The sequence below is a fragment of the Tauraco erythrolophus genome, chromosome 2 (genome assembly GCF_009769465.1).
Source record: "Tauraco erythrolophus isolate bTauEry1 chromosome 2, bTauEry1.pri, whole genome shotgun sequence".
Lineage (NCBI taxonomy): Eukaryota > Metazoa > Chordata > Aves > Musophagiformes > Musophagidae > Tauraco > Tauraco erythrolophus.
The window spans coordinates 9,330,426-9,571,401 of record NC_141466.1 but is presented as its reverse complement, the minus strand read 5'-3'; the positions used below and the strand labels follow the sequence as shown (position 1 = coordinate 9,571,401).

The window sequence follows — 240,976 nt, the reverse complement described above, 5'->3', positions numbered from 1 at the left end:
GTAAATGTGTATGAATGACAAAAAATACAATTTATGATTCAGTATGTAGGGCTGTAGCAAAAAACCTTTATTATATTGCATTATTTTAAAAATAACTTTTAAAAACACACCCTGTTAACTTCATGATTGAATTTCTTGAACTTTCTGAGGACACAATTTTCTGATTAGACTTAAAAGCATCACCATTCAAGGAAATCTGGATCAAATTTAATGTGCTGTGATTGCAAATAACTCTCGGGAACTCAGTCCTAAACCTGAATCTTGTGATGCACAGGTTGGCCTGCTCCCTCTTTGCAGAAATGAAGCAATTCTTCAATTCTAACCCCTGTAGCTGAAACATTTTAAATACAGAATAACACTGACAGTGTACTTATCTGCAGGATACAGGCCCGTCTAAATTGCAAGCCAAGTTTCTAGCTCATAGTGGACGTTCGGTGTTATCTTAATTCGGTGAATTATGTATCAGCAAAATAAACACATATTTAAATTTTAATGGTGCATTTTAGTCAGGCAAAACTGTTGTGCTTATGCCTTGATTGGAAATGTAAATATCAAAAATGTCAACAGACAAACAGAAAAACATCCTCTGCATCGCTCTGAATTTCTGAGTGATGTTTTGAGTTGAAGAATTATGACTGTCAAATACATTTTGCTATAGCAAAATTACAAATATTAAGAATATCTCTGGATCGAAGACTTTCTAAAAAAGATCTGTTCTTACTATAAAATGTCAGTATATATTATCAGCTCCTACGTCCTTCTAACAAATACATTCACATGCATCCCCAGAGCTCTTAATCCTGCTCATAGTGGTGATCACAGACTGTCCCACTGATCATTTGGTTTTGGTGTTATGTTTGAGGCAGTAGGACTAGAGCCTAAGAATTCATTTTAAATAAACTGTATTTCCTTCAGACTAAACCAAGGTAGATGGAGCAAATAAAAGAAATCCCCTTGAGAATACTCACAAGAACCTACCTGTTTAAAGGCTATATTAAATACAGTTTACACAACAGGCCTTTAATATGGGAAGAGCATTCCATATTTTGTTTCCTTCCATTTCATCCCTAAACATTTGATCAGTATTCATACATTCTGCAGTGTCATAAAAATACCTGTAATATTTAATTCTAACTGTTAGGGTTTGCAATATTTTCATCTTGCCCCAACTATTCGTATCTGCATGTAAAGTCTCATTATTGGAAGCAGCTAATACAAAAGAGCACTGCAGAATCCAGTGATTTGCTAAACTAACAATCTTAGCATGAATCTTAGCTAACAAACACAAGAGGATGCTCAAAGATCCTGTGAATTACAAATTTTGGGTTGCACAAACTCCAGAGCATGATTCTAGAAGGGAATGAGAAGTTCAGTCTCTGCCTAGTCAGTCCATGGTGTGTTCCAGCCTCTGAAATCATCATCTTCAAACATGAAGTAAGGAATTCTGTTTCTCCTAAGTGCATATCTGCTAAGAAGAGCAGACAGCAGAGTAGGATTTTTTGTCCTTTCTGTCCTGCTATGAAGGTAATATTTTGTGTTTTGCAACAGAGAGCAGTTTTGTTCTCACTTCCCTCAACAGTTACTGGGCTGGTGTACGTGGACTTTGGGAGACCTTGGCTATGAGCTCATTTACCCCAGCAGAAGCTGGGAGTTCTGCTGCTGGAAGTTAAGAGCTGGCTTTGAGTGTTTCTGCTGTCGATAATTAGGTTTGTTTGTAATAGTCGTCTGGATCAGAGCATAATAGTTCCCAAACTGACACTCATAATCCTTCCTCCCTTTCCTGTATATTAGAGAGAGTGGTATCCTTAGCATGCTCTGCAGCACACACATACAGTGCTGGGTAATGGTGGGTGCAAACCAGGTGCCATCTGCTGCCTTCACTGTTCTTGTGAGTACGGACATCCCGATTTTCAATTCAAGGGATGTTTTCTGAAATTATACTGAAGTATTTCATGGGATCTTTCCGTTATGAGTTTTTACCCTTGAAAAGTACAGAATTATTTGCCTGACTTTCAATGTGGCCTCTTTTTTCTCCCCTCTATCCATGTCTGATTTTCTTGTGTTCCCAAGCTAAGCTCAGAAAACATCCATAAAGAGGGACATGATCTTCAGGTTAAATTCTCCCAATTCACAACCAACAGCAGTCACTCTTCTGTGCATTACCAACTCAAAAGGAAAATTTTTTAACAAAATACAAATGTTTGGTATTCTGCTTTCAAGGAATACTTTGTCATTTAGCAAGCCTTTATTTTGTCTTCAACACCGAATGTACTCAATATATGTGAACATACCAGTAGCTGTCAGTCAAACCAGTGCCTATGATGGGATCACGATTCAACAGTGTCCAAATGAGATTCTCATGGACGAGTTTCAGAACTCCAAGTACCCCAACAATTTGAAGCTTCGGGAATACTTGAGGCAAATGTAATTTCATGTCATGAAAGTAGCAGCTGGCAGGAAATACAGAGATGTCAGCCTGATGTCCAGTTCCACAGCAGCATCTTTCAGCTCCAGTAGCTTCAAAAGACTCTGCGAACTTCACGCTTGGCCTTCTGCCAAGAGTGGCAATCACGAAGTGTCATGACATGCAATGCTCACTCATTTTTTGATGTGCCCCAAATGCCTGTTTTTTTCCCCATGATGAGTTTTGGATCCTGCTGTCCCACATAGCACACTCCTAACTACAGAACCAAAAAGAAAGTGTTGGTTAGGTCTCTGGGTACTTACTAAAGCATACGCGAAAAATAAACAAGACTACTACATGTATTACACGTGAACATTTAAGATGTTTGTATTGTGATGAATATGCATATTTACTAAAACATAAATTGGAACAACTGAGCTTGTAATGGTGCAAGTAACTAACAATGTAGCACAATTTTTTCCATTAGATTAAGGAGGAAACAGCTGTTGTCAGATGGCAGCATGATGCTAACAGTCGAACAGGAAGGATTACAGCATTCAAGTCATCTTAATCCTAGTGCATAAGCATTAATAGAGGCTTTTCTTTCATCGTGGATGACTAATGTAGCTGACCTCTGACACTAGCCTGAACTTCTGAGTTACCTAAGGAAACTATATTCTGTTGTGAGCAGTGTCATAGATGAAGTAATGTTTCATTTAGCAAAAATGTCATGAAGGATTTAATAAATCTGATGTAAACCCTTAAACGGATAGCAACGTGAAGGCCCAGAAAACATTAAAACGGTAACTCTGCATTAGCTCTAGAGACATCTTAAAGAAAACTTAACACCCCATACTGCACTTAAACCTATTATATACAGGTCATCATGATCTCCTCTTTATTAAATTGAAATGGACCTTACACTCTGCAGAGTGAGCAAGCTCAAAGGAAATTGCTACGGACACAGGGTGCAGGGAGAGTCAACATATACCAGGGAGTTCATTGCATGCAAACAACTCTTGCTCAGGAGCAGAAATGCAGTCCTGAAAGACTGAGAAGACACTTCAAACTGACATTTATTCAAACACTTCTGTTCTGCCCTCATTTCATGTCTGTCTTATCCCGTAACACTGGTCTTTGCTGATCCCATTTGTAGCAAGCGTATGTAAATGTGCTTGCTTTCAAAGTCCAAATTTTTAAATCAATCTTAAAAATGTCTACTTATCTCCTATCACTACTACATATAACATAGAAATATTTTTAATGCGCTTTTATCATTATCTCATTTTGGTCAGTTTCACTGTTAGTATTACTATTATGATAGCAGTTATCTTTATAGGCTTTCTATTTTGTTTCAGTCAGTTTTTATTGACCATACCAGGCATATCACTTACCAGAACACAGAGTGCCACTGTGACACTAAGGGGAAGAAATGCTAAGGACAAATTTGCTGCTGCAGGCATTCAGAGGATTATCACACAACCCAATCCTTAAATTTTATTATAAATTGATCCTTTAACTGAATTAAGTATCCACAGCAGGTTTTTATCCAAATTAAGTTTCCTTCTTAAGTTTGTCTAGAGGCAGATGGTAGACTTTAAAGATTATTGGAGATATAAACCATTCTATCTCGTATATACAATTACAAATCGATACCAGGTCTCTAATTCATATGGAACATGTGCTTTTCTCTGGCTATGGAATCTTTTGTCTCATTATGCCCAGGTCTAATTGCATTTGCTGTCATAATAGCAAAATGTAGCATTTATCGAAGACGTTAATCTGTTGCTAGTGCTGGCCACCAAATGTGGGACCATATGCTTCTCTGCTGTGAAGAGTAGAGAGGACCAAAATTGTTTTAACAGAATTAAAATTTTCTACAGGAAAAATACAGGGGAGACCAGTTCTCTGGCACCCACCCTTCCCTGTAGTCATCCCACGCCAGTAGTGTGCAGGGGTAAAAGTCCCTCAGCTGACCTGTGTGACAAAGATTCAACTTAATCACCTTAGACAGACTTAAACTGGTTCTAAGGGACATTTCTCTCCTAGTTGTCAGATGTTATCACAACTGTAATTGTCTTTCTGTGCATGCACGTTCATCTGCACATCTGAGCAACCCAGACTGCAATGGATGCCTGCACCCAGAGGAGTTAACGTCCCTTCTACGAGTATGAGGCTCAAACATAGTCCTTTCCTCACAGAGGAAAAGGTAAGGCTCATCAAGTACAAACTAACACACATTACTTTCTCTTTAGAAAGTTAATTTCTTATTCATAGCAATCAGTCAGAAACACTACAGACTCCTGGACTTCTATGTTCCTTAACTGTTGTTAAATTTGTATCACATAACAGCATAAAATATGATTAAAAAATAATAAACAGAATAAAAATTCATCCACCAGGTCCAACAGAAAGAGGACATTCAATATACTACTGTAACTGTTAATTTGATATATAATTCTTATTTAGAAGTCGTCTGGCCTTCTTTCCACTGAATACTATTTATACTTAGAATCTTTGTTCACTCCTCTGTCCAAAACTAAGTATTACAGAAGTATTACTGAAGTATTGAAGTACTATACTCTTATGATGGCTGAGTGTCACCTTTCCTTGTCACCATTCGAATAAGCTCAATCTTCCAGCGAGGATCTCCATTCTCAACTGAAGCAATTCCCTTTCCAGTAAGTGATCATCCCAGCCATCTAACTAGTTCAATGTGACACTTTTGCAAAGCATGAGCTGAACCACTACTTCACTCTCCTGCATGCTAAGACTGTCCTTTGTTACAAATTTTAACTGGATCTAATGAACCCACTTAGCACAACTTTCCATAGATACTTGAGCCTTTTTTCATGTTACATCCATCATAATAAATTGTACATAGGAGTGTCATAGTTTTATTTCAAACAATAAGAATATAAATAACTTCCTGTAAATGCATTAGTAAATGGTGATTTTCTGATAAACAAGGACTATAAAACCACTCCTCCTACTAATTTTATGTGGCAAAATATATGGCAAGAATCAGAGTTCTGATTCTGCAGTTCCTCTACCAGTTTAATGAAATTATTGGTTTCTGCTTGATTTAATAGTTAGTACAGACTGGAGGCAGTTTTTAACTTCATATTTGATTCTTACACACACACAGCTGAATGTTGATTTCTGGCATTCATAATTCCTGTGCCAAAAAAGCATTTTTCTGAGTTCCTTCACAGAAGTTGACATTTTTCCACAAATGTTTCTTTTGCCACATTCATTCAACCATGCTGTATTTTTGGAAAGTAGTATTTGTTTAAAGTTGAATATGACTACTGCCTCTTAGCATCAAAGTAAAATCTATCTGATTGTTCAACTTGAGAAATAAAGGAACAATATTTTTATCTACAATTTCCTTACATACATGAAAAAATTAAGATTTTATTGAAATTTCTGAGTTTTTTGGACTCCTGCCTTTACAAGTTAAGTATTCAATCCAATGCCATCCACCAAGCTATTACTATGGTTCTTGGATTCAGCATTTCCATATCCATCTCCTTCACTGAATTCCTCTGTACAGCTCCAATGCAAATTACGTACAGACAATGCTGAGGACACATCCTCTGTTTCTTTAATGTTTACTTGCAGGTTCCTACAAGTCACGGATTTGATCCCACATAAGACATCTCCAGAAATCTGGGTTTTGGAGAAAAATTAAATAGAGAGCATTACAGAGGGGTGAGTTTGCACCTGTGAAGAGGGGAGGGACTATCCTCTCATTTCTGCTAGAGAAAATGTCAATTCTGCAGAAAGCAAAGGAAGGAAAAGATACGTGTAAGCAAGGGTAATAAGTCTGGCACTCATTACTTTGTGTAAATCCCTAGGCCATTTGGTTTTGCCTTGGGAATTATGGTAAAGTCCATGATGTCAGTGCATGCCACTGCCCAGAGCATAAGGAGATCTGCTACTCTACCACCTACAGACATTCCAACTTTGAAAACAGTATTAAACAAAACAGAATCAAAGTAAGAAAAATTATCTTTCTCCAGGCTTGACTGGCTGTAAGGAAGAAACAAACAGAATTTTTAACTTCATAAATAATATTTCCCTCAACTTTAAGCTTATTTTGGGGAGGACATGAAGTATGAGGGCTTCTATTCTTAAAAGTGTTAAATTTATTGAATGCCATACATCTTGGTGTTGAGCTTGCCTCCAAATGTCATTCCTGCCACTTGTTTTTTTCTTGTATTCTGTGTGTAGGCTTGGGTGGGCATTTTTAATTAGCATGCATTTCTTTTCTCTCACTATTCCTTACAACACTCACTGGGAAGAAAATTTTTTACAACTGCAACTATATACCCTTTTTTAAAAAATTAACAAACCTCTTGCCGTAACATTGCTTCACTTATGTATCAGTAATTCCACCAAATGACTCAGCTTCTAATTAATCCATCTGATAACTATTCAAATTCCCACAGCTCAGTGGGACACGTAGTGGCTAAGGGCTGTTCTGGGTTGCTGGCTTCTAGTAAGTAAAATGTGCTTGCCTATAATATTTTCTTGAGTGGATTTTCTAATAATTTTCACTATACTTCAAGCTTCTGCTTTAAATCTCTGATCTCTCAAAGCTTACTTTATGCAGCACTGCTTCTCGTTTTGACTTTCGTGCTGCAAAGTTATTAAAGTGATGCAACCTTTCCCTCCTAGCTGATGGACTGTGATGGCCACACTGGCTTCTTTTTGTGGCCAGAGATTATGAAGGTGGTTTGGAAAGTACAAAGGAGTAATGAAGCTGATAAAAATTTATCAAGTAGCCAATGATTCTATTGACCACTGTTGCAGCAAAAAACAACAAATGGGAATATTGGGCTTTTCAATTACTTATTGCAGTTGGTTTTGCTGAGAGAATACATCAAGAAGGATTGGAGGAAATAAGCATCCCAGCAGGAAGAGTGAGGGAACGAAGGTGTACGTGTATGTCGCAGAGTTATTACTGTTGTATTCCCTAACAGAACAAGGGAAATGACTACACAGCTATTGTATTTCCAATGTTGGAAAAGCCACCACATGGACCGTCCAGCCAGGGCTGCATCTGGCTTGACAGGTAGTATCAGAAACAGAGGACACAGTCTGAGAAACGTCTGCCAGCTGGCCTTCTTGGTGGCAAGGATCACCCTCCACCTCCAAAAGGTACAAGTGTCCCTCTTTCCTTCTACTGCACTCGGCAAGCCTGGCAAAAAGCTGAATCGGTGAGTGTCCCATGTCATGTTTCCTGGGCTTTGACAATCCTCCCACCTTTGTGTGGTTTCCAGGAGGTACCGCACGGAGCAGAGCAGTGAGAAATGAAATGCTAACAAAGCATTGGTGATGGCTTGCTTTAGTCGAAGAGCTAGTCAAGTTTAATTGAGTGAAAACTGCTGGATGGGCACTCTTAATTCACTTTGAAAATTTTTTTGTAATTTATCATAGATTGGTCAGAAAGCAGTTTAAGCTGTTTCAAAGCAGTGATGAACAAACATCCTCTTTTGGAGCCAAATGTGCTTATGGAAGAGGGTGTCATCTTTGCAGAGCTGATACACAATCATCCAGTAATCCTTTTCAGTCAAAATGAGTTGAATTGCCTACTTCAAATAGTACGTCATTACTAACAGCATTTTGCAGAGTGCATGCCTTTTTTCCATCCTGTGTCACTTTTAAACAAAAATAAGAGTTGAAGCTTACACATAGATGATCTCCAAGTCTAAGACCTTGAGTTCTCTGTTCTACAGCCTCACTATGGACTTCTTGGATGTTCAGTATCCTCTGAAGAAAAAGAGTTGGCAGCTCCATAAAGATAACTGACAAGTGTGCAGCATCTTTGGTTGAAAAAATAAATTGATTTATCTAAACACTGTAGAAGGTATGAGCAAAAAGCCTACAAGAAACGATGGGGCAGGAGGAGCGTGGCAAGGGACGACGAGAAAGTTCTGTCTTAGAAGTCAAAAAGTGCAGGAATTAAATGAGAATTGCCAAAAGTCAAGATGAGTCCTGACAGCTGACAGATCCTGAGATCTAGCAATATGAATTAAAATAAATGTATACTACTCTTTGACAGTATAGAGAAGAGAAATGAAATTGCAGTGATGTTGCTACACAGTAAGAATGGAGTTGAGATCAAAGATAATGTTGGCATGGCCACCCTAAAACTTTCTGACTCAATCTTCTGTAAGGAGAATGACAGCAAAAGCCAGACAACTACTGAAGATGTGTGTATTACACTAAATCACATTTAAGACAGAAGCAAAGTTTGCTAAAATTTAGCCAGGCAGAATAGATAATGTCCTGCCTCAAATATTGAAACAATTTGCCTATGAATTCAATAGTAAGTAATTTAAAAAATCTATCAATCAGCTCAAGTGATACCACATTACTGGAGAACATCAACATAAATATAATTCAGAAAAACAGAAAACCTGGCAACTTTACACCTGTTACTCTGAGCTTGATAATGTGCAAGTCTTTTTAAGAACTTCAAAGGAAAGGGTATTTTGAGACACGGAAGTAAATGGAAACCTGAAACAAAATACAACACGGCTTTACCAAGGTAAATACAGAATTTGGTAATAAAATAACTTGAATTAAAGACAGAAGGTTGCAGCAGATCTAACCTATATGGCCTTCAGTATTGCATTTGAACCTGTACCACATAAGGAACATAACTGCATACACAGTTACACAAACAGGAGATTGGGAACAGTGCAAGTTTGTAAACTGGGGAAAGACTTAGTTGAAGAGAGAGAGCAATATATTATGACGAAAAGCGAATTGATGAATTGGAGGAAAGGGAGTCTTCCTATTAAAATTTCTCAAGGTTCCCCCTCTTACTAATGATCTTATTATTTAATATTTTCACTCATAACTTTGGCACAGAAAGAAAAATGTGAAATTTAGTGATAGTAATTAGAGATATCAATTTAGAGGGAGTCCACGATATTATGCGGGAAAAATGGATTAATATAAGGACTGGAAAAATAAAAATGAGACACAAGTGCATGTACTTAATAGACTTAATAACTAGATTTTATGCTATAAGCCAGGGGACTCATCAGTTTGAAATGACAGATACTAATTGGTCATAAGGCAACCATTGGATACGGTGTAGTACAGCAATAAAAAAGGCATCCTCAGTCCTATGTATAGCTGGCTGTATCAGGCTAGATAGCAGACTTTTAGCATCACCACAGACATTGATCAGACATTACTTAAAATGATAGTGTCACTTCTGATCACTTATAATCAAGAAAGACATATTCAAACATGGACAATCACATGGAAAAGAGCAGAATCTACTCAGTATGAGCAACTAAGAAGGAACAATAAAACTGCTGTCAGCAAGTACTCATAAACGTAGGTATCTTGGGTGAGAAAATCCATATAAGTTAATGGACAATGTTGATACAAAAGAAATGTGTAGAAACTTTCCATTGGCAATTATAGGTTGAAAATTAGAAATCCATTTCTAAGTATCAAGAGGAGCAAGGTTCCAGCACACCCATCAAGAAGAACAAACAACCTAATCTTTAAAAAAGCTAAGTATGTTTATGAAATGGATTAGAGATGGCAGCTTTTTTATAAGCTGCAAGGTAGCACTCACTGAGCCAGGAAGTTCTTTCCAACCTGGCAACCTCCTGTGCTATGTTCCTACCCTTGGGTAGACGAAGCAACAGAGAGTAGCTACATTAAATATAAAAAAAAATAAATCTTATGACAATGATACATTAAGCTTCTAAACGAAAATGAACTCAAGAACTTCAGAAGTCAACAGCATCACTTCAGGTCTATGTGTCCCAATATGCTGTTTTAATCTGTAATTTTAAAAATGAAAGAAAATTATGTACAAATATCATACCTCCGGCTTTGAGAGGAGAAGAGTTGGTAAGAATCAGAGACCAGGCAGTGGTCTATGCAGACCATTTGTATGCTACTGCAAGAGCATAAAGAGCCATAAAATAATATCTGTGCTGCATAACCTCATCTGCAGCACTTGGCAGACCCCTGTATCCTTTACTTGTCCATTGAGCAGAGGCAAGGACACCCAGTTAACTCAGCAATCATGACAGTTCCCTGGGGTGCTCTAAGAGGGACGTGAAACTTTTTCAAAAGAAGTTTCACAGGGAAACACTTTCTCCAAGTATGGTAGCCAGGGATGCTGAACCAAGAGGTCCAGACTGTGTTTTTGTAACAGCAATATGAGCAGCTTCAACCTCTGCTGGACCTCTAAGCAGGAGGAAGAGTCATGCTCCTTCCTCATCCTCTCCTTTGTCTCTGCTTCTTCCTCAGGCTAACCAAGCACAACCACATGCTGAGGTGTTGAAGCAGCAGAGCCTTGTCCAAACTTTTTGATCTCACGATCCTTTGAGAAAAATGTGCCAGGCCGGCCAGAAACATTCCTCAGGCAGGATTCAGTCCGTTGGCCACATCTCGAATCAAGCAAACCCAGATAATGTATTTTTAAGATGCAGATCCTTAAGTCCCTGCTCACACCAAAGCCCTGCACAACATAAGTGAGACATCTTGGTGAGGGTAAAGATGTTAGAATCAGAGGGATGAAGGAAGATGTGACTGACAGTATTAGAGGGTTTTTATTTGCTGTCCAACTTTTTAAAAGACATAAAAATTTCACATATAAAAGCAGGGATCTCATGACCATTTCAAAAGAAGTCTCATTAGTTGCTGCTTCAGTTAACAATCTTGTCGCATTTCATGTTACCACTTTCAGAGGCAGGTTATGAAAACAGATAATTAATTCATAACAAATATTGAACTTTCGAAAAAGCACTTTGAGCCTGGGGCTGCTCTTTTCCACCTGCACAGCTGAATCATAGAATCATAGAATCATAGAATGGTTAGGGTTGGAAGGGACCTTAAAGATCATCTAGTTCCAACCCCCCTGCCATGGGCAGAGAAATCCTCCACTACACCAGGCTGCTCAAAGCCTCATCCAACCTGGCCTTAAACACTTCCAGGGAATAATTTTAATTTCCTAAAATGAGGAACTACCGCAGCCATGCTTCAGTCCAAATTTCTGCAATACAATTTACTGTGGAAATCTGTGTGAATGTTCACTCCCCTCGTGAATGTAATGCATTCATAAGTCTACGTCTTTGTCTTCAGTTTGCTCGTGTTGCCTGGTGTTGCCCGTGGGAGCTGCTCTATCTGCCGCTATCTCCTTTGTCTGTTGTTCTCAAGAATCACTGCTCATCTCATTTTCTATATACTGCTGTGCTTTCACTTGGTGGCAATCTTTATTTATGTAGATCATTACATAAAGTATACTTATACGAAAACATCTTGCCTTGCTGAGAATGTAATTTAGTATTTTTACAATTATTTTCTTGGCTGATCCATTCCCATGCAGTGATCCTGCTTTTGTCTGACTGAAACTAATCAGGAGTTTATGATCAAGCTGAATGGCACTTAAACGGGTACAGAACCATCCTCTAAAGGGGCTAACTAGTTGAGGTAAGTGTAAGAGACTAAGTACTGCTACACGATTTCTTCTAGAAAGAGCGTTTTGTAGAACAGCTGTATAGTGCCCAAGCTCGTATTATTATTCCCACAGCTTTGGGATCCTGTGTTTTGCAAGGTGTCAAATTCAAAAGTAAGACAAATTCTGATGATGTCCATGTTTCTCCTAACTGTGCAAGTCCTACAGTGATTTGAATTAATCATCTGTTTTTCAGTAACTACTGAATTAAGGGCATAACTGTAATTCTCTAATGATGTGATTACAGTAATTGTTTGGGCTGCCCAGTGTGCTATTTTATTGACATAGTCTAATCTTGCCACAACCTGTGTTTTTATAAATTTATTAAATACAGTCTTTCACCTTTGAATATATTTTTCTTATGACATATTAGCATAATATTTATTCACTTAAGTGTAGCAGAACATTAAAATCCAATTCATGGGCCAGGCCTCACTGGTTAAGAATTTACACGGAATACGAAGACGACAGCTGACCCTTAGCGTTTCTGTGTATGCTGCACTCAGGGGAGAAAAAGGGACAATGCTGATGACGAGCATTTTTCCCAGCACATCAGCTGCCTAACTATTCTTAACTCAGCCAAACAGCTTATTTTTCAGTTTCCTTGCCGTTAATTGTTTTTTTTAACTATTTCCATCCTCACATATAGGAAAAATATTACTGCATGGCTAGCCAGGAAGCTACTAAAATCGTTTAATCGGAGCTCATAAATGATAATATTTCAAGAATATGTCAGACAATTTCATATTTATGCACCCTCTCTTCTACTTTACTATTTTCTGGGTTCATTGTTATATTGCTGGTCACTTGCTAAAGAAGGCACAGAATAAGCACACCGTAATGCCTAATAGTAGCTGCTCATGCCTGACTGGCACGGATGGAAACATCCATCGCCTATCTGTCATGATTTTGTGATGCGGATGGAGAAAAGTATTATGTGATTTTCCTAAATCAAGCTGCACTTTGAGCCTGCAGACTCACTAAAGATGACTCAGTACCACTCCCTGATCTGTTCTGTGTGCCAATATGCTCTATCTCGCTGATGTGTACTGGCTCCAGAGAACACCTCTTGCTCATTTATGTCCTGTCAGATACTGCCACTATTTACCACTCCAGCAATACTCAGTGAAGTATCTATCCTCTTATTTAGCTTTGGCAAAGGGAAACTTACCTAACTCCTGTTCATTCAGGGCTATAACATTCGGCTTCTTCGCCTGTTGCATTTACTGAGTCTCTTTGCAGTCACATCTCCATTAGCTCTATTTCTCCTATAAAAGCAAACTGCTGGACTTTTTACCATCTTTCTTACTTTTATTTTCTTTCACTCAGTACTAAAATAATCAAAATCTGCCTTCAGTCAGGCCACTGGCCACACGTTTATTAAACTTTCCTATGTGCCCATCAAACTTTCTCGATACCTTGATGCTAATCCAGCAGAAGAGCTTCCTTTAAGTTTTGTAAACTTGTTAGCCTCTTTGCATCCTTTCTCATGATACCTGCAAAACACTTGACAGGGATCGGGCTGCTGCTGGTCCAAGAACTTAACTATCACTTTGCTGTTTTCTCCCATCTGTCTGCAATATTTGCTGTTTCCTGATTCCTTTTATATTATAAAGTCTTTGAGGCCAAGATTTTTTTTTGTCTGACGCTTATAAAGCAAAGAGACTCATAAAGCTCTGGTTCAAAATCAGCAGTAGCATGCTGCTAAACAAATGAACACTGTTCAGAGCAGGACAAGAGAAGAGAGGCAGGTATAAGGAATTGGCAGGGGTTTTTCCTTCTTGACTTCCTTCTCTATTTGCCCCGCAAAGGAAAAGTAGCTTAAAACCACACAAATTTATAAAATTAGAGCTGTGATTTTGGTTGGGTTTGCAGAACAGGTTAAACGGTTTTAGCAGTTAAAACATCCTATTGGAAAAAAACAGGTTGAAAACTGGTGACATTACATGCTTCTCTCATGTCATTCATGCCAAAATATTATTATTAATTGTTAAAAAAATATTTACAGACAGCAGATACCCTAGGAATCAAGTCTTAAATCACATCAATAAAAAGTTACAGTACAATTGATTGTCCTTTTTTCCACTCATTTCTATAGTTAACTTCGAAAAATGTAGCTAATGAAATCAGTTCCCAGATTTGGCGTGCCTTATGTGTAAATGCTACACAAAAATATTACTGCCTTCACAAATTAAATTTCTGACTCTATGTACACTCCCTTTTGATTTACTTTCTTTACGTTTTCGATCAAGTCTTTCAACGCAGACTAAGCGTTCATATACAGGAGAAAAATTGTGATTCAACAAAATACAAGTGGAACATGACCAGGACTGCACTTTTTTTTTGCTTTCCCTCCACTCAATGCAAAAAAAAACATTTGTATTTATCTGCTAAATTCGAATGAGAATAGATGATATCGAGAAAAATGGCTTAGTAATGCATCCTTCCAAAAGTCATATAAAAAAAAAAAGACGAAACGCGATTTTTCTAATCCGTGCCATTACAGTCATGCTACACAAGTACTGCAAGGACACCAACTTTTCAGACTACAAATTAAAAAGCGGTATTTTCCACGAAGCGCCTCGTTGGTCTGTCGTGCCGCAAGACGCGCTCCAGTGAGCGGCTGGAAGACGCCCGAAGCCGCAGGGAGCGCACATGGACGCGGCCGGCCGGGCCGGGTACCGACGGCGGGGGCGGGCGCACACGCTCCCGGGAACCCGCGGCGGGAGCCCTGCCGACTCCCACCCGCACCCGGCGGCAGCCGCCAAGTTCCCCTCCCGGTCGCTCCCGCCGGTTTCGGCGCAGCCCGGCGCGGCGCACGCGTGGGCGGGCGGCGTGGACGGACACGGCGGCAGCGCCCGGCGGGACGGGCGCGGAGCCAGCAAGCGGCGGCCGCCCGGGTGTCGCGCCCGCCGGGAGGAGCAGGGTGGCCGCGCTCGCCCGCCCTTACCTCAGGTGCAGGTAGTGCACCAGCTTCGTCACCACGGTCACCATCTTCCCGGGTCACCTTCCCCGCCGCTGCCGCGGAGGCGGGAGGGACACAAGACGGGAGGGCGACGCGCCCCGCGGGCTCCTCCCTCGGCGGCTTTCTGCCTGCTGCTTCACCGCCCTTAGTGCCCTCGGGGCGGCGGCGGCTGCACCTCCCGGCCGCCCACCTGCCCGCGCCGACCGCCGCCGCGGAGTCACCGCCCGCGCCCGGCCCCGCCGCAGAGAGGCCCGCCCGGGCAGAGGGCGGGGCCGCCGCCCTCCTGAGGGGCCGCCCGACCTCGCCCCGCCGCCCGTCGCCGCTCGCTCCGGAGGGGCAGGCGAGTTCGGGGCGCGGAGCCGGGCGGCGGGGCGGCTGCGGAGTCACTGCGGGCCGCGGGGCGGCTCGGCCGCGTTCCCGCCGCATCTTAGTGAGCGGGAGAGCGCGGGCGGCCCGGCCCGGCCCCGCTCCGCCAGTGCCGTCGGGGCGCCTCCCGCCCGCCCGTTTCCCTCCGCTCCGCTCCGGCCTGCGGGACGGCGCGGAGCGAACCCCGCAGCGGCGGAGGGCTGGGGTCGGGCCCTTCGGCCTCTCTGAGGGGCCCGGCTTTGGCGCGAGTGCCGCGGGGCGGCCTTCCCGCACCTCGGGGCGCGGCAGAGACGCGCGGGGGCCGGCGGGGTCTCGGCGTTCTTCTCCTCTCCCCCGAGATCAGGACACGGATGCGGAGCGGCCCGGCGGGGCGGCGGGAGGACCGCGAGCACGCCGGGGTGTGTTGGCACTGGGGGCACGCGGGTGTTGGGGCCGTGACCGCGGGCACCCCGCGCTGCGTGGGAGAGCGCCGGCCGGGAGGTGCGAAAGTGGAAGCAGGGAGGCGGTCCCATCCCTGGAAGCACCCCGCAGGAGCAGGGAGGCGGCCCCATCCCTGGAAGCACCCCGCAGGAGCAGGGAGGCTGTCCCATCCCTGCCCAGGGCACAACTGAGACCCGCGCAGTGCCCGTGTGCTCGTTCCAAGGCCACTTGGTCAGCAATAGCTCGGAGCGGAGCGAAGGCAGGTCTGGCCGACCCGCCTCGCCCTACGAAACCGAAGCCTTCACCCCGTTGGTGAGGACAACAGCAGCAGACAGGGAAGAAGAAGTGGTTTGATCATGGCGTGTGAGCGCCTGCGCAGGAGGATTTGTCGTAACAGCTCTTTAATCTGCTGAAGACATAAGAATCAAAGGACTGAAGCAGAAGCTGGACAAAATCAGACTGGGAACAATGAAACACCTTTTGTGTTACCGGAAGGATGCTTAAACACTGTAAAGGACTTACGTAAAGGACTGCTGGGTCTTGGATCTCTTGAATTTAGCTCTGCAATGGATGGCTTCCTTATATAAACCACATGTAGATAATCTCTACATCTGTTTGACTGAGATTGTGGAGAATCATAGAACCATAGAATCATAGAAAGGTTAGAGTTGGAAGGGACCTCAAAGATCATCTAGTTCCAACCCCCCTGCCATGGGCAGGGACACCCTCCACTACACCAGGTTGCCCAAAGCCTCATCCAACCTTGTCTTGAACACTTCCAGGGATGGGGCATCCACAACTTCTCTGGGCAACCTGTTCCAGTGCCTCACCACCCTCTGAGTGAAAAATTTCTTCCTTATATCTAATCTAAATCTGCCCTCTTTCAGTTTAAATCCATTGCCCCTTGTCCTATCACTACACGCCCTTGGAAAAAGTCCCTCTCCAGCTTTCCTGTAGGCCCCCTTTAAGTACTGAGAAAACTCAGTGGTCTTTGTTACTCTGGTGATCAGTCTGAATGATCACTGAGCAGATGATCAGAACAGTAACTCCAGATTTTCAAATACATGCATATTACTTGCTTCGTTTCTAGAGCACTCCAAATTGAGGATATCCCTTCAGCCTTATTCTCCCCTTCTTGTGCATTCCACCCTGGGCACTGAACCAGGAAAGACTCTGGAAAAAGTAGTATGCACTAAATATAATTCAAAGACTGTCATAATGCACGCATTAACTTGTATGAGGGAAGGTTGCAAACAAAAAATGTGTTTTCTATTTTCTGACTCGGAATGCTTGATTTATAATAATGACTTACTCTAATGAAGCATTCCATTGTGTTGATAATTCACATTACTGAAACTAGAAACAAAGACAAGTCACAGTACAATGTTTCTAGTTCACCTGGAAGTATCTGGGGACTGTGGATAGCTAGGAAGTAAGCAGTGCCATAGAGATATAACTTAAATATTTGATATAAGTTAGAAGATTGTACCTGCAAGTTACTATTCAGTCACTGTACTCTCTTGAAATAAGTTGACCACTCTAAATTGTATTTCATTTTCTCTAGGAAGAATTCTTTGGGAATCCCCACTGACAGTAAGAATTTTAACTCAGTTTGTGGCTTGCTGTCATCTCTAATCCCTTCTTGTCTGCACCATCTTGACAGCATCAGACTTGTGAGAAAAGTGCATTTTGTTTTCTGTGATGAATCAGACAATACAGAGAATCTCTAAACATACAGGAGATGATGTAGAAAAATAGATTTTTTTTTTTGATAGCAGTTAATACTGCTCTTTAGAGTATTTTTTTCCCATTCTACATGTGGCTTTATATCCCACATCCTCAACCTTGTCATTATTTTTCTATCTATAAATTCTTTCTGTACTACCCATATTTCTCAACTCGTGTCAACTAGAGCTCCAAAATACGTGCCCTTGACTTGCTAACTTGTTCTCATGCTCTTCCTGGCGCTCCCTGTGCCATTTACAGTTCTGCTCCATCTGTGAAGTGTTTCACTCCTAGCAGGTTTAACATGACTGGCTTCTTTTTTGTACTTAGTGATCCCTTTTCATATCTGTTCTTAACATGTGTTATTTCTTACTAGCATTCCTTAACTAATCTTTGTTTGGTGATTCTATGCTTGTATTTACTCATATAACAAATGCATTTGAAAAAAGATTTTAAAAATCTGATGTAGCTGTGATCTAACAACACTTAACAATTCAAAGTGATTGTTCCCAAAAATACATGAATCACCTTACTAGACTAAAAATTGATCTGACGTATTCAGTTTCTTTTTCTTCTTTTTTCCCTGCAAGAATTTAAACTTTCCATGAAAATAAAATTCTGAAAAGTCTTTTAGAGTTTCTAAGTGAACCTATCAAAATATTTGAAATAAAACATGCACTTTAAGAGTTTTGTTTCAGTATCAGTTTGCTTTATTCCATGGTTTGACTTTATTTTTTTAAACATCATATTCTGGTGTAATTCAGTAGTCAACAGGATAATGTGTTTTGATTATATTCTGTCAACGAATTTCAACCAAAAGAGTATTTTTCCTTCAGTCAGCATCTTCTAGCAGAAAGCTACCCATCAGAAAGTTTTAGATCATTCCAAGGACTGAAAATTTAGCACACTATTTTCACCATGCTAAGGATGAAAGCAAAGCTTTTCAGGATAGGGTATTTGGTTGCACGTAGTGGACAAGTGAGGCGTAAACTGTGGGAAAGGGGAAATCAATTGCCAGTCCTGTTAGCTAATATATGCCTTATTCCCAGCTGTATCATCGTATGTTCTTTTTACAGTATCTGATTGATTTAATAGAATTCTGTTTTTTCACATTCTTACATTTTCAACTTGCATCCCTCATTGGGATGTGTACAAATCGGCAAACCTCAGCACGTCAGAAAAGTCAGGATAGTGAAGGGTTGGAATAGAAGACGACTATAATAGGTGTAATTATGGGTAAAGCATTGGAGAAAGAGCTACTGCCTTTTGAAGTCAGAGCTTTGCCTGCAGACAAAATCCTTGGGAAAAGGTTCGAATGAGCTCCATGGAGTGAAGAGGTACAGTCTGTATAAATATAGTCTCCATCAAAATGCACTTTGAGTGTTGTCAGAAGAGTTCACTGACTCTAAAATGGCTTAGGTGATTACGATGAAGTGTCAGGAGAATATAGGAGCTATCAGATGTCCTGAGCTTATCATGTTCTAATGCATAAAAGCATCCAGTTCCACCAAGAGACTTAAGTGTTCAAAATTTAACACAATCTGTGGGCAGAAGCAGCAAAAGAAGAGAGAAGAGGCAAAAGAAGATTCTGGTGGCAAACTGAGTTGCTTTTGGTAGCCTGAGATAATTTGCATTTGTGAGGCTGGTGCTTTATAGCAGGATTTGCCATTATGAGCCCTAGAATTTGTGTGAGACTTCGGATAACCTTGAAATGTACAGATTGTTTTTTTTGATGGAGGAAGCAAGTTTGAGAACAGAAACACACCATAAAGTGCTAACATCAGCAAGGTTCTCACTGCAGCCTCAGAAAGAGCAGTTATGATTGCAATAAAATCATAAATGCACAGCATTTGTACTACTTGTATAATCTAGTAGATACATAATCTAGTAAAAGTAGCAGAAGTTAAACGTCAGGTTTTTAATCTCCTCATCAGCTGATCTGCATCGTGGACAATACTTACAAATACTTAATCATAAACAATACTTACATGTGGTTTATAATTTGCTTTCCTTAGCATAATATATTTCAATTTCAATTCAAAATGAAATTACAGTAAGATATGTACCTTCCTAAAATTCCCACCGTCCATGTGTATTAGTTAAAAATATGTGGAACAATTTTCCCTGTACTATTTCTGTACAAACTATAGTGGTTTGAAATTTGTTCATCTGTTGTTCGTTGGTTGTCAGGTGTCATTTTTTGCTTTATTTGCCTCCAAAGCCAACCAGAATCAGTATGAAAAGCCATACCATTAATTTTTATGGAAAAAGGCACTCTGCAGGGAAAAAAAAAAAAAAAAAAAAGGTGCAGCTTCAAGGTAACAGCAAGACATCAATTTTCTGCATTTGAAATTAACATAATGTTTTACATAATGATCCTCTCCGCTGATCATTAAAATAACATAGTTACCTCGGCAACTGGAACAGTCTGCAAATGTTATCTAGAAATACATAACACATTCTAAAAATGCATACAACAAATAAGGTATGAAACATTATCATTTGGGGAAAAACATTTTTTTCAATAAAAATACCTTCTGGTCTAAGCAGATTTTTGTGAGAAAATGTCAGTTTAATGCAACTTTGGTTTTAATCAAAACTGATTTTATTTGCTCAAAACTTGAAGACCCGCGGTTGTTTCGTTTCTTGACAGTGGAAAGCAGGAGTTGCTTTTCAGTTACAACTTGCCTTTTTTCTTTAAATGTTTCAATGGCAAATGTTTAGGAAACAAAATTTCTTTCTGAAGCAAGGGTTGCATGCTTAAAAAGCTGCTGGAAATATGGCACATCAAATAATTGACTGGCAAATTTGATCTAGGGAGTTTATTGATGAATTTGACGTAGAGAGTTTACTGCTTTACATCTGAATGTATCCACTGTCTTTACAGCCCTCTCGTTCTCCTCGTGTTGGTACCCTTATGAGTCTGACCTGAATGAGTGAGATCTGATGGGGCTGAAATGAACAGGCATTGATGCTCTTCACCTTTTTTCTTTTTCAAGTGAAACTCAATTATCTATGTTCACAGATCGTTTTGGCTGTTTGAAAATGTATTTTTATGTATAAAATGATTTGCTGAAAAATTTTGCCAGGACCTAGTTAGCAGCACATCTCCCATTAGAGAGGAAGATTGCTCCCCGGTAGGTAAGTTGGTTCATATCCTACAAGTTCTCTTTCATTCTTTCTGGGTACTGAAGCAGCTGCATTCTCAAAACACCCTCTTCCCTCCGCCTTTGTCACTTGCTGCCTGCCCTTCTCTCTCCTGGGTCTGTACTTTGGAATATTCCCTACTTTTGTAGGATTTGCTATAATTTTCCAGTGAAGTCGTGTTAAAACAATTTCTTAGAATTCAGCTTACTTTAAAATGCTAAATTCATATTTGTATACATATGATCTACTGTTGAATTTGCCCATGTAATTTGACTAATGTCTGCGATTTTTTTTGCAGCTAATAGCATATGAGATATCAAAGATACTGATCTTTTTTATCTTTTTTAAAGGTACATCAAGTGAATCAAAGCACTTTTTCAGTGTACTTTGAAAGCTACTGATGTAGATGTAACTTCAGTGCAAAGGTATCTGAAGACTCCTAGGAAATTAGTAATTCTTAATGTATTTGAGCATTTTGCCATCACCTATGTTTTATTTAAACACTTCTTTTGCTGCTGAAAATCTGGTGACAAGAGCACTCTGAGAGAGGGTCTGGGTACATACAAGTGGTACTTTATTGATAGAGTATTGCTCCAATAAAGATAATGGGATTTTTGCTGTTGGAAGCAGGCGTGGATCCTTTGTTTACAAATCACTTTGCAAATCCACAGCAAATATTCTCATATTAGGATTTATTTTCATTGGAAAATACAGAACAGTCATGGCCAGACTGTGACTACCTTTGATTTAGGACAATGACAACAGAAGAATGAAAGTACCTTTGCGTATTTCTTACAGGCTCCAGTTTCAACTACCGTCCTTGTATTCAACTGCAGCTGTTTTCTAGGGGTAGGCAACTTTAAAAGCCTGCAGCCAAGGCTTTTCCTCAGATCTTGGTTGTCCATAGTTGCTGTTACAGTGTCGCTTCCCAGATCCCCAGTCCAAGCAAATGTCGTGATGCAACTGCATATCAGGATGACATCCAAGCACACATCTTCCCCTTCTTTTACCCTGATTTGTGGAGGAAACCTGAGAGTATGAACTGGGAGGTAGTAGTTTGGTCCCCTGAACTGGTGAATGGATCTAAGTCCATCAAAGGCCATGCCTGCCCTACAACACAGGCATAATTATCCTGGTGTGTCTGAAAATGGATTCACCACTCTGAAGAGATCTGTATCATTCTCCCTGACCAAAGGAGAGGCTGGGACGCGAGTCTGTGTCTTAAAATTGTAGCCTCACACTAAAAGGTTTAAAGCCAATAATAAAAGGTTTTAATTACATCATCAAATTTTATAACCATTCCTAAGACCTTTATCCTCTCTGACATCTAATGAGAGAGTGCATGCTGTCTGAGGCTGTGATTAGCTCGCAAAAAGGAGAGATAAGAGTATTAGCCATTACTGAGCAGATGGATCATTATTCAGGATCTTAAGCCAAGAAATAAATATTCTCAGTAAGTCACATTTGGAGATACAAAATATTTAAATAAAGCTTTAAATACCTGTGGAGATTAACAAGGATCTAACTTTATGGTATGGCAACATACATACCAGATGATGGAATGAAGAACGTGTAAGGCTTTCACATCTTTTCTCTCTCAGTCACAGTGGGTAGTTCTAGTCAAGAGACTATGGGCCATAGGAATCCTACACGTGAATATCCAACGCAGGAGACTGCAGTCAGGTGACTCATCTACCCGTAGCTTGTCATCTAGTATTATTCATACTGTTTTCTGTATTTGTCAGTGGAGCAGTTGTTGGTATTTTTAGGAATACAGAAATAATGAGTACTGTAGGGGGTTGTTTTGCTTGCTTTTTTGAGTTTGGATACAAAAGACATGGAAATGTTGATCAAGCAATTTACAGAGGTGGGAAAATGATGGGCTTGGTTTGAATAACCAGCTGTTTACTTCACTAGGAAATTATAAGTATTTAAACTTGTATTTTTACAAAAATGCCAACTAAAAATCATTACATTGTCTGTACTCCATGGTTTGATATTTGGTTGTTTTTCCACATTTTGAGTTAGTTTGTTGGTCCCAGAACAACTTTTTGAATTGGTTTACACTTTGACATTACATTGAAGGCGGTGCTGTTAGCCTGGGAATATATGCTTACAGTCTCCAAAAAACCACATTTCACTCACATTCTTTGTTATAAGTAAGACACTTCACCATTTAAAACAAGAATGAATGCAGAGCCATTTAGAAAAAGGGCTGAATTGAGAAGAGCTATAATCTGTCTCAGTAGGTGGTTGGAGATGATGAAACGGAGTTTCTTGCCTCTGAAAAAACATCTGAAAATGACTCTAAGTATGGTATTGTTAAGGTATGGCATTCGTGTACTGTTCCATTGATTTCTGTACCTAATGTTTCCAACTTTTAACCTTCTTCCCTACAAACTCTGCCTGGAGGTGGATAAAGTCTCCATCTGCTTGTAATGTTTTCTAGACTGTCTACATGCCCACTGATACCTGTCAGTGGTATGCCCACCTATCACAAGCGGTTAACTGACTTAATGCCAAGCCCACACCCACTAAATTAGGCAATATTCCTGTGCCTGGCTGTCAGAGAGCAAGGAACTCCGAAAATCCTGGGGCGGGAGCCACAACCATAACATCAGAGATTATAGTCAAACTATGGATGTGGAGACCACCTTTCCTAGAGTCATGTACACATCAGCGGAAAGACAGATTGTGGCATACAAGTGGCACACAAGTCTCATGTCATGAGACTCCAGCGCTACGAATTCAGTCTGCAGATCTTTTCTTCTTTCACTGATCTTGGCTGTTTCTGTCTTCTCATTTCTTGCTTTCATTGTGCTTTTTTTTTTTCCAAAAAAAAACAATGTGCGGTTTTCTGTTTTCCTTCTGCTTTCTGTAGGGGTCTTTTCTTGTAGTCTGTGGCAGGTCTGTTGTCAAACATACACAATTCCCTTTTTTTCTTCCAGCAGCTCTTCTTTCCCACCTGTATCTTCATCATTATCCATTAGTCACATGCAAATGGCTCAAGTAGGTCACTTTATTATTGTTCCAGAAACAGCCAGGTTTGCCATATTCAAAAGTACCATCTTGGTGTGTCAGATAGAAATCACACAGTATTAGATATTATCTCTGAAGGCTTCTAACCAGGTAGTGCCCACACAGATATGGCTTATATTGCTTACATGACAAATATTTATTTGTGTAATACAAACTTTGTCTACACTTTAAACACTGTGTGTAATATTCATCATTGGTGCTCCACATAAAAGTGATGGAAAAGATGAAATAAATAACATTGAAATTGTCTCACCATTCCATATCTGAAAGTAATGCAGAAAGCTAATGACCCTGTAATAGCTGGGCTAAGGCTTTTAATCCTTGATAGAGTTCTTGCTGTGATTGTTTTTCTAGCACTGGCCTAGTTGTACTTGCTTTGGAGAAGTCCTGGGACTAAAGCACTCTTCATATTAGTCTGAAGGTATCTCTTGCTGGTGATTTAAGATTTTAAATAGAAAACAAAAGATAAAAACTTCAAGACTGGGCAACACAGCTACTACAAGCTGCTGCTGGGCTGACACACAAAGAGGAAAATCCTGTCAGGTTAAAAATAGAAACTTGTTCCACCCGTGGATTAACTTTATATCTAATCCACTCATGTTCTGCCACGTGGAACACTACCTACACACACTGACCATGTGAGGATGAGGACAGAGGTATGAATTTACATTAGACAGTACTTCCTTCCCATTCATTTTTATACTTCTGAACTGAAACAAATCTGGAAGAAATGTGCAAATGTTTTTCAAACACATTATAACCAGTCGGTTATCTGCACACTAATGTTTATGGAGATACAAATCCATCAAACTAAAACCGGTCCATGGTTCAGACCAGTGATCAGCACAGGTCAGTTAATTCCCTCTGGAATTATCTCAGCTGATTTCAGTACACAGCATATTATGCTGAACAATTTGTAAAGTCTACATCTGTTCAATGCTGTGGATTTACATACCTGGTTTGTCTCTTAAATGACTTTCAGATCTGTCATTCATGAGAGACAAGCTCTTTCTTTTGGGAATCTTCTGAAATATCCTTCTCAATGTATGTGTACTTCCAGTATTGAAACTTAATTGAAAATTGTGAAACTTCCAATAAATTTTAAGATGTTTGATTAGATCAACAGAGGACAGATTCTTCAGAGGCATTATCTGTTGATTGAGATTAAGGCAAATGCAACATTTAGTGCTGCTATGCAAAGAGCAATCCAGTCTTGCTCTTCTAAGGAAACTGCAGTTGAAATCCAATCAGTAGTATCGTATTTAGGATGAAGTTGCCTTCTAGCAATTTTTCTGTTACAACTTTATTGTGGTTAAAGAGATAAAGAGTTACTTGAAGTTGCTACTGTGGTTTGTTTGTTGTTTTTTAATTACCACTACCCATAGTGGCAATTAAAATCACTTTGGCATTGGCCACATGCAGCTGGAGGAGAGAGAAAGGGACATGTAAAAAAGTGGCTGTGAGTAGCATTTGCCTTTTCTCGTTCCAGCACAGTCAGACCATAAATGGATCATTAGTGAAAGAGGGAATAGCCTGAAGCTATCGTAGAAGACATTTCTCTGTAGCATCCGTGGAAGCAAGGGGGTCAACCAAACACTGGGTATTGTACATCTGCGTGCTGTTGTCTTGAGCAACTACTAGGTGAGAGCTTTAAGATGGGAAGAGATGCAGAGCTACATGCTGTTCATGGATTCTTCTTTGCCAGGGGTTTGCTAGTAAAAACTGCTTTAAACCTACAGTGATTTATGCCAGATAGGCTGACTTTGAAGTTTTGCAGCACTTACGAGAGGTTAGACTCCAGCCTAAATTAGAGTCAGCATTTCATAAAATACGGTAGATAACAAGCACCCTGAAATCATTAAATTCAAATCTTTTTTTTTTCCTTTTCCTTGTAGGATATTGCAAGATGGTTGCATCATTGGTCTTACCCTCCTTATGGTTTATTTGTTTTTTAAAAAGAGACAGTGTACCTAATTATTTGCTGGATGAAAAATGTACATACAAAGGCTAGAAATGATTACATACAACAGCTACAAGTGATGACATTGACATTGCAAACAAATGTAAGATACAAGAGGTCTGGTAAGCTAAATGTTAGCCTTACAATTAGACAGTTGCTAAATTTGTTTTAATTATGTTGTTAACGACACCATAGAATTCACACAAATATAAAGGCAGATTCTAATTTTCCTTTTCAAAAATCATCTAGAATCGGGTAAATGAAGTTGTCTTTGAACAAGCAGTATGCCAAAATCTGTCCTCCACAAATCATTGAAATTACTCCAGATCCTGAAAGAAAATATATGACTATTATATTAATTTTTATAGTGAAATACAAATGTTATGATAAAACTTTAAACAGACATTCTTTTTATCTTTAATTTTTTAAAAATGGCCTGTCTACTTTAACACTTTGCCCAAGGCTTTAACCACCTACAAAGATATCGGCTCCAGCAGCTGCTGATGCAAAACCAGTTGCAGGACAGGAAATTTATTTGCTTGTCCCCATCATTTAAGAATTTACTGTAGCTGTCGATCTTTGTTATCCATCATATAAGAAAGAAGAACAGAAGCCAGTCCTTTTACCTTAACTATTTTTCAAGATAATATATTCTAATACTAAGCTATACTTTTAATTTTACAGAAAATTAAGCACTCAGAAATGTAGGTTTGCCATTCATTCTAAGGAAATATGACGACTGGGATACATCTCATCTATTCTAAGTACCTGTGCTTAGTGTTTATAAAAATGGACTCTGAAGGTGCCTGTTTCTTTCCATTCATTATAAAGGGTACCAAGGAAGACTAGTTTGGCAGTTTTGAAGGCCAGGCTGGATGAGGCTTTGAGCAACCTGGTGTAGTGGAGGGTGTCCCTGCCCATGGCAGGAGAGTTGGAACTAGATGATCTTTGAGGTCCCTTCCAACCCTAACCATTTTATGTTTCTATGATAACTGTCTTTGACACCTGAATTAAGTGAGATAGATAGTTTGATTAGTCAGGGTTTATTTTAAGAATGTGAGCATATCTGCTGTTTGTTAGCAAGATTAACATAAGCTGAGTACACTCTGGTCTTAAAACAGAAGATTTTTTTAAAGCAAGGCAAATGTTAGCCCAGTGTTACTTGCCTGTGTCATTAAAAGCAGTAGAAATGGAAAGCAACCATATATCTCTTCTTTAAATGTTGACAATTCTCAAATTAGTGAGAAAACAGGCATTTAATAGAAGCAATTCTTGCTGTAGATGCTAATTTTCTACACAGAGTCTAACAATTTAAACTTTAAAGAATGTCATTATACCTAATGCCAGCCACCAGTGTAACATCAGGGGGAATTCAGACATAACTGCAAGGAGAAGAAAAGGAGAAATGCAAATTTTTAAATAATAAGGATGAGGACATGCAAACATTACATGGTGTTATCAAAAACATGTTAGTTATGTTTCATAAATTATATACTTTACATTTATTGAAATTTCAAATGCATATTTAGGTCCTGATCATTCGGATACTTGGCCATACCATTAAGCTTAGCCTGGTGAGTGATCCCACTGGAAGGCAAGTGGGATCTTAAACCCAATAAGTGTGTGCTAAATAAAGCTCTTAGACTCTCTGCGGAAGAAGTGCCTTTTTTATTACTTACTTGTACACGGTTCGGCACAACAGACACTGATCCCCTGGTAGACTGCCTACATATTGCTGCAATCCAAATAAATTAAGCTGCCTGACGTTTTCAGTTTAATGGGTGATGCAGTGCATGAAAGACAGACTGGGTCTGCGCGCTGCAAGTTAGCATTGTTGCACAGCACGCTCTCTCCTGTGTCAGGCACTTGCCCTTGCCTCACTCAAGCATGACCCAATATTGCCCCCTCCCCCCTAACCAAAAAAAAAAAAAAAGTAAAAAAAAGCTAAAAGGGCTTTAGAGGTAGTAAAGTGAGCTGGGAGGGACGCTGCATATGCTGGCTGCTTGGAGTCAGCCAGCAGATCTTTGGTTGCCCATCTGAAAGAAGCAATAACAAATCTGGAGTAGTTCAGACATCAGGATGCATCATCTAATATACTGATAGAAGATACCTTCCGTATAAATTATATACAAAGCAGGTCTTGTTGTAGGTTTTGTAAATTTCTGGATTAAAATACAAAAGTTATTCATAAGGAATAAAAGTAGTTTAAATTCCAGGAAGTCAAATTCAGTAGATGAGAAATTATGCTTAATTTTTTAAGATGAAGTCTCTGTTGGTCTCTGGCTTAACTTGTTATGGGAACTGGGGAATCCACATCTGTATAAATACAAAATATTTGAAATAATACTGGAAGATGGAAGATGAATTATTATGTAGTAGAGGGGGAGTTCTATTTTGTCAGTGATACTTTTCCTATTTCTAAATTCTAGAATAAAAATACTAAGCTCATTACTATAGGAGGAAAAAAACCCTCCAAATGAACTCTGGCAGGATGAGGCTAAAGGATATTTCTTAATCAGCCATAGCAACATTCTTCTGATCAGCCTGAGAAGAGGAAGCAGGTTACCAGGGACTGGTAAAAAATGATGATAAGTCTCATTTACAGTAGCCAATTCTATTCCTTTCCTTTGAGAGGAAGAGTTTCAGGGGATTAAAAAAAAAAAAAACCCGATGCTTCGATGGTAAAACGCTTTATTTTTCTCAATGAGATTTAGTTCAAATGGTCTAACTTTAAAACTTCAAAATGGCTTTGCTGAAGCAAGACTCGTTTTTCCTCTGAACTAGAGCTGAAGTGTTAATGAGTACATCGTACAGTGTCAGCACATGGGCAGCTATTACTTTCTTGGTTTAGCAAAAACCACACCTCACATACTGAAGTTGTTTCTAGGCTGGATCTGTTTGATATTAACTGCCAGATTAAAAACTAAATATTTTTATAAGAAAATTGTATTTTAAAATTCTGCAACAAAACCAGAATTGAGTTTTAAATGACAAGGTTTAAATACTTGCATGAGTCAAATGAATGGAAAAAAAGAGATATATGTTTATTTCACTTTAAAGAAAAGTGATAAAGTTAGTTCAGCAATACAGAGATGAATCATGGTCAATTGGTCCTTCAATTTGTGATACTATGTATATATTTAGCGATAAACCTACTTACCAACTGAAGTTATGATGATATGAATAATAGTAACTGTTACAGCGTAATCCCAAACCCATTCTTCCACAACCAAGGCAAACAGCAGACCACAAATGAAGAAAGTTATTTCCAATGATATCACAAGAACTGCAAATGAAAATGGGATACTTACATCAAACTCAGTTTTGAAAAGCTTTTTTTCTTATATTCAAAATAATAGCAATAAGAAGTTAAAATGTCTGAGATAGTTATGCAAATTATATTTTACAAGATCAAATATTACACTAATGATTTCATTCTAAAGTTCATTTCTAATTTTGCCGCAGACATCTGCATGGGTTGTCCAGATTTGCTTATAAACTTCAAAATGTTCCATATTTTATGGAAAAACATGAGGATTAACAGGATTATGGCCAGTTCAAATAGCCTGGAGGAGAAACTAGTATGGAAATTTTACTTAGGGACCATCCATGTGGTCCACCACCTCTTTTCCTATGGCACCAAATAGATTTGATTGATACTGACGTCAATCAAATTTTTCCCATCCAAAACAGAATTGTGTGGTTAAGGAGTTACGTTTAGTAAGAAACTTGCAGCTTTCTCCCTGTGCATTTTGTTGTATCAAATACATATATATGAAAAAAAAATATGTATATGTGTGTGTATCTCTCTCTCTCTGATGTGTGTGTATCCATATATGCATACCAGAACAATTTAACAGAAAAGACATGCAAGGGGAGACGGAGCAGAGAGCCCACAAGGTGAGCAGAGGCCATCCATCCATATGGACCTCATGATACGTACAACCAGGAGCCTGGCTTTTCTCAGTGCTGATAGCAAGGCTGACACAGCTACTGTGCAGTCTCCGTGCCTGACATTCAGCAGCTCTGCACTGTCTTAAACCATGAATGGGGATTACCAGCAAAGTGATAATAACTAAACTATGCTGCCAAAAGAGACTATTAAAGGTATCTGATCAAGAAAATTCCTTCTCTCAGTGATGAAATGGTGCGTTTCTGTCCTCTGGCACTTTCTCTGGAGCACGCTGAGCCATGCCGTGCCACCAGCCGGTGATGACCACCTTCTCCGATGTGGGGCACAGCTCTCCAAAAGTAATGACATGGGCAAACTGTGCCTGCCTGGTGGCCAGGAAAACAGCCTGGAAGGCACGGAACAGCTATGTTGGGAAGGGTGAGGAACCCCATCACGGCATTTGATGTGATATGTTCTTCAACGCAGCAATGGAGTGGTGCTTAGTTTCAGCTTGTTTACTTCCTACTGCAGTTAATGAGATCAAAAAAAATCACTTTTAGGGCAAAGTTCAACTTCATGCTTGGCAGCTACCTGGGATAGCAGGGGGCTGGATGGAAAATGCATGATGTCTCTTCTAGCTGTTGTCCTGAGTTCTCGGACAACAGGCCATAATTGTGCATTTGTAATTCATACAATTTTCCATCTAAATGCATTTTGTTCTTCTGTTTAAGTACACAGGCATACAAAAGTCACATTTTTAACGGAATTATTTTTTTTAATATTGCAGTAATGTAATACCTAAGATTACTGTAGCTGAAAGCAGAGACGCCATCATTATTTTTTCACTGTATTTAATATATAAATGTAGCAGCATTTTGTGCCTTTCAGTTTTGTTCTTTTCTTTATAAAGTGAATTCGATCCTACTGTATGATGGGTCTTTCATCCAGCAGCTTAAAAAAATGTAAAAAATAAGAAGATAACTGGAAAACAACATGTAGTTAGGAAAATGGGAAATAATACTCAAAAAACCTTAATGTTTGACAATGTATGGTAGAGTTTTTAATTTATTGTATTTTGTGATGATAGTATCTCTTTAAATTTTGCCAATCATTTTATAATTCAGAAAGTATGCTTAGTGTAGACAGATGCTCTGTAAACATTTTTACAAAACTGGGCCAGTAATGATACCTCCGTTCTGAGCTAACTTCAATTTGTATTGTGAAGGTATCTTTTAAAGACATAATTCTGTTTTTAACAGGCATGAGTGAGACTCTTGAGTAAACAAATTCTCATTTGCAATATCATTCAGAGACCTTCATTCTGTCTCTGTGCCCACAGACCTTAAACAGATCCTGTTATATTTTGCTATTCCATGTTATTTCATTGGGTGAACGTAAAGGAGGGTGGACTACTAACCAGTTGCACAATAGAGTTGCTGTCTTTGGCGTATAAACATGCTGCATCAACATAGCTGGTATAATTTTTTTTGGAAAAAAAATCAACTGAGATACAGTAATTACATTAAGGCCATGAAAAGTAATTCTAATGGAATATGATTCAATTTTCTTTTCCATTGCTACAGCTAAAATGCTCTTTTTTCATCTGAAATCAATATTGACACTGTACAAATATCCATGCATTCTTATTACTCTTTTTAACCTGATGAACTGACCAATTTACTTTCAGCTTTACTTACTTTACTGATAGATGATGGGTTTTGCCTTTGTAAAATAGATTACAAATCTGGCAAAATTTCATGTATGCATGTAATTTTTTAGGGATGACAGTTTAGGAAAAAGAATATATTTTGAGAGCTTCAGACAAAAATGCAGAAATTGGTACTAGGATATAGAAAGATATCTTTCGGGATTGAGCTACGATCAGACTCTGAAATTTTAATGCATACTGTATTCAGGCATTAACGAAGCAAGATATCCATTAGTTGAAAGTGACTAGTTACTCAGATGTGGATCCAATACGGTTCATAATAAATTTGCTGCAGTATGAAAATTAAATTTAACAACTTTGTGGAGGAACTTTACAGAGAATAGATAATTGTTCTGCAGTGAAAATGAAGTATCGTGCCAAGGCAGCACGTTTTCTTCAGATGATGCAAGATCAGAAGAACAACTCAAGGAAAAGCCTAACGATCACTTGAATGATAAGTAGCAACACAGAAGTGAGAAGTGCAGGGAAGATGAATAAGCATTTAAATGCAGTGTAGTTAAAATACAGAAATTATTAGTATTACTAAAGCAGCTTTAAAATATTGTCCATAAGGAAGACAAGTTTACATCTAAATACAATCTGTTTTCTTCACTGCAAAAAAAGAGAGAAACAAACTTCGGTTACCTAAATAATATGAGTTAATCCATGAGGGTTTTGTCTTAAAATCAAAAGGTGCCAAACCATCCAACATTTTAATCCTGTGGAAATAGAAAGAATAAATGTAACCAGAGCTTCTCGATAAAGCCTTAGTGATCATATCACACATTATTGGTGTTTTTAAATATGATTTTGAAGGGAATACTCTGGGCTTTTACAAGCGCTCTACGTTCCATTGTGTGTTGTGATCTTGCTCTTGCACACAGCGTCCACAATCTCCACTTTTATTTAAGACATGTCTGGCACTGTACGTGCTAATCAACTACCTAAGGGAACATAATTTGTCTTTTTTGTTGACTATAAAATCTTTCTTTTCCTTTTTTAGTGTCATCTTTGCTCTTATGTTCATTTATTTACATGGTGCAAGTGCAAGGAAGTAGATTAGAATCAGCATTTTATATTAGTTTTTGTGCACTTGAACAAAGGTTCAGGTACAGCAATTTAACCTGATGAACTGACCAATTTACTTTCAGCTTTACTTACTTTACTGATAGAATTGAACATTGGAAAATGTATTCACAGCGTAACTGGGACTGGATGCCTCCAGTTTGGATGCCTCCTGTACAGGGTCATAGATCTACCCATTATATCCAGTTGTAGTATGCCATCATATTAGACTAAAGACAAGGAAATCTTACTTGAATACTGCGAAGCACACAGATAGGACCACATAATACACAGTGTAGAAAACTACCATGCATATCAACAGATTCACCAAAACAACCTGTAAAAGAGAAAAAGACAGTAAAACCTAATTCCATGTTTACATTAGGTACCTAATTGTTAGAAAGTAATTCCAGATTTCTATCAATCATAATGTGAAAACAAAAAATCAGCAAACAAAATATTTAGACAGAATTTTTGCTGTTGTTGATTACATATAAGTTGTTAAAGGCTCTTTGGTACATTTCAGCTGCTAATGTGTGGTTATGATGCATGGTTCTTTGGTTTTGTCATATATCATTGTATAGCAACTATTTATTGAATTTACACATGTTCAGAGAATGAGAAGCACATTTCTTGACAGTTACTGCACAGGAGACCTTGAGAGTTTAAGATTATCCAGATGCTTAACTATTTTTAAACCTAGTTTTAGCCTAGTTTTAAATTTAAAAAAAAAAAGTCGTCCTTGTAAGTATGTTGCAACTGTATACAAATAAAATGTAGAAAATTGTAGAGCAGTAACTGTTAAGTTTCCCAGCCTTAGAAACCCTAGTGCTTACTTCCAAAAGTAAGGATATAGACAACTTAAATGAGTAATGAGCCATATCTGTTAAATACTTTTCAAAGTTCAAATGTTTGTGAATTAATTCTAAATAAATTTGAACTCCAAATTGAAAAAACATCCCTAAAAATATGAGTTTCATAAAGCAACCAATATCTTATGATCAAATACTGTGCCTTTAAGAAAAGAGAAACACTATATACAGGATTATACAAAGAATGTATGTTTCTTAAGATACCTTGGTACCATTAATTCTTTCATTCTGTTTTGGTGTCTTCATTTCTAACCTGAAGTTTGGGAGCAATGCAGCCAGAAAAAAACCTGTTAGCTTTCACCTGATAAAGTTCATAAAATGCCTTGAGATCCTTTCAAGTGAACATATCTCTGATCACATATCTCTGATCTTCTAAGCTGGCTTCCTGAATTATGCAGACCCTAGGGCTTGTATTCATTCCTACAGGTATAATGTAAAATTATGTTTTGAAGGTTAATATGTTTTGGTAATAATAATAATAATCTTGCTAATGCAGAACACTTTAATTTATGTTATTCTATGATGATATAATGACATTCAAGATGTTTATTTGGGCTTTTATTTTTTTAAAGGGAAACCTGGGACATCAGGACTAGACATCTGTATGCATCAAACCTGAGCAACTGCTTTGGCAATATTGTACGCTTGCTTAAGAGCATGAAAATGAAGATGTTTACTACAGTCAGTAGAGTGGTCAGTAAAATCAGTTTTTCTTTTCTATAGACTCTAGGTTGTCTTGTATTTTCTCACTCTAGCTAATGCTTTATCATGTCATATTTATCATTGTATATTTCCTGTTTCTTCTTTGTATCTTTCCTCTTTCAGTGGCCACTTTTTTAACACTCATCTCTTTCTTTATTCTTTCTTCTCTGCCTGTCCCCTCAATCCTGTCTCTTCCACTCTTTGCTTTCCTCTGAAAAAACGCAGATAGAAAGCAGTCATGAGAAAGACAGTGACTGTAGAGGGAATTACTGCTAGTTTCATACCGTCTGTCTTTAATATTGTACTACATGATGCTCTGCACTGGAAGGATGTGTGGCTACATTTTCCTTTTTCTATTAAAGCATTCCAGTTTCTGGTTTAGGAGTAGACTATTGTATAAATTCTTAGTCCAGGTACAACACATGTAATGAGTTAAGAATTTTCTTGCCCTTCCACCAGTTTGACTATCAAATATTTGAAACTAGCAACGTGTGTTTACATGACTCCTCCTGTAAGACCTCTACAAATCTCCAAGCTATCATCCATTATGCAGTAATGATCCAAGCAGAACATCATTACTATAGTGATTCCATTATGAAGTAAATACACTTGGATATGTAAATATAGGCTCTAAGCCTGCACATTTTTGCATGCCCTACAAAATCCCATGCTGAATTTCCCCTGAGATCAGTGGAATTGAACTGACAGCAAGTGAGTTTGGAAGTTTTGATGTTTTACAGAATTTCTTGTCTATGCTGATCAAAAATAAATTTAAAATGGAAAAATGAAGACTAAGAGGAAGAAAAATGTCAAGTACAGGTATTCATTCAGAAGTAAACCCATGAAAAGTGGCCCTGTATAAATGAAGCAGTAAAATATAGAAGACTGGATGCAATTTTTCAGTGTATCAGAATGGCAAGCAGAGTATGGACTGTATATAGTGAAGCATCATATCAATGCAAAAGAAGCCACTGTTTATCTCTTTGAATGGTGACACCATATTTACAATGGGAATGAATTTTAGGAAAAATAGGTAACAGCTAATAGAGGAATAGGATTCAATTCTGTAGAAAGGTAAAAGGAATCGTGTATGTGTATGTTGGTGACAGGAAGTGAGGCAGGAGAAATAATAAATGCATATTCATAACTAAAAAGGAGGAGGAATTATTTGGAGTACAACTAAGACAAAAGGAATGAAACAAAAAATAAATGTATAAGATATTACAAAGTTTCAGAAATAATTTCCATTTTGCAGAGTTCGAAAGAAACTTGTTCATTCTATTTATTTGCTTTTATTGAAGAATTTTTATCGAAACTGGTTATTGAGTGCCCTTATCATCACAGTGGATTTTAAGGATAAAGCTGGATAATGTTCTTGACGAGTGATTCAAAATTAATAAAGAAAAAAAAAACACATAGAATATTTTTTAAGTCACCATTTTTAAAGTAAACTCAGTTGACAGGTAAGATTGCAGTAAAAAATAAAAAAATGTACCATCTCTAAAGTACAATTTCCATTTTGATTTAGTTTGCTATATGCTGGTAAAAGGAGCCCTTATTCAAGGAGGGAGTGACTCTGAGAAGGGTTGTAGATGAGCATTAGCTCATACTAGGTCATTTTTATGAGCTTCTCTTGGAATATTGTGACACAAAACAAGCCCTAAAGGCTTTGAGTTTTAAGATAGGAGAATATGACTAGAAATAAGGAAGAAGTATTACCTCCAAACACAGCACTGAGAAGACAAAGTGTCACCCAATTTGGTACCAGTGATTTTTAAAGTAAGTTAAGAAATTAAGAAGGTGCAGAGAAGAGCCACAAAAGGGAGCTGATGGCTAGAAATGTGGGTGGTTTTTTTTTTTTATCAGGCCTACAGCCTTAAAGAGGTCAATCTGTTTAGCTCTGATTATGATGGATAAGTACCTTCACAGGCAGAAAATACCAGGTACTTAAGGGCTCTTTAATCTATCAGAAAAGCCGCAAGAAGTAAACAGCTGCAAGTCATAGCTAGACAAATTTGAAAGATGCGTGAAGGACGTTTTTAACCATAAAGGCAATTAGCCAATGGAACAAACTGCCTTTGGAAGGAATAGATCCTTCAAAGCAAAACCAGATGCATCTCTGGATGAAGCTTCACTCAAACGTCTTTAATGTTCACTTCTGGCCTTAGTTCTTTGAATGGTTGTATGGTAGGCGATAACATATTTGCAGAACCATCTGACGTTGACAGAAGTGTGGATACTGTGAATTTAGCAAACTACTTACTTTTACCTTGCTAAATATTGTAAAGTGTTAAATATTGAACAGTGCATCTTTCTCCCACAAGGAGAGAGATCAAGGAGCTTTAGTTTGTAATGCAATAGGAGAGAAATCCATCATGCCGATACAAACCAGTATTTGTCAATAAGGAAATGTCCAGCACAGTCTTCCTGTTTTCTTCTTTCCCTACATCAAAACAAATCCAAGCAATAGCTGAGAATGATTAATGTCTTCAGACAGGTTGGTCTGAGGGCTAAATACAGCTTTCCCATTTCCATTGTCTTTAGTCTTATCCTAAATGAAAATGGTCCAAATAACCCATTTGATCCATTCTTTTCCACAGTGTACCCTATGGTCACTGTAATGTTAATTGAGTACAATGTCACGAGCAAGTTTGGCAGCCATGCTGCCTCCTGGCCCCCTGAAAGTATCTCTAAGCATTGAAGGTTTAATCTTTGGCACGTTTTTGGTGGCAATCGTTTTCATTCCATCTCCTGAGCAGATGCACGTTTCCTGTAATTCTGCTTTATCTGCTGCCCCTCCTCTAGCAACCGTCTCCTTGAAGCCTTATCTGCTCTACATGTAGATGTGTCCTGTGATAAAAGTGGTGAGACAGGGCTGAAGTGAAAAACACAGAGCTGAAGGATGGCTGTGAGCCGATGACCTGTTGACCTCTAATTACAGTAGGTGGATTCCTGGCCTCTCTTGAAGCCAATGACAAACTTTCATTGGCATCAAAGGCCCAGGATTTTTCACTTTGTACCCAGAATATTCTTAGTCCCTGTCTTAGGGATGTAGCGATGTATTAGGTATAGCATGCCTTGCTCAGTCGAGTGAGCTAAGGAAATGCGTGCAGCTCAGTGCGAAGAATATATTCTTAAGACAATAACATGAAAATGAAAATCCTTTGAAAATTTTCAAATTTTATCATATTCTGCTTCATTTTTTATTTGAACTTTCCACTGAAATTTAAACATATATTTTTAAAATCTCAGAATACATTTTATTTGCAAACCATTTTTCCCTTTTCTAACCCCTCAATTATTTCAAAGCAAAAAACCCACAATTTAAAAATCACAGGGTCATTTATTATATGCTAAAACAACTTAAAGAGTTTTAGGAACCCACTGGTGTCATTAAATGTAGGATTTTACTAGGCACTTCCAAGAATTATATCTCATAAATGGAACTACATCACGTATTTTGAAATCCTTTTTATAAGACGTACTTTGCAGTATTTACTATCAGCACTATAGTATAAGGTGTTCTTTTTGTTTTGTTTTGGTTTGGGTTTTTTTTAAGAAGAGAACACTGAAAAACACCTTTATGTAAGAATGAAAGAAATTACTTTTTCAAACCCCACCGCAGCTGTCTAATTCTCTACATACTATCAGCTGACGTACAACACCATACAAACTCAATTCCCTTTACCTTGGTTTCAGCAGTTTTGACCTTGAGAGCCATGGACACATGATGAGCGAAAGGAAGTGCTGTTGCTACATTCCGTATGCCAATATCACAGGAAGAAGCAGCTGGTTTTCACCCAAAAAAACATTCTTACAGGTGAGTGTAGGACAGTGAGGCGAGTTGATTGGATTAAACCGAATAGAGACAGAAGCCATCTGCGAGCTAACCATAAGCTGCTGAAGAGCAAAGAGAAAATCCTACTGGCTCATCTAATGTTTGTACTTTCATAGCTACAGTCAGCCAAAGCATATCTATAATATAACTTGGCGATATAGAGACAAATTATTAATATTATTTTCTACCTTCTACTTACTTTTTTCAGCATTCATTTGATCACATTTCCTTCGAATTATTATACCTTTCTACTTTTAGTTAGTTTTACAATTTATAACATTAATTCTACTGACTATAGATGTGGAGTGGTACTTTCTTTACAACATTCTTTGCTAACATTTTTCTTGTGACTATCACTTTATTACATCAAGTATAATTCACATTAAATTAGGTATAATTAGGTAAAGAAATGCCAGGCTTATGCCTCTTCTCCCTTTCCTGAACCATATTTTTTTCCTTCAGCAGAAAGAAATGTAGCACACTTTTGAGCAGATGTAACTTCTACTGAGCAGTTCCTTGATGGATTCGGATTTGACTTTTTACAGACACAATATGATTCAGTATGTTGTGTTATTTGGAAAAAGGAGATCGTACACGGGAACAATTCTGAAATTGAACGAATAATCAACTTTTTTTTTTTTTCCTATCACTAACACAGTATGTGCAAGTTTCCTTAGGCTTTTTATGCCTTTTTAATCACACAAAATAGATGTTATTTGCTTTAAAATATAGCCTGCACTCAGCAAACAAGAGCTTTTTCTTATGGATTTGATAACTCCAGATTATGAATACTGTCAGGAAAATTACTGGTAGTATCATGTGAAGTTCCTTCCTGTGCAAATCACTAGCACAAGAATCTGTACATCAGTTAAGTTCTATTTTGAGGGCTGAAGTGATATTCAAGGAATAGACTGAAACAAAATAAAAACCCTAAATTTATTTACTTAAACAGTTGCAATATCACAGTAGCCAATTAATGAAGAAATATTGGCTTTAGTAATTAAAAAATATTCAAAAAGCATCCTTTCTACCCCAAAGTATCAGCTTAAAACAGTCATGACCTAAAATTAATTCTCATAAACTTTTGCAGTAACTCGAAATAGCAAGATAATTGAAAGAGTAATGGATTGCATTACTCTAACACCATTATTAAACATAACAAGAGTTTACATTCATTGACTGATTTCTTCACAAAGAGTCAATTTAACCAGATGAAGAGTGAAGACAGAACCAAAGTCACTGAGTTCGACTGAAATGTAAGGAAGCTGTAGGCATGGAATTGTTGGGGAAACTAATTATTGCATGGTTGAAAACTTTAAATGCTCTAAGAGAAAGGGTAATATTTCTGTTGCATCCTTGCTTCAAGATTGGGAGCACCAGAACTGTGGTAACCCAGTGAACGGGAGCAAATCAAAATCAGCAGTGGCAGAAACTGTGTGTGACCCAAAAATTATAGCATCATAGAATCATAGAATCATAGAATGGTTTGGGTTGGAAGGGACCTCAAAGATCATCTAGTTCCAACCCCCCTGCCATGGGCAGGGACACCCTCCACTACACCAGGCTGCCCAAAGCCTCATCCAACCTGGCCTTGAACAATTCCAGGGATGGGGCATCCACAACTTTTCTGGGCAACCTGTTCCAGTGCCTCACCACCCTCTGAGTGAAAATCTTTTTTCTTATATCCAATCTAAATCTCCCCTCTTTCAGTTTAAAGCCATTGCCCCTTGTCCTATCACTACATGCCCTTGTAAAAAGTCCCTCCCCAGCTTTCCTGTAGGCCCCCTTTAGGTACTGGAAAGCTGCAATACGATCACCCTGGAGCCTTCTCTTCTCCAGGCTGAACAGCCCCAGCTCTCTCAGCCTGTCACCTATAGGAAATATGATAAGTCCTATTCAGCAGAGGGACACAGAAGACAAGTTTTAATAGAGGTTAAAATTAATTATCTATTTTGGTTTCAACAAGCCCTACTTTTAAATACAGACCATTTGCTGAAGCGTTGCACTACAAATTTTTATTTAGGCTATGAGGAAAAATAGTGCTCCATTACTTTTGGATCCCTGGAGTTTGTGCTGATGTGCCTTACAGAAACACCCAGGAAACAGCTACTTTGGTAGGATATCGATACCTTACCCTCATGTGTTTGAGAAGAGTTAATAAATACTGTTATTTGGCATTCAGCTGTACCCATGTGCTTTCTCTTTAGTGATGTGTAACGGACAAGATTTAAGAGATTGTCCACAGACAATTGCAGAATGGAGACTAACTAAAGAGACTTTTTGAAATAAAAATTCAGAATATTTCTATAGGACAGTATCTCTTTTAAGAAACTGATAATGGCACTTAATACTACCCAGACAATACTTAGTTCCTGACCGGTACCTGTGCCAAAACAAAAAGTCAATTTGTAACAATGAACTGTGAGAAAATGTTTATCAAATCTTCCTGCTGTTTGCTGCCTAAGCTTATTACTTATGGGTTTTTTTTAAGAATGTTTCCATTTAAGCCCACAATTTATGATGCTGTCGAATAGCACTGCAAAAATAATTAACAACAATTTGAAGAACTATGTCATAGAGCAATACTATGTTTCTCTGAACTTGTCATAGAGCAAGACTGTTTCTCAAGGAAGTTAACAGGTGATTTGTGTTGCTGTTATGTTGATCGTTTGCTCTGCAGCACACTGTGCCTTAAGAAACAGAGCTAGACCCAGAATAACATGTCTTAGGTAATTCCAAAACCCAAAAAAAGTCTTACAATGAGGGAAATGACTAAAACCCAAGGTATGTTGATTCATTATCTTGGAATCTTTAAGAAAATACAAAGATCAACCAAATGGATGGATGTGGTCTAGGTTGTGTGGCGAGAAAGTCTTAACTAACTGACTGATGATGACATCAAAACATGTGTACTCTGTCTCCATCTGCTGATAGGGAGGAACAATAATTACATTGTCTACAAGGACAGGAGAGCTTGGAAAAATAAATAGTGGCCGTTATTTTTGTTCTTTTATTGCAGTAACTGGAACACTCAGTCAATGCAGTGAAGGGAACCTGATGAAAAGGCATTTTTAAAAGAAAAAAGCACTAAAATTTATTGACTGACAATGTGTTACAACTTCAGCAAATAGAGCTTAATTGTACCCTATGGAGGAAAGCCCATACAGTTCAGTGTTGATTGTGTAGGCATTATACAGCCTTAATATGACAGCTTGGCTCCCATATGGAAGGAGCTAGAATTGTGGGAGGTCTAGGCTCTATGTCCATGAGGATTAAGGCAATTAGGTTCTTTCCTTCTTTAACCTTGATTGCAGATGAATAAATTTTGAGGGATGGGAAATCTGAGAATTAAGTGGAAGCAGGAATGTGCTTTGAATGTATCAGTCTATTATTAGTTCCAAAATTTGTTGGATTACTTTTAACAATGCCCTCATTCCTTGACAATATCATGTAAAAGAGCTTTCAACATAATTGATTAAATAAGAGGTGAATTTTAGGGACTTTCAGCTCCAGAAAAGTTGTCTTCTTGAATTTCAGTGTAAAAGCTCATGAACTCTAAAATGTTCATAGTACTGAAAGAATGAAAGTCAAAAAATCGTATATTTCTTTTTGATTTGCAAACTTCAAATGAACTGGATTCTTTTAGATAAAATTAACTCCAGTGAGCTACTTGTATCTAAGGAGTTGGCTTAATTAACAGCAAAAATAGTAAATATCTTTTGTTTTGTTAACTGACACTGTTGGCTTTGTGAACAAGTTCAATATAAAGCTTGAAAGTATTAGCAAAGGAACCAATTTTGTAGGCTTTATTTATTCAAACTAGAAATTAATTTTATTGTTTGTGAATGGTGTGGGATTGATAGAACTGAAAATGAAGTCTTCTGTTTATCCAGAGAGAAGCTATAACACAATTGCAGCAATGCAAACTTTCCACCCTGGTCCCACTGTATGTCTAAGAACCAAGTTTAATTGTCACTATTTAAAAAAAAAACAATATTTGGCCTTTCTACTGAGAAGCTTAATGTGCTTATTATCACAAGCCTACATTTTGAAGATATTCTAGCATCTCCACTAGGGTTAGTGGGAATTTTCGATGAGTACAGTGAAGCAATGAAAAATCTCTGTAGTACTAGACCCACAAAAACTGAGGAGTGGGCTGCGAAATCGCTGCTACTGTTAGAGGAAAATCTGTCTTGCTGGATCAAACGATCAGAGAGGCAAGGCTGCTGCAGCTCCATGCCCCCAGGTTCAGACTGTAGCAAGGCTGAAGATGCATTCCCAGCAAGCACACACACACAGAGCATACATATACATCATGTATATGCATATACGTACACATACACCACACAGATCACAGACAGGCACACAGAGTACTCACACAAACACAGACAACACCAAGGGTCTCATCCTTCTCCCTCCTTTGGCCAAGTAGGTTGGAGGCCCACTAGTGAGAATATATATTCGTACGCAGGTACAAGATAGATCCCTCCAGTAGCTGGGCTCCCACACTCAGCCTGCCCAGTAGCCAGACCTTGGATCCCGGTCTCCGCAGTTGCTGGGACTTAGATGTCTGAGCTCCTGAGGCTGCAGATCTACTGCAGCTGCTGATCCAGACTCTCTCTCACACACAAGCACACCTTTCCACACTTGCTCCTCCCCAAATCACCTAAATCCCTTCTTTTTCAGCCTTTGGTTCCTCCCCTAAACATTCCCTAATAAATTCTGGGCAATCCCCAAAACCTTCGTCCCTCATATCCCATAATGTGTCCCACACTCCCAGGCAGTAACTTCCTTAGCCTGAAAGGTGACTGGAGAGCTGCTCCCAATGGCTTATCTTGATGGGTTTCACATCTGGCCAACGGGACTGAGGTTCTTCCACTAAAATCCTGCGAGGAGACTGGACAAGGTGTTTGGACCTCAGGAGGCTGTAATTTGGGTTCCCACCTGCCACTGTGCTCCTCTGTGCTTGTGGAGACAGACAAATGGCTCTCCTTGATAAGTCTGGGAGCAGCCCATCACGGTAGTATTTGGGCTGCCCCTACAACATTGTCCCTCTGTGCTCTCTCGTGGGTGTGCAGATGGGCTGTTAACCACATAACCTAACAGCAACCAAGCCTGGTTTTCCACCTTTTGAAAAAGCCAAAATCTAACAGGATATAATGGGTGATTTTGGAATGGTTGAACATTTTATGGGATTATCTATTTTATAATTGATTCGACTATAAATTTTGTATGTTATGTGAAAGCTTAACAAGTAACAATACACTATATGTATACTAGTACCATGAAAGTGCCGGGAAGGTTCCTGGGCCATGTGGCATGACATGATGGATGTGCAGTCTACTCTACCAAACAGGGTGGCTGTCCACAAGCTGTCCAGTAGTGACACCCATGCTCGCACCAGCCTCTCCGGTTGTGCTCACCAGCATGGGCAAGAACCTTTTTCATCATAATTTAATTTAATGTGCAATCCCATTTCTGTGCCCAAGAACGTTCCCTGTCACTATTTTAATTTACTGGGGTAGATATAACTGTAGAGTCTCTACGAAATGACCTAACGGTCTCATTTTTGTTCATCGCAGCAGGCGTCCCCAGCGCGGTAATACGTTGCACTAATTAGCCATTCCTTTCTGGCACTCTGAGGAGAGATACCAGGACTGATTGGGCATGGAAACTGAACTCCTTTTTCATTTGCAGAAGTGTACCTTCTGATTGAAGGGCTGATTCGAGTGGCGGCGAGGTGGTAGAAAGAAATTTGCACTGCCAATAGCTATCATAAATGTGTTAACATACAGCTGGGGGACTGCTGGGGAAGGACTCTTGGGACACTGACACGTTCCCACATTTCCCTTTGCTCTCTGACAAGCGAGTTTAAATAAACCTGCCTCGGTGCTTTTACTCTGGGTTCTTCAGATTCTGCAGTAGATTACTCTGCATGCATTTTGTCCTGTCCATGGTGTACACTTTGGCTGTTTATCCGTATTTGAGGAAAGCGATTGTTTTAAAAACAGCAAGCTTGTGAGCAAGAGATGTCTGTATAGAGGAATCAGGATAAAGTACGTACTTCCTTACTAGACTGACAGGTGTCACAAATTTATGATTTTTGTTATTTGCCATCTTTAATTTGAACTCATCATTTTAATATGAGAAAATACAGAAATTCTAAAACTGAACTGATGTAGAATAAACGGCATCCAGGGTGAATTTCCCTCTACAAAATTTTCTCATTTATCTTCATTTTTGTGCAGTCATAGATACACTGCATTTGCCTAGAAACTAAAAATGTGTGCTGTGGAAACAATCACGGTATTCACATTCTTGGGTTCAGCAGGTTTGAAAATGAGAGCAAAGACAGCGCTGGGACATTGCCAATTTTCAGATTTGTCATTTCGAGAGAAAAATTTCTTCCATTGACAAGTAAAAAGATATTTTTCCCAACTTTTCACTCCACGAGCAATTTTGAATCTTCCAGTCAAGCACTTTAATACAACAGACAGCTTCTGCTCTCAGTTACACCTGTTGAACTTCATTATCTTCTGTTCTGCCCTAATTACATATAGACAAACTCATGCACTTGACCTTGTTGACCCTGCCATGAGAACTTTAATTAACTCTTGTGACCATGATTCATGGCCCAGAACAGAATGCAAGTCACTTTATTGCAACTAGGTTGGCAATTGGTGTTGAAGTATATTTTCAATGAATTGAGCGTTTGTCTGTGATCACTGAGTGAAAGGTTGAGTACAGATGCATTCAGTAACTCAGTGAAACATTTATGTATATTTATATTTTTGACTACTACAGCATAGTATATATATACTACATACAGTATATAGTTAATCTCAGAAACCTGATAAATTCTCTCATTTAAAGAATTTTTACTCAATTTTACTGCTCCTCTGACATTAGATCCAGCTGATATTTGTCAGAAAACAAACAAACAAAAAAAGTATTTATGACATCTCCAAAATGTATTTTAACAGCTTCTTAGTACGGCTACAGTTTAATAGAATTCATTATTAAATGGTTTTCTATGGGATGATAGCTAATGACATCCTAGCATAAGTTTCAGCAGCCCAAATCTTCTCTAAATAAATTTTTTCACATCACATTGCTCAAGTTTTCAGTGTTTGGAGGATTTTCCTGTCAATTCAGGACACTCTAAAGTTGGAAGACCTCTGTTCATCTCTGAACTCTTGTCACTCTTTGGTTCCTGTCATTCACCGACGTTAGCTACTGCTAGCTATTTGCCACGTCTTCTAGACTGACCGACATAAGTTGGCTCTCAAGTATTTCATCTTCATCATTATGGAATTGGCTCTCAGTAGAATTTAGACATGCAGGGCTTGTATCTTTTTACTATTTTTAAATCAGGTCTAGGGACACTGTATTCTGACACTGGGTTTAATGGGGTTTTTTTAAGCTTCGTATGAAGTTTATGGAATTCCTTGTGCAGAAGGAAGGGCAGAAGTCTTTGCCACTCAGAGTTTGAAGCAATGAGACATTTATCTGTATAATAAGATAAAAACATTTCCCTATGTCAGATACATTTCCTGTGTCACAGTACCTATGGTAATAATAGTAAAGCAACAAATAGTATAGTAACAAACATCATTTAAGTACTACAAGTGGATATATGTCCAGTTACTGTCAAGAATAGCCAAATCGCCATTAAAAGTAGTGAAAACAAACCCATTTATGTAAGTGCAGAAGTGCTACCAGGCCATCCAGCACCAAAAAGTACATCTTTTCTGCATTTCCTGAGCACATTCTGGTAGCTGCTTTGGGTTAGGAGGTATGGCATGTGGTTGCTAGTTGCGACTGGTCTTTCTATTAGTAACTCATAACCTTAACACAAAAAATCTGACTTGAGTTTGCTTTTCCCATGTGAGCAGCTGCCATTCCAGTCATTGAGACTACTCAGATAGGGTGACGGTTTGGCTATGTAAAAATTTTAAGTAATACCATTTCTTTTAATCCCAGAGAGACTGGCAAGAGGGGGAGATGGGTGAATTAAAAGCTGTCACATCATCAGTGTTTGTTCCATCTTCTTTCATGCAAAATGTTACAGGTGATATGAACCCAGCCACATTGTACAGAAAGCATTAGTGTGGTTGGAAATGTTTTTGTGTTAGATAGCCACCTTGCGTCAGGAAACTTTTCCTGCCTGAATATACAATGCTGGGTATACATGCAGTTCCTCTTTGAGGCTTCAAACCAGTTTTTATCTGATAATGTGTGTTTTCATCCACCTCAGATCATTTAATATACCCCAGTATTTAGAAGAACATCTACTGTTTTAAATTACTGTCTGTGCTCAAAATAGTTGCCACTAGATGGCAAACTGACCGTGTGCAGACTTCCACACAAAGGGAACATCTCTGCTGTGCGTGCTAGGTGACCAGGTGAACGTATTGCATCCAATTTATCCGTTGAAACCGCTGGAATTGTACCAGAGAAACAGATGGCTATTTAACCTTAGGTACAGAAAGCGCCTACAGTAAGTAAATATCATATTTGTTTCTGTTCGCTTGTCTAAATCAAGTCTGTTGTACTAAATCTTTTAACTTCACATCATGCAGCAAAAATGCAAGAGTTCAGGCCCATCGTTCAATTTTAGATACCAGGTATATTCCACGGCACTTAAAAGGTAGTGAGTGGCACATACTGACAGGGACAAGAGGGACTTGAAAACCAAATCCCTTTTCATATGTGCCCGGTTGTACAGGACCCGTGTAACCACTCACATTTTACAGCGCCCGATCCTTCAAGTGCCACAAATCTCGGATTGAAAGAGTTTTGCATCCATCGGCTCACACAGAGCCTCAGCTAGAGTCAGGACCTCTTATGATGTTATTCTTTCCTTTTCCCTCACAACACTGCAATAATGGATGGCTTTTCTAAGTAGATGCTGCACATTTTCATTCACAAGTGCTATTTGTGGTCACTTACAAAAACACATTAACCTACTCAAGATCTTGTTTTTATCAGTTTCACACCAGTGCCACTTTACTGTTGCTATCATAATGCAAGCAAATATTTTATGATTCTACGTTAAAAACAGTTGGCATAGGCCTTATGTCTGTTAGTATACTTTTCTATTGTGCATTGGTCTGCCACCACCAGTCAGAAACAGTGATCTTTTTTTAAAAGCAAAAACTATCTCGCTTACTATATTTTTCTTTCTTACATTAGTGGATGTATATATACAAAAAACGTATACCTAAATATTATGTCTTTGCTGTGCCATTAACTGACGTTGGAATCTTTGATTATTTGTATTTGAAACCAGAGTTTTCACCCACATTATTTTGTGAATCAGCTTGTTTGAGATTTAACAGTTCTTAAAGGCAAAGGATCAGCAGTTGTATCGTCATTTTCTTGGGGAAATAGGCTGGCAATTCTGACTTGGGATTTATTTTTAACACTAGTTTAGCTTACTGGTGTCACGCTATCAAAAATAAAATTGAGGTTCTGATTTAATTCCTATCGGTGTGGCAAATTTACGGTATTTAAAAATACTGTAAATTTGAATGAATCTGAAGCAAGATTCATTCTAAAAAGATTTGCTTTTATCAAGTTCCTGAGAAAACTGTAGTAGGCCCACCAGACTGACTGAATAGATGTGCAGTTCCCTCTAGTTTTACTAAGTCTGTGTCTAGTGAAGTGATGTTTATCTCCATCCTTCGCAGGGATAACACAGGCAGTGCCCTCAGCATGCTGATTAAATTACAGCTTTGCAGTAAAGCAATCATTACAATTCGATCTCATGCATAGGGCCATTAGTTATTCACCAGCAAGAATCAGTACGGCATTTTTCTGCCTCATGAACAATTAGCAACATGCAAGCAAGTTATCTCAAGTTTTTTGATATTCCTCTGAAGTACCAGAGATCAACCATACCTGGATATGGGACTGCACACAGAACCAATTCATGCTTTAAGGCTGTGCCAAGGATCTTTGCTTGTAGAGTCTGGCTTGATGTATCCTCATATTGCAGATTTTCACTCATTTCCAGATTTGGAGGTGGAAAGGAATAACCTCCACATTAGATTTGCCAAGTACTTGAGAGGACTTTTCCTTCCTCCATAGTGTGAAGTGTGGTTCATCTTCTGATATCCCATGACCTATTGGGCTGTCAACTCATGCTGTCACCTTGGGCACGGGTGCCTCCTTATGCATCCTGCTTTCTGACTGCAGCTAACGAATCTCTTGCTTTCTGGGAATCAAAACCTTATTCATCTAACTTATTAGCTTAATTTTGAATGTAATATAGTAACAGATCAGGCTGAAACCGAGTAGTTTTTATTATATGGGAAGTAAGACTAAGGAGTCTTAACAATTCCTTCTAGCTGTAGGCTGTGAAAATAAAAGATAATACCTGCTGAAACTTGCAAGGTCAACTTATTGCAATGTCAAAAACACTGTTTTCAAACTTCTTGGCCAAAATGCTGGACCATGGACCTGAATATGGAGTCATAACCTTTTCCTTACAAAGTGAACTACTTCTGAAACTTTAGCCGCTTCATAGGCTTTTCTTTCATGTAGAAGGTAAAGGGATCCAGTTCTCATGTTACATTATCTTTTTTATGGTTTCAACGGGCTCTTTTAAATAAAATTAAATGAATCTCTAAAAAGTATTTATTGTCTCAGATTATAGTATCTCATGAACTTTTTTTCAATACAAGGCACTGTCTCTCTCAAAGGAAAATTGCTTAGAGAAAACTCCTGCAATATTTTAGATCTGTAATCCAAATGTAGTAACACTCTCACAGCCTAGAAGGCTGAAGTAATTTTTCTGTAATGGATTGTTAACTTTTTCCTACGAAAATAGAAGGGTTTTTTTTTGAGAAAGTGTGCATACATCCTCACCTACATTTAAAATAGCAAAAATCATTATTTTTGAGTGACCTTTTCAGAAGGAAAAGGATTGTCTCTGTTGTGCTAAAAGTTGTGTTAAGAAACAGAACAGGGTCTCAGGAGTTTGCTTGTTTCTCCCATAGACTTTATCTGTGGAATTTAGGAGGCCTGAGTCTTCCTGTGCATCTGCTGGCAGTCTACAGGTATATGGGAGAATAGTATTTCTTCTACTATAAAGTCACTTGGATGTTTGCTTCAGGGGGGAGGTGAAATTAGACTTGTTAATGCAAGGTGTCACAGTGCATAAGCCCAAAATGGGAAAAAAAAAATTAAAAAATTAGCACATACTTAGCAAATGCCACATTCTAGTTTTATACTCTGAGAAAAAATACATTTAAATTTTTCTCTATCTCCAATTCTGATGTTAGTGATTTTTTTTTTTTCTAATTACGAGATGATGAGCTGTAAACATTGCTCCAGGATTAGGAGTGTCATGAGTTTGATATCAGCTGAACCAAGTACGCTTATGTTTTCCCTTGTGTAACCCTTTGCTTTCAGTCCTCTAGCCTGAGAATTTATATAGCAAGCTGTTTTGCTGTTAGGCACTCAGATGAGTATGTAATACCTGATTCACTAAAAGATATAAAACACTCTTCAGAGCTTCATCTTCCCACAGCACTACAAAAAATGTTCCTTTTCTACCCAGGTTTTTGGCTCTGTATCTTCCTACATTAGCTGTCATTTAATAAACTCTACTTAGGTATGAAAGAATCACAGTCTGGGTTTCCTGAGCTCGAAAATAAAATGAATGCAACACTTCAGACTATTGTTCTACTGAAATTAATTTGTCTACACAGTATTTTACTGTAACTCCGAACTGTTCTCTGGTTTCTCTCCAAAAGTGGAGGTTCTATTTTAGTTTCAAAGCTTAGCCATATAGGTTTTTATTCACTAAATGCAAGCTACAATGTTTTTCTCATTCCAGAACTATTGGGTTTTTTCTCCTTATGTATTTAATTCGAGAACCTAGCTGACCCCTTGCTTAAGATGAATCACAAACTAACCAAAAAAGTGCCAAGAGCCCTGTAGGACTGAACCGAATGTTCAAGTTGAAACAAACAAATCCATGTAGTTTTGCATAAATGAAAGTTTTTTATTGAGGAATTCAACTTGAAATCAATCAGTTGCAGAATAACTGAATTAAATTATGTTTCTCCATTTGGAGGGACATCTGGACCCAAGAATCAGTTTGAGATGGGAAGCATTAACTGCCATAGAATGAGAAAGCGAGAACTTAAAGTCAAAACCGCTTTGTAATATTCAGTGTCCAAGGTGCCAGGGACCTGACTTTCCAAGTCCTTATGTCTGAAGCATCGTTTCAGCAGAATTCAGCCAACACTATTGCAAAATAGATCTCAGATCTCTGAGTGGCTCTCTTAAAATGTGTAATTAGTGATCATCTGGAAAAGTTAGATTAAAATGGCCTGTTTAGTATCATATGAGAAGTGCCAGAGACAAAGAAGGAACCTAATTTTCAGCATCTCCATGCAGGTGGCTTTCTTTCCAGCAATCTGCTGCTTAATGCCTTTCACACCTTCTGACTGCCAGAGCCAATGAAGCAGGAGTTTTGTAATCTCAATTTAAAACCTTGTGGAAACCCAGAGGAGATTTCTCATAACAGGGTTCCCTGAGTAAGGCTGGGTTTCTGTGGAAGAAATAGTCTATCATCGTGCCATAATAGTGTATCATCGTGCTTGTGCCCAAGGGTTCAAATTAAAGTTTCAAAAGCAGTATCAATGTTGGCATTTCCGATATGTTAAAAGCTTGCATTTAACCTTGCGTTGCACCTTTAAAATGTTGTTTTAATGTTTTATTTGACTCCTATTCACAGTCTTCTTTTGCATTCCTGTCTTCTTTCCTACCCAAATAATTCAGCTTAACCACTGACCAGGTCTCAAACTACCAGTTAGCCCTCTTGTACCATCTAATCCCTGGTTTAGCTGGTGTTCATTTTTGACCCCGTTCTCTGAAATCTTCATCTAAGTCTCTTCACATATTTGTCATGGTCCCTTTGCTCAGCTCACCTCAATCCTCTTACTTTGTCCACCTTGGTTGATTGTCATCCTCTAAACCTCATCTTCCACACAAGCTCCCAGTCCCCATCTCCTGCATATACACGGTAATTCACGGTCTCGTCCTCTTGCTATTCACACTCCTTCTATTTCTTTCTCCATGTATATAATCACTAACTCCTGAATTCCATTTTTGTCTACACTACATTCAAATTAATTTGTTTTCTCCTCTGCATTCTGTCAACAGAAAGGTCCCTGAGAGGCACACATTTTGTGGTGCTTGGCTGTAAACACAGGAAGAATTATGTCTGCGCAGCCCTGAGTAGGTCCACAGCAGTTTTCAGCTAAATCTCTAGCAAGTCTTTTATGAACACTTGCAAAATGGAATTTTTCAAACATGGCTAGATTTTCAGAAGAACAGCAGGGATATTTCTCTAGCACAAAGCCCCTCCATTTCTGTCAAATTTAATATTTTTACTTCAACAACTGAATGGAGTAAAACTTTTAAGGTTAGCAACCCACAACAGTTTCAACATGGGTGACATAACACACTTTTTGTCTAGCCTTGTTCTCATGAAGGCCTACATTATTTATCTGTAAATTGGGAAACAAACAAGAAAATAATCAAGCTAAGGTAAAGCATCTGGTAAGAGATTTTTCAGTCCAAAACCCATTTGGCAAAGTTATAGTAACTAAAAGAGGTGTCCTGAAGCGAGAAATGTCAAGACATCTTCTCTACAGACTATGCTATCAGATCCAATCGTAATCTATACAGTTACAAACACTATGTATTAATTGTTTCCAGTGGAATAACTTCCAAGGTGCCAAACCTTGAAGCAACTTCAAGCTTTGTGTCTATGAGGATGAAAAATATTCGAACAAAAATGTATGCATCAAAAACATCCTTCCAAATACATATTATCATCCTTATATAATTACCTAAGCCCAAGGCCTATCTTTCCAACAGTCTGCAAGATTACAGTATATATGATATATAGGAAAAATATGTTATATATATTCTTATATACATAGTACTTATATGCATAGTAATTATAAGGTTGTACTCCTATCTGTTTCAATTTAGACTACTCCTCACTCACCTAGCTCCAGGTTCCTTAGTAGTTACACAATTCCAGACAGGTCAAACTTAACTTGTTTTTTTTTCAGTTCACCTTCAAACATAGGAATGAAAAATTATCATATTGAAAAAGTGAAATGTTTTCTCACCTTGAACATCAGAACTGCCAATTTTTAAGCTACCTGGTAAGACTCAGTATGATTTTTATTTTTTTTTAACTCAAGACACCTCAGCAATATAATCCAAATTTTCAAATTTTCACTGAACTCCCGCGTTCAGTGAAGGTTATTGCAAAATGTCCTGTGTGACTCCTTTGATGGCTTTTTCTAAGGCAGCAGTGCAGACTGGCTGGAGTCTCACCAGGAAGAGCTCTGCTGAGTCCAAGAACACCGAGAGTTCCTGTACCTTGAATCTGTGGACATTAAGACTTTACCCTTCTTTCTTACTGGTAAAAGACCAAGTGATTCATATACTCACAGTCAATGCAGCATGAGAAGGGCATGAGAGATGTTCAGTCTTGTCAGAAAGCAGTGATTCTTGTCAACTGGGTTATCATAGAATCATAGAATCATAGAATGGTTAGGGCTGGAAGGGACCTTCAAAGGTCATCTAGTCCAACCCCCCTGCAAGGAACAGGGATATCTCCAACTAGATCAGGTTGCTCAGGGCCTTGTCCAACCTGGCCTTGAACGTCTCCAGGGATGGAGCATCCACCACCTCTCTGGGCAACCTGTTCCAGTGTTCTACCACTCTCATAGTAAAAAATTTTTTCCTAATATCCAACCTGAACCTACCTCCCTCTATTTTAAAACCATTACCCCTTGTCCTATCATAACTGGCCCTCCTGAACAGCCTCTCCCCATCTTTCCTGTAGGCCCCCTTGAGGTACTGGAAGACCGCTATAAGGTCACCCCGGAGCCTCCTCTTCTCCAGGCTGAACAGCCCCAACTCTTTCTGCCTGTCCTCATAGGAAAGGTGCTCCAGCCCTCTTATCATCCTCGTGGCCCTCCTCTGGACCCTCTCCAACTGGTCCATGTCCTTCTTACGTTGGGGACTCCAGAACTGGACGCAGTACTCCAAGTGAGGTCTCATGAGGGCAGAGTAGAGGGGGAGAATCACCTCCCTCGACCTGCTGGCCACGCTCCTCTTGATGCAGCCCAGGACGCGGTTGGCCTTCTGGGCCGCAAGAGCACATTGCCGGCTCATATTGAGCTTCTCGTACACCAGTACTCCCAAGTCCTTCTCCTCAGGGCTGCTCTCGATCCAATCACCACCCAGTCTGTATTTATGCCTGGGATTGCCACGACCCAGATGTAGGACCTTGCATTTGGCCTGGTTAAACTTCATGAGGTTGGTACGGGCCCACCTCTCCAGCCTGTCAAGGTCCCTCTGGATGGCATCCCTCCCTTCCAGCGTGTCGACGGCACCACACAGCTTGGTGTCATCGGCGAACTTGCTGAGGGTGCACTCCATGCCACTGTCCACGTCACCGACAAAGATGTTGAAGAGGGCCAGGCCCAACACGGACCCCTGAGGGATGCCACTCGTGACCGGTCTCCACTTGGATATTGAGCCGTTGACCACTACTCTCTGAGTGCGGCCATTGAGCCAATTCCTTATCCACCGAGTGGTCCATCCATCAAACCCATGACTCTCTAATTTAGAGAGAAGAATGTCATGCGGGACAGTGTCAAAAGCTTTGCACAAGTCCAGGTAGATGACATCCATTGGTCGACCCTTGTCCACTGATGCTGTCAAAAACTACTTTATTTTTTGTGACTCTGCTTGCTGGGAACAATTAGTCAGCAGATGAACTGCAGTAAAAAGCTAGGTTCAGAAGTAAAAAAAATGAAATCTTTGAACAAGTTACTTATTTCCCAATCCCCAATAAGCTATTTGTGGTCCAAAGAGGCTATTATATGTGGATAACAAAGACATTATAAATTTGCCATCTAAGTCTACAGGATCTCTTCAATTACGTTGGGATTGGCGTGACTGGAGTGGGTGAGAGGGGACAGGAGCTGTCGCTGGAGCTGGGGAGGTCTCCCAGCTGTGCTTTCCAGCCTGGGTGAACCTCAGCTGCTCTCTGCATGCTGCACAGTTGTGCAGTCACTGCAAGTTCAGCTCCCTGGGCTGGCTTAACGCTGTATCACACTGGATGTGCTTTTAGGGATGACAAGCAAAGGAACACTTGAGCTGACATGGAGTCCTGGAATGTTTGGAAGCTGAGAAAAGGTATGGCCCAGAAAATTACATTTTTGTTATGTCATCTGCAACTTAACACCCCTGTTGTCAAATGGCCATCCTTACAAAAAAAAAACAAAAAAACACAAACCCCCAAACTTTGCAATACCTACTTGAGACTTTGATTAAGCTTTGAGCAATAGAATTCCTCTATCCCACAATTTGAAAACTATGCTTTAAAACAAAATTTCCTATGTTTTCCAGTTGCCAGGTATGGGATTAATTGCACTTGAATTTTGAATCAGTGCAGTGAATGGTATATACTCTGGTAAGCTGGATCTGTCAAGAGAATTTTCACTTTGCTTACAGTTCAGTTTTTTGAAATGTTTCCTTTTAGAAAGTTTTAAGACTTCACAAAACCATTGTGTCCAATAGGAAAGATGTATATAATAGCAGAGGAATCGGTACTGTTCACTGCAGTGCATAGAGAGGGCTGCACTCAACAGTTCGATATAATTTCTACTGTCACTTTGTGTACTTGCTTTAATTTACATAGCTTACTTTTGGTCATATATATCAGTCTTTCCTGATGTCAAGCATAGGTAAAACACAATGATTTTTTTTTTCCTTAATGTTCATAATGTTAGAAAAATTTTCACATCCTGAAGTTCCAATGTGTAAAGACAAGATCCACTAAACCCATGAGGTTTTGGCTCCAGAAACATTAGATTGTTTTTAGATGTGGACAAAATTTTCAAATTGATCTAAAAAATTTTTGACCCCGGTTCCCGCTGGGAATTAATGTCCTACTGAATTCTGTGGGATTTTGGCTGACCAGTAGCTGAATGGGCTTGTCTTCTAATTTTTCACTTTCCCTCATTTCAGAAACACATATAATGGCCACGCTGCTGCAATCTCATAGGGACACGTAGAGAATAAGGCAGTTACATTGTTCAAGGGATCAGTGTCCTCCCGTCTATAGTGTCGCCCTTATTTCAAAACATAAGCATTGCTATCTGATGCACTAAGCATCCAAAATACTGACATAATTTCCTGGGATATAGGGACTATCTGACCATATGTGCTAGCTGGAGAAATCATCATTTATTACGCACATTTGATCTACTGCATATCCTACTGCTCTTCTTGATCTACTGCAAATTTCTGTGGTAGATTTCTTTTTGAATTCAGTCCATGTTGGAATTGAGGAAGAAAAAATGATTTTGATGGTTCTTCAATAACCAGTGCAAGATGACCTTGTAGTCTTGATTAGTTTTCAGATACCTGGGCTCTATATCATGGAGAATGCTTAGTTTTTGCTCTTACTAACAGAGTCAGCTGAGATACGTTTGAGTCAACGCGCACTGAAATGGAGCGGTCTTTCAGCTAAGCTCAAGTGGCAACTTGAGCCTAAGTTTGGCTCAAGTGGCTAGTTTTATACCTGTGTTAAGGCAGAGTGGCTAACCAATTTAAAAAAAAAAAAAGGTTTTGCCCTTTCTGTGCTCTATGTGATTGATTAAATTCGTATCTTGTTGGTTAAGCAACCAGATCTATGCTTCAGAATCTCCCCCCTACATGTATTACAAACTCTACATTAGAGTAGAGGCAAATGCAATAAGGTTAGAAATGAGTTTCTTTCTAACCCTCTATTTTCAGTCATTTGTTACTTAAAGAAATATTTTAGGCTGAAATTTTCCATGCTTAGCTTCTACCAACATTTATTTTCCCCCTATTAGAATATTATGAAAAAACTCTTGCCACATTTAGAATAATAAAAAAAAAAAAGTTATAGACAACAAAATTAAGAATTTAAAATAGAAATTGGCATAGAAATATTCATTACTTTGGAGTACATTGTGCTCTTACTGTGAGGAAAATTAATTCTGAGTTAACTAAGCTTTAAGGATTCATAAATTGACTTTGAGCACCAGTAACGGTAGCTGTAGTTAAAGAAAGGTGTTCTTACTGCACATTGTCTGTTGGTTTAGGAAGAGATGTTGCTTGGTAAAACTAGTCTGTGAGTATTGTGAAGTATTAAATATTCACAATTAACATGTTATACTTCTGGGTTTTAGCTCTGAAGAGAACTACAACTTAAATTATTTGGAATATACTATGGCAGCTTGTGAATTTCCCAGCTGTGCAAGAGGAGGGTGGCAAGAGTAGTTGTAAATACACATTGGTTTGAAATCCAGCTGAGCACCTACCTTGTCTGTGATGCACATACGCATGTGCTGGCTTCTATCAGCATGTCTTGACATACTAGCTAGTACAGCAGGAGAAGCAGCATGTGCAACAAGTTTAAATAATATTTTCTATCCTACTCAAATCTGCAGCTGCAGATTCCCTGATGTGTGCAGAACTGTGCTCAATTGAGCCCTATTCTGATCAGTTGTAGTAACGTAAACAAAACTGTATAGTACTGTGGACTATTCTAGAAATAGAAAAAAAAATCAGACTTCATGCTACTTAATATTTTTTGTATGCAGCTTCTTCTTCTCAGACCGTGTCATCTTATATCAATCTCCTGATACAAATGCAGATCATTTAGATACTCCTGATACCATGCAGATACTCAGAACTGGACATCCATCTCCCCTGCAGAATGGCATTGCACCAGGAAGACAAACTGTTCATGTGTTGGCTCACATGCATGTGAACCATCATATTGCAGAGCTCCATGGACGCACAATATAGACCAAATATTACATGGCTTTCTTTGTGTAAGTTCATCTATTTAGGTGCTTTCTGCCTTCAGGAAATTATACAACAAATACCATTTTATTATAATGTGATCCTGTTGTTACAGATGTGGGTCAGTCTATTTTTATGTGTGCTTATATAACTCAATTATTTGTTCCCAGCTGAAACTTGGCTTACATTCTATAGAGAAGAGCAACTCTGTTACCTGCAAAAACAATTAAGTATTTTAATATAAATAAATATAGGAATATATTGTATATATGTAATTATACTAGTATAATTTTAGACTCTTCTTTCTCATTCAGATATATTCAGGTAATGTCTCTTTTTCATTGGATGGATGCTCAGAGCTACCTCATCCAAGACAGGTGAAGTCAGAAATATTATGAATGGAAAGAGATCATCATCATGTAGGAGATAGTTTTTTGCCAAAAGTTTTGGGACTGAGAACTGCAATTCAGGTATTCACGTAGCCTATAATGTTAGGTGTGTATCTGAATTCACTGTACAGTTAATTTAAAGCAACAAACTCTCAATTTATATGTTTGACTCTCTGATTCTAAGAAACATTCTTCACTCCATTGACTTTATAGAAAGCCTCAGCTCCAAACTCAGCACATAAGGGAGATGCCAAAAGTCAGCTGTTAAGAGTAGCCCCTAGGTGAGGTCTGTGCACTAACAGTACTCTTGCACATTGTCATCACCACTGCGATTACTTCTGTGAGCAAAGTGAAGAATATGCATGGTGCTTTCAGGATGATCAAATATGTATGAAATTACTAGTTACATCCATGCTTGCCCAGATGAGTGATGAGAGGGGAAGACATTATCTCTTTGGAGACAGAAAAGTCCATTGTTGTTTTTTAGCCAACGATCTCAAAGTTCTTCTGGGTTTTCTGGGATGCTTACAAATTTTAAATGTTTCCTGGGAACTTGCCAACACCCCTGAATGCAGTATCCTGCACTGAAAATCTGAATGTCCTTCAGTTTTAACTTAATTTTTGCAGTTTACATATTTGAAGGTTAGGTAAACTAGGATAGGTACGCTTTCCAGTAAGTACTATAATGATCGTAATGATCATACAGTTCATGTTCCCATGCCACATCATCTTCCTTCTGAAATTTAAGCCATAGAAGATTTTCAGTTTGTGAAGAATTCCCTGAGGGGTAAGAAGCTAGGAGGACTCAATGTAAAATCTTATGTGAAGCTTGCCTTGGAACATGTGAAAATGAACTAGTTTCAGCAAAAGTATCTTTTCTGAGGTTCAGTTCCTCTTGAATGCCTAAGAGCATGCATCAGTTCTGTTATCACTGGATACTGAAATCAAATCATGTTGTGGGAAACTGTAAACATAAACCAACATGAGTAGATTCTTCCACAGACATCAGCCTGCACAGACTACTAACATATACAGTTCTGTACTCAAAGCAAAAAGAATATCCTGCCTGCTTTGTTGTGGTAGCCAGGAGACCGAGTTCTCCATTAAAATGTGCTTGTCGAACCCTGAAATCTATAGCAAGCAGATATTCCCACCTCTTACTATTGTGTGTAATTATTTTTCTAAGAATACTAGTTCACATTTGTCATTTTCTAGATAATAAATGAGATTTTGGCAGATTGATTTCCTAGAAAGAGGGGTTAGCACATAGCTTAAAGTCCAGAACAAAACCTCCCTTTTACTTACATTTTCATCTATCAATCCATAATAGCAGATATATAGCCACAATGCCCACTGTTCCAGCCCAGAAACTGTAAGAGTTGACTCCACAAAGCCTGATGACTCAGGATCAGCGACAATGGAATATGAATTTCTCTGATTCTGAATAATCCATTTGTTGTCGGTCTCAGAAATAGGCGCCATTAATATTCTCTGTTGCTTCTCAAAGAGGGGAATGCTATTGCTGCATGTCCATGTGACATGACGTCACTGGAAAAAACGTTATAAAGGACGCACTTCTTGTTGTTCTTCAGGGGATGTTGGGCCTAGCAGCTCACAGGAGATGCTTTGTCCATTGCTTTAATTGCAGTCACATTTGGTACGCTCAGCGGGTACCTGTTCTGCTGTAATTCTAATTCTGAATTCACAGGTAAGAAAAACTTCTTATCAATGTCCAAAAAAGCTTTGTTCAATGTTTGCTACAACCCAGCTGCATTTCTGTTTTCCTTCTATTGCCTTTAACCATTGGTGTCAGGCTTTTGCATCAGCCACTTCAAGGAGAGATCTGTTCGCTCAGAGTAACCCTGTACATTACTCCACGTACAATCAAGCATTTGTTGCCTGTTAGGTGCAATCTCTCTTACATCATCAAGACCTTTTTAAAACAAAGTGTTGGAACACACTATTAGATAAAAAAGGACTGAAACTAAAGAAGGAGGAGTCTGCATGCCTACTTTGAGTCATCAGATCTTATGTCTAGTAGAAGCAGTGTTCAGGATTCTTTCTTCTTCATCTACTGCTAGACCAATTTATATTTTACAAGGAATGTCCACATGTGGTTGTGAGTGATTAAGTCTGACACATGTTGCTCTAAAAACTGTTCTCTTGCTCTCCAGGGAGAGCAAGTCAGAGCAAGTTCTCACCCTGCTGTTGTGTCTTAAGGACCTTGGATGGGACTTCCTCCTCCTTTCCCCACACTGCCAGGCTTTGCTGTCCAATTGGACCCACAGGATGAACTGTTTATTCACTTCCAGATATTTTTCAGCAACAGTTATAGATCTAGAAATTCTACCAAGAAATATTAAAATAACTCCTTCATTCGTTGCTTATTTCAACAGAATTGTTTTCCACATAAGAAGTGCAGGCTGCAGCCCTTTCTCACTCAGCTTCTGTTCCCGAGAGTGATGTTTGTTCCTGTGCTGCCTCATCAGCTTGTCTTCTCTGTGCATATTTAGAAATACAGCCTTAGCTCTCAGAGTGACTACTAGCTTTCGGATGACAGTTCTGGAGTATGCAGCTTCAACAGGCTTTCCGATGTAAGGCTCTGCTGCGAGGCTGTTGTAATCTTACATGTGGTTGGAGCCAAAGACTTTCCCTAAGGGAAATGATCGTGGCCCTTAGATGCAGCATGTGTCCACACACCTTAGAAAAGAGCATGCAGGTCTAGAACTCTGTGTCAAAAACAGCCCTGTGGTGGTTGCCCTCTTCCTGACCTGCAGGCCAGGTGTTTGCTCATTACCATCCCTTCAGACTTCTAGTAAACTCCGTTTCTAAAGTCCCAAATATCCTGGTGTTCTAGCTTTGCCTGACACAAATTCCCTCCCTTCTTCCCTCTTTCCTTCCTTGTTCTCTCACACTCTGCCCTTTCCACATCACTTCTCCTCCTCTGTGGTAAGTCTCTTTTCTACTATTCCCTACCTTTCGCCTCCCACAGGACCTTTCTTCTTACAGATTTCTTTAGGCCTGTCATCCATTCCAGATCTCTGCTGTACCTTTGTACCCCTCCTCCCTACCACTCAAGATGGTGCCTTCTCCTACTTCCTTGAACAATTCGAGCTTTTGCCAGTAATCCAAGCCCTTTCCTTTCCTAATGCCCAGTCCAAACGTCCAAGTGTCTAACTTCAGTCTTCTCTTGGCTCAAGAGTCCTCATCAATATTCCCATTAGAGGCCCTAATTTGCATTTGACCCACTCTTACGAATTACTTTTTCTGCTTTTACAGCTCAATACTCCGGTCCAATACTTCTCAAACTTCTCATAGACAATATTTCTCTGGATTCACTTCTGTGCTGACAATCCCATAACTTCCATATCTGCTTTGAATGCCTTCAGGATGAAGGCCGCTTCTGGAAATCTTGCAACTTTGATGAACTCTTTAAAACACCTTCTTTACAATGTCTCAAAACTCCTAGTCTCTAGAAATAAGCTCTCCAAGGCTGCACCTAGAGTGCATCCAGGTGTGTACTGGGCTGCAACCTGGCTGGAAAACACTGCAGTTTCTTTCAAATATTCACACTCAAGTTTCACTCCCAGGAAAAACGACCGTTGAGTGCTCGAGTCTCACTCTGGTATGGGGTTGGGATGCGTCCAGGGCACACGTTCAGATTTGAAAGCTAGGAAGTATTACAGGTTCTCCAGTTTAGTGTGGCATCTGAATCAACTTTGATAATCATTCTGGGATTTGTAACAAAAACCAGCTGATTGCCCTTGTAACTTCCATAGGGAAGATTATGTTGATAATGGGTCACAAGTTACTTCTTCACATCTGCAGGGACATCCAGTTCTCTGGAGAGGGAGAGAGCACTGTTGAGGGGAACTGGAATCACCATGGACTGCGATTTGTCTGTCTTTCTTGCTAGACAGGCACATACACCGTCTCCCCTCATCCCGAATGCCTTAAAGCTTTTACACTTCTACTTTCCTGGCTTTGAGTTTTAGGTAGTATCATTTACAACCTTGTTTTTTGCCAGTGATTGCCATCAAACCCTCTTTCCTGTCCTCCTGGTTTGGCTTGGGGAAGAATCACGCAGCAGACTGGTGACTGTCACTGGTGAGAAAGGTCACACAATGAGCTGCACAGGTTGCTAGAAGAGGGGTGATAAAATGTCACGTGCAGGCTATTTTTCAAAAATAAGGACATCTCTAAGATACCTTAGTCTGTATGAAGACCCCAGAAGTGCTAAGTAATTTGGGTAAATGTAAAGGCTGATTTTCTTTTTCTTGGTTTATTTTTAGGTATTTGCTGAGGAGCCATTAGATCACATGATGGTATAAACCCAATAGGCAAACGGAATCAATAGTGTACATTTTTTTGTTTCCTTTCACCACCTTAAATGGTATTCAAGATCTGGGATTTGGAAGCCATGTATACGGATGCTCATGCGCATGCTCTTAGAAAAATAATCAGTATTTGGCTACAGCACAAACACCTATTCAACGAGTTACAAGAATACTCAGAGAGACCAAATTTAGCTACTCCAAAATCTGTCGTTAAACATACTGCCAAAATCATATTAAACGCCATACTTACATATAGAAAACAATTGTTCAAAATGCTGTCTTCAGAATACAGATGGAAGTCTAGCGTTTAATAAAATGGCAACAGCACTAATGTTTAAAGAGCATATTCGAATATCGTTTCATCTATTTTTACTCAGTAATTTTTTATTGACAAAATAATGGGTTTATTATGCATCACGAGTGGCCACAATACAATTAAGGCAAGGACTGAAGAAGAGACAGAGAACAGAAGGCACCTTTATTAATTTCTCAGGTCCTTTTACTTCAGTCAAAGAGCTATCCATTTGAAACTACTGATCCAATAGAGCAGCTACGCGCTGGTTCAAATACTAGGTTTCAGTTCCGACTTCCAATATATATCCTTTTCCACCTGCGTCGTCGTTTTCTGTAAGGGGCTACACTCCTATGACTTCTAGAAGTAGATGAAATGGATTAGAACATAACAGCACTTCACAAGTTCTATGTTTCCCTTTAAGTAATTTTGAAAGGAAAAGGGACGAAGTCTTTCAGGCATAAATAAAATAACTGCAGCTAACTCATCATTTGTATTCATCTTCATAACAGAGTATGGTACACCCTCCCGCAAAACCTCAGTGTCATCTGGAGAAATAACCAGTACAGGTCGAGCGTCCTAAAGAGATTTAAATAGCACCAAATTGTATCATTCTTTAAGCGTCTTCTGCAGAGCCCAGCTTGTTTAATGCTACAATGGAATAATCTAGTTATTTGGCAACTATCTGCATAAAAACATTTCAGTAACATTGGGAAATGATTTTCAGAAAAGCACTAAATGAATTCAGTTAGTTTATTCTTTGTTTCTATCCCATAAATTTCCTCAACTAAGAGTCCACTGGTGGGAAGTAGGAATTTTGTCATCCTTCACCATTTTTTGCATCTGTGTTTTAGAAGAGTTTAAATGTATGTTATCACTAATTATTACAATTAAGTTAATACTGTTTTCTGTAATTAGTTTCTAATGAGCATATGTTCATTGGTGAAAACTGCAGCCTATATGCAATGCCATTTGAGCCGAAGGGGTGTGAGAAATGTTCATTGCAAAATAACTACCACGTATTGCATTTAGGCGCCGACCAGGCAAACACTTAGGTGTGAGCCCCATTTTACCGCTGTGAGAAAAATTAATTTAAATAAATAGAAACTCTCAAAACAGTATGGTAAAATGTAAGCGAAGTCATGTCTAAATTGTTTGAGCATGGGCATAGTTTAAGGGAGGAGAGTTGTCAAGTTGGATTTTTAAATATTTTAATCATCTTCTTATGAATGGAAGCTGAGACTGAGAAGCTGTCCTGTCAGAGAAGGACCAACTCTATACTGTGCCCAGTGCAATGCTGTCCCTGGCATGGGGACACTACTGTGACACAGTATATATCCCTAATAGCAAAAAGGTTGTATTTGGCCTTGCATAAACTGCTTTATTAATTATCCTGACTTTGTGGGAGAGCATTTTTGCCATGGATTTATTTCTATTGATATTTATTCGTGGATATTTTTTATTATTTATTAGTGTTTCTATTCTAGCAATTTGGGCCAAAGTTGTCACTGTAATTGTAGAGGGAAGTATATATAAAATCAAGGGAAATTTTGGATGCTGATAATTACTGGGATTAACAAAAGATATATCGAGGTTTGAGAGTTATTTTAAGAGATCTATAACGATATGCCAAACTATCAAAAATTTGAAATTCACTTTCCCAATTTTTTGCCTTAAGGACAGAGTCACCTTAGGGAAATACTCTGGTCTGAAAAAAAAATTCTGATTAGCATAATTAAGATTATGTTCTGCATTGTTTTATACTTTGCCTGCAACTCTCTCTTTATATTTACATTTCTAAAAGTATCATATGTGCAACTGACTGCAATCCTCCATCCTCCCTCTTCCCCAGTCTAGTTAGGCCTCGGGTAGGTCTGTTGTGCTTAATGTTTGCCTGACAGACCTCCCTTGTAGGTCAAAGAAGTCCACCCAGGCCAGTAACTCCATAAAGCACCACGGGCCTTCAGTTTTTACTGTTTTCTGAAAAAGACGAAGTGACAGAAAATAAATGCTGAAGATAGTATTTCTCTTTGTGAACACAGGACAACGATGGAGAGAACTCAGGCAGGTGACACATTTGAAACTACTTTTAATTCGTAAACTGGCTACGTTTTAAATGAGACGAGGCCCTTCGCAAGGAGCATTCCCGTGCCGAGCGAACCCCGTATTTCTGGAGTGCCGGAGGAGCCTGGCTCCGCGCTGCCCGGTCTCAGCGCATCCCCACGGGTGACCCCTCTCTGGGAGCTGCGGAGGGCGGCCCCGCTCCCGCAGCCTGCGGGACCTGCACTTTCCCTACCGGGGCCGAACTGTCCTACCCCCGCCTCGGCTCTGCTTCAAGGCAGCGGACGGGGGCCGAGAGCCGCAGAGAGGCTCTCCCCGGCCTCTCGGCGCCCATCACCCAGCCTCACCAGCACCTGGCGGGACCGCCGAAGACCAGATCCCCCCCCCCTCCGCCCCCGATTCCCATCCCCAAGGCAAAAAAGTGCAAGGCATTATTTTCGAAAGCGCCCAAAATAGCGCGCGGCTGCCGCGCGAGTCTCCTTATTATTCCTCCAGCGTCGGCAGTAAATCTGGGGAGACGACGCGCCTCGGCCGGAGCCGTTGTCGGCGGCTGTTTTCGGTAAGGGCGATGACCGCCGCCGCCGGTCGCCGGTCGCCGGCGGCTGGGGCGCAGCGGCAGCGCAGGCGGGGAGGAAGAGCGGCGGCAGCGGCGGCGGCGGCGGCGGCGACGGCGGCGGCGGCAGTTTCCCCTTTCCCCAGCCCTGGCTCCGCGGGCGCATGCTCACTTGTGCCCGCAGCCCTGGACCATATTTGTCAGGACTACTCGAGAGACGGAGAAAGAGAGAGAATTTGGGGGGGTAAGGAGCGGCGGGTTCCGATCTCATCCGCCAGCCGTTTAGGGAGCTGCGATGGCAAAGGCTGGCGATGGGTTTTAATTTTCCCCTTAGGTGAGGATGAAAGTTACGAGAGAGCGCGAGAGATAAAGGGAGAGAGACGCACCTCCTCTCCCTCCCTTACGAAACGTATCTGGGGAAGGGGAGGGGGGCTTCTCCCCCACCACCTCGAGCAGAAGGGATGGAAGTTAATGCCGGGGAAAGTGGGCAAGTGACTCGCAAGTGGCTGGGGAGCGGCCGGGGCACCGGGGATCTCACTAAATCATAAGTGTACGAGTGTGAAAGAGGAACAAAAGAAAGAGAGAGGTGCCTGGTATTTCTTTTTCTCTTCCCAAACACATGAAGGGAGTACATGTATATATATATATGCGCTATATATTTATATACATACACAGGCACGCACGCACGGATGTGTATGTACATATATATATATACAGGGGAGGGAGCGGTGGAAATGTGTTTAGGGGGGCCTTTTTTTTTGGGAGGGAGGGGGTTCCGAAGGGAGGGGGAAGGGAAGGGGAGAGACATTTTGCAGACTTGCCCCACCAATGAGCTTGTCAGTTGGCTCCATTTAATGACACTTGCGGGGCACCGCCGCGCTGTTGGGAACAATGTGATGCGGGTGCAGCGGCCGGGCGGCGGGGTTTGGGGGGGGGGGGAGTTGGGGGGGGGAGACGACTGTGGGTGTGCATGGGTGTGCGTGTGCGTGTGAGCGCCGGGCGGGGAGGAGGGGAGCGGAGGGGAGGGAGGGGGCTCGCTGCCACCCGAGCCCCCCCCCCCCCCCCTCCAGCCCCGGCTCTTTGTTCACACAGGCTGAAGGACGGGGAGAAGTGCGGGCTGCGAGGGGGCAATGCGCAGCCGAGAGGGGTGTGATAAAAGCCCCGGGTTTTTTGGTCGGAAGCGGCGAGAGGTGGCGGCTGCCGGGATATACCGGTTGAATGTGCCGTGGGTCCCCGAGTGCGAAGGCCTCTTCAGCGCGCAGCGGAGAGAGTTTGTGTTTTCCGTCGCTCCTGCACTTTGTGTGATTGTGTGCGAGAGATATTTAAAATATAATCATCTCCCAATTTCCGCCATTTTGGGGAAAGTTTGCACACACATACACATACCAAAAAAAAAAAAAAAGCTCCTAGCAAATTTTTTTTTTTTTTTAAAGAGACGGAAAAAAAAAAAAAAAAAAGTCTTTTGCTCGAGTGCTCAGTTCCTGCCTCTGTGCGGTGCGTGCGCCGCGCTCGCTGCGGCAGACATGTGAGGCGGCGGGGGAACGGCCCCTGCCCGCTCCGGGCTGCGTGCGGCGGCGGGGGCCGGCGCCTGTCACCGCCGCCGGCTCCGCGGGCTGGCCGGGGGGGGCTCCCGGAGGATGGCCCCGGGGTGCCGGCGGCGTGTGTGAGCGCTCATACACGTGAGTGCGTATTTCGCCGAGGATAGCGGGGGGGCAGGGAATAGGACACGGCTTCTCTGTTAAGTTGCGCGCTCTCGCCTGAAGTGCGGCCGGGGTGGGGGAGCGGCCCCCGCGCACACGCCCGTCTCTCCCTCCCCGTCTCCGCAGCCGGTGCATAGAACAACAGGATATAGGCACACTTGTTCTCGCTAACGTGTGTGAGGCGGTGTTTTTTCGGCGGGGGGAGGGGGAAAGCGATTTATTTTTTTTTGGGGGGGGGGGGGGGGGGGGGGAGGAAAGCGGCGCACGACGGGAAGGCGCTCCCGCGGAGCGGCCGCTCGCCCCCGGCCGGGGCTGGGGAGAGGCCGGCGGGGCGGCAGCGGCCGGGGCCGGCGGGGAGCGCAGCGTCGGGGCCGCAGCGGAGCCCGCTCCCCACCCCCATGTTTTTTTCCCCCCTCCCCGTCGGAGCGGGCGCGCACGAGAGCGTGAGAGAAAAAGTTGCAGCGCGGGGCCGGGCGCTGGAGGCTGCGGGGCCGGGCGGGGGCGAGCCCTCCGGGGAGGCGGCGTGTGGCGGCCCCTCCCGCGGGAAGGGGCGACTTCTGCGCCGAGGGATGCCCGGAGATCGGCTGCGAGCGGCCGGGGAGCAAACCCCCGCGGTCCCCTAGGAAAAAGGAGAGTTCGCCCCCCTCCTCCTACTCCTCCTCCTCCTCCGCGCTGGGGGAGGGGAGGAGGGAGGAGAAGGTAACATTTTTTTTTATTATTATTTTTTTTCCTCTCTTTCCACTCGGAGACAGCCTCCTTTTCCCGGATCCTGGTCTCGGGGGGTGGAGGGAAGGGGGGTGGGGGGAGGGAAAAATAAAAAGGCAAAGGACCCGGTAAACAAGCAGAGTCCCTCTCTCGTTGTGCAACTTCCTCAGGAACACTTAACACCCAGTTCCTCTCCCACCCCCGCCCGCACCGCGCTCGCCCCCGCTGCCGCCCCCGCGGCGGCACTTTTCCCCCGCTCGATTTAATTGCCCGGGGCGAGGGGAAAGAAAAAAAGGCAAATTCAGGAGAGAAACGGAGCAACTTGCGAACCGCTTTCCCCGAGCGCTCCCCCTGAGGAGGCGGGCGGGCGGGCGGGCGCTTTTGTCTCGCTGGTTCTGCCCGAGCCTGGGGAAGACGCGGACCTGAGCCCGGGTTTTCTCCAGAAAGTTTCAAGTGCAGCAAAAACACGCCGCAAAACTGGCCAAGGAGGGACCTCTGGTGGTAGGCCGCGGGCTGCCGGCGCCGGGGAGCGGCGGCCGCGCCCGCCGGGCCTCGCCGCCGCGTTCCGGCTGCCGCTCCGCGCCGCGGCGCCGCGCCGTGCGGGCGGGAGGCAGGGCCGGCCCCGCGGCGGCCGCTGCCGGGGCCCGCCGGCTCCCGGGCGCGCCGCCGCGGGTGGGCCCGGCCCACGGCCTGCGAGGGCAGCGGCTGCGGGCGCGCCCCGTGGCCGTGTCACTTGTCCCGCTCCAGAGCGCGGTGTGAGCCCCGGGAAGTAGCGCTGCTGGGAACGGAACGGCGGGCCCCGGGGATGCGGCAGCCTCGCCGGGTGGAGGGTCACAGCCCCTTCCAGTGCTTTTAGTTACCTGTGCCTAATAGCGTGGCGTGCGTGAGCTTTACAGTGAAAGGTAGCGTTGAGTTGTATTGTCAGTTTTGGTCTGTTTTATTGGGTTTTTTTTGTGGTGTTTTTATTTTTTTTTTAAATTTCCCTTGCGTGGCTGAGTGGCGTTGGACCGACCGTTTCAAGTTTTTGCTTCTGCTTATGAATGGACGCTCAGTTGTGGGTGCAAAAAATCAGGTGGTGAGCGTAAATAAAACTCGAGACACAAAAACTTCAGCGTGTGCCATTTTAGGGGATAGTCTGTATTCAGAATCGATTTTCTTAATGCAAATTTAAAAGCTGTTTAGGAAACGGGTGTTTTTTGCCAAGGAAGTTATCACGTTCCCAGAAGTTTATATTATGAACATCTGTAAGAGCGAAAACTCCCTGAAACTAGCGGCTGAAGACTGTGAAGCACTCCGCTCAGAGCCGGGTGGTGCCGGGTAGTTGTGTTTTTCCTGGGTATGACTTCAGCGGCTTTGACTGTGGTCCGCTGGATCTTCTCATGAACCTGGTGCTCTAATGAAGGTGGCTGAAGCAGTCGCCTTGGATGTTTTTTTGTCAGCTGGGCGATTGTAGTGAACTCTGGTTTTATTTGTTGCTGTGGTGGATATTTCACATTCAGTTCAGTGAGTCTTTCTAGAGCGTTGCTTTTAAAAGTTCCAATAACTTCAGAGAATGATTATTAGGTGATGAGTCCTTTTCCTCTGAGTTGTTCAGTTTTATGGGGCATCACCTATTCTGTGAAGAGAGATGGTTGACTTTTTGTGGACTGTTCCATGTACTCTTATTTTTTTTTAATACTGCTGGTAGGTAGGATGAGCGATGAGTATGAGGAACCAGTGATTACCTGGCACTTACTGAAGAAAGCGATAGCGTGTCATAGCTGCTTAGTGCTGCAGTAGTAGGACTGCTCATCACAATGGGAAATAGGAGCTCGGTATGAATTGAAGAGAAGGGAAAATCTATAAATGCAGTAAGCTGCCAAGTGTATTTAGGAGCTAGAAAAAGGTGAATTAATTGTTTAAGAACAGCAGAGCTCACAGAAGCTGCTAAGAACTGGCAGAAGAGGAAGGTGAGGGCATGAGTCAGACAAAAAGAGCATTCACACGTATATTGAATTAACTTGAGGTAAGAAATAACAATTTGAAATAGGTGAGATGATATTCAGCGTGAAGATTTGGTGCGTCACAGTTCTTCTCAAGGAGGTGTCTGCACAGAGGAGGGAAGGAAGCATGAATAAACAGAGGTAGAAGTTTTCTGTAACTTTCAGTGCCTGCTTCAAGGATTTAAGAGAAATAAAGAAATAGGATTTCAAGGATTTCAAAGTTGTTGTTCTCAGGTCTTAGTATCTGAGTAGGTTAAACTTCCACTCAGGACTGCACAAACAACAACAGAAATAAAGGACTCATGAAAGCATTGCAAAATACGTTTTTGGCATGAGGTACAGGTTCTTTATAAACAAGATGAAAGTTGTCAGTGGTAAGTTTCGTTAGATGATGGGATAGCTTTGGTATTAGGTAACTATTATTATTATAGTGTTCTGTCGACGTTTGAAAATGAGGTAGTAGATCATAGAATTGTAGAGTGGCATAGGCTGGAAGGGACCTTAGAGATCATCTAATCCAACCTCCCTGTCATGGGCAGGGACGCCTCTCAACTAGATCAGGCTACTCAAGGCTCTGTCCAACCTGGCCTTGAACACCTCCAGGGAGGGGGCATCCACAACCTCTCTGGGCAATCTATTCCAAAGTCTCACCACCCTTGTACTGAAGAATTTCTTTCTAAGATCTAATCTAAATCTTTTCTCCTTCAACGTAAACCCATTTCTCCTTGTCCTATCAGTGGATTCTCTTATAAAAAGTCCCTCCCCAGCCTTCCTGTAGGTTCCCTTCAGGTATTGGAAGGCAGCTATTTGGTCCCCCCGAAGTCTTCTCTTTTCAAGGCTGATGAAGGCTGTAACTGTGTTGCTCAGTTTCTAGCAATAGCATGGCAGTGCCTGTGTTAGCTCGCTGACAGAGACCAGGCTCAGGTGAGGACAGCATGAACCTCCTTCAGCACTGGTGCAGGCTCAGGCTTCACAGCATTTTGCAGGGCATCTGTGGCCAGATTATTTCTGTGAGGAAAAAGGTGTAAAGCCGATGTATTGGGAAGCAGGAACAAACATACACAGCACCCCTGGAGAATCTAGCAGGCAGAAGAGTAGCAACAGATAAAATAAGAGGAAATAGTGCTAAAGGGACATCATCAACAGGGAATCTGGTCCGTTTCCTGTGACAAGTGTTAAGAATGGCAAATAGTTGTAAGCTGTGGTGTTTTTGTGAGTACATATATAAACTATATATATCATCTTTAAAATAACTAATTAACTTGTAAAAAACTTCTCGAGCAACAGGCAAAATAGTGAAATTTACTCAAACAGCTCTTCGATCTACAGAGTAGAACCATGGCTGAACTGGTAAGGTAGTTCCTAAACAATAAATAATGAGATTTTGAAGGAAAACGTATAATCTGCAGATACTTCTTTTAATGAAACATTAAAATAATTGAACCATTAAACAGGTACAAAACAAAGCACATGTTAAAATGTGAGGGATAGCCTCAAAGCATTTTACCATTTCCTGCACTGTTCCTGTTGTGGTTGTTTTTCTTTAAGTGAAGAATCAGGTGAAAAAAGATGAAGGGTTGAGAGACAAGTGTGGGGTGCACCCAGCTCGAAGAGAGGATTGTGAGTAGAAAAGCAGGGCTCACCCCGGTGGGTTTACAGTCAGCCAACTTTGTGCTGTCATCATGAAGCTAGCTCCATACCAAGGCTGTCTGAAATAGAGGGAGCTTACGTTGCGAGGGGTAATTCTGCTTCCTGTGGCTTTGGCAGTGTAACGAGTCAGACTGGCACTAGTCACGTTCTTACATATTAAGTAAAGCTAAGTCTGGGTATCCACTTGTCCCCTGGTGTCTGGAAGTTAGTGTGTTTGCAGCTCTGGTACACTGAGGTGTCCTGTTCTGATCCAGTTTGTTTTCCTGATTTATTGTGTAGGGAAAATGTGTCCCTTAGCCCATGGGTGCTGTGCCATCTCCTCCCTGGAGATGCCCAAAATAACCATCTGTGGTGTTAGAACAAAAAATTTGCCTATTGCCTGTTTTCGAACATCCGTCAGCGCTGGTGTCACCTAGCCCTGTGGGAAAGAAGTACCATGGCTCGGCTCTGCAAGGACAACACCTCGCTTGGGACTTCTGTTTGTCCCTTGGACCTCACCCTTAGTGCCACTTGCTGAGACCTCCTCCGACTCCATAGGCCCAGTTTTGTCCCTCCTTGCAGGAGCTGTCGGCCGGGGAGAGGACCAGCATGGGGCAAATCTGCTAGGCTATCCTGTCACAGTGGCTACAAAAATCCTCCAAAGTAAAAATAAAAATACACAGGCATGCAGAAAAAGCAAAGACACACTATCTCAGACAGGTTGTGCCAATCTGGCAGTGCTGGCTGGTGACATTGCTGCTGAAATCTCTGTCAGTTGCCCAGTGACCTGATATTGGGTTGGCCCCGCTGGTAGAAATCATACAGACATACAGACAGGTGGCATCTTAGATTTTCAGAATTTGGGTAGGTGTTAGGTAGTTTTTTTAAAGCACTGACTGAAAGAATCCTTACGTTATTACTTTTTGATGTATTCAGTACATAACTCTGTAATTATTTCAAAAACTACTTGTAAGTTTAATTGGCATATTCTTTCCTGTTTCTTTGCTTTACATTTTTAGAGAGTCTTTCACCAGATTAAACTATCTCATTTTTAGTGCTGTTATACTCATTAAGTATCTGCCCTATGAGGTACCCATTTATTGTTGAACCAGTCAGTAAAAATGAAGTTTTTTCTAAAGGATATGTCTAATCTTATTTTATATGCTTACTTAATTTAATGAATTTATTGCATATGTCTAAAACAAAGTTAATGTCGAGATATTAACATGCAGCACACTCCTCTATAAATGTTACAGCTTAGGTTACATCCCTGATAGTGGATTTTGGAAAGTGACTGTTCCCAGTGCTTGCTATTATGTCCTCACCTTCACTGATGGCATTCAGTGACGGGCATAGGGACAGTACTGTAGCTACTTTGCCCTTTACTCATCTGATATTTTTACTACTTTTGGCAAGTGTAGCAACAGAAATGATAGCAAATGAAATCATTATGGAAGGAGTTACACTAATTCCAAGAACTACATCAGAGCTTTAAAAACGAAAATGAAAATGAGCAGATAAGACATTTCTATATTTTTCTTTGTTCTGTGTTTTAGATTTATGTATTGTGATGATTCCATCCTTTTTTAGTACCTCATTGCTGTAACAATTTAATTGGTCTCTATCTCCCTCCTTATTATCATTAGTAGAGGGATATAACCCTATCTTTCATCTGTTCAAACTCAGCAAAGCTGGAAACAGATATTTTGTTAAATGTAATTCCTTTTGGTAAATTCATTTCTATCTGCATTGCCCTGTGACCTTTTCATCCCCACCAAGAACATTTCTGAAGGCTGCGGTATGTGAAAGTACAGATTGTGCCTTTGATGTTGAGTTAATTTTAAAAGGAAGACAATAATGAATACCTTATCAAACAACAGAATATATCGTATTGCTGATGGTTACCTGAGGAAACTTTGTTAGGTGTAATTGAGTTAAAATTTTTGTGTTTTCTTGAGAGAAACGTGCCCTGAACATTTCTGGTACCAATTGTTTGTTTTAATTTTCACAGTTTACATCCTGGCTGAGTAGGCTAGGCTCTAAGATTTTTTTTCCCCCATGTAATTTTTTTTCCAACTGGTTTTGTTACAAAGCGTGTTTATAAGGAGAGTGACACTATCAGAGATGGCAGTATCTGACGGAGCGGCTGTCTGCTGCTCCTCGCTCCATGGCGTGCGAGGAAGCGTTTCCCCACAGCCTCCCAAGTCTCTTCCCTGCTTCTGTCATGCCTTCTTCAGAAGCCATTGGAACATGTTTTCTGTAATAAATAAACCACAGGAGGGTCGAGTGAAGTGTCCTCTAAATAGGGTGGTAATTTAAGGTTACTCAGAAACTTCAGTTAATACAGAACACAGCTTTGTGTTTGCTTAGCCAGGCTAATCGCCGCGAGCTCGTTACACCAATGTGCTTAAACCAGCATGTTCCATGTCCTTAAAATTTCACGGGTTTCTGGATAGATCCAATTTTTCAGCTGCTCCTTGGCAGCTTGGCTCTCGTGTTCTTGCGAGGAGGCCCGTGCCGCTGCTGCCGTGCTGTGGTTGGGTTTGGTGGAAGCCTGCTTGAGTCGGTGTGGGAGGCTGGATGCTTCTGCGGTGTCCCGCACTCTCAGGTCAAACGGAGATCGTCCAAGTTGCAGTGCAGGAGCTGCCCTGAGGTAGAGTGGTGGATTTTGCCTGGGAGTTCAAGGATAAGGTGCATGGATTCGGGGAACTTCTCAGTTTGCACTGAATTCGTTCAGATCTACGGACATGTTTTAAAATTAATTTTTGTGCATTGACGGTATGGTTTTCGTTACTTTCTCACAGAGGGTTGCTGAGACTGGGGATGAAGAAGACATGATGGATCAGGTGGTTCTTCTTACTTCAGACTTGTCACATGAAATCTGTGAAGTTTTCTCACAGAGCCTTCTGTGAACCCTTTCCTGGCGTATGAAACGAAGGGGAGCGCAGAGGCTTTCGCTCTAGTGGTTACTGGGCCCAGCTCCTGTGATCCCATTGGTATTGTGTAGTGGCTGTAGTGTAACGAAACTACTCGTGGAGTAAGGTGTTGCTTAGAGTTTTAACAAATTCTGCTAGAAATGAGGAAAAAAGGGAGGAATACAGGAATCCCAAACCCAGAGTAGAATCTTTCTCTAATGGTGGTATTACAGTGATTGGTACCATTTTTCTTACAAAAAAAAGAGTAAATTCAGTTATTTTTCAAGCAACAGAGTTAACTAGCTAAGCATGTTTCTCAAACTTTCAGTAAAAAGCTTCTAGACTATCTGAGTTGACTTCTGCTTGGCTTACATGTTTTTTTGTTATTTGTGAGTCAACACATATCACTCAGTCTTTGTTGTGGAAATTGCAGATTTCCAGAGAGTGTTCATAGACATTTCATAGAATCATAGAATCATAGAATGGGTAGGGCTGGAAGGGACCTTCAAAGGCCATCTAGTCCAACCCCCCTGCAAGGAACAGGGATATCTCCAACTAGATCAGGTTGCTCAGGGCCTCATCCAACCTGGCCTTGAACGTCTCCAGGGATGGAGCATCCACCACCTCTCTGGGCAACCTGTTCCAGTGTTCTACAACTCTCATGGTAAAAAATTTTTTCCTAATATCCAACCTGAATCTACCTCCCTCTATTTTAAAACCATTACCCCTTGTCCTATCACAACAGGCCCTCCTGAACAGCCTCTCCCCATCTTTCTTGTAGGCCCCCTTGAGGTACTGGAAGACCGCTATAAGGTCACCCCGGAGCCTCCTCTTCTCCAGGCTGAACAGCCCCAACTCTTTCTGCCTGTCCTCATAGGAAAGGTGCTCCAGCCCTCTTATCATCTTCGTGGCCCTCCTCTGGACCCTCTCCAACTGGTCCATGTCCTTCTTATGTTGGGGGCTCCAGAACTTACGGATTTAACTTAAATCCAGAATTTACGGATTTTGGGAGTGGGACCCAAGTTAGAAATCAGATTTTAGAAAATAAGGTCAGGCACTGAGGAAGCTCTCTACCTGTTTGATTTTCAAATACTGATACTTGCAGCAAAAGTTTACAGCCTGCAGACAGAGTGTGAGGCTTAGGAAGTGTTGGCTATGGCGTTCAGAAGGGGTACATTTGAAAAGGGGTGAGCTTTTGCTAATAGTTCACAAACAGAGGACAGAGCTAATTTTACCACAAATTGTTTCAGCTACTAGGCAGAGCACAGAAGTTCTTCAGAAAGAAAAATGAATGAGTCGGATCTCACATTGAACAAGTAGTAAATGAGGTGCCAGGCCACAGATTTAAAGATTGCTGGATTTGTAAGTGGAAAGGACGAAGTTGGTGGTAGTCAAAGCTGGCTGCTAGAAATGTTTGCAGTTGAGTGCAGCTGATGCTGTCTTTGCAGCGGTGACAATGGGTGAGCCAAAGCCAGGGGTCAGTGGCAAGTGTTATATCCTTCTGTTGCTTGTGCACATTATTTGGCATAAACTCTTACTGCAGAAGAGGATGTTCAGATCCACTATTTCTGAAGAGAAATATTCTCTCCTGTCCTTTCACTATGCTGAAACAGAGGGATCCAGTAAAACGAAGTCTCGCAAAGCAGTAGTTTTCTCTGATGTGTATGTACTTCTCTACATGTAAATAAAATTTACAAATGCAAATCAAAATTTAGTGAAACTGTATGGAAACAGTCAATTTGGGTGTCCTGAGTCAGACAGTGAAAATGAAAGACAGTTTCAAATTCATTTTGAAATTTTCATTTGAGCTTGGATGAAGCATCCACATCAGCATGTTATGTGATATTGAGGAAGAGCAGTTCTGTTAATCAGTACTTAATGTGTTAATTATAGGCGTGCGCTCATGTCTTCCCTTCCCCAGAACAGATGTTTTTCTTAGGTGTACTTGAGGTGTGTTTTCCCTATGCCAGTTTATTCGCAGTATGAAATTTTTCCTTTCTCTCCAATATAGCCTTATTAATAGCTGCCTAGTGTATACACCAGGTATTATTCGTAAGGTTTTCAAAATATTTCCCCTTGTTTTTATTACATTACTGTATATTATCAGCATTGTCATCAGTTGTCCCCATGGCCAGTGTGCTGAGGGAAGCATTGGATATTAATCTATGAAGTGCATTTGAAGAAATGTCCGGTGATACAAGGATTAAACCACTTAAAGCATTTTCCGCTGAAATCTTTTTTTTTTTTTTTTTTTTTTTTTTTTTAGTACATGCATCATGAATGAATCTGCCTCTAGTGGAAATGGTCAAGAGTTTGATGTGTTTAGTGCTATGGACTGGAAGGACGGCATAGGTACTTTGCCGGGAAGTGACCTAAAGGTAAGATATGTAATTTTTTTAATAAGCGAAATAAAAACGTTAAATGCCAAAAGAATGCATTTCACAAGCTGGTGTGTAACTATCTCCTTTTCTGAATAAAACGTGAATCTACAGCTCTGAGTTAAGAGACTGTAGCCTGTTAGTTTTTAGCTCTGGAGTTTCTTGATTCAGTTTCTGGCACTGGCACAGCCAGCCGTGATCCCCGTAGGAAGGCATAAATTAGCACTGCCTCACTATGTAGACAGAGGTAATCAAGTGCACAAAATCCATAAGAAATCTCAAAAGTTACGTGTGAAAATTCACTCCACTTAGAGCATTGTATGACTGTATCACTGAGAGTCTTTGTACTGTCATTGACTCTCGTGGCCTCATAGTCTTAGTTCTTTCTTTTTCTAAAAATAGTTTTATTTTTGCTGTGCTTTTGTCATGTGAACGCCTAGAAAAATGAATAACGTGCGTGCTTCTGAGCTTGGTATAGTTTAGAAATTTGAATGATATTGGAATAGTACTTTTAATTACATTTTTCACACTAGTTGTATTTAATGAAGTGTACTATAACAATTTTGTTTTGTCTTATAAATATTTTATGTATTTTTTTATCTGGTACTTTTTACTATGTCATCAGAAGATGTCCTCTGCTGCGTTAGCTGAAAATACAGGTTGGATATTAGAGACTGTCTTGCACCTGTTTCCTGTTGATTATAGTCAATATTTTCATATTATTCCATGTAGACTGACATTGATGAGATTTTCTTGTAGTTTATTTTTTTAAAAGGAATCTCACAAGAAAATATGGTTTTTAAAAGAACTTTATATTCCTTGGTGCCTGGTACAAATTATGTTGTTCAAGTAGAGTCAAAAAATGTTTGAAATTCAGGACATACATATTGTATGGGTTGTTGTGTTTTTTTGTGGGTTTTTTTTTGTTATTTTTTTAAGTCACAGAACCATAGAATAGATTCACAGAGTAATTTGCTTTGGAGAGGACCTCAGGACATGACCTCTGAGCACCCCATACCTCAGGCTGACTTAGATCAGGTTGCTCAGTATGGATTTGATTATCTCTAGGGTTGGAGATACCACGATCTCTCTGGAACCTGTTCCAGTATTTGACAACCCTCATAGTGATTTTTTTCATTTTATGGATGCTTTGTTGGAATTTCGCCTTTTGCAGCTTGTGCTTGTGTCCTCTTGTCCTTCTACTGTGCACAGTGGAGAAGAACCTGGCTCCATATCCTCCCGTTAACTACTGGAAGACAGAAGTAAAATCTCTCCTTCTGTTCTTAAGACCAAGCAAACAAGTTTGCTCAACTTCTCCTTGCATGTCATAGAATCATAGAATCACAGAATGGTTAGGGTTGGAAGACACCTCAAAGATCATCTAGTTCCAACCCCCCTGCCATGGGCAGGGAAACCCTCCACTATACCAGGCTGCCCAAAGCCTCATCCAGCCTGGCCTTGAACACTTCCAGGGATGGGGCATCCACAACTTCTCTGGGCAACCTGTTCCACTGCCTCACCACCCTCTGAGTGAAAAATTTCTTCCTTATATCTAATCTAAATCTCCCCTCTTTCAGTTTAAAGCCATTGCCTCTTGTCCTATCACTACACACCCTTGTAAAAAGTCCCTCTCCAGCTTTCCTGTAGGCCCTCTTTAAGTACTGGAAGGCTGCAATACGATCACCCCGGAGCCTTCTCTTCTCCAGGCTCAACAGCCCCAACTCTCTCAGTCTGTCTTCATAGCAGAGATGCTCCAGCCCTCTGATCATCTTCGTGGCCCTCCTCTGGACCCGCTCCAGCAGCTCTGTGTCCTTCTTGTGTTGGGGACTCCAGCTACAGTTCCAGCCGGTTTTTATGGACATCCACTGAACTTGCTCCAGTATGTCAGTGTCTTTCTTGTACTGGACCCAGTAGTCTGCATATGGCCTCATCATTGAATAGAGGGGAATAATCAGTTCCCTTGACCTGCTGGCTGCCCTCTTGCTAAAGCAGCCCTGGGCGCTGGTGGCTGTCTTTGCTGCCCGGGCACATTGCTGACTCATGTTTAGCTCATAGGTCTTCTGTAAAGCTGCTTTCAGATAGTCAGCCCCCGGGCTGTACTGGTGCATACAGCTGTTCCATCCCAGATGCAGGGCCTTGCATGTGCTTTTGTAGACCTTCATGAGATCTTGTAAGCCCATTTCTTCAGCGTGTTGAGGTCTTTCTGAATAGCAACCCTGTCCTTCAGCATATCAGCCAGTACCTTCAGTTTGGTAATTTGCTTTTGCATCCTGTATACCTATAGAAGTCTTTCTCGTTGCCTTTGCTGGTTTCTTCTCCAGCTGAGCTTTGGGTTTCCTATTTCTATCGTTGTACACTACAGCAATATCACTGTATGCCTTCTCTGTATAACTTTTCCCTGTTTCACCTTCTGCATGCTTCCTTTTCCATTTGAACTAAGTCAGGAGTCCCTAGTTCATTCATGTTGGCCTTTGTCCACATTTGCTTAACTTCTTGCACGTTGGCATGCATTATTCTCCTGGTGTGAAGTTCTGGAGAGACATCCAGATTTCCTGGGCCTATTTACCCTTCAAAGCAGTCTCCTATATGATCCTGCCAAGCAGGTCACTGAACAAGCCAAAATGTGCCTCTCCTGAAGCCCAGCGCTGCTATTTCAGTGTTTGTTTTGCTTGCTTCTTTCACCATTTCAGACTTCACCATCTCATTGTTGCTGCTGCCAAGGCTAGCATCAGCCTCCACATCCCTGACCAGTTCTGTATTTTTTTAAAAAGTGCAGGCTTTTCAAATTCCTTTCTATTTTAGTAAGTAGTAAGCAACATTGTGTGAAAGGCAAAAATAATATTGAAGTGTTTGAGGACTATGAAAGGGAGCAATGCAGGAAAATACAATAATCTCATATAAATTGCTGGTACGTGCTTTGTTCAGTTCTGGTTACCCTATCTCAAAAGAAACAAAACCAAAGCAAAGGTTGGATCATTGTAGTAGAGGAATGGGAGAGCTTCCATACGAAGCAGGAGAAGGGACTGGGAGGTGTAGCTGTGGGTAGCTTCAAGAAATCATGTAAAAAGGTTCTTAACTATGCCCTGTTCAGGAAAGCATAAGCTTCATTTTAAGGTTGCTCTTCTGGGTGGGTTTTTTATTATTTTTATTTGGAAAAAAACAGGTACTTGATTTTTGGACAGAGATTCTTTTTTTCATCCAGGCACTAGGGAAGACGCAGTCGGAGATGTGATGGTAATGTACCCATAATGGTGAAAGACGCAGAGAGAAATGGCCAGGCAGCTCTTTCTGGTCTTTTTTTTTTTTTTTTAATACAAAAGCAAGGTGTTACTGGATGAAACTGAAATGGAGCCATTCTAACAATGACTGAAGGAAGAATATTTTCTAACAATGCAGAATTAGCCAGAGGAGCTCACTGCACCAGAGAGCATCAAGACTCAGTGAAAGACTAGGCGATTGTATAGATACCAAACCAAATTGAGCTGTTAGAATAGTAAGGATTTTGGAGCTTTCAAGAGAATAGTAACAACTCATTTTTGAGGGCTGCCTCTAAATACTCATGGTTAAAAGAGTGACTAATCCCTTGAAGCTATAAATGGGATCGTGGAAGACACATCGTGCTCTTTGTGGAATTCTCAGAATAGGATTAATGTGGTTTACCTGAACTGTCCTGATACCAGAGTATTTTAATATTGTGTCCCGTTCCTGAAGAGGATGGCCTTACATAGCAGTTACTTCTTGTAGGCTTGCATGTGTCCTTCAAAAACTTACAATAGACTTATTCCACTAAAGATATCAAACCATTGCCATGTATTTACATGGAAATGCAGTTGAAAAATCCAGTGAAAACAGTGTAGTAGTAGCAAGATGAACAAATCCAAAGATTCTGTTTTTAAAGCTTGGTAATAGATTAAGAGTGCCTGTTTTTTTTACAATAAATTAGAAGCAACAGCTGAACTCTTATTGCAGACAATGTATTGCTTACATTCTCACACTTAGTTTTTGTCTGCGTAAACTGTTGGGGAAAATTGTCTTTGAGCACTTGGATTTGGTAAATTGTATTGTATGAGCGTGTTTTAGGTTAAAAGTATACCAAAATGTTGAAATACTGTTTTTTAATATAGAAGTTTTGGGGAGTTACCTACCTGAAGTCCTTATTTTCAATTATGCAAGTCATACGGCATTTGCTTGTCTTTACTGCTTGCATGATGAAGTTTCGTGCTTATTTTTACGTATGCACTTTTAAAGAAATCTCCTTTCTTGTGCACTGTATTAACATCCAGCTTCCTCAGGTTATCAGGCAAGCGTATCTGAAGAACCATTCTTTTTAAGAACCGCTTCCTTTTTGTGAATATAAATTCCCTTATGAGTAAGAGCTCATAAAAGCCTATTGTAAGTAGCGTAAAATGCTTGAAACACTTACAAATAACTTTTCTCCATATTTTCTTATCATTGCTTAAGTTTAACTTTTCTTATGATACAGAAGAACAACTAAGTCAGAAATAGTAAATTGCATTATTTCTTTTTGTTATGAAGTCCTGTGGGAAGTTTCATGCCTACCAGACTTCACTGAGATGGGCTGCACCAGAGGCACTCACTTCCCAGTCCTTAATCAAAACAAGGGAGCCGAGTCAGATACCAAGCTTCAATTCTCAGCCATGCCATGTCTCTTGTGTCTACATCTGTTTCCACAGTGGAAAAATGCTGAAAATAATATTTTCCTATGATTTCGTGCAGTGTTAGATTTCTGTCACCCGTAGTTGAAGGAGGCTGTGGAAATACATTCTCATACAGATTTTGTTAAAACTCGTTAGCAAAAATAGTCAAAAAATAGTTAATACTTCTCGAACGCTGCTTTGAGCATGCTATGTGACAGATAAATAGTGAGTGATTGTGGAAGACACTAGAAATTCAAATTATACAGAGGATAGAATTAAAATGGTACAGTACGATGCACCGAAGACTGAGAACAAAAATTTTAGCATTGTATATTAGTTCTTTCAAGATGTTTAAATAAAACAGAAAACTTGAATTCCAGTAAAGTTTGAAATAGTTTACAAATTACAGAATGCCTTCATGCGGCAGGCTAAGTAATGTATGCTCATCTGAAAAACATCAGTGCTTACCAGTTACTCTGCATGGTGTGAATGTAAATGTGAAATACTCTTCTTTTTCCTCTTTTTTTTTTTTTACATCTCTGTGCTGAGTGCAGGCAGTAACACCATCACTTCAAGATTTAAATGTACTCATTAAATTGGAAAAGCTGTAATAATTTACAGTCACTTCCTACTGCAGTGACAGAAGTTTATGAAGTACTTCGTAATGAGTTTTCTAGTGCTTGTGTTTGGAAAGTGAGTTGTTATCTACTGCATGGACAGAATTTTGGTCATTATTTCCAGCTTGCAAATTGTGTTTGAATGGAAAAAAAAAATGATGAAGGAATTAACCTATAAATAAAGTTGGGCATCTAATACTGTAGGGAACCAAATATAATAGGAGAACATCAATGGTGGAATGATGGTCAGTGGTGCTCGGTATTCTCAGCTGCGCTGTGAAGAAGGTGACAGTGATTCAGAGCACTGTCTTTCTGAACGCGTAGATGCAACAGCTCGGGGCAATAAAGTGCATCCTTTCACCTGCCTGTTCTGAAATTGCATTCAAGTTTGCTTGAGGTAATTAACATTTTGAAAACTACTTATTTTTTTCTCAGTTGATTATACGTTACACAGCAGAAATACTGGTAACGTCTCAGGCAGTAACTAACTGCAGTGCTTTTTTAGTGCAGACCTAGTTCTGCCCTCATGCTGAATCTGGGGAGCCATTTCTCTCTTGGGGGAGAGTTCCTGACAGTGTCTGCAGGAGTGTCAACTACTTGAACCAGTTAAATCACTGCCTCCACTGGGAAGGTGTTATTCTAGAGGGAAGCTGATTTCCCTTCAGGAAAACTGGTAAGGAGCAATGTAAGGAGGAGAAAGCAAGGCAGAATAAACTCTCTCTGTGCACATGTGAGCCCCAGCAGATGTACCTAGTGGCCTGATCTTTTCCACATGGAGATAACTTTCTTCTCTTGCAATCTAATGTTATTGATTAGTTCACGCTGTTGCTTCATCGCCATAGATTTCTGGTTAAAACTTTGCATTGTCATAAAATGGTTTTACCATATTTAAAAAATTAAGACCAAAAAAGAAAGTTTCACTATTAAAATTGCTAAAACTCCAAAGCCAAGAAATGCTGGAATTAGGTTTGCCTTTGGATCTTTAATTGGGCTTCCTCACGTGTAGTCGTGGTAGCGTCTTCTCTTATGTGACCACATGCTATTTTGCCACACAATCTACCGTGTCATTTGCTGTAGATGCTGTTAGACTTGTGAATAACTGGGCAGAGGATTTCAGGAAGGAAAAGGAATAGTTTTGTGATTAACGCAGGTAAATCCCACACAGGAAAGCTTAGCGCTGCACTTGCTTCTACCGCAGCCTTCCTGTGCGGTGTTGAACAACTCACTGGAACCAAAACTTTGGCAGGTAGCCATTCATTTTCTGTTTGTCACTGGCTTGGGTTCCCCATGAGATACTGGCGTTCAGTATTTAGAAGTATTCCGGCCGAAATAATTCAAAGCCAGCGTTGCTTTGTAGGTCAGCTTCTGGATCAATGAGCGTCGTCTTGGCAGGCCTTGACTTCTGGCTCTGCCGCTGATTTATGTGGCACCTTAAGAAAGTCTGTGTAGCTGCAGTTTCCTACTCAAGTAGAGATAATAAGGCAGACTGAGTTTGCAGTGGAGAGAAATCATTGAGAAGCCCTCTGGTACTAAGATAATTCTTGAGCACTTGCGGCGGGGAGGGGGGAGGATTGGAAGAGCCTGAGGAGTGTCTGAGAATAAAGCAGATAAACATTACTGCAGACAAGGCTGAGGTATCAACGGTACCCAAGCTTTCAGTTCAGAATTGATGAGAGAATGTTCCTGTTACTAATTTTTTTTTGGAAGGTTACCATTTGATAGTAATCCTTTCCTGCTTGTGCCTCCCCAGATAGAAAAAAAAAACCTTTTCCTTTTGGGTGAAAACTGTTCTCTCTCCTTCGTTGCTTCAGGATTAGCCTCTTGCAGTGTTACTGAAGCATCTGAAAACCAATCGAAGATTGCTTGAAGTGCTTGACTTTCTTGCTGACAGCATCATTCCAGTGAGAGGAGGTCTGGCCCTGCCCCTTGATCGTGGTGTGGAATTTAATCTCTGCTGATTATGATTTAGGGAGCCCTAAATAGCCTGGGATCCCACTCAAGTTGTCTTCTGCCGTACTTGTGAAAGCAGGAGCGTGCAGGCAGGATCCCTTCTCATTGTCAAAGAAGGGGAATAGCCAGGTGCAGGGGCACGATCCCCTAACCTTCTGCATCCCTGAAAGAGTCAAAATTTTGTGGCCAGGCAAGCATCAGGGGCCATGTGCTTAGCGAGTGCTTTGAAATAAGCTGGGAGCAGAGTACTCAGAAGGATTGAAGAGCTAGGAAGAGATATTTTTATTTTCTTTTGTAAGTGTCTGAGAACAGAGGTTTTGTTTCAGGAATTACTTTGCGCTGCATTGTAACAGTAATTGCTAGAGTGCCTAAAGCTTTTTTAGATACATGCTCTTTGTTACTTCAGTGGGGTTTTTTTTAAAAGAAAATAAACAGTCATTCTGCTTTCAAACCATGTAGAGTAAATAAGACCGGCTTTACCGCTTGAAGAAAGAGTATAAAAATACCCAACAGCTGCCTCATTTTCTGAATGCTCTCCAGCCTCTGCCTGGGGCAGGGGTTGTGTGGAAAAAATAGTATGTGATCGTGCATGTAAAGACTGTATCACGCACACACAGAAGAGGAGAATGGTTGAATGGACAAGTTCTGGCATTTACTAACTTATTCAACTTAAATAATATGTGGAAAAGTAGTTTGGCATGTAGCAGGATGTGGTTGGACAATACAATGTCTATACGCAATTCCTTTGCTCTAAAGAGAGGAGGAGCTGTAAGATGCCAGAAAGGCTCTGATTTACCTTAGCAGTCCCACTGAAATCGCTGTGATTAACGATGATTAAAATCAAGAATGGTGATAACTGTTTGCTAACCAGAGATATGAGAGTAGTTCTTTGGTTTGTATCCCTGGAGCCCCAGGTTTTGGTCCTCTTGACAGACTGCTGTATAATTCTGCTACTTTAAGTTTAGTTACTTCACAGGCATGAAGAGTGTTTACTCAATTTACTTTTGTTTGGAATAATAGAAATTTTGCATGTTTCTTCAGAGCTACTCCGCAATCGCTTTGTTGTGGGTTCAAGATGCGGTTGATTCCTGAAGTGACTTGTCAAAATGCAGCAACAATTGCCTTTACTGCAATGAACTCTTTGTCCTTATCTTGCCCAGTAGATGGTAGTGTTGGCTGCTTTTTCTAATTTATTTTAAAGCTGTGCATTAAGATGCCTGGGTTTTTTTCTTCTTTTATGTCCTTTACACTTCAGTCGTTCTTCCTTTTTTGTACTTTTTATTTCTATTTGTTCTCCCAAATAATATGTTTACCTTGTGGAAAACAGTAGTAGCCTTTATTCTGATTTAATCTCTGTGAGTTCTGATAAGATCTTGTACGCTCTTAACAGGGCACAAGTAACAGCAAACACAGATAGTCTGATTTTTGTTGCTCTGAATTAGACACATTCAACAGCAGGGACTTAATTTGAAACTAGATCACATATATATTTCTTCCCAATAGGTCTTGAATTTCTAAGAATTAATCTGCAATACGGTAGACATTTCGCATTGTTTTCAAATTTTTTTTTGTCTCATATGGTAACAAATGCACAGAGTATTTTTATGAAATGTGGAGAAAGAGAACTGAAAGCCCTTTTAACATATAATTTCCCCTGCATAAAACTACAGAGTGCCTTCTAGCCTGCATGATAAGGCAAAGAACTTTCATTAGGAATGGAAAGGTTGTAAAGCCACTGGAGGAGGGACAGCAGAAGTCCACCTGCAGTGTTATGCTTAGTCACATTCACTGAGAAAAAGTTGATTTCCGTGGTTGAGCCCAACACACGGTGGGCAAAGAGTGAGAGGCTAATCAAGAGGATGGAGTGCCAGTTTCACAAGAGGAACGGAAAGAGCTTGTGCTTAGTCTAATAAAATTAAGTCTGGGGGTACATAATTCCTTGCTTCAAATATATACCCAGAGAGTAAGCGCTAGGGTACTAGAGCGATGTAGTCCATAAGGTAATACTGGGTTAAGGATAAGTGGGTATAAACTGCCTATGAATACTTGAAACGTTAGAAGAAGGTTTATTTGAGAAAGAAATTCAGGAATGGAAAATCTGGCCTTCTCCATTGTAGCTGAAACATTTATGAAATACTTGGTGTCATAGTATTGCCTGCAATAAACAAAGGTTTCATCTCAGTGATTTGCGATACTTGTTCCAGTCCTGTGTAAATTTCAATGCAATTTTAATTTAAAAAAAAATGTTTATCGATAGTAATTTTGGTCCCTGTAGAAGAACTTTGCATGTGGACAGACAAAAATGGTTCAGAAAATATTTATAAAGTTTTATTATTATTTATTTAAGCCTTGATTTCCCTCAGTATGTTCTTTGTTGAATGAATATCGAAATGTTCCTGGGGATTAAATTAACAGCCATGTAAGCTGAAGTCCTGCTCTGTCAGGGCATCGTTTCCTGAGAATGTGAAAATGTATCTCAGGTCTGAGTGGAAGGAATCTTTAATAATGCTTAGATGGAAGATGCTGTTTAATTCCCTTTTGATCCTTGTGGAAACTGCTAAACAAGACAGCTAAGTAAGTTCTGTGTTGTATACTTATCTACTAACAGTTGGACTCGTCCTGCCAACTCAGTTTATGATACATTTATGTTAAAAGAACGGCAGTAACTTGAAAATGTGTAATTTTGCCCTTGTTGCTCACCTCTACGTGAAACTTTGAAAGTTAAATTTTCCATCCAATTGTTATATTAATTTCTGTTTATCTTACTGTGGATTCACTCATGAAACCTGTTGAGGTTTGCATCCGAGGAGGAACTGGAGGCCACTGGCCCTGATAAAGAGGAGGCTGCGGGCAAAAGCAGGAGGTACAGAGGTCGGACGAGGCCCTGGAGCGTTGTCGCACCCTCCTGCCTGCTAAGGCAGTAGCAAGTGGTGACTCTCCATCACTGAGGCCATCTTGGCCTTGTGGCCCGACTGCTGAAGAGCTGCTTCCTTAGCGGTTCATCTCTCACTGCCGCGAACAACCTCCAGTGAAAGGACAGCTGGGAGCGGCTTTCCCAGCAGCCGTCTGTCCGTCATCGCTTGACACCTGTCAGTCAGCCCTCTGAAGCCAGCAGGACCCCGTGGGTGGCTGCCCTAGCCGGGGCGGCATTCCTGCGTGCCACAGCAGACCCCGGTGGGGGAGGAATGTCTGTGTAGTGTCAGGGCTGAGCATCGATCGGATGTTTAGGTATTAATTGGGCTGGTCAGAAATACCTTTGGTGTACGGATGTTCCGGCTGGTGTTGGATGAAGGTGCAGGAGACTGTTTCCAGGTGTTGGTGAGTGACATGTTGGTTGGTGGCTGCAGCACTGTGTTTCAGTCTGGGCTCGCAGCCCGCCTGCTGAGCCAGGTGGTGTAGGGTTAGAGCTCTTGGAAACAAGGAGAGTTTTCCCTCTGGCATCCATCTCTTGCAGAGGCACCTGAGCAGGAACCGTGCTGGGCACGTGAGTCAGCCATAAGACACAAGGATCCTCTTCTGAATGGTAATGCCACTGCTTTTCTTTGGGGGGAACAGCATGAACGTCTCTCCACAGACTGGAGCGTGAGCACAGGGTGTTACTGCACTTGGTTGTGTTTCAAAGCTGAACTCCTGGTCTTTCAGTCCAGATGGATTTATTGACAGTTTGTCTGCACTTGCGTATCTGTTGTGAGCGTAGCCGATGGCAAGTGAAAATCGTGGCTCCAGAAGTCATATGACTGTGTGAGATCCTCCTCTTCTTCCACTCCCTCCTCTCAGCTTATTATTTCCAAGCTGCTCACGTTCCTTAGGACTTGGTGGCTTTTTGCAAATTCCGAGGCTGGGAGGACTGTGTTAGTGAAAACACACTGTTGTGGTATGTGCACCATGGGACTCACTTTTACTTTCAGTCAGAATGGCTTATGTTCAGTACTGTACCATAATAGGGTCCAAAGTGAGTGGGAGCGATTCATCCCCCAACCTCCCGAAGCACAGAGAAGATCAGCGTAGTGCCAGGCAATTGTTCCCCTTCTCATTTTCCCCAGGTAAAGTTGCCTGACCAGAGAGACAGAAATAAGCTTCATGCTACTGCCCTGAAGGAACGTTCTTGCAGGTGGGTGCTGGGGAGCTTTGGAAGACTCTCTCAGGCATAATTTTCCCTGTCGATCCCTGTTGGTGACAGCACCTCACTGCTGGAGACCTGTCCTCTGTGGCAAAGCTCAGAGAGTTACACCCTGTCACTGTTCAGAGCAGATGATCGGAGGTGAAACACTGCCTTGAGTTCAGCCCATGTAACCAACTGGGCCTGCAAAGCACGTAGTGACGGGGAACCTGAAGTTTATTTTAATCCGGTAGCGCTGGAAAAGCATTATGGCATTCGGAAGAGGCTTTTCTGCTGGCAGCAGGAGGGATATAACTCCTGGTGCTCCTGTGTAAGCACAGCACGTGGGGTATTGTTGAGCCTTGCTGCTGGCTGACAGTAATATCACGTTCAGCATGTAATTAAACAGCTCGTAAACTGCCTCGAGATGTTTGTTTATGTGCACTTTACAGCGGGGAAGTACTGTGTTTTTGGAGGATGCTGAAATTCCTATTCTCTGTGAAGCGTTTGTATTCGATGTTCAGTTCCCTTTTCCTTGACGAAAATACCCAGTAACTGGATTGCATTATTTTCCTGGCAATGAAAAATGTACGGTTAGGAGACGTTCCCATCAATTTCTGTTACTGATTTTTTGATTGTTGTGTATAAGTTAGATATCGATCTGTGTGTGGAGGCATCTATATCAATACCTATTGCAAATTAATATTTTCAGATAAACCACATGAGTTTGCATTTCGCTTGATAGAAACAAGAAAGGCTTGTTTCCAGTTCCTTGGGGATAAGCAGAAACGCGTAGAAATTAGGTAATATGGTGAGGACACCAGGTAAAAACTCGTGGTGAATAGAAGACACCCTAAGAAAGTATTAGTAGATTTTTACTGTACTTTATGCCGTTTGTTTTGTCTTACAGTTTAGAGTGAATGAATTTGGGGCCCTGGAAGTGATTACAGATGAAACTGAGATGGAAAGTGTTAAAAAGGCGACTGCTACCACAACCTGGATGGTCCCAACTGCTCAAGAAGGTCAGTTAAGAGGTGCTAAACATTTTCTCTGCTAGACTGTATTTTCTTTAATATATCAGTTTTTCTTAAAGATTGCCCCTCAAAATAAAAAAACACCCTTACTTACTTAATTTAATGCACAGAGTATCTCCGATGATGTTACCAGTTTCTTGGGATGTGAATAAGCACGAAAACAAGTGTATTTTAAGTTAAAGTAATTCCACTGTTAAACATCTGAAGTTCAATTACGGCCACAATTTTTTTTCTAACAGTAATTTTTTCTAAGTTTAGAATCAGTATTTTCCCTCTATTTGATTTCCAAAGTAGTCAATTTCTCACTTTAAATTACTGAGAATTTTTTAGACGTTATTTTTGTTGAGCTGGTTCTCCAGGCTGGCCACAGATGTGACAAGCTGCCTGCAGTTAATTTGTGACCAAAGTACTGCGCGCTGGGAGCTGCCTTCACGTGATATTGGCTGCAGCTCAGCTGCTACCACCGATGTCGACGCGTGTCTGCGTTGTTGCCTTGCTCCTGCTGACTATTCTTTTTTACAGTATTACAATTAGTGTGTAGTAACCATTTATGTTTATCTTGAATGATAAAATTCTTATAATTGTAGTATCTGTCTACCAAATAAGGTATTTCCTGGATTTAAAATGCTGATGGAAGGGAACACCTTTTTTCTTCAAGGAAAGGGGGTTTACATGGTCATAATTTCTGAAAATTTTGATACACTGTCTTCGGTAGCATGAAAGAGAATATCATAGAATCATAGAATGGCATAGGCTGGAAGGGACCTTAGAGATCATCTAATCCAACCTCCCTGTCATGGGCAGGGACGCCTCTCAACTAGACCGGGCTACTCAAGGCTCTGTCCAACCTGGCCTTGAACACCTCCAGGGAGGGGGCATCCACAGCCTCTCTGGTCAATCTATTCCGAAGTCTCACCACCCTCATACTGAAGAATTTCTTCCTAAGATCTAATCTAAATCTTTTCTCCTTCAACTTAAACCCATTTCCCCTTGTCCTATCACAACTGGTTATGCAATTGTTTAAAACTACCCAGTTTTTTTTTCCATGTTGATACTGTATTTTATCAATTTTCTTTTAAAATACGCATTCTGTAAGTCCTTTGAAAAGCAAACTTCAAAATGTTGGTTTAATAATCATCAGTATAAGCACGATAAGCAAAGTCAATGAAAATTTTCCTTTGCTACTCCCCCACCCTTAGGTCTTAATTGTTATGTGACTTCTGTGAATTGGATGAAACATTTACAACAGTGGGAAAGTATTTTGGGCCTCAGCTGTGAGGTCTGAAGCTTCAGACCACAGCTGCTCTGTTCTGTGGGTCTGCCTGCAAGGCAGTTACTCAAGATCCAAATCTGTGATAAGAGTGGCAACAGTGCGATAGCGCAGTAGCACAACAAGTTCTCTCCTTAAACCGAGAGGTCGCAGTTATCTGTAGTAAAACATACAAATTCATCTCCTACAGTCTGGTAAACATTAAAAAAATATATATAATGTTGCTGTTTAATTAAAGTTTGTTTGTGGACACATAAACATACCAGGTAAGCATCCTACTACTACCTTACACAGTCCTTGATTAATTTAATGTTCCCCAAAGATAAAAATATTGCTAAAATTTTCCACTGTGAGAGGAAATAGTCGTTTTAAACCACTAATGATGCTGGATTGCAAATATGGCATGGAAATTATATACTCTTCTAGTGGAGATAGCCTGCACATGAGTTCATTTGACTCCGCTTTCAAAGACAGTGCAGTGCTCAAGAAAAACATAGTTTGTGGCTTGAAATTTGCCATTTGGGGAGGTGCCAAGTCAGTGACTTGCTCTAGAACCTGGAGAGCTTGATAGTGCTTCATACTTGCCTGTAGGTGAAAGAGACGGCATCCTCTCCTGGGCTGCATGCCTCTTGTGGGGAAATTGCAACTTGGGATGAGTGAGTAACTCAGTATTTGAAAATTTCTTTGTGATCAGTGATTAAAAATTAGTGGTTTTTTTACTTCTGGTAGGCCTTAGGCAGGTTGAGCAACAGTTACTGCTGTGAGATACTGTAGAATGTAGTCAGTGATTCACTTCCAGAAGTAAGTTCACCTATTGAAAGATAACTCCCCCCCAAACCTTTTTCCCAAATGACCCTATATATAGGTCAAAAATGAGGCATGTCAGCAGGAGAGGAGGTGATGGACTCCATGCGGCGATGGCTCTGTGGGCCGTCAGTGTGGTGCCTGTCACAAAATTCACTCCTTCCACAGGTAGTCACAACAAGCAGTGTCAATGTGCCACTGATGACAAGTGTGTGGAATCGGTGAATTCCTCTCTCTCATGTCGCAATATGAAAACTTAACTTGCTTGTCAGGAATACAGACCCCATACAGACACTAATTCCCAATTCTTTATTCGAACAAGAGTGGCGTGACTTGGGTTTTTCTGTTTGCTTGGCAAGGCCTGCTGAGGGTGGTTGGAAATGTGTCACCTCTACCTAAGTGAAGTTACTTTTTTCATTGTGCAGCCTTTTCAGAAAAGACAGGGATCTCCACAAGGTTGAAGGAAACTGCAAAAATGGATGGACTTGTTTTCTGTGAAAACTGTTACTGCTATGGTACCATAGAAGAATTTGTTCCTGAAGGGAAATTTTGCAGCCAGAAATGTGCCCAGCAAGTAAAAAACAAGTAGGTGCTATTGTAAAGCGTAGAAACAGAGAATTTGGTATAAATAAAGCGTGAAGTAAAAGTGGTGGGATAAAACGTTAAGGGTGGGGCAAGGGAGATATTAAGAAGCTGTGTTTTGGTGAGGCTCCATCAGTTTGTAATGCTCTTTCACTGTTTTTTGTGTAAATGCATTAACAACGTTGGGTTTTGTCTGACGCTGATGTTGAAGGCAGTCTTTTTTGCTCAGAGTGTGCTGAGTTCTGCTGTCAGATGCAAGCCGTGAAGCAGTCTATGGGATGCATGGAATCAGTGTCAGGCTTCCATGCTGTTTCTTAATCATTGGAATTAAGATAATCAGTAATGAGATGGTTGGTGTGATAAGTTAATTATAATTAAGTACAAAAGCTGTGTTACAGATGACAACGAGTGAAAACATGGGATGCTGTGTTTTCTCAGTTCCTTTTATTTCAGCTAGTGCAGTTCATCTCATCGTAAAAGAAGGTTTGTGGTAGTATGTCCATTCTGTATTGTGTATTACTGCTTTATGGCAGTTTTTAACATCTACGATTTTGTGCGCTTTCCTTCATTTTTAGCTAATTACTTCAAAGTTTTCTGTTCTGATTGCTCGTTTAGCAATTTGTACAGTCACATACCAGCTTTCTGCAATTGGATTTGCCAGTTTAACAATTACCTTTGCTTTCCTTTCTGTAAACTGCCCTGCAGTCCTAAACATTTCACAGTTTGCTTCTCTGTGATACTTGATGGTACATGGGAAAAGACACACTGTTTAAAACATACAGAACTTTTTCAGTGTGAGCTGACAGCTTTCCTTTTGCAGTTGCTACTGTGTCTTTCAGATTAATTCTTTTGACAGATGCAATTTTCAATAGTATTTCTAAGAATATATTTGGTATAATACCTTGGGACCTACAAACACTTTACCTTCAGATTTACTCACTTTTTACTTGTTTTATGAATATGAGAAGTGAAATAATATTGGCTTTGTGTCATTGTCTTACTCTTGTAATAGAGAACCAAAGGAGGAGAAGCCCAGTGTGGAATGCAACGGGGAAGATGATTCCAAAGGCATTCGGAAAAGAAAAGCAAAGTTACCTCTCAAAGAAGAGTCCAGGGATAATGGGGAGAAGAAAGAGAATCCTGATGAAACTGTTAGTGTGCATCATAAACCCATTCCTGCAAGTATTTCAGTGGGAGTTCTGCCTTATATCGCAATGTCAGTAACTTCATCGGTCTACAAAGTGACGTGACAGCATTGCTCTCAGAGCCACAATAAGTAGTTGATTCGCTTACCAATTTAATTATGCCTCATCAGTAAATTGTAATTGTTGACAATGAACTGATAAGAGCTGTTTTTTATCTCTTTTCCCTCCTATTCTAAGAACAAAGCAAAAAGAATTTAAAGGAAAAATGATACTAATGTAGATTTGCTATGTCTTCAGCATAGAAAAATAGTGCATATTTCCCAACACCTGTTACTTTGTCACTCTGCAGGTAAATAAATGACTATAGACCATTAACTTATTTACAAAGAAAGCTACATTACAGTTCAGAAGAGAATACTTTTGATTTTCGTAGTGTAATTTGCCTTAGAAAATCATGGAGAAGGATTTGGTTTGGTGTTCTGTTGCAGTGTAATGTGCTTTGGGTCACCTTTTGTTTTTTTCCTTTTGGATTTATTCTTCGTTTCAGAATAAACTTATCACAGTACCTTCCGGTAATGTTTGTTTTCTTGTAGTGCTTGTTTTCTTCCCGATAGCTGTGACACTGCTGAGAGGAGCACGGTTTTGAGGGAGAAGGGCAGAGCTCTGCAATTGCTGAATTGTCAGAAGGCTGAAGACCCTAGAGTTGTCAGAAGGGAACTCGTAGCTCTCTGTATAGCAGCATCCTAGGCAAAAGTCAGGGGATGCCTTCTTTTCCTCCATGCATCTGCCCTGCCAAACGTGCACTTATTCTGTTTATCTATTCAGGTGCTAACAAAACTATTAATACATAAACAATGAAATAAATAGAAAGGATCAGTGCCGTTTTATATTTAGTAAAGCAGTTGTACGTTTGAAAAAAGCAGACTAAAGCTGTGAGAGGTTTTCCTTTGAATTATTTTGGAAGCGTGAACATATCAAAGATACTGCTACTTAGCTCCAGCTCAGCTAGGCCTGCCGAAGGCTTCATGATCTGTCCCTGACTTAGCCGAGGCTGCCTGGCTGAGTGCAGGCTGTTGAGAGTCCTGTCTGTGATTTTTCACCGTGTTTGCTGGGATTTGTCACTGATGGCTCGCTTTGTTTTCATTAGGCATCTGCAGGTTTGTTTGAGATAGCGAAGAGCTATGTCAGTAGCCATTCAAATAAAGTCACGGTTAAACCTTGGATGTCTCCATTTTTAGTGTACTAGGCTTCTGAACTAATAAGGTTTCTGTACTCTTTTTTAATTTAGGAGGACAAACCTGAAGGAAGGATCTTGAGAGTCTCACAGAGAGCCAGGAGAAAAAGAAAAGGGGAAATAACAGTTTTGAAACAAAGTAAGTTGCATTATGAAACAAAGATCTCAACTATCAGTTCTTTAGGTAATATCCATCTCTTACTGTGAATTGCCAGCATCGTTTTACTGAATTTGTATTCCCTATTGAATTTTTTTTTTTTCAATTCCATAAAAAGGGAGTGCCGGTGTTATTTATAGCAGTTAAGTTTTAAGGATTGAAGAACTGAGAGAGACAGTGAAAACCAGGAAAAAAAATCCATGACTTGGAGATTGATTACCTTTTACAAAGACCCAGTTTATATACCTGTGGCAGTGTGGAGGAGGATAGTGAGTGTAAATGTACTTGATGCACATTTTAGTTGTTTTTTTTCATCCTTCTGAAGAGTGCTGGATTTAGAGGGAATCAGGCCCATTGAGTTCCCAGATGTTGAAAGACATGTATTAAACAGAAGTGAAGTTTACTTTTGTTTCCTTGGGCATCAATTTTGTATCTACAGTTTGTGCTGGAAATAGACACGTTTATGGAACTGTTTAGGAATAATTGCTATAATCAGTCCAAAGGGACATACGCTGCATCAAGCAGCATAATAAAACATTTTAAATGAGTGCTGTTTTTTTCGAGCTATTTGTATGATAGATACTTCTAGGAAGGATTGGATAATCAGCAGCTATTACACCTCAGTGGTACACCAAGCACAAACCTACATCTTGCTCTCCAAAGTGGTTCTTATGGTAGACTGGGAGCCATTACCAGAAGCTGCCGGGCCACTAATCAGCACAGAGCTCCAGGTAGCTCTGCTGAACACTAGGCAGATGAAATATGGATTGGAGATGCAACTTATAAAAGTTATGGAAAATCCTTCTCCCGAGATTACTTCAGAAATATAAAAATTATTTCTACAGTTGTTTCCAAAGCTGAGGTGATAAGAAGTGCGTGAGATACAAGCACAAAGCTGATGCTCTGTGGAAATCACTGCTATCTACTGACAGAATGATCTGTACAGATTTCTTCTGTTTCTTATGTTTGGGAATGTGTCAGTTCAGCACGAGAGATTTGGTATAAAAGACCAATTTATATTCAGAACCAAGCACATAACTGTATTATTGTGCTGAGCAACACATCTCTTAAATGGAATAGATAAAAACTGGGTAAATCACAAATAGAATGAATGTGCTTTAACAGTGTGGAGTGATCCCTGTCATTCAGAAATTTGTTAACTTTTTTTTACATTATCGGATTTCTTCAGGAGAGTTTGGCATCGCTGTTGTTATGATTCATGTTTTAATCATAAAAATGCTTAGCGGACTGTTGCTTAAGGGGCTAGCTTATTTCTCTTGTGAGTAGCCCACAGTCATGATCAGACCGGAATCATACTGCAGACTGTGAGGAATCCTCCTGGCAGCGTGAGCTTGTGGTCTCAAATGCTAAGCTGCATGTGCAGAGGAGGCATTTTAGGTGAGGATGAGCAGAGCAGAGCAGAGGTGTGCGAAAGTAAATACACACGTGGCCAGCCTCACAAGCCATCTGGTTTTGAAGTTCCTGGCTTTTGCTAGTGCAGTTATTGCCTTATTTTCAAGGCCTAAAAACTGTTACTCACTGATATGACTGTAGCTAATATTAAAATGGACTGTGGCCAATTACTGTGCAAGTATATGTGAGTGTTCACACTGTATGAACAGACCTGAAACTGGACATTTCTGTCATACGCTAATGACATGGTGAGGGAAAAGAAGCACTCATGACAGTTTTGATGGCTTGGAGAAATTACTGTCAAATCACTGCCTCTCCATCCAAAAACATCAAACTACAAAGTGATGGAGTAGGATAGAAACATTCTGAATACTCTTAAAGAAGACAGTATTTCAACTCTGATTAAAAAAACATAATGTGTACAATCCAGTTGAAAATGCTTTCCAGGAAAAGAAATACTTAGGGAAAAAAAAAATATTGAGTTACTTTGTGATTTGAACTAATCTTTTTACAAATTTGCAGATTGTGTATCTTAATGCTTCTTATGAGCAATAATGGAAAAGGGACAGGGAGCAAGAGTTTTTAAGTTGTTCTTGTCACCTGAGAGAGCTTTATCTTGTTATTAATCAAGATTTGAACTGCTGGAAACCTTTCTATACAATCCAGCAACCTTCATGTTCCTGGTGCCTACAGAACCAGGCAGAACCTCGTTCTGTTAAACCTACAGAACCACTTATTTTTCTGAAATAAATGCTGAGAAACACCGTGAATGCATTTAATAATATGTAGATTTGAGATAGGTGTATTATAAACTTCAAAGTGTTCGGGTTGCTTTTTTTTTCTGGAGAAGTTAACAGTTACAGAATTATTGCGCTGTTGTGTGTTTCTTTACAGCTGTACCCTCTAAAGGAAGGCAAGCGTGGTGTTGGGCGTCATATCTGGAGGAAGAAAAGGCTGTTGCAGTACCTACTAAGGTTTTTAAAGAGGTATGGCCTTCTGAAGTTTAAATCAGTCAGCCATCTAAGATCATTAAATGTCTCGGAAATCAATTTTAAAAAAATAATTTGAAGATTTTACACTTCTCTGGGGAAAAACCTATTTTTCCCTCTGGGGAAAAAACCTATGTGATGAAAATAATGCTATCCATCAGCAATCGTGAAGATAGTCAGAACATGTGAAATTATTTATCTCTGCATTTTCAGACAGTTCTGTAGTTGTAGATGAACGTTGTCAACTGAGACTACAGAAAGCAGATGCTTTTTCAAAATCTGCAAGTTCTAGCCTTTCCTTGTAATCTCTGAAGCTAAAAACCTGATACATACCATCATTTTTTCTTGGCATATCGGTCTCTTTAAATGTGTTTAGAAAGGTGGAACAAAGGTCATCTTTTGGCTTGTTGCTTTGATTATATGACCTGTCTTTTTCCAGCTCCTGCTGACATACTTTTTTAATACATCAGATACTAGTTTGGCTTGTTCCCGTTTTGCCTGTCATCTGATTGGATGTCACATCATCATCTCTTGCTCGTCCTTTGCCTGCTACGGTGGACTTTGTCATGTGTCATTGCAGTGCTTTCTCTTGTGCTGTCTCTCTTGCTTGGAAGTGAGCTTTATATGCAAATCCACAAAGCTTTCATGATGTTCTCTTCCAAAACCTGGCAAAACAGGTGAACGTGTCTCAGCTGCTGTACTTCTGCTGTCTATATCTGGTATTATTTTTTGATAATTCTCTTCTTACTTGTAGTCTGTTTCTTGCATCCATTTTCCTCTGTTTGCTTTATACTTCAACTGTTAAATCTTTTGTGCAGGGATTAGCTTTTCAGCTTACACGTGCATGTGATGCTGACCTTTAGTTGGTGCTTTTAGACATTACTGAGGTACAAAAGTAAAGAACTAGGATTGCCATGTACAGAATCCATAGATTCTTAGGTGCAAGAAAAACAGTTACCTGATCATCCTTAGTTATACGCCCCTATGCTATATACCGGTTGAGAAACTAACAAGAAAAAAGTCCGGGTAAGTATTGTCTCTGTCTGGAGGGTGGATTTACAAGAAGCATGGCCAGCAGGTCGAGGGAGGTGATTCTGCCCCTCTGCTCTGCTCTCGTGAGACCCCACCTGGAATACCGCGTTCAGCTCTGGAGTCTGCAACACAAGAAGGACATGGAGCTGCTGGAGCAAGTCCAGAGGAGGGCCACGAAGATGATCCGAGGGCTGGAGCACCTCTGCTAAGAGGACAGGCTGAGAGAGTTGGGGCTGTTCAGCCTGGAGAAGAGAAGGCTCCAGGGTGATCTTATTGCAGCCTTCCAGTACTTAAAAGAGGGCCTACAGGAAAGCTGGAGAGGGACTTTTTACAAGGTTGTGTAGTGATAGGACATGGGGCAATGGCTTTAAACTGAAAGAAGAGAGATTTAGATTAAATATAAGGAAGAAATTCTTCCTTCTGAGGGTGGTGAGGCACTGGAACAGGTTGTCCAGAGAAGTCGTAGATGCCCCATCTCTGGAAGTGTTCAAGGCCAGGTTGGATGAGGCCACCTGGTGTAGTGGAGGGTTTCCCTGCCCATGGCAGGGGGGTTGGAACTAGATGACCTTTGAGGTCGCTTCCAACCCTAACCATTCTGTGATTCTATATGTTGCTTTGCCTGTCTGAAGTTCCATGAAATGCTGTTGCGGCATACAGGCATATGCCAGCTTTTGTGGGCACTGCACATAGTGGTGAAGTCTGGAGCTAAATGGTAACATACTCTCTCCTTTCTTTTTCTCCATTGTGTACCTTTCTTATTCAGTGCATCTTATTCAATATTTTCTTTTAAAGTCTCTAGCCCCTAGGTTACTCTAGGTTTTTATTTAATGTGCCTGTATTTAATGTAAAGCCTGTAGCAGAGGGAGAATTCTTAGTAGTACTCAGAAGAGGCTAGGTAGAATTTCTGCATTTTACAGATGGACAAGTGAGCCACAGGAATAGGAAGGTTAAAAAAAAAAAATCCCACCAAACATCACCACTGATTTTGAATCCTTGATTTCCATTTGGATTGTGAGACTTAATCTTTTTCATCTTACTTTTCCAGTTCAGAAGCAGTACTTTTCACAGTGTTTATTTGTACCCATATTTAAGAATGGTCAGGATGATGGAGACTCCTTGCCACTTCCTTGAACTTAAAGTCATTCCTAGTCTGTGACTGACAAGCTGTTACTGCTCCAGTAAAACAAAGTTATTCACCCTTGAATTTTTTTTTTTTTTTCAATCTCCGTCTCCCCTGTTGTAATCTTTTGGGTTTTGTGTATGTTCTTGCACTGTATGTGAACGTTTCTAATCCTCAGTCTGCATCTGCTCATTTGCCGACTCCTTTTACCTTTACTCTTGTCTTGTTCTTGTATCTGTCCTTAACAAAGTATCATTAAATGTTTGTTGTAAAGATAATGTGTGATTACTACATTTGTCATAGCTTTACCTTAGGTGATATATTGAGAATAATGAGCAAAACTGACATCTGTTAAATAGTATTAAAGTTACTAGTCTTCTAAAATTTGCCTATTATTTTGCTGTAACAGAAACCAAAGTCAAGATTGTGTTGCCTTAGAAGTTTTAGATTTGACAATGGAAAGAATAGTGAATAATTCATGTCGTAAATTTCAGGAAATACCTGTGTGATAATTGCTTAATTTTGAATGTATCGTTTGTAGAATTTATTACTATTTGTACAGTAATGTTTATTATAATAATGAAAGAATAAACACATCTGTGACTTCTAATTGTTTCCTTTCTTTGTAATGTTATTTGTGCTTGCTTTTGCAAAATCTCAATTACATTTTTGGCCACTGTTCCTCAGTGTGTCAGTATTTCTAGCATTCCAGTTTTCCACTGAGGTTTTTTATCTGTAAGGTGTTTATAAAATAGATTGCATTAACTGCAAGTCTGTGCACCAAGATGAGCTTCAAAAATTTCAGTTTATTGATCTGAAAAAAATGCTCTGCTTTTACATTCCTCTTTAGGAAATATCCAGAATTTTGCAGGGTAACTTCATTAATCTTTCATTGATAATAAAAATGTTAAATGTGGTGATGTTAGGATGAAATAACTTCTCAAATGCATGTACTGCAGTCAGATACTCTGATCCCTTAACTGAGGTCTACAAAATGATCTAACCCATTTTTAGATAGGGGCTTAGAGCTGCCGTTAGGCATCCCTTAGCTGGCCAGTTTAGGCTGATTTAAACTGGTATGGTTCTCAGTTTCCTTTCCCCTTGACTGCATATTCCTGCACTTGTGCCATGCACTGCATTTTTTTTCTCCTGGGTTTATTACGCAGTTACATCAGTTGCAGCCAAAGCCACCAAAGAGAGGACTCCCTTCCTTCCAAGAGACCTCTCTGCGTACCTCCCTTGATACCCTTCTCTTTCCATTGACCGCAGAGGTGCTGCAGATGGCCTGGGAGCATGTGTAGCTTTTAGAGGGGAACAGGAGGAAGGGGGAGCTTCTCCTGTGTTTTGTCTGTAACCTTTTGGGACATAAAAACCGTCTAGCTGTGAATTTGGTAACCTGTGGAAAATCCTCTTCAGTTTTATTTAATTCTTTTTTTTTTTCTGATATTCCCTCCAGCTTAACCTTAGTATCTGCTAGCTTCCGTCCTTCTTTAACAGAAGTCAGAGAGCATGTTACATGGGACGCTGACGTCTTCTGATTGAAAACATCCTTTCTGCTTAGCCTTGTTTTCACTTTATTTTTTTTTGAAACATGTTCTGCATTCATCATAATGTGATATAAGGGTAGTCATATTCCTGTGATGCAAAAACATTCCTGGAAAATGAGCTAATCGGGACCCAACATACAAAGGAGAAAATGACATCGGATGCCATCCCTATATACAGACAATGTTTCATATTTCTGCCTTGCAGTTCATCTTTGATGGCCTGAGATGTGGAAATGGAAAGGAAAATAGAGCATCGTTGTTGTGATTGTTAGAGGAATGATGACCACCAGGTCTAAGTGTACAGGCTGAAAATGAAATAATTACGTTGCTAAAATGTTTTATTGACAATTAGTGAAAAAAGTTGAGGGCAAATCATGCCGTCTTCTTTCTCTTGGGTAATCTTTTTGCTAATTTTTTAAAATTTTCTTAAGTACTCTCAAGTTTTAAGTCATTCTAGTATCAATGTATTTTTGAAACAATCATCAGTTTTCTGCAATATGTTTTAAAAAATTGAAAACATTTTAAGCAATTTATTAGTTCTTTCAGAATCATGAATAATAAGTAATCATTGTTCTTTTCTTTATAAAGATATTCTCTGATATTTCTCTGATAGACTTTCAGAAGTATTGAAACTGTTCATTTCCATTGCAGTATCAATCTTTCCCATACAACAAAAACGGATTCAAAGTAGGGATGAAGCTGGAGGGCGTGGATCCCGAGCACCAGTCGATATACTGTGTTCTGACGGTGGCCGAGGTAAGTAGAGGCTGCGAGCAGCCGTGGAGTGAGATTATAGGGGAGACTGAACTGGAACAGCAGCAGCTGGAAGTACCTGCTCTTCCCTAGCAGGCAGACAGAAATCGTAGGTAGGAAGATAGCTTTCAAATCAGTAATGCTGTATGAAATCTACCTGACAAACACATGATGACTATGTCCAGTGCCACACGGCAGGGACTGTTTGCAGACATTTAATGTATGCAGGCAGAGAAAATGTGTTACGCTAGTTGGATCATCTGTGGTTTTTCTTTAATCTTGTACTTTATATTTTAAAGAAAAAATAAGTAGAAAAAACTTTAGTGTGACAACTGATTTATAGTGGTTTTATGGCGATTGGATAGTATTTACAGTTGCTCTGTTCACTGATACACATCATAGAATCATAGAATCATAGAATCATAGAATGGTTTGGGTTGGAAGGGACGTCAAAGATCATCTAGTTCCAAACCCCCTGCCATGGGCAGGGACACCCTCCACTACACCAGGTTGCTCAAAGCCTCATCCAACCTGGCCTTGAACACCTCCAGGCATGGGGCATCTACAACTTCTCTGGGAAACCTGTTCCAGTGCCTCACCACCCTCTGAGTGAAAAATTTCTTCCTTATATCTAATCTAAATCTCGCCTCTTTCAGTTTAAAGCCATTGCCCCTTGTCCTATCACTACACACCCTTGTAAAAAGTCCCTCTCCAGCTTTCCTGTAGGCCCCCTTTAGATACTGGAAGGTGGCAATAAGATCACCCCAGAGCCTTCTCTTCTCCAGGCTGAACAGCCCCAACTCTCTCAGCCTGTCCTCTTAGCAGAGGTGTTCCAGCCCTTGGATCATCTTCGTGGCCCTCCTCTGGACCCGCTCCAGCAGTTCCATGTCCTTCTTGTGTTGGGGACTCCAGAGCTGAACACAGTATTCCAGGTGGAGTCTCACGAGAGCTGAGTAGAGGGGCAGAATCACTTCCCTCGACCTGCTGGCCACACTTCTTTTGATACAGCCCAGGGTACGATTTGCTTTCTGGGCTGTCAGTGCACATTGCCGGCTCATGTTGAGCTTCTCATCCACCAGCACTCCCAAGTCCTTTTCCTCAGGGCTGTTCTCAATCCATTCTCTGCCCAGCCTGTTCTTGTGCTTGGGATTGCCCTGACCCATGTGCAAGACCTTGCACTTACACTTTTTTGGGTTGCCATTGTGCTACAATTTTTTCAGGCTGATGGCCTCAGAAATTGTCTTTATTGGCAGTTTCTACAATTTAGTATACCATATACACTCAGCCTGTCTTTTTGGTGCAGTTTATAAAATAACTTTTTTGATGAGTAGTTTCCTTGCTTTTATTAATATAAATGAGAACCTGTTTCTCATTTATATTTTTTTATATCTTTCAAACATACCTTACATTAGCTTTATGTAGTTTTACCAAAGATCCTTTTTTGGTTATGTTTTGTGAATTATAATGCAAAAAGAGGAATAGGGTAGATACTCTGCTCTGTATCACTGTTATTCTAAGCAGCTGTAATTTTGCAGTTTATATTTTTATAGCCTAGGCTTTTGTTTTCCCAGTTCTGGATCTCTTAATGGTCCGTAGTCATATACCATTTCTGTGCATATCTCCTCTTGCACATTTTCTTGCAGGTGGTGTGTCAGTGGTTGAGTATTCCTGTGGATCTTGTGCTCAACACTAAGTGATAGGTTATGTTTTACTGTACAGTGTCTTGAATTCCATGTAATTCTGAGATGGCAAACTGAAAGTTATGTCACAGTATAAATTAAATATTAAAGAGGGTGACCTTGATGCCAACGCATTTTCACTGATGACTGCAGGAAAGTTACGGCATTTGGCATTCAGGAAGATGCGCAGAACTTTTGTACAGAGAGAAAGAGATTGTATTCCTGTTTCTCTTTTCCTCTTGGAGGTTAAAATTACTTCATGGAATAATGAAGTTCTGGGGGATACCTCTCATCTTTAATAACAGTTCTCAGTATCTCTCTGGAGAGCCTGTTGAACATAGTTACTGTTGAGTGCTCTCTTGCATATTGATTAATCAAGATAGCTTGAGACCATCGTAATCTGCGCTTTCTCCATGATTGTGTCAGATGTGTTCATGCTCTTTGGTAGGGTTTCTGTTTTATTCTGATGTTAGGTTGAACAGTTTTCAAGTTTTTGAACATTAATGGCAATATCCAACATTTACTTAATTCTTTTCACCAGAAGAGGAGGCACTCAGATTGAGAATAGCTTTGCTTTTTTATTCTTTCCTTTTTGTCAAAAGAATTATTCATCTGGTGTTGGCTTGAGTGGAAGTAAAAGGCTGACAGGAAGCACGCTGCTAATATACATAATAGTGAGCAGAAGCTGTTACGTGCAGGGCAAACGTTAAAAAATGGTGTTGTATATTGCACATTCTTGCTTTTAGGTTTGTGGCTACAGAATACGACTCCATTTTGATGGATACCCAGATTGTTACGATTTCTGGGTGAACGCTGATTCTTCAGACATTCATCCTGTCGGATGGTGTGAGAAAACAGGTCACAAACTTCATCCACCTAAAGGTATTGTTTGGTATGAAATGTGTGTGTTTTCCATAGCTCTGAGATTCAGGTTATCTGTGTAATGCTGTAATACTTTCTTTTGGCAGAAACTTTTTTGTTCGTTTAGTCATAGTATTTGAACGTAGTAAATTAAACTCTGCTTTAAGTCTTGCTAAGATCTTGAGATTGAAATCCTACCTTTTTTAATCAGTGGAAATTCAGAGAAAACAAGAAAACAAAATGAACTGTAAGAGTAATTCGTAAGACGTTAGGAAAGAAAGTTAAGCAGACATAGCTGACCTAGGCTTCAAATGAATGCTTATTGCAAGTAAAATGGCAGCATACTGGTGACATGTATGCTTAAACTGCACCTGAGAATCCTTTAGTGGAAGATCTTAGCATGTTCTCATTACTAGATACTGATCACTATTATTGTACGTGCGTTGGCACAGACTAATAAAGATTGTGCTCTTACCACAAAGAGTAATCTTGAACTGGAGACAAAAGAGGAATGAACAGATAAGGAGGGAGGAAAAAGGGCAGGATTATAAGCCTGGAAGCATAATTTGTGTATAGCTTACGTAAATCATATACGTGTGTTGAAACGTATAATTTGCTTACTTAATTATTGTATTTCACATTGTGTAACTCTTATTTTGGCAGATGGAGGGCATCTGCACTACACTGTACGATGGAAAAAAGGGATAAATGGGCTCCCTTTTGGGATAGGACGAGAGTATGCAGGGATGGAGGGAGCAAGACCTGAACACAGGAGAGTGAGAAATAAATGAATATGATGTTTTGACATACACAGCAGGGGTAGGATAAGGTGGTTTCAAAGGGCTGCAAAATAATGAGTGTAGAGTCAAGAGAATCATAGAATCATCTGGTTGGAAGAGACCCTCAAGATCATCGAATCCAACCATTCACCGTGCATTGTCAGGGTCCTTAAACCATGTTCCTCAACACCAAATCCACACGATTTTTAAACACCTCCAGGGATGGGACTCCACCACCTCCCTGGGCAGCCTGTTCCAATACTTCACAACCCTCTCTGTAAAGAAATTTTTCCTGATATCTAACCTAAATTTCCCCTGGCGTAACTTGAGGCCATTCCCTCTCGTTCCGTCATTCATAACATGGGAGAAGAGACCAACCCCCACCTCCCTACAACTTCCTTTCAGGTAATTGTAGAGAGCGATAAGATCCCCCCTGAGCCTCCTCTTCTCCAGACTAAACAGTCCCAGCTCCTTCAGCCGCTAAGAGGATGCATTATGAAGAATTATGAAACTGTGGATATAGCTGCTGGGGTGTGGAAGGTGAGAGTAAAGCCCCTCAAGTGTACAGGCAGAGAGCCTGCCAGCGTGGACAAGGGTGGCGTTTCTGCAGCTGAGCCTTGGAGGAGAATGAGGAGCATGTGCTGCTCTTCTGAGTGCTCTGCGAGCTCCGCGCTGGCTGCAGGCAGGAGTGCTCTGTGCTGCCGCTACGGTACGGGAGTATTCACTGGGCATAGTTCTGCATGACTGGCTGAGCAGAAATAGAAATTTCTTGAATGTAAATCAGAATTTCTCAGAAGATTGGCCTCCACCGAAGTAATGTTACATGTAGCAAATGAGTAGTCCGTAGTTGTAGAGTTACTGATGATGTTACAGCATGCTTTGTAAGTTTTATAGCTGTGATGAAGGTTTGTCAACTTTTCCACCTTAAATGCTTTGTTCAGAAAGCTTAAGCTTTTGTTAACATGGAATTATTGCTGCTGGAGGAAAGTTTCTGTCTGTGAGTCACTTCATGACAAGTTTCTTCAGTTTCTTTTCTAATTTTAAGTTGCTAGGAAGATTGTGTTTATTTTTCTTCACCATACTGAAGCAGTGGACAGGTCTTCTACTTAGGAAAGTCATGGAGCCTGTCAGAGGTATTGAGGGAGACAAGTTAGGAGGATATATGATGATAATTCTCAGGGTTCTGGTTGTCATCCTGCACAGCTGTATACTCCTGCCATCCCCAAGACATATTCTTTGTTTCGAATAGCATGGCTGTTCTCTAATGTTTTTATCCAAGAGCTGCAAAGTGCTCTGCCCTTTGCATGGCTTGGCTCCGTCATTCACCTCAGCAGTAAACCATTTCATCATTGATAAGTGATTGCTGAAACCTGCTCTTGTGCTCGTGGGACTTCTTCTGTTGTCCCAGTGCAAGTCTAGCTTGCACATGGGATGGAGGAGGAACAGGAAAGAACAAGCAGTATAGTAGAGTCATGCGTTGGAAGGAGGCTGAGAGCAACCAGCCATTCATCAGTTAACACATTTTTCTGTTTTTTCAGCAGAAGGGCTTTCACTATTTATGTTTTACTGATATTTGTGGAGTTCTGTTATTCTGAGGGGAGGGAGAAGATGCCAGTCTCAGGTTGTTAGGGCTTTTTGTGCCTTTTTATTGGGTTGGACAGAATGCTTATGTTTTGCTGTGGTATGACATTTTAATAATGATTTCTTTTTAGTGCCCATTGCAAATCATACGGACGCTAAAGCTGATACCAGTAATGACATAGGGCACAGTATCTTTCACAAAATACCACCTCACAGAACTCAAAGGTTTGCATTAGTAGCCTTTCATTTTCCAGATACAATGCAAAGTTACAACCTTTATGGTGTAAACTATAAACTATGGAACCTGGTGGCCTGAGAAAGGAGCTGACACTCGTGCCATATTTCTGTGTAGTGCAGCCCTGGTTAATCATTCCTGCAAGCTTGGACAGAAGTCTGCTGCTTCACAGGAGGAGGTTGTAAGGAGGATGTGCTCCAGGGAGATTTGAGGGCCTGGTAACTGACTCCTTGTTTTCTGAGATAGTTGAAAGAGGGTAACTTTCCAAACAGGCCTAGGTCAGTCTTTTCTTGTTAGGTTTAGAGGCTCTGGAGAGGTGGGAGGCTATTTATTGTGATGGGAGGAAACTGTGGGGCTTGTGAGGGACTATATTGTTACAGATGTTTTCCGATACATATTTCTATCCTTGTTTATTAAAGTGGATGAGGAAGGTGATTGTTGGTGCCGCCAGACAGGACTGGCCTCATGGCGAGGTCCCCATGGCAGCAGAGGTGGCAGGCGGCTGCCACTGGGCTTCCAGTGGGCACGGGGAGCAGAGCTGCAAAACCCAACTGGGCTTCACAGGAAGAGAAGAGATGGTGTTTCAGGGCACTGTTCATTCTCTGTGCAGAGGAGGTCACTTTTCTGTCTCACACAGGTGAAACCTGCAGAGGGGGGATGGATGGATGGATGAATGGATGTGCGTTCCCAGAATTATCACGGGCTCCTGCACAATAATACTGCTGGGCTTTTGCCTGGATCTAGCCAAGAAATTGTTCGGATGAGAAAGGGAGAAGTTGGTACAGCAGAGACTACCTGGTCTTCTGAAACCACTGCAGAGGAGTTGCTCCGCAGTCAGCAGAGATGGGAAGAGCCTTGAAAGGTGTTCGTTAGTGAAGGTCCCAAAGTAAAAATGGCGTTGACTGTTCTATATCTGCAGTGACTAAATCAAATTAACTTTGATCCTTTTTTGAGAGATGAGATAGGGGCTAGAGATCTCCCTGTCTCACTTGGTAACAGGAAGACCCACGCTGTCCAGAAACTGTTTCACAATCTACTGAAATAAATGTTTTTACGTGGACCTTGGCCCAGTACCTGATCCCATCGCACCTGCAGTAGGTGGGAGTTTGTGTTGTCTGTGAGCTTTGAGTTAGGTTTGAATATCCACTAGAATTACAAAGGGAATATACCACATTCCTTTAAAAATTATTTCAACTGATCTACAGCTATAATATATCAAGACAAGAGGCAATTGAAGTATAAAAGAAAAGTATCATTGTTTGGACTTGGAGGTTAATTTATGTTAGCTGGTATTTAAAATGAAAACTGAGAAAGGCACATGTGGATAAGGTGAAGATAGAAGAGTCTTTACTTGTGGATCCTTGGAAAATACGAGATTTTCAGGTTAAACAGAGCTGTTATCCGTTGTGTACTTGAGTAACACTTCAAATAGTCAAGAGGTGACACATTTCAGTAGTTAAGACAATCACTTACTGAAATTGGTGGTGGTTTTGGTCTTGTTTTGCTGGATTGCAACGTATGAACTAAAATAGATGTTTCTATAACTATTATTTAACAGGCAAATAAAGGAAAAAGACTGTTTACTTACAACTCTTAGCATTGTTTTTGAGATTAGAAGTACTGACTGTTTCTTGTGAATTTTTTATGCAGTTCAATCCATTATGAATTATTTTATTTTCTCTCTAAGAAACTAAAAGAGGCAAACTATCAACAGAAACTTAGATTTCTTTCAAAGTGCTGTATGCATAGAATAAAAAACGCAAAGTCCATGCAGGGAACATTTTACATTGTAAATGCATAAGGGGTCTTGGGGCATTGGTGATGTAAGCAACTGTTCCGATGTAACACAGGGAGTTTGTTTTAAACCTAGTAGTGGTCATGCTGTGTTAGTGATAGCCTGAGGATGTAGTAGGATAAAGTCTGTAGAAGGAGGCAATTTGTTTTATTAGACTGACTGGCACAGTGGGAAGACCTTTGGGGCCTGTAGGCCCTTTGCTGTTTCTGAAGTAGAAGCCACAGACCAAAAAGCAGCTGGAGAGCACTTGCCCCAAGCTTGTTGGTTGTGTGTGTGTCAGTCAGACCACCAAAGGGAAGGTAGATGGTACCTGCGAGGCAGAGAGGTGGTGAGGTGTGGCTTTCCTGGGGAGAGACAGACAGGTGACTTGTAGCCTGTGCCACCTAGAGAGGTTTGTTCAAAGGGAGGGAGATGGTAGTATAAAACTGGTGTCTTAGACTGATTTTTTGATACCTGTTAGAATTATGGGGTTTAGTTTCTAGGCTCCTCCTCCTAGACATTCAGCCCCTTGAGGACCTTCAGGTCCCCTGATGGCCAGAACTGTGAGGCTGGAGACCAGGGATAGAACAGTGACTTTGTGAGAAATGCTCTTCAGCTTGTTTTGAAGGTGAAATTGAAACTGAGCTGAAATCTCCTGAGTTCTTGCCTAGTGCTTCAGCTATACGACTATTCTTCCTCCCAGGTGAAGATTAGGAAGAGTTCAAATGTCAGTCCTAGCCAACTATAAGAAACTAATAATGTGCAGCTCAAGAAAGCAGAGTATTTTGCTCAGTTAGTGTAAAGAAAGCTTGACATTTTGGTAAGGAAGCTCAGCCAGCCCTAAATAAAGAACCTGATTCCTCTTTGTAATACCAGATGCCCGAATAAAAATAGAAAAGCTTCGTCAACTTTCTTTTGAACTCTATAAGCTCCTCTAAAGTCTGTCCTGCTAAAATTTTGATTAATCCAAATCAGTGCTCCCTCAGAGACTCACTGAGTTAATATTGGGGTAGAATCAATAAATAGTTTTAAAGTAAATTTTCCCAGCGTAGTTTATGTAAATTTAAAATAACTAGACAGCAGTGCATAATCTTTTCAGTTTTGAAATTGTAAGAAATAGTTCAGAACTGGATGGAAAAATAATTTGATCAATTATGACCAAATCACCTGCATGCACCACGTCTCATGCATATAATTTCTTGTCTGTTTTTAATGACCCTCATTTAGGATATAAAGAAGAAGAATTCAGCTGGCCCTCATACCTAAAGGCATGCAAGGCTCAAGCAGCTCCTAAATCACTGTTTGAAAACCAGAATACAGTAAGTACTGTCTTGTTACTAACGGTGTGGAAAGTTGCTAGTATGCTGGTGTGTGTGGTAGAGACTCACAGCATATTTCATTGATGGCAGACTTGAGACCTGAAATTTAAGATAAAAATGTTTACCACAAATTCAATAACAATTGCAAGTTCACCTCTGCAATTCTGATCCATTGATTTTTTTTTACTAATCCATTTAAACATCTGATCTGGCACGTTCAGAAATGGTATATTGAATGAAATTTAAGACTTGTTATTTTTACTGTGTCTTCCACCCCAATGTTGTGGAACAGCATCGTCTTTCAGAGAGAGTGTCTAAGGCCAAGTTAAAACCAACACATTTAATTTTAGCAGCATGTTCAAGGCTTTTTTATTTCATAAACCATGAGGCTCTGTGTTTGAGCATCATTCATGTCAACTAATTAGGCTGCTGCCACTCTGTTGGGGCAGCTAATTGGGAAACTTAGAAATGACATGAATATATTGATTGTGGACACTGGGGAGATTTCTGGATTTGAAGTATTTATCTTCAATTAAATGTCTTTCTCTATGTAGACAGTGATTCCGTCGGGATTTCGAGTGGGGATGAAGCTGGAAGCTGTAGACAAGAAGAATCCGACTTTCATTTGTGTTGCTACGGTAACAGACATGGTGGACAATCGTTTTCTGGTTCATTTTGACAACTGGGATGAGAGTTACGACTACTGGTAGGATGTTTTTGTTTTGTATCCTGGTGAGATGTATTGGAAATGTGTTAGCTTTAAGCACTGTTTCCTGTGATACTTTCCAGACTGTCGATACAGTTACCATATCAACTTTTGCTAGATTTGTAGCCATGGCCACTGAAGTATGTCTCAGTGGCAGACTGGCGAAATCAAATTTCCCATGTCAGGTTGCACATGAAAAATTTTGAGATTGTGCTAAATGAACGTTCGTGTGTGCTGCTACATCTGGACTTGCAGATTAATTTCTCATTTCAATTGCACAGTATCTCTGAGGTTGATATCTTTAGTGAAGAATATGCATCATGATAATGTGATTGATTGTACTCGGAGTTAGGTTTATGTAGAGTCGTAAATTGAAAGAAAGGCTCCATTTTTTCATAGGGTTCTTGATCCACTTATGTTGTTCAGACTGAACCTTAGCCATCTTCTGTAAGGCATTGGGATAGCGGCAAAACCTGTTTTTAGTCTTTTTTGTTCCACATTCCTCTGAAAATTGGGATCATGCTATCCTGACCTGTGTTAGATACGACCTTTCTGCATATTGTGTGATGGAGGGACTTTGTGTATCTATACAGAAAAGTCAGTGGATGGCGCAGGACATATTACAACTATAAAGATACTGGAGGAAATTCAGGCTTTGTCTGTCACAGTGCAGGTTTGTGTTTGTACTTGCATCTTCTTTTGGCAGATCTTTTAAGGCAAAGTAATATATCATACATTCTTGGAAGAGTACGTTACTGCGGAGCAGCTAGAGCATTGTAAGCCTACATTGGGTTCGGCAGTGGCAATTTAATTGTAAAAATAAATGAAGAAAGTTTTTTTTCATCTATATTTGACGTCTGCTTAGGCACTACGTCAGTGAGAATGATGTGAAATTATTACGTAACTTCAAAACTTTCTGAGTCCATCTCTTGAAATGATAATTGTATACGCTACCTGACAAATAAGCTGTAGGAAAACTAAATTATCGAAGCAGCAGTGAACAGGCATTTCAATTAAGTCGGGAACTGAATATCAAGGTAATAGGCCGTATGAGTCAAAGATCAGAAAGATTAGTTATTATTCCCATGAAAAAGCAACACAGAACATACATTTACTCTTCAAAGCAGCAGGAAACTGGAGACTGGGAAAAGGTATTCTGAATTTCCTGATATTTTGAATGCTCACTGATAAGAGTTATGCCATTAATTAATAATGAAAACAGCAGTTAGGCAAGGCTTTTAGGACAAACGCAATGCAATATAAACTGTAGTTTGTTCAGAGGTAGCATAGGTATCTCCCCAAAACGTTGCACTGTGTATAGCAGACATACACTGAATTTCAGGCTTGTTAATATTCCCTTGTCAACAGGAATTTTGTCCACCAGTCTTCTCAGAAGAGGGAAAAGCAGTTTTTAAGTACATAACCAGGCATTACGTTTTTGCAGTCGAAGTGTTCTGAAGTGAGTTTTCTGAATTTCATATGTAGAGTACATGAAATAATACCTTCTTAAAGGATGAGGGAAGACTGAAGTGTAAAATGTATAGGTATTTGAGAAATCACTGGAGCTGTGTTTGTACTGAAGCCGAGCTGGAGATTTGTTCTTTTGGTGAAATCATAAAGTACCTTTCTGGAAGGAGCAAGAAGATGCTGCCAGAAATACTGTGCCTGGAAATTGAATTCTGAGTGTTATGGCCTGCCTCTCTGCTTTGCTGTGGTTGAGAATGGAAGAGAATAGAGGAAGAAGGAAAGAAAATGGGAGTAAAGAACAGCAAATGAAAATAGCATTCTCACTGAAAGAGAGCCTGAAAATGCATCCTGAATGCATCCCACTTACATTTTTAATTTTAGGTACCAGGTTTGTAGGGACCTTAAAATATCTTAGGTGCATAAGTCTCACATCTACCAACCAGTGTCTGTAACTGAAAATAAAAAGTTCTGTTGGGATTACCCGGAGTGGAGCCTTCCAGTTTCCCTGCACCTGCATATACATTTCAATCTCAGAATTATGAAGGAGAAATTATGTACTTAGTGTATGTAGTTGATTATTTTCAAACAAGTACCTTTTGTTATCTACATACCTTTTCTGATTTAGTTAGTTTGAGTAGATTGAACTTTTTCATTGAGTTTAAAAATTCTTTCCTCTTTGTAAGTAACTAACACAGTTGACTGATTTTACTGGACTTCAGGCAGCAGAAATCTATTACCATTGCCTAAGCTTTTTTAGGCTTCAGGCTTTAAGGCTGTAGATACTCTTCCTGACTTCTCCCTGAGCATTAGAAAATACATTAACAGTTGAAGATAAGTACCCTGGCTAGACTAAGTCATTACTACAGCTCTTTAATGCATGGTGGTGATACTTTCAGTATATTATAAATCCCATTAAATTTTCCTTTGGCAGTGGCTTTTAGAGGGAAAAAAAGTGATGAAAATTGACAAATTTGCGACCTTCCTTCAGGAAGGAGAATTTTGACCTGTACTACACAAGCTATCAGGTCCTTTCTATCTGTCCTGTCTTTTTGATGAAAGAAATAATCTTCTTTGATGAAAGAAATAATCTTATTTGAAAGCCAAAGACACTCCCTCTGAGTGGAATTTTCAAATTTTCTTAAGGCTGACTGAATCTGGAAGTAGCATTTGGGAATCTTTGGGTATGTCTGAACTATGAATTAACTACAAGTCCATGCTGGCTTTCAGTTTTCCATTCTCTTGCATCTGTTCTGCTTACACACAGATTTATGTCGCCTCAGCTTCCTAATTTTTTTGTGACCAGATGCAAACACAGCCAGAGCTTGCACGGGAGGTGAAGCTGTGCTAGCTTGCTGCCACTTGTTCACAAGAGACATGAAGTAATGGCAGTGCTGAACATGCTGCACTCCAGACTGAATGGATCGGCTCTGGCTGACCTCATCCACACCTTGGTCTGAACTTCCCTGCAGAGAAGGTGCTACAGTCAGCTTTTGGGATCAACTTACCAGGAGTGTGAGAAAATAATGTCCCATGCTACACTCACCTGTCAGTCTGCATAGAAGAAATTATTCTAGAACGCCTTGTGAAGACACATGAACTTTTGGTTTTCTGAACCATCTTCTGATCTATATGAGTTTTGGAACAGACTGGATTTTGGTGTGAGACTAAATAAGAGCCCAGTTCTGCTCTCCACCAGCATCTGCTACTTTGCTAACAGCCAAGCCCTTAAAAGTTGTGCTCTGCTTGTTTCATTTTTGAGATAATTATCTTTGCTCGACTCTCCCTTTGAAAGGAACAGTCTTTTGGAAGGGTTATATTATGCCAAAAGAAGATAAAACAATCTTGAAGAACCATGACTCACAGTGCATGTTTTTAACTATTTAAATGGATAATGGACCAGTATCTGACCCTAAAGCTCTAAAAGTTCATGCAAATGACCATGCAGCTGTCTTATCCGACTAAGTAGAACATATGGTAATGTGGCTTGCCATACCACCTCTGAATGCATACCATAACCTCATGGGCCACGTTTCGGGAGGTCCTGACCTAAAATTATACCAGCTTTACTCTTGTCAGTGATGAAGTATTCTCACTTATGCACTAGATGGGGCTGCAGGATGGTTTCTGTGTTTTTCTTTCTTTTTTTCCTTCTTTTTTTATGCACGGTTAGATGACTGACATCTCACAATCAAGGAGTTGTATGAGGGCATCTTATTATTCGTGGCTAAAACGTGTGTGTATATGAGTGGTTTTGGATAGGTAACATTTTCATGACATTTTATCGACGGTTAATAAAGTGAAAATCAAAATACCAAAAGGTTTGTTTCCCCAAAAGGGAAAATCAGAAATTATTTCAAAACAGAAAATGAGTATAACACAGCTTATTTGAAAGATGATGATGATTACTAAATAAAAACTCTATCCACATCTTCAGGTGGAGACCCATTTGGGAAAATATTTTTTCTAAAGGAATTGAGTATTCATTATTTTAACAGCCAGCATTATCATCCATCTTTCTTGATCTGAATTTACTGAGCTGTATATATGAAAGAGTTTTTTAGGAAAAATTAACAGGACAGCTGAAAGTGACCAGTAGAAAAATACTAAGTCTTCTTCTATAGCTGAATCTCCTGTTGAGGCGTGCTCTCCTGCCATTCGGTGATGATTGCTGAATTGCGTACGTGTTCCTTGCACGCAGAGTGATGCACTCTCCTGGGACTCACGTTGTCAGCTGCCCTCGGCTTTCCTTATTGCAGAACTTCTTCCTGGTCTTTTACATCATGTAGCTCTTGCATGCTTTGACATCTCTGCTAAGATGTGGTTAAGCTGTCTGTAACTCAGCAGAGCTGCCCCTTGTTCTGTTCCCTGTATGTGACTCTCGTACGGGTTCAGCTGCTTTTGGCTCCACTTCAGCTTCCTGGATTAGCTTCAGTTAGGACATCCAATATGGATAATAGAGGTCTTTTTCTCTCTGCATGTTCTCACATGACAGAAAAAAATGGATCACAAGTGACATGAATTGTGTGGGCGTTATAAACTTGCTTTATTAGTTGAGCGGGGTTGTGTCACCTCTCCACTGCCTGGTGGAAGGTGGCGGTGCTCTGCTGCAGTCCAGGGGTAGGCTTGGAGGTGTAAAATTCTTCAGCTCCTGCTAGTGACAGTAACCTTTTTTGGCTTAGCAAACATCCTCACAATTCATAGAATCATAGAATCATAGAATGGTTAGGGTTGGAAGGGATCTTAAAGATCACTGAGTTCCAACCCCCCTGCCATGGGCAGGGAAACCCTCCACTACACCAGGTTGCCCAAAGCCTCATCCAAAGCTTCATGGATCGTCCTGTTTTATTAAGCGCTTGAGCTGGGTGATCTGCCTTCTGTTTTGGAACAAAGGAGATAAAAAGCTGCTGGACGTGACAAATTGGTTGTGAAAAAGTCGAAGTAGCCTTTAGCATTCCAGCAGACAAGTCTTGGGCTTAGTCTGATAAACTACTGTTGTTCCTCCAAACTAGATAATATATCCATGAAATAACACACATTAAAGCATTATAGTTGTAGTTCAAATTGTGTGTGACTTTTACTCATCTCTGCTTTTTATTGTTAAATGGACTGCTAGAAGGCTGTGAAAACAGTAGGTAAAGATGGACTCTATGACCTGATTTTGCTGGAACAGGGATGTGTTTTTTTTCCTGAAGCCACCATGGTTGTAGAAGTTTCTTATAGGCTCATCTACAATGACTGGGTTTTAGTTTTGAAGCAAATCGAAATGTTGTGGATGTTTTTAGTGCTATTTTGCAGTGCTGTGCTGTGTAGCACTCATTGCTGTGTGTTCCCTGTTCACCCCCATTGCTGTCATGTCAGAGCGTCTTCCAGGATTGCATCTTTCATTGTGCCATAACCTTGGTCACTTGCTGCTTCTTGAATCTTCAAGGCAAGAAGTGTGTGCAGTGGCATTTACTTTTCAAAATTTTATAAAAATGTCTGTTTAAACTATGCTTGAAAAAGCAAAACAGAACAAACTCATTTGGAGGTTTGTCCTGATAAGTGTTTTTACACATCTGTCTCATTGTTTTAAATATAATACTGATAATACTATAGTGACTCATGAGCATGGGCCTTGTTCTCAGATTTAACTCAGGAGACTTTTGAAAAAATTTGCGGACTTTACTCTAAAACATTTAATGAAGTTAGAGAATATGTCCGTCCTTCCAGTGTGGAAGGGTACCTCATCCATGTAAGATTCTTCCATGTAAAACTCTCACTTGAGAGGGATAGAAGAGAGATGTGCTTCCTCCCTGGCTTGTTGGCTTCTCTTCACAGTTACTGTAAAGAGAAAGGAAGAGGACAGAGGAGGCATGAAGCGCTCACCTTTTCTACCATTTGTTTGGGGCAAAGTGTTTCTGTATTCAAATGCTGAGTTTTAGCAGTTATCACAAAATCCTTTTGCTTCCTTTTATTAGCAGCAACTTCAGTGATTTAGGAAGTACCTGGTGTGATGCTATAAATACTAAATACATACGGTGTAGCTTTATAGGACGGTGTAGCTTTTGTAGTAGGACAAAAGGTTGATGTTCTTGAAGTGGGTTGAACCCTTGGCTATTGTCAGAGCCATTACAGAGTCTATCAAAGCTAGGTTTTATCTGCTAGAAATTGATCTGTTTGGCATCATTACAAAGAAATACTAACAGAGCTGTTTCATACACAAAGCCGCAAGATAATTGTAGTAGGTTGGCTAGTATTTTTCATGATTAGTGTTTGATTCTTTTCAGGTAGAAGGCTAGAGGAGTGCTTGATGTGAGACAGTGCTTCTGAGACACCCAACCTGCATTTCCGTTGTTGAAGTACATCCATACTGAATTTTAGACATCACATGAAATTACTTTTCAGATTAAAAAAAAAAGTGTTATTCTGTATATTCTAAATATGATGTGCTCCTTCGTTTTTCTTTCATGCAGCACAGGTTCAAAACTGCAATGTGATAGTAGCCCATGGTTCAGACTCCAGTCTTTTCTGTGCAGTCCTTTCGCAGTCCTTAAATCGTGTTTGTGTTCAAGGTCTGCAGACACCTAGCATTTTGATCTGAGCCTTAAGACGTTAGGGTGCCTACTCATTTGCCTTGAACTTCTTTTTCTGTCTTGCATAGTTCATTGCACCCTCTTAGGTAATACAGATTATCAACATGCGATATTTTTAAAAAAATACAAATTAGTACTGCTAGTTAAGGGAACTTAACTTAATTAATATGAACTTCCAGTATGCTAATACTTTCTGGGTAGATGCAGTTGATGAATCATTATTTCAGAACAATCAGGGAGAGCAGACCCACTTTTCAAGTATTTTGCATTAGTAACTCTTGGGCTGAGGGGACAGGGAGAGAATAATGTGACACTCTCCAGCCTAACGGCCGAGACATCAACTTCAGAGAGGAATTAAATAGAAACTGGATCACAATGAGTGTTCCAGTATTTTGTGCAGTGATTATTGTATATGAAGTACTTGTCTTCATGCATGGGTGCTCTCTGCTGGTCTTCTTTTCCTGTTAAATATTTGAGATGTGTTTGGAAGCAGCGTTCCTTCAGCAGGAGGGAGAGAGGGTGTTTTTATCTAGACTACCGCTTGGCTACTTCAGCTTGATTTCTTGACCTCTTCTTGGAGAATGGGCAACGAAGACCTCTAGCTACTTCAGCTTGCTCAGGCTGCAGTTTGTTGGCCTTGGTGGGTCCTTGGAATGAGTATGGCACTGGGCTCGTGGCCACTGGAGAGATGGAAATGCTGATGGGATTCCCCAGAAAAGAGGAGGTGCGTAGCTGGAAATATTTAATGTCAGTTACTGAAGCACTTTTAAGGTTAGGAAATAGTGGAAGAGAGAGATAGTGCACTGTAGTATTGGATTTATCTAACTAAAAAAAAAATGAGGTGGGACAGACTCCTAAGAGAAGCGAGGTCCCTAAGGACAGATCTGCGTGGGAATTACATGGGTTTATATGAGTTTCCAGCTAAACAGAGGCAAACTACGTTCACACGGTGTAGTGCAGTGCCACGCAGAGTAACGCTAGCTTTTTGTGTCAGCGTGGTGCTCCTTAGTCAGCCCAGCTGCATGAGTGCTCTCTGCTTCTGTGAAGGGCACTGTTCACTGCTCAGCCCACTCAAAAACAGCCATTAAGTATCGATGCAGACATAGGGATGGTGCATGTTTCATAGCAGTGCCTGATGGCTTTTTACTTTTCCTGTAGATCAGTCTTACTTTTTGCCTTTCCTAATAATATTGAGTAATAATAAAATGATTATAGTAGATAATATATACATTATATGTTATATACATTATATGTTATATACATTATATGTTATGTTGTACATAATGTATTATGTTGCAAAATAATAACATAACAGTATGCAATAGAATTGTGTGGTTCTATATATAATCATTTAGTAATAATGTTTAAACAGTTTTTCTCTCGTCTGCATTTATGTCGTAGAATCATAGAATGGTTTGGGTTGGAAAGGACCTCAAAGATCATCTAGTTCCAACTCCCCTGCCATGGGCAGGAACACCCACCACTACACCAGCTTGCCCAAAGCCTCATCCAACCTGGCCTTGAACACTTCCAGGGATGGGGCATCTACAACCTCTCTGGGCAACCTGTTCCAGTGCCTTACCACCCTCAATGCAAAAAATTTTTTCCTTATATCTAATCTAAATCTGCCCTCTTTCAGTTTAAAGCCATTGCCCCTTGTCCTATCACTACACGCCCTTGTAAAAAGTCCCTCTCCAGCTTTCCTGTAGGCCCCCTTTAGGTACTGGAAGGCTGCAATAAGATCACCCCGGAGCCTTCTCTTCTCCAGGCTGAACAACCCCAACTCTCTCAGCCTGTCTTCATAGCAGAGGTGCTCCAGCCCTTGGATCATACACAGTATTCCAGGTGGGGTCTCACAAGAGCAGAGTAGAGGGGCAGAATCACCTTCCTCGACCTGCTGGCCACGCTCCTTTTGATGCAGCCCAGGGTACAGTTGGCTTTCAACTACATTTATATATACATTTATATATATATATACATTTATGTGTGTATATATATATATACACATTTACATTTAAAATATCAACTACATTTTTGCAGTGTGTGATTTTTTTTGTGTTTCTAACAGAGTTTGATAGCCAGCGCAGGCTGCTGCTTTTGCTAAGCATGATGTAGCTGAACCAGTGAGCACAGTGACAGCGATCTCTCCCTGCTTCAGACAGATGCCAGCACATGTCAGGTGTCGCTCACCCTGCCTCTCTTAGTCTTCTGTGGTTCTTGTGGCATGCCACGGGCAGCAGCCTTAGTGCAAAATTTGATACACATGGCAGAAAATATGGGAAGTTGTTAGTCCCTTGAGTAAGAGAATTTAATCAACTTTTTTAGAGCAATTTGCAGTCTTGGGTCAGCGATTAGTTCTGGATTCTTTCACGCAGTTTGAGGCCTAAAATGCTGTTTTATTCTTTTTTGCTGACAGTTTTTCTCAGACATACTTTGCTTGTGTGCTGCTGGGTTATAATAATGTGTTTACAACTCCATTCAAACCACTCAGAATCTGATTTTGAATTTTTACTTGTTATTAACAGTGCATTGCAGTTACACATGATTTGGTAATCTGCCTCCAGGTGCAACTTGGATTGTTGATCAAGGTCTTGAAGCTTTTGGTTTTAAAGTTTCGGTCTTGGCATTGCAAAACCCCATCTGTCTTTGATGGGATTACTGTGTTCTTGCAACCAGCCAGCATGTTTCTACCAAGAGTCTCTACATGTGAATTTTTCAGGTCCAGCATTATAGCTTCTCAGTGGAGTTCAAGTGACTTAGAGGACTTGATTTTTTTGATCTCCCAGTGAAATTGTAAATAAAGCCTTATGCTTGTTTAGGTGGTAACAAGTCTATATTAAATGCATTTGTATCTTCAGATTATGTTTACAGTTCAAGTAGAAGTCAAAGGTGTCGTAGGTTATTTGGAATTTGTTAAATCTTTTTTGTATGTCTTGTTTTCTAAGCATGATATTATGTCTGAAGATCTGCATTATCAATCCCTTCTCTTCTCCCCCTCCTCCAGGTGTGAGGCAGCTAGTCCACATATTCATCCTGTTGGATGGTGTAAAGAACATAAAAGAACTCTCATCACCCCACCAGGTTTGTATCTTACTACACATCTGAAAGATTTAAGGAGGTTATAGTCAACTAGAAGCAATAAAGCTTACAGTAAGCTTATTGTTACCTCTCTTGAATTTTTCTTTCTGTAATTGAAAATTGGTATTTGGGGAATTCTAAATTTTTTTACAGGACATAATATATTGAAAGTAGAAGTAGAGCAGGCATGAGGTGTTACAAATGCACATGTATGCTGCTTTAGTGAAGAGACATCTGTCCGTGAAAGATATCCCTTGGAATCTAAACAAGTTTGTATTTTTGGCTGAATGTATTCACTTAGAAGACTCACATTGTGAAAATGCTGATAAAACAAATTCCAGATGTGTGAGATTGTTGCATAAGGAAAACATCTTCACATGAACTAAATATGCAAGATAATGAGTTGATGAGAAGATTGCTTTATGTGATCTAGGAATAAAACTTGTAGGAGCTCTTTGGAAGGGAGAAAAGCACAATGAGAGACCATGCAGAAGAATGAACATCTTTAGTACAAAGTATAAGACCACCACTGGTTTTCAGGACTTTGTGTATAGCTGTGAATGATCTAAGTGCCCTGCTGCAGAAACTGCCATTCGTGGTCCGAGAACATGGAAAATTTTAATTGCTTAAAACCAACTTTGACAGAAATTCTAATAACCAGCAATCTTGAAAAGTCGTAAGCAATCTGTCAGGAGGTTAATTACAGCCTGTTATTCAGTTAAATTTCTTTTAAAACAAACCAGAATTGGTTTTGTTCTGTTCTAGATTGTGAAGCATGACATTTGAGCTTCACATTAAACTTCTAGTGCAGATTGAAGATGAAGGACAGGCACTGCCTTTTCTTTGAGAGCAAGTCTGTCTTTGTGTTTCTTGCATAAAGTGTTTGTAAACATGACACTTTCTGAGAGAAGCAACATCTAACTTGATATTGTCTGTTAATTATTCTTATAGTAGGTGTCTAGGCTATTTTTTTAGAAATTTAGTTGAATAAAAGAATAGCAGGTGTGCTCTACCGTGGTACAAAGCTTTCACTGATTAGATTGTGTTAGCCAGTAAATTACTGTTTATAAAATACAGGATTAGGCTTATAATACTTGAATGAATTTATTGAATTAAGTGGGAAGATTTTTCCAGTCATATTATTTATGTTCTTGTACCCAAAGCAATTGTGACGTTTTCTGCTAGCTACTCAATACTGCGTATGAGAAGATTGTTGTGGTTTTTAACCTACATGGTGAATGTGTCAGAGACAATTTAGAATAGCCTTTCTTGTAATTATTTCATAAATCTGAAGCATAAATCAGAACAGTATTATGAAAGTGTTAGGCATTCTGTAAATTAGATATCAGTTTTGGTTTTTGCATTGCAGTGTTTAATTTTTCTCGTATTTATTCTGTGCCAGATTATCCACATGCTAAGCATTTTTCATGGGAGAAATATTTGGAAGAAACCAGTTCACTACCTGCACCTGCAAGGGCTTTTAAAGTGGTGAGAAAATGCTTTTTTTTTATTCATGCTTTTAAGTGCATGTAATTAATTAGTTTAAGAAGAGAATACATATGCAGTGTTCCTGTGTTTCCAAATGTATCCAGTTAATTAGTTGCATAATAGGTGGTTTATTTTCATGCAAGCTTGCAGTTCACTGTTAGAAATCAGATAATTATTACTATAAATCACTATTAATTTATTATTTTGATCATTATAAATGGGATTAAATGGTATAAAATATTACTAATGAATGTAATTTGCTATGGCAAATTAATGCCTAGTTGTTAGAAATAATGAGATAGCTACTGAGTCATCATATTTTGAACATACGTATTTCTATCTGTACATTTTAAATGGTGCTGTAAATACAGTGAGAATGCAAAAATGATTGTAGGAGGTCAGGCTGGTTGCCCATCTAGTCCATTTTCTCTGGCAGTAGCCAAGAGACAGTTTGTATTTAATATCCTTCAGTAGACTTTTTCTTCTGCGAGCTTGTGACTAGGGCAGGTGGACAGCGTCCACAGGCAGTTCCTCAGCTTAATTATGGAGTTTGTGAAAAGCATCCTTTTCTTCTAGCTTTGTACTTGCTAGTTTCTTTCAGTGACACCCATCTGTCATGAGCTCTTAGGATTTCAGTGAGGGAAGCAGACTGGTCAGTAGTGCAGAACTGGTTGCTGTTGGGGTCCAGCATGATGAGATGACTGGTAGCTGCCAGCCCCTCGTCTGACCGCACACTGAAGCTGGTGCGCCTCGGCTTTTTGGATTAGGGTCACGAATTCTGAATAACGCTTTGCTAAGAGCTGGATTAACGGAAGCAGAAATGTCGTGCTTATAGCAGTTCCTGGGGTTAGCAGATCACCAGGGTTTATTACTGACCTGCAGTTTATCACCCCAAAATGCATCTGGCTCAAGAACATGTCTCATCTTATGTTCTCAGCAAGAATACTGGGAGCAAGGATTACGAGGATATTTGGTTATGTCTGAGAGGTATAGTCCTTGGCAAAACAGTGCAGGGCTGTGACCTTGACTACATCAAGCCAAAAGCAAACATTTTCTTTTTCTCTCAGAGCATCCATGTTTTTTTAATTTCTCCCCCTGCTGTTTGGGGAACAGCCACCCCGCAGGGCTCGGCAGTGGGAACGCCCCACCTTCGGGGAGCCCGGGCTGGCTGCCTGTGCCTGCGCCGGAAAACTGAACAGGACGTGCCCCAAGTGTGCAGACATTGACAGCGTTAAACGGGAAGAGCACAAGCTGGCATGGCTCAGCACTCGTCCAGAAACCATAGGAGCAGAGAGCGGCAGGGGATGGTGTAGATCCCAAGTGGTAGCTTAGACAAGCGCCTGGCTTTGAGGATGGAGGGGAAGGAGAGCGTGACAGCATGGGGGTCAGCTGTGCTCTGTCTTTAGGTTTCACAGCCAGAAAAAATCACCTCCCTGCTTTCTGTACTAATATAATGGTAACCATATTAATGCTAATTGTGGTAGAGAACAAGAAAGCAAATTTAATGGGAATAAAATACTGATTGTGTTGGAATTTGGGTGAATTCTTCCTGAGACAGTCACAGTACTTTATATCGTGTTACGGGAGAAAATAGAATCATAGAATCATAGAATGGTTAGGGTTGGAAGGGACCTTAAAGATATCTAGTTCCAACTCCCCTGCCATGGGCAGGGAAACCCTCCACTACACCAGGTTGCCCAAAGCTCTTAAGCTGCAGCTGAGGAAAAACCACCAATGTTCTGGAAAGTCTGAGAGGGACTGGTATGTTATTTTCGTAGAAATCTAAAATAAAAAACATAACGTCTTGTGCATGTGTTCCTTTAAAAAGGAAATAATTTTTGCTTTAGATTTCATAGCTGTAGATGGCAAAGATAAAATCCAGTACTCCTAACGAAGACACCTTTTTTGCCAAAATAGTCTTACAAAACAAATACTTGGTTCTGTTTGTTCTGAGTGAGTCCTTGCTGTTACACCGTGGATTAGTTATGTTTTCAGTAGGAGAATGAAAAGGAGAGTTTGATCTATGAAGCGAAAACACATACTAAAAACCACAAATATGTTTCCTGTAGACAATTTCGCAGACATTTCAGGCTGCTGGTATGTAATACTTAATACTGCATTGAAACTGTTGATCAAAATCTCTGGGAAAACTTTTCTAGAGAATTTAGGAAAAAAAAAACGAGTGATTTAAAATAAAGATCCCCACTTACTTGCTTGAATCCAATCCATTCCAGGACAACCTGATTTGAATGATGTTTTTATAGTTGGATTTGTTGGAAGGGGAGGGCACACTTGAGAAGAAGAAGGCAGGAAGTTTTCTACAGTTTTGTATGCTTTACAATTGTGTGAGATTTTTGAGGTTTTCTTCTGTTTCACAGAATATTGTTCTTCTTTTATAGAAACCTTCTCACGGCTTTCAGAAAAACATGAAACTTGAAGTGGTTGACAAGAGAAATCCAGTATTTATCAGAGTAGCAACCATTGTAGATACTGATGACTATAGAATAAAAGTGAGTTTTTCTGTCTTACTGTACTGCCCTGCTTGAATGAGTGATGAGTACTTTGTAAAACCAAAACCCTGTAGTTGTGTTGTGTAAAATTAAGCACAGGAAGAAATGAGTCATATTGCTGTGTCCTGCTAAGCTTTTGCTCATCCTTTTCACTGATTAGTTTGTGTATAATTCCTTTGGAAGAGGTTGTTTTGTTATCCTTTTAGTTATATTTGCTGACGTAGGTACTTAGAGAGCAGAGTTGAATATGTTGGAAAATTGCTTTGGGAATAGTTGATATAAGACAGTTGTCTGTTCTGCCAAGAAATAAATGATTTAATATCAAGTGTCAGAGGGCTGCTATGATATTTGTATTAGGGCCCATAAAATATTTGGCCTGGGTTAATTGAACCTGTCTTTGCAAACTTATAGGGAGAGGAGAGGGATAAAAGTGAGATGTGAAAAAATAGCCCTGATCTCTTGGGCATTGTCAGTGACTCCTGCAATTCTGAAGTTTATATTAATTATGGACTTTAGAATGGATTCATCTCAGATGATGTATTTTTAAGAAATTACTGTTTTCCAGAAGTTGTATACTTGAGTTATTTTTCTTTTACTGTACAAAACCAGTTTACGCTCTCAAGCCCTTAACTGTTAGAAGGGCTAGCATATTCCAGATATCCAGTTAGATGGATTGGAAGGATATTTGTGTTTTCAGTTTGTACAGATTTATTAGGCATACCTGGTATTTCAAGCAGGAGATGCAGCTGACATTTAATTTTGAATCTGAATTGACTGGTGGTAGAGAGTTATCGGAACTAATATCTTCACACCTACACGTTTTCTATCTAAACTTTAAGTTGGTCATGCAAAAAAACCCAACCAAAAACACGAAAACAGCACACCCAGCTTCCACTCCAGTCTAATTTATTAAAATGACAGAATTTGTAACTTCTGGGGTGATAATTTGACTCCATAGGATATGTGGAAAGAGCTCTGTTTGTATATATCTGTGTATATGTGCATCCACACCTGCGCGCATGAGAGATCTGAGCTATTTACTAGTACAGAGGTCAAGTAAGATTGGAAGATGCTTAGCTTTCACCTGGAAAAAACACACGTAGAGCCCATACTGGGAGTTTTCTGGGAAGTCACATACTTCATTTTCTCTTCAGTTTCAACTCTATCCTGTATAGTCTGATTTTAGTAAAATTGTTACGTGTACGTTGCAGTTTTTTGTTTGGTTTTTTTATGGATAAAGGACGTTTTTTTTAGTCCTTTGCTTAAAGCTCTGCTATTCTTAAATCCTGTTCAAACAGGAGATTAAAAACTGATTGGATTTTTGGGTTTTTTGAGGAAGAAAAAAGGCAGAAATTCATGCTTAAGTATTAATGTGAGGACTAAACTTGTCCTGCTTTATTCCTGGGATTTGAGCCTAATGGTACAAGACATAGTAAACAACGAAATAACACCTCTGTCTTTACTTCAGTGAGAGTATGCCCGGGTCCAGAATCCAATGTACATGTATTTTCTGTGTAACGTTGATGGTTCTCTGAAAGTGACTGCTCTAATGGACATGCCGTTTTTAGAGATTACTTAGGGAAACAGATTTTATAGAGAATTTTTCTGATCTAAAATGTATTTTTCTCCTTTTTGGTTTTAGGTCCATTTTGATGGCTGGGATAGTATTTATGATTATTGGACTGATGTAGATAGCCCTGATATCCATCCTGCAGGCTGGTGTACAAAAACCGGACATCCTCTTCAGCCCCCGCTTAGTAAGAGAAATCACATTGTAATGTAATGATGCTAAAAGACATGTGCTCTTTTTTTCCCTGCCAGTGCTATCCAAGGAAGAGTAGCAACTAGGATGTGCAAAATAATGTAAATGTGACATTTAGTGCAAAATCAACAGTAATTAATCACTTTTTAGTAGATAGCTTTATTGACCCTTACTATAATGGAAATACAATTTATGCGTAAGAACCACAGTCAAAACCTGAAGTAATGATAAAAATCTGTTGTTTAAAATCCCGGCCCTCTGGAAGCCAGTGATGAAACTGCTGTGGTACTCGGTAGGGATAGGGCATCGCTCTTAAAAGCTTCTGTCCACGTTTTCGTGAAGGTCAGTGTGCTTTTTAGCTTGAAGGACTCCAGGCTGCACTGAGAAGGCACTCCTTTCAAACGCTGTGGCAAATCCTCAATACCAGCTGACTTCCTTTTCTTCTTCAGCTGAGCAAAGAGGGGTTAATGGTGCCCACATGGAAGATAAATCAAACAGAATCATGGTACCAGTAATAATACTGTATTTACTGGCTCGCTCTCTCGGGGGATTTTGTTTTACTTGTTGAAGAAGAGGAAGGTCTGTCGTAAATGAGACTGAAGGTTGCAGGGAGAAGAGGCTCCTGTGGTAAAGATATTCCTGCCTATGCCATTGTGTTTCTGGATAGTGATAGTGAAATCACCTTAGCCAAACTTTGAACAGATAATTTTTAATTGAGTGCTCTTCTCTGGGATTGTTTTATATTGTGACTCTGAGGTATGGTGTGCACAAGTGCTGAGTGTTCACGGCTGTAACTGAGATCAGAAAGAGCTGTGCTTGGAAAATAAGAAATGCTGAGCAATGCCAAGTACTCTGAAAAATTCAAATGTAAAATAACTAGGATAAGGCACGCACAGATCGTGTGAACGTGTTGCCTGAAAATCTCAGTACCTCAATTCAGCATCTCTAAAATGTCAAGAAGACGTTTCCTATCAAGAGCACGATCAGAGTATGTTCACTAGTTTTCTGAGCGCTCCAGTGGACGAGTGATGACTGCCCGTTAGGAAGTTAATCATTGTCCCTTCAAAGCAGAGTCTGAATAGAGTGACGTACGTGCCAAAGCACAAAGTGAACAACGAGGAGGAGATAAAATGCTGTATATCTGCTTCTTAATGTGAGGTGTGCATCCTGTGTACTGAATGAAGGAAGGGTCCAGTGGGAGTAAGTAGTCTGTGGTCACGTAAATGAAAATCATATCATATGGTGAAAGAGCTGAATAAGTTTGCGACGTTTTTATTAACTAAGATTTGAGAGGGGGAAAGCACCTTAGCCTACGTGAGAGTATAAAATATGTACGTTTATTTTGCTGGAGACATTAAAAGAAATAAAATGCAGGCGCCCATCACATACAACACGTCGTCTCCTCTAGGCGATGGCGTAGGAAGCACTCTTCGTGTCCTTCAACATGTGACTGGTGGAAGTGACTTTTTGATACTAGTTAAGCTACAAAAATGAAAATGGACGATGTGACAGGAGGGCAAGTGACCATCCATTAAATAGAGAAAGAATAATTAACTGCACAAATGCTATTAAAATAGAATAATTACCGAATAATATATTCTTCCAATCTATTATTACCATAGAATATGGTATAGACTATTGAATATTCTAAAATATTAGTATTGTTTCCAAGTAAGTTAAAGTGCATTTCAAGTTTTGTGAAGGGGTTTCAGAAGGAGGGAAGAAAGTATTTTGCCAGACACAATTTTTCCTCAGTCACTAAGACAGTTGTTTTAATGATGCAGTCGAGATCCTTGTCTTCAACACTCGAAGCTTTATGTGAACACTGCATGATGTTAGCAATATTAGTCTAGAGCAGTCATCATAATGGCCTTATGCTCCCAGTATTTATGTATTCGTAGTATTTTCTCTTAAGATGTAGTTAAGTCTTCGTGATGGATTGTGACCTTTTTGATAGCAGTTAGGGAATTAAGAGCTGTATATTGGTGTTGATTTTAGTATTTCACAGTGACACAAGCAGCAGCTTCTTGCATAAATATGGACAGCCAGTTGCAGCTCTTTTAAATTACATTTTTTGAGAGATTGATTTTTTTATGTGAAGAGAGAACATTTGTAGGGAGCTAGTTTTTGCAAAACCAGAGGATCAGTGAGGCAGGACTTCCCTTTACAAAAGCATCCCTATTAAGTTAACTCTTCCGCTGAGTCCACTAACTTGTTATTTTAAAGACATCAATTTTGCATAAAGGTAGAAAAGATAAAATTCTCTGTTCTGTCATCCATTACACCATTTTAAAGTCTATAGAAGTCTTCGGACATAGTGTTGTAACATTAGCATAGGTGGGACGTTTGTTAAAAAATGCTTTTGGACTGTCCTAATTTTACATAATTATTATCCGTCTTTTATTATCCATCTGCAAGCAAGAATCTATCATCTTGGAAAATTTTTTTAAGTAGACCTTTCATGTGAGTTTGTTATCTGTAGGGGGAGATACAAGTTCATGTACTTTTCAAGTAAAACTGGTACTAGAGAGACAGTGCATGTTTGCAGATGTGCAGGAGGCGTTCTTAGTTTCCTACACTGGAGTAAGTCTCTGAACCTGTGGGTTATATACCATGTTTGCTTGAGTGTCAAAGCTAGTTTTGACAGCTACATGCTTTAATCTCTCTGCAGGCGTCATTGTTACAGGTTGATGAAAATCAGATAGACACATAAATTCAGATAAGTGAAAATGTCAAAAATCTCCTGGTGGCTTGTTCTTTTTAGTAGTATTTTCAGCCTTTGTTTTCACATCTTGTTCAGTGGAAAACTTGAGCTAAAAATGGCGAAGGTCAGTACCCATTACAGACAGATCCCTGTCTTCGGGAACAGCAGGGAACTTAGTTTGCCTGTGCTCTTGCAAAACAACAAGGTTCCAACTATAGGTAGTTAATAGGAGAGAAAGTTGAAGTCATACAGTTCCTCCAGAATTTGCATTTTCTATATAGATGTAGCTCTCCTGTAGAGATTCACTCACACAGAATAAAATCACTCACACAGAATAAAATTATTTCTCCGGTGAATTAGGTTGTTTGAATCTTCATCATGCTTTTGCAAAAGGTATTTTTAAAGTACTTTAAAATTAGATTTTGTTTACTGACTTCTTCATGTTTGCTGTGATCCTCTGGTATTCCTATAATTTATATATTTATATAATTTGGAAAGATTAGATACTTTTTTTGATCTCCACTGTAATTTCCACTGACACGCAGGTCCCTTGGAATTGGTGGAAGCTTTAGAGCATGGAGGGTGTCCCACAGCAGGATGTAAAGGAGTTGGGCACATTAAAAGAGCAAGACATATCGGGCATCATAGGTATGTGCTACAAAACTGTAATTTTCTTCTTTCAATTGAGTGATGTGTGCACATGGGTTTTTGTAATTGTTACTCACAAGAAAACGGATCCAAGCTGCAAAAAAATATGAAATCTTGTAAACCTAAATATGCAATGATTTTGGTTGCCATGGTGAGTAAGCTGAAATAAACATTAGCAATCTGTAACTTCATTTCATGAGAGTGTGCCGAGATAAGATTTGTCAAACATCATTTTTTTGCCACAATTGATAGATTCAGCTGCTCTGTATTTTGTTCCTATGAGGATTCCTCAGCTTGCTGTTCAGATTGCGAAGTGTTGCAGACAGACATGTATAAAGCAATAACTTTTGAACCTTTTGAAATATGAGGGCACTAAGTTTATTATGGCTTGGATGTTTTTGTTCTGCTTGGTTGGTAGGGACAAGGATTTGCGTGTTGGCTTAGAAGAGTGCTAAAAAGGTAATTCCAATTCACATGTTCCCAAATGACAGCCTGAACAACTTGCTGTTTGTACCTGGTGTTTCTAAAGATCCTTTTGTTGAACACCTTCTGAAATATATTACAGAAATGTGGACATTGCAGGCTCTCCTGGAGGAGGGCTGATATAGAGACAGCAGTAGCATGGGAGAATGGAATAGGAGGGGCGGAGAGACAATGACACAATAAATGGGAAATACTTATTAAGTCAAAAATGTATTATGCTTAAAATATTTACAATATGAAGTGAATCCTGACTGTTTAAGTAATAGATATACAATTAACATAACATGTTGAGAACTAAATATCATAAACATCATCCTTTAAGCTTTCTGTGAGTTAGGGCTTCCAGAAGTTTTCTTGGAATTTTTCCGTTACACAGTCATATGATCCTTGAAGCACTTTTGTGCTTTCTGCTGTCATATAGCTAGAGGATTGCTCTTTGGTAATTTGTCTACTCATGTTGTTTAAGTATATTATTAAACTACCACGATCCAAGAGTTAGCTCAGCAGTGTCTTTGTATTTTTGGTGGCAGAATTATGTCCTTTTGACCAGAATTATGCTACAAAGTTTTGATGGCGTATCGGCACTGGTTGAAGCCTTGACTCATCTCTAACAAAGATAACTGCCAGCAAAACTCAAGTGTGTTGTTATGTGCTTAATGTGCAAAAGACATCTTCTGCTGTAAGATTTTCTTTCATATCTACAGCACAGACATTGCGTTCGTGTAGTTAGGAGGCAGAAGATCTCCTGATGCTAGTACAAGCTTTATCTCCAGGAAGCGCCGTGGCTAGGATAGCTCCAGTGACAAAACCTGTTTTAGTGTGAACTGTGGTGCTGTTGTAGCATGACACAGTATGCCGCGTTGCTGCCTTTCAGATTATTCTCCCACTTTTCCTTTTTCTATCCATGTTCTTTTTCTTTATTTTTTTTTCACTTTTTCTACCTTCTTTTTTGAGAAGCTTTGTTGAACTTAATCAGTAGGAAAACACCTTAAACAGTCAAGTTAGTACTTGAGTCCACTGCAAATATGAGGTAAACCAGACTTGCCTAAAAAAGCTTCTTGGTTGCCTAGCTGAAACCCATTTTGTTTCGTATTCTGGTAGACTGAGTCCTGCATAATTTATTAATGCACTTGATCTGCACGGCAATGAGTTCCAATTCAGAGTACTATCTTCCATACCACGTGCTGTTTGAATTACTTAGAACCAGGTGAACATACCCATTCTTAGCCCAAGGCTGAAACTTAAAAAAAAACACCAAAACCCCAAAAACATAAGTGAATGTGTCAGAAAAGTTTTTCGTTTATCATCTTTTCTCTAAGTAAAGTTTGGCACTAAAACTTCTAATGTTTCATGAGGAAAGGATGAGTAAGAGCTCTGTGTCTAGTTAGTTCATGCAGCCTTTGTTTTTATAACTAGATTTTCCATGGTATTTAAAGTTGTTATACTTACTCATCCCGAATATTAAGAAAAGAAATAAACTTATGGCAATCTATTGTGTTTTATTTTTACTGCGGTCTTAGCAATCCTTTTATTTGCACAATAACTGAGAGTTCTAGGGGATAAAAATGTAACCAAAGAGGTTTCGTTGGTCGTAAGACAGGTATTTGCTGTTTCATAGCAAATAAATTAACACTGTTAAATATCTATTCACTAGCTATATTGGTTTGCCCTCTGTACTGATATTGAGGTGTTTTTTTTGAGCATTTCTGAGGAAAATAATGAGATTTGTTATTTATCTGGAGTCTACAGATTTGAGGGTCCAGGTCACCCCAAAAATTCTTACATTGTATCATCACTTTTCTCCTGAATTAACAAAGACATTTTGAAATTGGTATAATTGCCAACATCAGGCAGTGATCTCTTGACTCTTCTATCTTGGCAACCTTGAAATGTATTTAACTATGCTTATCTTTTTTTTTTTCATGATGAGGTACAGTGTCTATGTACAGCATAAATGCCTGTGTGCAGAAGAGAGGATAATTTAAAATGCTAAGTAGTTCTGAAATAATTTTGAGAGCTTGTTCCTTAGGAACCAGATGAAAGCCTCACTGATTAATTATGTAGTAGGGTTAAAGCATTTACTTTTTGGAAAAATCGATGTTAATAAGGAATTGGTATCTGTCATCAGTAGATCTAAGGTTTTGTGCTGCACAGTTGAAACTGAGACTGATGTGCAGGTTGGTAGCATTATGCAGATCACCTGTGTATTTGCAGTTGAGAATTGCACGCCCTCTGATGTTTGATGCATGCAATAATCTTCAAGTTCAAGCAGTAATGCAATGCAGTCAGTTGTAAACAAGTCATTAGTGTTTTGAGTCAACTCTCCATTAATAAAGATTTTAACCAGAAACTTTACGTGTGTTATGTGTAAGTTGAAGTGAACTAAATGAGCCGTGGTGGAGGCAATGTTGTAAGAGAACCACAGCGCAGAAATGCAGGAAACCCCAGCTCAGCAGGATGTTGCATTTATTTGTTCAGTGTCTGCTGAAGTAATTCTACTCTGATTTTGATGCTAGTCTCAAGTTAGTTTCATTTTATCTTTCATGTGAGGTCATGGGCCCCAGCCAAATCCATTATAAGCTATTCTTGAGTCAGGTTTAGACTGTTGAAGCAACTTTCTCCTGAAAAAGAATGCTTTGATGATAAACATGTGTTGTAAATTGTGAAAGAGAACATTTCTATCACTCGTTTCCAAACTAGTTAAAAATGTTTTCTTGAAGTTAACTGAAGTAAAGACATCACTTAAAAATCCAGCAGAAGAAAAGAATATATCCCCTGGATGTTGTCAAGACCTTTTTGCTGGAAATTTCTTACTAATCACATGTCAATACCCGCAGATGTGATCATTTGGACATAGGCTACTCTAGATAAAGCCTAATCCATCAGTTAGTCCAATCAATTTGTTTAACCCATCAAGGAAGATAGTTTGAGCAGATCCGGGTGAATTTTCCTAGAGCTGCCATACAACCTCATCCCCTGTCAGTGTTTGACAATAGCCCACACCTGAAAGGCAATGAGGAGCTGGGCTTGGTGACATTTCCAACCAGTACTGCTAAACCAGGAAACTTGTCTGTGGCTTCACGCAGGTTTGCAAAGTATTCCAAGCAGTCATAAAGGCTAATAATCTGTATTAAAAAATACTTCAGCATTAACTTGCTTTTACCAGAGTACCACCTTAGTCTTCTTCAGGTTAAGAGAGAATCCTAGCTTATATTCCCTTCTATATAGGGTCCCTCAGGGGTCTGTGTTGGGCCCGGCCCTCTTCAACATCTTTGTCGGTGACGTGGACAGTGGCATGGAGTGCACCCTCAGCAAGTTCGCCGATGACACCAAGCTGTGTGGTGCCGTCGACACGCTGGAAGGGAGGGATGCCATCCAGAGGGACCTCGACAGGCTGGAGAGGTTGGCCTGTACCAACCTCATGAAGTTCAACCAGGCTAAATGCAAGGTCCTACATCTGGGTCGTGGCAATCCCAGGCACAAATACAGACTGGGTGGTGATTGGATCGAGAGCAGCCCTGAGGAGAAGGACTTGGGAGTACTGGTGGACGAGAAGCTCAATATGAGCCGGCAATGTGCTTTTGCGGCCCAGAAGGCCAACCGCGTCCTGGGCTGCATCAAGAGGAGCGTGGCCAGCAGGTCGAGAGAGGTGATTCTGCCCCTCTACTCTGCCCTCGTGAGACCTCACTTGGAGTACTACATCCAGTTCTGGAGTCCCCAACATAAGAAGGACATGGACCAGTTGGAGAGGGTCCAGAGGAGGGCCACGAAGATGATAAGAGGGCTGGAGCACCTCTCCTATGAGGACAGGCTGAAAGAGTTGGGGCTCTTCAGCCTGGAGAAGAGGAGGCTCCGGGGTGACCTTATAGTGGTCTTCCAGTACCTCAAGGGGGCCTACAAGAAAGATGGGGAGAGGCTGTTCAGGAGGGCCAGTTGTGATAGGACAAGGGGTAATGGTTTTAAAATAGAGGGAGGTAGATTCAGGTTGGATATTAGGAAAAAATTTTTTACCATGAGAGTTGTAGAACACTGGAACAGGTTGCCCAGAGAGGTGGTGGATGCTCCATCCCTGGAGACGTTCAAGGCCCGGTTGGATGAGGCCCTGAGCAACCTGATCTAGTTGGAGATATCCCTGTTCCTTGCAGGGGGGTTGGACTAGATGACCTTTGAAGGTCCCTTCCAGCCCTAACAATTCTATGATTCTATGATTCTGATGTTAGGTGGAGCTGAGGCTGAGTAATCCAGTTGGACTCTATACTTCAGAAGCTTTGCATACTACTAGAAGATAGGAGTATCTCCAAATGTCTGGAAAAGACTAAGATCTATGCCCATACATCATATCAGTAGCCCAGTTTACCCTACTACCCTTGAACTTTAGAGAAAAAGAAAAAAACGTATGTAACCCTACCTAGAGATAGATCTTGAGAGTGATAGCAGAGCAGTTGAAAAATAACGACAACGGCATATGCTCTCTTGATACTTTTGTTCCATTGAACAGTTCTAGAAAGGGCTGATGATGTAAAACCTCCACTGAGTTGACTTGAAAATCCCAGGCCTGTGGTCCTGGGAATTCTTCAGAATGGTGTACAAGACGTAGTAATTGGTGCATTGGATTTTTCCTCTATTGATCTTTCCTGATTCAATAAAAAGCTTGTTTTAATACTCAGTTTTTACTCGGCCTGTGGAGGACTCTGGAAACGGTGGCTCCCTTTCCTCAGAAAACTTTTGTTATGGACACGTCTACTGCCAGCCACTTTGCTGCCGTTTCAGTAGGATGCAAAGTGTCCAGGAGATAGCTTATTGCTGTACTGTGTTGATCCTTCAACGTTTAGAGATGGCTGAGTACTCTCCTGTGTGGGGCGGTCAGGTGGTGTTGATGTGAGTATTTGTTTATGGAAACATAGGTTGAGCCTACTGAAGCAGCTCAGATGATAATGAGTATCTTTGTGTGGGACTCATTTCAAAGCTGTGAAGCAGCGCTGGAGGGCGTACAGCCCTGTCAGATGTATAGTGAGGTTTCAGATTGAGTACCTGCTGCTGCTTCCGCTTCTTGCCATGCTCCCTGTGCCTCTGGCAGACCTTGTCATCCTCACGTCAAGGACATCTGATCATTTTGGAAACTGGCTTCTGAACTTCTGCTGTTTTCAAAATACCCTGCTAAGGCAAACTGCAAGCTGGAGCAGAAATCCAGGTTTAAGTTGACAGAAGAGTTAAAAATCCTAGTTTAATATTACATAACCTAAACATCAAGACTTCTGAGCCCTTGAGTTGAGTTGTCTCTAAAACTTATACTCCTATATAAATCAAATACTTCCATTATGTAGGAATAACAAGATTAATTTTTTGTACTTTGTAGTAGACAATTTAAACTGAACTGAAGGCTGGAGGCATTGAGATTCAAGAAGATTTACTGATTGATCTGAAGCCACATAACTCATACACAGGTTCATTCATGCTGTGTTTTGTTGAAACAAAGCCAGCAGTGGAAACCATGAAGATTCTTTTTCTTGCCCCAAGTAATAGTAACATCAAAGGACTTTCAAGGAGTTTTTAAAAAATGATACACCAACTAGAATGATTAATTACAAAGAAAAACTCATCTGAATCTAGTGTAACTATTGTTGACTGAAATTGTCATTCAACTTCTGTTTTTCCAGAAAATGCTAAAGGAAAATGCAGTTTATAAACAGGCCAGTTCTAATGAAGGACTGAATTTTGAGGCTTTTTCTTGCTTTTTAATTTCAAACATACTGCTGGTGTTGCTAAACAGAAGATCTGCTAGAGATGTTGTCTAAGGCTTGTTTAATAATATACGACTGAAGTTAAATTCCATATTGGTAGGGTTTAGGGTTTAGTGCTTCCTTGAGACAACCCTCTAACTGCTTAAAAACACGAAGCCTCAAAACACCCCTGTGAGCATGGGAAGCCAAAAGAAGATCACTCGCTTTGCCTTATGGCAGTAGCAGAACTGAGATTAACCAATATATTCCTGAGTTTCTGATAAATGTATTTCATCACAGTGGTATGAGTTTGTCACAGCAAGAACTTAAATCCCACTAGCATTGGCTCCTTAAAACCTTTTTCGGAATAGAAGCCTGTATCTTTCATCCTGTAGTTCATTTGAAAGGGAAAAAAGACATCATTGTGATAGATGGAGCAGTATAAAGAATTGAGAATATAAAAAAAAACTTTCCCTCTTTCCTAGTGTTCTTCTTTTCTTCTCCATCTTTCAGTTCATGTTTTTTTTTTCTTTTAAGACATCTGACAGACAAACAAAACCAGTAGGTTGAAAACTAAATGTAGAGTAGAGGTACACAAGTAAATCTAAAATAAAATGCCAAATTATTCTTAAGAGAAATTAGAAATAAAACTTAAATGCTTCAAGTTAAATTTTTCTTTGTATATTCTGTTCCATGTTTTTAAAACATTTTCATTAACAAAAAAATACCCTATTTCAAGTGTAGTGCTTTAGAGTCCAGCCACCCATTTGGCTGTATCTTATTCTGCTATGTAAACTTCTGGTATGAATGTTCTCATGGCAAAAAAACTTAAGTGCCTGTATCTCAGAGGAGATGCTGGAACTACCACCCAGTTCCTCAGAAGGTGGCAAAGATAACTGTCCTGTGTGGATCCTCTGGGTATGGATGGCTGTATGTCCCTTGGGAATACAGTACAGGCTGTTGGTGGAACACCATCTGCTTGGAATGGTTTTAAGCAGGGATCTCATCTTGATTAGAAAAGCAGAAATCATGTTCTGCTGCCATGCTTTTCCTTCATAATTCAAGTTCAGCATAGCTATACAAGTAGTAAAAAAAAACCACCAAGGTTGATGCTGTATTATTTTCAAATGAACCAACTGACAAAATGAGACATGCTGTTGGACTCGTGTCAATAACCCCAGCAAGGACTGACTGACTTGACCTATGTAGCCTTAAGGAATTTTCTCCTTTTATGCTAGTGCTGAGAGAAATGTAGATTTCCACCAACTTTTTGTTTATGTTGATAAGACCAAAATTGGATTGCTAGTATTGGTCCAGTCTTGTGATAGGAGTTGATTCATACACACTGTGAATCCAAAGCTTCATTGGTAAAGTAAAAGGAGACTGTCTGGCATATTTGGAATAAAAGACCTTTTTTTTTATTCTATGCTTTGTAAAACAAACATAATGAATCTGTTGGTTTTCTGTTTGGTTTTTGTAATTTGGAGGTGGCAAGGCATATGGCTGGCAAGGTAGACTTGTTTATACTAGTTCTGTTTGGAAATCATGCATGTAATGGATGAGTGAAACAAATATGGAAAGGCAGATAGTTATATTCTTGACAAGAAAATAAACGAAATCCCAGGACATAGTTTTTTTACATTTTTCCATTGTACATGTCCTTGTAATAAAACAGGTGAGTAGGAAAGCATAATTTTAAATTATAGTTGGCGTTGTGGCTCATGAACCACAAATAGAGCATTATGTTTAGTACAGCCTCTCCTGTATCTTAAATAGAGATTTGAAAACTGAGCATGTTGTTATTCACTGTTGTGTCATGTATATACCTTTCAGAATTTGGGATATTATTTTTGAGGAGTGAGTATATAGCCTGACTAATCAGTTGAACATTGCATTGCATTCTTCTAAAAACACAGTCCTTGTTCCCCCAGTGTGTTTTGTGTTGCTGTTCTTCCCTTTCCCACCTCTGTGGGAGGTATGACTTTCACATTTGTTGGAGTAATATTTACGAGTCATTATCAAAGCACAGTGTCAAATTCTCTCCCTCTCTCTAGTTGGAGTGTAGTGAAATAGGGAGTGTTGAATGGTACGAAGGATTGTGAAAATATCCAAGTCTTTTAATGGAATATCACAAAATGGCGTTTGCAAAGATGAGGCATTTGCTGCAGTAAGAGGATATGCACCATTCCTCGTACCATGCCCTTGCAATGCAGCTTCTGTGTGGACATTACACAGTAGAAATAGCCTCCTTTGCAGGAAAAATAACCATGGGAATATCATTTTGTGGAGAGAGGTGGGTATAGTCAAAGGTACCCTGTATATTATGTCTAAAATACCATTAAAGGTAAGAAGCGCAGGCTAAACATTCGTCAAGCAGTTTTCCAGAATGTATGCTGTAACCTAAATTAATACAATTTGTGTTACGTAAGTTGCTGTCAAAAGGAAATGCGAAAAACATTCATGTTGAGGTTTTTAATCAGTGGATTTATTAACATTTAAGGTATGACTACTTACTGCATTTTTTTCTAATCTTCTTTGTATTAATTAATTGCATCTGCTTCTAGAAGACTGGTCTCTGACGTCATTTCATTTGAACTGAGCGAAGTCAATAAAGTATCTGAGAATAAGGAGGCATTTCTCTTCTTTGACTTCTAGCGCAGTCAGCTGCCCGTATTCGGAGATGAACTTGAACAAAGAAAGCCTCTTACCTGACCGGTTGAGCGGGGAGATGCCTGCAGCCAGTCCTGTCCCCAGAAACAGGAAAGTGGAAGCAAGTGAAAGATCCACCTCTCCTGTAATCAAGTAATTACGATGGAAGCGATGACGCGCCTAACAACAACAGTACTTTATTTCAGTGTTCTGCAGCGTAATTTGTGGTTGTGCAATGGCTGAATGGTTTCAGAAAGGCCCGACTATTTATCTTGCATTTTCATTTACTTGGAAGAAATTATTTCATCAACGTTTACCGAAAAGGTCACCGAGCTGTCAAAGACTGGTAGTGATTTTACTGTGTATGATTTAGCAAGAGTTCGGTTTCATCTTCAGTGTAACTATCTAGACTACCAAGTGGTTAACTGGAATTCAAAATTGATTGTTTATCTGTTGGCTTCACTTAAGAAAATGATTTAATTGTGTTTCTTTTGTTTTCTGGGATGGCCTTATTGACGTGACTCTAAATTGATGTTGCTCTTTGGAGAATAACCACTATGAATTCTGTCGTTATTGAGGGAGTGGGGAATCACATTACTGGGAGTGAGTTTTGCAAGAATGATGCTTAAGTCTGTAGCTGAAGCTTCTAGCAGGAGCACTGCGAAAAAGCAAAGGGATGTGATACCAAGGTGATGATTTTCACATCATTATTTTCTATCAGAAATTGTGGACACTGTCTCCTGTGCTTTTTTTGGACTGTGGGGATACATAGAGAATTTAAGAAGGAAAGGAAAAGAAAAGAGGCTTTCCTTTCTCTTCAAGGACTACATTAATGTAATTGTGATAACGGGAATGTTCGTAGTGGAGATTTCCAGTTCCCACTGCAATGACCACATTTTTTCAGTAGGTAGTATTTTAAGTGACGTTCTCGGAGACAGTTTCAGCTTCACGTTTTAAAACCCAAAATACTCAGCTGCCAAAGAGCATTGCCTGATTTGATTGTTCTTACAAGTGTAGGGTTGTAGAAATCTGGTGTGACTCAATTACCTTCTGCAAGGTAGCCTGGGTACCGTCCCAATGAAGCCAGTAACAGTTTGAGCAGTGTTCTCTGTGGCAGGGGCTGTGTCAAGTGCTGTTTTTCTCATTGTCCCAACTGAGAGACTGCACGTTTTTAAAAGGTCCTGACTGCTAACAGTGTATTGTGAAAGGGAAAGAAGGGATAGGAGGAAAATGATACTTCAAAGTTTTCTTGTGTTACAAGTATTTGAAGTGGATAGCTTATTACTAAAAATAACATTAGGCAAATTCTGTTCCTGTTGAACTGCCTAACCATTTTAGCTTTGATTTCATGAGGAAGAGAGTTCTGTATTGGAATTTCTGAAAATCCTTGGTATACAGTTTTGTTGGTGGCAAGTAAGAAACTTCTGTGTATTTTTTAAAACAAACAAATCCTTGTACTTCTTCAGTTACACTAATGACTCTTTACCCATAGAGCAAATAAGTTGAACGACAACACAGCTGCTTTCAGTTTTTAAACATTTTGTTAATTTGTTTTAAACAGTGACAGAAAATGCCCCAGCCCTGGCCACGTAGGTCTGAAATCTTCGGCTCACAATCGATCATCTGGAAAAACTATGCCAGAAACAACTAAGCAGGACGATGCAGAAAGTGTATCTCCTTGCAAGAAGCCCCTGTTATGTGATGTGAAAGAAAAGAAGGCACCTGGGTAACTATCAGTTCCTTTCAAAGTATGGGTTATTTGGAGATGGTCAGTTTGAAATGCAGCTTACCGTGTAATGCAGTACAGTGATTTTTCTGTGGAACTCTTGGAAGCAGTGGGGAAGGAGACAGAAGTTCTTCAGCTGTCTTTATATTGGAAATAAGGGAAAAGAGTGTCACAATGTATTTAAGAAATAAGAAATGCGAATCAGAGAGGAGAGGAAAAATACTGCAAGACAGAGAAATTATTGGAACTTCAGATCTTTCTTCCCTACCTCCGTGCACAAATATGTTACTGTATATGTACAAATATTATCAATTCAGCCTGGAGAAGAGAAGGCTCCAGGGTGATCTTATAGCAGCTTTGCAGTACCTAAAGGGGGCCTACAGGAAAGCTGGAGAGGGACTTTTTACAAGGGCATGTAGTGATAGGACAAGGGGCAATGGATTTAAACTGAAAGAGGCGAGATTTAGATTAGACATAAGGAAGAAATTCTTCACTCTGAGGATGGTGAGGCACTGGAACAGGTTGCCCAGAGAAGTTATAGATGCCCCATCCCTGGAAGTGTTCAAGGCCAGGCTGGATGAGGCTTTGGGCAACCTGGTGTAGTGGAGGGTTTCCCTGCCCATGGCAGGGGGGTTGGAACTAGATGATCTTTGAGGTCCCTTCCAACCCAAACCTATGATTCTATGATTCTATGATTATCTTTACGAAGACCTAAAGTAACCGATACGTATGCTATCTGTTCGCTGTATTGAGTCATTGTCATTCAGAGAATGTGCCTTGTGCCAACTTCGAATGACGCAGAGGCTTGGCAGTTTATATTTGAACTGTTTGAAAACACTGATGACTGTCTTCATTTTATCATCTAGCTTTCCACGTTCTTAATGTATCCAGCGTAGCCAGAGAGGACTTTCAGTTGAATAAACTTCCTTTGAAAAAGGCATGAAAAATAGTGTTCGCAGCATTAGGTATATGTGAATTGCTGAGTTATGAAATATTGAGCATCTGGTTAATGCAATACCCAGTGGATCTTTTCAGATGTGTATTCAAAGTACACATGCATAATTGAAGACATAGATACGTATATTTGTGTGCTCTTTGACTGCTGCTGAGCTCGTAGTGTGGATTTAGTTGTGTTGGACTTCAGTACAGTTGTGTATGCCTTCATATGCCAGGTAATCTTTTGTTTCATAGAAGTTCCTGATTGAGGAACCAACCACGTATGAAGCCAACAATGAGATTAATTTTGTTGTGTTAAATCTAAGTGGTACCTAGCTAATGTTCAGTTTCACTTACTCCATTTCTTTTTTTTTTTTTTTTGACTAGTAAGAGGTATCTGTGCATGCAAACAATTATACTAGAAAATTTTAATTTGCAAAAATATGTGTGTAAAACTGCAGTCTCTCCCTCTAAAACATTCCTGAGATTAAAATTCAAGATAAAAATTACATGCCTATAGGATATTCAGTTTTAATTTGAAAGTATCTTTATACTATCTTCAGAGTAGCAAACGAATTTCACTGTAATAGGAATTCCGCTCTGGAAATGTTTACCACTAAGGAAGTTGAACACTCAGGCTTGGGAATCAAATAGTACTATATCTTAAAAAAAAATTTGTTTATCTTCCAAGCCCTTCCCCAAACCTTCAATTCATACTATCTTGTGTTTAACTAGTAAGATAAAATTTCTGGATATATGTTGCTAGGAAAATTGTCCTCAAGAAAATAGGAAGATACTTGCAGGTTTTGGTGATCTCTCTTCCTTACATTGAATTACAGTAATAATTTACTTAGGCTTTGATATTAATTGCACTACATTGTAGCATCTTACTTTAGAAGTTTTCTGTGTTTGTGGAGATAAGGATAATAATTTTAAAGTAAATAAACGCAGGCTGTATTTCTGAGGAAGATACTGTGGAGAAGTCCTTTGTGGCACAAGAAGGCATGCCTGCTGTGTGCATTCCACTGGTGTGCTTGTCATGCTATTATCACTCCTACCGTACTACAAAGGCTGGATTTTCTGATTTGGTGTGTTCGTTTTGCACCATTAATAGTGTGTTAAATATATTTCTGTTGATGTCAGTGAACTTGCAGCTCCTAGCTAATTTATTTTCAAATACTTACTTGTATTCAATAGTACAAGTAGTATTTAATGTATAAATTGTGTTTAATAGTATAAATGCGAACAGTGGAATTAAACAGGTCTGTTTCTTCTGTGGATTTGTTTTGAGGTTAGCTAATCTTGATGTCTAACAACGTGTTATCTCTAATTTGGCTTTTTATCTGTGTTTGGGACATTTGTAAAGGGGTTCTTGTTGACTGCTTCTCTGGTAGATAGTAAAGCATGAGTTCATGTAGCGGGTTTTCTTGTCGAAGAATGACTTTAAGATCATTCCATCTGGTGCCTGTTTTTCAGAAATATTCATTGTTTACTTAGTATCTCTGAGAACTCTGCATCTGTGATGATTTAGTAAGAATTGGCCAAACCATTCTCAAGCTCTTAAAAGCAGATGGAGATAAATACATACACACACAATGTCAGCAAGTTCATATAAACTTAATTTCTGTAAGAAACTAGGCTGGAGACACATTCTGAAGGTCAAGTTTGAAAAGGAACTTCCCAGGAGCTGACTTGAAGATGCAAATACACCCACTCCCCTTTGAGAAGTTCTCTTACTTCCACCTCTCTTGCCCTATTTTTCTCAATAGGGAGAGGGCGTTCCCTCTTTGCAAATGTTTGGGCTGGCAAAGCTGAAGGAGGAGCCACAGGCAACAGGCAAAGAGCGACTCTTTTAGCTCAATAAGAAATAATGCAAAAACTGTAACAAAAGAATATAAATATTTTCAGTGGGATCATAAACAGCTGCACAACAGTGTGTCAGTACAGTACAAGAGTTGAGGTTGGGTGGAGATGAAGGTTGGGCAGAGAAAAAGGAGTAGGTCTTGTTTCAGACAGCTCCTGAAAATGGCCTGGATAACCAGTAAGGCCTTGTAGGAGATGCAGCTGTATATGTGTTCTTCACTCTTCCTGTCTTCTGCCGTGGATGCATCAACTGCCTTTGTTTGTGTATTTTCTGATTTCAGTTATGAAGTCAAGTGTATTGATATGATTTACATAATCTTAGTTTACACTACTCTTGAGCCTTCATTGCAAAATTCATGTCAGTAGTCGTCATCTGTGTAAACCAGAAATTAGATCCTCTCTTTTTTTATTTTATGATGATACAACATCCTTTGCATGGGAATTCTGGTGTGTTAATAGCATTGTTAGCAGGAAATGTTGTCATGCTTAGTGATTTTTATGATGTATTAATAAAAAATGAACATCTTATTTTCCTCAGTGGAGTACTACAAACAAAGGACTCCATAAAGAACAAAGAGTGTGAAGAAGAGGAGACAGAAAATAAGCTGCTTATTTCAAATGAAATTAAAGGTAAATTGGCAGTATTTCATTTGTTTCATATTAAAATCTGCAGAACTAAAGAAGTGTGATATTCCTTGAAATTCTTCATGAAACTGCATTTCAACTTATTTTCCACATTGACTATTTGCATCCAGAAATTTCTTGACAGCAACACTTTTAACACTGTGTTTCTTTATCTTGTAATCATCAAAGACTTTGCCAAAAACTTTATCAAAGTTGTAAAGATGAGTGCAAAATGAATACTGGTATAAAAAGTTTCATTTCAAGAATATTTTTCCACTGACTTTTAAAAATAGGTAATTAAACCAGTCTGAGTTGTAAACGTTCACTTATTGCTTCAAGAGTGTATTGAAAGTTGAAGCATTTACACATTATAGGCATAATTCACAGTCAAGATGACTTACTCAGCCCAACCTCAGTCTGTTGTGCAGTCTGATACTTACCAGCAGCCCATATGCAGAATGGCTTCTTCATTTTTCAGGAATGTTACAGAGCGATGGCTAAAATTTTTACCTCACTGAAAAACTGGAGGGCAACCAAGCTGATTAGGTGGTTGAAGGGCTTGACATATTAAGAAAGGTTGAAGGAATTTGGAAAGGGAAGGCTTAGAGGAATCTAGTCATAGTCCTTCAGTAACTAAAAGGTAGTTACAGAGAAGATGGAGGTGCCCTCTCCTCCAGGATGCACAGTGGTGGGAAAAGAAGGAACGGACACAAGTTGCTTCAGAGGTTGTTCTGTCTAAATGTAAGGAAGAAATGTCTCACTGTGAGAACAATTGGATTAGGCTACCTAGAAAAGAGGTGGAATCTCGCTGGAAATATTGAGGACTTGGCTTGACAGAGCCCTGGATTACTTAGTTTAATGTCCTGCTCTTAACAGAAGGTGGCATCACATGATCTCCAAAGGTCCCTTCCAAGATGGACTTTTCTTTGGTTCAGTGATTCTGTGTGGTTATTTGTACTGCTGTGTCAAAACTCTTGGCTGTTCACTGATCCAGTTGGACACATTGAGGTAGCTGTTCATTAGTCATTTTATCCTCATTGTTTAGAAAGAATACAGCACAAATCCAGAACGTCACGGTCTTATATTTGATAATTATTTTGCGCGTGTGAAACTCGGTGTGTCAGGCTATTTAGTTAAGAGTCCGTGCATTGTTTCAGGGCAGCTTTTGCTGCTATAATTTTATTAACGTGCATGCAAGTTCAGTGAGAAGCTAAATTGCTTCAATTTCATAATTTAATTCCTTAAAGTTTTATATTTTTTTCTACAGCGGTTTGTTGTGCAGCACAAAATTTGTAAGGCTTTCATCAGAAATCTTGAGACTTGAACAACTGTGGTTCTTTAAGAGCTACGTTTTTTACCTTTTAAGTGAGCTGATTGTTGTAAAACCCTGGAAATTGTTCTAGACTAGTAAAGCATTGCATAAAGATAAAATAAGGTGATGTTTTATTTTTATTAACCTGTAATACATTTCTTTTTATCTTAAAACATCATTTGTCTGCCAGCTCTTTTCAGATAGATCTAAGAGGCACTCTGAAGAGCATGTGAAGTATGAAAGATTCCAGCTATTACAAGAGCTGTGCAAAAGATGTAGAAAAATCCAGGTTGTTACGATGTTTTGAAACATGTTGTAGTTCAGGATTCTGGAGGAAATGAGGCATTAAAAGAAGAATCTTACTAAAGTGGATGAAAGAAAGAGAGCTTTTGGTCATTTAAAGTTTTTTGTTTCAGCAGAATGGAAACATACTGTTTTGATGTTGACTTTGCATTATTTTGCGTTATTACAAAAATTTTAAATCAAGTAATTTGGAACATTTTAAATTGTCTGCAGTTCTTCTTTTGTTGTGAGAAAGCTGGCCTGATTTTGTGAAGCTTTTTGAGTTTGGCAGAATAAACTGTTTGAATGAAGTTTCACCAACTAACTCTGCTTACTACTTTGGATGCATTTCTGTGTAGAGTCTTGCATAATTAGATTTATAAAACTAGAATACGTTCATACATTATTGTTTAACAAAGTTATCCTTTTTACCTCCTTTTTATATACATAATTTTTTCCCATTATTTATTTAAATGTGCCATAATACTTAATCTTCAGGATTGAAATGGATCATTGAGTTCTTGCTACCATAGTCATGGAAAGCTCAAGCTAAAATAATTGCAGTTGGGCAGACTTTTGTGAAGTGTGACTGCTGATACCTGTGCTTGTTGTTTAATTATTTTTTTCTGCGTGTCATTTACATTATTATTCTTCAGCCTACTTTTGCCACTCTTGCATGACTAGTTCTCTGCTGATACTTCATAAAACATGTACCGCTATATTTATTTTTTTGGAGTATGATTATTTGGAACAAAAGAACTCCACTGAAATCAGGAGCCCTTCATACTAGCTTGTTTTACAGACACAAATCCTGTGTTTAAAACCTGACATGTGATAGAATCTAGAACATACAGGAGGGAATGGACGGTGTTCATGGTCTCTCATTGCTGCCAAAAAGTGTTTGCCATGTAGCTTCTTTGAAACTTTAGGTTATATTTTGTTGGAAGGTAACTCTTTGTCGGGAGCCCTGCTAAAGTGTATGTACACCAACGCACGCAGCATGGGAAATAAACAGGATGAACTAGAGATGCGTGTACATGAGCAGGGCTACGACCTTATTGGCATCACGGAGACGTGGTGGGACGACTCCTATGACTGGAGTGTCAACATGGAGGGGTATAAGCTTTTTAGAAAGGACAGGAAGGGGAGACGAGGAGGGGGTGTTGCTCTCTACGTCAGCAACCGGCTGGAGTGCGTGGAGCTACACCTGGGGTCGGAGGAGGAGCTGACAGAGAGCTTATGGGTCAAGATTAGAGGACGGGGACGGATAGGGGACGTTACGGTAGGAGTCTGTTACAGGCCACCTGGCCAGGAGGACAGAGCAGATGAGGCGCTTTATAGCCAGATAGGAGCAGCCTCGCGGTCACAAGCCCTGGTCCTCATGGGGGACTTCAACCACCCTGACATCTGTTGGAGAGACAATACGGCAGGGCACGGGCAGTCCAGGAGGTTCCTGGAATGCGTGGATGACAACTTCCTCCTGCAGATGATAGAGGAGCCGACAAGGAGGGGTGCCATGCTTGACCTTGTGCTCACCAACAGGGAGGGACTGGTGGGCGATGTGAAACTTAAGGATAGCCTTGGCTGCAGTGACCACGACACAGTGGAGTTCAAGATCCATGGGGCAGCAAGGAAACCATTCAGCAAGCTCTGTACCCTAGACTTCAAGAAGGCGGACTTCGGCCTCTTGAAGCACCTGATGGGCAAAGTGCCGTGGGAGGTGGCCCTGGAGGGACAAGGGGCCCAGGAAAGTTGGTCCACATTCAAGGAGCACCTTCTCCAAGCTCAGCAGAGGTGCATCCCGACGAAGAACAAGTCGGGCAAAAAGACCAGGAGGCTGGCGTGGATGAGCAAGGAGCTCCTGGACCAACTGAAAATGAAGAGGTTAGCCTACAGAGGGTGGAAGCGGAGACAGATAGCCTGGGAGGAATACAGAGAAGCTGTAAGAGTGACCAGGGATCAAGTGAGGAAGGCTAAAGCCCTGAAGGAATTGAATTTGGCAAGGGATATAAAAAGCAACAAGAAATGCTTCTATAGGTATGTAGGGGACAAAAGGAAGTCCAAAGAGAATGTAGGCCCCCTCCGGAAGGATACTGGTGCTCTGGTTACCCGGGACATAGAGAAGGCTGAGGTACTCAATGAATTTTTTGCCTCAGTCTTCAATGGTAAAGCCTCTTGTCTTACCACCCAAGCTGTGGAAAGAACTAGCAGGGACTGTGAGGATGAACCACCGCCCACTGTACTTGAAGACCAGGTTCGAGAACATCTGAGGAACTTGAGGGTGCACAAGTCCATGGGACCTGATGAGATCCATCCGCGGGTCCTGAAGGAACTGGCGGATGAAGTTGCCAAGCCACTGGCTATTGTATTCGAGAAGTCGTGGCGGTCTGGCGAAGTCCCCGATGACTGGAAGAGAGGGAACATAACCCCCATTTTAAAAAGGGGAACAAGGAGGACCCGGGCAACTACAGACCGGTCAGCCTCACCTCTGTGCCTGGCAAGGTCATGGAGCAGATTCTCCTGGGAACCATGCTAAGGCACATGGAGAGCAAGGAGGTGGTGGGTGACAGCCAACATGGCTTCACCAAAGGCAGATCGTGCCTGACCAACTTGGTGGCCTTTTACGATGGGGTGACAGCATCGGTGGACAAGGGTCGACCAATGGATGTCATCTACCTGGACTTGTGCAAAGCTTTTGACACTGTCCCGCACGACATTCTTCTCTCTAAATTAGAGAGTCATGGGTTTGATGGATGGACCACTCGGTGGATAAGGAATTGGCTCAATGGCCGCACTCAGAGAGTAGTGGTCAACGGCTCAATGTCCAAGTGGAGACCGGTCACAAGTGGCGTCCCTCAGGGGTCCGTGTTGGGCCCGGCCCTCTTCAACATCTTTGTCGGTGACGTGGACAATGGCATGGAGTGCACCCTCAGCAAGTTCGCCGATGACACCAAGCTGTGTGGTGCCGTCGACACGCTGGAAGGGAGGGATGCCATCCAGAGGGACCTTGACAGGCTGGAGAGGTGGGCCCGTACCAACCTCATGAAGTTTAACCAGGCCAAATGCAAGGTCCTACATCTGGGTCGTGGCAATCCCAGGCATAAATACAGACTGGGTGGTGATTGGATCGAGAGCAGCCCTGAGGAGAAGGACTTGGGAGTACTGGTGGACGAGAAGCTCGATATGAGCCGGCAATGTGCTCTTGCGGCCCAGAAGGCCAACCGCGTCCTGGGCTGCATCAAGAGGAGCGTGGCCAGCAGGTCGAGGGAGGTGATTCTCCCCCTCTACTCTGCCCTCGTGAGACCTCACTTGGAGTACTGCGTCCAGTTCTGGAGTCCCCAACATAAGAAGGACATGGACCAGTTGGAGAGGGTCCAGAGGAGGGCCACGAAGATGATAAGAGGGCTGGAGCACCTTTCCTATGAGGACAGGCTGAAAGAGTTGGGGCTGTTCAGCCTGGAGAAGAGGAGGCTCCGGGGTGACCTTATAGCGGTCTTCCAGTACCTCAAGGGGGCCTACAGGAAAGATGGGGAGAGGCTGTTCAGGAGGGCCAGTTATGATAGGACAAGGGGTAATGGTTTTAAAATAGAGGGAGGTAGGTTCAGGTTGGATATTAGGAAAAAATTTTTTACTATGAGAGTGGTAGAACACTGGAACAGGTTGCCCAGAGAGGTGGTGGATGCTCCATCCCTGGAGACGTTCAAGGCCAGGTTGGACAAGGCCCTGAGCAACCTGATCTAGTTGGAGATATCCCTGTTCCTTGCAGGGGGGTTGGACTAGATGACCTTTGAAGGTCCCTTCCAGCCCTAACCATTCTATGATTCTATGATTCTATAACTCAGTAAGGAGATAGAGAGGAATTAAGGAAGACATGGTTCAGAGGAAAGGATAACAAGACTGCATTAAGTACGAAGAAGAATGTAGAGGCAGGTGGGCTAATGCTGAAGCAAAATGTCAGCAGAGGGGAACAGTGATGAGGGTTAAAAGTGTGAACTTACTGCATCTGGTTCTGCTGTCTCACATGGAGCTGACAGACAGATTTTGTTTCTTCACTTATGTGGTTCAAGGAGCTCTTTGTGGCTCTGTGATGAAACCGGATAAGCCACGGTGCACCTCAAGTTACTGTTCTAAATGTCCAAATTGAGACATAAATTGGAATACATCACGTGTTTTCTCTGGCCCGCAAGCACAGATTGCCTCTGTATGGGAAGCAGGACTTGCAGAGCAAGTAGTACCAGAGCATGAGGGTAGGGAGCACTTTTAGGTCTCTGATGTTACAGACATAGATTGTGACCAAAATAGTGTGTTTTGCAACAAGTTACCCACACTAAACCTAAACGTCCTTTTGTCAGGGATGTGGTTATATCTGCTGCAGGGTTGAGAACATTTTTTTTTTTCTTTTCCTCCATCTAGTTGGGTAAATTGACACTTTACGTGCTCCTTTCGTGCTGTTCATCTTACCAGATACGACACAGGGTGAGCAGAGGCATTTTTGCCAACATCCTCCAAGGCATTAGGCACTGAATTCCTTTCCATGTCAGTAAATAGAGCTCTCGAAAGTGAATAGATGGAGTACAAGGTTTGGCATTATGCAGTGTCACGGCAGCAAGCTTATTTTCTGCTAACCTCATTCATAACTACCTGACCTGTGTTTGCTTGAAGTTTTCCAAAAACACGCAGCATGGACAGATGCCCAGCATTGATTTTTCGTCTGGAACTGTTAGGATTTGGCACAGCTGTAAACTCTTGAAAATAGAGACATATGGGATATATAGGTAACCTTAACTGTCATTGCTGCTACTCACTGTGCGTGTATCTGTGTGGTCTTACATATGCATATGTTTAAACGTGTGTGAAAATTCAGTGCAATTTGCTTGGAATTTTCTTCACGCACTATTGTCATCAGCTATTTAAGTTACAGCATCAATATTACATGCCTTGCGAATGGAAAACAAAAATATAGCTAAATATTTACATTTTCAATTCTTAAGAGACCTTTTTTGGAAAGAAAAAGATCAAGGGATAAGGATAGGGAGGAGATTCAAGGCAACAATGTGAAAGATACTATTTGGTAAAATATGCTTTGCCTTCAGCATGCTCGCTGCCTTACAAGACTCTTTCCTTTCTTGCTGAGATTTTTAGTAGTAATAGAAGCTCTAAGAAGCATTTGGAGAACAACAGTGAAGTGTAAACAAATTTAGGGAACTCACTTGCAAGAGTAAGAGTACAACGTTAGGGAAAAATTAAGGAGTCTATTAAAAATCTAATCAGTGGAGTGACAGTACTAACTAAATGGCTTAGGAGTCAACTTCTGAATAATGGACATTGATATAAAATGTGGATAAGTCTTGAAAGTAACAAAAATTTAAGCTGGAGGAGCAGAACAACACAGGCAAATGTAATTACATCCGTTATTGGCCACATTATATATTCTGGACCAGTCTCACTGTGCTGGCAAAAATCTATAATAGGAATTTGTGCCCTAGTTGTTGGGCACAAATGTATGAAAACTAGAACAGTAAGAATAGGGGGAACTGTGAATAATAGCAACTTCCCAAAAATGGAAATGAAATGGAGCTGTAGTAGAAGTGAGTGATCCAAACAAAAATAGCACAGGGATTTGTGAGTGATTGCATGAAGCCATGTCAGTAAGGAATATTAGGCATAGGTTCTTTGTTGGCTGTGTCGTTTAGAAATGAGTTCCAGAGTTTTTCTGCAATTTTACTCAGCAATTGGGAGGCATTCAGGCCTAAATTCATAGCAGGCATGTTGCTTTTGTATTTGCAATGGATCTAAATGAACGTGGATGTCTTACACGGTTTGACATCATTCGAGGCATGCCTTGTCACTCTTTCCTCCTACACACATCTGCAACAGCAGCATGTGGCTGAAGCCACCCTCCTTTGAGAGCTGGTGGGATAGGAGCTCATTCCTTCCATTGTGGATAAGTGAGATTAAAAAGGGGAATGACCTCGCAAAAATCCCCATAGTAGCACAGAGGAGTTAAATGTTGTTTTCTAAATACAACATTCAGTTAAAGTGGGAGCAGGGAGTTTGCAGACGTTTGGGGTTTTTCCTCAGAAGAACTGAAAAACATTGTGTTGTAGATGAGGCATAAATGTTGTGTGGGCTGGAACCGTATGACTGATGCACTTGGAGTTTTGTAGCAGTGCAGTGCTGCTTTTGATGAAGTTATAACAGCTCAACCCTGGAATTAAGTTACTTCTTGTACTACTTACTGTGCAACTATTAGATGTGGGTGTGATTTATTGTATCAAAATATTTAAAATTATTTGACCTGTGGTGTGATATGCCTACAGTTGCATTGGCATAGAGTTATGTTGTTTTGAAAGGGATTTTTTTTCATGTAAGAGTAGTTACGTTTATATAGAGCCAATATAATCACAGTCATACTAGTGGAGGAACAGTCATGGTGCTGCTCTAACTCTGGTGTAAGCAAAACAGTACAGCTTGTGCAGGGAGGCCAGTATGTATCAACAGAAATGAGCATGCTTTTACTGTGACTGATCTCATCACTGACAAAAGGATTTAATGCTTGTTGCTTCCTGTTGTTAAAGATACTGAAGAACCCAACACGCAGAGGCTTCTTTCTCAACCAGTTATAGTGGCTTCCAAGTTGCAAATTCCCGGCCTACCCTTGCGCTGGGAACAGCAGAGCAAGCTCCTTCCAAGTGTAGCTGGGATCCCAGCCAGTAAAGTTTCTAAGTGGAGCACAGATGAGGTAAGTTTCCCCTGTTTCTTCTGTCTCAATGCCACTGCCCTTGACATCTCGGTTGGTTCAGAGCTTTAGATTAACCCCATAAATTAGCAATAATGCATTAGTACTTAGAGGATCAGAGTCAGCCAGACCCAATGTTACAGATCCCCAAAATGCCCGTTGAGCTGCCATCCAGCCTTAGAAGCAGTAAGTATTCATTCGTATGTGTATAGGTAGGTATAGAGAGAGATACATATGTTGAAAGTGAAAGAAAAGTGCTAAATGTATGGCTTGGTAGATCAGGCGCTCAGGGTCGACACTAATAATGTCTAGCACCCACAGACATTTTGGAGGAATGGTTGAGTGGTCAGCATGGACCAAGGAGCTGTTCCTGTACATAGTTTGGACATGGCACACTGTTTTGAAGGGTGAGAATATAGTGCAGAGAGGAATGGTACGGATATGGTCAGGCTGTGATACCTGATTTCAAGATTAGAGCCCTGTCTGTCACTGTTTGAGTATGTAATAATGCTTGGACAGACAGGGTCAGGTCCCTGCTTTACTTCCAGAAGTACTTATGGCTGAGGCAGTTTCCTGCAGCTGGGACAGTCGGATCTCCTCTAATCAGAGCAAACAGAAACATGAACTTCGAAAATGGATTTGGTAATCTCTGTGCTGTAAAAAATAAAGAAAAGGAAGGCAGCAACCATTCTGGTTTGTGAGAAGTGATTCAGCAAGAGAAGATTCATGGTTCTGGATCTTCATGGCTAGAATAACCTCAGTGATTTTGAGGGAGTAGCTGTATCTCACTCTTAGATGTCCTGTGGATGAGAGTGGCACATGCTCTTTTAGTTCGCAGATTTTGTGAATCCTGTCCTTAAACATCCAGCTGCATGACTCTACGCACTTACAGAAGAAGGTTGGACACCCAATATGAGACTGTAAAAACAATAGCTAAAAAAAATTTAATGATTTTCAATCTTTAAGACTATTTTGAGAAAACGGTGGTCTTACCACATCTTTTGTTGTTACTTTGGTGACAGGTCTCTGAATTTATACGGAGTTTACCAGGATGTGAAGAACATGGCAAGGTGTTTAAAGATGAGGTGGGTGAATTTTATTTTTAAAAGACACAGAGTACAAAGCTTAGTCGAAATATTAATTTCATATCATAATTAAAGATACATATAAAGTAGTAGGATTAATTGTATGTTTAAAGTCAGACACAAATGTGTGAAATACTAGGTTTATTTGCAAGTCATGAATTGGGAAAGAAGTAAAGAAGATAAAACTAGCTTAGTGTCAGCCAGGTCTCTTGTGCTTCTCTAGCTTCGTTACTTTAACTGAAATCACTTAGAATTAATGGTAAAAGAGCAGGAACTTGGTGATTAACTAGTTATCTCTTAATCTAGTTTGAGGAAATTTGTGAGTGAGTGTGTTATTTTAGTTCTGCAGGATGTTAGTAAGTAAAAAGCAGACCAGTCATTCAAGATAACGACCTCTGAAAACTCTTTGCATCGTGTCTGATCACACTTAGCTCTTGATGCTCTTCCTGCTGATATAACTAGTTTACGAATGTGATTTGAGTGAGCAGGAAGCAAGAAGATCCGAAAGCTTCCGATGAGGTTAAGAGGAGCATGTACTCACTTTGTGAGCACACCAGACGTGCATTTCTGGTATCTGAGAAGATTGTTGTGCCTCAGTTGTCGTTAGGAAGTGATAGGGCTTTTAGGTCCAATAGACCTTTATAAGCTAGGTTGGCTTTTTCTTTTCATAGAATCATAGAATCATAGAATGGTTAGGGCTGGAAGGGACCTTCAAAGGTCATCTAGTCCAACCCCCCTGCAAGGAACAGGGATATCTCCAACTAGATCAGGTTGCTCAGGGCCTCGTCCAACCTGGCCTTGAACGTCTCCAGGGATGGAGCATCCACCACCTCTCTGGGCAACCTGTTCCAGTGTTCTACAACTCTCATGGTAAAAAATTTTTTCCTAATATCCAATCTGAATCTATCTCCCTCTATTTTAAAACCATTACCCCTTGTCCTGTCACAACTGGCCCTCCTGAATAGCCTCTCCCCATCTTTCCTGTAGGCCCCCTTGAGGTACTGGAAGAACTCTCAGAAATTTGTTACTCCTGTTAATACTTGTAGATAATGCTTATGTATAATGCTTCTTAGTTTCAGTAAGGCTGTTTGATCACAAATTGCCAGAGTGGGTTGTTCAGGTTCTTATCCCAGCCAGACCACCTGAATGGGCAGAGCCTGATACTGTAATATCCCAAGCCAGCCAGCCTTTCAAGGGAAGAATAATTGTGCTACTTAGACTGAGAAGGCACCTCCTGAAGAAAATGCATCCAGATGGCCCTGCTAATCTCCTACGACAAGTTTTCAGGCTATGTAGATCGTAATGACTGTTACAGTTGCATATCAAAGGACTGACAGGCTGCTGTCTCTGGGCATTTTGCACTTGCCTAGATGTTAGGCATTTTACAGCTGCAGCTGGTGTGTGGGCCTAAATCATCCCCTGTGTCGCTGAGGGTGTCTCACCCATGAATTGGAGATCAAAAAAAGCTGGTATATCGCTGCTCGTCAGCAGGTGGGAAGTGCCACAGAGATGGATGAATACTAGAGACTTTCATTCTCAGAGATGTAAGAAAATACTTCCCCTCTTTAGGATTCAGCCTCTCAAGCTTTGTCTGCAAGTAGCAAATTAAACCTCTTCCAGTGAGGCCAACTAGAATGGACTGACTGGCATCAGTAAGTCTTTCAGTGGGTAGAAGGTGCTGGTTCAAACATCTAGTGTGGAAATGAGCCCTCATCCTGCTTATATTAAGATGCTGCAAAAAGCTGGGCACTCCCATGTCGGCACACGTCTGGGTCTGAGCCCACCCAGTCTACCTTTGTGCATGAAATGAATAGAAAGTAATTGTGGTAACTGCGTGATGCTGATGCTGTTCTCAGTGCAGTTTTCCTCGACTCACAGTGCTGGGATGTACCTTGCAGCCTTCTTTGCAGCATGTGTGATTCAGAAAGCTTGTCGTGTAGTCCTACAGAAACTTAATTACACTGTTGTTATCTCAAATTAGTACCTTTAAGCCTAAGCAGTGCTCCTGATTTAACCACAGGTGGCTATCCTGCTTATGTTACACTGAAAACTTATAAGTGACCTGAGCCTACACCACAATAGTTTGCCCCATTGAAGCCCTTGGAAGTGAGGGCCTTGCCTTGTGGCTCTTCATGTTTGGATTTAGCACTCCTGCTGACGGACAGATTTGCTTGCAGGAGAATATTCACTTGTAACGTTTATTAAAATAGCAACACTGCAAAGCTGGCAGAAAAAAACATTAAATGCTTTGAAAAGTTGTGTTTGTGTCAGAGGCAGTTTTCTGTAGCCTGGCCGCCGTTTACATCTGGGTCCAAATTCCTTTAAATTTGCCACTTAATGAGCAGAAATGGGTGGCCCGAAGGAGGTTCCAGTTCTTTAGTTGGGAGTGAAATCCAGGAGCTTTCTTATGGAGGCTGGCATAAAAGGAGTAGCTAAGATGTTCAGAAGCATTACTGTGCTGCGGTACAGTTGAATTCTACTTCATTTACCCGTTTTACTTTCCAATAGCTTTTACTTTATACTGTCAGTATAAAAATAAGAAGTGGTTAACTAAAAATTAGCCAGACAGTTGTTTTCAAGGAGAAAGAAGATCATCATCCTTCTCTGTCTAAAAGGTTGAAATCAAAGCTATCCTGAAAGCATTTGAAAGTGTTTGTATTCAGCCATTCCTTTACGCTGCCTGAAATTGCTGGGAATTTTCTTTTCATGTTTTCTGAAACATCTATGCTGCTGCACTGTCAGACCTATTAATAGCTTTGTGTGTTTTTCTTTTAAAGCAAATTGATGGAGAAGCATTTCTGCTAATGACCCAATCAGACATAGTCAAAATAATGAGCATTAAACTGGGACCAGCCCTAAAAATCTTTAATTCCATTCTGATGTTCAAAGCTGCAGAGAAAAACTCACACAATGAACTTTGAAGATAATGGAAAATGTGTAGGAGCCAGCTTTCTCCACTGGAGCTCATGTTTTATTCAAAGCACAAAGACTCGCTGGAACTGTTGAGTAACGACTCTCAGAAAGGAAGAAACTTTCAGCACTGGTGGACTATTTATACTCTCCTAAAGCCAGTACACACCTGAATCCTTCTGGGAAGTGTTCAAGCTTTTGAGAAGGTACTGTGTAACAACCGAGTCAACCAGTCTTATTTGCCAAACTAATGGCGCCAATTCTCCGTGGATGGTTAGGATCCCTAACTTTTCTCTGGACATCAAGAAAACCTTCATTAATTATTTATGCTGTGTTATATAAGGGAACCTTAATATTTTCTAAGAATTCTTGAATTCTGCTTCATGTACCCCTTTTACTTTTCAGAAGCTTTTACTTCAAACTATCAAAATAAAAACTGATTAGCCAAAAATTAGGCTACAGGTAGCCAGATGAGACTGTTATGGCTAATATGTATTTGTGCCATAGTTTAAAAATGAAACACTTAATGTTACATACGTGACACTTTATGCTACAGCATATGACTTTACAGATTATAAAACTGTCTGTTTGCTTGTAACAAAACAAACCAAACCTTGTTGGGGTTGAGATTATAATGCTTTTTTGATAACTGAATGTTTTTACTTTTGCACGATTACAAAAATGTTATGTGAGTTTTTCCACCAGCATCTTTAATGTATTTTACCAAAAGATCAGTATAGAGAAGGCTGCAGCTGAAAAATAAAGTTGGACTACGTAGGAGGCTTTTTGTTTATGCTACACAAGAGAGTTCCAGCCTTTTACATGAGAGCCTGCTACAGTCAGTCCTTCAGCACATGAAGGAAAATACCTGTATTTTGAGGTAAGGATATTAGCAAAAAAGAAAATATATTCATTCATGTCTGCACATGCCAGTCTGCAGTATAGTTAGCACAATAGTGGAGAAAAACAGCGTGCTAAAGCTAGGACTGCTACTCTGGCTTCATATTCAACATAGGTTTGTTTACCCAGTGGTGGGAGAGTTATTTCACCCACCACTTCCTAATTGGAAAGTCTGATTTATAAATGAGTAAGGCATAGGGGGGAAAGACAAAGCACGGAGGAAAAGGATGCTTAAAGGCAACTGGTGCGTCGGCACATCCTAGGTGTAAACCCCATGCATTTCACTGGGTCATTAGCAGGCTGCAGATGCCACCAGCAGGTACGTGGGTGAGGCAACCTTCTTTCTTGGAGGATTATTATAACGATTTGTCAGGGAAAGTCGTTGCACTTGGTATATATACGTAAGATGTAAACCAGATGCACTTTAAATGGGAGAAGGCCTAGCTACATACCGAGGACTGTTCCAGAATTTTACTTTTGCAAGGAGAGAGAGAAGAGTTGCATCAAGATTTTTGGCAGCCCTCTTGTTAGCGCTGCGGTGTGCAGTTGCTCAGCCTTCAGAGCTGAGAACAAACAGCATTTCCGTTGCACAGAGCTGGGAGAATTTTACATCCTCCCACAGATTTTGCTAGGCTGTTCTTTGGCTGGAGTTCCTTATGATTTCAAGAACTCTCTGTGTCCCTTCCAGATCATGTAGGTGACTGGTACCTGCCATAATAAGAGGTGAAACAGGGTCAGTATGAAGTAAGTTGCATTGTTCTGTTAATTTCCTTCCATAGCATTGCATAAATAATATTTTTACATTTCGTTCAATATTTGTACATTCAAATTGCACTCTTATTGTACTACAATACAAATAAAACCTGAACTGGAGCCGTCTGTTACATTTGTGCATGCCCAGGATTCTCAGATGAACCTGGCTGTTCCCCAGGGCGGTGTGGAGTAATTCCTCACCATAGCTTGAGGTGGCCATGAGTTTAAAAGAGCAAATTGGCTGCTAAGGTCTGCCCTCTGCCAAAACTCTTATGCCTGAAGTTCACAGGCCAATTACTGTCACAATCAGAATCCCATTTACGGACCTGGATTTTGTCGCTGGCAGCAGCTGAAGTTGCCTGTGCAGATCAGTAAAATGCCAAGTTCTTCTGTTTTCTTTCCTTCTGTCCTTCCATGTAGTTTATTTCCCCTAACCCTCTGTGTCTCACTTGTGTACCGGCTCTGTAGCCTGCAGTGAGAACCAGCAAAGAGATTTGCTGCTCGACAGAGATTACTTGGGACTGTTAGCAGCTCCCTGAATTTTTATATACCTACTTATAAAGTACTGTGGTTTAAGAAATGGGTTTGAATTCATGCTCTTTACAAGACATAGAATAAACCTCACTTAAATGATACAGAGTGCAACTTTTTGTTCACACAGTTGACACTCCCAACGGTGAGGACATGCATGATCCTTACTTTTGTATCCCCTGCGATGAGGTAGCAGGGTGTAGTCACTTCTGTTACAAAATCTACACCCAACAAATTCACTCAGAAACTAAAAATGTTCAGGAGACCTACTGAATCTTTAAAAGGGCTGTTGGGATTGGTTTGTATGTTGCATTGGAGGGAGCGCGGCCGTCACACAGGTACAGGCTGTCCCCTGATTTCCGTGTGAGCCACATGCAAAATCCTAAGACTTTGGCAAGAGAGTCTGGCCATTAAATGCGGCGATCTCCCCTCATACCGCGGGGTCTCCCACTGTAATCTGCACAGCCAGGCTTTAGCAAAACTTCTTTGGTCTTCCAAGCTGAGTGTTTGAGTGTTGAAAGAATCGTGGTGACCACAAATGCTGCTTTGCCACTGTGGACGTCGTTAGAAGTGGTAGGCGATTGATCTTTTTAGTAGAATGCAGTGTTTTAATAAAAAGCCATTTCAATTTCTAATTAATGTAATGGATCATGTTTGCTGGCTGCTGCTACTGTCCATTACTAGGTGCTTGTCCGAAGTCGTGCGCTGTCGCACAGTAATCCCTGGGATTTCCAGACATGCAGCAGTTAAGAGGAATGTGTTAGGGAGAAGAGGAGGCTGAGGAAGAAGAGAGGAAAAGGCCTCCAGTCCGTGTGGGCAGACAGACAGTCATCATGTGGAGAAGGTCGATTTATTCTGGGGAATACACTGAGAAAGAAAGTGAGGCCACCTCTCCCCAGCACCAAAGCTGTGGTTACAAACACAGGCGGCAGCATCCCAGATAAGTCAGTCTTGCTACTTTGAGAACTCATCTCAGAATCCCTATTTAGCAAATTCAGGATTAATGCTAAAAGAAGAAAGAAAATAATATTTCATGCACAGAGGAAATAGTGAAAACTCATCATCCTGAAAAAAAAAATCAGACCCACCATTTTAAACCACAGAAGTTACTATAGCAGGTCTTCAGTGATCATGATACAATGAAATGATGGTAACAAGTAAGTGTTTAATTTGTGCCGCTTCAAAACATTGAATGTTTTAGCATCTGAAGCAGCAAAGTGCACACATTAACTCAGAAGTGTGGTTTTTAAATTCTGACAGTCAAAGACTATCCAAATTTTTTAAATGCTCCATAGGCGAAAATAATACATGACACATGCAGTAATCTAGAAAACTTTATTATCTCTAACACCGCTATAGAATACTGTAGAATTTCCTTGTAAAAGAATGAAAATGCTTTGGTTTCAAATTTTTAAGAAGTGGCCAGTACAATAAAAAAATGGGCATTATTAAACGTATTGGAGTTATAGATACACATACATTTTCACCAGAAAGAAGGGCACTGATTTGTCTTCACCACAAAGAGATTTATTTTGACAAAATGTCAAATGCTGCAGAGAGGAGTACTCCGTACACCGTCAGATACTGGGATACTTGGGGCCCTTCACCCCTCTCTTCACCTGGGTGGGGAGGGATGCTGGGCTTCTTACTTCGAAGACCAGGGTCTCGAGGAAGTTCAGTGTCCTGTGGATTCTCTTTGGGCACGGGATATCGAACACGTGAAACACAGCCACCAGCGCGGCCAGGGCCGTGGTGCAGTCATCAAGCTGGGCCAGCTCTTCTCTTTCCACATACAGCGCAAACTCGCATGAATTCACGTTGAAGGGATTTTTCACTTCCAACACTGGTGTCATCACCTTCACCTAAATTAAAAAAAGGACATTTCAAATGATGTCACAGCATCGCTTTGGTGAACAGGTCAGAGAAGTAAGTAAGCATAATAACACTGCTTTGAAATTAGCTAGTATTTCTATGAATGTTTGCCTTCTACCCAAAAGGCAGGCTGATGTCATCCTTTTCCAGGAAGTAAGCTGAGCCACCAAAAGCCCGAGTGATGTGCCCAGGGAGCTCATCGGATGAAGAGAGACCAAGACTGCTTGTGCTCTGTCTCCTACCTCCTCGTTCACTGCAGCAAACAGACTGGAATCGTCTCCAAAGACATCTGGCAGGAGTAAACATGCAGCAGTCATTTTCATATCTGTCAAAGGCAAGGATTTTTGCTAAATTACAAATGAAAACATGTTGGCACTGCACTATCATCCTGGAAAAGCAGATTGCAGCCTATGGAATAGTTAACAGCTCAGCAGCGGAACTGTTGTTAGTGCATTTGGAAGAGTAGTTTGTACCACAGTGAAGGCTTAGGTGCCTCAGCTGGCAATGGGCAGTGGTATTCAAATCATTCACGACACTCTGCTGCTCAATATTACGATTTTCTCTCACAATGAGCAAGTGGGCCTTTGGGTTACTTCTAGTGAAGTTTGCAAGCTGAGTAACCCACCCACCCCCAAACTCTCTCCTCAGTAAATCAGGTGTCTCTGTTGCCAGAGGGCTCCGCTTTGAAGGCTGCAGTACAAACTGGTGCTGCAGGACCTCCTGGGGCATGGTATCCACCACCCCTCTGGTTCAGCTCTTGTTGTCTCTAACATCTTTTTGCAGGTCAGACTTCTGGTGGCATGTGTTTTGCTGAACCTATCCTGTCAGGTATTTATTATCTAGGTGCCAGGTCAAGCTGTTTGAAAGAAAAAACAGGAAAGTAAAGGTCTTGGGACTTTAGTAAGGTATGAGTTAAAATCTTTGTGGGCATATAGTACAAGAAAAGAGGAAATTACTTACAACATCCATAGCTTTCTAAGGCCAAAGGTATGAGTCCATAAAGGCTCTGTGAATTAGGCTGTTCGTGGACACTTTTTAACCTTTTGTGAGCTACTGAGTACTCATGTTTTTAAGCTTAGAGGAGGAAAAACTTAATATGGTAACCTACTCTGCTTACTTCTTTGAGAAACGATCCAGTAATAAAAAGAGTGAAACTGCTCTAGGAAACTACATGTGTTCATACTGTGTCTCCTTGGATTTGATATCCTGGCATTATGCCTGTTTGATAGAAAATGACAGTCAAAGGAGCACTTCTCACAGAGCTGAACTTGGGTGTAGGCACCTACAGCTGCTGTTTGCGAAGAATAAAGATTATTAGTAACTCCACCAATGTTTTGTCCCTGCAGAACTGCTCTCCCAGACTTTTCAGACTGAAAGAAGCTGAGCGTCAGCCGGTGCTTGCTGCCTCGCAGCCAGCGAGCCAAGCACGTTGGAGTACCTGGGCCTCTTTGCATGACTGTGGTACCTGCTCACCAGAGGTACCAGCTCATGCGCTTGTTCCTGCAACATGTCTCTGCAGAGACGAGGTACTTGAAACACAGGTAGTGGTAACTGATTCTTAGAATCATAGAATCATAGAATGGTTTGGGTTGGAAGGGACCTCAAAGATCAGCCAGTTCCAACCCCCCTGCCATGGGCAGGGAAACCCTCCATTACACCAGGTTGTTCAAAGCCTCTTCCTTTATTTCACTAGGACGAAGACTTCAACCATAGAAAGAGTACCTCTCTTTCTAAAGGAAATAGTCTCTTTTTATGGAACTATTTCTCTTTCTAAACTAGGAAGTTCCTTTTCTGTATATATTTTAAGAAAATAATAAACACTTTTACATATCTAGAAATACGTAATTCTGCTCATTTTAAGGCAGTTACTAACTTTATCAAACCTGGAATCTTTTATTCAATAGGGAAAAAAAAAGTTTCAATATGTGACTGACTTAATTTTCCTAGCAATTTATTAGCTTTTATTCTTAATGCTTCCCCATTGCTATATATTTTTTAAGCAACTGTGACATTTTAAAATGTTTTTGCAGTAAAATTAGAGCTAGTTTAGTTACATAAGTAAGAACAATTAGCTACAACAAAACTCTCATATTCAAAGCATAGAAGATTTGTACTGACATTTCAGAATGTCTTCTTCTGTGTGCTGCTTCAGATTTTCTTGCAGCATAATGTTAATTGGATTATTCCTCACCACATACAAAGATAATATGTTTTCTGAATAAATCTCCAAAATCTCAACTGTTTTCTTATAAATGTCCAAGTGTGTGAGAAGCTGGAACTCCCTAAAAAGCTAAAAGAAAAAGAAAAATTTGGTATTATTGCAATCCTCAAAATCAAAACTGAGAACAACACGAGGTACATGCTTTGAAGACAGGATAAGTCTAGCTCAGTAAAATAAGATTATAAACTGAAGCGGAGGGTTTCATTTCTTTTCAAAGCAGAAAAGAAATACATCAAGTAACACCAAAATACTTCAAATAACCCACTGGTGGTGTGTGTGGCATGTTTAACATAGGACTGGTGAATCTTCTGAAGTGAGGTTAGCAGTAAAAATATAAGTTAGATTAAAGAGAATACTGTTGAGGATACTTCACTGGAAACATCCAGTAAAATATATGCCTAGAGTTGTGTCACATCTGTGACATAAAATTCAATGTCATTACTAAAAATAGTTCTATTACCTGATAAGGGCATCTTAAGAAAGGAAATAGTCTGAGAATGTCTTTTAAAGGTGCCTTATCATTGATCATCTTCCTCCGTATTTCTATCGTCACATTCATTCTCTCATCCACTTCTTTCCAGTTCCTCTGAGTTTTCATGTATTCTTGCTTAAGCCACTTAATGTGTACATCCATTGCACTGCCCTCAAGATGAACAGGTTCTTCCTATCAGGAAACAAAGGACAGAATTGTAACAAATCAGCTATCCTTTTTGATACCTGTTGTGGTTTGTGTGATTTGAGTGTAGTCAAAGTGTAGTCAAGCTCAGCAGAAAGTACCCGTAGTGTGGTTTCAGTACCAACTCTATGAACTCACCCTCAAATTCTAATAGTTAATACATTAAGATCTATTTTCATATAATACTGTAGCTGTCAGCCAAGTCTCCCAAGCTCAAATTACATGTTTGAGGATATTCATGAAATTCCTATGCTTGTGTCTGGTTTGCCTGATTGTGGTTTACTGGAAATTAGTAGGCAGTTCTAATGATGACTCAGTGTTTAGCAACAGTAGCTCTGTATTGCCAAGAGAAATAATATTTTCTTCTTCTCATACAGGTCCTGAAAGCAGGACAACTAACTTTCACAGTGATGCAACAGAAGTATTTACCCCCAAGGAGACCAGCTGAACTAAGAAAACTCGTAATGAAAAGCATTGAGTAGTTTGACTGTTAGTGTGTTCAAAAAGTTATTTTGTACTTGAAGATATAATTAACAGTCTTCCTCTAAATTGTTATTATTGTCCCTGCTGTAATTCCAAACCCAGTAATTACTAGGAAGAGCAGTGACTATCCGATGAAGCAGTACATCGTCTGTGGCAGTAGCCTGGGGCTGTTTAGTTTCTATCGGAGAATGCAGGGAATTTCTCCATTGAAACAAGCTGAGACGACATACTGGTGAATGATGAGTACAGTTACCACTCTCAGGCTGCATTTACACTGGCTTTTCCCATAAACTGTTGTCACTGATGCCACTGTCATCTATGTCAGTGGTGGCCTGTGGGTCAACGCCAGAGAGAGGTGACACACTTCGTTCTGTTTCCCAGAAGATTTATGACATAGAGCTGCGAAACACGCAACATCCGATACTGCTTTGCAGTGCTCTGTATGTGCCATTTAACTTTCCAGGGTAATTAACGTCCTTTTTTAAGTGGCATTTCAAGAATGGTTGCACAAGGTACACAGTTAAACAACTGTCTCGCTCCAAGTAGGTGTCTGTGGATTTCAATAGCCATTGCTATCACAGAAGAAAATCAGGACAGTTACCTGGCATGACCCCTGCGGGTACTGCCCTGGCCCTCCTAGGGTGCTGTGTCAGCACAGTTTGCACTCTTTCTAATACAGGATTTTCATCTTAATTGCATTACAACAGTAATGCTTGTTTGTGGCCAGCTTGAGTAGGCATTCCTGTCCTCTTCCTCACTGCACAGGAACAGAGGTAGTGGGTCAGATGATTTAGTCCAGTACCCTCCTCTACCTGGCCGAGAGGGGACTGGGAAAAAGTATAAAGTAAAGACGACTGTGTAGTGCCACTTGCCCTGAGTCCTGTTAAAGCTGCAGTGAACTGGGGTTGTGTCTTTTTATTAAATATCCTTCAGTAGATTTTTTTTTTCCATTACTTCTCCCAGTCACTTTTCCAACTCTCATCAAATCGTACCTTCCACAACATCCTGTGTTAAATTTGGCAGTTTTTACTATGCACTGTCAGAAGAAATGCTGCCTTTTGTTTGTTTTCTCCTGCTGCTTCTGCCTTCTAATTATCGTACTGGTTTCAATACCTATTCACCATCTCCTTGCCACTGTAGTTGTATAGATATGTCATATGCTGTCCTCAGCCACCTCTTTTCCAGCCAAGACTGTCCTAAGCTATTTAGTCTTTTCACACACAAAAGCTGGTCCATGCTTTCAATTATCCTTGTTATTGTCTTTTCATATTTTCTAATTTCACTACAGCCTTTATAGAATCATAGAATCATAGAATGGTTTGGGTTGGAAGGGACCTCAAAGATCATCTAGTTCCAACCCCCCTGCCATGGGCAGGGAAACCCTCCACTACACCAAGCTGCCCAAAGCCGCATCCAGCCTGGCCTTCAACACTTCCAGGGATGGGGCATCTACAACTTCTCTGGGCAACCTGTTCCAGTGCCTCATCACCCTCAGAGGGAAGAATTTCTTCCTTATATCTAATCTAAATCTCCCCTCTTTCAGTTTAAATCCATTGCCCCTTGTCCTATCACTACACGCCCTTGTAAAAAGTCCCTCTCCAGCTTTGCTGTAGGCCCCCTTTAGGTACTGGAAGGCTGCAATAAGATCACCCTGGAGCCTTCTCCTCTCCAGGCTGAACAGCCCCAACTCTCTCATCCTGTCTTCATAGGAGAGGTGCTCCAGCCCTCGGATCATCTTCATGGCCCTCCTCTGGACCCGCTCCTCTGGAGGTTCTCCATATGAAATGGACGCAGTAAACTTAGAATTCTAGTTGAGACACTGGGACACCACAGGTGCATACAGTGGAATAATGCACTCCCCTTTGTTTCTTTCTTAAATAATTCTTGAATTTCTTAAATAATTAAAGCATTCAATATAATTTTTTGGACTGCTGCTCAGCATTGTGCCAAATTTTCTTTGGCATAATATAAAAATATCATTGGTGAATGGTAATAATAAGCTGAGAGCCAATCACTGTAAATGTTGTTAGGACCAGGTTTTCTCCTTTTGCCTTATTTTACATCTATCACTATTGAATTTTATCTCCTGTTTTTTTTCCCTATCACTCAGCAGCATGGAGTCTTTCTGCGATTCTTCAGTCAGTCTTTGTCTTCAGTACGCTTAGTAGCACCACCAAATGTGGTCAGCCAACTGTTCTCCTTTTTCCACATCATTTAGGACTATATTGAACTATATAAACTAAGCATTAATAATTTTTTCCACTGTAAAAAACAGCTATTTCTGCCTAGCCTTCCTTTGTTCTATCTTTTAACTGTTTATCCATGCAAGGACCTTCCTGCTTATCCCCTCAGATTATATCCTCTAGGAGTCTTTGAAAGGCATGTGGTGAAATCTCTTCTGAAGTTGAAGTAAACTATATCAGCTAGATTTCCCATGTCCTCAAGGTTGTTGAATACTTCAAAGAACTAATGAATTTATGAAGAATTACTTCTGTTTACAGAAACTTCATTGATTCCTTCCCAATGTGTTCATCTCTTGGGTCTGCATTACAGTTCTTGCCAATTTGGCCAGTAAAGACAGCAGATTTCTTGGTCAATATGTTCCCTAGCTCTCTCCTGAAACTCTAGGAACTGGCATCAAATTAGCTACTTCCAATTTTCTAGTATCACGCTTCATGAGAGAAATTGAACATCATGATTAGAAAATTACCTGTTTTATCCTTGGACACATCAGCAAATATTCCACAAATATCATCTGGTGCTGGGAATGCGTTACTGCTCACTTCAGTGCATCATTCTGTGACCTCTTTACTGATGCACCCCTCTGACAGGTGCCCTGACATGGTCTCTGAAGATTGGCCCCAGTAACGTGATTGCCTGAACTCCTCCTCTGAGGAGCCTTTCAAAGTCCGTCTGGTTTCCCTGGTACGGCTTTATGTTCTGCGAGCGCTCCTGCACCTGGGGTCAGGCTTCGGGCTTCTCATCTCTTTGAAAAAGATTTTATAACCAGTGCAGAAAAGACAGAAAATCACAAAACCAATTCTGTGTAAACCTCCAGCGGATGGCTCACAGTCGTCAGAGTCCTGTTTTGCTGCTAGCATGTCATCTCTGCAAGCTCCCTGCATCAGTGTTTGGTGTTTTCTGGTATCTAATTTATGGTGGTTACTGACTATAAATATCGTTCTAGTATTTGCACATCCCCAAGTGAGCCGTTCAGCTGATCTTTAACCTGCTAACCAGCTGCTAACTTGCACTAGGTTGGACAGACTGTCTCTTGCTTCAGCGTGACCACTGCACAAAAAAAAATGTTGGTCCATTCTTGTCAGCCTCAAGGTGCTCGTGCTTTCTCACACAAACTGGGACACAAACTGAACTTTGGGTTTATTAATTACATTTATGTCTTTTACTCTGAGCAAGAGCTAGTTCGAAATCTCAATCCAAATGGCTCTGTTACTACTGGCTTCTTCTGTAGGTCTGCTTCCAAGCCTCCTGCCTGTAGAGCAGGAGCTTCTTCAGCCACCTGGTGTGGAGTACAGCGGCTGGTTTCCAGAGGGGCCATCACCTTCCATGCCTTACTTGCAGAGGCAGGAAAGCAAAACAAACTCAACCTGGTGTGCTGTAGCCACTGACAAACTGACTGGGTTGCTTAGAAACAAACTCTGAGGAGAACAAGTTGTAACCTTTACTCCAGCTTATCTCCATTCCCCTTGTCAAAGCAAACACTGCTCGAGTTGATGGACTTTCCACGTAGTCAGCTCTGTCTTTGAGAACTAGTTTGGCTAACAACATTATTAATTAGCTAAATAAGGCCATTTGACATTTTTGTAAGCATCAACGGCAACCTACCAATGGAAGAATTGCTGTCATACTTACCTACTAGGGAAACAAAATGGGATGGAAGGCCAAATTACGTTGTGTAAATGATCCATTACATATGAGTAACACAAGCAAAAGCCAGTGTTAGAATTGGTTTTCTTGCAGCGTTCAGCCTGCTCAGAGCACTGACTCTCTGTCAGCTTTTCACCTTTTTAAGCTGCACTTCCAGGTTTAGGAAAGGTATCGGTAGCTCTGAACTTTAAGCTCTCTAACATAGCTTGTTCAAAGTAGTCATCTGTGTAATAGACACACATATCCAGCCATAAAACACATCTTAAAACTTCAGTCAGATAATAGAGCTCCAGAAACGTACCAAGTCTGTGGCAGCACCGTTCAGACACCAATTAACAACAGTTTTCTACTGGGCTTAGTAGCCACCGCTGTTTCAGAGATTACTTCTCATTTATTAAAGCGCAGTGGAAATATAACAAATTAAGTGTCTGGAGGATGGGTGATGGTAAGTACGATATAAAACACTTGGGCTGTTGTAAAACTAGGCTTGCAATGAAAGAGCAAGTGGATACTGAGTTCTAGGGTTGGCATTAGTGACCAAAGTTGCTGCGATTTTGGGGACTCCTTGTCTATATACAGTGGCTTTAATACAGTGGCAAGGCCTTTTATATCTGATTATTTCATTTGTCTCTGGACAGTTTCATTCCTACTGGGAATACAAACAATATACTGTAGCATATAGTGCTGTGTAGATATAAATTAGCTGATAATTGGGAGGATAGATTTACTGCATGATTGCATATTTCTGATTCTAACTGATTTAATGCAAGTGGTTCACACTTTTCGGTCAAGAGCAGAACAGAGCGATGGGACCTCACTACCAGTTACGTCAAATGGGATTGACTGTCTTTAGAGAATCAGTGTGGAATTAGAGAATAGTGAACTTAGCTGGTTTTGAATGAGTAGCTGTTTTCAGTCAACCTAGCTGAAAATCCAAAGGGCAAAAGCATTCTGATTTATGTTGTGCATTATTTCTAAGCATGGTTTCATTCAAATCTGAAGGTTTTTGATAGAGCAAGAAAGTTTGGGAACGCTTGATTTTTACGCAAATGATTTCTGACCTCAGGATTTATCAGATTCTAACATCAAAGTTAGTTTTTGCTTTAAAAAAAAAAAAATTACAAAATATGTTTGTAGCAGAATGTGTTCTATGTGTAACTTGCTTTATAACTCAGTTTCCATTCTCTTCAGCCCTTCTTCCTATTTTGCAAATTTATCTTTTTTCTAGTGAAGTCAAATGAATGAGTATTAACTCAGTCACATCTAAATGCAGGATTCACTTAGAATATTTTCATTTTCTCCTTTCAGTTTTAAGGTTGTGAACAGGTTGATTTTTAAGGTAAGTAGAACGGTAACTGAGAGGTGGCTTTCGTTTGGGGGAAAGAAGTTACCTCACTGGGACATCATTTTGCAATGTATTTTAAATTTTATTGGACAGTGAGTTCAAGTGCGATTTAAAATCTTTTATGGTTAACTTGAACATTGTTGGTGTGAACAGGAAGAACCTGGGTTTGGAAAGATGGTTACTCAACCAGTCTATCAGCCTATCGTATGCTAATTAAGGGAGGACTTAGATCCTCTCCACTTTAACCATCAAAGCAAGAAAGCTAGCGACAGCACATCAATATTCCAGTAAATTGTGACAACAAGGTTAAACCTCAGTTGTTTCAATACACTGTGGAAAAGCAATCCTATCTAGACTGAAGCCAGGATCTCCTGTCTCAATGTCTGGAGAAAATAAGCCAAAGGTAACAGGTCAGCTCATGTGCAGGAGAGAACTGAAAAATAGCCTTTTTAAATGAGGAATTCTTCATTTTTGAGGTCACTCAAACTCCTCTGGCCAGATTTTCAGTTGTGTCATCAGTAACATCCATTTCCTTTGCAGTGATAAGAAGAATGTTAATTGGTGATCTTTCTTTATTATTTTTACATAGAATTTTGTCTTATTTGGCAATGTACATACTTAATTTATAACATAAAGGGTTTCTTTTTAAATAATAAAAGTTTGATTTAAAAAAAAAAATCTTTCTGGAACAAATGAGAATTTACCTCAATGCCTTTAGAAAACAAGCTGCCTTTTTGTCACAAGCTCCTGAGAAATATTGCAGAATAGAGAAAAAGGTCAAAAGGATGCAGGAAGGAAGATAATGAGGTAAGCAGAGGATGTCCAACCTAGACCTTGCCTGAGGGATGGTCCTGCCAAGGCCCTTAGCCCTTCTGTTGGATTCACACATAAAGAGTGACAGCAGTAGACAACCCATCCCTGAGTCCCCATGGCCACAACCACCCTTAACTTCTTGGCATCTCAGGTATCTGTGACTCAAGCCACTCACACAGGTTGTAGGTCTCTTTGCTCACGCTCCAGGTGTGACCTCCAGTTAATATTCACAGTTCTACTTGGAACCATATGCAAGTAGATTGTATTAAGATGCTCACATTAAAGCAAGAACACATACATACGTAAAACAACTGGACTCCAAATCCCTCACGTCTCCCGTTTCCTGAAGCAAGAGGATAGTCATTTGGTTGGAGACAGGCATTTAAATAAAGGCCAAATTTCTTAATGTCCTTTTGGAGGATCTTGATTTTTTTCCTCAGATACAGCTAGAGATTATATTACCATGTTCTTGTAAAAAGCCTCAGCTAGTTGGGCACTTCTGTTAGTGCCACAGTCAAGGAAGTTAAGCTGCTACGTCTCTTTGTTGGGAAGAAGGGAGCAATTCTTGTGCGTGATGTGTATCACCAAGGGCTAAGCTTTCCCTTACTGTTGAAAGCCAGCAGCATAAATCCTAAAAGTCATTAATGTCAACACCTAAGTAACGTGACTGCCTAATCACAGAGTGATGACAGCTCCTCTGGTGAGGATAGCAGGCACCTCTTGCTCTTTACAAGGGTTTACATCAGCTCCTGGATGGTAAACATAGCCTAGCTGTTGCTAATGACAAAGATCAAGATCTCTTTTTTGAAGAATGCCAGCAGGACCTACTTACTTCTTAGTTTGAGATTGAAGTCGAATAGGACCAGTAGTGTTAAAGGGATGGATATGGGGACACTGCACTGTATCCTGCTGATCTGTTAGCTGCCAACCATAGATTCAGGTCTCCCACCTAGGATGCTTTGGGAATATTCCTTTGAGGGAATTCCTTTGGATGGAGACTAATCTACTTGCTGGAAAGGGTAGAAACCATGCCATGGTAATGAGAACGATCTTCTGGCACAGCAAAGCCACATAGAAAGGTTCAGTGGTGCCGGCACTGAATGGGAGCTCGTTTTACACCATACTTTGGGGCTGGGACTGGGTTTCTGATGAGCAGCAGTGTTCATACAGCTGTTGCATTGCCTTTCATTATTACTGCTTTCAGTATCTTGTCAGCTCCCAGCAGCAGCTAGTAATATTTGCTTTGAAAAACACATTTCAAATTTTCCTTACTGGATGCCAATGCGTACTCCAAGCCATGTTATTGCTTAGAGCATTGATGCAATAACACTTACTGATTGCTGAGTCTACCTGCATCAGTGTTAGCATCAATGCTCAGGGTACTTACGCAAGAAAGCCTGACGGTTGCGGTTTCAGTGTATTCTCTCTGCCTAAACAAAGAATATGATGCTTGCATTTTCACATTGGGAGTATGGTGGGACCCTTGTTTGGGATAATCTTTTCCACTGATTGGGTTTTATAACTTCTTCAGGATGAGAAACAGCTTTTGTAAACTGAATCTTCTTCTGTCTTGATTTTTGAATACGGAAAAGTAAGTCTCGCTATTTTGTCTGGAATACATACAGACACAAGGCATCATAGAAACACAGTGTTCAGAACAGTTGTTAATACCACTATTGTAAGAGTCAGCCCTTTTTCTGCGGTGGCTTTCAGGTTGATCAAAATGACATTTAGTATGCTGAACACTGGGGCATTTTATATCAGGAGGAATGCTCAAACCAGATTATGATCATTAGAAAGTGAAGATTTGCTCAAAAAAACCCAAACACCCCAGACTGATCTAGAACAATTCTCAGTCTGAAAGGCAGGCAGTAAGCTAGACACTGCTCAGGACCCATCTTCTTGCCTCAAAAGCTGGGAGAGAAGTGAGAAGGCATTGCAACTGCACTACCTCTCATGTCCAAACACTGAACACAAAGACAGGTGAAACAGCATGGGCAGGCTGCTTCCATGCAGAACGAGCACGTAACCTACTGCAGGATCCATGCTGAGTTGTACTCAAATGAGATGTTTAATTAAAGCAGGCTCTGCTTTAATTACCCATAATCACCATTTTGAGCCAGGCAGACACTTTCAGAGCTAGACTAACATGCCAATGCTAACTGCAAACTTTCAAAGCCACATGTCAGTTTATTTCTGACCACAACTGCTTTCTGATTTGTAAGCTGCCAAACACACAGGATAAGCAAAATGGGTGAAATCTGCTTTCCTCTACCAAGGGACAGCCTGTATTTTACACTTTTGTTAACTCACAGAACAATGGAGATAATGGATGTCATAAAAAAGAAGGTGAAGTGTAAGATGTACATCAAGAATTTGTGTTTAAGTCTTTTGCTTTGACTCTAAAAGCATTTTTAAAATATTAGCTAAGCAACACCACATGCCATATATGCACATGGAAGTTTTAGTGGAAAAATCACATTACAACAGTACAGCCATTGAATGATCATTTGTATATGCACATTCACATTCTGGCTGTGCAGAAATTCAAGCACTTGATTTGGAGACTTTTAATCTTAGAGGAAAAGGGGCTGTCACCCCTGCTCCATCTGTGTATAGCATTCACAGTATAGATGGTACCTAATGCAGTACCTGCCAGTAGTGCCCCTCAACCACAAGACTGAGTTAAGAGAGTTTCTGCATCTCATGCACAAGTTGTTAATCCTTTGTGAGTTTTTTCAGAAATTTGGTTTCCTTTTTCCCTCACTGATGCCTTTTTTTTTCCTCTTCATCCAGACATTTTTCTCCAGCCATCGCCTCCCAAATCCTATTCTCTCTGCACTCCTTAAAACCTTGTTTCACGTTTTTAACTCCTGCAGTGGCATAACCTCATTGACAAACGTGTTGTTAGTTATCCCCTCAAAGAAAAACATATTCCTAGGAAATGCCTAGTCTACCCAATTTGAGTAAAAAGCTCCAGCTCACAGAGTAGACATCACTGAATCCTGATTCCTTCTTTCATCAGAAAAGACAATTTCCAGATAATTATGAGCATAAAGGGTTAAACTTCTGTGAGGCACTCAAAAGCAGCAATTTTTCCATCCCCACTTTACTCCTCACAAGGAGCCCTAAGACCACTCCCCGAGGCTTCAAGGAGACTCCCAGCTTCAGTATCAGTTTGACTTTGGCGAAAGCTTGTGCAGGCTGAAGAAGGGTAAAGGCAAAAGACAGCATAGATCATCTGCTTAACCTCATTAAATGCCTGGCTTCCTTCAACAATTGGCGTCCTCCAGCAGTCATCTCCCTCATGCTGGCTGGTTCAGGGGCTTTTACATCCGCCCTGAACCAGGTACTTTGTGCAGGTTAAGCCTTCCAGGCCTTGTCATTAAATCTGGCTCTGGGCACCCAACGGGATCTTAATGTGGATTTTGGCCAAACTCAGGAAGCCCATCACACAGCTTTTCAACAATCCTCCTCTTGTTTAAATCCATTCTCTCCAAGACAAGCTCTCTCTCTGAGCTTCATCCTTCATCCTTCACCTGTGGATGCCCCATCCCTGGAGGTGTTCAAGGCCAGGTTGGATGAGGCTTTGGGCAACCTGGTGTAGTGGAGGATTTCCCTGCCCATGGCAGGGGGTTTGGAACTAGATGATCTCTGAGGTCCCTTCCAACCCTAACCATTCTATGATTCTATGATTCTATGATTCATTAGTTCAGGGGAAGCCTCAGTCTTACGGCAAGAATTTTCTCACCATCTTCACCGCTCTTGTACTGCGTGATACCACAAAAGCAAGCACATATGGTGCCCAGTTTCTACCTGAATGCCTCCTGGGCTGGAGATCTTCTCTGATTTTTATCTGTTCCTCTTGGCACAGGATTTGCATATTCACCACCTTCAGCATTCCTGCCTATCTTCCCCAGGTAGGAATAATATCAGCAGATGTCCAACTCCATGAGTTTAAGCTTCTGCAGAATCCATTCACTTCTCCTAGTCTAAGTACTCACTGAAACATTTCTTACATTTATCCCATAGCCACAGAAAGGAGAGGGCCTGCTGGTGCCTCCTTTATAAATTGTTTTCATTATGGTATTCCCAGCTCTGCTGGGTGTGGCAAATATGCCCAGTTATCTGCAAACATCTACCCCTATCTTGACTGACATCTTGTCAGAGCCTATTTCTCCTTTTCACACCTAACTCCAAATTTACTTGTGTGACAGCTTCAGTGAAGCCCTGATGACCTCACAAACAGGCTGTCATAGGATGTAAGAAACTGAACGCATTAAAAGAGGGACTGTATTCTCTCTCTCTCGACTTCTCTTTAAGATCATGAACTACTAACAGTCTTCTAGCCTGTTATATTCCCTTAAAATTCAGGTAACTTAAGACATCCTTGGATAGTCTCTTAAGCTGACAGGTTTTCTTATACAGTGGCTGAGATGGATTCAAGGAGCTTGATACAGCTATTTAGATAAAGCTATTGTAGCTATATCGAAATATCTAACTATATAGATACAGTTGCATAGATATAGCTTTTTAGTGACATTTGAGGTGTCATAAGGGCATCCCAGAAACCTCTAGAAGTAGCAGAATATGACACAGGACCTATGGGAAACCCATTCCCTTCTGGACACTGGCAGTTGGAGCTGTGCAGGATATCTGTGGGCATTTTTATGTCTGTCTTCAGCTAGCTGAACTGATTGTGAAGTCACACTTTCCCATAGACAGCACTGTTCTCGACTGACAAGGTTTCAAATCTTGAAGTTCTGGAAGGGGCAGCTCGCTCTGTGAATGACTACATCACCCCTGTGATGTGATGACTCAGCTAGTGTTTGAGCCACATGGTTTTGTCATATGGAAGCCAATCACCAGCTCTATCTGCGCTTCCTTCTCCATCAGCTTTTGCCTTTCGATAATCCTCTGGCCAAAGATGCATACTAAGAGTGTCTTATCTTCCTGCTCTCTGGCTCCCCCAAGTCTAGAGCCACTCCTGTAACAACTGTCAGGAGGTGATTTCTCTCGTAGCCTGAAGGACCATAAGCCAAATAATTCCTGAGGGCAGAGGAAAGGTTTTATGCTGCCATTTTAGTGCTAAAAAAGGGGTGAGATCAGTCAGAACAAGTGACTGGATGGCTGCCTTAGCAGTAGTCCCACCCTGGCTGCAGAAGGGAGACTGGCTTGCCTTTCTTATTTTCGCGGTGTGATCACCCCTCTCAGGGAAAGTACCTTCCATTTGCAGCAGATGAAGGTCATTATCATTACAAAGCACTCTCCCCTGGATTGCTGCAGCTCCAGGATATTTGCCTGACTGTGAAAAATGACTGAGGAGAATTCTCACTTCATAGCCAGAAAATTTGTTAATTAAGGAGGCTTGCCTGATCAAGCTCTGAATATCCCTCAGACATTAATGTCTATGTCAGGCACAATCCAAGCTTCTTTCCAATGGTGGCTCAACCTGGTGAATATTTGTAGGAAGCATCGTTTTAAGCAAAACCTCCTTCTGTGACATACACCTCCAGCATGGGTTTATTGTGCTTACTTGCCATCATTTTACAGCCCTGGGCACTGCACTGGCTCAAGGCCTTTCCTGTGATGCTAGCCACTGTAAAACGAGTATACTCTTCAATCTTGCCTGAATATAATGCTCCATAATGAGCAACACATCAGCAGATGATTTAAAGAAACTGGAGGAGAAAGCCAGGTGCTGGATCTGGAAGCAATGCTCTGCATGCGAGGCCAAGTAACACTTGTGCTGTGTTTGCAGGAGGAGGAATGCCTGCTGGCAGGTGATGGGCCTTGGGCAGATCGAGGGACAGACATCATCTGTGGAAAAAACATCACAGGAAGCTTGTCCTGGCAAGCAACTGTTTTTTCACATGATGAAATAGAAAGAATGGTCAAGGATGTTACTAGTAGTAATAGCTTCATTACCTTTTTATATAAAAACAAATGCCAGGTATACCAGAGAGGCATTTCCTGTTAGTAAATAATCTTTTTATCAGTGTCATACCATTAACAATCCAACATTATACTGACACAAAGCATGTTTGACGGAGTTAACATCTTACGACTGTTCAGAAACTAAAGCTCGATACAGAAGTCAGCTGTGTGGCTAGTAAGTAGGTCATCTGTTGGGAACAGATGTGCTCTTTCATCTGCACTGCTTGCCGGTTGGCTTTGACCTATAATGCCCTAAATGTCCTGTCTGCCTATCTAAGGCAGAGCTGGAGACACAAAGGTGCTAGGAATCCTTGACTGATTATTCTCCAAAGGTCTCCTTAACCTGAACTCATTTCCCATGATTTCACCTTAAATTATCCTGATGTATTGGCTTCTAGTCCACACAAGGCTGATCTGTTCTTCCAAACTTGGAAAAGGGATGAAGGCAAAGAGATCTGGCTAATGATATTTTGAATATAATTTGGTTTTGCCTGTGTTATTGGCTTCTAGAACAAATATTTATTTTCTGAGGCTAAGACTCTTTGTTTAGCAGTTTAAATTTATCACAAAGTAGTTAGTGCCAAGGATTGGCAGAAAGGTGCCTTTATGTGTGTTCCTATATATACAGAATGAAAAACCCCATGATACATTTGTTTAAAAGATTACTAAACAAACATCTTGTTCAGCTGTGCACATTTGTAGGGACATAATTTAGAATCTCAGAGCCAGACATAGAATCATAGAATCATAGAATGGTTTGGGTTGGAAGGGACCACAAAGATCAACTAGGTCCAACCCCCCTGCCATGGGCAGGGACACCCTCCACTACACCAGGTTGCTCAAAGCCTCATCCAACCTGGCCTTGAACACTTCCAGGGATGGGGCATCTACAACGTCTCTGGGCAACCTGTTCCAGTGCCTCACCACCCTCAATGTAAAGAATTTCTTTCTTATATCTAATGGAAATCTCCCCTCTTTCAGTTTAAATCCATTGCCCCGTGTCCTATCACTACACACCCTTGTAAAAAGTCCCTCTCCAGCTTTCCTGTAGGCCCCCTTTAGGTACTGGAAAGCTGCTATAAGATCACCCCGGAGCCTTCTCTTCTCCAGGCTGAACAGCCCCAACTCTCTCAGCCTGACATACCTGCTTTCAGTTTAGAAACACATTTAAAACTAAGAAAGTTGTGATTCCCTCACTTTTGTTGGACTCAGTCTTAAGCCTTAATAGGCTCCACAAGTGTTAATTCTTGCATTTATATTTATGTTCTTTTTTATGTATATGTAATGAGAGAAAGAAAGGAGAAGTGCTTCATGGATATTCAGTATCCTCTCGCCTCCTTCCACTGAGAGTGGTCATTCCTAGTTTAGAGACACCCAGTGCAGTGCAGTTACACCTTCTCTATAGAAAACTGAAGTTGAGCATGCAGTTCCTACAGAACCACTGCAAAGCCCTTCTCAACTAGCTCATGTGACAGAAAAGACCCACATTTGCCCTTTCCAAGCATCAGTGAATAAAGGATGGGTAACTCTTAAAGCATACACAAAACTAGGAGCCTCTCATTTCTCCTTTACTGCATGCAAGACTGTTTATTGTTTTGGATGTTTTGCACCCAAATTAAAAGTTTCTTACTTCACACGTTCTGCAAACCTTTCAACTAAAGTAGGCAAAAAGAAGGAAGTGTTCATTCCTGCATACATTAATCAAAAGGGGATAAACAGAAATTACTGAAGCTTCTAAAAAAAATAAATCTAAAAACCAAACCAAAAACATGTATCTGCTTTTTAGAAAACTATAGATACCTTCGAACACAAGGGTGATGCATGTAGAAATACATCCAGTAAACCACTCTTACTCCTCTAAAGACACTTGCCTGGTAAACAGCAGGATGAACATACGAAAACCAAAGTCAAATATCTGCTTTAGTATTTTCGTTATCACATTCTTCCAATTGTTTAAATTTGACCACGTTTTAATTGCAGCACTGAAGGAAGTGTGAGGAACGTTGGCAAAGCCTAACTGGAACCTTAATGTTTTTATGAAAGTGTATAAATTAATTAGTATGCTTCAAACACTTACCAAACAGCGATGGCTCTTTGAATTTTCTAACTAAAGGGAAATACAGCAAGTGCATGCATACATCCATAAGCACCCCTGTGTATATCCCACATCAGCACAAACAGCTTTTATATAACAAAGTGCAATGTGACAGTAGGATATGGCCATTTGCTACCAGCTCAAATATCACTTTGCATTCTTATTTGTACAGAGGTTTCAGCTCTTAGACATAAGCCTCTGTTGTTTTTCTGCTCTAACTGGAGGTGTATAACCTACAGCAAAATGGGACTATTGCATTTAAAAAAAAAAAAAAAACCAAAAAAAAAAACCAGAATTTTATGTCCAGTTGGCAACAACTCGAAATGATAACAAATGTGCAAGCCATCCAGTATTGAGTTTAGCTCCACTGTTGATACATAGTTCTCCAGGAATGGAAAAAAGTCAAGGGTCTGGCTATAGGACAAACTCTATACGAAATGAATTTAAATAGGACGAGATCATTTTGTTCTACCCTTTACTGGCTAGTGGCCTTACTGTCAGCAGAGGAGCTGAAAGACACAGAACTCAGTTAAGCACCAAAAATATCACCTCCACCTGCAGCTGGACGTCATCAGGTTTACTTTCAGCAAATGAAGATTTCCTGGTCTGTCCTCGCCTGTGGCCAAACTTGCATTTGTTCCTCAGGACTTGCTCATCGTCTTCAATGGGTCTCCGCACATATTTGAAACGATCTTTAAGGGCCCGTTTCCATAGAAACTGCATGGGGGGGGGAAAAATCTGTCATTATCAGTATCTTTCAAGAATTTGCCCCATTCCTAAAGCAGGTCACTTTGTTTTATCTAACTCTATTTTATAAAAAAGTGTTTGCCTCTAAGCAGAAAAATACTCGTAGTGTGGTGTCAGCATACCAGAGGCTTCGGAATGGAAGGAAACACAAGCACCTGTGGTACATGACTCCATGGTAACTACACAGCAGGGCTACTGGCACCGGCATGGCTCGTTAAGGATGACAGTAATTGAACGTAAGGGTTAAATTTATCCGATATAAGCAGGGCTGTCAGTGAAACCACAGTTTGCTTTCCTTCTCTCAGCTCTTGCATTGGGATACTCCATTCATGGCATCAGGTCACGAAACTACACAGTGAATCAGATCAGCTCACTGATGCCACCAAAAACTAACGGAGTGGATTTTGTTTTGTGGGTTTTTTTTTAAGTGGATTATTTTCCCCTCTGTCTGACAGAATCTGACTATTTGTGCAGTTGTATGATTATTATATCTAACGCAAGGGAGCGGGAAAGGCATGGTAGGACGGTCCCTTTTGCAGGGAGCCTCCAGTTACATTGGATCAAGTGTATTATTAAACTGAACTCAAAATTGCTGAATTAAAGAGGACCATTTAAGTGGGTCCTAGTGTTTGTAAGACTCCTCAAGGCATGTAAACTGCAATTTAAAGACAGTTCTGCACTGCAAGTGGAAGCTGTCCCTGCTTAATGGAGCCACTCATCACTCCTTGGCAGCTGAACTTCATTGTGCATCCTTATGGACAGATGGCTGGTCACCTGCTGTCCCTGGCTGAGCATCCCATGGTGGGACCCAGCAGTGCTAACCACTGACACGTGGGGAAGCAATTACCAAGCCACGGCTGCTAAACATTTCTTCAGGCAAAACCTGCAGTTGTGAATATTGAAAATGTTTTGTCAAATCATCAAAAGCAACAGTTTATTCCAGTTATTGAGGGGTTTTCAACAGTCAGAGAGAACAAAAATTAGTCAGAAAAGTGACTGTAAGTGACAGGATGTGGTAAAAGAGATTCAAATAGATGTTACCCCGTTTTCTAAAATTTACTCCAATACTGTACTTACTTAATCCTATACTCAAGCCTGTATTCACTGATTTGCTAAAACACGATATAAATAGAAGAATGATTACCCCAAATTTCTTACCAAAATAGTGTCCTTTATTTGTCAAGATCATATGACTTTAACGGTTAACTTTGGTGTAAACCAGAATTCAGTAAAAGTAGACTAAGTAGCACAGAATCTTTTCAGTCAGTCTGAGATGCCCTCCTTCCTCACCCATGGGATATGGATGGGAAGGTCTCTTAAGAGACAGTAGTGAAGGCAGTGTGATCTTGTGTTTCTCCTGCCGAACATACTACTCCCACCTCCCAAGGGTACTAGCTGATTTACAGGTCCTCAATCCTAAAAGCAAGAGCTCCATTCATGGTGAAGAATGACAGTAGAAGAGTTACGAGAACACAGACCCTGCCGCATCTACCTTAGCTCTTCTTGGGCAGACCTGGGCCAGCCAGGGCAAGTGTGCCCTTTCTGGGAGGACACTTTCTGCCACCCCTCTATGGGCTCTTACAGAAGTATCCTCTCACTGTCAGCCACATATGAACATCCGAGAACTGGAAAGAATCATAGAATCATATAATGGTTTGGGTTAGAAGGGACCTCAAAGATCATCTAGTTCCAACCCCCCTGCCATGGGCCAAACTCCTCTGCATTTCCAGTATGTAAACTTCAGACTTAGGATTCTGCCAGAACAGGGGTCACATTGTCACCAACCTAAATGTAACGATCAGAAACAGAGCACAGCTGGTCACGCCATCTTCTCACAAGGCGTATTTACAGCCTCAATTTGAGTATTACACTTCAGCACTGTTCTCAAAAGCATTGAGGTGACTACATGCCTTGAAAATCCCACTTGCTATCTGCCTGAACTGTTAAGGCTCCTAAATATGTTTACAGTTCTCACCCTGTGCATTTACATTTTGATGCAATACCCCAGCATTATATGCTTAGCAAAATTAATTTGGAACATAGTTATTTTAAGGCTGTTAAGAAGCAAGCAAACAAAAAACCTAAAAAACCTTAGTTTAATGCTTCTCTGAAGTGTTCAACAGATGTTAAAATATTTTAAAACGTGATCATGCCAGAATACATTACAAGCTGACAATTTAAGTATCCCCTTCCTTGAGTTTTGTGCAGTTCTTTCTTCTGAAAACCTTTGTTTGGCTAGGAGACATTTTCGCTTATTCTTCTGCATGAAAGAATATGCTGACACCTATACAGAGTTTTAAATATCCCTCAAAGTTCAAAACATTCAGCTGTTTCATCCTCCTGTCCTCAGATAAATTGAGAGTTTTAACAAAATCTATTTCTGTAATAGGATTCTCATAAGCTTAGCCAAGTCCCTTCTCACATACCTATTTCAAGAGTGAGACTGCGAGCACATACATTTATGTGGTTTCCCTAGCAGGTAATGCGTCTTCCAAAAAGGATGCTTTCGTTACCATTTTTGAGCTGATAACTTTATTTTCTATTAATTCCTCCCCCAAAAACCATTCCAGGAATATTTACAATGCTTGTAAGGGAGCAGAAGGATTAGTCTGTGTCTATCTGACATAGGAGGGGAAGGATTACACGCAGATTAAAAGCAGTAATTTACTAGTGAATAATCATTTTGTGTGCAGCGGTTACATAAATCAGGCATGCCAGCACCGGGATCCCGGGCCTCACCGGCATCACGGCACCGCTTGGCAGCCCCGCGCTCGGGGGGCACAAAGCCCGTGGGCAAGAGGTGCCGATAAGAGAGCCCTCTCTTTTCCTTCCTCACGTGAGGTTTTGTTGAAACCATTCAATTTTCAACACGTTGGCTCAAATGAAATGAAATAAGGTCAGCGACTCTTTCCAAACGGTTGGTTGTAACCCTTGCAAAGGGAATAAATACAAATAGAATCGTATCTTGCAGGTGGGCAAGAAACAGTGTCATGCCAATTTTCTTTTGACTGCTGTGACTATGACCCTGGCTTTTTTATATAACCTATTTGTCTATAACTACTTACAAATGTTGCATTGGTTACATTACACATCAGAAATCTAACAATCTATTTCATTACTAAGTGGAGATTATTTTTTTAGATGTTGTATGAGTTAGTTTAGGATAAGATTGGGAAATTCCTTAGGTAATCACTTTAAAGCACTTTTTTCCAAATCCTAGAACAGGTGAGGAAATTAATTTCATTCCAAGTGCTCTGTAGACTTCTTAAATGAGTTTTGCCTTTAGTGTAAAATGATTTTTTATATTATTTAGAATTTCTCAGAATTCTTTCTTAATTCCTGGTTCAAGAGTGACCAAGTAAATAACCTGCTTTTTAATTTCATAGTACAGAAGTAGCTAATTCATAACCTTATTTGTAAACTTACTCATTTAGGATCATTATCATAATACTGACTATATTGCATCTGCTATCCTGTGCCTATGGCACAGAAGCATATTAATGGCCAAGAAGCATATTTTTCCCTACTGCAAAATTAAACGAGAAATCTTTTAATCAAGAAAATAGAATTATGGATAATCTACTAACAAATCATGGAACACCAAACATTAAAGACATCTCATTGCAAAGGTATGAGATTGAAAATGTTAGACTAAGTTTCTACATAATGCATGCATTGTTTAAATTACGTGTTTAAAATAGTTTGGCGTTAAAAAGCGTTCAGTATTTTGAGAAAACAAACAAACAAACAAACAAACACAAACAGCAAAAAAGGAATGTTCAAAGTTTTGCAAGAGGATTTTTTCCTGTCATGAAAATACTGGTGTGAATTTAGGTGCCTTTATGTTTGGTTTATTTGCTGTACTTCCTCTATATTTTACAGCAGATCTTTCCCCTTTCCAATTTTCCAAGCCATTTAATTTCCATGAAAATGTTGTAACGAAAGTGCTGACATTTCCAATTCAAAGTTTCTCCAAGTTTTTCATTACATCAAGTTCCTTATGTTCTGATTTTCTCTTCTTGGTCAGAAGAAAAAGCTAATTCTGGAACGTCGGGATCTCTCATGGGATGAGCTTTCCCTTTTCTCCACCAGAGAGCCCAACCGCCTGCCCCTGCCCACCCAGGCCACGGGCAGGCGTGCATATTGGCCATGGAAGAACCCAGAACAGTTTCCACTGCATCCTTCCAGCAGATAAGACACATCCATTCCTGGTGGAGGGCACCAAACCATAAGATCCACGAGTTTTTTAAAAACAATAATAATAATTTAAAAAAACCCACACCACTGCAGACCTTCTCAAGGCCTGTCATTAATAACAGATTCTGCAGACCCCAGCAGATGCTGTGGCTGCTCCTCCACCCCAAAGGGTAAGCAGTTGCTTTCCTTTAAATTGAAAAAAAGGATTAATATGAATTTAATATGAATTTAGAGTTTAACTGAATCTAGGAACCAAGACATAGCGCAGCAATAAATAAAGAACAATAAATTAATGTCATTAACAATACAGTGGGATAGAGCATTTTGCGCAGCAGAAAGGAAAACCCCCGATGGCAGAAGTGAGCCCCGGCATGCCAGAGGGAAAGCAAGACTCAGTACTCCAAACTGTGTTCAGCCCTTGAGTTTTTTGAAACGCGTGCAGCTACTTCTTTCTCCTGTAATTCTGACAAGAAATTAAAAGTCCAAATACTTGAAAACATGTTTGTTGGTATTCTCAATAAACTTAAATAACTTTATTAATCTACCAGTCCTGGAAACCATTGTTCTTAGAGGCCTGCCTGGCTGAATTGCCATGTTTGGTGTGCCCCTTTATCCAGCCTTACAAGGCACTAAAAGGAGGGGGTCACCTATCATCAGATAGAGACATCTGCACACAGCTGGTCACCCGAGGCTGCCTTTGGAGTCCACAGAAAGAAAAAAGATCTTTCACAGTGCTATTCCTCTCTTCCTAATGTAGACACCAAAACCACATTATATGAACTGCATCTCCAGAAATTTATATATATGTTATTTAATGACTAATATAGCTAGCATTTTTGCTTAAACCACTACTCTCGTTTCACAGTTCTCCTTTTCTACATTTAGCTGTCAGTCTCCAAATAAAGAGCTTTCTTCTTTACCTCTGAATTATTTTATTGATGATTTTTTTCTTAAATACTTTCAACGTACTTTCAAAATTGTAATAACGGTCTAATTATTATAGATAAACCAGTTTAAGGTGTTCAAAACCTCTCAGTAAGCAATATTTTACAAGACCAGTGATTCAATACTGTTATCAGGGACAGCAAGCAGCAATTCTTACAGTACTGTGCCAGCCTGAGGCAACTTTAAAAGAAAAGCCTACAAAAACTTCACATTTTTGGGCTGCTGAAGACACTTTTTCTGAGAAAAGATGAAAGAATGGTGGTTAGCCCATTATTATGTTTTTTGTTATTTGTTCCTTAAAGGTATATGAATTCAGTCTTTACTGCAAGCCCCAAGCCAAGTAGCTGTGCATATGTTGTAGGGTTTGTCTTAAGCCGTTGCTGTTGTTACACACAACTATTTCAGATCAAGAAAAAATAACTATTTATAGCCTTTATGATCGTGAAGGAAGAACAGAATGTCTGACAGTAGAGCCAATAAAAATAGTAATTCATCCTCACTCCCTCCTCCAAACAATTGTACAGACGTACATCTTCAGTGCGTTTTTTCCTGCCTCAAGCAACAGAGAGGGGCTGGCTCAGAAGCGTTAGACTAGCAATATTGCAAATTGCTAATTCCAGCTTCCTCACTTACTTATGGTGGTTTCTTCTAGATATGTTTTCTAGTAAGCAGGAGAGAAATATCAAAAGATAAAGAACAACAACTCTGAAGTCTCTGCCTCATCACGTTAACTTCTGTCAGTCAATTCTGGGATCGATCAGGGCAGCGATGAGCCGTGTCCCAAAGGATGGAGTTATAAGTAGTTTCACTCAGTCTGTGCTCCTGCTGCATTGAAAGCCCTTTGAAAACCCGGCTTAAGAATCTCTGTTTAAAAACAGTTTTTAAAAGTCAAAGGCTGTAAAAAGGTCTTTGAATCTACTCAGAACGTCATTCCAGCTCCCTTTCACAAAGGGAGCCAGATGAAGCTGTAGCATTATCCAGGACCCTGACTGAGGACCCCCCGACTGGGGCATTCCGAGAGGAATCCTTATTGAAAATAAGGGTGGACCTTCGCTCTCTGATCCTCCTGCTTCCTCTCTCCTTTCTGAGATGTGTTTGTTTTCTTTAGTCCCTTCCTTCCTACAATGCCTGGGCTCAGGGGGGAACTAGAATAGCCACCCCTTAATCCTCATATTTTTTTTAATTCTCAAAATTATTTTACTTTCTGCAGTAACTGTGTGCAAGATATATATTTATATACATTTAAAGCTAACAATCCCCGCTGAGTTTCACAAGGTTTTTACAAGATGCTATAAAAGTATCTCGTGGCAAAGCAATGATGTGAAGTCAAACGGTGAACACTGTCCTCTGAGACTCTGGGTCACAAGAGTGAAAAAAACGTAGTTCAAATGTAAGTCATCTCCTTCCACTGCTTTCTGTTATGTCCCCAACTGAGATCCCAACCAGTGTTTTTAAATAACTTCTTCTTTTTTAATTATGTCTAGATTCCCAGCATACCTAAACCAGTAGTATTACTACACGCTGTAGCTAGATATCTAACATACAATGATTATAGTGCATTGCAAGAGCATCAGTTGTGTGTTAGTCCTCATACAGACGATATTCTAAAGGCTTGGTTTCATTGTTTTCAAAACCAAAAATAAGTCTCATTTACTTAAATTCATCCTTTGAGGGAAATCAATCCAGAAAGAAACTGTACCAAACAAGCAACCAGGGACTTCACATACAGGCCTGCATGATCTCACAGAGGCTTTGAGGAATGGCTGTAACTGGATTAATCTTTAATTAATATAATGAAAGAAGAATGTGATTCGTTAAACGTGTCAAAGTGAAGCTTACAGTTTTGAATAGAGCCAGTAAGAAGAAATTGATATTGATTTCCTCTGAACTAGGTTATTTTCTTGTGATTGATTATACGGGAAAAAAAAAATTACTTCTCTCTTTTTCAAGACAGGGTACTCTTTACAATACTTACAAAGCCATTCCCATCTTCATCGAGGAACGGGTATGCCTGCAGCAGAGCATTGACAACAATGTTATATTGCTGACTGTTTGGATACCTGTGCAAACAAGATGAAGATGTAAAATAAATAACCGATATTCCAGACAGTGCTAGACACTGTCTGAAGTCTATACTGATATACATTAAACTGACTATTTCTTGAACTGTCGGTTCTCCTCCAAATTACAAAGGCAACAACTTTAAGATTTGCATGAAGTCTTCCCATTGGCTTCAACAGGTTTCAGGTCCTTAGACTCCTCCATTTAAGCAAGCATATGGAAGAGAATGGCTTTACATCCATTTGAAAATTTACTTCTGCAGCCAATAGGTAATGCCCCCAAACAAATCTAATGATGTTTACTCACAGTGATCCTTCTAGGTATTTCGTCATATCTGCTTGTAAAAATTCAATAATCCTTATTCTCATACTGTGATCAGGGCATTTTTTTTCTGCTAGTATGCACTTGATATCGTAAGGGAAGTCTGGCAAAGCATAAGAACTTGTCCACTGCAATGTCTTGTATCTTGCAAAAAATGATTTCACATTTTTTCTGTAAAAGAAAAGATTATATCATCATGATCATGTCCTTCTTCTATGGCAATGCAGGCAAGAAGAAAAGAAAAATACAAGCAAAAACTCAACTCAAAGGAAAGTTATTGCTATAGAAGTTCAAGGCTTGCTCTCTTGGTTTCTACATACAGAATATCTACAAAAGCTGCAATCAAAACATATGAGGCTAAAACCAGATGTCAAACGTGAAACGTTATAATCAGCAGACACTAGAAGGTGGTCACTAACTCAAAGCAGAAGGCAGAACAGAGGAAGTCACTGGGGACTTGCTACTGTTGCAAAATAGCATTATCTGTCATCATTATAGTGTATTTCCTCCCAGTTCTGCTAACTTACTAGTCAGAGTAAGCCAAACAGCTTAATTGAATAAAACACTGTACTTGACATTAGCTAAGACTGCCCTCCCAAAGGGGAAAGCAGCGAAAGGATGAAGGCAGTTGTCCTCAGCACAATGGCTGGGAAGAAAGCAGGCACAGACCGTAAGTACCCGCAGCTCCTGTCCCACCATGAGCATCAGCACTGTTTACAAATGGCACACTCCAGCGGGCCTTGGCCTGAGGCGAAGTATCACCGCTGCCTACCCAAGTGCTTCCTGCCTCCAGAGAGCCTGCCAAACCCTGATTCTGCAGGAACACAGGGAAAAGTAGGGACAAAGTGAGCTGGAAGGCAATCAAGAGCCACTTAAAAGACGGAGTGGTTCTGGCAGCCCTGGGCGGATTCCCAGCCATAGTAGTCCAGATCCAATAAAGAAATTTCAAAGGAGAGGTGCCAAAGACAACTAAAGGGTCCTGTTATGTATGTGGTATCACTGCAATTTATGTTTGCTTTAATTTAAATTGCAGAGAGCAATTTGGAAACAACTAGTAGACTTTTGAAATAATTTTTTTAATATAGTGCTATCGTTATAGATGACAAATGTAGATGCTTACATGGTATAAATATACAGATATCTATATCTCAGTTAATCATCTGAAATCCTTTTGTATTCATTAAGGAGACATAAACACCACTGAAAGATGACAGAACAACCAGAAGACATCTAAATCAGACCAGATGTTCTCTCTCATCTATTTCTCTCCACTATTTATGAAGCAAATTAAGATAGTTACAACAGTAGTTGGAATCTTCACTGTATAAGACTCAAGTTAGGAATCTCCCACTTGGGGGACGTAAGTGAAAGCTTCCACATGAAGACTTGTGGCTGGACTTCAGTTCAGTCAACATACACAAGTTTTCACTCCTAAAGGTCTCTATGCTAGCCTATAAACAAGAGCTAAGTGTATAAATAAGAGTTGCGAAATGTTTTAGCAAGGTCTTCTTTGGGAGGTTTTGCTATCCAGCTTCTTTCGGATAAGTACGTAAAAACCAAAGGGTTTAAACCTTTAGGCTGACAAAATCAACTGCAATACCAATGGATGAGCATTTGCAATAGCTTAGTTTACACCACTTTGAAAGACTACTATATGCCTGGAAGGCATCTCCTTTTGGGCCCCTGTAGTTAGTGTTAGGTCAATAGCTTCTTGAGTAAATTAGCCTTTAACTCTCAACCAAACAGGTACAAAATGGCCAGAGCTGCTGTATCTCCAAGCTCACCAGATTTTGTGGGACACAGATGGTTAACAGCAGATGCAAAGCACAGTGAACTAGTGAACTTCTAGTAATACTTTGCAGTCTCAAAAGAAGGAAAAGCTGTGCAAAAAGTGACAGGATATCCACATAGACACATTAATGTCCTTTTTTTAGTGATGAATAATACACAAATGGGAAAATAAAACCCAACCCACGTTCCGAAATCACTTGGAAATCCCTCCTATGCAAATAAAGTGCAGATGTTCAATGTAGCATCAATGAGGAGCTCTGCAGCCTGTAGGTTTGAACCCTGTACTTTCACTAATTTTATTGATCAAAGTGATGTAGCAGACAGGCTGCAAGTTACTACATACTATTTTCAACATGCTATCATTTAAACTAACTCAAAAATGGACAGAAATTTAAAACTTACAGTAATTTGTGTCTGAGCAGCACTGAATTATTTTTGTTGCTAGTAGCGGTGAAGCTGAATTGCCATTTCAAAAAGTGGTGAAGTTTAGCAGGTTCAGTTTGCTTGAACTGAACCACATTCAGTTACTCAAACAAAATAAAATTTTCTTGCCGTTAGGATGGCCAATAGCCAGAGAGGCATGGTAACTCTCCCCTCCACCACTCCCTTCACATTTTCCAGTAGAACAAAAATACTCCAAATTCCATTTCTCTTCAGCCTTACCCAACACAAAATACTTCCTTGCTGTCCAAACGAGATCCAAAAATTCCTTTAGTCTCTGCAGTGCAAGAGATTAAATATTTTACTAGCTTTTGCTGAAATAATTGCTGTCAGGCAGTCATGTTAAATATTTGTGGTAATATTTTACAATGAAATACAAGTTTGTTTGAAAAGATACACAACTCCACACTAAACTTTATCCCCAGAAATACTCACATGCAAACTAGTTTAACTAAAAGAACAGTTCAGTTAAACTGTATGTGCACTGGGATTTATGCATATAGCCAAGACCTTCCTTGATTGTGGCTAACAGCATTACAGTTGGAGATTTAGGTACAAACATACCCAGCCTGCTTCTAACCATCCCTCTCTGGTCTTCTAGCTAACCCAAGACAGAGATAAGATCAAAATCCCCAAACACAAATTACAAAATCTTTTCTCTCAATTCTTGAGACATTTGATGCTGCAACTAAATCAATCCAATGGCTAGCTCCTGCCAAATGTCAGTCTCCCTCTTCCCCCACTGTCACGTCTCTATCCCTTTCTTACTGGTACTGGGAAGCCTCCAGCCCTGCAGCAAGTTACTTCAAGGAGCTACAGTGACAAAGTTCTTATTTTTTCTTCTTGGTTTAGGTTTCTCAGTTTAGGTTCCCAGAACAGCTCCTCATGAGGTGAGACAAATACCAGCAGAGATGAAGCAAGCTCTTCTCTTTATGTTTAGCTGCAGTACGGAACTGCATCCTAAGAAGCCTCTCCCCAGTAAGGACACAACTAGTCACAGTGCTTTTGACCACTCAGCTTTTGTAGATGACTACTTTACTTATGGCAATAAGCCATAGCACTCTTTCACACAGCTATTTCTTTCTTTGGCTCCATTACTACCTTACGCTGCTCATGCACATCATGTTTACTGAGACAAGAAACTAAAAAATAACATTTTGGGAGGAGGCATTTGTCTCCTTCAGCTGGCAAAACCCTGCCTATTTGAATTATATAACCCCCGGCATCCCTAATCCCAGGGAATATCTTGGTTTACTGCCAAAAAGGCAAGAGTTACACACTTGCAGTGTCACTCAGACCATTCGATGGAGGTTTTAGAGTGTGCTGGGCAGAGGAGTGGTGAGTGAACGCAGCATCATGGCCTCCAAGCTCAGTGTCTTCTGCAACCTCACATGGAGACACAGAGCTGCCTGAATTAGCTGTAGCAAGTCAGTAAAAATAATCTTGGCCTCAATATAGACAGCTCAATGAAGATAGCTGTGCAAAGTACAGTAGAGACCTAGAAAGTTCAAGTACTAGATCATAGTAAGACTTTGTAATTTTTAAGCTTCTTAAGCATACTGATAAGAAAGATCAGTTTCCTGTGTCCATTAAGTTGCTTTAGAAAAAAGTGACTTATAAGCCAACTGGGCACATGCATAAGCAGACTGTGTGCCACAAAAATTTTTATTGTCTGCTTTCCTACAGTCCATGAGTCTATGGCACCCATTGCTACGTCTTGTATCAGCTCAGTCCCAGTTAGTCAGAGGACATCACAGTTGAGCAGAACTTTGCAAACATCAGTGAGTTCCTATGTTCGGTACATCCAGATAAAACTCAGCACATGGATGGAGCCTCAAGATTCCCATTGTTCCCAGGTGAAGGTCTGACCTTTCACGTGTCTATGCCACAAACAGCAAGAGACTCCTGTCTGAAGATTTATCGTCTGGAAAAAGTCCATGTCTACAAAGTCAAGGAAGAACCAGAAGCGAAAAGAAAACACGGAACTTGCAGATGTGAAGGAAAGGAAAAGTCTGCACCTGTAGAAAATGTTCCATTTCCCTAACATATGTATAATATGCTTTCAACTTCATGACAATATTTAAGGTTGTAAAGGTTATTCCTATCAAAAGACAGAAATTATGATAGATGATGAAATATCAGAAGAAACTCTTTTCCCCCTCTCAATAGCCGGATAAAAGAGGTCTCTCTTTTTCTATTCACAGTTCCGAGATCGGTGCCTGAAAGATTCTCATGTCTTTCTCTTCAAGTGCTTCCCTGCCAGTTCCTACTTTCCAGCACAAATACACAGTTTCCCAGTTATTCCCTAGAGCCTAGGATTTGCAGCCTACCTAGTGCTTGATGATGTCTTTTGCTTTTTCAGTTCCCACTAAACGTAGGGGCAGGTATCCTCTAGACTGAACGTGAAGTTACCCAGAGCAGTGTAAGCTCCAGCAAGGCGAGGATGCGGGAGCTGTCAGACACACCATCGCTGCCCGTTTCCCAGAGCAGCTCCCGTTTCAGCTTTTCCTGCAGCACCCTGGCTATAAAATCATCATTTTCAGTACGAGCATAAAGCTACAGGCAAAATAGTCGGCTTTAAAAAAAGTTCGTGAGATGCAGACACAACCTCCTTCTAGAGGGGAGTCAAGATTTTTTGACAGCTTCCATTCTGAGGAGCTGCGTCACGTATGGGAAGGGGCTGCACTTCCATCTCATGCGAGGGCAGTAGCTGTAGGTTACAGACAGGAGGAAGAGAAAATGCTCTTGGAGAATCTGACTGACAGAACTGCCAGCTGAGTCAGGCTATTTTAAACAAACAGGGTTTATTTGCGTTCACTCGTGTAAGATGTGTTATACTGTATCTAAAGGATTCTATGTATTTGGGTTTTTTGGTAGTTTTTTACGACTTTGCGAGACCATAACAAGGCAATGCAGTTAGTATCTCCTGCAAGTAAGCCATAAGACTTGGCTTATTTCTAGTGTGGCAGAAAGGAGTTTTAACAATTGTTTTTTCCTTCAAACTTTTGTGGAAGGCTCACAGCACCGTATCAGTAAATTCAGCTCTGATGACCCCAAGTGCTCCAAAACCAGGAGTCCAGTTGCCTTGACTTCCAAAACTTTGAGGTGACAAGCACAGAGAACATATTATTGTGAGCCCTCTAGGTTTTTGAACTAGTATTCTTAAGCTTCCTGCTGCAATGACAGAGACATGAAATGCTGAATTAAAAAAAAAAGTAGCAGAAATTCATAGAATCATAGAATGGTTAGAGTTGGAAGGGACCTCAAAGATCATCTAGTTCCAATTTCCCTGCCATGGGCAGGGAAACGCACCACTATACCAGGTTGCCCAAAGCCTCATCCAACCTGGCCTTGAACACTTCCAGGGATGGAACATCTACAATTTCTCTGGGCAACCTGTTCCAGTGCCTCACCACCCTCTGAGTGAAAAATTTCTTCCTTATATCTAATCTAAATCTCGCCTCTTTCAGTTTAAATCCATTGCCCCTTGTCCTATCACTACACGCCCTTGGAAAAAGTCCCTCTCCAGCTTTCCTGTAGGCCCCCTTTAGGTACTGGAAGGCTGCAATAAGATCACCCCGGAGCCTTCTCTTCTGCAGGCTGAACAGCCCCAACTCTCTCAGCCTGTCTTCATAGCAGAGGTGCTCCAGCCCTCAAATCATCTTCATGGCCCTCCTCTGGACCCGCTCCAGCAGCTCCATGTCCTTCTTATGTTGGGGACTCCAGAGCTGAACACAGTATTGCAGGTGGAGTCTCATGAGAGCAGAGTAGAGGGGCAGAATCACCTCCCTCGACCTGCTGGCCACGCTTCTTTTGATGCAGCCCGGGATATGATTTGCTTTCTGGGCTGCCAGTGCACATTGCCGGCTCATATTGAGCTTCTCATCCACCAGCACTCCCAAGTCCTTTTCCTCAGGGCTGCTCAATCCATCCTCCACCCAGTCTGTACTTGTTCTTGGGATTGCCCCGACCCACGTGCAGGACCTTGCACTTGGCCTTGTTGAACTTCATGAGGTTCTCACAGGCCCACCTCTCCAGCCTGTTGAACCATTGACCACAACTCTTTGAGTGCAACCATCCAGCCAATTTCTTATCCACCGAGTGGTCCATCCATCAAAAACCATGTCTTTGCAGTTTAGAGACAAGGATGTCGTGTGGGACAGTATCAAATGCTTTGGATAAGTCCAGGTAGATGATGTCAGTTGCTCTTCTCCTATCTACCAATGCTGTAACCTCATCATAGAAGGCCACCAAATTAGTCAGGCAGGATTGGGCCCGTACCAACCTCATGAAGTTTAACCAGGCCAAGTGCAAGGTCCTACATCTGGGTCATGGCAATCCCAGGCACAAATACAGACTGGGCGGAGAATGGATCGTGAGCAGCCCTGAGGAGAAGGACTTGGGAGTACTGGTGGACGAGAAGCTCAATATGAACCGGCAATGTGCTCTTGCGGCCCAGAAGGCCAACCGCGTCCTGGGCTGCATCAAGAGGAGCGTGGCCAGCAGGTCAAGGGAGGTGATTCTCCCCCTCTACTCTGCCCTCGTGAGACCTCACTTGGAGTATTGCGTCCAGTTCTGGAGTCCCCAACATAAGAAGGACATGGACCAGTTGGAGAGGGTCCAGAGGAGGGCCACGAAGATGATAAGAGGGCTGGAGCACCTTTCCTATGAGGACAGGCTGAAAGAGTTGGGACTGTTCAGCCTGGAGAAGAGGAGGCTCCGGGGTGACCTTACAGCGGTCTTCCAGTACCTCAAGGGGGCCTACAAGAAAGATGGGGAGAGGCTGTTCAAGAGGGCCAGTTGTGATAGGACAAGGGGTAATGGTTTTAAAATAGAGGGAGGTAGATTCAGGTTGGATATTAGGAAAAAATTTTTACCATGAGAGTGGTAGAACACTGGAACAGGTTGCCCAGAGAGGTGGTGGATGCTCCATCCCTGGAGACGTTCAAGGCCCGGTTGGATGAGGCCCTGAGCAACCTGATCTAGTTGGAGATATCCCTGTTCCTTGCAGGGGGGTTGGACTAGATGACCTTTGAAGGTCCCTTCCAGCCCTAACGATTCTATGATTCTATGATTCTATGATTCTATGATTTGCCCTTAGTGAAGCCATGTTGGCTGTCACCAATCACCTCCTTATTTTCTATGTGCCTTAGCATAGTTGCCAGGAGGATCTGCTCCATGATCTTGCCAGGCACAGAGGTGAGACTGACTGGCCTGTAGTTTCCTGGGTCTTCTTTTTTCTCCTTTTTAAAGATGGGGGCTATGTTTCCCCTTTTCCAGTCATTGGGAACTTCACCAGATTGCCACGACTTCTGAAGTATGATGGATAGTGGCTTAGCAACTTCATCTGCCAGTTCCCTCAGGACCTGTGGATGCACCTCGTCTGGTCCCATGCACTTGTCCACCTTCAGGTTCTTAAGATGGTCTCGAACCTGATCTTCTCCTACAGTGGGCGGTTCTTCATTCTCCCAGTCCCTGCCTTTGCCTTCTGTGACTTGGGCTGCGCCGCTAGAGCTCTTGCCAGTGAAGACTGAGGCAAAGAAGTCGTTGAGAACCTCAGCCTTCTCCATATCCCAGGTAGCCAGGTCCCCCGTTTCCTTCTGGAGAGGGCCTACATTTTCCCTAGATCTCTTTTTATCACTGACATATCTATAGAAGTTTTTCTTGTCCCTGGCCAGATTTAACTTGCAACCGTGTAAATTGAAAACCTAAATTTAAAGAATCTTCCCCAAACCCTACACAAACCAAACTAAAACCCACAGATATAAAAGTTTTTATGAAGATGGAATAACAATTGAAGTGAAATTATCAAGAAACATCAAAATAAAAAAGACATTATTTTTCTGTTATGATACATTTTTTCGACAGAGGAATCCACTATTGAAATAATAAATAGCTTCAGAAGTATTGAGACAGATTCACAGAAGAACGATTCAGACAATCGCTGTTAAAATTAATGGGATGTATGCAATTTATGGTTTTGGAATCCCTAAACATTTGTTGTTGAAAAGGTATAATCAAAGGAAGCATCTAACATCTGTATTCCGAACAAAACAAAACAGACAGTGCTTATTTTCTTCTACTATTGACCACTGTCAAAGACTTAATGCAGTTTTTTTTATGGCTGCTTTTCATGTCCATATGAACTAACAAAGGAAAAAAAGATTATCACATCCACTAGAAATAATTCTGATGATATCAACAATAAGGTTCTGCATAGAAACTAAGAAGCTCTTAAGTTATATACAAACAGGCACAGTCCAGCTGCGATTTCCTTTGTGGGACTATGGCTGCATATATGTATACATATAAAAGTAATATTTGGTGTCTTGTATAGAGGGAGCAAAATCATTCCAAATAATTGACTAAGCAATATTTTTTCTGGATAGCTACTCTCTTTTTTTTTTTTCCCCTCCTTTTCTTTCTAAAGCACAAGCATAAGTGTGTTTCTGATAAACCACATGAAACTCAGACCAACAATACTGATGTATGAGTAATGGGAAGCAAAGGAAGAAGCTCTGTCAAGTTCATTAGCAGAATGATGTGTCAAAACTCAAACACGATTCAGATGCAGCTACTCAGCTGCCGGTGCAGTTGCCTGCAGTTCGACCAAGCTAGACACAAGACTGCCCTCGCTAAGGAGATGCACAGCATCGTTAACATGGCTCTGTGCTCTGCTCACCTCCAGTCCCTGTCAGCAGGGTGTTACTGGTTCAAACATTGCACTAGTACACGCTGGTGGGTGCCCAGCCTGCAGAGGCTTGCAGCAGGTAAGCTGGTGCCACTGAGGTTGTTCTGAGCCATGCAGGCCAGCACAAACATCTTGGAGACAAGAGCCAAGTAGATTTTCAAATAAATCTTCCAATTCATTGTCCTTGCCATCAGCCCAAATTTACATGGGCAGCAGCACCAATATACAGTCGATGCTGCAACGGCTTTAGTGGTGTATGAACACTTAGCAGGCCCAGGTTTAGTTAAGCACTGACCACATCTTCTGAATTCGCAGCAAATAGGGAAGTTCAAGGCTGTCGAGGCTGGCCAGAAGATCTGTTATCCTGCTTGTGCACATAAGCCTGATCTGAGCAAACTACTTCAAGGCGTTCAGACAGTAAATCTGTTACGCAACACTCAAGAGCTACAGAACACGTTTTTATAGAAAGAATAAATGTACAAATAAACCTGTATCAGGACATCACTCTTGAAGGAAAGCAGCTGGACGGTCATATTGGAAACAGTGAAAAAGGGATACGTTAGGGACGTCCTTTGATAAACAAACACCTTGAAGAAAGGCAGACAGAACGTATAAATCAACCAATAAAAGGTTGTTTTTTCACAACAGTATCAGGTATTTACAAGTACTGGCAGCCTCTGTCTTAGCAACAAGATAAACACCAGGCTGCCAGGAGCCATCAAACTGCTGGTACTCCGATTAAGAAAAGCAGGTGTAGGGGAAATGTATTTATTGAATCATCCTGTGTAGCTACCTTATTGTCTTCAGAGAAAAACACAGCTTCAAGTTTAATCTTTGCAGGAGATTAACAAAAAGACTGACTGTTTTTGCTTCTGTAGCTGCTGGCAAAACGTTATTCCACTGAAGTAACCTGTAAACGTCACCTGGTTATTCGTATACACAATTTCAGTACAAGAAAAATGAAATTATACAATTACTGCATCCACTTAGTCTTTTTTTTGTGTTTAAACAATCTTCTTTGATACATTTGTAATATTTAGTAATACAGAAAAGTGTATTTAACACAGTTTTTAGGACTATCTACACAGGAAACATGCAGAGAGACTTTGAGCCAATTCACCAGCACTAATAATCCATAAAAGCACCCGCAAATTCATTTCAAGTAAAATCATGCCAGTTATCGAAGCTGTAGATGCATGGGTCTTTTGGGGAAAAAAAAAAACCAAACGCCACAAAGTGAAATCCAAAAACTCAACCCACAAAATTTTAAGTTCTTCTTTTTCAAATTGGATTAAATGAATAAGGAGACGGAGGCTACGAGTGTAACCCTGGCCAAACACTGATCATTAGAAACGTATGTTTAAACCAACCTCAGTGAATTAAACTACTCCCTGGCAGAACTGACTCTAGAAGTATTTATAGAAACTGGTCTGCTGCCAAACAAGTGGGAGAGGTGAGAACACCCACTAAGGAAGAGTGGAAGTCATCATTGTTCTTAGTTGTTCTTCCAAATCTGGCCTGGCTGACAAGAAACGGGTACCCAAAATCCTTCTTACTCTGAATTAGACAGTCCAGAGTATTTTATCTGAAGAACCACCTCCCCATATTACTACAGCTTCCCTTTCCCCATTAGTTAAGATGAGAGACTAGGGGAGCAAACAAATGCACAGACTTCAAACATTCCACATTTAAAGCAATGGAAAAACCCACTAGTTGATCTAACAAAAATATCGATTAACGTTATGCCAAAATACAAAAAATTAACCTCCGCTAATTTGATGTCAAAAACCACTTTTCACCATGGCACATAAATCTGCTGGAACTTGAGTGAAAAACAAACAAAGCAACCAACCAATTCAGCTTTCAAAGTTAAGTATATTAGCAGAATAGACAGGGGAGTAACTTTTATACTGTAGGCTAAGAATCTATCATCATATTACAGTCAAAGCAACTTTTTCTATTCTCATAATCCAATTTCAAAACAAACATCTTGTTCAACCCTTCACAACCTGCTTATAGCTGACATAATCTCCTCAAACATACAAACATTAAAATTTTCCATCGGTTGTTGGAAATGCAGTAAGTGAGTACCCCAAGGTGAATGGGCACTGCTCTTTTGCAGTCCCTTTCCCCCACCAGGCCATTATGGGCCTTTGAAAGCTACTACAACATTTGCTGAGAACATTTCCTTAGGCTGGTCTATTCTGGGTTACGCTGATTCACACAATCCATTTAGATCTCTTGATACAGCACAAGGCAAATTACTCATCATTAATTAAAAATAAGCACCCTTTAGAAGTACAGGCTAAAAATCATCATTGCAAGATCATTTTAATGGTTTATTCGAGGGTTTTAAGTGATTTGGGTTTGTTTCATTGGCAACGATGCTGACAGGATCTTTGGGTTTGGGTTTTTGTTTTGTTCTTTTGAAGCTCATAGCAGGACTTTTATTTAAAAGCGTTAACTATGTGATTCACTCAGCCCTCTCTTCAGTTTCCAGACAGCCTTATCCCTTGTTCCTTTTTTTAAAGTGATAAAATAGACATTTTTGCAGGAAGACCTCCCCTTATCTCAGAATGGTGAAGCCATCCGTTACATCTATGGGGGAGAATGATTGCGGGGAAGAATTATAGCAGGTAAGAATAAAGGGGTATAACAATTAAGCAGACAAAGCTTCATAAACAAGAAATTGCCTTGAAAGAGGAACAGGTCTCTCTTCCAGCGCTAACTGCCCATTTTAAAGGAGAAAAACATATGTAGGAGGAAAAAAAGAAAAAAAAAGAAGGGGAAAAACCCACAACACCTCGTCCTGCCTCCACTTTTTCGGAAGACTCATTTTGACACCCAAGGAAAATGAGCGTGCAAATGGAATCAGCATGCCTACCTTCCCAAGTGGTAAATTTAAGATGCCTTAAGCACACAATATTTTTAGAGCCGTATTCCACTCTATAATTACTAATTTGCCAGATGCTGTTGAAAATACATCTGTAAAAGAGGATTTTTAAAAAACAGACAAATAAAGACAAACCTGTATTTTGCCCTCTGTATGAGGTAACATATGAGATAGTGAGCAAGGACTGCATAAGGAGGGCAGAAAAAACACCATTAGCCTATTTTGTTCAGTCAAATCCTAATAAATTTCTGCTCCTGCTGTTTTCTAAATATACCTAGATATACCTGAACCTGGCCTTGAATAATCAGGATCACTTTTTATAAAGTGTCTGTTTAGTCTTAATGAAGCAGAAAGAAGTGCTCATGTAATATTCAAAAGGTAAGGAAAGTTTAGTAAATGCATTATAAACTCACTTTTGCTTTAGCACTCTGTGATCAATTAGTCCTTCTTCATTTTCAGTTGAGCACAGGTATTTTTTCTGCTCCACAGGACCAGAAGAATTTAATATTTGTCTATCAGTGGCCATGAAAGAAAAAAATAAAAAAATATGTTCATTGTCAGGTTTTCTCAGCTTATAGAAAAGAGGTATATTAGGGTTCTAAAATACCAGTGGCAGAAATAGAAAAGGAGAAAAATCAACATATTGAATAGCCATGATTTTATATGATGCTGATGTCTCTTAATCAATCTCTCAGTTCAATTGTCAAACTCTGACAAGTTAAAAGGAAAACTGTAAATAATACTGCCTAGTGATATTCTATTTACTACGCAGTTACAACACCCAAGAAAATAAACCTTCTCAGGGCTGCAGGATAACTGCCATCTTCATAGCCTGGCATCTTCTCTAATTTCCGGGAATAATGAACCATTACAATATGCAAGGCATGGGGTGGGTTGAAAGAGCAATTTACACAGTATTGTAAGGCAGTTTCTATCCAACTGGGACCTTGAACAGTTGTTTTTTCTGGAAGTTAAGTCCATCTTGAACTTTCAAGTCAGCTTTGTGTTGCTCTAACCACTCTAAAGATCCTCAAATGTCACCTGGTCTTACTCCCCGCTGTACTTGGTTATTTGCTCCAAAAACTCCAGCTACCCGCTTAGCTATGTGCCAGTCCAAACTACAGTTTCCATTTAACCTTTGTGTCCACCTCTTTCCCTCCTTATTTTCCTGTTATTTATTCTCCTCCTTTTGCTAGCAGAAGCCAACATCAACAGTTTTACCCTGCACACGGATAAAGGCAGAGCTAAGATAGGGGCTACTGCTGTTATGCTGCCAAGAATTCATGGCAGTCATCAACATGGGGGTTTTTTAGGGGGGTGGGGGGTGGGGAGAGGCACAGCTTCCTTTCTGAACCTCATCTCTTCAGAACACCTGAACACCAAAGATGCTTATAAACTCTTCCAGCCTCAGTTGCGCTCACACGTGGAAGGCTATTGGAAGTGACATTAACATTTTCTGAGTTCATAAGGAGAGTTTCCCCTTTTCAGGAATCAATATTTTTCAGTTAAAACAAACAAACAAAAAGCCAGTATGTTCTCTGTGTGGCTCCTAGAAACAATCAATCTTGGAACTAGAAACATCTTGCTATTTACCTGGTAACATCAATGTGCGAGCTCCTCATATGCACGTAAATACAGTTTCTACTGCACGACCCAGAACGCTTCCACCTTACGAAAGACAGACACAAGATGCTATTTCCATGTCCTAATCCAAACTGGTGGAGATGTAAGTCATATTCAGTGTCCTTTCACAAGTCCATTACCTCCACACAGAAAGTGTTCACCTACCATACTCAAAACTCTATGTCCAACCAATTACTTTATTTGTGTTGCTGGCAGAGGGGTGAGCTGAACACAATTCACATGCAGTTAGAAGATGTGCTAAGGACACCAGGATTCATAGATTCATAGATTCATAGATTTCTAGGTTGGAAAAGACCTAGAAAAGATAAAGAGGTGGCCAGACAGAACTGCACCAACAAGCACTGGGAACAGCATTGATGTGAGAAATACGACAGGGAAATACTGTGGGCAACTCTTGGAAGCTAGAAGACTCTTGGACCCACTAGAAGACTGCTATGGTGCTGCTTTCTCCCCTACTCTGAGCGATGCCTTCTCCACCTTGGCACTGGTATTGGCAGGGTGAGCTAGTTCTGGGAACTGGCCTGACTGGGAAATAATTCTGCAAAACAGAAAAGGTGGTTGGTTTTCACTTGGGCTCAAGCATCGCAGGAGAAGGGCTGGAAACACGTAGACTCAGTTGTCACAGTTGCTCCCTGCCACTGTGGGACCACACACTCAGCTATGGATGCTATTAACCATGCACCTTAGTGTGGTGACTTTGCTCATGTGACCAAGACTGCAATTCAGCCTAATATCACTGAGCAACAGAGGAAATACAAGTTCACTTCACATATATTCTAAATCTATGAATTTTTGGTTTCTTCACACATTCTGTTCTTCTGTGTCAAAGCAGCTTACCAAAAAATATAATTTATTACATTACTTCAAAACGGTGTCTCTACACTTTGTTCTAGTCATAAGTCTTTGAATTAGGTCAAAAGAAATTTTTCTTACAGGATTACAGGATTTTGTTCAAGATATACCAAACAGACAAAATAATTTCAAACTACATCACTGACAAGCACTCCAGAGTTAAGAAATGAGAGTTACAGCTACCTACATATGAGGATAAAGCTTTTAGTTTTATAATAAAATACTATTTTTACTGTAGGAACTTTATCATCATTCTATATCCCAAACTGCATAGAATATCCTGATTTTTTTTACTCATCCTAAAATACATGACTGAATGCATTTCTCAAACCTGCTTGAGTTTTATTCTGTGGTTTTAGACTCTGACACAGAAAACGTTTCAGAAAGAGCAGCTTATTTACCTAACTTTCCAGCATCTTATTTTCCAGGTAAGAAAACTAGGTAGGGAAATATTTTAAGATAAATTGTATTCACTAATATTTGAGATTTTCAGCATTTGTTTTGTTTTGGAGCCTGCAGAACTTCACAGAAAAGCTGTGCCCTCACACTACAACTGCGTGCTCTTTGTGAGACGGCAAGGCTTGTGCTCTTTGTGAGACTTGCAGAACTTGAGAAGCATACAGGCAACAGTCCCATCGGAGGTGTAGTCCAGCCAAACATCCCTAACAAAGTCAAGGATGAAATCTAAATATCTAAATCAGCGTTTGAGCTGCCCTAAGCACAAAGACATGTTTTCTTCTAAACCCCCTGCTGAAATCACTATGTATCTACTGCACTTTGGATGAAGTACAAGGCCCACATACGGTAGTCTTCTTCACAGCAGACAGCTGCTCTCCCCGCAGAGAGAGCGCTTCCTATAAATCAAGTGAGGCAGGACCTGGATGTAGAGAACTGCGACTGGCTGTGATTGCATGCTTTAAGTCTATCATAATGTCACTGTGTGTATGATTTGTTTTCCTTCTGCACCCAGCTTCCCTCCAACTACACTGGACCATTTACCCAAGGGGTGTCATAAATACTTCCACAAGGACAAGAGGATATATCTACAAGACCAGTTTAGCTCTGCTCATGAGTGCAATTTGTTTGGGAATAACCCAATCATCACCATTCACTGTGCTTTGGTTTGCACTGTAGAGTCATCTTCGAGTGCGAAACCTGGACTCCTTTTGGATGAAGGCAAATGCTACAGAGAGTGCTCTACAAGTCTGTTCCTACTGCTCTACTACTGTGTGCTAACGCAGGCTTAGCGCTAGAGTCCTTCCTTCAAAAAAGAGCTTTTTGCATCCATGGCAGGCCATGCTCTACTGTCAGGATTCTTGAGCTTAGAAGAGACCACTTGGAGCTCAGGATGTCTTTTCTCAGACAAGACATGCAGAAAAAATAATCCTGCAAGATTTACAATAGGTCGGAATGGAGGGGAGGGATGGGGGGGGAACCAAACCAACCAACCAACCCAAAAACCCCTAACCAACCCATGCCAAAACACCCAACCAAAAAAAACACAACCAACCATCTCTGCCCACCCCCAAGAAACCCCAAACAAACAAACAGAAAAGAAACCTGCTCAACCAAGAGCCAGAACACGCTCAGTGAAGACAATCTCTGCGGAATTTTTCTAAAAACGAATCAGGTTCCACACAGTGGGATTATTAAATTCTTACACCTAGATCAAATGCAGAGCTTCGCTTGAGAGACTGAATTTAATACACCTGTGACACAAACACTATCTTTCATTAAATCATGATTTTACTCCAAAGCTTGCAATATTTAAAAGTAAATGCTTCAAAAGCTTAATATGGCAAATACAAAAAAATTTAGCTATCATGAAAGTTTGATGATGCTTCATCCAAATGAAAACTAGGTCCTAGAACTGGAAATGAAGAGCAGTTTCAATTCAGGAATGTTGATGCCCTGTTTGAAACGACAAGGTAATGACCTTATTTTGCATTTGACATGCTGTTAGAGGTATTCAAAGTATAAAAAACAGTCATAACTTACAGATGTAAGAGCTAGTAAATGCCAGTTTAAAATGCTGTGAAAAGAATACAATTATACACAAGCTGCTATTTTCTGTGCCACATACAGACTCACCCACTGACTACTTCTGGAAGTTTTGGAGAAACTGTTTCACAACAGTGTGTAAGGGATTCTAGACCATTTTTTTGTTGCTGGTATTTATTAATCAGGTCCATCAGCACTGCCTGGTGCCCAATCTTCTTCACCAGCTGCTGTACCATACGATCATTAAGAGCCAGAAGAGCTGCTCCGTTTACTTCTTCTTCTGCAGATTGAAAGGGATTAAAGCATTGCTGTAAAATAACTTTATAGTTACGGTGACATTCTATATGCTTAAAAAGATGATGATGGAGGTCAGCTCAAAGGCAATGATGCTTTCTACTGTTAACAGTCTTCTTTAGCTGCTAAAACCACGATGTTTTATCTACTGTCCACCATCCTTTCCCAAGCAGTGCCAGGCGTTCTAGCCACTGGCCAGATACCTTCCCCTGACAAAAAGCCGAGTCTGAAACATGCAGGAGCAGCGAGCTGACCATTTTAATGCTTTCATCAGGCCTTGCTTAGTCCACAGCAGACTGTTGCTTTGCTAATGAAGGCAAGGTAGCTTTTCAAGAGAGCATACAACAGATAGCCTGTTCACATAACAGTTTCTCATGAACTCTTTGTAGAGTGCCTGTGTACTCAGACATAAAACATTTACACACTACAGTTGTGTTATTTCAAAAGATTTATACAATATCAAATAGGCCCTGTCAAGCCTGTTAAACTGCCAGCTCTGTTTCGAGAGGGTGCATCTATTTATATACAGGCTTAATCTCACCCCCCAGCGTTTCTCAGAGACTTCAGAACAAATCTGCACACTTATTTTATCAGATCTATGTCAGTTCTTGCCCTAATAAATTTCTATAAATACCTAAAGTTTGCATATATACATGTGTCCCAAAACATGGTAGGCAGTGACAATTGAAGGCATAGAAAGAAATACTGAAGAAGCCTGACACAAAGAACAAATACACTTACCACGAAACTTAGGAACTAATTCTCCTAATTTCTCTGTCTCAACCAGTTGCAGACTTCATCAACCGACCAACTTTCCATCTTTAGGTGTTGCAATGTTAAATTTTGCTGTGAAATGAAAAGAAAGAATATTTTCAGTTCAACATTTCATAGGAAAAAAATGCACTTAGCAAATAACATCACATTTACATGTTTCAAATAAAAATAGTGCAAATAATCCAACTAATGCCTGTTGCAAGTGGCAGTTTCCTTGGATTCCTTTCTTCACCTCCTCTCCCTTTCCTGCTCTCCCTCTGCTCTAAGAGACAGCCTTATTCCTTATAAAACCCGACCTGCTCCAGTACCATTAACACCCAGGTTCCACACAGAGAAGAAAAAAGGTGTGAAATTCACCACCACCAGCTCATCAGGAAATGGCTGACATTTTACAGAAAGAAAGAAAAAAATTAAAAAAAACAAACCACAACCCACCATCAGATATGAGTCTGTCACATATATGTTTATAGTAAATCAAGCACCTTAACCCTCTCTGACCACCAAGCAGGTACTCTAGCAAATACTTAACCCTCAGTTACCGATAGTTAGGGGTAATAAAACTCCTGGAAAATGGAGGGAGAGGAGATTACTCCCCCTGTTATTTGCTAGTCTCATCCTTCAGGCTCCAGCCCTTCCTGAGAAAATGCAGCGAGCACCCTGGGAAGGAGGAGCAGGGGGAAGATGGTCCCTGGGGGCCAGTGGGGTCAGGGCATGGATCTCAACTCCCAGGTGTATCAATTCAGCATGTACCGTGTGGCCCTTCCTAGAAGGACTGGCTGGAATCGCGAGGGGGTACTTCGCATACCAAAATCAACACCAATCTCCACAAGAGAAGATGACTTATGAAGACAAAGCTTGTCCTGCTCTGACAGCTCCTTGAGAGCTGAAAACTCTCTCCAAGGCGGATTTTCCTGTTAACACGTTTTAGCTTTACTATACAGAGGAGCATCGAGCGCTAAATGACCATGATCGCAATCCACAGCAAACAACATTGGAGAAAATTATTCAAGCGAATTTTTCAGATGAGAACATGAGCGTCTGCTACAGCTGGCCAAACATTTCCTTGCTTCAAGTATGTCTACACACATGCCCTGAGTCTCCAGTGAACTCCAGGCTGAGACGAGGATTCACCCGCACAACCCTCGTCAGGATCTGGTCCACCGCACTACAAAAAATGCACAATATCAAACACCTTCATTTTCATCCTTCAACAGCAAAGACCTCCATATTTTGTGCACCCGTTTGGTGCACTTCAGCTTATGCTCTTGTACCAGCACACTTCAGCAACTTAAAAGGGTTAAGTTTAAGAGGAATGTCTTTCTGAATTACATGAGTGGATTTAATTTGATATGACAACAGTAGCCATACAACTCCTCCCCAGGCTAAGCAGCAATAACAGGGTGTGAAAAGTCATTATTTGTTGAGAACTCTGGTGTAAATTAAAAATCACACCTTCCTGTCACACTTCTTACTCCCTTGCAAGAGTAGGGCAAAAAAAAAGGCTCCAAAACTTGAAAGATAAAACCAAATGCAAAGCAGAAAGATACTTGCCTTACCAACCAAGGAGTGTAAAAGTAGAGAGATGATACATTAAAATGGTGGAAAGGTGACTGCTTCATCTTATAAGATGACTAGCGTCTTAGAACAGTCCTTCTAAAGCAGCCAGGCAGACACCAATGTTTCAAAAAGCGTCAAGCGAACTACAGCCATGCACAACAACACGCACGTTTAGCCCTGTGTGGCTGTCTCTACAGCAAAACGTCCATTGCACATGGAAACGCAGGATGTACGCTTTTAGGGGAGCGGAGGGAGGAAGTGATGACAGTTTAGAGGCTGTTTTAAAAAAATCAGATTATCTGTATTAAGGTTCACCACGTATAAATACTTTGAAATACTTCTCAAAAGTGATTTCTTGCATACGCTATAGGTGAGGGAGCAAGGAAAAGAGCGCACCAGGCTTGGCGCAGCATTATGGAGGCAATGAGAAAGATTGAGCATGGATGCTGATATTTGTCTTCATTAATGATTCTAGTTATTACAGCAGCATCGCAAGACTGAAGGGTTGCCTGTGCTCAGTGTGGTAAAACATGTGAATGTTTATATTCTTCAATCAACTCTTAAAAGTCAGAACAACAAAAAAAACAACAATGGCAACATTTTAAAGAAAAAGAGTATTTTAGCAATTTACAGCATAACTTCAAGTCAAATTCAGAACAGTTCAGAGTGAGTGATCCTTGTCTGTTAACAAATACATCCAGTCACTGGGACTCATTTCTTCAAACACCTAGCGTGAATGCTTATCATTAGAACTTATCCAGCCCTGGTCAATGAAATTAAGTAATGAAATTAGTGAAAATTAATTTTCCCTGGGATGAGTCAGGACAACATTTGCTTTTACTATAAAATCCTTCAAGACTGAAGGATGAAAATCTTGGGTTTTAATCAGATTAAGATACAGACCTATCTATGGTACAGATTTCTGCAGATGTATCTGGTTACACAATAGCAAGAAGGGAGGTTCCTCACCAGCGTGCCTGTGCTGGCAGATCCATACTGAGGATGCACTGATTTACCATGCACCTTGTTTACAAGAAGATATAATGATACACCATCAACTTGCAGCGACACTTCTAAATGAATAAACCTATATGTCAAAACATTTCAGACAGGAAAAGTGAGTTATTATATCTACTTTACATGTTGACTTGTGAGAGAGTCTACAGCATCACAGACTTCAAATACAACAGCCTTTAACAAGCCTCTACGTGGAAGTCACTGAGGTTGGAATTAAGGCTAATTTTAGTATATTTTAGTACAAGAGTGAGGAATCTGATGTGTGCACATCTATACATCACAGCTTTGTGGTGCATTTTGTACAGGGCCAGGTCTCAAAGTTGCAAGCATGATGAGTAGACATTGATGCATACCAAAGATACAAGCAAAGTATCCCATGTGCATTTTTGCTGCGCTCCTAATTTGTTTTTATCTTTTTGTGCATGACAGAGGCTTTATTATTTTCTTTCCACTTACTACCAACCTATTTTTAAATAATTAAAAATACATTCAAGTAACTTTTTAAAAGGCAGAATCTATCATCTTGGATCCAGGGTTGAGTTATCATGAAAACTACATCAGTTGTCCAGATACTTTTTCAATAACGTGGGGAAATACTCCAAGAGAGCATCTCTGTCATCCTCCCCACCCCTGAAGAAAATGCCGACAACTTATTGCTGATGTTTGTCAGGTGCACACTAGCATGAAGCATTGAGTGCTCACAGAGATGGCCAAAAGAAACAATGTGAGATGAGGGAAAGAAAATTTTAATACCGATGTAAAAGCAAATCTTAAAGTGGACATTTCAGTTCTCATTTCTATGCTATTGTAGAGTAAGATACATGCCGCTGCAAGATCAGGAGACATACAAATGTACAGCAGATGCACGTGAAAACCTGTATCACCTAAGAGTAAGGCTGTATAAGAAAATCTAAGAAGAAAGCATGCACAACCATTACACAGCTGTAGATAATGGGGAACAAGCCAGACAGCCCTTCTAAACCTTGATCAGAGTTAATAGGCGTATCAAGGGTTCTGAACATGCCCATCTGTTGAGCTTATCAAGCACACAAATTCCTCTGCTGCAGGAATTAACTGTGAAGAATATCATAAAAAATCAATCCTTTCCTCAATACATGTGCTTCTGATTAAATGTCATTTCTAGTATCCAAGTTTTTATTATATGAACTTTAAAAATATTTTCATCTATACTATCTACAGTGCTACTAGAAAAACAATCTGTCCCACTTCAGCAACAAGATTCAACCCAAGTACCAAGTTGTTCTGTCTGTTACAGCTGTCTAAGTAATTTGGTAATTCGAAAGGAAGATGATAAAGTTGATTTGACTGTATTTTCAGGGGATATAATAGTCACGCAGATGATACTCTGCCCTTGCTGTCACTGGTAACAGTGCACAAGCCGTGAAATAATACGTTTAGCTGTAGAAGAAAATGCCTTTATTATTTTAAAGAACACAACTTCTGGAGATTAAACCCCTGTAAAATCAAACCCTTTCAAGTTCAACTTTAAGAAAACTGTGTCAAATTAAAAATACAAAGTTACTGGATATTGAGAACAGGAAAAAAATCAAGTAAAGGTTAAAATTCATGAACCACAAAAATGAAATCTCATATATCTCAAAGAAAGCAATCAGACTGAAGATCTTCAGTACAACACTGGGACTGTTTCAGAAAACTAAGGAAAAAGTTTAATTTCTTCTTGTAAGTGATATCACACTGCCTTTTCTTTCCTCCCAGATGTACAAATTTCTCGCCAGGACCATCAGTACTGTTGATCGTGTTACTGGTTGTTGACTTAGCAAAGGACTTCTGTCACTGAACAATGCAGAGACTTCTGACAATTAAACCCTGCAGTGAGATTGCACAGTAGCCTGAATCACAGCAGTCATAATCCATCCCTCTTTTTTGCAGCTACCCATGTGATCATGCAATCAGCAATACAGGCTAAGCTGAAAACAAATTTTTTTGGTATGGTAGTTTTTGGATGAATCAGTGCCTGTGATCAACTCCCTGGCCAATTGAACAAGAAGAGATGGTGGAAACAAATCCCTAGTTTCATCCAGGTGCAGAGTGATCATTGTTACAATGCATTATAACAATGAAGATTTCTATCTTAATGGAACACTGATTCGTAATTTTAGGCCAGAAACCCTAACTGTGAGTCGCAACTATTCCGCCTCCCCTCAAACCTGGGAAATGTACCCATTTCCTTTCCCTCAAATAATTTTGCTCAAAGCATACTGGCGCTGCTTCTTGCAAGGATCTTTTGCTCCCATTTGAAGCCCAGTCAAGCTTTCTGGATGAATAACCGCCCACTGTAGGAGAAGACCAGGTTCGAGACCATCTAAATAACCTGAAGGTGGACAAGAGGCAATGGATTTAAACTGAAAGAGGGCAGATTTAGGTTAGATATAAGAAAGAAATTTTTCACTCTGAGAGTGGTGAGGCAGTGGAACAGGTTGCCCAGAGAAGTTGTGGATGCCCCATCCCTGGCAGTGTTCAAGGCCAGGTTGGATGAGGCTTTGGGCAACCTGGTGTAGTGGAGGGTTTCCCTGCCCATGGCAGGGGGGTTGGAACTAGATTGTCTTTAAGGTCCCTTCCAACCCTAACCATTCTATGATTCTATGAGTCTAATAAGACTAAGAAGATGTGGAATACTCATAATATTACATACATTAATTACTGAGAAGTATGGGTCTAAGGTTTTATTGCTCCACTCTTGATTTAGAATCATAAACCAGTTCAGAGAGCTGAACCAGCAGTCAGTCAAAGTGACCTTACAAAAAATGGTTAAGGTTAAGTGAAAATAACAGCTTGCCAAGCCTACTCTGATGAAAAGGCTCAGTGGCAATTTAGAAGTGGTTCAGTTGGCAGATCCTCAAAGGTGCTAATGCTTGACAAAGCTGCTCTCTGGTGTTCCTAAGAGATGGATACAGAAACTTTTTTAGCCTGGGTAACATTAGCAGGTGATATATATCCTTAAGTGAGTCTGTGAAGCTGACCTATGGCATAAGCTGGGGCTTCCTGTGGAACCATGATACCCAGCTTTTACACGGTTTCCCAGCAAGTAAGTGATCTACACAGCACTCACACATTCAATACACAAAAGGTGTTATAAAATATATCACTTGAAGTTTGTTCACATACTTTAAATGTTTTTATTCTGTATTACTGCACTAAAAGTAAGATTTTTCAGCCATGTTTAAACCATGAAGCAACACACCAGCACAGCTGGTATACATTTAAAGTGGAAAAAATATGTAGGAGGATTTGTCCCTCAGAACTCTGTACATGCACCGTCCTTCCAGAGTCATAGGGACTGCAAGAAACAATTGCACATCTCTTTCAAACAAATCTTGCATCAATGCAAGATTTTGTCAAGCAGCGACTCAATCAATGCTCAAAGTCAGGATTTGACCTCTCACTGAGAAGGGTCTCCACTGGTCTCTGTGAAATGCACCATCAACAGGCACAGCCACATGTTTGAGACAGACAGTCTCAAAAGGAGCTACTAGCTAGGTCCAGAAATGTTTACCAAGCAGCAAAGAAACAGAAACTCAATAAAGTTTTGAGTGATCCTGGTCTTTAATCAGTTGGATGAATCTGCCAGGTAGAGGAGTGAGAGTTACTGGGGAGACACGCAAGAAACCCCTGAAACTGGACAAACTGCCTGCACTGGCACTGACAAGCGACTGACACAATCGGTTTTGGCCAGCCAGTGAAAACCTGTCCAGAGGCCCCTTTTCAGACGGTCCCTGCATAACTGGGAAAACTAGAACCTGCTACGCTTTATGAGTAACTGCTGAAATGCTTGTAGCACATCAGCGCTTTGAAAGAGCAAAGTGAGTGAATGTGTTTAAATCACAGGAACCAGATCTGACTGGCTCACGCATAGACATCTCTGGTTTTTGTTTGGCTTGTGCTGAAGACAGCCAGCTGTGGGGTGGCTGGGGGCACGGCCGGTCTCTCCTGCATCAGCCCTTCCTTCTTCCCCTAGAAAGCTGGGCAGGAGGAGTCATTCACCTCCCTGGCAACAGATGCCAATTTCTTTTAGGAATCATCGAGTTAAAGAGTGGTGCACCACCGCTAAGCAGTACACACTGCAGCTTGGCACTTCTGGATTGCTATCTTAGTACGACTGAGGGTTGCTGAATTGCACAGTTGCTTATCACTGATGGTGTTCCTCCAGTTTATACATCACACAAGTACAGAGACAATGATGAATGAAGTTTTAACCCATTTCATGGTGGACATTTTTTGTTTTGTGTTATTAATTCATGATGATGGATCCAGTCAGTCACAGATTTTTGTGCTAAGAAATTGTGTTGGCATATGAAGCCAGGTGAGGTGGCTAGATTGGATTGAGCTAGATGGTGAAAAACAAGCTTTCCCATAGACCTATTTTATACACTAGAAGATACAGTTTAACTAATTTGGCATCTATTGGTGCAAACTCTGTATGTACAGGGTATTCTAAAGGATAAACTAAGTAATGCAAAATAGATGTGCCCATGGTATGATTGCATTTATTTAGCTCATTGATGTTTAGGGCACACACAGTCTGTTTCTTCAGGCTGTAGCCTTATAGTTAAGAATATTACCATACCAAACCATCATTACTGCCAACTGCCTGTGTGTTATTGTCTCCTTATCACAGCCAGTTGAAAAAGTCATGTAATTACATCTGATACAAGAACTTTAGCTGGAACCACCAATGGAAAGACAATCAATGATCTCTATCTGTAAGATGGAAATAGAGAAGTAGAGAGTTTTAATATCTGTAAGCTCCCATTGCTGTTTTTCTTATGATAGTGTAATCATGCAAGCCCACTTCAGATGACTGCTTCATCCTGCTTTTGCTCCTTTTTCAGCTATACTAATTTATGATGTCTTGAAAAAAAAACAACCAACAAACCCCAAACGTGTAAGGACCTATATACGTATAACCATAGAATCATAGAATCATAGAGTGGTTAGGGTTAGAAGGGACCTCAAAGATCATCTAGTTCCAATTTCCCTGCCACAGGCAGGGACACCCTCCACTACACCAGGTTGCCCAAAGCCTCATCCAACCTGCTCTTGAACACTTCCAGGGATGGGGCATCTACAACTTCTCTGGGCAACCTGTTCCAGTGCCTCATCACCCTCTGAGTGAAAAATTTCCTCCTTATATCCAATCTAAATCTCCCCTCTTTCAGTTTAAATCCATTGCCCCTTGTCCTATCACTACACACCCTTGTAAAAAGTCCCTCTCCAGCTTTCCTGTAGGCCTCCTTTAAGTACTGGAAGGCTGCAATAAGATCACCCCGGAGCCTTCTCTTCTCCAGGCTGAATAGCCCCAACTCTCTCAGCCTGTCTTCATAGCAGAGGTGCTCCATCCCTCGGATCATCTTCATGGCCCAAAATAACCATTTGGTCTAATGACAATGATGTAAGTTTCCCAGTCTAAGAGTAGATTAAAAGCATATCCTTAGACAGCGCATCAATTAGTGAGCCCACACGACAGTTGATTGCTATAATCTATACTTTTCAGGGTTTTTTTAATTATTTATGTAAAGAAGAACTTCTTAGTTTGAGAGATTCACTTTGAGTTGCCCCAAAGCCTCTTGCTTAGAATATAGGACACTTGAAAACTGCTCTTAAATCCCTGCTTCAGATTAAGTTGAGCAGGGATTTGGGAATATGCTTTATACCTTCAGGCTGTCAATCATTACAGACTGGAGTGGGAGAGTCATTTGGAGGGAAGGGGGTGTCAGAAAAGGCCTGACCTCAGCTTAAACGCCTTGTCCAGGAGAGGGGCTAGCGCTGAGGATCTGAAGGGAAAGTAAACACCTCACTCCAGGCTGAAAACATGTAGACACAGTGCATTCAAAACAGCCACATAATGTCTGTGTTGTGCTTGCATGGTGAATTAATGAAGTCAAACTTATTTTCCAAAATAGTTAAAAGTTATCAGCTTTGTGATTCAGTCTCAGGTGGTTACAGTGTATATGGGAAAATGTAAGAGTTCGCTGATTTCGCTTTGTTCACTCATTCTGTGGCTCCTAAACCTACGCATTTTATAAATAAATCTTTTCTGACTGTAGGTCTTGTTTGCATTGCAGACAGTCAGACTGAAGCAATACAACACTGAAAGAGGTGTGAAATTCTTCTGCATGTGTCTTAAGTAGAGCGCTAATGTCGAAACATCATTTCACTGTTAAAATTATAATAATTTTAAGCAAACGCGTATCCCATACAGCGACACACATTGCAAGTTATTTGTATTTAGTTATACACACTGGCCAAATACAATACGACATACTTTGGTATACATGGTTTGGCAGTCAAGGATGAGCTGTTTACCAAGTTCTTTTCCCCCTCTCCAAAGTCACATTGGCTGAGTTCAACAAAACGAAGAATGAAGGCACTTTTCTGCCCAGCAAATGGCACAGGGGTGCTTCTGTGACAGACAGGCAATGTTGCCATATCCTGCATTTCATCTTTCTCTGACAGATACTAGGAAAATTCCATTTTGGAATAATTGTTTTTCCCATATGTACATAATAATATTGTTGTATTGATATTCCAAATGACGTTTGTTTTCTCATTTGCATCATCCTTGATATCATACCAAAAGAGAGCATGGACAGCTTACTCACACACAGACAGTATATATACATTCACACACAGATATATTAGTAAGCTTTTATGGATGCAGTAGTAGGCATAAACACTCAAATAAGTATTTATGGACACCATAAAACTGTAGTATTTGTGATCAGAATTCAAGAAAACCTATTAATATTACTTTGTTTTCCTTTTTGAATGGAAGACCAGAGTGACCATTTCCCCAAACACCCAAGATCTAATTAAAAATACTATATTAACTTTATATAAGTAAGTAAACTGCTTGGGATTTTTTACTCCTAAGTTTTACCATATCTGTTACTAGGTATATCTATATATCCCTATTCAGGGATATGTTGTAAAATATTAATAATATAGCTGTCAAATGCAGCCTAGGTGAATAGTTAAAACTGGGCGTTTATGAGAGACACTGTGATGCAGAAATGATGCTTAGTTTAGAATCAAAATCTTTTGAAGATAAACATGTTTTTGGTGCAAAACTTTATGCTAATTCATGTAATTAAAAAAAAAAACAACATTATCTTCTTCCCTTTTCTCATTTTTTGATTAAAGAAAAAGCCTACACATTCCCTTTGCCTGACAGCTCCCTTCTGGGTGCTTGGTTGCTCAGCTGATGTAAGAACTAAAGGTGCTGTTGAGAAACAAGCCACTGCCACTGAAAGCAGCTGTCCCTGTCCCCTCTTCTGTCCCCTTTTTCCTGCCCGCACTGCCCCCATCCCTCCTGCCGGCACAAATGCCCTGTGGCCATACAAGCCACATCAGGGGACCAACACCACTGAAAACTGAGAAGATGGCTAGTTTTCTGTCACATCTAGTGCCCCGTCTGGTTCATTGTACAGTCATACAAATACTTTTTCTGGAGAAAGGGAGGTGGTGGCACAAAGATGGCCATGGGCTACAGGGGTTTATGGGGGAAGACTTCGTTTAATAACAGTGTTGACTTAAAATATCTATTGAACCAGTGCCTTATTTAAATAAGAATGTAGACAAACAGTCATTTTGGAGAGAGCTGCCCTGAAGTGAAGCATTGCCTCCAGCTGCTTATTGTTTCTCGTCTGGAAAGCTGTTAAACCCAGGCTGTTTGTGTACTCCTGTATGCCAGTTTAGCAGTGTAGTAGGTAATCTCTGGCACAGTAGGCATGAGATCTTAAATCACCATAGCTGCTTTTCACAACGAGTCTGACCAAAACTTCAGATGCCAAGTGGGTGAATCTATATCATCTTTACAGTCACACTGATCTCCATATTTGCAGCAGTTCTTACAAATCAGGTTAGCAGGAACGTCTGCAGGTTAGAGGCTGGCTTGCCTCTGAGATCCTCCAAACATTTCATCTCATCTGTGCCTCATTGCTCTCAGAGTCCTGGGCAATGGCTGGTACTGTGGTTTCTCCGTTTTTCTGGGGGTGATACTGCTGCTGCTGTTCATTCAGGATCAGTCTTCTGGAAACTGAGTGTTCATCGGATTCAAATTCAGTGCAGAACAGATTGAGTCTTTAGGCTTAACGTGAGCCCCTGGGGCTCGATTTGCATGTTTGCAGCAGAAGTGGCTGAGGCAGTCACTTAGAGAGTCAATGCTTTGGCTGGGTCCTAGTGCTGCTTGGCACTCATTACTCCCCGGTCTCAAACAGTCAATGGAAGAGAATGCATGCATGTTCACTATAATATAAAGACAGGGCTTAAATACTCTTCATTAGTTCAACCTAAGTTGTTGGACTCCTTACCGATGTGCAAAAAGTGGGCACACAGGTTTCATTACCATTTTGATGTAGATGAGATAATCTTTAGGAATAGGTGAAGGGGGAAGGGAGAAATCAGCATTACTAGGCAACTTGAATTATTTAAGACTGCTGGTATTTGGAATTTCTCACATTACACTTGTGTGATGAAAAGAGACTCGACTACAAGGTCCAAGCAAACGGTTTGTTTGCACTGTGCTTACAGGTTTAACTGTAAGGTTCAAGACAACAATTTACTTGAACCGCACTTGCCGATTCCATACGCCACTATTGCAAGTTTTTATGGATACAATGGAGGAATGCACTATTGCAATTTAAAAGCAAGATATGCACTATTACAATACACTATCACGGCACACAAGAGAGTCACAGAACGCACTATTGCAGCACACAGAAGAGACGACACACAAGCGCACAGACTTAAAGCTGCTAAATAATCACTCACCCCTCCAGGTAAAGGCTCTCGATCCCAGGGAAGTTCCCTTGGCCGGCGTCCCGATCAAGGGGGGAAGAATCTCCTCACAGACCAGCTGTGTAGTTGGAGAAGCAGCTCCCGATTCCCAACCCAAATCATAGGGCTTTTATCCCCAGATTTACGTGACTGTGTAGGTGCCATGCCTGAGGGGGTCTTTGGGGGTGTGACAGGGAGTTTCCCCTTACCGATCGTCGGAATACACAAAGTTGTCTGAGTACACAAAGTTGTCGGCTGAAGCAGAAACCTTCCAGCTTCCCTTTACCTTATCTCAGGCAACTGGACAACGGTTGGATTGAGACTCAGGGCATATTCTTTGTTGAGGGATTTCAAGGCTCAAATCAAGTTTGGTTCTTTGTTTAATGCAGCACAGACTCATCAGACAACTCAGGGCTGAGCATCTACACAGCTCCTGTGGGTCGTCTCTGCCCCAAGGCAATACAAAGCCGGGTTGCTGCTACAGCCCGCTGTGTCACCTGTGTGCTGGGCGTTGCCGAGAAACTTGATTTGAATCTGTGAGCCAGATGATCCATACAACTTGCAAATTTTGTATTCCTTACAAGCACAGACAGATGTTTCTTTTTTGATATTTTCTTGTCTAAGTATAGTTGGGAGTTTAGGATCTTTAATAAAATTCTCAAAATCTTGAGTCATCCTCCAGCCACAGTGTAAGGCCAATGCCAATGCTAGTGCTGCAGCTCAGGTATCCTGTCAGAGCTCATGCCAGTCCACCACCGTGCAGAGCTGAGTCTAGAGCATAGCATAGCAAGAACAGGTTCCCTGTGGCTGTAAAAAGGGTGTACAAGTCTCTGCAGAATATGGAGGTGGGTTGCTCTTCATTCGATACGACCCGCAGACACCATGGTTCACTCTCCAGCCCATGCGCTGGGGAGAGGTCAGCAGCACTTTCATCCCACTGCCTGGCATGGAGTGGGGAGATGCTGGGGAAAGCACAGCTAGACAAGTAGCCTTGAGACTGATCCTGGCAATTATTTATGTCCTCTTTTTTTTTTTTTTCCATTGAAAAATCTGACAAGCTGAGGATTGCTTTGCCCTTCACATTGCCTTGTCCTACATCAGCGAAGGGTTGTCTGTGTTCTTAATTGCCAATGATACACAGATATTAAGATTAGGTAGTTGAATGTATCTTCGCAGCCTTAAAGTATATGAAGTATCTAAAACTCAGCTACACCTTAAACGGCTAAAAATAATCAATGCTGACTGTTATTACTTATGTAATTAAAAATATAATTAAGGCAATCCAAAGGTTGCACAGTGACTGCTAAATGAAGTTTCAAATGCTACCATACAGCAATACTTCTATCCCACTTATTCCGTTGTTTTTATAAATGCTTGTAAAGGTACAAGGTATATTAGCAATTATGTTTTGCAAAGCCGTCTGCAAATTCAGTTTTACTGAGAGGAAATAATGAGATACACTCCTAGTTTTGACTCTTAGGATCTCTTGACATTAAAGAATTACACCAAACTGCTCCAAAGAGATTAACAGCTTTTCATCAGTATTTCTATAACGCATGTCCCTGCTAGGGTAGTGAATTATGAAAGCAGGCCACAGTAAATTCTGCATTACTTTAAAATACTGAGCTATAAACTGAGTTAGTCAAAGAACTATTTCACACCCACCTCAATCTTCTTTGCTGTACAGACAGTAAATTTCAGAAAAGACACCCCTGAAAGTCCCTCCAGCTGCTTGTGTTTGTGTGTGCATATGTGATATTGTTATACAACTTTATTTACAGTAGGAGTTTTCGGAAATGACTGGCTATTGTAAAGAATATTGTATGAAGTAAGAAAATTGAAGTCAGAAAATTTTGGGTGACTCAAAATATGAATGTTGACCCTAGTACATGAGCTGAAAGCATAAACAAAATGTTCATGTCTGGGGACAACAGGAACGAAAGGAATAACTCTGAATGTTCAAAAACTACAAGAACAATGCAGAACAAAACTGTTTTTAAAAGTTTATAGTCAAAAATGTTAACATGCCCTTTTGTGTCAACGTCTTACATGTATTGCTGGTTTTGACCAAACAGTGATCAAATTTTATAGATTTTCAGGATAGTAAAAAGTATCGAAGAACACTGTTGGCACTAACAGCCTTATTCAACATAAGCAGATGGTAACAAAACTGGGGTTTTATTGCAATTTTTTATTGATAGTGAATTCTTGCTAGCTATTTTCCTCCAGTTCTGATATTGTATGATTGAAGAGCACCCTTACGTCTTTCGAAAGTGGCAGCAATAATAAACTGCTGGGTTCCACAGACTTTCAAGTGAAAAATAAACTGCCTTCTTGTACCTGTCTGCTAGATACTCTCCTAGCAGAAAACCAGGCCATATTTTGTAAGTATTGTTTAAAATACAATGTGTAATTGCTCTGGTGAAATTTCTCATGCTATTGCCACTGTAAACTACCAAAAATGTATCACATTCAGCACTTGTTGAAGCAAGCAATGAAGCCATGCTCTACTATGCTGGCTTCAGACAAAGCTGTGTTAGAGAAGGGAGCAAAGGACTGGAAGGGTCGTGCTGGCCCTGGTACTGCGTGTAGCCAATGGTTCTTCCTTAATAAAATACTATAAATAATACAAAAAAAACAGCTATTGGGCTGTTTTTGATCACAGCTGAGACTTTGGCTTCTAGTGTGGCAACACTGAAGTAAAAACATGTCTCCTCCATGGCACAGACAAGAGTATGTCTACAGTACTGTGTTAAGCAAGTCCCTGGGACTGTCCCTATGACCATGCCTAGTGCACCGTGTGGAACAGTTCCGTATTGCCATCGCTCCGATTTGGCTCCTCATTATTCCTGGACTGCAGGCTCAGCACCTGCTCAGAAAGGGCCAGGCTGGTTTCTGCTGCTGGGTCTGAGCCAGTAGCAATTGCACGTTGTAGTTGATGAGGAATAAAAGGGCATCAGTCTCACCTGTACATGTAACCTCAGTGTCAAGGCCTCTTGCCTGTGGCTCTGATGCTGGCAGACACCAGGCAAAATTGGTGGCTTCTGCCTTGCAGACACTTGTGTAGGATGCAAGACACCTCTAAATAAGTACATTTAGATGCCGTTGATCTGGAGGAAGAGAAGAGAAGAGGAGAGGAGAGGAGAGGAGAGGAGAGGAGAGGAGAGGAGAGGAGAGGAGAGGAGAGGAGAGGAGAGGAGAGGAGAGGAGAGGAGAGGAGAGGAGAGGAGAGGAGAGGAGAGGAGAGGAGAGGAGAGGAGAGGAGAGGAGAGGAGAGGAGAGGAGAGGAGAGGAGAGGAGAGGAGAGGAGAGGAGAGGAGAGGAGAGGAGAGAAGAGAGAGGAAGAGGAAGGGAAGGGAAGGGAAGGGAAGGGAAGGGAAGGGAAGGGAAGGGAAGGGAAGGGAAGGGAAGGGAAGGGAAGGGAAGGGAAGGGAAGGGAAGGAAGGGAAGGGAAGGGAAGGGAAGGGAAGGGAAGGGAAGGGAAGGGAAGGGAAGGGAAGGGAAGGGAAGGGAAGGGAAGGGAAGGGAAGGGAAGGGAAGGGAAGGGAAGGGAAGGGAAGGGAAGGGAAGGGAAGGGAAGGGAAGGGAAGGGAAGGGAAGGGAAGAGAAGAGAAGAGAAGAGAAAGGAAGACTGCTGTAAGGCAGACTAGGGAAGGAATCTGTTCCCGGGGCCAGGAACAGATAAACTGCTTGAAGGGGCATTCTGGTCAGGCTAGCCCAGTTTGGCCAGGAGCAGTATGAAGCTGCTGGTTGCAATCTGCTAACAGCAATCTACTCATATTCCCTCATTTGATAACCAACATGGTATGTTCCTTGTACAGGGAACCTGTATGTCTCTCTCAGAACTAGGGATTTTATGCCACAATAATTTGTCTACGAGTTAAGCGTAACACCTTAAAGTGGTGGTGAATTGGTTCACCCCGGCGTGAAATCGTGACAGTTGATAAGAGCATTTCTATGGGGATAGATCTCCCTTACTTTTGTTTGAAAAGTTCAACCCACACTAAAACAATCTGCATCAGAGCAAATTTAATCTTTCAGTAGCATAAATTGTATCTGGTGCCCTGATAATTACGCTACTGGGTAAGTAGAGAGAGAAAAGATCTAACTTTTAAAACATAGATGTTTTAAATATCCCCAGAGCAGAGGTTTCTTTTAAGTTATACACCTCCAATAGAAGGAATTTAAGCTGTTGCTTAAGAGAATGGAAATAAATTGACAGCTGTATCAGTACCTATAGATAAAGTTATATGTGAAGTAATAGTTTTAGTTACATTTATTCTTAACATACACAGGGGTCATGGGAACTGATCCAGTGGACTGGTAAAGAAAATGTTAACTAAGCCATCTGTCAACTTGCTGAAGCTTTGATGCAGAACACTTGCCAGTTATCCTTTCTATGATTGACATTTTCCTAATTCCATGCAAAATTATGCATTAACTGTTTTTGCTATAATCTCAGTGGGCTGCTGTTATTAATTTATTTATTTTATATGCATACTAAGACATCAACTGCAGTCAAAACAACTTGTTACTAGCTCAGACTTCCTAATGCTCCTGGGTTTTTACAGCTTTGAGTTACAAGTTTATCAGAAATTGTGATTCACCTTCAGCCCAAAGACAGCATATTTAATTAACATTTCACAAAATTTTCCAGTAATTCTATACCTGAAAAAAATTGTACACATACGTATACCCCCAAATATTTCTTATGTCAAAATCAGCTGAGATATTAAATTTATTTCAAGTAAAAAAAAAATCTTTGTAAAACCCTGATGGCAAAGTTATAAATTGCCTACAAATCTCTGCTCTTTTTTTTTTCTTTTTTTTTTTTCCAGCTGATAGTGTAGCTAATGTTGGTGTTAGTCCTCTCAACACAGACATATTAAGGATTTCATCACTAAATTAAAAAAGTCAGATGATATATTGCTTTAAGCCTTGATGTTTCAGCTTGCATATAGCATACTCTTTCAAGCCAAACCCGGCAGGTATGGAGATATTAGAAGGGTAGGTGCTTAATTCAAAAGCACCTACCTTCTCTTCTTTGTCTTTGTAAAACACTGTATTTTGCTGGTGACAACTATAGCTATGTCACTTTTACAGGCATTTTATCACAAAGAGTTTTCTAAATTTACCCTTTAGTTTTGTAGATAATTTATCATTCTTCTAAACTTTATTATCAGGTTTTGCTGTCTGCATTTATTACCAAACTCTTGTTCAAACTCTCAAAAACAGTAACAAAATATTAACTGGTGAAGGATATTCTCTAGTCTCACATCTTGAAAGCAATTTCTGCTATTTAACATATCAGCTATGACATCTTTTTTAGCAAAGTAGATGAGGAAAGATGATTAGAATCTAAGGTTTCAATTTTTTTTTTTTAATCAGTTTTTATGGTTTAAATGTGCTTTAACCAATGAAGTTAAACTCTTCTGGGCAGAGCACAAGTTAGGGCTGTATACTTTTGATCTCATAGCGTATGATCAACTTCACAATTGGATATGACATGAGGGGCAGTGAAAATCATAACATATATCAAGAAGAAAATCTTGTTAAAAAAAAAAAAACAAAACTACTGGATCCAATGCTTCTAAGCTTTCTGATCAGCATGCCCTTAAAAATCTTCTTGATAATTTAAGCCCTCTAATTCTGTGGCACTGCTAAGTTTAAATGGCTTCTAAAGTGTGGCAATGATGTTTAAGGACACCTCTTCCAACTTGGACTTGATCGATTTATGAGGACTAACAGCAGTGACCATAATCCTGTCTTAGGCACACTGTACCATTATGAGTCAATGACTGCAAGGAACTTGCATGAAATATAACTGTCCAAATTAATACATTAAGGAGAAAAGAAATCAATAATTAGAACCCACAAATTTATTTGCAGGACACATTCCTATGAGATTGTTTAAGCTATGGGGTCTTTGGTAGCCTAAACTGATCAATGCCTGCATGCTGATAGCACTTGATGCAGGGAAGGGAGGACCATGGTAGTCTGGGATTAGATCAGTTTAAGTAGATGTGGAACAGTGTCCTTGCTTGCACTGAGTGCTGTTCTGCTCACTGCTTGTGTGACCCATTTCGGAGCATCTGACAAGGAAATGCAGAGCTTCATGACCTTTGTCTGAAGGACTATCAACTTCAGAGCACATTAAGTTCGTACGCACTTAGATCCGTTTGCAGTGCCTGCTGTCTCGGCAATATTCCAGCCTTTCATCCTCGCTTGACTGGCTGGTGTGTCTGTCCATGGGGCCTCTACCATCCTGGGGCTGACTAGACACCATCTCCTGCTGGAAAGCTTTCTGTGCAGTTGAAAGCACTCTAAATTTGAGGGTACATCACCCTCAAAATGTTCTTCTTATGGAGTAACATGCCACTGGTGTCTTTGTCTTTTGGGAAGAGGTGATGATTTGTTCTTTTGAACAAGCTTCCTAGCAATGGTCTTTACAAAGCTGACACCGCAGTGTTTGCTTAGCAAAGTCATAGATTCATAGATTCATAGATTCATAGATTTCTAGGTTGGAAAAGACCTTAGAGATCATCGAGTCCAACCATCCCTAATCCCCATTAAACCATATCCTCAAGTAGCTCATCCACCCTATTCTTAAACACATCCAGGGATGGGGACTCAACCACCTCCCTGGGCAGCTTATTCCAGTGGCTGACAACCCTTTCAGAGAAGAAATACTTCCTAACATCCAACCTGAATCTCCCCTGACTAAGCTTATGCCCATTTCCTCTTGTTCAATCACCCATCACTAATGTAAAGAGCCCTTCCCCTAACTCCCCACCATCTTTTCTCAAGTATTTATAGGCCGTAATCAGGTCTCCCCTCAGTGATCAGGTCGTGTCTGCCCTGTGATGTAGGAGTGCAGGAAAAAATCCAACACAGTCTCCCAAGAATTAAAAGAAAAAAAAGCAGCTCTTTGTGTATTATTATGTGGGGCTGGATTAGGCTTTATTTGCCAGATGCTTCTGCCTGCCCGTGGTTTGGAAAAGCACATGGAGATACTGCAGTATGGGGGTGATGCCAGGATCAGCATGGAGTCTGATAACAGTCACTTAAAAACCAGAGCCTCCTTGTTATGCAAAGCTCTCTGAAAAGATTACAGAAAAGACTCCTTGGTCTGCCAGATTTCTGGATAAGTCTCCTTTTTTGGATGGGAATCTGGTTAGATTTGTTTCTCATTATAAACATTTTGTTTAACTTTCTATGATAGACATGGAGTATTTTTACTCCTAACTAGAATATTGCTTATGTCAGGGAGGGATCATTCTTGCCTGTGCATGTAAAGATTTTCTGTACCTAACCAGGTCACCAGACACAAACCATTTCTTTCTTGTTCTACACTTATTCTTGTTTATGGGGAGCTGGACAGAGCTGGATGTACGGTTGCTCTGTACTCAACAACAGCGACCTCTTCTTCCTGCCTGCCCCACGTACAGTGCAGACTTCGAATTACAGTAATGACTGTATTTATATCAAAACTTGGTCGATGCTCTTTTAAGACTGTATAGAAAGTTATGAAGCACATTGTAAAGCTCTATGGAATAGTGTGGTCAGAGGCCTTTCAGGTTTCCCAGCACAAAAGCATACCGTTTCAGCAGGACAACTGGATGGCTTTGTGTGTATATGGGGGGTGGAGGTGTCTCATACAAAACTCAGTGATTTCAGTGTTCTGCTTTTTGAATGTCTAAGCGTGCACAAATGATAAGGCACTGGTAGGGTGACAGGCTCAGGTCACTGCACCCTCTAAGGCTTTCAAAAGTTGTTGTAACTCCATTCACGTCACTGCAAACTTTGTGCATGTCTGCAGGTGGTACAAAATGCAACTTTTGTGCATAGAAGTACTCTGTTGTAGCTCCAGCATCAGAAGGACAGTCACTATGTTTTTAATTTCAGAATAGGTAGCTCTGGCCTTTCAAACGTGAAGGATGTGAGGTGGGACCATGCTGGTGAATGATGTCAGTGTGTACCTCGTTGTGCTCCCTTTAGGTCTTTTGAAATAGGCATTTCTTCTGATTCTTCATCAGTGACGCCTCTTTTGACATAAGGACTGCCTGCAGAGGTATAAAAAACGTAGCTGCTAAAAGCTTCTCCCTCCCACCTCACTGCACATCCTTTGTGATGATAACATGACCCTTATCAGGCATCTAGCATTTGGCAAATGATAGGAGCAGAGTGTAAAAAGAGGAATATTTGGTGAGCTAGTAAAAGACTGGATAGCACAGATGTGGCTGAGGACCCTTAAGGCTGAGGAGAAGAGCAGAGAGGTACCAAAACCATGTTGGTGGCAGTGTGCAATGTCCAAGGAGACTGGACAAAAAGGTTCATGTTTAGGGAATGAAGAGATGTAATTTGTGGAAAGCATGAACAGTCCAAGAATCTTCTGGAAAACATGCAATGCTCCCCCATTTTCTACTCTGAAATTGCTCCTCTGCCTTATGTGTCTCCTTCTGATGTGGCACTGAACACCGTTACTCATGTGAGTTTTGCTAACCACAGATCCTCCTACAAAGAAATTTTGCTTAGATAATGCCACATCTGAGTCGCTACACCAACACGGATTTCTGCCACGTCTTTCCATTTCTTGAGTGCAATCAGGAGAAAACTTGCCATGATATCTCTGTGATTTGTATGGCCCAAAGACCTTCTCCCTCTTCTTTCTCTCAGAATAGTAGCATTGGATCTACATTACCAGGCACCTCGGCAAAAATTGCTTTTAGGGACCCTGGCAGGACTCTTTAGAAATAGCACTAAGGCTTGGATTCGGATTACATGCTTTCACCAGAGAAGGAGTACCCTTCTTTTTGCCTCGCTTTATCAGCCCTTCAGCCTCTTCTGTGCATTTTCAGTGTAGAAAGGATTCTGTGATGTCTTATTGATTCTGTGATCTCACGTGATTGACCACTCTCCCTTTTCATTCTTTTAGAGGAATCTGCAGAAATATCACCCAAATTACATCATTAGGTAATTGTATGACTGGCACCTTCAGGGTGACAGGCATATCATTGTTCTGTATGAGAATCTCCATCCAAACCTCACTGAAACTTCACCACTGCCAGTCCAAACATCTCACCCAGACAAGATTCATCTTCCTTCAGGACTTTACACTTGGCAGTACCTCCAGCAGTCACCTGCTCCTGCTGCTGGGCTGCCAAATGTTGCCCAAATGCGGTTGATTCTGGAGGCGTTCTTATTTTTGAGATACAATTTGATCATGTTTTTTGAAGATTAAAAAAGATATCAGCTGTATGCAGCCGTTTGGCTTGATACTGTTAGAGCATGATCATTACATATATCACTATATATATATATTTCAAGGAAATAGTGGTAGTGTGGCCAAGTGTGCACTATCCTTAGGAGTTATGCACCTGCAGAACTGCATCTCAGGGATAATATCTGTGTAAGACATTACTGTTAATAAAATAACATTACTGTGGATGCATTCTGAAGTAACTCATAATCAATTGAGATATCAGTGAATGTGGTGAAGCTTAGGCATTCTGCTCGTCTATTGCTGCTAATGAATAGCTTTTTGAAGTACAAAAGTAATTCTAAAGTCTCTCTAAAGTGGAAATGAGTGTCATACTGTATGGGATTATTATAAACCATGCCTTTGGTTCACAGGATGTCATATAATCCTGCATTTAGGATTACATACTGCATTTTGCTACTGATTTACGAGAAATAAAAGCAGATAATTGCCTTTTAGAAAGTTGCAGACTTAGAAGAGCTTATATTATGTACTGAAGGTTCCCAAATGTTTGACAAACTACACAAGAATTGCTCATTCTCCTATTCCTGTTTTTAGGTACCTTGAATAGAAAAGAGCAGCCTTTGTTCACGAGAGTCTTTCTTTAATATTTCTTAATTTCACAGATACTTTTTAACAGAGATAAGATGAAAAACAACTCTACCAGTTGATACTTTTGTTAGGATAAATTCTAGGATGCAATGATAGTAACAACTCTTACAAAAAATGAACTGCAAAGTACTTTAAAGACTACAAGTGCTCAAGCTCTATATTTTACATCTGATCTGGAAAATTAAATGCTCTTCAGGCTTAGTGGGATACAGGTGCATTGTCTGACCCTCATCAGCACAGCCTGAACTGGCTTCTCATTTCAGCTCCATTTCTAATCATTCTCATCCGTGTGTGTGTGTATGTAAGAGGGTCTGAGCACCAGCAGTTGGAGTGGGACCATGGGTCCCTGTGCCATGTGTCTGGGTGCCAGCAGGGTAAGTGGCTTGGGAGCCAGAGCAGGGTGTGGGTGTCTGTGTCTGTCTGCATGGGACAAACCGAGCGGAACCATCTGAGACCATGACCGGGTGTGCGATGACCAGCTAAGCTCAGTTACTGGAGGCATCCACAACGTGTGTGTGTGTGTTCACGCGCTGGTGTGCGTAAGGGGGTCCCATGAACCTCTTCCAGCAGCTGGGGAGACTGAGGATCCAAGAACAGACACTGGGTGGACTGTGCCTAAACCCAGCTACCAGAGATCCCCACTGCATATATACATATGTGTTTCCCACAGACCAACAGCAGATAAACATCCAGATCAGCCAGAGAGGGGAACAGGATGAGGTCATTGGTGCTTGTGAGAGCCCTGGAGTTTCTGTGTTGATCTGTGTGTTTATGTGTTGTGCACGTGTGTGTGTGCACCTCTTGGGGACACGTGTAGGCCTGTGCCTACTGGGGACACGTGCTGCTGGTCAGCCCCAAGAGCATGGAGCTGCGGCAGCCTCACTGCTCTTGAGCAACTGGACTTGGCAACCCCAAATACCTGCTTTTTGCAGCTGATGACATTTGCCATGGAGCTGCACGACTGCTATGATCAACCCAATGCAAGGCTGACCATTAACCTAACTCCTGCTGTTACTACTGCCAGCCAAATATTTCAGAAACTTCAGCATCCAAAATAGTCTGTTTCCCTAAAAATCTGGCCCTAATGGAAAGTTTTATGCATTCAGAGCTGGGTCCAGCAGGGCTGCCCATCTATAACATAGCCCTAAGACTAAAGAAACATCTCCAGTTATATAGAAGCGCTTAGATTAGTATGGTGATGATTTATTTAGGAAATAAAACATAGAGGTTGAAAAGCATTGGATCAGCTTCTCTCAATATAAATTTCATATAACCTTCAACCTTACACAGGCTGTAAATCTCTGTTAAATCTCAGACTGGCTTACAATCCCCTGTTCCTGAGTGCTGACTTACTGCAGACATGTTTAAAATCAGCCTCACAATACTTACAGATTACATATGTATCTCCAATATAAAATGCTTTCATTGTGAGCCACAGATGTGTCTATGCTGATGTATGCTTTGATGAAACTTGATCTGGGGAGCTACACACCTGAAATCTCCTAGGACTATGAGATAGGTCGATGACATCCAAATTTGGATTAACCTCCCAGTCTTTTAGAGCTGCTCAGCCTATTCCTTGTTCGTTCTGATTGTTCTTTATTAAACAAAAAACACAGATCTACAGTGTGCAATGAGTCATCGAGTAAATAGATGACTTGGATTTAGACCATCTCCAATCTGAGGGTGGTGGGACTACCAGGCTGTGGAACAGCCTGGTGTGAGACTCTTCCAGGACACGTCAGCTCCAGCTTCAGTGGCCAGAGTGGACTTCCCTTTGCAAGAGTGGAACACAATTTTATGGTGACAAAGAGCAAACATCAGGGAACCCTAATTGCTGGATGGAAACTAGAAAACTGGCCCTGAAACAAATGTACATTAGACAGTCCTGTGATCAACCAATTGTCTTTATTTTTCTAGGCTTAATTTGATATGGTATAGAGGAATAAGTGTATAGGATGAGGAGTTTCAGGACATAGTTCTAGGATTGGAATAGAGCATTAAGATTACACAGGTGCTATGTAATTATTCACTTATCTGGGAAAGACTCTAAATGTTAGATGACAAGGGGTTATGCTGTGAATTTCCTTATGGAACGCTAATTACTGTTAGCAGGAACTGATTTCACTGTGGATCAGCTGCTGTTGCTTCCCAGGATAATCATTTACTCAATATTTTCCTGCACTAAGATGCAAAGGAGACCAAAAAAAAAAAAAAAATGTTTGCTGAATGTGTGATTTTCTTAGATGGAATCCAAGCAGTCTTCCTTAAAAAAGTGTTTGCAAACAGGGGCTGATATGCTTGTTGGGCAGATGATTTCTATTAAAAACAGTTTGGCAAACATATGGATTAAGTTTTGCAGCTTCAGAAGAAGCCAGTGCAATTAAAGTAAATGGCAAGTGCATTGATTTTAGTTGTGGAGGGACAAATCCAGCATGGTTGGTAAAATCATAATGTTTTAACTATTAGAGAGAACACAATGATTGTAAACAGATGCTTACATGTACCATGGCCTTAGACTTTAAAATTATGATTTTTCTGAGAATTCTGTAGGATGATCCTACAATAAAATGATATTTAATGATTAACAACAGTGCCCAAGATCAAAGGACTAGCATTTTACAATAGTTGTATCTGGCTATTTTAAATCAAATCTTGAATAAAATTGTAATGTATTTTATCCATTTTTAGTCTCTTATTTTATTGAAACAGTTCTTAAAACAAAAGTTTTTTTTTTCTGCCCTGAGGAAGAAGTAGTTAAATCTCTTTTTGAACAAAAGTATTACCAGAGACAGTAGAGATTCACTAGGTGGCAGCATAGTTAGTAACTTTCCGAAAAATCTACCTCATATTCAACGTACGTTTCAGGTACTTTTTGGCCAAGCTGGATATGCAAACAGATAGCAAAATAGCCTCTTAGAAAGCTAATATTAATAAAATATAATTATTGTAATGAGACATTCTTTCAGAACATGTATTAACTTAAGGCTATGCTCTATATCTGATATAAATTATATGTATTATGGTGTGGTAAAGATCCAGAACAGAAGGGAAAAAATGAAATTCCTAAAAAATGAGTTCCATCATAGTTTTTAATCAAGTCTAAAATGGATGAAATCTGAACTGCAGCTTCAGAATGGGGAAAAAAAAAAAAAAGGAAAGGCAATATTCAGATGTTGAAAGGCATTATAAGTATCTGAGTTGGTCTTAACCAAGGGAGAAATTTAGTCAAAATTGCACCTCAGGAGATATAATCACTGCCTGTGCCCTCCAGAACTGGGTACAGGGCATACAGCATGGTGCCCAAAGGGAGAACAAAGTGAGCGGAGAAGGAAGCTTCCCTCTGTCGCTGACTGTTTTCCAAGATACGCTGACGCTGTGAACTTGTAGCTGAAGTTGCCTGGTTGGGTATGAGACTGAAAATGGATCTTGCCTGGTTGCAAGATCCTCTCAGATTTCATGGTTTGACTGAAAATGACAGCTTTTTTTTTTTTTTTTCTTCTCCTTAGAGGAAAAACTAGGTTAAAACCTTCACAGCAGGTAAAATGGATACGAAAATACATTGGTAAATGGACTGAAATAATTCAGTCTTCTCAACTTCAAAGATTGAAGTTGATTGGCCCTTCTCGCCTCTGTACACACCTTACAATCGACTATCATAAATTTAGAATAGGTAATGATGATTTACTAAAATGTTCTGTAAGCAAGGTCTTTCCTGGTACAAATCAATGTAATTATCCAATAACCTCTGTTCTGCAATGCTGCTCTCAGCCAGTTAACGCTTAATCCACTTTTGCAACACGGCTGCTGCTAATTCTTGGGGAACCCAGCTGTGCAGTGCTTAGTGAGGCAACCTTTTCTTTGTCCGTCTAATTTCCCCTCATTAACGACCGTGAGATCCATTACTTCATTGTGACGAAAAGAGACTCGACTACAAGGTCCAAGCAAACGGTTTGTTTGCACTGCGCTTACAGGTTTAACGGTAAGGTCCAAGATAACAATTTACTTGAACCGCACTTGCCGATTCCATACGCCACTATTGCAGGTTTTTATGGATACAATGGAGGAATGCACTATTGCAATTTAAAAGCAAGATATACACTATTACAATACACTATCACAGCACACAAGAGAGTCACGGAACGCACTATTGCAGCACACAGAAGAGACGACACACAAGCGCACAGACTTAAAGCTGCTAAATAATCACTCACCCCTCCAGGTAAAGGCTCTCAATCCCAGGGAAGTTCCCTTGGCCGGCGTCCCGATCAAGGGGGGAAGAATCTCGTCACAGACCAGCTGTGTAGTTGGAGAAGCAGCTCCCGATTCCCAACCCAAATCATAGGGCTTTTATCCCCAGATTTACGTGACTGTGTAGGTGCCATGCCTGAGGGGGTCTTTTGGGGGTGTGACAGGGAGTTTCCCCTTATCGATCGTCGGAATACACAAAGTTGTCTGAGTACACAAAGTTGTCGGCTGAAGCAGAAACCTTCCAGCTTCCCTTTACCTTATCTCAGGCAACTGGACAACGGTTGGATTGAGACTCAGGGCATATTCTTTGTTGAGGGATTTCAAGGCTCAAATCAAGTTTGGTTCTTTGTTTAATGCAGCACAGACTCATCAGACAACTCAGGGCTGAGCATCCACACAGCTCCTGTGGGTCGTCTCTGCCCCAAGGCAATACAAAGCTGGGTTGCTTCTACAGCCCCCTGTGTCACCTGTGTGCTGGGCATTGCCGAGAAACTTGATTTGGATCTATGAGCCAGATGATCCATACATTTATATTCCAAACTTCAGGACTAATCCCTGCCCTGCTAAATTGAGGTGCTTTTTTTTTTTTTTTTTTTTTTTTTCCCTACTGTTTTTTGTGAGGTAACTTTGCACAAGTTGAGAAACAACTTCGGGGTTGTTTCTTGTGCCTTTGGCAACTTTCCCCCAGGAAAGGAACAAGCGTGGTGAATGGCAGATAGTGACGTAGTCCTGAGCTAAATTTCAGTCCTGCTATTTAATCACAGGAATTGGCTACTGTTCATAAAAACTGCTTGAGCTGCACACTTGCTGTTCAGGATCATCCCCCGACGAAATTTCAGTCGTGTTCAGTCAAGGTTGATGCATGCTTTTTAGACTTTTGGCAAGTAGAAGATCTATGGCTCAGAAATTACGCGTAATATGTTGTGGATGATGCTGTTTATAATGAAATGGAACAGATTTTGTATTTTTAAAGTGCTTGTATATATTTCAGGGGACAGGAGTAGCAGAAAATACTTTATTCAGAGAAATTCTAGTAAATTTAATTTGAATTAAGCACAACACCAGCTAGTAACTAGAATCATAAAGTCCAGTAAAGATAAAATATAACACCTAAATATATGTATTTATTTTTATAAACTGTACATGTTAGTGTGTGATCTATAAACAGCTATTAATTTGTTAAATTCAGTTTTCTTGAGGAAAATTGATACTGTCTTCAACATTTTTGCCTGAGCACAGACTAGAAAAAATTTCAAGCTGTGAAAATTTCAGGCTTTGACGATACTCTCACTGAAGTGTGTGAAAGTCTTGCTACTGCTACCGCACTAGTGTGAAGTTTCTCTAGCTTCTTTGAGTCTCCTCTCAGTCAACAGGACTTAGACACCACTTTGCCTTCTGCATCTCACAAGCTGATATTCTGAGATGTCAGTATTTTAGCCATGGAAAGGATAGTTCCTTTACAGCAAGGGAAACAAGGATTAGGACAGGGCTAGTGGTGCGCGCTCAGCCCACTCCCTATCACACCAGGCATCAACCTAAGTGTGCATCAAGGCAGCAGAACCAAAAGTGCACTGAAAACTAGACAGAAACCGTACTGAGGTCTGTTGCCATCAAGAAGGGAGAAGCAAGGAAACATAATTCCTCTATCAGCTGTTGCGAAAGCAGAATAACTGCACGCCATCCGCCTTGCAAAAGGCTTGCCAAAAGGTACAGCTCTAAAACTGTATAAACAATTTGGATTAAGAAACACTAAACACATTCACACCTGCTTTCAGGCTCTGAATCTGTAGCTCTGCAAAATGTCATCTATTTGAAGAAGAGCAGATATTTTTATTTCAGTAAACATCTGTTTGGAAACAACAAACTTATTTTTCTGCTATTAACTTTCCTGTCTCCTTTACCCATTTATCCTCCCGTTAGCTGAAACACATATCATTGATTGCCACCGCACAATAGCCAAATATAATGATATTAAGTTATTCCTTTCTTTTCCTTTTCTCCTTGGCCTATAAGCTAAAGGTTTTTCAAATAATTCTACATATAGTGGCTGAACTTTACAATACAAACAAACTGAAAACCAACAACAATCTGCTACTAAGTATTGAGAGCTGGAAAATGTATTATTCTGCTTTACTGTTAAATACAAGGGACTTTCAGTTTCATTAGAAAGCAGTCAAACTCAAAAAGTGAATGAAAGACAAATTCTTGTTTAAATTACTCACGTGATTTAGAGATTAATGAGAAACGATCCACTGGACAAGAGTATTTGAAGTGAGATTTGACTTTATGAGATATTCAGTTATAAGTAAAGTATTACAGGCTTGATTTGAATCAATCTGTAATTTAGAAGTCCCAAAGATTAGGAAGAACAGAGTAATTCTTTTAAACATTCACATGAGGAAACTAGCAGGTGTTTCTTTAGAAAAGAGTGGACAGGGTAGGAAATCAACGAAACATTAACAGTATAAACTCATGTTAATATTTGACATGTACTTCAAACGTAAGGTTGTGATCCTGGCAACATGTTCCAATTCAAGTGATATTTCTGAAGTCACAGGAGTTGTTTGTGTAAATAAAGGTACTTGATCATGTCTTATGTTCTGTATTGTTATATGCAAAGCCACAGCGATTGGAAGCTGTACTGAAACCTTTGTAAGGTATATTTAATAGAATGTAGAATTTTCCTGTTGAAGTTCCTGCAAAATCATCAGTGGTACGGAAAGTGCTGGACAGTATTTCATAACTGTTCCTATGTACACATATCTGCAATAAGCCTAGCTACCAGAGGTGAAAGTGGTGTACAGGTTTTGAAGGAAGCTGAGAAAACAATAAGAGCGGAGGAGATAAGAGGAATACGACATTCAAGCTTAGAAACCAATGGAAAGGCAAATGGGTGTATCAGTAAGGTGGCTGTAGCAGTATCAATATAAATGCATTCTATATTGATAAAGTTCACTCACAGAACTTGGCGCACCCATTCTGAGTACTTGCGATTAACCAATTGATACAAAAATGTGTGTAGGCCAGCCTGTTGGAAAACAGATCAAGATTGAGTTCAATTCACCTTCAATGTTTTTCCCTAGCTTTTGCAAAGAATAAACTATGGCTTGCTACCTTGAAAAGTGTTAGCTAATATCTAAGTTAAGAAAAGTACCAGTGTTTTTCTGTAATGTGGACAAAACTTAGTTCCACGCTTTGCCCATCTGACAAATCCTCCTGTAATGAATAAACCAAAATTTACTAAAAGACATAGCTATAGAATCACAGAATGGTTGAGTTGGAAGTGACCTCTGGAGGTCCTCTGGTCTGTCCCTCCGGCTCATGCAGGGCCCTAGAGCCATTTGCCCAAGACAATGGCTTTTGAGTATCATCAAGGATGGAGAGCCACAATCTCCCTGGGCAACCTGTTCTAGTGGTCCATAAACCCCACAGTAAAAAAGTGTTTCTTGATGTTTGGAGGGACTCTCCTGCGTTTCAATTCATGCTCATTGCTTCTGGTCCTGTCACTGGGCACCACTCAAAAGGGACACTGCAATCAAGACATGTTTTGCAGTAGCTCTCCATGTTGACACACTACAGTAAAGTCAGAATATCCTTTCTTCAGAAGAGGATTAAGTAGACTGGTATAGAGGTCCTAAATCCAAATAAATTTGTCTATGAGGAGGCTGTCTGAAAAACAGCAAATAAAGTTTAAATTCATGTCCTACCTTGTTTCACAACTACTTTTCTATGCACATGTGTCCTGAGACTGGATTCTTAGTTTCATGTTATGGAGATCAGACTTCAGATTTCTCCACAGGTCAAAAAATGAGAGTGGTTTGAAGGAGTCCAGTGTTTTAAATGTCTTCCAGACTGTCTTTCACCAAACGGCTTTCCTATTTCCAGAATTCACAGAACTGTAGAGTTCATGTGCATCATTACAGGACTAAAGGTAGGTACTTTGCCAGTATTTATAACATCCCTTTTCAATACATCATAGGCCTGAAAAAGACATCTGTAGAGAATAGTTCTGTTATTTTTTCTAATTTTTTTTATCAAACACATTGGTTGTAAGAGCAGATTCAAATTGGAATGGCACAGGTGTTGGAGTCTCAATAAGGCTGAGGGTCACAGCACATCAAACTTCTGTTGTCTGTGGCGTTATGCTGTACAGACTGCTCAGCTGCTCTTTTGTTGAGCTTGTGCTCCTGTGAGTACCTTTTCTGCACTGCACAGCCATTTCTTATCTAAAATTTGCACTGAGAATGCCATGGGAGGCTCCTTCCCCCTAAATTATAGAATCATGGAATGGTTTGGGTGGGAAGGGACCTCAAAGATCATCTAGTTCCACCCCCCCCTGCCACAGGCAGGGACACCCTCCACTACACCAGGTTGCTCAAAGCCTCATCCAACCTGGCCTTGAACACTTCCAGGGATGGGGCATCCACAACTCCTCTGCTCAACCTGTTCCAGTGTTTCACCACCCCCATTGTAAAAAATTTCTTCCTTGTATTTAATCTAAATGTCCCCTCTTTCAGTTTAAATCCATTGCCCCTTGTCCTATCACTACACACCCTTGCAAAAAGCCCCTCTCCAGCTTTCCTGTAGGCCCCCTTTAAGTACTGGAAAGCTGCAATAAGATCACCCGGGAGCCTCATGAAAATGCTCATTTTCAACCCCAACCCCTCTAATTAACAGTATGTGTGAAGAACTTACATACGGACTAACGAGCTCCTACATGTTGATGATAAAAGTTCATTAATCAACATGGTCCGGAGCCAGCATGCTTGAACCCTCCCTCTGTCATGAGACTACATGTCCTAAGGTAGGGAGACAAAGGCCCTGGCAATGAACATGAAAGCATACCTATGAAATCATACTCTTCCATGATCTTCTATCCATGATGGTCTCTGACTCCAGAGCATCATGGTCGAACCTTACAGGGAAAAACACCCAATTAGGAAACAATATGAAAATGCCTGGTCAGCATGCCTGGCATTGATCTCAGTGTTGACAAGTGCTTTTAAAGACATCACATCACAGCTAAGGGGATTTTAGTTGAATTAAACTGGTTACCAGCAAAGTTAGTAAGAGAACAGATTTTTAAATTTATTGCAAATGGGAAGTGGGTTTTTTTCCCCCTAAAGATATTGATTTAAGCTTCTCTCGATGGAAGAAACTCTACAGGAATAGTAAGATGCATCAGATCCCATGGTAAATAAACCATAGAGCTGAAACACAGCTGATGACTAAGTGAAAAATGGAGGCTCTCATGTTTCAGTGAGCAGCTCAGTGTACAGCCAAGCTATTTAACAGCTATTGGTGAGAACAGGAGTGCTGTGACAATTGGAAACTGCAGAGGGAATTAAAATTTAAAAAAAAAAAAAAGTAAATATTCATGCTGGAATGTAACTGGGAAACCAAGGTTAACATTGGTAGTTTCTTGAGATGGAAAAAAAAAGCAGAAAGAGAATGCCATTTACACCATGGCTTTCATTGACAGATAATATGAAAGTAAGTACTAGGCAGTACCTCCTTCTGCCATTCGGTGCACTAAATTCACACTAAAGTCAATGAGAATTTGGGTGCAGATGGGTACATAATAAACGGTCTGGTTACGTATAAATAACTATAACAGAACTGCTCTCCTGAGGAAGATGTTATCCAGCTTTGGTCAAGCTGTGAAGAAAAAGATATTTCCAGAAGACACAGTAAAATAAACAAACAGATACTGTTGAAGTTCCTTGTGCTTCATTTCAACACAAAGAATGAATTGATATTTTGGCAAAATTCATCAACGGAGGCTCCCTCCAGCCTGCTGTGTGCTCGTCGGCAGATGTGCTGAAGCAATTAGCAATATGTTAAGGTAGTCAAGCTCATTCTGCACAGCATTTTGTTCCAGAGTATCTCCTTTAACTTAAATACGTTTGGAAATTTGCTTAAAAATATCTTTAAAATAAAAGTTCTTCTGAAGCATTTTCCTCCTAGCATCAGGTTAATACATTTTGACATGATCCCTTTCTATCTTTAGCACTTCAGTGAAGGTATCAATACTTTTCTGAAAATAATTCCCTTGTACTTAGGATTTTGATATAATAAATCCTAGGAGATGTACGAAAATAATGAAAAACAGACTCCCCTTTATCACACTTCTATGTTAATTACCATTTAAGCAAATCTCATATTCATAAATAACTATTCAGTTACAACCCATTCATAGATGAGAGTTCAGACAATACTATGATAAAATATGTTGAATGGTAGTTGATATGATTGTTATATACTTATTAATAATGGAAATTTTAAACATTAATGAATGGCTCCACTGTTACTTTTCTGCATTGCTCTCTTTAGCATCTTTTGTCAATAATTTACTGGAAATAGGCAACAGATTACATGTTCATATCTAAATCATCCCTAACAAGCATTTACAATTCTTTAAGCGGAACAGAGACCATTAAAACCATACATCAAATCCTTCAATGGCATCTTTGTATAGAGGTTTGCCCTATCCCTCAATTTTTCCTTTTACATTTTAGCAAAGTAGCTACCTGCACTGTCCCTTTTGAGACAATTTCCGGATACAAACTATGCTGAGGATCTGCTGTGTTCTGGGTTCCTGGTTCAGAAACAAAAGTGTTGTTTATGGGCTTCTCACTCACAAATGCAAAGATTATAGGCAATAGAGTGCACTTTTAAAATGGGCTAAAAAATTCAAATGTTTCTCTCCATTTAGTATTTTTAGCTAGGACATATCTTTCAGTTTGATTTGCTTTAGTATACAATCCTCTAAAAGTAAAGTATCTTCCAGTATGTCTCACTTGGTTCTCTCCCTAAGTATTGCAAAAGTTCTGTGGAAGGAAGGAAACATGAATGTAATGCACCTTTTTTTCAAGCAGTAATTACAATTTATATAGGGGGGTGTGTGTATGTATTAAAAATCCACTACTTATAAGTACAAGTTCCATATCAGAAAAAATAACAAAACCTTGTCTAAGAAGCTGGGAAAAAGAGAGTAAGTTATTGCAACATCGCACCACGCGTGTGTTGATGGGGCATGTGAACAGAAATGTCTCTTATGCAGATCCAAATGAAAAAGGATCACTCCGTCTTCTTTCTCTCAGGGCTTAGGATATTTCTCCACTGGCTCAGAGCACCTCCTGAGGAGGACAGGTAGAATACCTGAAGACCTCACTGCTGAGCTAAACTGATTTCTGAAAATTACAAAATAGTAATTTTAATCTAACACTTCTTGTATTTCAGTAAAAGTCTAACACAAATGAAGACTCTAATCTTACTATTTTTATAGTGTGCAGACCCCATATTCATCACTGAGTCAGTTTAGCAGGACACAGAACACTGTCCAACAGCAATATATGGGGTTTTCAGTTGCATTATTCATGTTTTAAGTTAAACATGTCATGAAATGTTTTACTTCATAGTGACAGAATACTCTGCATCTTGAGGAGGCTCAAGCCACACTTCAGTAAGAGAAATATTTGAGGTACTGAATTTAAAGGGAGTATTGCTGTCAATTTCAACAGAAAGAGGGTAATTCCCTTAATTCTACCATATTTACTCTTAGCTTTACCCTTCTCCCTCAGTTTTTATCAAAGAACATTGCTCTCTGACTCCATACTCCTAACACCACTGAAATGTAAAAATTGAAACCAGAGCAATCCCTCTTCTCTAAAAATCTACCTCAGAATTTAAGCAGTAAACTGTCAGTCCCTTCTTACATCTTCACTGGAATGAAAAAAAAAAAAAAAAGAGAGAGCAGTGGCTAAAGCTGGATGACCAGAGGACTGCTGAGACCAAATCTACAGGGACTAATCTTTTATACAGAGTTAATTTCTCAAAATACTAGGTAACATAGACTATACATTTGTGTTGTGATGGAACTAAAATAATGGATTAGGCATAAATACCATTTTCATAATTATTTTCATAGTAAATGTTAATTTCCTAATGTCATCAATTAGCCTGCTTTAATTGCCACATATGGTAGTCTTTGTTACAGAATTATTCAGCATTTGCCTTTCAGAAAGAGGCATAAAAAGTAACAAAACAACAAATCACAATTCATTTTTCATAAAGCTTGGAAACAATGACTGACATTTTACGGTACATTTCCATGAAGACCTGATGCTTAAGATTTTGTGCACCTTTTTAAACTATTCGAATAAAAGCCAACTTCTATCTAGGCTCTCAGTAGGATTCGGTTATTCGGCGGACTTGCAGAATCATGTCACACAGAAAGACCCTTACGAAATCAGACTTGACTTACTGCAAACACACTTTTTACCTCTAGAATATGTTCCAGCACTCCACTATTATGTGGCATCCTAAAAACCCATCCTGACAATTTTTAAGTTTATTGGGAATCTATAAAGATGATTTTGTGCCAGTTTTCTATGCTGAAGATGTTTCAGCTATTTTCCCTGGAACACTAATATTTTTCTAAACTATTTCCTCTAACTTCAGTGTTAAGATCTAGCTCTCTAATCAAGAATAGGCAGTCATGGCACATGGCACATGGTTATGGTGGATAGAATGCTAATGACTATGGGAGAGGTGCATTTTCTTTGAGGCACTTGTTGCTGTAAACTTTATGCTTTAGCAAAACATGCATGTCTGGTCGTGTCACGGGAGGCTTTTAACACCCTCATGCTTTCTTAATGAAGCAAGCTATTGTTCAGTTCTAGATTCTTTTTATTGCCTAGAAACAATAATATTTAGGAAGTTCATTGTAGCACTGGTAGGTACTTAATTACATGTTTTACATAATAAGATTGAATTTATCCCATATACATGACTTTTTTTTTTTTTTACATAAGTAGGCAACAGAAGGAATAATTGATACTTCCCTTATTAATACATTTCGATAGGGATAGAATTATTCAAATGAGAGTCATCTATTCACTTTTCCTAGTGCTTCATAGTTTTTCCCCACAATGATAACGAGAAGAATTTGAGATGGCACGGAATGGCCATGAATCATAGAATCATAGAATCATAGAATCATAGAATCATAGAATCATAGAATGGTTTGGGTTGGAAGGGACCTTAAAGATCATCTAGTTCCAACCCCCCTGCCATGGGCAGAGAAATCCTCCACTACACCAGGTTGCCCAAAGCCTCATCTAACCTGGCCTTGAACACTTCCAGGGATGTGGCATCCACAACTTCTCTGGGCAACCTGTTCCAGTGCCTCACCACCCTCAATGTAAAAAATTTCTTCCTTATATCTAATCTAAAACTCCCCTCTTTCAGTTTAAATCCATTGCCCCTTGTCCTATCACTACAAGCCCTTGTAAAAAGTCCCTCTCCAGCTTTCCTGTAGGCCCCCTTTAGGTACTGCAAAGCTGCTATAAGATCACCCTGGAGCCTTCTCTTCTCCAGGCTGAACAGCCCCAACTCTCTCAGCCTGTCGAAGTCCGAACTCACTATCATTACAATTGAAATGATCACAGATAGTTACAATGTGACATAGAAAATAATTCAGTGACACCATTCAAAATTGTGAAGAAATTATATTTTCTCCATTATTTAGATTTTCATTCAGAAAAGCAAAAACACTTTTCCAAAGCTACTTCTGGTTCACTTGCTCCTAATTTCCTGTAAGTCCCCAGTGGAATTTTATACGGAGATAGTATGACTACTGCTCACGACAGCACTTGCATGGCAAGCTTGTTACAAAACTAGCACGTTAAATCACACAATATGTTGCTTTGTGTTATCTTCCTGGAAATATATGATGAAAAGATGGCAGTTCTGTAAGCTATCTTCTCTTTTGCTGGCACTACTGCTGGCATTTAAAACGCAGAGATAAGTCCTTACGCAAAAAAGGAAATAAGCTACCCGCAGTCCCAGCAAAAGAAATGTGCTACCTGCAGTCCCAGCATCCCCCCTACCTGTCTTGAAACAGCCCAAACAGAAGAGTTGTGAGTTTTGATTCATGATGGAGTGTCAGGAAACCTTACATGCAGAGAAGAAAAAGTGTCTGCTGCAAAAAATTCAATAATCTGAGAAAAAGATTACATTTTCTATATATTTGTTCATTTAAAAACATTATTCCACTACTACTTTATTTATTGAGGGTTTCTGCTATAATGGACATAAAAGCTGCATATTACTCTCCATCTTCCTTTCAAGATGGTGCTGCTATTTAAAGATGCCAACTCAAGACAGTCTCTCAGATATAAGCCAAAGCTCTTAAACTGCACTGATTTAAACAATAAACTGAAAAGAAAAAAACACACCTTTCTGGAAGAATTTTTTCTTCACTATCCTCTGCATTAAACAAGAGCTCCAGTTCACATGCATTTAACTTCCTTTACTTTATTCAGTGTATTGTTCAGAGTCTCTTCACCTACATGTTCATAACAAATAATGGTTCTATTTCTAGGTGAGAATTTCTGTGTTTTTTATTAGATACCAACATTATACATTCCAACATATCCAGGTATTCGTAATATATAATAACACTTTCTTCAGACAAACATTTCAAAGATAAAGATAATAAAATTTTATTACACCAGTGGAACATGTTTAAGAAAGCCTGATTTCTTAAACCACTTCAAGACAGATTAAAATCTACTAAACTCAAACACTTGTTTAATACTTCAGTTGTTAACAAGAGAATAGATATTCCAGCAAATTCTTTTTATACAAAAAGCCACGTATACTCTCAACGCTGAGCAAAGAGAAAAAATTGACTTTCTATTTACAGAAACTACCAACACATGATTTTCAGAGGTTTATTTTTAATACATATACATTTTCGCCATACTTGGAGAGCTGAGTGCCTATTCTTTTTTAAAAAGTTAGACTGTAGGAAAGTATGAAAAGATTAAGTTAAATCAGCATTTTAACTTTGTTGACAGCTCGCAAATCACGTGGAAGCAGACATTTCTATCTGTGTTCTCACTTGCTTCAGAAACCGTTCAAGGTAAAGCTCAAGCCAATAAACAGTAAATTACACGGTATTCCATGCTGTTTAACTATTGTTAAGATAAATAGCGACACATGCCAGGAGCCTTTTATACGTTTCTGACATTTTCTTGGCCCTGTGTTTCTTGGCTTACATTGCTGTTACCAAATATTTGCACCATAATGCTGCTGAACAGGATCTCCCTGATTTCTCTGAGTCATATAGGTGCAAACCAAGAAGATGCTCTCTGCCATGGAAAGATTCCAGCTGAGTAAAAATGGTGTGTAACAGATGAGTACTGGGAACCGAACTGGTCAGCCTGAGAGTCAGTGGCTTCAGCACTGCAGCAGCCTAGCTGTTTTCAACCTTTTTCTAGGCAATACAGAAAGGAGTTTCACACCGGTGTTGTAAGGAGACCAGTGAAGTAGCTCCACTGATACTTACGATGAGCTCCTGGCAGGAGTAGTGCGCAAGGCACCGTAGAAAAAAGAGTTAACTGCTTGTTAAACGTCTTGGCAGCTGGCTAATGGATGCTGGCCTAAGTGGCTAGGAGCTGGCCTCTCAGTATAGCATGGGACAAGAAAAGTAGGTAAAGATACCTCTTCTAGACCTCTGAAGGTGAGGAAAGGTGGCTCTTGTTTGAAAAGACAGACAGTGGGAGGCAGTGATAGGGTCACAAGTTAAAAACAACAGCTTTTGTGGCATCATTCCTCTCTAATAATAATTCCACTGTCTCAGTTCAAGGGAAAATATAGTAGAGTGTACAAGGCCATTTCATGTGCTCTGGAAGTATATTACAGAAACATCTACACTGTTAAATTCATTTCCTGATGAAAAACATTGGAATGGATCATATAATTTATTATCACTAAGGAACTCTTGATACCTTTATTCACTGCTTATGGAGACCAAATTTTCACTGATCACGCTGTAAAAAAATTGAGTATGAACAAATGATGGATTGAAGATTTATTTTATGTCTTAATCAGAATTAAAGGGATAAGAGCTTTAGGCTAATTTTTTAGTTCAATACAAAGTGGAAAGAAAGTTATGTAAGATACCTGATTCACAGTACTACTCACATTAAGTCTTAGCAAAGATAAAAACTTATAGTGTGCTGCTTTAGTCTCACTGTAATGGTCTGCACTTGACTACAGCTCTTCACCTCTAGCGGGAATCCTTTCAACCTTCAATTTCATTCATGGTCCAAATTCAGGATATCTCACACTTATCTCCTTATCACAGAGGATAGTTAAGTGTCACAAATTCTAGCCAAATTCTAGCCAAAGTCAAAGTAGAATCATAGAATCATAGAATGGCATAGGCTGGAAGAGACCTTAGAGATCATCTAATCCAACCTCCCTGTCATGGGCAGGGACGCCTCTCAACTAGATCAGGCTACTCAAGGCTCTGCCCAACTGGGCCTTGAACACCTCCAGGGAGGGGGCATCCACAATTTCTCTGGGCAATGAGATCTTAGAAAAAGTTCATGTCCAAAGGCGAGAACTAAGAAAATGTCAGCCTTCTCTTTAATTGCATTAAATTTACAGAAGATACGCTTACAGTTTAATCCACCCACTACCTTGCTTATTACAGTAAATAAATGACTTTTCACACTATGAACTGAAAGGTGTAGGTTGGAAGGGAAACTAGTGTAATGTTGCTAACATCCCAACTTTCAAACACACATTCCTTTAAATAAATTAAAAGGGAGGATCTCACTCATGAGGCTAATTACTGATTCTTGCCATAATCTCAGAAGCAACCACCTTCATAATTAATACATTAAAATGTTTATTTTACCAGGCATTAGCAACATCAGTGTTGACTTTTACAGCCTGGGATATTGGTCTTGACACTGGCTGACTCTCCAGAGATGTGCAGGTGACTGAGGTATGAAGAGCCTCAGGGCCTTATTCTCCTTTTTCTTTTCTACTGCAGATCAGAGTAAATTCCTTAAACCAGTGGTTTTAAGATCAGTATAAACCTGTTGTAATTAAGAAAAGGAGCAGGCTTTATCCCTCTTTAAGAGTGCACTGATAGATTTTCAGAAGAATCCAGGCAACACAGGTAAGAAGCAAAGCCAAACGTCAGCTGCTTGCAAGACACATCTCCCAGATGTCTGTCACCGGGACGGGCAGCTCTTGCTGTACTATAATCCACAGCAAGGTCCCACAAAACGTGTTGCCCACAATGATTTAAACTGTCACATTTTCCTACATATAACTTACGGGCCATGCATAAAAACAACAACCCTGTGGTTCAGTGGCAGCGTGTTTTGCACATACAGCAAAGTGTAGCCCAGAGATGTTTCTCACCCAGTAACACTACTGAAACTAGTCCTCCAACCTATTCACTCTGTCCCCAAAACCACACTGGCTTTCACTGTCACCTGCCTAGGAACTTTTGGGGGAGGGCTGTTTCAGAGCATAAATCATCTGAGGATTTATTTTAAATGCCATCACTTCCAAAATGACAAAAGGTATCCGAGAAGTGCCTTATAGCATGAAAATATGAACAGAGAGGAAAGATATGGTGATACTGTACCTGGTCCGGTGTTGTAGGGAAAAGAGAGGCCACTAGCAAGGATTGAACAGATCATTTTCCCTGTAGATTTACAAGACCCAGTCTTTCCAGAGAGAGTACAAGAACAGTGAAACTGGCGCTGGTTCACATCACACTGTTGGTCCACATTTCATCATCTACTGACAGCACAGAAGGGTGAAATTTCCATATCTCTTCCACAGTGACATCTTCCGTAAGTCCCAGAGAAAACATCTGAATTTTTACTTGTAGAGACATTGCATCTAAAAGGGGGCATACGTAATTATTTCATTCATTCCCTCTGTGATGCACATCTGAGTCTCAGAGAATTTCATGTCTCTGACACACCTTCCTGCAGACCCGTCCTCTTGCTAGCTGACATCAAATACATGTTACGTCATGCACAACCCAAATTACAGATCTAGTAATAATCTGAATGAACAGACAGAAATCTTGACACTTGAAAGTGATTCTTTGCACCTTGAATCAAAACATGCTGAACAGTTGGAAATGCAATGTTTCAAACTTCTGAGGAATGTTACTCTTCTCTTTGCTAGTCCAGAGTTGCTGGCATGTGTCTCTCCTTGCTAGAGTAAGGTGATAATGGAACAGGTTGCCCAGAGAAGTTGTAGATGCCCCATCCCTGGAAGTGTTCAAGGCCAGGTTGGATGAGGCTTTGGGCAACCTGGTGTAGTGGAGGGTTTCCCTGCCCATGGCAGGGGGGTTGGAACTAGATGATCTTTAAGGTCCCTTCCAACTCTAACCATTCTATGATTCTATGATTCTCTGATAATGGAGGATATATTCAATGTGGAAGCCACAGCAGCCATCGGGCAGGAGTATAATGGTTATAAAGTGCACACCAAAAACTGACAACACACTGTACAACCACAATGAAACTGTACGCACTTAGGATTTGAAGTCCTATTGCAGAGTGGACGGAAGCTCCTAAATTACCACCTGTCTTGTGGAGAGCACCACCGGAGACAAACTTAGATATGCTTATGCCAG

At 40.5% G+C, this 240,976-nt stretch overlaps 3 protein-coding genes across 6 annotated transcripts; 1 reads left to right on the top strand and 2 right to left on the bottom strand.

Annotated features, from left to right (window-relative positions):
• Window positions 1–25,762: 25,762 nt before the first annotated feature.
• On the bottom strand, window positions 25,763–37,488 carry TMEM244 (transmembrane protein 244). The gene is made up of 6 exons (XM_009984969.2): window positions 37,456–37,488; window positions 32,445–32,530; window positions 31,774–31,847; window positions 28,689–28,814; window positions 26,866–26,910; window positions 25,763–25,857 (listed from the first exon to the last, which is right to left on the bottom strand). Exons 1-6 carry the CDS (start codon window positions 37,486–37,488, stop codon window positions 25,763–25,765), a joined length of 459 nt encoding a protein of 152 aa, XP_009983271.2.
• Window positions 37,489–64,289: 26,801 nt separating this feature from the next.
• L3MBTL3 (L3MBTL histone methyl-lysine binding protein 3) lies at window positions 64,290–153,858 on the top strand. 4 transcript variants are annotated; one of them, XM_086632082.1, is made up of 22 exons: window positions 64,290–64,369; window positions 75,323–75,434; window positions 87,669–87,780; window positions 90,292–90,451; window positions 91,461–91,599; window positions 92,882–92,966; window positions 95,292–95,383; window positions 99,737–99,841; window positions 102,264–102,399; window positions 107,975–108,066; window positions 108,621–108,772; window positions 118,316–118,392; window positions 119,792–119,877; window positions 122,277–122,387; window positions 124,030–124,144; window positions 127,399–127,501; window positions 136,360–136,506; window positions 137,915–138,079; window positions 141,417–141,508; window positions 149,675–149,838; window positions 150,858–150,920; window positions 153,698–153,858. In XM_086632082.1, exons 1-22 carry the CDS (start codon window positions 64,290–64,292, stop codon window positions 153,839–153,841), a joined length of 2,532 nt encoding a protein of 843 aa, XP_086488208.1. In that variant the 3' UTR covers window positions 153,842–153,858. The 4 variants fall into 4 exon arrangements, with proteins under 4 accessions (XP_086488208.1, XP_086488211.1, XP_086488209.1 ...); XM_086632085.1 differs by lacking the exon at window positions 64,290–64,369 and adding an exon at window positions 65,763–65,788; XM_086632083.1 differs by lacking the exon at window positions 64,290–64,369 and adding an exon at window positions 65,763–65,788 and having other exon boundaries at window positions 91,461–91,626.
• Window positions 153,859–157,591: 3,733 nt separating this feature from the next.
• Window positions 157,592–201,041, bottom strand: SAMD3 (sterile alpha motif domain containing 3). Its single transcript, XM_086631962.1, is given in 12 exon segments — window positions 157,592–157,876; window positions 158,129–158,211; window positions 160,005–160,176; window positions 160,568–160,771; window positions 175,894–176,061; window positions 183,209–183,293; window positions 183,601–183,786; window positions 195,845–195,909; window positions 197,532–197,613; window positions 200,019–200,208; window positions 200,964–200,990; window positions 200,993–201,041. Coding segments are annotated over 12 exon segments (1,596 nt in total).
• Window positions 201,042–240,976: the final 39,935 nt, after the last annotated feature.

Coding starts and splice junctions, on each gene's coding strand:
- TMEM244 (XM_009984969.2), bottom strand. CDS start 37,488: ATGGCTCTCAAGGTCAAAACTGCTGAAACCAAG. Junction 32,531..37,455: donor TCAAAACTGCTGAAACCAAG/GTAAAGGGAATT, acceptor TCTCTTTTACAG/GTTGTTTTGGTGAATCTGTT. Junction 28,815..31,773: donor GATTAACTCATATTATTTAG/GTAACCGAAGTT, acceptor TTTCATTTGCAG/TTCTTGTGATATCATTGGAA.
- L3MBTL3 (XM_086632082.1), top strand. CDS start 64,290: ATGCTCACTTGTGCCCGCAGCCCTGGACCATATTTGTCAGGACTACTC. Junction 99,842..102,263: donor GTGTTCTGACGGTGGCCGAG/GTAAGTAGAGGC, acceptor TCTTGCTTTTAG/GTTTGTGGCTACAGAATACG. Junction 150,921..153,697: donor GCAAGGTGTTTAAAGATGAG/GTGGGTGAATTT, acceptor TTTCTTTTAAAG/CAAATTGATGGAGAAGCATT.